The sequence below is a fragment of the Amblyraja radiata genome, chromosome 18 (assembly GCF_010909765.2).
Source record: "Amblyraja radiata isolate CabotCenter1 chromosome 18, sAmbRad1.1.pri, whole genome shotgun sequence".
Classification (NCBI taxonomy): domain Eukaryota; kingdom Metazoa; phylum Chordata; class Chondrichthyes; order Rajiformes; family Rajidae; genus Amblyraja; species Amblyraja radiata.
The window spans coordinates 38,145,769-38,394,676 of record NC_045973.1 but is presented as its reverse complement, the minus strand read 5'-3'; the positions used below and the strand labels follow the sequence as shown (position 1 = coordinate 38,394,676).

At 43.3% G+C, this 248,908-nt stretch overlaps 1 protein-coding gene, 2 long non-coding RNA genes and 1 other non-coding gene across 4 annotated transcripts in view; 2 read left to right on the top strand and 2 right to left on the bottom strand.

The window, feature by feature from the left end:
- The window catches only part of LOC116983546, a 12,214-nt gene extending 3,807 nt beyond the window's left edge, over positions 1 to 8,407 (top strand). The window contains exons 2-3 of the long non-coding RNA XR_004414735.1: positions 4,134 to 4,139; positions 8,258 to 8,407. This is a non-coding gene — a long non-coding RNA (uncharacterized LOC116983546). The remainder of the gene's footprint in view (positions 1 to 4,133; positions 4,140 to 8,257) is intronic.
- A 100,713-nt stretch (positions 8,408 to 109,120) lies between these two features.
- phf2 (PHD finger protein 2) lies at positions 109,121 to 247,983 on the bottom strand. Its single transcript, XM_033037179.1, has 23 exons — positions 247,491 to 247,983; positions 189,603 to 189,688; positions 176,261 to 176,372; positions 166,951 to 167,111; positions 163,066 to 163,207; positions 160,348 to 160,534; positions 159,120 to 159,282; positions 157,742 to 157,829; positions 152,723 to 152,829; positions 152,518 to 152,609; positions 150,672 to 150,761; positions 146,157 to 146,420; positions 140,350 to 140,469; positions 138,229 to 138,347; positions 134,159 to 134,349; positions 133,727 to 133,800; positions 132,750 to 132,919; positions 130,151 to 130,201; positions 126,234 to 126,508; positions 120,629 to 120,724; positions 118,353 to 118,462; positions 112,961 to 113,075; positions 109,121 to 109,645 (listed from the first exon to the last, which is right to left on the bottom strand). The coding sequence occupies exons 1-23, from the start codon at positions 247,586 to 247,588 to the stop codon at positions 109,557 to 109,559; spliced, it is 3,000 nt and encodes a 999-aa protein (XP_032893070.1). The 5' UTR covers positions 247,589 to 247,983; the 3' UTR covers positions 109,121 to 109,556.
- On the bottom strand, positions 167,431 to 167,537 carry LOC116983610. Its single transcript, XR_004414763.1, has one exon. It is a non-coding gene; the product is annotated as a U6 spliceosomal RNA (small nuclear RNA).
- On the top strand, positions 207,852 to 210,934 carry LOC116983418. Its single transcript, XR_004414684.1, has 3 exons — positions 207,852 to 207,886; positions 208,451 to 208,454; positions 210,924 to 210,934. It is a non-coding gene; the product is annotated as an uncharacterized LOC116983418 (long non-coding RNA).
- Positions 247,984 to 248,908: the final 925 nt, after the last annotated feature.

Sequence of the window (248,908 nt, the reverse complement as noted above, 5' to 3'; positions counted from 1 at the left end):
ACCTTGATAATACAATGTTATTCTATTATATTCATCTTTATCATTATTTCTGTGACTTCCTGAGTTAACCAGAACTCAGTTTATTTTGAGTTATGATTGCTGTTGCAATAGCACCATGGTGAGATTTTCATAACATGCTGTGAATATCTGGAATAACATGGAGCATTCTTATAATCTTCCACAGTATGAAGAATGGTCCTGGAGTTCCATGAGATCTGCAAGTTAAATTCAGTGGGGGGGGGGGGGGGGGGGGGGGTTTGTATGGTGCATTGCAATCTCTCATATGAGTTTTTAAAATGTTAGAATATTATGTTAAAGATTACTAAAGTTTAAAAAATAAATGTATTAATTAAATGAGGCAGTCAGGACCCTTGAACAGCTTACAGGATGATGCTGGACACAAAATGTTGGAGTAACCCAGCATCTCTGGAGAGAAGGAATAGATGACACATTGGGTCGAGACCCTTCTTCAGACTGCAGGCTGAGTTTACTCCAGCATTTGTGTCTATGATGTAAACCAGCATCTGCAGTTCCTTCCTACACATTGTAGGGTGATGATCTGACGTGGACACCAACAGCAAGGAAGACATGCATACCGGCAACTCTGTGTCATCAAAAATCACTGGTTCAATCTACCTGATCAATGGTGATCTCAGAATTGGAAATTAAGCTTCTCATTGTCAATTCAACTGAAATGGTATAAGATTGCATTTATAATTTTTTCCAAAAAAGCAGTATGTGTCACTCAGTCAGAGAAGTGCATGCGGCTGCTTTTGTTTCCAGATCTGTAATTAATGAGATCGGGGTAAGCAGAAACTTCTGACAATTAATAGTCACTGGATCCTAAAGATAACATAACGTTAATTAATAAAACATTGTCAAAGCTGAAAATGCACTCAATTTATTTACTCAATATACTTACAAAGCAGCAACCAGCAAACAATTATCTAAATAATTAAATGTAAAATTGTAAGATCGTTTAGTACAGATTTGTAACCTTAAACTTTGTAATACAGAGAAATTCAAAGTGAAATGTAACTCATCAGAACTTCAAATCAAGGTCTATGTTTAAAAAAAGGCAATCATTTAAAATGCAATACTTGAACTCCATGTCACAAGTGTATGTTTAACGATATTCAGATAATTATACGACATGTGAGGGAATTTGGTGTACAAGCACCTACAAAGAGACAACATATCTGAGCTAATCAATCACAGAAATTATTGAATAAAGTAAAGCCATGGGGGTGAAACAAAACGTGGTTTTACTTCTATCTTCATCAATAAAGAAAAATCTTAGATTACCAATTAAAATAATGCAATAAACAGAATTTTGCTATTTTTATGACATTCACTTCAAATCACAGAGAGTCCTAGAGTCGCACAGCATGGAAACCAGCCCTTCGGCCCAACTTGCCCAGGCAGACCAACATGTCCCATCTACATTAGTCTCACCTGCCTGTATTTGCCCCATGTACCTCTATCCTATCCTATCCTATCCTATCCTATTCTAAGGATTATCAGAACGGAACTCCCCTCCATGGACACAATCTACACACAGCGCTGTCAAAAAAGGGCAGAGAGAATCATCAGAGACACACTACATCCAGCTCACTCCCTGCTCAAACACAAAAACTGCACATACAACCTCAGGCACAGACGAGCGGACAGCATCGCCACAAACAGAACACGCTTTTTTAAGAGCTTCTTCCCTGCCACAGTGAGACTCTTGGCCAAAACAAAATGAACTGATGTCCTGACCTACCTCATAGCATATCATATTATATCGTATTATATTGTCTCCTGGGCCTGTGCAATTTACAATGCAATTGACACTTTTATATAGGGTTTGTGCAATTTACAATGTTCTCACTTTCCCCTTTATATAGGGTTTTAGGCACTTTCTTTTTTATTTCTAGAGAAGTATATGTTTTTATAGATTATGTGTCTTTCTATGTGTCTTTTTAATTTGACTTGACTTGACTCTCTGAACAAGCGCACAAGAGTTCCTATGTGTGTAAGCACAAATGGCAAATAAAGTTTTTGACCTTTGACCTTTGATCCATGGGCATGTCCAAATGTTTTTTAAACGTTGTGATAGTACCTGGCTCAACTACCGTCTCCAAAGTAGTTCCATATACCTACCACTCTTTGTGTAAAAACAAAAGTTACACCTGAGGTTCCCTTAAATCTCTCCTTACCTTAAACCTATGTCCATTGGTTCATGATTCCTCTACTCTGGGAAAAAGACTATGCATTTAGCCTATTTATTTCTCTGATGATATACATCTTAAGTCACTCCTCATCCTCCTGCGTTCCAAGGAATAAAGTCCTAGCCTGCTCAACCTCTCCCTTGTGGCCCTCTCCCTATTCAGGCTCTCATCCTATTCAGGCCCTCAAGCCCTGGCAACTTCCTCTTAAATCTTCTCTGCACCTTTTCTACTTAAACTAAATCTTTCCTATAGCAGGGTGACCAAAAATGAACACAGTACTCTAAATGTGGCCTCACCAATGTCTGGTGCAACTGTAACATGAACTTCCAAATTCGACACAATATTCTGACTGATGAAGGCCAATGTGCCCAAAGCCTTTCTGATCACTTTATCTACCCGTGACGGCACTTGCAAGGAACTATGTACCTTTAGTCCAAAATCCTTCTGCTCCACAATACTCCCCAGAGCCCCACCATTCACTGTGTAGGTCCTGCCCTGGTTAGACTTCCCAAAACGCAACACCTCGCACTTCTCTGTATTAAACTTCATCAACCATTCTACAGCCCACCTGCCCAACTGATCAAGATCCTGCTGCATTTTTTGACAACAATCTTCACAATCTACTATACCATCCACTGTAGTGCCATCTGCAAACTTATTAACAATGCTTTGTACATTCTTATTCAAATCATTGATATAGATGACAAGCAGTAATGTGCCCAGCATCAAACCCTGAGGCATACTATTCGTCATAGACTACAAGGTAGACAAAAATGCTGGAGAAACTTAGCAGGTGAGGCAGCATCTATGGAGCGAAGGAATAGGTGACATTTCAGGTCAAGACCCTTCTTCAGACTGATGTGGGGGATGGGGGGGAGTGAAAAGAAAGGAAGATGCGGAGACTGTAGGCTGTGGGAGAGCTGGGAAGGGGAGGGGAACGAGGGAGAAAGCATGGACTACTGAAATTGGAGAAGACAATGTTCATACCGCTGGGGTGTAAACTAACCAAGTGAAATGTGAGGTGCTGCTCCTCCAATTTGCGGTGGTACTCACTCTGGCAATGGAGGAGACCCAGGACAGAAAGGTCGGATTCAGAATGGGAGGGGGAGTTGAAGTGCTGAGCCACTGGGAGATCAGGTAGGTTAATGCGAACTGTGCGGAGGTGTTGGGCGAAGTGATCGCCAAGCCTGCGCTTGGTCTCACTGATGTAGAGCAGTTGACACCTAGAGCAGCGGATGCAATAGATGAGGTTGGACGATGTGCAGGTGCATCTCTGCCTCACCTGGAAAGACTGCTTGGGTCCTTGGATGGAGTCGAGGGGGGAGGTAAAGCGACAAGTGTAGCATTTCCTGCAGTTGCAAGGGAAATTGCTTCTGAGCCACGCTGTATATTGTCAGTGCCGATGGCGGCACCTACAGGTGTAACAAACAACATATCCTGCCTGTGAACGAGCCAGTTCCTCCTCTGTATTATCCAGACCGTACTAGTGCACTTCCGTCTGTGTCTAGCGGCACTCTTCCGCCTCTACCAGCACAACAACCCGTGTCTGCAACGGCTCCTCTTTGCCTGACAACTTTGCCTGTGCCAGTCTCCTGCTTCGTCTCCAGGAATACTGGTTCAGTCTCCTTCACTTGTGCAGCCACCTGCTCTGTCCCTGGGGAGAAAGAACGGAGATGGTCTCTATCGTACACGTGCTGGTTGTGTTTGCAAGCCGGTTGTGAAGTACCTTGACTATGTTTGACTTTCCTCCAGTTTATTATCAATTGCGATGCATGCCTTACTTAGTTAATGTGTTTGTACTGTTGTTGATTCTTTAAGAGGGAGGATGTAGATCAGTGTCACTCATGTTATGAGTCATGCTTTGTAGTTACGCCCACTAGCTTTACAGTAACCCTCCCTGCCTGGTTCCCGCATTATTAGAAAAACGTGCTAGCATGTAGTTACCTGTGCTTTGTCGTTAATAAAGTCTTTGGGCCTTTATCATGGTGTAAGGCTTCAGTTATTTGGACAGCCGCAACACAACAGAAGTGTGGTCCAGATAGCCATGGTAGTCAGTGGGTTTGTAGTAGATGTTGGTCAGTAGTCTATCACCTGCGATGGAGATAGTGAGGTCTAGATATGGTAGGGAGGTCGGAAATGGTCCAGGTGAATTTAAGTGCCGGATGGAAGTTAGTGGTGAAATGGATGAAGTCAGTGAGTTCTGCATTGGTGCAGGAGGTGGCACCAATGCAGCCATCAATGTATCAGAGGTAGAGTGCAGGGATGGGGCCACAGTACGCCTCGAACAAGGATTGTTCGACATAACCTACAAAGAGGCAGGCAGAGCTGGGGCCCATGCGCATGCCCATAGCTACGCCTTGGATTTGGAGGAAATGGGAGGGGTCATAGGAAAGGTTGTTGAGGGTAAGGACCAGCTCCGCTAGGCGAGGAGAGTATTAGTAGACGGGAATTGGTTGGTTCTGCGGTCGAGGAAGAAACGGAGGGTTTTAAGACCCTCCTGGTGGGGGATGATGTGTAGAGTGACTGGACATCCATGGTGAAACAGCTCCACCCTCATCAACCTTTTTGGTCACATCTTCAGAAAACTCAATCGATTCATGAGACACTATCTTTAAGGTAATAAACCTTGCTGACTATCCATCAGAATACTCTCTAGTAACTCTCTGACCACAGATGTTAGACTCACTTGCCACACAACATTTACCATCCTATAGTCTTCTGACACCTCACTAGTATTTAAAGATCTCATAAATCTCAGCCAGGGCTCCTGCAATGTTCTCCCTTGCTGCCCCCCAGTATTCTCGAATATTTCTGATCAGGCACGGGAGGTTAGTCTACCTTCATACTGTACATGTTAGAACTTTCCGCACCTCCTTGACCGTAACATGGACTGTCCTCAGGACACTTCCATTGACTGCCTTAAGTTCAAGATTCAAAATTCTTGAGAGTTTATTGTCATGTGTCCCGGATCGGACAATGAAATTCTTGCTTTGCCTCAGCACAACAGAATATAGAAGGCATAAATACAGAACAGATCAGTGTGTCCATACACCATTGTATAAATATATACACACATCAATAAATAAAACAGATAAAGTGTAAATAAACTGATAATGGGCTATTAATGTTCAGAGTTTTGTTTGAGTTGAGTTCAATAGCCTGATGGCTGTGGGGAAGAAGCTGTTTCTGAACCTGGACGTTGCAGTCTTCAGGCTCCTGTACCTTCTACCTGAAGGTAGCGGTGAGATGAGTGTGTGGCCAGGATGATGTGGGTCCTTGATGAGTTCTCCAGTCCTCATGTCTTTCTCCAGTAAAAACAGAGGAAAGATACTGATTGAGGACCTTGCCCATCTCCTATGCCTCCACGCAGATTTGACCTCTGATTCCTGAGAGGCCCCATTCTCTCTAGTTACCCTTTTTCCCCTTAATGTACATCAAATCGGGATTATCCTTAATATTATCTGCCAGAGCTATCTCCTGTCCCCCCTGATGTGAATGGCATTTGATCCTGTTAAAAAACGTCACTGTGTGTACTGTTGATGATGCCTTTTTCTATTATCTTGACAGGCCAAAAGGATCTCAGTTCCAGCAAATGCCTCTGTCAAACATTGCACTGATACACTTGTCTGCTCATCTGTGTACTGTGTACTCACAAGAAATAAGTACTTCACACACAGAAAAGCTGAAAACATCTTGGACTCCAAGCTAACCTCGCTGTTCCTGCATATTAAGTCTCTCCCATTCTGCCTTAGCCAATTATCAAGATCAAAATAGGTTTAAGATGAAGGGAAAAAGATTTAATAGGAATTTGAGGGGTAACGTTTTCACATCCCAAAATTAATTTGAAAATAGGCCAAAGATTAAAACCATTTTTATACCAAAGCCAGAGTTATACACTTATCAATGCCAAGCACAGCAAGTTGAACACTGGATTTTTAAATAGCTTTTTGCTGGAAAATGTCCCGCAGAAAGCAATTTGTTCTGCTTTTACTCGACCCTTAGTTTAAAATATCTGGCATCAACTTGGCTTAAACCATAATAATTGACAAATTCTAAGCAATGAATAGAAAATTGATAATCAGCCACTTTATTCATTAGTTTACCTTGACAACATTTTGCCTAATATGCATTTTCCAGTCATTTTAAATCTGCATGATATTGTAAAGAGTATGAGAGAGAATCAACTGGCCGCTTGGGTTCTTTTTGGAGTTTTGAGGTTGCTTCTCAAAGCTACACAGTTCCTTCAACCCTTCAAACTGGCATTAGTGATACATGGCTGTTTCCTCCATTTACTATGGTTCTAAATACGATACAATATGGGACGATAGAACTTTGTTTATCCCAGGAGGGAAATTAATCTGCCAATAGTGATAAAAACACAAAATACACGAAGCATGGTGGTGAGGGAGGGCTGGAAGAAGGCTATGCCCTACACATTCACCAGGCAGCAGGAGGGGGACCTTGAGGAATGGTTCCAGCAGAATGCCATCCTGTACGAAAAGGGAAATGAGGGGTACAGGGACAGGGACAAGAATAGCATGCTTGCCATCCACCGCCCCACATGTGTGCTTAAAGTTCCATCTTTTGTCAAAGCCCAGTGCCACTCTCTTCCAGTCATCTGGTGTACTGGGACAGTCCATCACATCATCTCCATTCACCCATTGAGACCTCTTCTTGTGCTTCCTCTTCACCCTTGCTCTTCCCCTTCTGCCTTTCGTAAAAGGCTGTTGAAGCAAAAGGGCTACTGCAAACAGCAATAGTTGTATTTTTACTAACATCTTCCAAACTAGTTGTGTGTGAGGAGGGGGGCTGTAGGGGGATGTGTGGGGGCGGGGTTTAGGGGGTGTGGGGGCTGTTTGGGGGGGTTTGTGGGGGGGGGGTGGGAGGGAGATGTGGGCGAGGGGGTGAGGGTGAGAAGGTTGTGTGTGGGCAGGGGTAGTGTGTGGGCAGGGGGGGGGGCTTGCGATGGCGCAGGAAGGGGCGGACCGTCCCGGGGAGTGACAGGAGAAGAGACTAATCCGCGCGGCGCTGACTGGCAGGGGAGGAGATCGATCTACGCACGCGCGGTTTTTAAGATTTTTAAACCTCGCTAACTTTTACAACATTCAACCAATCGGAACGAAACTTGGTGCACTCGCAGAACAGGAGAACGGTGAGTGAGCTGGCGAAAAATCGTAGCGCTATCGCATACTGTTTTTTCACAAATAGAAACACCATGCAAAGTGGAAGATAACAAGATCAGTTTTAGTTATGTATAAAAATAAAATAAATAAAAATTAAATTAAATTAAATTAAAAAAATAATAAAAATTAAAAAATAATATATAATATATAAAGACAGACAGACAGACAGACAGACAGACAGACAGACAGACAGACAGACAGACAGACAGACCAAAAGAGGGCAAATTGGACTAGCTTAAATGTACTTTCTTGGTCAGTATGGATTAGTTGGGCCATAGGGCTTGTTTCCATGCTGTGTGACTCCATGAATAATTATATTTAATTCAGTTGTTAATCATTGTCTCTGATCAATTATTAAATTACATTGTGGAGGAGGGAGAGGAGGGGGAGGATAAACCTAAAATATATCTAAATATACAGGGTCTTAATTTCTCTTCCAATTGTTCCAATTTTCTGCTGTAACCTTGACAGAACCCAAAGACATTGTTTAATTTATCAACTACAACTTATGGTTGCCATTTCTGCAAAGGGGTTGTCAACATTCTGCTGAAATACGAGCAAGTCAAGAGTTTATGATAGGAGCTCACATTCCTCTCACTATTATCAACCAAACCAGTCAACTTGTATTTTCATAATCAATCCACCAGAATTCTCAGTCTACAGATGTTGAAAGGGGAATTAAGACTACCAAAAATAAATCCTTAATAATCTGCAATAAAAAAGATTAGGTATGAATATTTTTTTTTCTGACTTCAAGTAATCCTTGCTTTCCCTCTCTCTAAGTCCCTCCCCCACCCTAGTTCTCCCACTAGTTTCACTGTCCTCCTGATTAATTTTACTGTTTGTATGCCTCGTTGTCAGCTTCCCCTCAGCTAACAATGAACCATTCTACATTTCCTTGATTACCATCTGCTTTGATCAGTTGTTTTCACACCCTGCCCTTCCATATCTCTAGACTTCCTCTCCCCTGACTCTCACTCACAAGAAGTAGTCTTGACCCGAAATGTCGCCCATTCCTTCTCTCCAACTGCCTCACTCTTACTCCACCATTGTGTGTCTACCTTTGGGGTAAACCAGTATCTACAGTTTCTTCCTACACATTAGACATGAAACTATAATTAATGTATCATGTGATTATTTGTGTAATATTTTATTTGTAACATCTTTAAAATACACAAGAAAATGAAGTAAATTAATGTTGATAATGCGAAATAAGCTGTTTCTTCAAAGCTTCTAAGAGTTTGTTGATTTTAGTTTCAATTTGAGAAATGCTGGATCTATTGTGGGGAATTGTAGTGAAGCTGGGAGGTAATAAAGGGATAATTGATATTTGGCAGCAATAGGGACAGAAAATAAAAAAAAGAATAAATTCACAGATAAATGGTTAAAAATATAAATTAAATGTGGATCAGCTCTGAATTATTTGAAAAAATTGAGAGAGATTGAAATTGCAAATAAATAACAGGAAACTATGAAACAGGAAATGAATGGAAGGAATGTAATGGGTCATAGAGCAGGGAAGTAGGCCCTTTGGTCCAATGTGTCTCTGTTGACCATGAGGCACCTATTAACACTAATAGAGTCATAGTCACACAGCACAGAAATAGTCCCATTGGCCCAGCCCGTACATGCCGACCAAAGGTGTCCCATCTAAACTAGTCCCATTTACCCGTGTTTGGCCCGGATCACTCTAAATCTTTCCCATCCACGTCTCTGTCCAAATGTCTTTTAAATGTAGTTATTATTCCTACCTCAACAGCTTCCTCTGGCAGCTTGTTCCATATACAGTACATTCAGAAAGTATTCAAACCACTTCACTTTTTGCACATTTTGTTACGTTACAGCCTTATTTTAAAATGGATTAAACTCATTTTTTTAATATCATTTATCTACACACAATACCCCAGAATGAAGAAGTGAAATCAGGTGTTTAGAATTTTTTGCAAAGTAATTAAAAAGAAATGACTGAAATATCACATTTACATAAGTATTCAGACCCTTTGCTATGACACTCAAAATTGAGCATCCTGTTTCCATTGATTATCCTTGAGATGTTTCTACAACTTGATTGGAGTCCACCCGTGGTAAATTAAATTGATTGGACATGCTTTGGAAAGGCACACACCTGTCTATATAAGGTCCCACAGATGACAGTGCATGTTAGGGCAAAAACCAAGCCATGAAGATGAAGGAATTGTCCGTAGACCTCCGAAACAGAATTGTGTCGAGACAGAGATCTGGGGAAGGGTATAAAACAATTTCTGCAGCATTGCAGGTCCAGAAGAGCACAGTGGCCTCCGTCATTCTTAAATGGAAGAACTTTGGAACCACCAGGACTCTTCATAGAGCTGCCACCTGGCCAAACTGAGCAATCGGGGAAGAAGGGCCTTGGTCAGGGAGGTGACCAAGAACCCAATGGTCACTTTGACAGAACTCCAGAGTTCCTCTGTGGCGATGGGACAAACCTCCAGAAGGACAACTATATCTGCAGCACTCCACCAATCAGGCCTTTATGGTAGAGTGGCCAGACGGAAGCCACTCCTCATTACAAAGCACATGACAGCCCACTTGGACCATAAGACCATTAGAAACAAGATTCTCTGCTCTGATGAAACCAAGATTGAACTCTTTGGCCTGAATGCCAAGCGTCACGTCTAGAGAAAACCAGGCACCGCTCATCACCTGGCCAATACCATACCTATGGTGGTGGCAGCATCATGCTGTGGGGGTGTTTTTCAGCGGCAGGAACTGGGAGACTAGTCAGGATCGAGGGAAAGATGAACGGAGCAAAGTACAGAGAGATCCTTGATGAAATCCGGCTCCAGAGCATTCAGGACCTTAGACTGGGGCGGAGGTTCACCTTCCAACAGGACAATGCAGGAGTGGTTTCGTGACCAGTCTGTGAATGTTCTTGAGTGGCCCAGCCAGAGCCCAGACTTAAACCCGATCGAACATCTCTGGAGGGACCTGAAAATAGCTGTACATCGACGCTCCCCATCCAACCTGAGCTTGAGAGGATCTGCAGAGAAGAATGGGAGAAATTACCCAAATTCAGGTGTGCCAAGCTTGTAGCGTCATACCGAAGAAGACTTGAGGCTGCAATCACTGCCAAAGGTGCCTCAACAAAGTACTGAGTAAAGGGTCTGAATACTTATGTAAATGTGATATTTCAGTTATATCTTTTCAATTACTTTGCAAAATTTTCTAAACACCTGTTTTCCCATTTTTATTATGGGGTATTGTGTGTAGATTGATGATAAAAATAAATGAATTTAATCCATTTTAGAATAAGGCTGTAACGTAACAAAATGTGGAAAATGTGAAGGGGTCTGAATACTTTCTGAAATCACTGTACCCACCACCAACTGTGTGAAAACAGGTTCAAAATAAATCTTTCCCCTCTCACCTTGAACTTGAGCATTTTGATCAGGATTCCAGCACTCTGGGAAAGAGACCATATACTGTATTCTATTCTGCTCATGATTCGATACACCTATAAACACATTTCTCAGCATCTGCATACAATGGTGTCTGTCTTGTCGCTTCTCATGTGTGGTGGTGGAAAGATTGGTGGAAACAGGGGCATGACGTGAACGCTCTTTCCTTGAACCCTTTGTGATGTTAATGCAACATCTTATACTTATCTGAATCAAACTTGGGCCAGTTGCCCAGCTGATCAAGATCCTAGGTAAACAAAAGTGCTGGAGAAACTCAGCAGGTGCAGCAGCATCTATGTAGCGAAGGAAATAGGCAATGTTTTGGGCCGAAACCCTTCTTCAGACTGATGTAGGGTTGGGGGGGGGGGGGGGGGCGGGGAGAAGAAAGGAGAAAGGAAGAGGAGGAGCCCGAGGGCTGAGGGAGAGCTGAGAAGGGGAGGAGACAGCAAGGGCTACCGGAAATTGGAGAAGTCAATGTTTATGCCACTAGGGTGCAAACTACCCAAACGGAATATGAGGTGCTGCTCCTCCAATTTCCGGTGGTGCTCACTCTGGTGTCATTTTGGATAACCATCTTCACTATCTACGATGCCATCGTATTTTATTTCCATCTACAATGGTTGGCTGATGAAACTGGTGGGCAGAGGAGGGGGGAGATGGGACGGAATGGGAAAGGTGTAAAAGGGAGAAGAAATCTAAGTGGACAGGTGAATGTTTGTGTTACGAAAACACCAAGGGTATGGGACACCTGGAATTGGAAAATGGAATGTGCATATCATTGGATTGTAAGTTATCCAAGCAGAACGTGAGGTGGTATTGTTACAAATTACATTTGGCCTTGCCTTTCCATGAAGAACGCCAAGTATAGGCATGTAAAGGCAGGACAGTTTAGGAGTGGGTGGGTGGGAGAATTGAAATGGCAGGAATCCAGAAGTATGAGATGGCCATTGTGGACAGAGTCCAGATGTTCTGCAAAGACATCATCTGGACTACATGTGTAGGTAAGAACTGCAGATGCTGGTTTAAATCAAAGGTAGACACAAAATGCTGGAGTAATTCAGCGGGACAGGCAGCATCTCTGGAGAGAATGAATGGGTGACGTTTCGGGTCGAGACCTAATCTAGTGTCTGAAGAAGGGTCTTGACCCGAAATGTCCCCTATTCCTTCTCTCCAGAGATGCTGCCTGTCCCGCTGAGTTACCCTAGCATTTTGTGTCTATCTTCATCTGGTCTACATATGGTTTCTCCAGTGTTGAGGAGGTTGTATTGTGGTCACTGAATACAAAGCCCAGGTTGAAAAACGTACTTTAGATTGCCCGGATGGTGGTGAGAGAAGAGGTGAAGGGAAAGGTTTTACATTGCCTATGGTAGTGGGAGAAAGTGCCATTGGATGAGGAGTGTCTGCGTGAAGGGGTGAGCAATGCACAGAGTGCTTTGCTCCATTCCTCCACATTTGTTCTCGCCCACCCTCCCCTCGGCCTGCTCAAACAAGATCTCACCAGAGGTCACTTCTTCCCCTTTCTTCCACATCATGCTTACATAGGTTGCATTCTCTTCATAATTTCCTGCTCTGCTCATCTGTTCCCCACCCACCCTTCCCCGTTTCCCCTTCCCTGACACAGGACCTTAACCTGAAACATCAAAATGTACCTTTTGCCACCACAGAAGTTGCATGAACTGTTTTTCAGTTTTTTGCTCCAAATATGCTGGTGCTCCAGTAACTGTTTACAGGTTCAGGCCTAACTCGATGGTTCGAAGGAGACGTGGTTTTACATTCATAATTACTGCCTCATATTTGTTCCCAGGGTGACCAGAGGTGAGAGATGTCTTTTATTGCCCTCCGATTTTATTAGTGTAATCTCATCCATGTGAATTATCCCCCCAACTCCCCCCCCCCACCCTTGCTTTACACTGAGCTAAGGACACATTTTCTGCCCCACCAGAATTACAAATAATTAATCCAATGAGATTGCATTTGCTTCACCTTTGGGATTTTAGCAAATCTTAAACCAACACAAACTAAATTGAGGCTCTTTCACAATAAAAATGACCCACCAGGAGTGGTTAAATGATCCTTGCTCCCTATTGACTGCACCCAAAGGTGTTTCATCAGATGTCATAGTCATACAGCATGAAAACTGGCCCATAGGCCCAACATGCCCATGTCAACCAAGATCCCCCATCAACACTAGTCCCACCTACTCGTCTTTGGCCGATTTCCTTTGAATCTTTTACTATCCACGTACCTGTCCAAATGTCTTTTAAATATTGTTATAGTAACTGCCTTGGCTACCTCTCGAACAGCTTGTTCCACATACCCACCACCCTCTATATCAAATAGTTGCTCCTCAGGTTCCTATCAAATCATTCCCGTTTCACTTTAAACCTATATCCTCTCGTTCTTGATTCCCCAACTCTGGGTACAAAGACTCTGTGCATCTACCCAATCTATTCCTCTCATTATCTTATACATCTCTGTAAGATCACCCCTCATCTTCCTGCGCTCCAAGTAATAATGTTCTAGCCTGCCCAACCTCTCCCTGTAGTTCAGGCTCTCAAGTCCTGGCAACAGCCTCGTAAATCTTCTCTACAATCTGTCCAGTTTAATAACAGCTTTCCTATTGCAGCGTGATCAAAACTGATCACAATACTCTAAATGTGGCCTCACCAATAACCTGCCCTACTGTAACATCATATCCCATCTTCTATACTCAATAGCTTGACTGATGAAGGCCAATGTGCCAAATGCCTTCTAGACCACCCTATCTACCTGTGACACTGTTATCAAGGGACTATATACCTGCACTCCTAGATCCCTCTGTTCAACTACATTCCTCAGAGCTCTGCCAGTCACTATGAAGGTCTTGCCCTGGTTAGACTTCCCAAATACAACACCCGACACTTATCTGCATTAAACTCCATTAACCATTCCTCAGCCAACTTGCCCAACAGATCAAGATCCTGCTGTAAATGTTGATAACCATCTTCGTTATCTATGATACTACCCACTTTGGTGTCATTTGCAAACTTACTAATCATAGATAGAACCATAGAAAATAGGTGCAGGAGGAGGCCTTTCGACCCTCCGAGCCAGCACCGCCATTCATTGTGATCATGGCTGATCGTCCCCAATCAATAACCCGTGCCTGCCTTCTCCCCGTATCCCTTGATTCCACCAGCCCTTGGAGCTCTATCTAACTCTCTCTTAAATCCATCCAGTGATTTGGCCTCCACTACCCTCTGTGGCAGGGAATTCCACAAATTCACAACTCTCTGGGTGAAAGAGTTTTTTCTCACGTCAGTCTTAAATGGCCTCCCCTTTATTCTAAGACGGTGACCCCTGGTTCTGGACTCGCCCAACATTGGGAACATTTTTCCTGCATCTAGTTTGACCAGTCCTTTTATAATTTTATACGTTTCTATAAGTTCCCCCTCATCCTTCTAAACTTGAGTGAATGCAAGCCAAGTCTTTTCAATCTTTCCTCATATAACAGTCCCGCCATCCCAGGGATCAATCTCATGAACCTACGCTGCACTGGCTCAATCACAAGGATGTCCTTCCAGTGGATTTTAGCCAAAGGGGAAGAATGGTAGGATTCAGTAGTAACCTTGAGTGAATCTGAGGGCAAGCTGAATGAGGATGCCACAACAGTGACTGACTTCATCAGCACGTGTGTAGGGGGATGTGTGCTGATGAAAACAATCCGTGTTCCCCAACCAGAAACCACGGATGAACCGTGAGGTCCATGCCCAGCTGAAGGTCAAATGATTCTGAGCGGTACACGAGAGCTCGCTACGATCCTCGCAAAACCATCGGGAATGCCAAGAGACAATACTGGGACTAACTTGAGTCCCGGTATAATCACTCAGACATCCAATGACTGTGGCAAGGCTTGAGTGTAACTGACTGCAAAGCAAAGTCAGGCAGCCTCACTGGTGATAGTGCAGCCCTCCCTACCTGATTCTATGCTCGCTTTAAACAGAAAGCCAACAGGGCGATGACATCCATTCCGTTAGACTAAGGTGTCTTTTCCCAACGCCACTGTTGCAAACATTAGATCGGCCTTCCTGAGGATGAACCCATGGAAAGCAACTGGCCCAGATGAAGTCTTTGGCCGCGTCCTTAGGAACTATGCAAACCAACTAGCGGGAGTGTTCACAGACATCTTATTATATCTCCCTTCTCCGTTCTGAAGTACTCACCCATTTCACAAAGACCAGTATCATCCAGTAAATCCATCCTACCAAGCAACCTTGATCCACTGCAGTTCATCTACCAATACAACAGGTCCATGGTCGATGCATCTCCCTGGCCCTACACTCATCCCTGGAACACCTGGATAACACCTATGTCAGGCTCCTCATATTCGTTGACTACCGCTCTGCTTTCAATACCATTATCCCATCTAAGCTCATCACCAAACTTGTGGAGATGTCAGCACTCTGCTCTGCAACTGGATCCTCAACTTCCTGACCAACAGCCCACAATCAGTGAGGATAGGGGACAAGTCATCCTCTGGGATAACTCAGCCCCCTTCTATACTCCTTATACACCCACAACTTTGCAGCCAAATACCAATCCAACTCAATGTACAAGTTCTCAGATGACACCATCGTAGTGGGCTGGACATCGCATTATGTTGAGACAGAGTACAGGAAGGAGATTGAGAACCTCATGTCCAGGTGCCAAAACCTCAAACTCTCCCTCAGCATCAGCTAGCAAAGGAGGTTGTGATTAACTTCAGGAAGCAAAGCTGTATACATACCCCAGTAGACATTGATGGCAGATGGCCGAAATAGAGATGGCAGAAAGTTGATAGGAATAAATATCATCAGCAATTTGTTTTGGACAACCACATCAAACAATGACCAAGAGAGCACACCAATGCCTCCACTTCCTTGGAAGTTGTAGGAAGTTTGGTACGTCCCCAACAACTCTCACCAATGTCTACAGATGCGCTCCACAACGCATTATATTGGGATGCATTACAGCATCGTTTGGGAACTGTTCCATTCAACACAGCAAGAAATTGCAGAGAGTTGTGGACATAGCCCAGACCATCACACAAACCTCCTTTCTATTAACTCCATGTACATTTCACTCTGCCTTGGCAAGGCCAGCAGCATAATCATGAACCAGTCTCACCCCAGTCTCTAGAGCTGGCCCATTGCGGCGACCTAATCTGTGAGTTTAGAAAAGTTTGCCCTCGACTCAAACTCGCAGCATGGTCGACACGTGGTCCTAGGAGGTCCTATGAGGTCACTGGAACTCTCCTTCATGCTCGAGGGAAGTTCCCGTTTACTAGCGGCCTCAGTTTGGTCGAGGAAACATTTTCAGCATGTTTAAAAATTTTCCCCGAGTAAAAAATGGATGGCATGGTTCTTTTGAACTCGTAGTGCAGTGGAGTGGGGTCGCCAAGTAGCTACAGGCAGTCGAGGGCAGCTGTAGGCAATCTCCTTCGCTGACCGGGCATTGCAGTTTTCAGGATCAAGGAAAACCGACCGGTAATGTAAAATGCCCGCTAAACTTTATTAAACGTTGTCTGACTTCTTAAAAGTGTCTCCACTCCCCCTCCCCTCCCCCCCCTCCCCCCCCCCCCCCCCCCCCCCTTCTTTGTTTGTGTGGTCTCTGATTCTGCAACCACATTGTCGGGTTAATCCTAGAGTAAATGCTGCTTGTTGTATTACATGGTGTATACGTCATTGTTTAGTTTGGTTTAGTTCAGAAATACAGCGTGGAAACAGGCCCTTTGGCCCACCGAGTCCGCACCAACCAACGATCACCCATACACTAGTTCTATCCTGCACACTGGGTTCAATTTACAGAGGCCAATTAATCTACAAACCTGCACGCCTTTGGAGTGTGGGAGGAAAGTGAAGCATCTGGAGAAAACCCACATGGTCACAGTGAGAACGTACAAACTCCCTACAGACAGCACCAGTAGTCAGGATCGAACCCGGGTCTCTGGCGTTGTAAGGCAGTAACTCTACTGCTGCACCACTGTGCTACATTGCCACTGAATGTAAATGTAATTTTAACTGAAGCAACTTACTATCATTTCCAAGTTACTTGAGGCACTATTGAAGTTTGATTGGGTTCTTCCAGCCATTGTGCAATGTCTGCAATGCTGGGGAAAGTAGACAGCATTGTTCTGGGAATGATTGTCAATGATCACATTTAACATCTATCTTTTCGTTCCACTCCACCCCCATCTTACCCAATTGCCCATAATTCAAACTTCTCAACTTTGCAATTGCCTCATCCTGTTAACTGTCCAGCGCCAACAATCTCCAAAGCCAACCTCCTATATTACACCCATCCACCCAATGGCCATGAACTTCTATTTGACCATTCTTACAAACTCCATCCTGACTTTCTCTATCAGGTGCCGATGGCCAAGTCCATGCTGATGATCCTCTAACCACCGATGCCTCAGACACATTCTCAGTGCTAAATGGCGTTTGACCACCATATATACACCAGTTCAATGTCTTTTTCTTTACCAGTATTTGCAACAGGTTTGTGGGTGGAGATCCACGACCAAAACAGTTGTTGGCAAAGTGTGCAACATGCTTGCAGTGCAATTATTAGTAAGCACCATCATTCCCAGGTCGGAGTGCAGTGGAGCATTCAATGCATTACCTGAAACAAAGACGGAGTCAGAAATCTTGACACCTTCTGAAAAGGAAGTGAATCGTTTATTAGGAAAATTAGAAAAAGAAATAGATTGGGAACAGCAAGTCATAGGTGTTGGTAATGAAAGGAATTGCTGAAACCTGCCTCAGATTCAGGGTCCCTAATGGTTCCTGTGGGTAAATTCAATGACACCAAAAGAAGCCAATGCTAGAGTAATGGGCCTGTCCCCACTTAGGCGATTTTTTCACTGACTGCCGGCGACTGTCATAGTCGTAGCAGGTCGCCGGAAAGCCGACGACTGGACCCCAATACGACAATGCCTATGACAATGTCTACAACAACCTACCACCTAGTTAACGTCAAGCTACGGCAGGCTACCAACAACCGGCGAACCATTAGGACGTCCACCTACGACCAAACTTATGATAACCTACGTCCACCCGCGACAAGCTACGACAAGGTATGACCCTGTCGGCGACAACTGAAGACAATTCAGTCGCCGGTACCTGTTGCCGGTTGACGTGGGTAGTCGCCAATGGAATTCACCGGTTAGCACCAGCGCCAACCTGGGACAAGACAACTGTCGCCGAAAAGTTTTGAACATTTCAAAATCCAGCGGCGACCAGAAAAACACTATGATTCTTTGGCGACTGAGGAGACCACTCACGAACTGTCCCACCCCGGTGACCAAGTGGCGACAGCCTAATCGCCTGTAGTCGCCTAAAAAAACACCTAAGTGGGACAGGGGCATAAGGCTTCAAGAGTTGCATTACAGGTTTGATTATGTGTGTGCACAATCTTCCCAGCAAGAACAAAATGGTTTAAAGTCATTACCTGATAAGAATCAAACTTAACACTTGTACAAAGCTTTAGACCTGGTTGATAAGACCTTGCAGAAAGGGAATTTGGTAAAGATACAAAAGGTGAAAAGCTATTCAGAATTTTGAAAAGAATAACATTGCCTATATTGTTTAATATTAATATTGTCTTACCTATTTACAATTCCAGTTACATCATTAAGAGGCAGTAGAGTTAATTTTAAACTCTGAAATTATCACCACGACTGAAAATATGAATGTTATGTTTAACATAGACAACACTCTGGCTATTACCAATTCTAATTTGCATCCTTCATTTCACGTTTCAGCATGTAAATGAATATTATGATACTTTCTGGCTGACTTGTAATGGTAAATATTGCTTGAAGCCATTAGGATAGAAATGAACAGCAATTAATAATACTTACAAAGGTCAGATGTCAAATATGTGGCTTCAGTGAATGAACGCATTGCATATTGCAAAGTCCTCAGAGGAGCCATTGACATATTTTATTTTTCCCACACACTAACTGTTGGTACAAGATCTAATCTTCAGAAGGAAAGGGCAGCAGGGCAGGGTTACTGTGGATAGGAGGTCCCTGGGGGTCTTAACTGCTGCAACCTGCATGTTGCTTGTAAATAATGTTCAATTTGCATGCCTTGGGGGGAGAAGGAGAATCTAACAGCAAACATGTGGAAACCAATGAAATTATGCAATGCACTCGCCTGTTCTAATGAATGGCAATGTCACATAATGCTTAAGGTACACTTCAGTTGTTATAGTGTGGTGATTATGAATTTGTAAGGATTTCTCTTTTCAATACCGACTTGAGGGATTCTAACCCCTTGCCATTATATAGACAAAGGGCTTCAGGTCAAACTATGTTCAAATGTGTGTTCCCAAGTCATTGTGATTAAATTAGTCTAAAGGTTGACACATGTTAGTAAATTAGTTTAAATGGTTGTGATGGGATGTATTTTCCATTAATGAGTTTCCAGTTAGGACATGCCTTTCCAAAATTGCTTCAACTATTATTCCTCAACCTTATAGTGATTGCCACTTTAAAACTAAATCTAAGGATAAACATTTGTAGTTATAAGTTGTTGTATATGCAAATTATTTCTCCTTAATACACAAAATATTGCAGCGATGCAGACTGTTTTTCCCCCAGAATAAAAAGGTGTTGGCAGTCTACTTAATGCTGTTCTATAAAGCTCTTAAAATAAATCATCGCATTTATTAGCCGAGTTCCAAAATTGTGCTAACAGGTTCTCCTGTGTTCGAATGTGTAATAAAAATGAACCGCAGATGCTGGTTTATACCAAATATAGTCACTAATGCTGGAGTAATTCAGCAGGTATCACCAACAACTTCTCCTTGACCACCCATATTGAAGCAACGACCACCCCTCTACTTTCTTAGAAGTCTTAGGAAGTTCGGCATGTCCCCGACAACTCTCACCAACTTCTACAGATGCTCCACAGAAAGCATTTTATCAGGTTGAATCACAGCTTGGTTTGGGAACAGCTCCATCCAAGACCGCAAGAAATTGCAGCGAATTGTGGACGCAGCCCAGACCATCACACATGCCTTTCCACTGATTGGATAGCAGGCTACAAAATCTATTCACTGTATCTCGCTACACGTGACAATAAACTAAACTGAACTCAGGTCAGGCACCTATTGTGCTCATGCAACTAAGAATTTCATTGTTCTATCTGGGGCATATGACAATAAAACACTCTTGACACTTGACCATTGATATGACATTCTGTTGTACACTATTGTTGTGCAAAACCAGCAAAGAAACAATGTTTTATACTGAACTCTCATGGCTTGCAGACATCGCCCTGGCAGGTACATTCCTACAGTCCCTCTGTTTTTATCTTCAGTTTTCAATCTGATGACAATGCAATCAGCTCCTTTTTGCACAATTTCTTCTGCATTTCTGTTATTTAATTTTGAAGTGAAACCCCCTGGTGGTCTGACAGTGAGGATCTCAGTTTAGCTTAGTCCACATGACAGGAGAGATTTCTCCAACCGGTGTGGGCAAGTTGGGCTGAAGGGCCTGTTTCCACGCTGTATCACTCTATGACTCTTCATATGACGCTCAGTTTGACCCTTCAGTTCCAAGGAAAGCTGTTTCCTCAGTGAGGCAAAGCTCTTGTCATGAATCTGACCAACATGGTTGATAATCTATGCAGGAACAAATTTTAACCATTGTGTTCCTGTGGTCTCACTGGTGCCCTATACAGCTGCAGAAGGACCTCTTTGCTCCTATACTCAACTCCTCTTTTATAAAGGCCAACATGCCATTCGCTTTCTTCACTGCCTGCTGTAACTGCATGGTTACTTTCATTGACTGATTAACAAGAACCCCCAGATCCCATTGTACTTCCCACTTTCCCAACTTGACACCATTTAGATAGTAATCTGCCTTCCTGTTTTTGCTACCAAAGTGGATAACCTCACATTTATCCACATTAAACTTCATCTGCCACGCATCTGCCCACTCCCTCAACCTGTCCAAGTCACCCTGCATTCTCATAGCATCCTCCTCACAGTTCACACTGCCACCCAGCTTTGTGTCATCTGCAAATTTGCTAATGTTACTTTGAATCACTTCATCTCAATCATTGATGTTTATTGTAAATAGCTGCGGTCCCAGGGGCGGCCTTGTGGTACCGCTCTAGTCACTGCTTGCTATTCTGAAAGGGACCCATTAATCCCTACTCTTTGTTTCCTGTCTGCCAACCACTTCTCTATCCATGTCAGCACTCTATCCCCAATACCATGTGCCCTAATTTTGCCCACTAATCTCCTATGTGGGACCTTATCAAATGCTTTCTGAAAGTCCAGGTACACTACATCCACTGGCTCTCTCTTGTCCATTTTCCTAGTTACATCCTCAAAAAATTCCAGAAGATTAGTCAAGCATGATTTCCCCATCGTAAATCCATGCTGACTCGGACCGATCCTGTTACTGCTTTCCAAATGTGCCGCTATTTCACCTTTTATAATTGACTCCAGCATCTTCCCCACATCAGGCTAACGTCTATAATTCCCTATTTTCTTAAAAAATGGGATAACATTAGCTAACCCTCCAATCCACAGGAGCTAATCCTGAATATATAGAACATTGGAAAATTATTACCAATGCATCCATGATTTCTAGAGCCATAGAAACATAGAAACATAGAAATTAGGTGCAGGAGTAGGCCATTCGGCCCTTCGAGCCTGCACCGCCATTCAATATGATCATGACTGATCATCCAACTCAGTATCCCGTACCTGCCTTCTCTCCATACCCTCTGATCCCCTTAGCCACAAGGGCCACATCTAACTCCCTCTTAAATATAGCCAATGAACTGGCCTCGACTACCCTCTGTGGCAGAGAATTCCAGAGATTCACCACTCTCTGTGTGAAAAAAGATCTTCTCATATCGGTTTTAAAGGATTTCCCCCTTATCCTTAAGCTGTGACCCCTTATCCTGGGCTTCCCCAACATCGGGAGCAATCTTCCTGCATCTAGCCTGTCCAACCCCTTAAGAATTTTATAAGTTTCTATAAGATCCCCTCTCAATCTCCTAAATTCTAGAGAGTATAAACCAAGTCTATCCAGTCTTTCTTCATAAGACAGTCCTGACATCCCAGGAATCAGTTTGGTGAACCTTCTCTGCACTCCCTCTAGGGCAATAATGTCCTTCCTCAGATTTGAAGACCAAAACTGTACGCAATACTCCAGGTGTGGTCTCACCAAGACCCTGTACAACTGCAGTAGAACCTCCCTGCTCCTATACTCAAATCCTTTTGCTATGAAAGCTAACATACCATTCGCTTTCTTCACTGCCTGCTGCACCTGCATGCCTACTTTCAATGACTGGTGTACCATGACACCCAGGTCTCGCTGCATCTCCCCTTTTCCTAGTCGGCCACCATTTAGATAATAGTCTTTCCTGTTTTTGCCACCAAAATGGATAACCTCACATTTATCCACATTATACTGCATCTGCCAAACATTTGCCTACTCACCCAGCCTATCCAAGTCACCTTGCAGTCTCCTAGCATCCTCCTCACAGCTAACACTGCCCCCCAGCTTAGTGTCATCTGCAAACTTGGAGATATTGCCTTCAATTCCCTCATCCAGATCATTAATATATATTGTAAATAGCTGGGGTCCCAGCACTGAGCCTTGCGGTACCCCACTAGTCAATGCCTGCCATTGTGAAAAGGACCCGTTTACTCCTACTCTTTGCTTCCTGTTTGCCAGCCAGTTCTCTATCCACATCAATACTGAACCCCCAATGCCGTGTGCTTTAAGTTTGTATACTAATCTCTTATGTGGGACCTTGTCGAAAGCCTTCTGGAAGTCCAGATACACCACATCCACTGGTTCTCCCCTATCCACGCTACTAGTTACATCCTCGAAAAATTCTATAAGATTCGTCAGACATGATTTACCTTTTGTAAATCCATGCTGACTTTGTCCAATGATTTCACCACTTTCCAAATGTGCTGCTATCCCATCTTTAATAACTGACTCTAGTAGTTTCCCCACTACCGATGTTAGGCTAACTGGTCTGTAATTCCCCGTTTTCTCTCTCCCTCCCTTCTTAAAAAGTGGGGTTACGTTTGCTACCCGCCAATCCTCAGGAACTACTCCAGAATCTAAAGAGTTTTGAAAGATTATTATTAATGCATCCACTATTTCTGGAGCTACTTCCTTAAGTACTCTGGGATGCAGCCTATCTGGCCCTGGGGATTTATCGGCCTTTAATCCATTCAATTTACCCAACACCACTTCCCGGCTAACCTGGATTTCACTCAATTCCTCCAACTCCTTTGACCCGCGGTCCCCTGCTATTTCCGGCAGATTATTTATGTCTTCCTTAGTGAAGACGGAACCAAAGTAGTTATTCAATTGGTCCGCCATATCCTTGTTCCCCAAGATCAACTCACCTGTTTCTGACTGCAAGGCACCTACATTTGTTTTAACTAATCTCTTTCTTTTCACATATCTATAAAAACTTTTGCAGTCAGTTTTTATGTTCCCTGCCAATTTTCTTTCATAATCTATTTTTCCTTTCCTAATTAAGCCCTTTGTCCTCCTCTGCTGGTCTCTGAATTTCTCCCAGTCCTCCGGTATGCTGCTTTTTCTGGCTAATTTGTACGCATCATCCTTCGCTTTGATACTATCCCTGATTTCCCTTGTTATTCACGGATGTACTACCTTCCCCGATTTATTCTTTTGCCAAACTGGGATGAACAATTTTTGTAGTTCATCCATGCAGTCTTTAAATGTCTTCCATTGCATATCCACCGTCAACCCTTTTAGAATTAATTGCCAGTCAATCTTGGCCAATTCACGTCTCATACCCTCAAAGTTACCTTTCTTTAAGTTCAGAACCATTGTTTCTGAATTAACAATGTTACTCTCCAGCCTAATGAAGAACTCAACCATATTATGGTCACTCTTGCCCAAGGGGGCACGTACAACAAGACTGCTAACTAACCCTTCCTCATTACTCAATACCCGGTCTAAAATAGCCTGCTCTCTCGTTGGTTCCTCTACATGTTGATTTAGATAACTATCCCGCATACATTCCAAGAAATCCTCTTCCTCAGCACCCCTGCCAATTTGATTCACCCAATCTATATGTAGATTGAAGTCACCCATTATAACTGTTTTGCCTTTGTCGCACGCATTTCTAATTTCCTTTGATACCATCTCCAACTTCACTACTACTGTTAGGTGGCCTGTACACAACACCCACCAGTGTTTTCTGCCCCTTAGTGTTTCGCAGCTCTACCCATACCGATTCCACATCCTCCAAACTAATGTCCTTCCTTTCCATTGCGTTAATCTCCTCTCTAATCAGCAACGCTACCCCACCTCCTTTTCCTTTCTCTCTATCCCTCCTGAATATTGAATATCCCTGGATGTTCAGCTCCCAGCCTTGGTCACCCTGGAGCCATGTCTCCGTGATCCAAACTATATCATAGTCATTAATAGCTATCTGCACATTCAACTCATCCACCTTATTACGAATGCTCCTTGCATTGAGACACAAAGCCTTCAGGCTTGTTTTTACAACACTCTTACCCCTTATACAATTATGTTGAAAAGTGGCCCTTTTTGAGCCACTTCCTTAAGTACCCTGGGATGCAGACCATCAGGCCCTGGGGATTTATCAGCCTTCAGTCTCATCAGTCTACCCAACACCATTTCCTGCCTAATGTGGATTTCGTTCAGTTCCTCCACCACCCCAGATCCTCTGGCCACTGGTATATCAGGAAGATTGTTTGTGGTCTCCTTAGTGAAGTCGGATCCAAAGTACCTATTCAACTCATCTGCCATTTCCTTGTTCCGCATAATAAATCCACCTTTTTTAGTCTTCAAGGGTCCATCTAATCTTAACTATTTTTTCCCTCTTCACATACCTAAAGAAGCTTTTACTATCCTCCTTTATATTATTGGCTAGCTTACCTTCGTACCTCATCTTTTCTCCCCGTATTGTCTTTTTAGTTATCTTCAGTTTCTCTTTAAACATTACCCAATCCTCTGGCTTCCCGCTCATGTTTGCTACGTTGTACTTCTCTTTTATTTTTATACTGTCCCTGACGTCCCTTGTCAGCATGGTCGCCCCTCACTCCCCTTGGAATCATTCTTCCTCTTTGGAAGGAACTGATCCTGCACCTTATGTATTATTCCCAGAAATACCTGCCATTGTTGTTCCACTGTCATCCCTGCTAGGATATCTTTCCAGTCAACTTTGGTCAGCTCCTCCCTCATGGCTCCATAGTCCCCTTTATTCAACTGTAACACTGACACCTCCGATTTACCCTTCTCCCTCTCCAATTGTAGATTAAACCTGACCATATTATGGTCACTACCTCCTAATGGGTCCTTAACCTCAATTTCCTTTATCAAATATGGTTCATTACATAACACTAAATGCAGAATTGCCTTCTCCCTGCTAGGCTCCAGTACAAGCTGTTCTAAGAATCCATCATGGAGGCACTCCACTAACTCCCTTTCTTGGGGTACAGTACCAACCTGATTTTCCCAGTCTTCCTGCAGTCTACCTAAAGTTGTGCGCCCGTGTAGATGGCTGCACTGACGAGAGTTCCGAGTCATCTCAGCAAACTTGTGTGTATTTATTTTTTATCACTTGTTCTTTTTGTACATACTGTTCTTTCACGCATTCAGCATGATCGACAATCACTTTTGGAGTTAAGAAAGTCAGCCAACGGGGACTTTAAGCCGGTTATTGACATCACGGACACCAGCCTCCCCTGGGTGCTATGCTTACCTGCACGGCGGCGGCGGAGGAAGGCAAAGAGAGGGAAGCAGTGCCGGCGTTCTGTGCAGAAGCCGGCGAAGAAACAACAAACCTCCTCTGCCCAACATCCTGCTAGCGAATGTGCAATCCCTGGCCAATAAACTGGACAAGTTGCACGCACGGATCGAACACCATCGGGACATTAAGAACTGCTGTGTTCTGGCGTTCACGGAGACGTGGCTGGAGACCAGTGTACTCGACTGTGCCGTAACTCCGGAGAGTTTTTCCGTCTACCGACAAGACAGAACGAAGGAATCAGGCAAATCGAGAGGAGGGGGAGTATGCTTTATGGTAAACTCTTCGTGGGCCACGGATGTCTGCGTTTTCACTCCGTACGCACTGCTCCCCAGTTCTGGAGCTGCTGACCATTAAAGCTAGACCTTTCTACCTCCCGAGAGAGTTCAGCTCAGTCCTCCTTGTAAGGTATTCTCGTCTGAGGTAAGGCTTAGTTGTGACTAGCACAAACGACACGTCCACACCGGGTTTGTGTTCCAGAGCAAGAGCCCGCTTATTCTGCAATCACTGCCTTTTATCTTGACGGTCACTTGACCTCAGTCACAGGCTCCTCTGGCCATTTCTCACCCCTGGGAGACTGGCTCTTCTGACTAGGTTTCTCCTACTTAAAGACCCTTCTGGGAGACTACTGCTGGATTCTGGAAGACGGGCTCCTCTGTCCAGGTTTCTCCCATCTGGGCGTCTGACTACTGATGGTCCATCCACGGCTATCCAGGGGTTTTACACACTGCTACACGGGGTTCCCCTTTTATTCCATAAAGAACCCAGACATACTTAGTTTGGTTGATCACCTCGATGAGGGAGAAGAGAAGAGATAATGAACTGCATGTCAAGACAAAACATTGATTGCCCCTTAATTAGTATACCCGAATCACCTGTGCAGACAGAACACTAATAACTAATAGAACCCCGTTCTATAGTATTCTTACATTTGTTCTTACATCCATTCCCCCTTTCTCCTGGAAAGAATGTTCCTTTTATCACAATAGTATCAAAGGCAGTCTTTTAACTCACAGTACAGTGGCAGTGTATATCAGTGGAAAAGAACAACAGTGCCGAATGCAGTCTTTTATCAGGTAAGCAAAACCCATTAGGGAGAGGCCCTCTTCTTTTAACATGTCATACAGCATTTTGATATGTTTACAGCACATCTACATAATTCTTACATTTGTGTCTGTGTCTTCGCTTCTTCTGTTGGGACTGCACATCTCTGCAGGTCCCGCTTCTCTGCCCACCGTTGGCTCTCGGGCTCACCTGGTTGCTGCCATGCCGGTCGCTGCTTCTCCCATCGGGACTGCACCTGTCGTCGGGGCTTGGTATGCTCCGTGCCGGTTCCGCTTCTCTGTGGGACCGCTCCCCACCGGTTTTTTTTCTCGGGGCCGGTCCCGCTGCTTTTCGGGACCGTTCCCCTGCGTCGGGGCTGCACCTCTCTCCCCTGCGTCAGGACTGCACCTCTCGTCGGGGCTGCACCTCGCTCCCCTGCGTCAGGACTGCACCTCTCGTCGGGGCTGCACCTCGCTCCCCTGCGTCAGGACTGCACCTCTCGTCGGGGCTGCACCTCGCTCCCCTGCGTCGGGACTGCACTTCTCGTCGGGACTGCACCTCGCTCCACCGCTGGCCACTCCAGACCTCCGATACTGCTGCTGGCTCAGCTGTTGCTGCTTATTTCTGGCCTCGCTGTCTCCACTGGCTGGCTTTTGCTTTCACGACCGGGCTGACACTCCTTCCGGCCGGGCTCACCCTGTTTCATCGGTCTTGTTCGACGCCGGTAGTGGCTCCACTGTCCTGTTTGGACCTTCCTCTACTACTTCTCTTCCATGGAGGCTTGAGGCTTGCTCTCCTCTACTTTTTTCCCTTTTTCCTTTTTTTTTTTTCTTCTGACACCATGTAAGGTTTTCTTGTCTGAGGTAAGGCTTAGTTGTGACTAGCACAAACGACACGTTCACACCAGGTTTGTGTTCCAGAGCAAGAGCCCGTTTATTCTGCAATCACTGCCTTTTATCTTGAAGGTCACTTGACCTCAGTCACGAGGCTCATGCACGAGTTTCTGTTACATATATTACAAAGACATCACACTCCTTACAGCTGTTTACATCCCCGCACACAGGCAGATAAACACTAGCCCTGGACAAACTGTATAGGACAGTAAATGAGCTGGAGAACTCCCACCCTGAGTCTGGGAGACTTCAACAGAGCCAACATGAAGAAGGTTCTCCCAAAATATTACCAATATATCACTTTTCCCACCAGGGGAGAGCAAACCTTAGACCAGGGGTGGGGAACCTTTTCATGTTCGAATGCCGCTTTAAGTTAGCTGTAATCTAATTAGGTCGCATCCAAGAAATAGTTAGTTTAAACGAGAACTTACCAGTTCGAAGTTTGATCTGTATTTTATGAGGAGTTACGATGAGGGATTACGTGAAGAATCCGTCCAGCACGCGTGCGCGACATACTTCAAAGCAGCGGTGTGGAATCACAGGAAACACAATAATTGAAATAAACATAGTAAAGAAAAGGAGAACTAAGATACCAATTGATCTCTATAATTGAGGGTGGGAGCGGAGGGCACATAATCCCTCATCGTAACTTCTCATAAAATACAGATCAAAGTTCGAACTGGTAAGTTCTCGTTTAATCTTACTATTTTACTTCAGAGTCACGTGAGTGACTACGTGAAGATTTTAAAGCTCTGTGATTTCAAACCGTGTAACAGTTCATACTTCACTCGCTGCCAAAGTCATTCAAGGGAGGAAGTATGTTATCGTAATCAACCATGAATCTGTTCGTAAAACAATAATGGTATTCATTAAACAATAACAAAAATAAAAATGCTCCCCCGGGCTTAAATTATATATTTGCAGATTCTAAAACTCTTTCTGCAAACAATACAGGTTCTGCCAGCAGCTTATTGTAGAACGTTTGGAACGTTTTCTCCATAGAGCACCCCGCTGTAGCCAGGATGTGGTCCATTGGCACGTCCATCCTCTTAGCCGCCGATGTGGATGCTGCCCTGGTGGAGTGAGATGTATATACGTCAGTATTTACTCCAGCAGCTCCCAGTACCTGCTTGAGCCATCTTGAGATAGTTTGGCTTGACACCCGACCATGAGGTTTCTTGTGGCTGACCCATAAGGCATTTTCTCTCCCTCGGGGATCTCTTGTTGTGTTGATGTAATTTAGTAGGTGGGTCATGACACATAACTGTGGTTCAGGTGGGTATGCCCGGAAATTCATAACTAGGCCTGATGTTCCTGGCCTGCTCTGCTTTACCAGCTCCTGAATGGTGAATGAGACATGGTCTGGTGTTATAACCATGTTGTCCAGTCGCAGTAAGTGGAGGGACTGGATTCTCTGTGCTGAGACTAGTGCCATCAGCATGACCGTCTTCAGGGTTAGCTGTTCCAGGGTGAGAGACCTGGCTGGTGACCATCCCCTTAGGTATGTCAGGGGATTGGAGTTGAATATACCTCTCATGAGTTTGATCACCAGCGGGTGAGACCCTATGGCCTGTTGTCCTGGTGCCTGTATTATGTAGGCTGACAGAGCACTTCTGGCAGTATTGATGGCGCTGTAGCTCAGTCCTTCATTATGGTGAAGGCCGGCCAGGAACTCCAGTACATTAGTTATGGTTGTAGATGAGTATATAGTTCCAGTATTCGAGCAGTATCTTTCCCACTTCCTGATGCTCGATAGGTATTGTTTCCTTGTGGATACACGGTGGGACGCTGTCATCGTGTTGATGGTCCTGTCAGACAATCCCAGGCCCAGCAGTGGTCTTTTCATAATCTGCAACCCAGTAGTTTAATTTTATCATGGCATGGATGACTTATGCCTGATACCGGGTGAGTCAATAGGTCTGGGCTACTGGGAAAGGTCATTGGGGTTTCGATGACCATGTCGAGGACCACTGGGAACCAGTCGGGTACTATCAAAATACCTGAAACAGAGTCCATCTGTATTTTGCGTAGTACCCGACTGATGAGGCAGAAGTGGGGAAAGGCAGAAAATAAATATTTTTCCCAGTCCAGCGCGAATGCATCTATCGCTGCTGCCTCAGGGTCTGGTTCCCAAGCGACATACATTGGTACCTGGTGATTTAGTCTGGATGCAAAGAGATCGGTATCTGGTGTGCCATATTGCTTTGTAATTTTAGCAAATGCTTTGGGATTTAACATCCATTCGGTGTTATCATTGAATTTGCATGACTTGGTGTCTGCCACTGTATTTAGCTTACCTGGTAGGTAAGTTGCTGATAGCCAAATATGTCTATCGACACACCATTGCCAGATTGTGTTGACCAAATTGTCACATGATATCGATTTTATTCCGCCCATATGGCTAATATAGGCCACCACCGTGGTATTATCAATCTGTAAACGAACATGCAAGTGGTGCATATTCGTAGAATATGCTTTTATACCATAAAACGCACCCAACATTTCCAAATAATTTATGCCCAGTGTCTGTAGTAAAGATGATTCTAGGTTAGTCCATCTACCACCTGTGCTGGATATGGTATTAGTTGCTCCCCAGCCTTGAGCACTGGCATCTGTTTGTATAGTTAACGTTGGGTTATTGATAATGATAGGGCTGGAACTATGCCAAATGTTCTCTATCCACCATTGTAACTCTGATATTGCTTCAATGGGTAATTTCATGGTTCGGTCAAAGTGACCTGCATGTCGTTTTAATGCCTGCACTTTTGCCCTTTGTAGGTTTTGATAGTGCAGAGGTCCAAATTGTGTAGCTGGAAATGCTGCTACTATTTTGCCAATTACTCTTGCCACTTGTCGGATGGTTGGTCGATCGCTAACCATTAAATTGTTACACGTCTGTGCCAATTCTGCTGCTTTATCTTTTGGCAATGTTACAGACATGTGGACTGAGTTAATTGTGAATCCCAGATAGTCCATAGTTGTGGATGGCGTCAACTTAGATTTATCTGGATGTAAGACAAATTCCAGGGTTTCAAACAATTGTTTGGTAGCTAATACAGCTGATTTAACCAATTCCATGGTTTTGCCTACTATTAGAATATCATCAAGATATGCCATGACAATAATAATAATAATAATAATAATAATAATAATAATATCTTTTATTGTCATTGCACATCAGTGCAACGAGATTTAGTATGCAGCTTCCAACCGATGTAAAAGAAAAGTAAAATAAATAAATAAGCTGTGTGACGTGACCATCCGAGGGAGACAGTCCATGGGGGGTGGGGAGCACTCAGCAGGGCCGGTTCAGAGCCACTATAGCTCTGGGAATAAAGCTATTTCTGAGTCTGGAGGTTCGTGCGTAGAAGGCCTTGTAACGTCTGCCGGAGGGAAGTAGTTTGAACAGTCCGTTACAAGGGTGTGAGGAGTCTTTATGAATGCTGACGGCCTTCCTGAGGCATCGTGTGTGGTAGATGCCCTCCAAGGCTGGTAGCTGTGTCCCAATAATCCTCTGCGCTCTGTGGCCGACGCGCTGAAGAGCTCTCCTCTCCGCCTCCGTGCAGCTGAGATACCACACAGAGATGCCATACGTTAATATGCTCTCTGTGGTGCAGCGGTAGAACGTTGTCAGCAGCTGTTGGGGCAGACCAGTCTTTTTTAATGTCCTCAGGAAGAGCAGTCATTGCTGTGCCTTCTTGACCAGCGCAGCGGTGTTGGTGGACCATGTGAGGTCCTCTGAAATGTGAGTGCCCAGAAACTTAAAGTTGGACACTCTCTCCACACTTTCCCCGTAAATGGAGATTGGGGCGTATTCTCCATTATGGGACCTCCTGAAGTCAATAATCAGCTCCTTGGTCTTGGAGGTGTTTAGTGACAAGTTGTTACGTGCGCACCAGTCCGCCAGGTTCTGCACCTCCGCTCTGTTTTTTGTTTCATCACCGTTGGTGATCAGCCCAATCACTGTTGTGTCGTCTGCAAACTTCACGATGGTGTTGGTGTCGAATGCAGGAACACAGTCGTGAGTGAAGAGGGAGTAGAGCATGGGGCTTAGTACACAGCCCGGTGGTGTGTCGGTGCTCAGGGTGATAGTGGAGGACAGGTGCGGGCCCAGTCTCACTGCCTGCGGTCGCTCTGTCAGAAAGTTCAGGATCCAATCGCATATCGGCGAGCTGAGGCCTACCTGGTGGAGTTTGGTGGTGAGCTTGGTGGAGATGACCGTATTGAATGCAGAGGTATAGTCAATGAAGAGCATCCTCACGTACGTGCCCTGTTTATCCAGGTGAGCCAGGACAGTGTGAAGAGCCAGAGAGATGGCATCCTCTGTTGATCTATTTGCCCTGTATGCAAATTGATGAGAGTCCAGTGAGGCAGGGATGCTGGATTTGATGTGGGAGAGGACCAGCCTTTCGAAGCACTTCATTGGGATTGGAGTTAGGGCAACCAGGCGGTAGTCGTTCAGGTTGGTGACTTTAGACTTTTTCGGCACCGGCACTATGGTGGCTGTTTTCAGGCACTTGGGGACCGTTGCCAGAGATAGAGATAGATTGAAGATTCTCGTGAATACCTCCGCCAGCTGTACAGCACAGTCCTTTAGTACCCTTCCCTGGACTCCATCCGGGCCTGCAGCCTTGCGTGGATTGATCCTATGCAGAGCGCCCTGTACCTCCTGAGTGCTCAGTGTTAAGGCCTGTCCCTCCGTCATGGCCGGGGTTATTCCACACCTGGTGGTGTTGCCAGTTTCAAAGCGGGCAAAGAAGGTGTTTAGTTCGTTGGCCAGTGAGATATCACCGTGGGGGCAGGCGGGGCTGCTCTTGTAGTCAGTGATGTCCCTGACACCCTGCCACATGCTTCTGGTGTCCGCGGCATTGAAGTGGTCTTCTACCCTTTGCCTGTGGATGTCTTTGGCCTTTTTTATGCCTTTGTTCAGGTTCGACCTGGCCGCACTGTAGGCAGAAGTGTCCCTGGATTTAAAGGCATTGTTGCGTGCCCTTAGCAGATCCTGAACCTCCTTGTTCATCCAGGGTTTCCGGTTTGGGAACATCTTTATTTGCTTGTCCATTGTGACAGTCTCCACACAGCAGTTGATGTAGGAGAGCACAGTGGATGTGTACTCCTCCAAGTCTACCTCTATACCACTGGTTGCCTGTTGTGCAAACAGGTCCCAGTCGGTGCGATCAAAGCAGTCCTGGAGTTGTAGGGTGGCGTCCTCGGGCCATATTTTGACCGTCCTTATTGCAGGTTTGGTCTTGCGGATGAGGGGTTTGTATGCAGGCAGTAGAAATAGTGAGAGGTGATCGGATTGTCCCAGGGATGGGCAGGGGAGAGCTCTGTAAGCGTCCTTGATGTTGGTGTACACTTTATCCAGCGTGTTTGAGCCCCTGGTAGGGCACTGCTTATGCTGGTGGAATTTGCGGAGTGCGGCTCGTAGGTCGACCTGATTAAAGTCCCCTGCAACAATTAAGGCACCATCGGGGTGAGCATCCTGCTGCTTACTGATGGCCGAGTGCAGCTGTGCTAGTGCTAGGTTAGCATTAGCCTGTGGTGGGATGTATATGGCCATGATGATAACCACAGTAAACTCCCGAGGCAGGTAAAACGGCCTACATTTAAGCAGTAGGTATTCCAGGTCTGGGGAACAGTAGCTCTCTACTGCAGTGTGGTTGGTGCACCGGTCATTGTTGATGTAGATGCAGAGCCCGCCACCTTTGCTCTTACCGGAGTCCTTTGTTCTATCAGTGGTTAGGTCCACAGCCCCATCGGGAACCAGCGCGCTGAGCCAGGTCTCTGTGAAGATCAGCACACAGCAGTCTTTCAGGGATCGCTGGGTGTTGATCCAGAGCCTTACCTCATCCAGCTTGTTGGTGAGTGACCGGACATTCGCGAGAAAGATGCTTGGGAGCGATGGTCTTTGTGGAGCCCTCCGTAGCCTGTCCTGCACCCCCGCTCGCTTTCCACGTTTCTGCTTTCGCTCCCGGCGCTTGCTCTCTGTTTTCTTAATGTTGCCAAGGCTGGTTTTAATATCTTGGTAAATAGTCTTGGGGCTGATGTTAAACCATTAGGCAACGCTTTAAACTGCCCTTGTTGCCCCATCCAGGTAAATTTCAGGTATCTGCGATGATCCTTTTGAATGGGTACTGAATAGTAGGCATCTTTGAAATCGATGCTTGCCATAAAGTATCCTTTGGAAATCAGTTGTTTGGCAGTTACAAATGTTTCCATTTTGAAATGTATATACTTAACAAAGGTATTTAGTGAGGTTAAGTCAATGATGATGCGACATCCGCCATCTTTTTTGTTTTTGGTAAATATATTTGAGACAAATTCCAACGGTTCACGTTTGGATTTCTAAATTATACCTTTTGTGAGTAACCTCACCAGTTCTGCTTGACCCTCTAGCTTTTCTTTGACTGAGAGGGTAAAGACCCTTTGGGGTGCATGCTGAACTGGTGGCATGTTTTCTTGGATGAATTCTATTTTGTATCCACGAATACTGTTAAGTATATAACTATCATTTGTGATAGACCTCCATGCTTCCATGAAGAGGTGTAATCTCCTCCCTGTTAATACAGTTCCCCCACTTTTCGTATGCTGGTAGGAACCAGACCCACCTACCTCCATAGTTATGGGTGTGTGCCTTTCTTCGGTTTCTTCATCCGTCGTTGTGCTGCTGGATGTACTGCTGGTTGGGGGTGGCGCATTTTCCATGGGGTCCGCTCTGGGCCCTGGCCTAAAAAAGGCTTTCGGGGATGGTATGCGGACCCCGAGCTTTCACCAGTCCCATGGGTTTGACTTCGACTGGTGGACGCGGTGGGGTACTGCCGTCTGGGTTGTGTGGGTCTGCTCGTTCCGGGGCCTGCCCTCATAAGGCCGAATGCTTTGGACTCTTCCTCGAGGTCTTTTACTTGTTTTGACAAGTCCTTGCCAAACAGCAGGGTCTGTGGCTCTGAGGCCGGTGTTTTGCACAGTCCTGCAAATTTGGGGTTGAGGGCAGGTCTTATTATCTCCTTGTTGTTTATTTCGTATAGGGTGTTACACAGCAGAGCTAGAGTGTCTTGCTGGTTGGTGGTCATGTCCACCCCATCCACGGAACGAGCATAGGATGTAATGACGTCAGGAGCTTGAGGATACGCTGCAATTTCAGTTCCTGGTTTCGGATACTCTGCCCAACGTATCCCCAGATTTGGCTGTTGGCGGCCGGTACGTTGAGCGAAATGCAGTTCTCCGGAGGCAAATATAGTTCTAGTGCCTTATTGACTACCTGTTCTTGTAGGGGTTTGAAGGACAGGCAGTCAATGCTGGCCGCCAATTTTGGCTGCAACGGCCACCCTGCTCGTGGTGTAGCCACGTAGCAATTCACCACACCCAGCAGCTCTTCCTGGTCCTGTACCCCGGGCATACTCCCGACATCTTCGGCCAGTGACCCCTGTCCAGCCCAGTCCTGGTCGCCAAAGCTGCCCTCGGCTGAGGGGGAAGTGGTGGGCAGTGCATTGTAAGGCACTGGGGGAGTGCCTGAGCTCCCTTGGCGAGACTGCTCCAGCTCCCGAAGCAAGTCTCACTGGAGCATTTGCTCCATGAGCCTTTCCATGCGGCTCAGGCGGCTGCCTCTGCCGCTCTCGGGTGGAGAGTCTTCCTGGTCAGTCATCAGTGATTACCGGCCGGTTAGTTTTCCGATTTGATTTGCCTCCAGTCCGCTGCTGTTGGCCTGGCTGCGCTAGCGGTACTGGGCTCGGCTTGGTATCAATGATTGTGGACCGCAGCGTGTGCGGTCCAGGTGCCGCCTCTTGCCCCCCACTGATGGAACGCTCCTGTTCTGTTGGAGTCGAACGGGGGGCGGTCTTTTTCCCTTGTCGTGCCTTGCTCATTTTCTCCAGTTTTTTCTCAGTCTGGAGAGCACAAAGCAAAACAAAGTTTTCCAATAACGACCTCAGAGTAAGTACTTGCCTGACGGCCCGTCTTTTTAAAGCTTGTAGCGGGAGCGCCTGTACTCCCGTTCGTCGCTGTTGCACCGCGTGAACGCTCATGTCGCGCATGCGTGCTGCACGGGTTCTTCACATTGTCACTCACGTGACTCCGAAGTAAAACTTAAATTATATATGCTTCAAAATGTACATTATTTTGTTAAAATAGCCCTCATGACTTACTAATGTTTTCATTGTGGCCGTCAGTCGGGGAGGATTATTTAGTTGAATCTTCTTTTACTCTTTGGTATTTTAAATACGTTCATTTTAAGATTAAAATAAAAATAATAAAAGACGAACAAAAACATATTAATAAAAATAAAAAGGATTTGTTCTACAAAATTTGGATTCATTCAAAAGGCCGCACTTAATGGCCAGCTCAAATTCCCAATCATTTTAATCTTCTGGATCAGCCTACCATGGGGGACTTTATCAAATCCTTACTAAAATCCATGTAGATACCATCCACCACCCTACCTCGATCAATCACCTTTGTTGCCTCATCAAGAAACTTGATCAAGTTAGAATGACATAACCTGACGTGTACAAAGCCATGTTGACTGTCCATAATTAACACATTCTCATCCAAATGGGAATAAATGCTATCCCGCAGAATCTACTCCATTAGTTTCCCTACCACTGACATGAGGTCACAAGCCCATAATTCTCTGGATTCTCTCTCCTCTTCTTAAATGACGGAACAATATTAGCTACTCGCCAATCTTCTGGGACCTTGCCTGTGGCTAGAGAAGATGCAAAGATCTTCATCAAGGATCCTACTGTCTTCTCTCTTGCCTTCCTCAATAATTTGGGATAAATCCCATCAGATCCTGGGGATTTATCTATCTTGATGTTCTTCCAGTGCTCCAACATCACCTTCTTGATCTCAAGCTGCCCTTGCATATTATTATTGTCCACACTGGTCTCGCACTCCTCCGTGTTATTTTCCTTGATGAAAACAGATGCAAAGTACTCATTTAGTACCTTGCCCACATCTCCAGACTCCAAGCACAAATTCCCCCCGTTATCCTTGCACAGTCAGGCCTTCTCTCTGGTTATCCCTTTGATTTTCATATTGCTATAACAAGCTTTGGTATTTTCTCTAAATGCTAACATCACACAATTATCGTAATTATTCTCCAAGTGATTGTTTGAAAATTCATTCCCTGATAATTAGGATCAATAAAGACATTTCTGGCAAGTGAAATTGCATGAGTATTTAGATACCTTGCCTGCGTTGTGAGGTGAAGGAGGGTGGGAGTGTAGGGAAGCAGATGTACAAGTAGACATAAATCTGCCCCCGTTGTCCACCGCATCATAAAGTGGAATTGCAGAGCTCATCGAGCAAATGCATCCGACAATACACTCCATTGCACCCAGCGCCAGGGCCGTGACTCCACAAGAAGTGGGGTTGTAGCACTTCACAACCTGCCCCAAAGCTCTACATGAGGGAGCACTGACCTAAGCTGGAAAGTACAGAGAAGATATACGAGGATGTTGCCAGGACATGAGGGCCTGTGTTACAGGAAGCAGTTCGGCAGGTTATAAATTTATTCTTTGGAGTACAGGAGGATGAGGGGGATCTTATAAAGGTGTATAAGGCCGTGAGGGGAATAGATAGGGTGAATGCACAGTCTCTTTTATCCAGAGTAGGGGGGTGAAGCACCTGAGGACATAGGTTTCATGTGAGAGGGGGAACCCGAGGGGCAAATTTATCACACAGAGGGTGGTGGATATATGGAACAAGCTGCCAGGGGAAGTAGTTGAGGCAAGTACTATGGCAACTTTAAGAGACATTTGGTCAGGTTCAGACGGATAATGGCCAAACGCGGGCAGTTGAGCTCGTGTAGATGGGGCATCTTGGTTAACATGGAGAAGTTGGAGCAAGGGGACTGTTTCCACACTGTGTGACTCTGACTCTGTGACACTATGACTTATGAATAGCAGCCCTCTTTATTTGAATGGGGTAATCAACTCTTTAGAAAACAGGAATTGCAGGAAGTGATTTACTCATTTAACAATTTTTATAATGTTTTTAACTACATGTTAGTGCTTTAATGATTTCTCTTTCTCCTGAATATTTGAATGCCATGTTTTAATCAATGTGAATAGTTTTTGAATATCTCTGACTGTAAGCGGCCCTCGGGTAGGATTCTGGACATATTAAACTCCCAAGGAGCAGGTTGATTGGTGAGAGGATCGCAGTACGTTATAAAAAAATGAGGAAAGATTAAAACTGATTTTTAAAGTGACTTTTTTGTGGAATATCATGTCTTCAAAAGGAAGTATCTCCTGAGTAATCTGCAGATAAGATCAACCAAGTCAGCTGAAAGATAGACATAAAATGTTGGAGTAAGTCAGCGGGACAGGCAGCATCTCTGGAGAGAAGGAATGGGTGACGTTTCGGGAAAAGTCACCCATTCCTTCTCTCCATAGATGCTGCCTGTCCCGCTGAGTTACTCCAGCATTTTGTGTCTATCTTCGGTTTAAGCCAGCAGCTGCAGTTCCTTCCTACACAGGTGGAAGGATGTTTCATGTATTTTGTGTAATCATATTGTGCTGGCTCGAAGGGCCAAATGGCTCACTGCTCCACCTATTGTCTATTGTCTATGTAGGACTGCAGCGTCTGTACATATAGAACAAACCCAAACAAGTGTCCAGGCTCCCACAAGCATTAGCATATCAGATGCATGGAGGGCTTGGGAAGAAAGATCGGGGAAGATCCAGCAAGGCCTCAGATTTCTCATCCTATTGTTTTTCCAATTGAGATTGTATTACATAGCATGTACTAAAATAGAACTATGATTTATTTGGCATAGATTTGATATCAGAAAGAATTTGGAAATTTAGTTGAGAAGCTATTTGGTCAAAATTAGTTTTGTCAATTGCGTAACCATACCTTCCTTGGGTGTCACAGCTGTGGTGTTGACGTCACAGTGGTGCAGCTGGTAGAGCTGCTGCTTCACGGTGCCAGGGACCGGGGTTTAATCCTGACCTCAGTTGCTGTCTGTGTGGAGTTCGCACGTTCTCCCTGTGACTGCTTGCCTTTCCTCCAGGTGCTCAGGTTTCCTCCCACGTCCCAAAGATGTGCAGGTTTATATGTTAATTGGCCTCTGTAAATTGCCACTAGAGTATAGGGAGTGGATGAGAAAGTGGCAAGCATAAAACAAGTGTGAATGGGCGATCGATGATCAGTGTGGACTCAATGGGCGGAAGTGCCTGTTTCCTGCCAGTATCCTAAACTAAACTACATACAGTAAGTAAAATGTTAGCAACCACCCACACAGAAGGAATGAATCTATACTGCATTAGACAATCAAAATTGGCCATGAATTAGGCACTGCATCTAATTCTTATAATCTGCAAGATACATTTATCCAAATGGTAAGTTTTCTTTTTCCTTGTATGTTCAAATTACCTATGAGCTCCCTTGGTCTCTTTACCCTAATTTAATGTATAATTCGCACTGGGTCCCATTTTTTGTGAATGCTCTATAATGATACGTAATGAATTAAAATAGCAGTCATTTATTGCCTGTTTCTGGAGTACTTCAAATAACACTGGAACATTTTGCTCGCTTTTGCACCTTTAAAAAAACTACAAGAAAATATACATTATTAAACCAATATAATCAGTACCTGAAAAATATTTCTTCATTCTATTTATCTTTTATTATATCTTTACTTTTGGGTTTCTAACTCAAGTTATTATTAAACTATGAATTCTGACCACATGTAACCCAATCAGACCAACAAAACCCTCGAAACAAACCAGCAATGTGCTTTAATGTTGACTAAATTTCCCTGGTGGTTCACAGTTTTACAAGGGGCAATTAAACTGTTTGCTATGAAGGGGTATCTTAAAGGAGACCAACGTGATACCAACGTTGAGGAATTTAGTTCAAATGTTGTGGGTTAACTGTTAAAGGTATGGCAACTAATTAAGGATGAATTTCACACAAAATTAGGGGCCAAGGAAAGAGCGTTCACGTCGCGGCCCTGTTTCAACCAATCTTTCCACCACCACGCACAAGAAGCACAAGAAGCGCAAGACAGACACCATTGTGCAGATGCCGAGAAGTGTGTTCAGCTCTGGCTGAACAACTTCTAATCTTGTGTGTGGACTCGATAAGAAGAAGAACACAAAATTAGAATTGGCGGAATTCAGAATTCTTGAAGAGTTCTGAAGTTGTAAAAAGTTAGAACTAGGAAGGCAAATTCAATGCTAGCTTTTATATCACGAGTACTGGAATACAAAAACAGAGATGTAATGCTGAGGCTCTATAAGGCGCTGGTCAGGCCGCATTTGGAGTATTGCGAAGGCTGTGCTGGCTCTGGAGAGGGTTCAGAGGAGGTTTACAAGAATGATTCCAGGAATGAGTGGATGAGCATATGATGAGCGTTTGACGGCACTGGGCCTGTACTCGCTGGAATTTATAAGGTTGCGGAGGGACCTCATTGAAACTTACAGAATAATGAATGGCATAGATAGAGTAGGTGTGGAAAGGATGTTTCCACTGGTGGGAGAGTCTAAGACCAGAGGTCATAGCCTCAGAATTAAAGGGCGCTCGTTTAGAAAGGAGGTGAGGAGGAACTCCTTTAGTCAGAGGGTATTTAATCTGTGAAACTCATTGCCACAGAGGGCTGCGGAGGCCAAGTCAGTGGATATTTTTAAGGCAGAGATAGACAAATTCTTGATAAGAGCGGGTGTCAAGGGTCATGGGGAGAAGGCCGGAAAATGGGATTAGGAGGCAGAGATCAGCCATGATTTTGATTGGTGGAGTGGACTCGATGGGCCGAATGGCCTAACTCTACTCTTATAACTTGTGACCTTGTGAATAGTTCAATTCAATTCAATTTTACTTTAATGTCATTGCACAAATACTGAGTATGGGTACAACGAAATGCAGTTTTGTGTCAGTCCGTAGTAGTAGTGCATATAGAAATTAAAAAAAAAGAAGATACAGAATAATCAAAAATACAGAATAATTAAAAAATGGGGACGGAGGGACCGGAGAAATCTATCGGCGGGACTCCGAGTTCAGCAATGTGATGGTATAATTGTAGAAGCTGTTCCTCATCCTGCTGGTACGAGACCTGAGGCTCCTGTACCGCCTCCCTGATGGGAGGAGGGCAAACAGTCCATGGTTGGGGTGGGAGGGGTCTTTAATGATCTTCCCAGCCCGTCTCAGACACCGTTTTCGGTGGAGGGCACCGATGCTGTGCTGCGCGGTTTTCACCACCCGTTGTAGTGCCTTCCTGTCCGCAACAGTGCAGCTGCTGTACCATACCGTGAAGCAGGCGGTCAGGATGCTCTCGATGGTACAGCGGTAGAAGTTGGTCAGTATCTGGGGGGACAGGTGGGCTTTCTTGAGCCTCCTCAGGAAGTACAAAGGTAACAACAGGACAGACAGCATCTCTGAATAGAATAAATGGGTGACATTTTGGAAGGGTGCATAACTTCAGTGTAAATCAGCATCTGCAGTTCCTTCCTAAACATAAACCTGGGGAAGTATAGTTTTAACCAAAGATGATTAAAATATAAATGTGAGCCAATGTAGGTCAGCAATCCCGGGGATTATGAGTGATTGGGTCTTATTGTGGGATCTGATGCATGTAAGCAAAGCATTTAACACTTAGAACCTTTGGAGATTGAAAGGCTTGCTAGTAGAACTTCAGAAAACATGAGTGTGAAATGAAAACGCATGAATGAAGGTTGCAAGTCCATATAACTTCAGACGAGTATAAAAGTAGAGGCAAAAACAAATTATCTGTTGTCAGAGCACAGACTAAAAACTAAGCCTGCGATAAAGTAGCTAGATAGTTATGCCCCTGTACCACTTAGGAAACCTGAACGGAAACCTCAGGAGACTTTGCGCCTCACCCAAGATTTCCGTGCGGTTCCCGGAGGTTTTTGTCAGTCTCCCTACCTGCTTCCACAACCTGCAACCTCTGGCAACCACCTGCAACCTCCGGGAGTATATGACCATACTCATCAAGTTCGCTGACGACACCACTGTTGTGGAACGTATCACTGATGGGGATGAGTCAGAGTATAGAAGTGAGATCGAGCGACTGACCAAATGGTGCCAGCACAATAACGTGGCCCTCAACACCAGCAAAACCAAGGAACTGATTGTGGACTTTGGAAGAGGTAGGATGGGGACCCACAGTCCTGTTTATATCAATGGGTTGATGGTGGAAAGGGTCAAGAGCTTCAAATTCCTGGGCGTGCACATCTCTGAAAACTGGCAGGGAACATAAAAGCTGACTGCAAAAGTTTTTATAGATATGTGAAAAGAAAGAGATTAGTTAAAACAAATGTAGGTCCCTTGCAGTCAGAAACGGGTGAGTTGATCATGGGGAACAAGGATATGGCGGACCAATTGAATAACTACTTTGGTTCCGTCTTCACTAAGGAAGACATAAATAATCTGCCGGAAATAGCAGGGGACCGCGGGTCAAAGGAGTTGGAGGAATTGAGTGAAATCCAGGTTAGCCGGGAAGTGGTGTTGGGTAAATTAAATGGATTAAAGGCCGATAAATCCCCAGGGCCAGATAGGCTGCATCCCAGAGTACTTAAGGAAGTAGCTCCAGAAATAGTGGATGCATTAGTAATAATCTTTCAAAACTCTTTAGATTCTGGAGTAGTTCCTGAGGATTGGCGGGTAGCAAACGTAACCCCACTTTTTAAGAAGGGAGGGAGAGAGAAAACGGGGAATTACAGACCAGTTAGTCTAACATCGGTAGTGGGGAAACTGCTAGAGTCAGTTATTAAAGATGGGATAGCAGCACATTTGGAAAGTGGTGAAATCATTGGACAAAGTCAGCATGGATTTACAAAAGGTAAATCATGTCTGACGAATCTTATAGAATTTTTCGAGGATGTAACTAGTAGCGTGGATAGGGGAGAACCAGTGGATGTGGTGTATCTGGACTTCCAGAAGGCTTTCGACAAGGTCCCACATAAGAGATTAGTTTACAAACTTAAAGCACACGGCATTGGGGGTTCAGTATTGATGTGGATAGAGAACTGGCTGGCAAACAGGAAGCAAAGAGTAGGAGTAAACGGGTCCTTTTCACAATGGCAGGCAGTGACTAGTGGGGTACCGCAAGGCTCAGTGCTGGGACCCCAGCTATTTACAATATATATTAATGATCTGGATGAGGGAATTGAAGGCAATATCTCCAAGTTTGCGGATGACACGAAGCTGGGGGGCAGTGTTAGCTGTGAGGAGGATGCTAGGAGACTGCAAGGTGACTTGGATAGGTTGGGTGAGTGGGCAAATGTTTGGCAGATGCAGTATAATGTGGATAAATGTGAGGTTATCCATTTTGGTGGCAAAAACAGGAAAGCAGACTATTATCTAAATGGTGGCCGACTAGGAAAAGGGGAGATGCAGCGAGACCTGGGTGTCATGGTACACCAGTCATTGAAAGTGGGCATGCAGGTGCAGCAGGCAGTGAAGAAAGCGAATGGTATGTTAGCTTTCATAGCAAAAGGATTTGAGTATAGGAGCAGGGAGGTTCTACTGCAGTTGTACAGGGTCTTGGTGAGACCACACCTGGAGTATTGCGTACAGTTTTGGTCTCCAAATCTGAGGAAGGACATTATTGCCATAGAGGGAGTGCAGAGAAGGTTCACCAGACTGATTCCTGGGATGTCAGGACTGTCTTATGAAGAAAGACTGGATAGACTTGATTTATACTCTCTAGAATTTAGGAGATTGAGAGGGGATCTTATAGAAACTTACAAAATTCTTAAGGGGTTGGACAGGCTAGATGCAGGAAGATTGCTCCCGATGATGGGGAAGTCCAGGACAAGGGGTCACAGCTTAAGGATAAGGGGGAAATCCTTTAAAACCGAGATGAGAAGAACTTTTTTCACACAGAGAGTGGTGAATCTCTGGAACTCCCTGCCACAGAGGGTAGTCGAGGCCAGTTCATTGGCTATATTTAAGAGGGAGTTAGATGTGGCCCTTGTGGCTAAGGGGATCAGAGGGTATGGAGAGAAGGCAGGTACGGGATACTGAGTTGGATGATCAGCCATGATCATATTGAATGGCGGTGCAGGCTCGAAGGGCCGAATGGCCTACTCCTGCACCTAATTTCTATGTTTCTATGTTTCTATCTCTCCTGGTCCGAGAACACTGATGCAATCATAAAACACATCAGCACCTCTACTTCCTGAGAAGATTACGAAGAGCCGGTTTGTCAAGGAGGACTCTCACTAACTTCTACAGGTGCACAGTAGAGAGCATGCTGACTGGTTGCATCGTGGCTTGGTTCGGCAACTTGAGCGCCCAGGATCGGAAAAGACTACAAAAAGTAGTAAACACTGCCTGGTCCATCATCGGCTCTGACCTCCCTACCATCGAGGGGATCTATCGCAGTCGCAGCCTCAAAAAGGCTGGCAGCATCATCAAGGACCCACACCATCCTGGCCACACACTCATCTCCCTGCTGCCTTCAGGTAGAAGGTACAGGAGCCTGAAGACTGCAACGTCCAGGTTCAGAAACAGCTACTTCCCCACAGCCATCAGGCTATTGAACTCAACTCAAACAAAACTCTGAACATTAATTGCAAATCTGTTTATTTGCACTTTATCTGTTTTATTTATCCATGTGTGTATATATTTATATCATGGTATATGGACACACTGATCTGTTCGGTATTCATGCCTTCTATATTCTGTTGTGCTGAAATGAATTTTGGTTGTCGGGTGTCTGCAGCCCAATTGTTTGCCTCGCCTTTTTTTAACAAGTTTGTGTTCACAAAATGAATGTTGGGTGTCGGGTAGCTGCAGCCCAATTGTTTGCCTTGGCTTGGCTTTTAAATCGTTGCAACAATTGGATGCCTGCCCAAGCATCCATACGGCCCACAATGTCTATACTAGCCCTCTGGAAACTAGTACCTTCAGCCTGCAACACCCATACTAGCGCAACAGACAGGCCCCCCCACTGGCGAGCAGTATTGAAATTGGTGGAGAGGTGGAATATTGCATTGGTGACCAGCCCTCCCGTGTGGTGCTGGGACCCAACAGGTCCCACTTCGTCTAGTAACTATTAAAACTCTCTTTGTTAGTTTGTTTGTTTGTTTGTTTGGTTGTCGGTCACATCTCCTCCAAAACCCGACGCAGTAACGGAGATATTTTTGCATATTATGGTCGAGATTTACCTCATGAATTCAAAAATCGCCTCATCTGAAAATTTGGTTCATTATCTCCAGAGTTTTGTACTAAAATTAAATTCTAACTGAATCTGAAGCAAGGTGCATGACTTCACAATGTCTTTGCTCCTCGCGGCAAACTACGCAGACTTTTCAATGCACAGCCAGAGCTTCCAGTTACGTGGCCCTCTCTCCCCCTCTCTCCCCTTCCTCTCTCTCCCCCTCCCACTCCCCCCCCCTCCTCTCTCTCCCCCCTCCTCTCTCTCCCCCTCCTCTCTCTCCCCCTCCTCTCTTCCCCCCTCCCACTCTCCCCCCCTCCTCTCTCTCCCCCTCCTCTCTCCCCCCTCCTCTCTCCCCCTCTCTCCCCCTCCTCGTCCTCTCTCTCCCCCTCCTCTCTCTCCCCCTCCTCTCTCTCCTCCTCCTCTCTCTCCCCCCTCCTCTCTCTCCCCGCCTCTCCCTCCCCTGCTCGCTCTCCCCCTTTCTCTCCCCCTCCCTATCCCCTTCCACTCTCTCTCTACCTCCCCCCCTCCTCTCCTTTCCTCTTCCCTCCCCTCTCCCCTCCCCCTCCACCTCCACTCCCCCTCTCACCAAACTCTCCCCTTCCCCTCCTCTCTCTCCCCCTCTCCCCTCCCCCCCTCCCCTCCCTCCCCTCCCTCCCCTCCTCCCCTCTCCCCCCCCCTCCACCCCCCTCCCCCCCTCTGTGTGTGTGTGGGGTGGTTAGTGTGTGTGTGACGCTGCAGCCCCCCCCCCCCCCCCCCCCACACACAAACGCGCGATGAGGGGACAGGACCCAACGGGTCCCCCTTGGTCTAGTAACTATTAAAACAATCTTTGTGAGTTTGTTTGTTTGGTTGACAGTCTACCTCCAAAACCCGACGCGGTAATGGAGAAATTTTTACATATTCCGGTAGAAATTTACCTCATGAATTCAAAAATCTCCTCATCTGAAAATGTGGTTCATTATTTCCCGAGTTTTTTACTAAAATAGTTTTAAAATATAACTGAATCTCAAGCGAGCTGATGACATCACAATGCCTTTGCTCCTCGCGACCAGCTACGCAGACTTTTCAATGCGTAGCCAGTTACGTGGATTTAAGCCCATGAACACGTGATCAAGTCGTTGTCAACCACGCTGTCTTCTTGCTCGCGCTGCCGGGAGCGAGTGATTATTGCGTTCGAGAACCAGCCCTCACCTCTGATGACGCGCCCTCGCTCAACCCCTCAAACTCTCCACCCCTCCCTCTCCCTCCCTCTCCCTCTCTGCCCCCTCACCCTCACGCTCGCTATCGCCCCCCCCTCAGCCCCTCCCTCTCTGTGCCTCTGTGTCCCTCTCTCTCCCTCTCTCTGCCTCTGTGTCCCTCTTTCTGCCTCTGTGTCCCTCTCTCTGCCTCTGTGTCCCTCTGTCCCCCACTCTGTGTCCCGCTCTTCCCACTACCCTCCTCTGCACCCCCTCCCCCTCCTCCCCTCTCACCCCCCCCCCCCCCCCCTCCCCCCCCCCCCCCCCCCCCCATGTGTGTGGGGTGTGGTTAGTGTGTGTGTGACGTCGCACGCCCCACCCCCGCAACTGCGCGTTGAGGGGACGGGGCCCAAAAGGTCCCCCTTGGTCTAGTAATCATTAAAGATAGACACAAAATGCTGGAGTAATTCAGTGGGACAGGCAGCACCTCTGGAGAGGAGTGGGTGACGTTTCTAGACCCGAAACGTCACCCATTCCTTCTATCCTATTCCTTTCTTACTCCTGCATTTTGTGTCTATCATCAGTGTAAACCAGCATCTGCAGTTGCTTCTTACACATTAGAATAATTAAAGTTGATATAAAGATATACAAGTAGAAGTTGGCTATATGTGTTTGTCAGACTGCATCCAATAACATTGTGGTTGATCCTATACCCTAAACCTGCACTCATCAATCTATAAACCACTGATTCCTTTGGTCTAGATGAACCTGTTGAGTTCAGCCTTGAACACTCTCAAAGATTGAGCTCGTTCCGGAGGAGCAGTTTGTATCTTCTCCCTGTGACCACATGGGTTTTCCCCAGGTGCTCTGGTTTCCTCCCATATTTCAATGACATGCAGGTCAGTAGGTTAATTGGCCTCTGTAAAAAAATGTCACTGGTGTGTAGGATGGAACTAGTTTAGTGTTTTAGTTTAGTTTTGTGATATTTGGTGGACTGTGTGGGGTGGGAGGACCCGTTGCTCCTCCCGTGCAGCAGGTGGTGCTGCACAGGACAAAGGGTGATGTTTTGTATATAGTTTTCTCTGTCTGTAGACAGTGAGTGTGCAGCCATTTTGAGTTGTCTTGCTGCCAGCATTGAATATATTAAAGGCTTCTGTTGTACCTTGAAGACTCTCAAGTTTCATGCAGACCTAGACTAAGAACACGAAAAGTTTAGAGATCCACCGAGTTTGCTCTGACCAGCAATCCCCGCACATTAGTACTATCCTACACACACTAAAAACAATTTACATATACACCACGCCAATTAACCTACATACCTGTACATCTTTGGAGTGTGGGAGGAAACCAAAGATCTTGGAGAAACCCCAAGGGGTCATGGGGAGAACGTACACACTCCGTGCAGACAACACCCGTAGTCGGGATCGAACCCGGGTCTCCGGTGCAGCAAGCACTGTAGGGCAGCAACTCTACCGCTGAGCCACCGTGCCGCCACTGCGCCACCGTGGCCGCGCCAACGCGCTACTAGTGTATGGGTAAATGGTTGGTGCGGACTCGGTGGGCCAAAAGGCCTGTTTCCACACTGTATCTCTAAACTAGAGTAAAGTAAATATTGTCACGGTGGTATAATAGCCTATCCAGTTGTTGACCCTCTGTATTTAAACCTCTTCACCATACATGTAAGGGTGAAGTAAATGTCTAGGCTTCCACTACTGGTAATATTCCCAATTCTCCAAAAATAATTTTGACAATAAGCTTTAATATTTCCAGATCCTTCAGTACCATAATAAAAACAGAAAACTGACCTCTTGTGGAAAATTGGGTGAATTGATTATATAATTTCCTCTAAGAAATATTTATTGGCCACAGACAAGGGATTCTTCAAGGAGGGTTTCATGACCCATTGCCAATTTCTATCTTTATTAATTGATTGTTATCAAGATTGCAACAACTGTCTCTATTTCAAGGCATGCTTTTTTTTGATGATAATATAACCTTCTTCTGAGTGAGGACATACTAATCAGTAATAATAAATGAACAACGCTCATTCATCCTCCATTCCTTCTCTCCAGTCATGCGGCCTGTCCCGCTCAGTTACTCCAGCATTTTGTGTCTATCTTCAGCTGGCATCTTGTTATCTACAGTTACCGGATATCTACAGTTCCTTGTTTCTATATTTTGCTGCTCCACTGTGAAATCTCCTCAATCAATGCCTACTTTGAAGAAGTTGTTCTCCTCCCTCCAACAGGGGTTCTGTGAGACCCTTTCTCACCGCTCGCCCACTGTGATTCCCGTTCCTCTTAGAATGGTTCCGACCCACAACATTACCCTATAGATGTTCTCTAGAGATGCTGCTTGACTTGTTGAGTGACTCCGGCACTTTGTGTCATTCTTTGTTACAGATCTCACTCCCTTCGTACGGCATATGGTTTTTCCTTGAAACCAAACATCTAGAGCTATAATTAATTGTAATTAATGGGAGAGAAAACCAAAGGGGTGATGTCAGGATAAACGTGTTCTTGTAGTTGACAAACTTGGTGATTTACAAACTCTACACTAACTGAAGGTTATCAAAAACAAGAAGGCATAGGTCCAAGGAGAGATAGGACTTTTAAATGGGAACGCAAGGTTTTTTTTACACAGAGAATATTTGAGATCTGTAAGGCACTGCCAGGATGCAAACATACAATTACTATGTTTAACAGGCGTTTAGAAAAAACCCTTAAATAAGCAAGACATTTAAGAATATAGGCCTAATATTGGAATATGGGATTAGTGCAAATGGGCCAAAAGGCTAGCAGGCTGTGGAGGCCAAGACAATGGGTATTTTTAAGGTGGAGATTGACTGAGTCTTGAATATTAAGAGTGTCGAAGGTTATGGGGTGAAGGCAGGAGAATGGGATTGAGAGGGAACGTTAGATCAGCCATGATTGAATGGCGGAGTAGACTTAATGGATCGAATAGCAGTAATTCTGCTCCTATAATATGAATTTATGAGCATGGACTTGCTGGGCATAAGGCCTGGTGCTGTGATATTTCACTCCATAACACCAGAAGAACTGCTGGCACAATCAGGGGTGAAATACTTGCAGGACACAGTTAAGAATTTGAAGATTGAGGACAATGTGAGAGTTGTATTTTAAACATTGTGGTACCTTTAGCTTTACAATAAGAGACTCAGAGGGCAAACTGGCTCGTAGGGCAAAATGGCCTCCTCTTTTCTATGAGAACTGTGGCTAGGAAGTTATGCTACACTTTCATAAATTGCTGGTTTGATCCCAGATGGAGAACTTCTGTCCAAATTTGGGAACCGTATTTTACACATGACTTTAAGGTTTGAAAAAAGGCCTTTGAGGAGATCTAATAAAATAGTGCCACAGAAGAGAGTCAAATATGTGGAGAAACCAGATCGATGGATCTCCACAGAGCAGAGACTCCGGAGATACTGTGGCAGCAGTCGAGACTCCGGGATGGTATGTTGGCTCCCTGGTGCCAGGTTCCAGGACATTTCAGAACGGCTGCACAGCATCCTCGAGAGGGAGGGGGAGCAGCCGGAAGGTGTTGTGCATGTTGGCAAAAACGATATAGGTAGAAAGAGGAAGGATGTTCTGCAGCAAGAGTTTAGGGAATTAGGTAAAAGACTAAAAAGCAAGACCATCAGGGTAGTGGTCTCAGGATTGCTTCCAGTACCTCGTGGTAGTGAAGTTAAGTATAGGAAGATAGGGGATATGAATGTGTGGCTGAGGAGTTGGTGCAGGAGGAAGGGATTTGAATTTCTGGATCATTGGGATCTCTTCTGGGGCAGGGGTGACCTGTACAAAAGGGACAGGTTGCACCTTAACTGGAGGGGGACCAACATCTTGGCAGGCAGGTTTGCGAATGGGAGGGTTTAAACTAGATTGGCAGGGGGGTGGGATCTCGTGCAGTGAGAGGCTAGAAGTTGGTATGGAGGGTGATGAGGTAAAGGTGAGTGGACAGAATAGGCAGGTGAAAGGTGAAGAGCGAGGGAGGAGGGTTGGTTTAAACTGCACCCATTTTAATGCAAGGGGCCTGACGGGTAAGGCAGATGAACTTAGTGCATGGATAGGGACGAGCGACTGGGACATTGTAGCCATGACTGAAACCTGGTTAAGGGAGGGGCAGGACTGGCAGCTCAATGTTCCGGGGTACAAGAGAGACAGGGGTGAGGGTAAAAGAGGAGGGAGAGTTGCATTGTTGGTGTAAGAGGGTGTCATGGCTGTGTTCAAAGGCGACATTATGGACGGTCCGTCTAGCGAGGCTATATGGGTGGAGCTGAGGAACAAGAAATCGATGATCACCTAGTTGGGGATGTACTACAGACCCCCAAATAGTAAACGGGAATTAGAATAACAAATATGCCAGGAGATTGCAGACAGATGCAGGCCAAATAAGGTTATTGTAGTTGGCGATTTTAACTTTCCCAATATAGACTGGGAAAATCATAGCGTGAAGGGTTTAAATGGGGTGCAACTCCTCAAACGTGTTCAGGAGAGTTTCCTCAAACAGTATGTGGAGGCTCCCACACATGAGAGGGCAACGCTGGATCTAGTATTGGGAAATTGGGACGGGCAAGTTAATGAAGTGTGTAGAGGAGCCTTTTGAACCACAGTTCAATTAGGTTTAAGATAGTTATGGATCGGGACGGAGAGGGTCCACATGTTAAAATGCTCAACGGGGGTAAGGCCAACTTTGAGGGTATGAGAGAAGGTCTCGCTCAAGTTGACTGGAGCAGGTTATTTGAGGGGAAAGGAACATCAGCCAAGTGGAATGATTTTAAAAGTGTACTGAAGAAATCTCAGGACATGTACGTCCCCGTTAGAGTGAAGGGCAAAGCAGGCAAACGTAAGGAAGCTTGGCCGAGGAGGGAAATTGAGGCATTGGTCAAAAACAAGAAGGATGCATGGGACAGGTATAGGCAGCTGGGATCAAGTGCATCCCTGAAGGGATTTCGGGAACTAAGGAGTAAACTGAAAAAGAAGATCAGTAGGGAAAAAAGGGGCCAGGAGATGGCTCTGGTGGGTAGCATTAAGGACAATCCCAAAATATTTTATAAATACATAAGGGGAGAAATGGTAACTAGAGAGAAAGTGGGACCTCTCGGGAATCAAAGCGTTCACCTCTGTGTGGAGCCACAGAAAATGGGCAAGGTCCTCAATGAGTATTTCTCCTCTGTATTTACCAAGGAGAAAGACAATAGGACGGAAGAACCTGGGGCATTCACTGGAAGTGTCTTGTAAGCAGTCAGTGTTATCATAGAAGAAATACTAAACGTACTATCGTGTATGAAGGTAGACAAATCTCCAGGGCCTGATCAGATATATCCGAGGACATTGCGGGAAACTAGAGTGGGAATTGCGGGAGCCCTGGTTGAAATTTACGAGTCGTCCTGAAATACAGGAGAGGTGCCGGAGGATTGGAGGGTGGCAAATATTGTGCCTCTTTTCAAGAAGGGCTGGAGGGAAAATGTTGGGAACTTTAGGCCAGTGAGCTTAACATCTGTAGTTGGAAAGTTACCAGAGAGAATTCTGAGGGATAGGATATACAGGCATTTGTTAGGGGCAAGGGCTGATTAGGGAGAGTCAGCATGGTTTTCTACGTGGGAGGTCATGTGTCACAAATCTGATTGATTTTTTAAAAAACATGAGCAAAACGGTCGATGAGGGCAGAGCTGTAGATGTTGTGTACATGGACTTCAGTAAGGAATTTGACAAGGTGCCACATGGTAGGCTGCTCTGGAAGGTTAGCTCGCATGGGATCCAAGTAGAAATAGCTGAATGGATAGAAAATTGACTCCAGGGAAGGAAGCAGAGGGTGATGGTGGAAGGTTGCTTCTTGGACTGGAGCCATGTGACTAGTGGTGTGCCTCAGGATTCGGTGCTGGGCCCATTACTCTTTGTCATCCACATCAATGATTTGAATGAGAACACACAGGGCAAGATTAGCAAATTTGCTGATGATACAAAAGTGAGTGGTTTTGCAGATAGTGAAGATGGTTGTGAAAGATTGCAGCAGGATCTGGATCGATTGGCCAGGTGGGCTGAGGAATGATTGATGGAATTTCATACAGAGAGTGAGATGTTACATTTTGGGACGTCTAACAAGGGCCGGACCCACACAGTGAATGGTAGGCCTACTGTGAGTGTTGTAGAGCAGAGGGATCTAGGAGTACAGGTGCATGGTTCCTTGAAGGTTGAGATGCTGGTATAAGGTGGTCAAAAAGGCTTTTGACACATTGACCTTCATCAGTCAGAGTATTGAATGTAGAATTTGGGAGGTCATGTTGCAGTTGTATAAGAAATTGGTGAGACCGCATTTAGAATATTGTGTTCAGTTCTGGGCACCATGTTATAGGAAAGATATTGTCAAGCTTGAAAGGGTTCAGAAAAGATTTATGAGGATGTTGCCAGGACTGGAGGGTGTGAGCTGTAGGGAGAGGTTGAGAAGGCTGGGTCTCTATTTCTTGGAGCTAGGGGGGTGAGGGGTGATCTTATAGAGGTGTACAAAACCATGAGAGGAATAGATCGGTAGATGCACAGTGTGTCTTGCCCAGAGGAGGGAAATCCAGGACCAGAGGACATAGGTTTAAGGTGGGAGCATGGAACAAGTAGCCAGAGGAGGTAGTTGAGGCAGGGACTATCCCAACGTTTAAGAAGCAGTTAGACAGGTACATGGATAGGACAGGTTTGGAGGGATATGGACCAAGCGCAGGCAGGTAGGACTAGTATAGCTGGGACATGTTGGCCAGTGTGGGCAAGATGGGCAGAAGGGCCTGTTTCCACACTGTATCACTCTATGACTCTATGTCTCTAAGTAGAGGGGAAGAAATCAGTATGACGATAGACACAAAAAGCTGGAGTCACTCAGCGGGTCAGACAGCATCTCTGGGGAAAAGGAATAAGTGACATTTCGGGTTGAATCCCTACTTCAGATGAGACTCGGGGAAAGGGAAACAAGAGAAATAGACGGTGATGTAGAGAGATATAGAACAAATGAATGAAAGATATGCAAAAAATTAATGATGATAAAGGAAACTGGCCATTGTTAGTCATGTGCAAGGTAAGAACAAGTATAGATAATGAGACTCAACATGACAACTTGGGTGGAGAGGGAGGGGATGTAAGGGTTACTTGAAGTTAGAGAAATCAATATTCATATCACTGGGTTGTGAGCTGCCCAAGCAAAATATGAAATGCTGTTCCTCCAATTTGCGTTTGGCCTCACTCTGACAATGGAGGAGGCCCAGGACAGAAAGGTCAGTGTGGGAATGGGAAGGGGAATTAAAGTGTAATAAAAGTGGAATAAAAGGCAACCGGGAGATCTCTCCATTCCCTAAAGAATGAAGGGTCGAAGTTAGCGGTGAAGTTAATGAAGTTGGTGAGTTCTGCATGGGTGCAAGAGGTAGCACCGATGCATTCGTCAATGTAATGGAGATAGAGTTCTGGGATAGGACCAGTGTACGCCTGGAAAGTGGCCGATTCGGGAACTCCAAGTGTGTGTTCTGATCCATCCCAACGTCGGAGCGGAGGTGTTCGGCGAAAGTGAGACCGAGCGTAGGTTTGGTGATCGTTTCGCCGAACACCTCTGCACGGTCCGCATTAACCAACCTGACCTCCTGGTGGATCAGCACTTCAACTCCCCCTCCCATTCCGTATCCGACCTCTCTGTCCTGGGCCTCCTCCATGGCCAGAGTGAGTGCCACCGTAAATTGGAGGAACAGCACCTCATATTCCACTTGAGCAGTCTGCACCCTGGTGGTATAAACATTGAATTCTCCCAATTCCGTTAGCCCTTGCTGTCTCCTCCCCTTCCAAGCTCTCCCTCAGCCCTCTGGCTCCTCCTCCTCCTTTTTCATTTCTTCTCCCCGCCACCCCCCCCCATCAGTCTGAAGAAGGGTTTCGGCCCGAAACGTTGCCTGTTTCCTTCGCTCCATAGAAGCTGCTGCATCCACTGAGTTTCTCCAGCACTTTTGTCTACCTTCAATTTTCCAGCATCTGCAGTTCCTTCTTAAACACCTCATAGTAGTCTACAAGCTGACAACATTGATCATCAACTTTCCACATTCAGTTAACCTGCGCCCCTCTACCCCTTTCCCTTTCCACCTCTCCACCCTGGTCCTCTGTCAACCACCCTCCTCTTCATTCTCTAATACCACCCCCCCCCCCCCCCCCCACCCTCTCCCTCCCAGTTTATTTTTCCTCCTCCCCCGCACACTCTTCCCACTGAATCCCCTTCACCCCTCCCATCCTCTCCCTTCCTTCTATTGACCCCATCTGCCACCAACCCTTATTCATCCAAGTAATTTATATAAATAGGGATTCAGAACAGGATTACTCATAGAAGTTACAGGGTTGTGCTGGAAAGTGTTATGCTGGCTGGGGATCTGCGATGTCTGCAGTTCAAGTCAAGTTTATTCGTCACATACACATACGAGATGTGCAGTGAAATGAAAGTGGCTCAGCAACCTGTGCTGGGACCTCTGTCGTTTGTGATATATAAAAATATGTATGAAGGAACTGCAGATGCTGGTTTAAATCAAAGATAGACACAAATTGTTGGAGTAACACAGCGGGACAGGCAGCATCTCTGGAGAGAAGGAATGGGTGATGCTTCAGGTCTGTCTAAAGGGCCACGGTCCGAAACGTCACTTATTCCTTCAATCCAGAGATGCTGCCTGTCCCGCTGATTTACTCCAGCATTTTATATATATAAATGAGTTGGACGTAAATGTAGATGGAATGGTGAGTACATTTGTAGACTTACTAATAACTTTCAGTTTCATTCTTCACCTTCCTTTCCCGTCAGATTCCAGAATCTGCAGCATTTTCTTCTTCACTCACCTATATCCACCCAGCTTTTTGTGTCTATCTTCAGTACTTGCTCGTCCTTGCCTTGCCCGGCCCCTCCTCTTTACACTGGCTACTTTCCCCTCTACATTAGGTGAAATGAGGTACAGAGAACCTAGAGCAAAGAACAGTACAGCACAAGAACAGGCCCTTCGGCCCACAATGTCTATGCTGAACATAATGCCAACACTCTCATTTACCTACCTGCAAATAACCCATACCCCTCCATTCCCTGCATATACATATGCCCATTCAAAAGTATTTTAGTGAAGTCCAAAATCTTTTCAGTTAAGCCCAGGGGAAAAACAGCTCATTGCATCAATGTTACGGCAGTAAAATTTCCATGTATGTTTCTCCAAAGATGAAAGAGAACAGTTTAAAAACCTGCAAAGTATGAATTATGGAGATGTGTCGAAGACCTAAAACTCTCTACACATAGAGAAAATATTAAGTGTAACCACTGAGTGGACTGCATAGAACTCCCAAACAGGATATCAAAATGTAAATTGTTAAAGAAAAAACAGGCATGAGAGTGTCCACACTTTCTGAAAATGTAAATCAACTGTGGCTAATTTTAAATTGTTCAATGGGACCCAGGGTGCGGTACCCAGGCAGCTTTTAAATCACATTTGACACATTGGGTATAAAGTCCATGTGGTGTCAACACCAAACAGTGCGAAATCTTACACTAAGAGGCCCCAATGTCAAGTTACCCATTGTAAACTATGCAATCCAAAAGCAGCTTGCTTGGGAACAACCCTATTCACATTGTGTGTTACTAATTAAACCCCAAACTTGTCACACTGCACTAAGTTTACACAACTGAGAACTCAAAAGGAAATGGATAGATTCCTGTTCACTGGGTAGAAAATAGTGACTAGTCCAATGTTGAAGCAAAAAGTGAGATTAAAATAACCTTTGTCAGTTTTTAGTGTGAACCTGTTTCCTGTTGGGATATAGGGTTTCCATATAAACCATCCATCAACAGCTTTCATCCCATGGTATTTTCAAAATTAAGAAATATTCCACAACATGACAAATGGAAACCATGATGCGAATGAGTAGGAGGAATAACAAACTGTAGTGGAAGATAAAGAACTTTGAGAAATTGGAGATAAAGCCGGAGGAAAACTCTACATAAAGCACCCATTGAAGAATAGTTGGACATTAAATAGATCAGAATAGAGAGCAAACTTGATTTTAGTTTAGGTTAGAGATACAGCAAGGAAATAGGCCATTCGACACACAGAATCCATTCCATCCATCATTCACCCATTCACACTAGTTCTGTTATCCCACTTTCTCATACACTCTCCACATACTATGGGCGATATTACAGAGGCCAATTAACCTGGGAAGGAAATTAACCTTCGGAATCTGGGGGGAAAAACGGAGCATCCAGGTTAATCCACGCAGTCACAGGGAGAACGTTAAAACTCCACGCAGACAGCACCCGAAATCAGGATCGAATCTGGGACTTTAGCGCTGTGAGGTGGCTGCTCTACCCGAGGTCAGGATCGAACCTGGGACTCTGGTGCTGTGAGGTGGCTGCTCTACCCACTGAATCATTGTGCAGCTCAACTTACGTGTTGTTTTAAGAGCTCAAGATTTATCCCTTTTCCAAAGAAAACAAGTGTTCTCAGATAAATACTTAATGTTTGTGCAGCATTATCACTCCAAAAGAAACTCTTCGTTCAGATATAAAACTAGGAATAGAATAGCACCCGTGAAAGATAAATAATGCAGTAAAGGAAAATATCCACCTTAATTGATTCCTGTGCATTAAGACAACAGCATGGCACTGTATAGATGGAATAAGAGCAGAAGATACTGCAGACTACTCAGGAGATCGTAGAAGCTCTGTGCACAGATAAACAGACCAGTGGCCTTTTAACACAACCAGACATTTAGAGTTGTTTAAGCAGGTAGAGATCCTAATGAAAGTGAAGCAGGCCGGGGATTTGGGAAGAATTAAAGTGCAAAGAATTAAACTTTCCCCCATGACCTTAAAACTACGCCGTCTAGTCTTTGACACTTCCACCCGGGGGTAAAACTACGCCGTCTAGTCTTTGACACTTCCACCCGGGGGAAAATGTTCTGACTATCTACGCCTCTCATAATTTAATGATTATAAATAATAAATAAATAATAATAAAGCTCTCGAGGAAACAAACCAGGCTTGTCCACCCTCACCTTATTGCTAATACTCTGTTCTGCGCAGTATTCTGATAAACCTCGTCTGCACCAGTTCCAAAGCCTCCACATCGTTCCTGCAACAAGGTGATCAGAACTGCATGAAATACTCCAACCAAAGTTTTATAATGCTGCAACATCACTTTCCGACTCTTGCACTCAATGCCTCCACCGATGAAGGCAAGCAGACCATATGGCTTCTTCCCACCCTATCTACCTATTTCGCCACTTTCAGGGAGCTCCCGACTTCGATCACAAGATCTCTCTGTATATGAGTGCTATGAAGCACCTCGCCCGTAACTGCATGAACCAAACCATCTACAGTACATTTTTGACTCGCTTACTCATGGAAGAAAGAGGGTTGTGGTGGAAGGATGTTATGGGCCTGTCCCACTTAGGCATTTTTTCAGGTGGCTGCGGCAACTGTCAAGTAGTAGGTCGCTGAACTACCGGCGACTGGAACAGCGACAGTCAGAGTGGAACACACACACACACACACACACACACACACACACACACACACACACACACACACACACACACACACACACACACACACACACACACACACACCCCTTCACCAGCCCGTTATGCAGGTGAGGGACAGGGCAAGCGGGGGGATCGCTGTCTGTGTGAAATTCAGACGGTGCAAAGCCAATGTGATACAGACGCACACCGCGATGAACAGGAAGGTTGGCGCTGTAATTAAGAAGGTGAAAGCACAGTGTACGAGAAGGGTCACTTAAGTATTTTAACAGAGGTGGGGAGAGAGGGGCGAATGGGGGATAAGGGGGGAGAAGGGGGAGACGGGGAGACGGGGTGAGGAAAAGGAGTGGAGATAACTTTTAAGAAGCCAGAGATATACGGCTGTGAAGCTCGGCGGACATTAACATTACCAGTTGGTTATCCTTGGTTAGGAAAACTACTGTTTATGGGTTTTTTTCCCAACGAGCTAATGAAAATCACCGGTAAGCACTGGCGACAACCTACGACAACATATGACCTCCTGGTGATACAATACCACTGCACCTATGTCACGAGAACATGTCTTTCCATCATGGTAGTTGCAACAAAGAAAAACAAAGAAGAAATCGGAATCTGCATCAACCCCAGAGACCTAAACACAGCGATCAAATGCCCACACTACCCGATGCGAACGGTAGAGGAAATTGCTGCTCAGATAGGCAGCACATCCGTGTTCTCCATTTTGGATGCCAAAAGTTTGTTTTGGCAGATCACGCTGGACCCCGACATCCAACCTTACCACTTTCGGCACCCCTTTCGGCCATTACAAATTCCTGGGAATGCCCTTCGGCATCAACTCTGCCAGAGAGGTTTTCCAGCGCACAATGGAACAATTATTTGCGGGGTATCCGTGCGCCAACATTGTCGATGACATTATCGTTTACGGACAAGACATGGCTGAACATGATGCCAATCTGAAGAGAGTACTAGATCGTGCTAAAGACATTCATCTCGAGCTGAAATGTAAGTTTCGAGTCTCGCATGTTCTCACTAGTGATGGTCTCAGACCAGTCCCGTCCAAAACTACTGCCATCATTGAGATGCTGGTTCCTTGACTTTAGGCGTTTACAGAGATTCCTTGGAATGGTCAACTACCTGGGAAAATTCATTCCCAACCTCAGCGATATATCTGCGCCCCTGCGGGAACTGACACATAAAGACACTGAATAGTCCTTGTATTCACAGCACCAGAGAGCTTTCGAGATCCTGAAGTTGCAGCTGGCCAGTGCTCCCACCCTCACTTACTTTGCTCCAGTGTTGCCAGTGACGCTCACATGTGATGCGTCCCAGTACGGACTTGGCGCTGCCTACCTACACACCTCCACCGATAGTGACCACAAGCCTGTTGCATACGCCTCCCGCACCCTGACTGATACTGAACAACGTTACGCCCAAATTGAAAAAGAGCTACTTGCAGTGGTTTTCGCCTGCAAGAAATTTAAGGACTTTATTTTTGGAAAATCTGTGACTGTAGAAACAGACCACCAGCCGTTGGTCACTATCTTGAACAAGCCCATCCACGACACTCCGGCTCGCCTGAAACAGATGATGATGCAGCTACAGTGTTTCAATTTCAAAATAGTCTACAAAAAAGGCAAGGACATGTACATAGCTGACACGCTATCAAGGGCCTCACGCAAATCCAGCGAACAACAGCCCTCTGAACAGGATCAGTTCTCGGTAATGAAGGTATCGTATGTTCCCACTGAATGCCGATGAGACTCTACAATTGCTGTCTGCAGTCATCCGACATAGCTGGCCGGATAAACAACACAGCACCCCACTCGCGATTCGCCCATACTACCTGGTCCGCGACGGACTGGTGCTACGGGACGGGATTATAGTCAAGGGTCACAAAGCAGTCATCCCAGTTGTTCTTCGGCACAAGTATTATGATGCCGTCCACAGGGGCCATCCCAGTGTAGGGGTAACCCTACAACAGGCGCAGAGCATGTTTTACTAGCCTGGTATGACCTGGTATATACGAGAAAAAGTTGAAGTCTGCGCTATCTGCAACAGCCTAGCGCCACACCAACAGAAACAACCCTTGCTCTCGCACCCGGTTCCTCCTCTGTCGTGGTCCATGGTAGCCACTGACATATTCGAATGGCATGGAAAACACTACCTGGTTCTCGTCGACTCTTATTCGGGCTGGTTCGAAATTGACCTATTCCAAACCATCGCATCTGAAACAGTCATCCAGAAGTTGTCATGCCACTTCTCCATGCATGGTTCTCCTGCACGCCTCCTGTCAGACAACAGCAGTTAGTTCACCAGCCAGCACTTCAAAAACTTCGCTCAATGATGGGACTTTCGACATATCACCAACAGCCCTGAGTTTCCACAGTCCAATGGACTCGTCGAATGGGCTGTCCAGAGTGCAAAACAATTACTGGAGCATTCCCAACTCGCCAAATCCGACGTCCCACTGGACCTGCTCAACGGAAGGAACATTGCCCATGATCCCATACTGGGATCTCCAACCCAACGCCTGATGACTCGCCAAACCTGTGCTGCCCAGCCCATGCCCCAGCAACAGCTACAGCCACAGGTCCGCACACCTCCATTTGTCCAGATGTCAAAGTTTGTTTCTTAAAAAGTAGATAGCAACAAAAACTGTTAAAGTTAAACCGTGGCAATCTTTAATTGATTCGTCAGATGGGAGTGACAAAAGATTTACAATGAGCACAAATGTTGCTCAGTGCTTCTCGGGCTCCCACTCACAGAACAAAGTTATGTTAGGACAATTATACATTTTTCTTAACAGTAAAACACTCCTACCAAGTCTGAATATGGCATGACTGAAAGATTCGGTAGCCTTTCACAATATAGGAAAATTGAGTCCATATTAAGCTAATCCAATAACAAGTTATCACTTATCTCTGGAACGTCAGCTATTTTTTTCAATCATGGCTTTTTTATGACCTTGAATGAAGCACATGTTATTACTGCAGGCTGCCATCATAATGTCTTTATTGAAAAGACAACCTGTCCTCCATATCGTGTTCCATATGATTTACAAAGTCATTCAGACTTGGCACCGAGCCATTCTTTTGTTCTACTAGTCCATGCTTTTGTAGAAGAACGACTCCATTTTAGATTTGACTATTAGATTTGACTAATAGCTCTTTCATTCCCTCCTTTTTATCAAATGTGATAACATTCACAGTCCTCGGTAGGTACACAAAATGGTCACAAGTATTCGAGCAATGATTAGCTGAATGATAGAGCCATAATTATCACAGTAACCCAAAGTCCACCAAACCAATGGTATGGCAACCAGTTCTCACTCTCTTCATTGACAACCATCCTGATGAAGCTTGTTTAGGGTCGATGGATCAGGTGCCACCTGTAGTCGGTGTAATCCTTTCAGCTGATATTACGGTTGTGCCATAAAGTTTGCACCTGTCTGAGGGTGTTGCCAGTCTCTTCAAGGTGATCTAGACACTAGCGTATCCATGGGTTTGGACAGCTTCTCCTCCCAGTAGGTTTGGGTGGTCTGCTTCCACATCAACACGTAGAAGCAGCTGCTGGACTGGAAGCTAAAGACAAAGCCACCGTAGATTGTGTTGACGTAGAAGTTGCCACTGAAGTTGATGGCGTTAAACTCCTCAAATCCGTCAGCAAGGCCAGGGTCAGAGTTGGCGGTCTGTAGTAACTCCCTGCCCTTGTTGCGCACTACCCAGTGAGGAACGATCTGCATCGTCCCCTTTGGAACTTCCTCAGGTCAGTCTCACTGATGGCGCTGTTCTCGGAGCACATGTCATAGATATCTGGGATGTTGTTGTCAAAGTCGTCCTTGCAGTTGTCTCCTCTGTTGTCACCATCGTCATCGATCTGGTCAGGGTTGGGAACAAAATGGCAATTGTCCTTCTCGTCAAAAACGCCATCATTACCATTCTCATCAATGTCCTTATTGTCATCACACTGATGACCCACCAGGCCTGAGTCATTGTCTTCCTGGATAGGGTTATGCATAATCTCTTTCAAGAGGTCCAAAATGTTCAGCTTCTCTCTCTCTAGACCCTTGGTCATACGATAGAGCTCAAAATGCTTCAAGATTGATGATCAAATGTTGTTTGTCTTTCCGAAGTTGTGACCAAAGGCTTTGCACTTCCTCCTGATCTGTAAAGATGTTCTTTCTTCTGTATGGATCAGCTTTACATGGCGCTGCTGGTAGCGATCAATCAGAAACACCTTGTTACCTCCTGGGTGGGGGCAAGGTCTTTTGCGCACCTCATCATGCTGCTCTTTTATGTGTTTCTTGTCCGTCAACTCCTCGGTAAACAGCACAGCAACCCTTATACTGACATCGATACACGGTGGGGAAATCTTCCCTTTCCAAGTTTGACTTTGGTTTCCGGCCACGTTTTTGTCCAGATTGTTTCTTCGCATCCTTAATATTGCGCTTCTTAAAAGGTAACTTACTCTTCTTCTTCCAATATGGTTGAAAAGACTCATCATTTAGCTGTTGAATAACTATTAACTGGTTTCCAGCTTAATTAATGTTTCTATACTTAGCTGACGATTCAATTTCAAAAGGTTTGTTTTTATCTGTACTCTGGGTCAAGGGATGAACCATGGACATATGAACATTCACATTGTGAGCCTTCTCGAACCGCTTCTCACATTGGTCACAAGCAAATTCAAGTTCAGCTTCTGCCTTGTGCTTGGCCATATGGTATTTCAAGGATGCTCTTTGCCTGCACTGGAATCCACAAACTTCACACTTCAAAGGTTTTGCTCCAGTATGGAGCATTTGGTGAACTGACAGTTGTTTCCGCTGTTTGAAAGTCTGTCCTCATTCATCACAAATGTAGTTTCTTTTTACAAATCGAGTCGTTCTTTCTCTCAAGTTGTCCATCAGTGAGTGAAACCAGCATTTTTCGTCCTTTTCCATCAATGCCAATTGGCTGTGTGATCCATCCCAACTCCGCTCCTCACTTTGATCCCGGCTGGGATTTATCTCAATCCAGTTCTGTAACTGAGTTGCACTCCAAAATCAAGGCTTTTCAACTCCACAACCTGATTGTTCTCCTTCAGCTGCTGTGTGATGGAAGTGAGATGGTCATTTTCATCTGTTTCAGCTCAGTCTGTAGCTCCAGGATAAGCTGCCACCTTTTTCTGTTTACTTCAAGAACCTGTGATAATGGATCCATCTTGGTCAGTGTTATAAATGTAAGGGCAGTTGTCAGCCTTATTCAGGACATCTTGGTGCAGCGGTTGTTTCCCCAAGTCCAGCTCACCTGGACCAACCTCAGGATAAAAAGTAGGGCCAATAGCCCCATTGTCCTTTCTTGGTTCTCCTCCATTTACAGTATCAGATGTCTCCAACGGGAGTAATCTTCAATCTTCACGGCCGTCAGTGTCGTATTAGCACCTGGTACAGTCCCCTCCAACATAGTCCCAATTTTGTGCGATCCCAGTAGCATGGACTGTGTCCAACTGGCAGTGGCTTCTGCGTTTTCAACCCCTGTGAATGCAAGACTGACAAAGTTCTGCTGAATTTCTGTGCGTATGTAATTAATTAATTGCTGTAGACCTGTAGGTCGTAACTAACTTCCACACTCGTTAAAAAACGTTAAGAGAAAACAAAGAATAAACAATTAATTTTCATAGATTGCAAGCTCATTCAATGACATCCTATTTCATCTGACATGGACCATTTCATCAAAAGGGATGAATATATAAATATAGCCTGGGACTGGATGTCAAGTATCCCAATAGACTTTGGGAGAAATTAAAAATACATAGCAAAATCCTGAACACAGGAACATGAAGCTGCCAGTAGCTTGGTAGCATAGCCTTGAAAAGAACACTGAGCACTCTATTTGGATAAGAGACAGAACTTGGAGGAGTGTCAACTCGAAAGAACATGAGAATCTTGTCTAATCTGATAAGAGCCAGAACTTGGATGAGTGACAACTTCCTTGAATATTTTTTTAGAGAGCTTTTCGGTTTTAACAAATACTAACCTTCGTACATTGAAAGAAAACGAGTACAAAAAAAACAGGCAAAATACACATCAGGTACACACGTTTAATCCTAGAGGAGTTAGCCAAAGTGGCGCAGCCCCCCTCATTTCCAAAAAATCGTGCAAAACATTAGAGACGTCTCTCTTTATAACTTTATATTCCCCTCCCTTATCTGACAAAAACCGTCTGTTTAAAAGAATCTTTGTTTCTGTGGGAACCAATTTGTAGAATTTGTGAACTAGGACTGGGAGGTTTAAGGCTTGCAGTGCCTTTAAATTGCAAAAGTCGTCTTCTGTTGGAGTGAGAATTAAAAATGAATAAAGGGTGTAATTTAATGTAATGGTGGGTGGGCTAATGTTCAAAATAGGAGTGGTCTGAGCTGTGATTGGGCAGTAATCCAGATTGTGATTGGCCACCTCCCCCTTCTTCTATAGACAGGGTCAAAGATCTCTGCTCTAAGATCTTTGGACAAGGTCGCCATTGCCAGACATAGGGTCTATACAGGGTCTCGAGAGGACCTCGAGAAGACTTACTGGTACCAGGTTTGTTCTCCGAACTCTTATCAGCGCTTTCTTTCTCTGCCTTAGCCCTTATTGCCTATTCCTCTGCCCACTGGCAGTCCATCTGAAGTACTTTCCATTCTTTTAATAGTTCTGTCTTTATTCCACAATTCAATTCCTCTTTTACAAGCATAATTCATCCAACCACTTTTTTCTTTTTTTTTCTCTCTCTCTCTCCCTCTCTCCCTCTCTCCCTCTCTCCCTCCCTCCCTCCCTCCCTCCCTCCCTCTCTCCCTCTCTCCCTCCCTCCCTCCCTCCCTCCCTCCCTCCCTCCCCTTATCCAATCTCCAAATCACTTCTTAGCACGCAACTTAGTACACAAATTGCAACAAACTTTTTCAGCCTGTTAAGCCCAATCCATTCTTAGTAACAAACCTTTGCAGTCAGTAAAGCCCAATCTGGCTACTCTCTCTGGTAGCAAATTCACAAATCTTTTCAAAACACTGTCTCTTCAAGTCACATTGTCTTCTCAATACACTTCTTTTCAAGACGCCTTGTCTTTCCAATATACATTAGTGACAAAAACTTTGTAGTCTGCTGTGCCCAATCTTTTAATTGTGACAAAACCTCTTTAGTTTGCCGTGGGCAATCCTTTACTCATTTCCAATACACAAGCCAATCCTTACCTTCGCTATCTGCTTCTAAGGATCTTGTCTGGAACCAGGCCAACCTCAGACTGAGGGACCTTAGTTTTTTACCGGGATCTTCTTCGGGAGGCCGGACTCAAAGGGTTCGATTGGAGCTCAGTTTTCTCCCCTTCAGATCCCGGTCAACTGCACCCTCTTACTCAGTCATCTGTTACTGGTCCCATGATACCGGACCACGAAGTACAACAGAAAGGTGCAATCACTCTGGTGCTTAGATTACAGGCCCTCTATAGCCAGCGGGAGATAGATAAAGAGAGATATAGGCGTTTTACACAAATATGTAAATGCAACAGGGTTACATTTACTGCTGTAAATTACTGATGTAAATGCAACAGGGTTACTCAGTCATCTGTTGCTGGTCTTTTATATACCAGCTTATTAGAATCGATAACCAGCATGATTCTGTAAGGTGGATAACGGTGATCCGGTGACCTTAGATGACCAGAAATTCTAAACATTTTCAAAAAGAAAGCATATTTAAGGTGTATGAAGATGAAAAATGTTCCCCATGTTGGGGGATTCTAGAACCAGGGGTCACAGTTTAAGAATAAGGGGTAGGCCATTTAGAACTAAGATGAGGAAAAATGTTTTCACCCAGAGAGTTGTGAATCTATGGAATTCTCTGCCACAGAGGGCAGTGGAGGCCAATTCACTGGATGTATTCAAGAGTTAGACATAGCTCCTAGGCCTAACGGAATCAAGGGATATGGGGAAAAAGCAGGAACCGGGTACTAATTTTGGATGATCAGCCATGATCATATTGAATGGCAGGTGCTGGATCAAAGGACCGAATGGCCTACTCCTGCACCTATTTTCTATGGTTCTATGAAATGCCAATCAATATTGGGGAAGTTAAAATCACCCACTACAACAACCGTGTTGCCTTTACATCTTTGTGTAAAACGCCTATATCTCTCTTTATCTATCTCCCGCCGGCTATAGAGGGCCTGTAATCTAAGCACCAGAGTGATTGCACCTTTCTGTTGTACTTTATGGTCCGGTATCTGTTATACCATTGTTATGACTCTGGAATGACCACAAGTACACGTATTGAGGGGTTTGAAGCTGAGCATAAATCAAGGCTCTGTTTATTCACGGCCACCTGGAACCAGCATGCCCCGCCCATATTACGTCACTCCCACATATACATGTTGCTACGCGGGGAAAGAAAGTAGTCCTTGTGATATAACAAAGTAGTCCTTGCAATATCACAACACTTTCTTATTTTTGAGCTCTACCAATAGTGCCTCGGAGGCTGAACTCTCTCTGAGCATCACAGTGGCATTCTCCATAATTATTAATGCAACTCCTCCACCACTTACTTCCCTCCCTATCTCCACCTCTTTTACCCCCCTCCTCATTTGTGCACTGCCCTCTGCCACAAATGTTCCCCAAAATACACAGCTAATATGTTCCTTCGTTTAGAACTGGTTACAGCAGCCAACCAGGTATGTAAACTCTCTGTAACTGTACGCCATTTATGTTCACCTTCATCTCCATGATATATTAATTGTTTTAATTTGTCAATGTCATGAATCTAGTCAATTATTTAAATGCGCCATGTAAAACCCCATGGCCCACAATAGGTTGCTTTTAAATTGATACAAATATTGATTTCATAGTCTAGACAGAGTGGAGAGACTTTCACAAAATAGTCAGAATGCATGTAGGGATAGGCATATCAATACATTGTGTCTCATCATTGTTAAAACGCACTGTTTCCACTGGTAACTCATGTTTTATGGGATTGTATATTATGGTCATGCTGAATCTTATGAAATTCAGATCAAATCAGATGATTTTTTGTATAGAGGAATAGACTGGGTATAAGCACAGAGTCTCTTGCTTCGAGTAGGTGAATCAAGGAACAGTTGGCATAGGCTTAAGGTGAAGGGAAAAAGATTTAATAAGAATCTGGTGGGGTAACCTTTTCACAGAAAGGTTGGTGGGTGTATGGAACAAGCTGCCATAGAAGGTAGTTGAGGCAGGGTCTATCCCAATATTTATGAAACAGTTAGACAGGTTCATGGATAGAACAGGTTTGGAGGGGTATGGACCAAACGTAGGCAGGGACTAGTGTAGCTGGGACATGTTGGCCGGTGTGGTCATTGGGCCGAAGGGCCTGTTTCCACACTGTATCACTCTAGGATTCTATAACTCTGATTACAGTGGAGGCTTCATCTAGTCATCCAAATATGAAGAAAATAATGATCCAAATCTTCCCAGGAAAATAGTTTATGTGCAAAAGTAGATTTTTCTATTTTCCAGGAAGATTTTGATTATTTTTAACCTATCACTGAGTAAGCTTGGTGCATAGAAAGACCAGTTATTTATTGCAAAGTTCCTGAACTTGCTGCATGAGTTTGTGTCTCCATACCATGTGTCTTGCAGAAACACACCCTGAATCTCTATTATTGTTACAGTTTTGAATCATTATCTTATTTTTCTATCTATTTTTAAAACTATTTTGACTTTAATTCATGCGCTTTCTTGTCTTTTGTTTCTTTCTAATGCCTTAAACTTCATAGTAAGTGAGGTTTTTGGGTAGTTTATTGGAGACACAAGGATCTGCAGATCTTGGAATCTTGAGCAGTAGGTATGCAGGTGCAGCAGGCAGTGAAGAAAGCGAATGGTATGTTAGCATTCATTGCAAAAGGATTTGAGTATAAGAGCAGGGAGGATCTACTGCAGTTGCACAGGGCCTTGTTGAGACCACACCTGGAGTCTTGTGTACAGTTTTGGTCTCCTAATCTGAGGAAAGACATTCTTGCCATAGAAGGAGTACTTAGAAGGTTCACCAGACTGATTCCTGGGTTGGCAGGACTTTCATATGAAGAAAGACTGGATAGACTCGGCTTGTACTCGCTAGAATTTAGAAGATTGAGGGGGGATCTTATTGAAACTTACAAAATTCTTAAGTGGTTGGACAGGCTAGATGCAGGAAGATTGTTCCCGATGTTGGGGAAGTCCAGAACAAGGGGTCACAGTTTAAGGATAAGGGGAAAGTCTTTTAGGACCGAGAAAAACATTTTTCACACAGAGAGTGGTGAATCTCTGGAATTCTCTGCCACAGAAGGTAGTTGAGGCCAGTTCATTGGCTATATTTAAGAAGGAGTTAGATGTGGCCCTTGTGGTTAAAGGGATCAGGGGGTATGGAGAGAAGGCAGGTACAGGATACTGAGTTGGATGATCAGCCATGATCATATTGAATAGCGGGCTCGAAGGGCAGAATGGCCTACTCCTGCACCTATTGTCTATGTTTCTATGTTTCTAAAACATAAAGTGCTGGAGGAACTTAGCGAGTTAGACAGCATCGCTGGAGGGAATGTTTAATTTAGAGATACAGTGCGGAAACAGACCCTTCGACCCAACGAGCGTGCACCATCCAGCAACCCCCATAACATTAACACTACCCTACACACACGAGGGACAATTATACATTTATACCAAGCCGATTAACCTACAAACCTGTACATCTTTGGAGCGTGGGAGGAAACCAAATATCTCGGAGAAAATCCATGCAGGTCACAGAGAGAATGTACAAACTCCGTACAGAAAAGCACCCGTAGTCAGGATCGAACGCAGGTCTCTGGCGCTGTAAGGCAGTAGCTCTACCACGCCACCTGGCCACCCATACAAATGGACAGACAATATTTGGGATTGGGACCCTTCTTCAGATTCTGTGGGAGGCAAGTAAATGAAACGACTTGCTGCGTTCCTCCGGCACTTTGTTTTCAGTGGTCCCTTCATTTAACTCGGTCACAGATCCTGTGTTTCCCTAGAATCCAATTGCAGCACAATATGTTTATTAAGGTATGGGAAACACACAAACAGTTTTGCTGGAGAATACTGTAGGAGCCTCTACAATAGAAAGGTTTGGGCCAGAGTGTGAATCAAATGGTTTGCCAGTGTAATAAACCATCTTTATTCATAGATTATTCATTTGTTCTCCCATTATAAAATCGGCTATAAAATAACTATCATTCCAAAACATTAATCAACAAAGATAGTATCCTTGATGATTTAAGGTCTTGCACCCATGACAGTGACTAATGTAGGGCCAATTTACATTCTGCATTAACTGTCTCGTAGGGATTTCTCGATATTATTTTTTATGTTTGTGCATGTTCTTTGACACTGAGCGAAAACTATTTTAGAAAGTTTCATTCTGGGCCATTCATACGAGAAAACGAAACATCCATTTCTTTAATCTGCTCGCTTGACTGTAGCTGCCTGTATTTTGTAGCTTGTTCGTTATGAAACATTCTGACCTCAAATGGTATCATGTTGCATAGTTCTGGTCTGATTAAGTGGTTTACTATTTCTTTAAAAGGTTCAGTAACTTAGACTAAAAACAAATATCTTGAATCCATCACACACGAAAGCTGAGACTCTTCGAAATTACTACGTAGTGTAACACTTAGTAGGTCAGCCCAGGAACCGTTAATAATGTTTATATGTAAATAAAATAGCACCACCTTCCACATTTGCAATATGTGAAAGGTTTTTATTCACTAATGATGGAAAGGTTCCTGACCTTTTACAAATGTGCAGGATTAGTCTCATTTCCTATGGCAAAAAAAGGCAAACAATTCCAACTTGCTCCGTTTTACTCTGCAGATGGTGATTTGGATGTGAAAACAGGACTGACAAATAAATTAATCAAAATGGCATCACCAGAGACATAGTTTGCACATCGACCTTTGGGTAAGTAAATTAGAGCTATGTTTGACTGTGAAAAGGAATGTTTCCCACTTACAACAAGTTCAGCTCCACACATCTTGAAAACATTTAGAGCTGCGATCAGTATAACCTGCCATTTTTGGACCTTAAGTAGTCCACCGTTGTATCCTCAGTAACAAATTTATTATGAGATTAAATAATGAACCAATATCAAGGCTTCAAAATGTAGTTTCACTATCTGTGAATCTGCTTTGCTGAAAGATTTGTGATGTGTCCGGCTGAGTTCCACGTGTATCTGTTGTACACAAGCCATACTCTCATTAAAAATAATCTTTCCAGAGATTGAACGTGGGGTCTTGAAAGGTGAAAGCTGCATTGAATCAAGGACACCTGCCAGGCATCGAGACAAAATGATAGTCGAGCAAGTAACAAACCAATGCTCTGTTACAGCTTTTAATACTGCAACATCCCAAAACAGTCGCAAAAGGAAAAACACATTCCTCTTGCATCCAGATTAGTTAAACAAGATCATATGAAGATATATATTTTTAAATGGGATGAATATCCCTCTTGCATTCTCCTGGTCTATCTTTTGATGACTATCAATCTCAGATTCTGGTCCGGATGTGTAACAATAAGAGTTTTGTGAAATGTAAATGACATTGCAACTCCAGATCACGACTTCAACTGGCCTGTTTGTGGAAGCCTTGCTTTTATTTTATTTGAATTAGAGTCATACAGCATGTAGCAGGCCCTTCGCCCACTCATCCATGCTGGCCAAGATGTTCCATCTCATCTTCCCCTATTTGCTAGTGTTTGGGCTATATCCTTCTGAACCTTTCCTACCCATGTGCCTGTCCAAATGTCTTTGAAATATTGTTATTGTATCTGTCTCATACTTCCTCTAGCAACTCATTCCATATACCTACCACCCAGTGTAGAAGAAATTTCCCCTCAGCAAGTGAAAATGTGGACACTATAGACATGCGAGTCGAATATCTGTGGTCAGAGACTTACTAGAGAATATTCAGAGGGATACAAAGTGCTGGAGAAACTCAGCGGGTGCGGCAGCATCTATGGAGCGAAGGAAATAGGCAACGTTTCGGCCCGAAATCCTTCTTCAGACCTGATCTAGGACAGGTCTAGGACAGAAAGGTCAGTGGGAATAGGAAGGGGAATTAAAGTTTTGGCTCGAAACGTTGCCTCTTTCCTTCGCTCCATAGATGCTGCCGCACCCGCTGAGTTTCTCCAGCACTTTTGTCTACATTCAGAGGGATACGATATACAGTGGCTTGCAAAAGTTTTCATACCCCTTAAATGTTTCCACATTTTGTCACGTTACAACCACAAACGTAAATGTATTTTATTGGGATTTTATGTGATAGACCAACACAAAGTGGTGCATAATTGTGAAGTGGAAGGAAAATGATACATGGTTTTCAAATTTTTTTACAAATAAAAAACTGAAAAGTGTGGCGTGCAAAAGTATTCAGTCAATACTTGAGTCAATACTTTGTAGAACCACCTTTCTCTGCAATTACAGCTGCAAGTCTTTTGGGGTATGTCTCTACCAGCTTTGCACATCTAGAGACTGAAATTTTTGCCCATTCTTCTTTGCAAAATAGCTCAAGCTCAGTCAGATTGGATGGAGAGCATCTGTGAACAGCAATTTTCAAGTCTTGCCAGAGATTCTCAATTGGATTTAGGTCTGGACTGGGCCATTCTAACACATGAATATGCTTTGATCTAAACCATTCCATTGTAGCTCTGGCTGTATGTTTAGGGTTAGTTGTCCTGCTGGAAGGTGAACCTCCGCCCCAGTCTCAAGTCTTTTGCAGACTCTAACAGGTTTTCTTCCAAGATTGCCCTGTATTTGGCTCCATCCATCTTCCCATCAACTCTGACCAGCTTCCCTGTCCCTGCTGAAGAAAAGCATCCCCACAGCATGATGCTGCCACCACGATGTTTCACAGTGGGGATGGTGTGTTCAGGGTGATGTGCAGTGTTAGTTTTCCGCAACACATAGCGTTTTGCATTTAGGCCAAAAACTTCAATTTTGGTCTCATCTGCCCAGAGCACCTTCCTCCACATGTTTGCTGTGTCCCCCACATGGCTTGTGGCAAACTGCAAACGGGACTTCTTATGGCTTTTTTTCAACAATGGCTTTCTTCTTGCCACTCTTCCATAAAGGCCCGATTTGTGGAGTGCACGACTAATAGTTGTCCTGTGGACAGATTCTCCCACCTGAGCTGTAGATCTCTGCAGCTCCTCCAGAGTTACCATGGGCCTCTTGGCTGCTTCTCTGATCAATGCTCTCCTTGCCCGGCCTGTCAGTTTAGGTGGACGGCCATTTCTTGGTAGGTTTGCAGTTGTGCCATACTCTTTCCATTTTCGGATGATGGATTGAACAGTGCTGCGTGAGATGTCCAAAGCTTGGGATATTTTTTTATAACCTAACCCTGCTTTAAATTTATCCACAACTTTATCCCTGACCTGTCAGGTGTGTTCCTTGGGCTTCATGATGCTGTTTGTTCACTAATGTTCTCTAACAAACCTCTGAGGCCTTCACAGAACAGCTGTATTTATACTGAGATTAGATTACACACAAGTGGACTCTATTTACTAATTAGGTGACTTCTGAAGGCAATTGGTTGCACTGGATTTTATTTAGGGGTATCAGAGTAAAGGGGGCTGAATACTTTTGCACGCCACACTTTTCAGTTTTTTATTTGTAAAAAAATTTGAAAACCATGTATCATTTTCCTTCCACTTCACAATTATGCGCCACTTTGTGTTGGTCTATCACATAAAATCCCAATAAAATACATTTACGTTTGTGGTTGTAATGTGACAAAATGTGGAAAAGTTCAAGGGGTATGAATACTTTTGCAAGCCACTGTATATGCATTTAGATAGACAAGGGCTGATTAGGGATAGTCAGCATGGTTTGTACATGGGAGATCATGTCTCACTAACCTGATTAAGACTTTTAAAGCTGCAACCAAAAAGGTTGATGAAGGCAGAGCTGGAGACATTGTATATATGGATATCAGCAAGACATTTGACAAGGTTCCACATGGTAAGCTGCTCTAGATCGAATGGGATACGAAGAGAACTAGCTGACTGGATCGAAAATTGGCTTCATGGAAAAAAGCAGAGGGTGATGGTGGAAGTGTGTAGGAAGGAACTATAGATGCTGGTTTAAACTGAAGATAGACAAGCTGGAGTAACTCAGCACGACAGACAGCATCTCTGGAGAGAAGGAATGGGTGACATTTCTGGTCAAGACCCTTCTACAGACTGATGGTCACAGGAAAGGGAAACAAGAGATATGGACGATAATCTAGAGAGATATAGAACAAATGAGTGAATGATATGCAAAAAAGTAACAATGATCAAGGAAACAAGCCATTGTTAGCTGTTTGCTAGGTGAGAATGAAAAGCTGGTGTGGGGGAGGGTTGGAGAGAGAGGAGATGCAGGGGTTATTTGTAGTGAGAAAAATCAATATTCATATCCCATGGTTGTACGCTGCCCAAGCAAAACATGAGGTGCTGTTCCTCCAATTTGCGTTTAGCCTCACTCTGACAAGGAGGAGGTCTCGGACAGAAAGGTCAGTGTGGGAATAGGAAGGGGAATTAAAGTGTTTAGCAACCGGGAGATCTGGTAGGTCCAGGCAGACTAAGCAAAGGTGTTCAGCAATACAATCGCTCAGTCTGCGTTTGGTCTCGCCGATGTATAAGAGTCCACATCTGGAACAACCAGATACAGTAGATGAGGTTGGAGAAGGTGCAAGTCAGGGTCCCTGGACAGTCGAGGGAGGAGGTATAGGGACAGATGTTGCATCTCCTGAGTTAACCAGGGAGTTGCAGAGGAAATGGTCTTTGCAGAAGGCAGAAAGGAGTGGAGATGGGAAGATGTTGCCAGTGGTGGGATCTCGTTGGAGGTAGCCAAAAAGCAGGAGAATTATGTGTTGTATGCAATGGCTGATGGGGTGGAAGGTAAGGACTAGGGGGACTCTGTCTCTGTTGCGAGGGCGGAGCTGCGGGGTACCGAGGAGGCACGTGTGAGTGCCTCATCTATGATGGAGGAGGGGAACCCCCATTCCCTAAAGAATGAAGACATCTCGTATGTCCTGGTATGGAACACCTCATCTTGGGCACAGATGCATTGTAGATGGAGGAATTGGGAGTAGGGGATAGTCTTTGCACAAAGCAGGGTGGGAAAAAGTATAGTTGAGATAGTTGTGGGAGTCAGTCGATAGTCCATCTCCTGTGACGGATTCGGTGAGATCAAGACTGAAGCAGTCTGAGGAAGGGTCTCAACCCGAAACATCACCCATTCCTTCTCTCCAGAGATGCTGCCTGTCCCGCTGAGTTGCTCCAGCATTTTGTGTCTATCTTCGATGTAAACCAGCATCTGCAGTTCCTTCCTACACTGACAATGGTGATATGTTTGTTCATCCCTAATTGTTCCTGTACTGAGGAGGCATTTAGGAATTACCCAGATTGCTGGCTCTGCCAAGCAAGGCAAGGACAGTAATTTCTTTCCATGAAAGGTATTGGTGAACCTAGATGAGTTTTCAGGGCAATCCAATAGTATTGAGTTTACTTATAAGGCTAGATGACTTTTCCTTTCCAGATGTATTTAATCACAGAGTCATAGAGTGTTACAGCATGGAAACAGACCCTTCGGCCCAACTTGCCCACACCGGCCAACATGTCCCAGCTACACTAGTCCCACCTGCCTGCGTTTGGTCCACATCCCTCCAAACCTTTCCTATCCATATATCTGTCTAACGGTTTCTTAAATGTTGGGATAGTCCCTGCCTCAACTACTTCCTCTGGCAGGAAGTTAAACCACTTGAATTTAAATTTTCCAGCTGCCAATATACGATTCAGATGCATGTCAATAGGTCAAGATGCTAGGTCTCTGCGTTGTGTGTCTAATAACAAATGATGATACCACTGAGCCATGTGATCATCTCACAACAGTGGCAGTTCAATAAACACACCCAAACAGAATTGAATCTGTGCGTGTACCAAATAAATTGTCAGGAAACCTCTGAATAAATCAGGGGCGGCACGGCCTGTCCCACTTGCCCGATTTTACCGGTGACTTGCCGGTGCCCGTCATAGTCATCATAATTTTCGGCGACCAGATAAAGGTACGCCTCTTTGGTCCACTAGTCACGGCCATTCAGGCGTTGCCGCGGGATATTCAACATTGTGAACATTTTCGGCGACCTGCTGCGACTATGACGGGTGCTGGCAAAAATCACATAAGTGGGACAGGCCCATTACAGCACCAGAGACCCTTGTTCCATCCTGATTACGGGTGCTGTCTGTACAGAGGTTGTACGTTCTCCCCGTGACCTGCGTGGGTTTTCTCCGGGTGCTCCGGTTTCCTCCCACACTCCATAGTTGGAATGATGGGAAGGTTGGCTGATTTCTGCGAAATAGTAAATTATCCACAGTGTGTGTGGCATCTTGTTAGTGTACGGAGATGGCTGGTTGCCATGGACGCAGTGGGCCGAAGGGCCTGTTTCCGCGCTGTACCACTAAACTAAACTAAATCAACTGTTCACTAAAAAAAGGTAAAAACTCATTAAGGATTTATTTTATTCACTTTGTATATTGTATAACTTATACGTCTTATCTAGGCCCAGCACTGCAAAAAGATGCTTTTAAATAATGAGGATCAACAAAAAAGACTGATTTCATTTTATTTTCAACAAATTCTGTTTTCCAAGAGTAGACCACATGGAATAACTTCATCTCATGAGGAAAGGCATGAGCTACCCTTGTATGGCACAGTTCATCACTCAGCTGCTGACCAAAGAAAATCAGTCCAATATACAGCAAAATGTAATCTAATTCGAGAAGAATTTAGCTTCTCTTTAGATAACTGCAGAAACAGCTTACGTTTTCTGTGTTAATAGTATATTTCATAAGAAAACATAGTTAGATTCAACAGCTCTGCAAAACCCAAATATAATTCTTCAAAAAGTACCAATCAAGTTTAATCCTTTGAGCAGACAGATTGGATGGCCAAATTCAGAATAGGGCAGTTCCCCACAAATTGTTAGGAAAAGAAAAAGACCCAAAGCAATTGGTGTTGAAATTACCAAGTGACAGATGACAAAATAATTGCAGCAAGGAAGTGCATTCTGGAAAACTGACCAAGCCCGTTTACACAGGTTTGCTAACTTCCATCGGTGCGTTTTACACAAAGCTCCGTTCATCTAACTGCTCCATCACGGAGATCTCACAGGTCCTTTAGTTAAACACTACAGCCGGGACAACTTCAGAGCTTGATTCAAACACGGGACCCTGGCCAAACAGAGATGAGTGATGTCAACAAACTGCTCCTTCATGAAAGTCCTGAATGTTGCTGAAGCTGTTATTTGAGAAGCCTTTTCAGATTCAAAGCATAATAATATGTTAATCCTTCTGATTTTATTCTGTTTTATAGATTGTATCGTAAAAAAGTGGTTTCCATGCTCTAAGTACTATAAAGTACAAAGAATAACATTAACTCATTCATTACTAAAATATGTAATCTGGCAGGATCGCAGTTACAATGCTGTACCCAGAATGCTGCCAGATGGCACTGTTATTGCAGCTGTGTGGAGTGGATGTTGGCTTCATTTGGAGGAGCACATAATGGCAATGTATGATTCAGAATGTTATCATGTTTTCAACCTAAATATAATTTACTGTCACATCATTGTGTTTATCATACCTACACATTATATACATTTTGCTGACTTCATGCTACCATTCACATCGATTACGTGCACTAGTACATAAACATTCAAAGAATTGGAAGTGAACAAAGTCTAGAAAATAAAAGTTACCCCGAGCAGTTATTTCACCCGGACAGTGTTTCCAAGATACAGAAAAGCCAGTGCAGTGGCTTAATGCTGACATGAACGGCTTGCAAAGACTATGTATTGATACCCTTCACCAGTTTATTTCAATGACTGCCCCCAAAACATGGCAGCTCATTCTTTCATTATAATTAGATAAAGGAACATCTTTCATTTCTAACAGCAGTAGAAACTCCGGTACCTAGAACAGGCAACTTACTCATGACATAAAGAAAGCAAAGTATGTTGTGTTCCCACTTATCAATTGAGTTTAATAATTATAACAGAGGCAAAGAGATGTTCAACACAATTTGGCCCATCTGCATCGATTCCCCCTGCCTGCACTCAGTCCGTATGCATCTAATAGAGACTAGTCCGGAGAAGATTCAAGATTCAAGATTCAAGAGAGTTTATTGTCATATATCCCAGATAGGACAATGAAATTCTTGCTTTGCTTCAGCACAACAGAATATAGAAGGCATGAATACAGAACATGCCTGTATTCAGAACAGAACATGCCTGTAATCGAGGGTTTCGGCCCGAAACGTCGCCTATTTCCTTCGCTCCATAGATGCTGCTGCACCCGCTGAGTTTCCCCAGCAATTTTGTGTACCTATGAATACAGAACAGATCAGTGTGCGCATATACCATTGTATAAATATATACGCACATGAATAAATAAAACAGATAAAGTGCAAATAAACATATAATGGGCTATTAATGTTCAGAGTTTTGTTTGAGTTGAGTTCAATAGCCTGATGGCTGTGGGGAAGAAGCTGTTTCTGAACCTGGACCAAGAAGGGTCTCGGCCCGAAATGTCACCCATTCCTTCTCTCCAGTGATGCTGCCCGTCCCACTGAGTTACTCCAGCTTTTTTTTGTGTTTATCTTCCATAAACTTCTATGTCTTTTGTATTTAAGTGACCATCTAAACGTCTCTTAAATGTGGTGATTGTATCTGATTCCACCACTTCCTCTGGCAGCAAGTTCTAGATATCAACTCGCAGTGTAAAAAAATGCCTTCTCCTCAACCTACCTTAAAACACTTACCCTCTTGCTTTTGATACCACTACCATGACAAAAAATATTCTAACTATCTATCCTGCCTGTATGTTCTATAATTGTAACTATATCAAATCAACTCTCAGCCTTTGCTGCAAGGAGTACAAATCCAGCTTTAAAAAATCACCCCATAACTAAAGTACTCCAATCCAACTCACATTCTGATGAATCTCGTCTACACTCTCGCAGTGGAACCCTGGCCTTCCTACAGTCTGGTGACTGGAGCAGCAAACAATACTCCAGGTTAGCCAGTCTTAGAAAGTTGCAAGACAACATTCCAACTTTTACTTCCCAGCACATGAAGATTGAATATTTCACATGTCTCCCCACCACCAGATCCACCTTCTATCACAGCAATGTGATGGATGTTTATGTAAAATATGTTGTGTCTTGGGTCTATTTGTTGTAATGTATGGCTGCAGAAACGGCATTTCGTCGAAACAGGGCGGACCACGTGAAGGTTGCAATCTCCCACCCCAATATTTCACATGTCTCCCCACTACCAGATCCACCTGTGTTGTACTTTGCTGGGAACAATGGACTTCCACCCCAAAATCCATCTGTTCAACATTTCTTACCGCATTACTCTTTACTCTATCGGTTCTATTCTAATTTGACTTCCCAAAGTGGACTTGTCAAGATTAAATCCAACTGACAGCATTCCAGCCAATTTTCCACCTGATCTACCCTGTATGTCCTGTTGTCAACTTAGACCACCTTCCTTGCTATCCACATCGCCACTAACTCTCATGAGAGTTGTAAAGTTATGAATTATACCTCTTATATTTTTATCCAAATTGCAAGTATATGTTACAAACAATGTGTAGGAAGGAATTGCAGATGCTGATTTAAACTGAAAGTCTGAAGAAGCGTCTGGAGCCGAAACGTCACCCGTTCCTTCTCTCCAGAGATGCTGCCTGTCCCGCTAAGTTGCTACAGATTTTTTGTGTCTATGTTACAAACAACAAGGGTTCCAACACCAAGGGTGGTAACCACAGGGTGGCGCCAGCAATGGCTGCCTCGCCAACAGTCTGTCTGTCCCTTACTTCTTTGTTGTTTGATAGTATGTGTTAAATGTATGTTTTAGTGTTCTTTAGCTTATTTTATGTAGGGGGGTGGGGTGTTCGGGAAACTTTTGAAAATCTCTTACCTCGACAAAGATGCGATTTCTTTCCATATCATATCTCCATCCACACTGCGGCCCAACATCGAGAAGTTGGTGGCCTTTGCTGCGGACTTTAACATCATGGAGCTCGCGGACCCTGGTCAGAGACCGCCTTCGGGAGCTCCAAACGGCAGCAGCTTCGGCCACCCTGACGCGGGAGCTTAAATTGGCCCGACGCAGGGACTTCGATCGCCCCGACGCGGGGCTTCGATCACCGGCTGCAGGAGCTTCGATTGTCCCGGCTGCAGATGGTTCGACTGCCCTGACGTGGGAGAATAAAAAGGGAGAAGATTGTACTTTATTGCGTTCCATCACAAATGGAATGTGGGAATCCGCTGTGGTGGATGTTTATGTTAACTTTTATGTAGTTGTGCGTCTTGTTGCTTTTTTTAGAATGGCTGTATGGTAAATCGAATTTCACTGTACCTTAATTGGTACACGTGATGATAAACTGACTTTGAAACTGACTTTGGTACACCAGTAGATATACATTTCCAATCAGAAAAGCATTGCTCAACCACTACCCTTCATCACCAAGCCAATTATGGATCCAGCTCGCCAGTATGCGCCTTATCCTCCTTGACCAGCCATCCATATGGACCTGATCAACATATTTGCCAAAGTCCACCCTGCCATCATCAATGTTCTTAGTTACCTCCTCAAAAAATTCAATCAAATTAGTATTAAAATTCTACAAGTGTGGAACATTTTAAAGATGATATTCCTCTTAAAAAATGTGCGTTCTTCAGCATTTTGAGGGCTAGTTAAAGGAACTGAAACAAACTGATCTTGTCATGTATGGTGTGTGAGTGTAACATAATTGTTTTGTACATTTCTCAGGATGTTAATCGGTGCAGCTGGCCAATTGCCACAGCATTTCTGAAGCATCTGCTGACATCTTTTCATCGCAGCTCATGTTGAATAGTGAATGAGGTGCAGCAACAATTAAAAACTGTTATGTTTTAAATACAGCATTTGTCCACGACAGTCATCATTCCTTGCAATTGTGAATGAACATTTAAAATGGCCACACAGAATCAAAATAATTTAAAATCTATTAAATGCTTTTATAAATCAAACATGGTGGCCAAAAGATATGACGTTATTGTACCACTTAATGAGCACACAGCAGCAAAGATTCCACAAAATCTTCATTGCATTTAGTGTTGTGTATTGTATTATCAAAAACAAACATCAAGTCTTCAAATAACAATGTGTCATTGAAGGATGCTTAAGGCTAGATATTCAACGTTTACCAAAGTGCAGGCTAGTTTGCTAAAGAAAAAGTTTGATTTACATTTTAAGGGTATTTATAATTCCATCTTTTATTTAATGCAGTGGTTCTGTACGGAGTTATTTCCTGAAGTATGAAGTTATTTTGTATGGAGCTAATGCTATTCAGGGTGAATATAATCAAGTGGTGCCTGATGTTCAAGTGATGAAGAAATGGTTATATATTTGATACTTGGCCTTTGTGAAACCCAGCCACTGTTCATGTGCCAATTTTCATTTTCACCTTGAATTCACTTGGAAATATTGAAGATAGATTTATGGTTTTATGTATATGTAGTCATGCATTAACATAGATTAAATGTCAAGAAAGTAAGTAGGAAAGACTGCAGGTGAAATATGAGTTCACAAACCTGTCACCTGAAAACAGTGGACAGGAAAATCAAATGTCGTGGGGAAACTGATCTGCTTCAACCACTGATTTTGTGCTTTCATCACCACTCTGTCCTTTCCAAATACCCAAGATGCTGAAATTCACATAGACTTGTCACAAGTTAATAAGTTATAGGAGTGGAATTAGGCCATTCAGTCCATCGAGTCCACTCCGCCATTCAATCATGGCTGATCTCTGCCACCTAATCCCATTTTCCCTCCATATCCCTTGACACCCGTTCTAATCAAGAATTTGCCTATCTCTGCCTTAAAAATATCCACTGACTTGGCCTCCACAGTCCTCTGTGGCAATGAGTTCCACAGATTAACTCTAAACTCTGACTAAAGAAGTTCCTCCCCACCTCCGTTCTAAAAGCGTGCCCTATGACCTCTGGTCCTAGACTCTCCCACCAGTGGAAACATCCTTTCCACATCCACTCTGTCTGTGCCTTCCAGTATTCTGTAAATTTCAACGTCATTATACAAAACAATATTTGATTTAATGTTTTTAAAATTCACTCTAATCTGTCATCACACCTTTAAGCTATCTTTATATATGATTACATGTGTTATGTTGTCTATTGTAAATTCCGTTTATATTCTATCAGCTGTTTGGCATTCATTTTGTCTACGAGTAAGTGGCAACATTTTCACACAGAGGGTGATGGATATATGGAATGAGCAGCCACACAAGCTGCTAATCATGACAGGGGTGGCCCAGTAATGCAGCGGTAGAGTTGCTGCCTTACAGCGCCAGAGACATGGGTTCAATCCTGACCACTAGTGCTATCAGTACGGAGTTTGTACGTTCTCCCTGTGGCCACATGGGTTTTAGATTTTGTTTGTTAGTTTTAGAGATACAGCATGGAAACAGGCCTTTCTGCACACCAAGTCCACACCGATCCCCGCACATTAACACTATCTACACACACTAGGGACAATTTACAATTATAGCAAGTCAATTAATCTAAAAACCTGTATGTCTGTGGAGTGTGGGAGGAAACCGAAGATCTCTGAGAAAACCCACGCAAGTGACGGGGAGAACGTACAAACTCCGTACAGACAGCACCCGTAGTCAGGGTGTCTGGCACTATAGGGCAGCAACTCTGCCACTGTGCCACCGTGCCGCCCAGTATTTACCAGGTGGCCTGGTTTTCTCCCACACGTTGTAGGTTAATTGGCTTCTGTAAATTGACCCTAGTGTGTTGGATAGAACGAGTGTACACATGATTGCTGGTCGCCGTGGACTCAGTGGGCCAAAGGAATCTGTTTCCACATTGTATCGCTAAACTAAAAACTAAAACTAGTTGAGGTAGGTACAATAACAATATTTTAAAGACATTTGAACAAGTGCATGGATTAGAAAGGTTTAAAGGGATATGGACCAAACATGGGCAAATGGTATTAGCTTAGATGGGGCATCATGGTTTTCATTGACAAGTTGGGCCAAAGGGTCAGTTTCCCTGTTGTATGCAATGCTACAATATGGTTGAAGATTGCACTTTTAAAGAGACCATGGAATTGGTGCAACTCACCAGCAGCGTATAACAGCTGAGGTTTAACACCAAGAAAAGGCAATGGAACCATCGAGCATTGTCCTGCTGTATGCCTTATAATGGTACATTTCTGTCTCCTACCCTGCCAATTCACCACTGCCCTTGTTGCTTCTCAGCCTGGTCTGCAGCCAATCATGATAACAATTATGGTCCAAAGCCGTCAAGCTCCACATCTGCTTCTGATTATCTTCCTCCACTTGTAAGTGAATGATCTCACACCAGCCATGATGCAGCCACTTGAGTGCCACTGCATAGGGTCATACAGCATGAAAACCGGCCCTTTGGCTCAAATCGCCCATGCCAACTAACATGCCCTATCTATTCCTCTCTTGATCTTATACACCTCTATAAGATCTCCCCTCAACCTCCTGCGCTCCAAGGAATAAAGTACTAGCTGCACAAGCTCAGGCCCTCGAGTCCTGGCAACATCCTCGTAAATCTTCTCTGCACCCTTTCCAGCTGAACATCTTTCCTACCTATGTCCTTTGGTTCTTAATTGCCATACTCGGGTTAAAAGACTGTGCAGCTACCCTACCCATTCCCCGTATGATGTTATCCATCTCTATAAGATGGGTGTGTACTCGCTGAAGTTTAGAAGGAGGAGGTGGGACCTCATTGAAACCTATCAGATAATGATAGATAGAATAGTGTTGTAGATCAGAACGATCTACACATGCACGTACATTGTTCCATGATAGTGGCGTCATAGGTAGATAGGCATAGGTAGAATGGATATGGGAAGGATGTTTCCAGTAATGGGAGAGTCTAGGACCAGAGGCCTCAGAATAAAAGGATGTACCTTCAGGGTACCTTTAGCCAGAGGGTGGTGAATCTGTGGAATTCATTGCCTCAGACGGCTGTGGAGGCCAAAACATTGGCTATTTCCAATTAGAGATTGTTGATTAGCAAGGGTGTCACAGTTACAGGGAGAAGGCAGGAGAATGGGATTGAGAGGGAGAAGTAGATCAGCCATGATGAAGTGGTGGAGTAGGCTAGATGTGCTGAATGGTATAATTCAGTCCCTATGTCCTATGGTCTAGCTGCACCATTGTCCAAAGTTATTACAGCAGATCTTAAGAAACCCATCATCAGCCAAGAGCCATCAAAACCACTATTTTATTTTCTATCAAAGAATTGATCTACATTATTCAAAGGTTTGCAAACCCAGTTGAACATAATCCTCTTGGTGAGAGAGTTGCCATGCAGCTGGACATCATAATGTATGTCTCCTCAGTGGTGTCCTGCAGTGTGATGATACCTGAAATCCTTGCAAAGCAAAGTACTCGATCCACCCGCTGGTCTGTGGCAGGAGAGGGTGGAATGGATTTCTGTTTCAGTTTCTGTTTAGTTTATTGTCACGTGTACAGAAGTACAGTGAAAAGCTTTTGTTGCGTGCTCTCCAGTCAGCGGAAACACATACATGATTACAATCGAGCCATTTACAGTGTATAGGTACATGATAAGGGAATAACGATTACTGCAAGGTAAAGTCAGCAAAGCACGATCAAGTATAGTCCAAGCGTCACCAATGAGGTAGATAGTCTGGTTGTGGTAGTATGATTCCGTTGCCTGATAACAGCTGGAAAGAAACTGTTCCTGAATCTAGTGGTGTGCGTTTTCACACTTCTATACCTTTTGTCCGATGGGAGAGGGGAGAAGAGGGAGTGGCCAGGGTGCAACTCGTCCTTGTGTGATGGTCTGGGCTGCGTCCAGAATTCGCTGCAATTTCTTGTGGTCTTGGATGGAGCTGTTCCCAAACCAAGCTGTGATGCATCCTGATAAAATACTTTCTATGGTGCTTCTGTAGCAATACCCTGTAGTTCTCCCGGTGAAACAGATAGAACTCCCTCACGCAATAGTGTTCAAAGTGTAGGATGTTGCAAACATCTCTAATTTCATGTTTGCACGTAAAATAGTCCTTGTTCCAAACATAGACTGGCAACTCGTTCCCAGCTACATCAATGACTACATTGGCGCTGCCTCCTGCACTCGTGCAGAGCTCGTTGATTTCATTAACTTTAATGTCTGTAACGGCTTCCTTTACATCGGCGTGACCAAGCAGAGACTAGGCGACTGTTTCACCCGACACTTGTGTCCAGGGCCTGCTGCATCTCTCAATTGCTAACCATTTTAACGCCCCTTCCCAGTACCTGGTGTCTCCAATTTCAGGTTTGTTTGTATAATTATCGTGGCAACTGCTGACAATGAAGTCATGATCCTGCCCAGAGACTAGAATGGACGTTGCAGTGTGTGACTAATTGTATTGTGAGCAAATGGTGATTTTTATTATTGGAGTTATCATCCCAGCCCCAGGATATTTAGATTTTAGTTTAGTTTAGTTTAGTTTAAAGATACAGCACAGAGACAGGCCCTTTGGCCCACCGAGTCCACGCTGCCCAGCGATCCATGCACCTAAATACTATCTTACACACACTAGCGACAATTTACAATTTTTACCAAGCCAATTAACCTGTACGTCTTTGGAGTGGGGGAGGAAACCGGAGCTCCCGGAGAAAACCCACGCAGGTCACGGGGAGAATGTACAAATTCGGTACAGACAGCACCCTTAGTCAGGACCGAACCCGAGACTCTGGCGCTGTAAGGCAGCAACTCTACCGCTGCGCCACCATGCACCATTGTTACAGGAATTCCACGGGCCAAGCATCCTTAGATGCTTCTTTATTGACTCTCTTTCCATCATAAAGTCAAGTATTAATATATTCACAGATGATCATATTACATTCTATTCAATGTACAACTCAGTAAATGAAGTAGTAGCAAGATCTGGTGAATGTTCACACCTGGAGTAATATGTGGCAAGTAACATTCACAGCGTGTGTGTCATGCTATGACCTTCTCCAACAAAAGGTCTACCAACTTATCCTTGCCTTCCAATTTCATTGCTATCCTCAAGTTCCTCTTCATTACACTCAGCAGGCAGCATTAACCGGAAACTCTATTGGATGAAGCAAATAATGAATGCATCTTTGGATACTGGCTCCAATTATGGCCTTTCCCTATCCCTCAAAACCTTATCACAACCAACAACAAATGAATGAGGGTAGTTCCAACATTCAAGAAGTTCAACACCATCCAGAACAAAATAGTCCCCAGGACAATTGCCTCATACACCAATGTCGACATTCATTCCTCCGACTACATGTTCACAGTGGCCGCAGGTTTTACCATCCATCAGATGGATATCTGTTGCTGTCCTGGGCTATTCTGGTATCGCCTCTCAAATCTGCTTCCAAGGAAGATAAATACAACAAATACAGGGAAACACCACTGATTGCTGTTTCCTTTCCAAGTCACTCAACATTCTGGAAATATATTGCCCACATCCCAAATCCCAGATCCCTATTCCAAATCTCATCATGTGACTGGATGAGAATCAACAGTGCATGAAGGAACTGCAGATGCTGGTTTATACCGGAGATAGACACAACATGCTGGACAATGCCGAGTTAATCCAGCGTTGTGTGCATAAATCACCAGTGTCAGGCCTTCACTTGAAAGACCACTGCTACTCAACAAGGTGGCTTATCATTGCCTACCAAGGAATGGTGAATAAATGCTGACTTGCCAATGATGACCACACAGCATCAAACAATGCAAAGACATGTCATTTACATCTAAGGGGCGAGGCTCAGAGAGCTCAGGGGAGTCATTATTCCCTCTCCTGTGAAAATGCAACAGGATTGAGTGAAGCCTTTAAATTAGCAATGCTTCCTTCAGCATCTGTCTTGATGTCCTTGCCTTATGACCCTACAATGTAAAATTTACAACAGAAATCACCCACCAACTGTGAATGATAATTCCCTAATTACCTCTGATAATGATCCCTTCAGGCATGGAAGGTTAAGGGAGAGAGTTGACTCCAGAACTGTCGATCTATCAGTATCAAACCTGGCTGTTCTGCAAAGTTTCAGTTTGATTTGTGATTTATTGTGTTGTCTGTGTGAATTCTTGTTGCTACTTTTAAAGCATGGTTAACCAAGTGAGGCTTAGTGAAGTTTACAAGAGTGATCCCAGGAATACGTAGGTTAACCAATGATGAGCGTTTGTCGGCACTCGGCCTGTACTCGCTGGAGTTTAGAAGAATGAGAGGGGACCTCATTGAAACATAGAAAATAGTGAAAGGCTTGGATGTGGAGAGGATGTTTCCACTAGTGGGAGAGTCTAGGACTAGAGGTTATAACCTCAGCATTAAAGGACATTCTTTTAGGAAGGAGATGAGGAGAAATTTCTTTAGTCCGAGGGTGGTGAATCTGTGGAATTCTTTGCCACAGAAGGCTGTAGAGGCCAAGTCAGTGGATATGTTTAAGGCAGAGATAGACAGATCTTTGATTTGTACAGGTGTCAGAGGTTTTGGAGAGAAGGCAAGAGAATGGGCTTAAGAGGGAGAGCTAGATCAGCCATGATTGAATGGCGGAGTAGACTTGATGGGCCGAATGGCCTAATTCTACTATTCCTTATGACCTTAGAAATTAAACATTAACTGGAGTATTGAGCAGTTTATATTATCTGACAGTGATCTAGCTATGCTAAACAATTCAAACTTTAAGACACCTTTAAAAATATCTTGGTGTGCATTGAGCTACGTACATTTTGATTAGCACCTTTACCATCAATGCGATAAAGTGTTCTCAAGTTTCCTCATACCATCTCTCTTAAATCCTTTCATAATCTTTAAGGCTTCTAGCAGGCAATTCCTTAATGTGCTTTTTTTTCCCGTGAAAACAGTCACAGTCTATTGAATCGTTCCTGATTGTGGTTTCTTCTGGTTTCAGCGAATATTTTCATAATTCTATGTTGCAGTTTCTTCAAATCCTTTAATATGTCGTTTACAATATGGAGGCCAAAACTATTCAGAAAGCTCCAATATGGCCAAACCAAAATTAAATACAAATTCTATGTAACGTCTTGCCTTTAAATTATATTCCTCGAGAAACGAGACCCAGTGCTTCGTTATTCTGTAACTTTGTCAACCTACATCTCTACCTTTAATGACATGAATATCTACAAAATCCCCTTCGTCATCATTCAGATGGTTGAATTTCGAATGCTTAAAATCTATTTATTCTTCCTTCCAAGATATGCCACTATGCAAAAGTCCATTTGCCTATTTTGTGCTCATTCTCCATGTATCCATACATTTCCTTTTTTATATTGGCTACATACTCGCACCCCTCGCTCAAATTTGCTGTCCAATCATGTTTTTTTTTGATTGATGTCATATTTCTTGAGGATAAAGCACTAAATGTATGTTTTTGTTGCATTTGGAGCCCCATAAATGTATTGCATGCTTTAAGGAGCTACCTTCATTCTGTCAAAAGATTCCTTTGAAACAAAATACTTTAGCAAAGCAATACCATATTTGAGCAACGTTTTTCCAAAGCCTGCCCGTAAATATCATCTAACACTCCAACAGTAATGGCTCTTGCAAGATTTCCAACTTAAATACCTGATTATCAGCTTTGCCTTCAGTCCTTAAGCAAGGGAATGGGAAGGATCTACTTAACGTTCCACATTATAATCTTTGCTGAAGAAAGCCAAATAATTCAATGCTCCTTGAAGCATATTATTGAAGGATTTTGGCACAAATCCTGTACACTTTAAAATCATTAGGTATTTTTGATGAAATATTAATTTGTATGCCACACATTTTCTGTGCGTACAAAGCTTTAAAAATATATAATGAATGTTATACATAACTTTATTCTCAATTTTTAGCCTGCATAAAGAAATAGTCATAGGATTTCTGTGAATGGAAAACCCATCCTAAATTCGACTGCATACTTTTTTTGTCAAGAAAATCTTTAATTTTTTAAAGGTGAGAAATGATTTTAATAAGTAATTAATTTTAGATCAATTTTTGGCATGCTTTTACATCTAAACACAATGATGATGAATCACAAGGTCATAAGTGATAGGAGTAGAATTAGGCCATTCGGCCCATCAAGTCTACTCCGCCATTCAATCATAGCTGATCTATCTCTCCCTTCTAACCACATTCTCCTGCCTTCACCCCATAACCTCTGACACCAGTATTAATCCAGAATCTATCTATCTCTGCCTTAAAAATATCCACTGATTTGACCACCATAGCCTTCTGTGGCAAAGATTTCCACAGATTCACCACCCTCTGACTAAAGATGATGATATTGTATTGTCACTTGTACCGAGCTAGGTGCAGTGAAATTCTTTGGTTTATGCATACAAAATGTACAAAAGAGTCGCCTCAAAGCCGCCGACAAGGTTACATAAAGTACTCATTCCTTCTTCGTGTCCCCCAAGCGGGTGCCCCTTGGTTCTCAATGCCCCCACACTGGGTCCCCCATGGTTCTCAGAGGCCCCCCCTAGGCCGGGTACCCCTTTGTTCTAATGCAGTCAATTCACATAATCTTTCTCACGTGCAACGTACTTAAGACACCTAATTGCTTGATCCTGTCTCCATTTAGCTGTGGGGCTTCTGAGCCCCAGCACACCATCACCCAATGTTAGGCCTAAAACTTACTTTCAGGAGCAGTATACAAGACCAATTCTGATTTTATAATGAAGTGTCTCACTGCAGAACACTAATATGGCAGCAACCTGTCAGCACATTGTGAATTAGAGAGTCACATGACATGACTTTACATTTTTAACCCCTGACCCTTACCCAGCAGTTGACCAGAGCAAATTGTCAAAGTGCTGTATAGACTAAAATAAACACCTCCATCATTGGCTCAAAAGATATTTTTTGAGAGCTGCTTTGCTTTCAGAAAATGGTGATAATATAATGAAATGAACTAAAGTTGTGCTGAACAAAAAATATGAATTAACCTCTTTTGAATATTATTTTTGCTTTGTTATTTTTAATGGGCGACAGCAATTAAAACCGATCTTGCAGGGAAATGCATATTAAACTGCAATGAAAATGTTTAAATTGACTATGGCTTCACAGATCATACAAGTAAGTAAAAGGTATGCTGAGTCATCAATGCTACTTAATAAACCACAGAAATGTTGCCTTCAGCCCAACTGGCCTGTGCCAAATCCAGATGCACAATAAGGGGAATAGATGCATTAGACGCACAGAGTCTTTTACCCAGATTAGGGGAATCAACAACCAGAGGACATAGGTTTAAGGTTTAAGTGGGATAAGATTTAATAGGAATCAGAGTGGCAACTTTATCACACAGGGTTCGGGTCGAGCTGCCAGAGGCGGTAGCTGAGGCAGATACTATAACAACATTTAAAAGACATTTAGACAGGTGCAGCCTCACCGACATCTTGTACATTTGTAACATCACTTCCCAACTTCCAGTCAGTTCATTGATTGATGAGGGCCAGCGTGCCAAAAGCCTTCTTCATTACCCTATCTACCTGCGACATTTTTAGGGAACTATACTCCATTTATCCCTTTGTATCCCAATATTCCTGCCCCCACCCCCCTGTTCATGGTAATGGTCCTGCCCTGGTTAGACTTCCCAAAATGCAACACCTCGCACTTACATTAACCTTCGAGCCAGCACCGCCATTCAATGTGATCATGGGTGATCATCCACAATCAGTACCCCGTTCCTGCCTTCTCCCCATATCCCCTGACTCCGCTATCTTTAAGAGCCCTATCAAGCTCTCTCTTGACAGTATCCAGAGAACCATCCTCCACCGCCCTCTGAGCAGAGAATTCCACAGACTCACAACACTCTGTGAGAAAAGGTGTTACCTCATCTTCGTTCTAAATAGCTTACTCCTTATCCTTAAACTGTGGCCCCTGTTTCTGGACTCCCCCAACATCAGGAACATGTTTCGTGCCTCCAGGGTGTCTCCAAACCCTTAATAATCTTAAATGTTTCAATAAGATACCCTCTCATCCTTCTAAACTCCAGAGTATACAAGCCCAGCTGCTCCATTCTCTCAGCATATGACGGTCCTGCCATCCTGGGAATTAACCTTGTGAACCTACGCTGCACTCCCTCAATAGCAAGAATGTAATTCCTCAAATTTGGAGACCAAAACTGTACACAATACTCCGGGTATGGTCTCACTAGGGCCCTGTACAACTGCAGAAGGACCTCTTTGCTCCTATACTCAACTCCTCTTGTTATGAAGGCCAACATGCCATTCGCTTTCTTCACTGCCTGCTGAACCTGCATGCTTACTTTCATTGTCTGTTGAACAAGGATCCCCAGATCCCGTCGTACTTCCCCTTTTCCCAACTTGACTCCAGTTAGATAATATTCTGCCTTCCTGTTTTGGCTACCAAAGTGGATAACCTCACATTTATCCACATTAAACTGCATCTGCCATGCTTCTGCCCACTCACCCAACCTGTCCAAGTCACCCTGTATTCTCATAGTATCCTCCTCACAGTTCACACAGCCACCCAGCTTTGTGTCATCTGCAAATTTGCTAATGTTACTTTGAATCCAACCATTTAAATCATTGATGTATATTGAAAATAGCTGCGGTCCTAGGACCGAGCCTTATGGTACCCCACTAGTCACTGCCTGCCATTCTAACTTGTATAGAATTTTGGGAGGTCATGTTGTAGTTGTATAAGACATTGGTAAGACCGCATTAGAGTATTGCGTTCAGTTCTGGGCATCATGTTATTGGAAAGATGTTGTCAAGCTGGAAATGGTACAGAGAAGATTTATGAGGATGTTGCCAGGACTAGAGGGTCTGAGCTATAGGGAGAGGTTGAGAAGGCTGAGACTCTATTCCCTGGAGCACAGGAGGATGAGAGGTGATTTATATATGTGTATGAAATCATGATAGGAATAGATCAGGTAAATACGCAGAGTCTCTTTCCCAGCTTATGTTAATCGAGGACCAGAGGACATTGGTTCGAAGTGAGGGGGAAAGATTTAATAGGAATCTGAGGGGTGACCTTTTTCACACAAAGGGTGGTGGGTGTATGGAATAAGGTAGTTGAGGCTGGGACTACCCCAACATTTAAGAACCAGTTAGACAGGTACATGGATAGTAGACACAAATGTTGGAGAAACTCAGCGGGTGAGGCACCATCTATGGAGTGAAGGAAATAGGCAAAGTTTCGGGCCAAAACCCTTCTTCAGACCCTATCATGGATAGGACAGGTTTGGAGAAATATGGACTAAATGCTGGCTGGTGGGACTAGTGTAGCTGGGATAATTTGGCCGGTATGGGCATGCTGGGCCGAGGAACCTGTTTCCACGGTGTATCACTCTATGACATGATCTCCCATACTGTCTATCACCCCCTGCCATTTCAAATGCATGTATATCTTACCACTCGGAATCCTCTCCAGAAACTTTCCAACCATGAATGTTCGGCTTACTAGTTGATATTTCCCTTTTTTTTGTTGCAGTGCTTCTTAAATGGAGGCTCCATATTATCCACCTTCCATTTTTCTGGCGCATTTGTTTTTTAAAACAAATTAAAAAAAACACAAATACATTTCTAATGTTTATTCAATGTCCCGGATTCATGGTTACTTTATCGTACAAATGTCAGATGGTTATAGAAACACATTTTGTGACTGAATGACAAAGTGCCGTTGTTTTAACTGATTTCCTTAATATATGTGTTACTACAAAATGACTCGAGATGGACATAATTTAGAATTGTTATGTATGAGATTATGCCTACACGTCGTTCAAAAATGTTCTGATGGACAAACTTCTCAGAGTCATTTCAGCTTCCAGAATTGATCATTATTCATTTGTTGCTTTGGCCTGACAGTTTTACACTGTATAATCCTCACAGAAATTACCTTCCCAATAAAGACATCCTTTATTTACAGAGTACTGAATTTATTAAGTGTTCCTGGTTGCTGTTCTCGGCAAATATAGATCACATGCACATTTATTTTCCCAGTCCTATAAATTTTAATGAGCCATATTTTCAACAAGTACACTACAGGAAATGTATATACAACCTCATCATTGTGGCATTAGTTGTGCTAAGTTGTTCATGATGGCTAAATTCATAGCTCCATTACACATTTTATAAACACTGGCTCCAGCTGAAAGAACAGCAGTATACAACAGACCTAAGAATTGCAAGTGGCATGGCAACCTAAATGACTGGTTCTGGGTTGTAATCTATGGACAATACTCTTTGGAGCAGTGATCAGTTAATAGTCACAATTATATACTATGCTCCAAACACATGAAGCTAACCATCTACTAGTAAGCTCATCAATCTATGAATAACGAGATCCAGCTTTATAAAGGAGTGGAGTATCTCTTACAGTAAGGAGAGGGCATGTTAACTTTTAGAAACAAAACCCCAAAAGTAACAACAGCACATCCCCTCCTAAATAGTGGTGGGGGCTATTCTTGCTGACTGATGCAAAAAGTCATAAATGAAGGAATCTCATAAACTGGCAGCATATTTGATTTGGAAATGTAAATATTGAACTAGAGATCAGACGTAATCTATTTTTTTAAATATAGAGACCGGATATGGTAACTAGGCATTGGTAAAATGAATACTAATGAACAATATTGATTAATAGCATGTTCATAAGTTCATTAGCGATAGGAGCAGAAATAGGCCATTCGGCCCATCGTCTACTACGCCATTCAATCATGGCTGATCTATCTCTCCCTCCTATCCCCATTCTCCTGCCTTCTCTCCATAACCCCTGACACCCGTACTAATCAAGAAGCATCTCATAATCTAACTAATAATGAAACAAATAGCATCTCATAGTTTGCAATGTAAGGAGGTTCAGAATAACACCTAAGAGATTTCCATTGTCACTACGTTTCCGTTAGAGTGACAAGTGCAACACAGGATGGTTTAAAAGCAGGTTTGAATGGATGGTTAAGGGTGGCACAGTGGTGGAGTTGCTGCCTTACAGCACCAGAGACCCAGGTTCGATCCTGGCTACTGGTGCTGTCTGTTTGGAGTTTGCACGTTCTCCCTGTTACTGCGTGGGTTTTTTTCCGGGTGCTCCGGTTTCCTCCCACATTCCAAGGACGCATTGGGGTGTAGGTTAATTGGTTTCTTTAAATTGTACCTAATTTGTGTAGGATAGAGCTAATGTACGGGGCGAGCACCGTTAGCACAGACCCGGTGGGCCGAAGGGCCTCTTTCCATTCTGTATCTCTAAACTTAACAGAACATTTGACAATTTCTAGCAAATAAACACACAATTGGTGGAACTTTTCCATGAAAACGAGTGCATATGAAATTACGTTTCTAACTGGATGTTTTTGCAATTGATATATGATAGAAAACGTGCACACGGTTAAAAGTGAAGAGAAAGAGCCATCTGTAAAATCACAATGAATTACCAGTTCAAAAAGAGCAAATAATATAAATAACAATGGTCTAATTGAGAAGGAGTTAGAACAAGAGGAACTCTAGCAGTATGATGTGTTTGTGTGGTTGCCGAGTTCCATTGAAGTCTGTCACGTTGGTGCCATCTAGTGGAGCTAAGCATTATTATTCAGGAATCACCAATAATTAAAAGTCAGCACCAACACTAAAATAATTAAAATAATTTATTTCATATCAAGTATATTCTAAAAATCAACTGTTTAAAAAAAAGGATTATCTGTAAACACACAATGAGACTTGGACTTTGAAGGTGAAATATGCATAAGATACCATAAAAATCAATCAGAAACATTCAATAATGCATTCAAATGACAACATATTCACTGTGTTCATTCAAATGCATTTGACCACATTTCAGAACATTGTTCAAGATTCTTCTCTTTTGACCTGGCCACAGCCCGCAAAGAGTTTATCTTTTGAAATGCAGTCCAACTTTCCATTCCACTTTGATCCGAAAATTAGTCGCCACAAGTGACACACATTAAGTGTGGTCTGATCACATTCCTGCAGATGGTTTGCTTGCCGGTGGCAGGAATTGGAGAGGAATGCGGGGCAGGACTGGCAGCCTGGTAGAGTGCAAAGGCTTAAAGCTTGCACACTTGAATCGTAGCTTTTGTTGAGGGGATGTATAGGCCTTTCAGCCCGGGTTGCTGAAGTGGCAAAGGACTACACTATTTCTACAACTCCATGTTATCTTTGAAGTCTTTGTTCTTAATCAATTTATCTACTTTCCTACTCCCGCATCTACAATCGAATGGATCACTCTTCAGACAAATGGATGAAGCTTAATGGAAAGGATAATTTTGTTAATTATATTGGGATCTTTGTCATTAGACAGAAGTGAAGGAGGGCAGATTGCGAGCAGTGTTATTGGGCAAGTCCACAGATGACAGGTGGGTCGGAAAGAACTGCAGATGCTGGTTTAAACCAAAGATAGACACAAAATGGTGGAGTAACTCAGCAGGACAGGCAGTATCACTGGAGAGAAGAAATGGGTGACTTTTTGGGTCTGATGAGGGTCCTGACCCGAAACGTCACCCATTCCTTCTCTCCAGCATTTTGTGTCTATCTTCGATGACAGGTGGGTGTTGCTTAATGGCCAGCTGATCAAAGTGCAGGTTCAGCATGTTCCAGTAAGGAGGAGGGATAAGACAGGCAAGGTAAGGGGACCGTGGATGAATAAGGAAGAGTATGTCAGTTTTTTAAAGAAGGTGGCATCTGAGGAATGTAAAGTCAGTGGGAAAGAACGCAACTGGGCGATTAGAAGAGCCAAAGGAGGCTATGAAGTGCCATTGGTATGTCGGATTAAGGAAAATCCAAAGGCTTTTATATAAGTACGTTAGAAACAAAGGGAAAAGCTAGGACAGCTAAAAGATAAATGAGGGAATCTGTGTTTGGACTTGCAGGATGTAGGTGAGGTAGACAAATACTTTGGATCCATATTCACCATGGAGAAGGGCTTGGAGGAGAGCGTGGTCAGTGTGGAGAATACAAACATGCCAGGGCAGTTTGAGATCGAGGAGGTGGTGGTGCTGACGCTTTTGAAGAACATGAAGAACAATCCCCAGGGCCTGATGGGATCAATCTCAGGTTATTGAGGGAGGCAAAAGAGGAGGTTGCAGGGATCGACAAAGATCTTTCTTTCTTCTCTAGCACCAGGCTAGTTCCTGGAAGACTGGAGAGTGGCCAATGTTGTTCCTTGGTTCAAAAAAGGAAGATGAGAGAACCCAGGGAACTATAGGCCGGTGAACCTCACGTCTGTAGTGGGAAAACCTTTGCAGTGAATTCTTTGAGATTGGATTTACTTGGGGAATTAGGGATAGTCAGCAAGGCTTTATACGCAGCAGGACATGCCTCACTAACTTGAATGAGTTTTTTGAGGAGGTGAGGAAGGAGATTGATGAAGGTAGGACGGTGGATGTTGTACACATGGGTTTTAGGAAGAGTTTTAAAACATGGTTGACTGAACCAGAAGATAATGATGTACAGGATTCATGATGACTTGGTCGTATGGATTCAGAACGGGCTTATTCATAGAAGACAGAGGGATGTGGTGGGAGGTGAACAATCTGGCTGGAATCTGTGATGGGAACTGGGCTGCTTGTGATATATATAAATGACTTGGATGTGAATGTAGTTGGGTTGGTGGGTATATTTGCTGACGACACCAAAATTGGAGCAATTGGACACCTTCCGGAGGGCAGCTGGGGCACACACCTTCTGCAGGACTGCTGAGAATCGGAGGCCGCAGCCCCGCGGGTCGGAGGAGGAGCCCGCAGTCAACCACCCCTGGGTGAGCGGAGCCCAGAGCTGAGGCCTGTGTCGGTGCCACGGAGGTGCTCGGAGAGGTCCCAGCGGCCATAGTAGAGAGGTCGGCGCAGACCGACGGACGAGGATGGACAATGTGGAAGTGAGGACGTCGCTGCCGGGGGGAAGGAGGACCCAGCGTGGGGGGAACGCCGTGTGGGAAGGGGACAATAATGGGGACCGGGCATGGGGGGGGGGAGGGGGACTGCCGTGAGGGAGGGGAGGGGGAGGAACAAAGGGGGACCTCGTGTGGATACTTCGTAACTATGCAGGCGCCATTTATGTGGCGACTATTTGCATACCTTGAGTACACAAGCAAAGAATTTAATTGTGACTTGACACATGTGACAATAAAGTATTCAATCAATTAATTGCAGATAGGCAGAAGGCTGTCAGAAGATATAGCAGGCTATAGCTACTGAAATGGCGGAGAACTGGCAGATGGAGTTTAACCCGAGCAAGTGTGAGGTGTTGCACTTTGGGAGGTTGAATGTAAGGAAAGAATATACAGTTAATGGCAAGACCCTTAACAGCATTGATGTGCAGTGGGATCTTGGAGCCCAAGTTCATAGCTGACTGAAGGTGGCAATACAAATAGATAGGGTGGTGAAGAAGGCATATGATGTGCTTGCCTTCATTGCTAGAGGCATCGAGTATACGAGTCAGGAAGATGCAGCTCTATTGGACTTTGCTTACCCCGCATTTGGAACTCTACGTGCTGTTCTTGACACCCTATACAGGGAAGATGTGGAGGCATTGGAGACGGTGCAGAGGAAGTTTACCAGAATGCTGCCTGGATTAGAGGGTTTCAGCTACAGGGAGAGGTTGGACAGACTTGGATTATTTTTTCTGGAACATCAGAGGTTGAGAGGTGACTTGATAGAAGTATATAAAATTATGAGAGATAAATAATGTAAGCAGTCAGGCCTGTTTTCCCCAGGGTGGAAATCTCTAACGATAGAGAGCACATTTATAAAGTGAGAGTTTGTGGGGAAAGTTTGAAGGAGATGGTGATGCAAGTTTTCTTTCTACAGAGAGTGGTTGGGGCAGCGACAATCGTGCCGTTTTAGAGGCTTTTAGACCGGTACATTAAAGTGCATGGACTAGAGGGACATGGATCATGTACAGGCCGATGAGATCAGTTCAACTTAGCATCATGTTCACCACAAACATTATGGACCAAAGGGTCCATTCCTGTACTGTACTGTCCTATGTTCCCTCATCTTAAAAGTATGTTAATTTCCTGAAGACTTTTAGAAAAAGTATTAATTTTGTCATATATGTATAGGGGCAGCACAGTGGCATAGCCTTACAGCGCCAGAGACCCAGGTTCGATCCTGACTGCGGGTGCTGTCTGTACGCAGTTTGGAGGAGGTGCACGTGAACCTCTGCCGCACCTGGAAAGACTGCTTGGGTCCTTGGATGGAGTCGAGGGGGGAGGTAAAGTGACAAGTGTAGCATTTTCTGTGGTTGCAAGGGAAAATACCAGGGAAGGGGGTGGTTTGGGTGGGAAGGGACCAATTGACCACGGAGTTACGGAGGGAGCGGTCTCTGCGGAAAGCCGAAAGGGGAGGAGATGGGAAGATGTGGCAAGTGGTGGAATCCCATTGGAGGTGGCGAGGAATGTCAGAGGATTATCTGTTGTATGTAACGGCTGGGATGGTGGAAGGTGAGGACAAGGGGGACTCTGCTCTTGTTACGAGTGGGGGGGGGGGGGGTGGGGGTGGGGAGTGAGAGCAGAATTACGGGGTATAGAAGAGACCCTGGTGAGAGCCTCATCTATAGTCGAAGGGTGGAACCCCCGTTCCCTAAAGAATTAGGACATCTGAGTTGGATGATCAGCCATGATCATTTTGAATGGCAGTGCAGGCTCGAAGGGCCGAATGGCCTACCGACTCCTGCACCTATTTTCTATGTTTCTATCTCCAATGTCCTGGTTTGGAACACCTCATCCTGGGTGCAGATGCGGCATAGATGGAGGAATTGGAAGTAGGGGATAGAGTCCTTACAGGAAGCAGGGTGGGAAGAAGTGTAGTCCAGATAGCCATGAGAGTCAGTGGGTTTGTAGTAGATGTCGGTCAGTAGTCTGTTACCTCATTTGATCACAGTTTACATCACATGGAACCACATTGGTTCATAGTGCCATGTGATTAATCAGGAACTATAAATATATTTTTGTCAGTTGATTAGTGGACAAAAATTACATGAAGGTTAAAATACATGTGGCCCAATATTCTTAAAATGTGTAGGAAGGAACTGCAGATGCTGGTTTAAACAGTAGACACAAAAAGCTGGAGTAACTCAGCGGGACAGGCAGCTTCTCTGGGAGAATGAATGGAAACAGTAGATGAGGTTGGGGGAGATGCAAGTGAACCTCTGCTTAACCTGAAAGGACTGTCGGGGTCCATGGGCAGAGTCAAGGGAGTAGGTATAGTGACAGGTGTTGCATCTTCTTTGGTTGCAAGGGAAGATACCTGGGGTGGGGGTGGTTTGGGTGGGACTGGATGAGTTCCCGTTGCATCCGTTGTTCAAGATGTGGAATCTTATCCATAGGCGAGAGACCAAACGTAGACTGGGCGATCGTTTCGCGGAACACCTTTGCTCAGCCCACCTGAACCTACCTGATCTCCCGGTTGCCGGACACTTTAATTCTCCTTCCCATTCCAACACAAACCTTTCTGACCAAGGTCTCCTCCATAGTCAGAGTGAGGTTCAACGCAAATTAGTCATAGAGTAATACAGTGTGGAAACAGGCCCTTCGGTCCCACTCGTCCACACCAGCCAATAATGTCCCAGCTACACTAGTCCCACTTGCGTGCGCTTGGTCCATATCCCTTCAAACCTGTCCTATCCATATACCTGTCTACAGTAACTGTTGCTTAAACAATGTGATAGTCCCAGACTCTGGTAGTTTGTTTCATACACCCACCACCCTCTGTGTAAAAAAGTTACCCCTCGGATTCCTATTAAATCTTTTCCCCTTCACCTTGAGCCTATGTCCTCTAGTCCTTGGTTCCCCTACTCTGGGTAAAAGACTGTGCATCTACCCGATCTATTCCTCTCATGATTGTGTACACCTCTATAAGATCACCCCTCATCCTCCTGCGCTCCATGGAATAGAGACCCAGCCTACTCAACCTCTCCCTGTAGATCACACCCACTAGTCCTGGCAACATGCTCGTAAATCTTTTCTGAACCCTTTCAAGTTGTTTCTGAACCCTTTCCTATAACATGGTGCCCAGAATTGAACACAATATTCTAAATGCGGTCTCACCAACGTCTTATACAACTGAAACATGACCTCCCAACTTCTAAACTCAATACTCTAACTGATGAAGGCCAAAGTGCCAAAAGCCTTTTTGATCACATCTGTCTGCAACTCGGCCTTCAAGGAACCATGCACTTGTAATTGGTGGAACAACATCTCATATTTTGCTTGGGCAGCTTACAGCCCAGTGGTTTGAATATTGATTTCTCTCACTTCAGGTAGCCTCGGCACCCTCCCCCACCCAAGTCGCATTAGCTTATCATTCACATCTGACACCACATTGTATCTGAATGGTGTCAGGTTAGGAAAAGGGGAGGTGCAACGAGACCCGGGGGTGCTTGTACATCAGTCATTGAAAGTAAGCATGCAGGCAGCAGTGAAGAAAGCAAATGGTATGTTGGCTTTCATAGCAAGAGGATTTGAATATAGGAGCAAGGAGGTCCTACTGTAGTTGTACAGGGCCCTGGTGAGACCACACCTGGATTATTGTGTGCAGTTTTGGTCTCCTAAATTGAGGAAGGACATTCGTGCTATTGAGGGAGTGCAACGTAGGTTCACCAGGTTAATTCCTGGGATGGCGACATTGACATATGATGACATACCAGGTAGACATGAAATGCTGGAGTAACTCAGTGGCACGGGCTGCATCTCTGGAGAGAAGGAATGGGTGATGTTTCGGGTCGAGACCCTACTTCAGAATCTCCATCCGATACGAAACCAGTTCCTTCTCTCCAGAGATGCTACCTGTCCTGCTGAGTTACTCCAGCATTTTGTGTCTACCTTCGATTTAAACCAGCATCTGCAGTTCTTTCCTACACATTTGGTTTATAATACCATCTATTTTAGTATCATCTGCAAATTTACTAATCCTGCCTTGTACATGCCTAAATCATTGATATAATCCACAGACAGCAATAGGTCCAGCACCAACCCCTGAGGCACACCACTGGTCACATGCCTCCTGACTGATAAATAACCTTCCACTAACATGTAGCATATGATGAGCGTTTGACGGTACTGAGCCTGTACTCACTGGACTTTAGAAGGTTAAGGGGGGACCTCATTGAAACTTACAGAATAATGAAAGGCATAGATAGAGTGGATGTGGAAAGGATGTTTCCACTGGTGGGAGAGTCCAGGACCAGAGGTCATTGCCTCAGAATTAAAGGGTGCTCTTTTAGAAAGGAGGTGAGGAGGAACTTCTTTGGTCAGAGAGTAGTTAATCTGTGGAATTCATTGCCACCGAGGGCTGTGGAGGCCAAGTCAGTGGATACATTTAAGGTAGAGATAGACAAATTCTTGATCAGAATAGGTGTCGAGGTTTAAGGGGAGAAGACAGGAAAATGGGATTAGGTGGCAGAGATCAGCCATGATGGAATAGACTCGATGGGCCAAATGATCTAATTCTACTCCTATGACTTGTGAACCACCTCTACTTCCTGTCGTAAAATCATTTCTGTGTCCAGTCAGCAAGCTCTCCCTGGATCCAATGCGATCTAACCTAGACTAGCCTACCATGCGGGACCAGATCGAAGGCATGGCTGGTCCATATAGGCAATGTCCATGACCTTAACCTCGTCAATCTGCTTGGTTACTTCTACAAAACCCTCAATCAAATTCATGGGACATGGTTAGGAAGGAACTGCGGATGCTGTTTTACACTGTACAAAATGCTGGAGTAACTCAGAGGGACAGGCAGCATCTCTGGAGAAAAGGAAAAGGGTGACGTTTTGTGTCAAGTCCCTTCTTCAGACTCAGAGGAGAGGGAAACTAGAGATATGAAAGGGTACAAAGAGCATGTAAGGTGTGAAAAGGACAGATCAAAGCAGACGATGACCAAGGAAATGTACAATGGTTCATTGTTGGCTGAGGGGAATATGAAAAATGAGGCATACAATCAGTAAAATTAATCAAGTTCAAGCTCAAGTTCACATTCATTGCCACATGCACCAATTGAGGAACAGTGGAACTAGTCGGAGAACTCGAGTGGGGGAAAGACGGAGAGAAAGAAAGCAAGGATTACTTGAAGTTAGAGAAGTCAATATTCAAAGATAGACACAAAATGCTGGAGTAACTCAGTGGGACAGGCAGCATCTCTGGAGAGAAGGAACGGGTAACGTTTCAGTTCGAGCCCCTTCTTCAGACTCTCTCTGAAGTTAATATTCATACTGCTGTGTTGTAAGCTGCCCAAGTGAAATATGTGGTGCTGTTCCTCTAATTTGCATTAGACCTCACTCTGACAGTGGAGGAGGCTCAGGACTGGAAGTTCAGTATGGGAATGGGAGGAAGAGTTAAAGTGTTTAGCAACCGAGAGATTAGGTAGGTTTAGGCGGGCTGAGCGGAGGTGTTCAGTGAAATGATTGCTGAGTTTGCGCTTGATCTCGCTGATATACAGGAGTCCACACCTGGAACAGCGGATACAGTAGATGAGATTGGAGGAGATGCAAGTGAACCTCTGTCTCACCTGAAAGGACTGTTGGGGTCCATGGACGGAGTCGAGGGAGGAGGTATAGGGACAGGTGTTGCATCTCCTGCAGTTGCAGGTGAAGGTACCTGGGGAAAGGTGTGGTTTAGATGGGAATGGATGCGTTTTAGTTTAGTTTATTGTTACGTGTACCGAGGTACAGTGAAAAGCTTTTGTTGCGAGCTAACCAGTCAGCAGAAAAACAATACATGATTACAATCGAGCCATTTAAAGTGTATAGATGCATGATAAGGGAATAACATTAACCAGGAGGGAACGGTCTCTGTGCAAGGCAGAAAGGGGTGGAGGTAGGAAGATGTGGCTTGTGGTGGGAACCCGTTGGAAGAGGTGTAAATGTCCGAGGATTACATGGTGTATGCGACGGCTGATACAGTGAAAGGTGAGGACAAGGGGGACTGTCCCTGTTGCAACTGGGGGGAAGGGGGAGCACGAGCGGAGCTGCGGGATATTGAGGAGACCCATGTGAGGGCCTCATCTAAGATGGAAGAGGGGAACCACCGTTCCCTAAAGAATGAGGACATCTCAAATTTCCCGGTATGGAACACCTCATCTTGGGTGCAGATGAATTGGGAGTAGGGAAGTCTTTGCAAGAAGCAGGGTGGGAAGAAGTGTAGTCTGGATAGCTGTGGAAGTCAGTGGGTTGATAATAGATGTCAGTCGGTTGTCTATCTCCTGTGATGGAGATCATAAGATCAATAAAAGGGAGGGAGGTGTCGGAGATGGTCCAAGTGAATTTGAGTGCAGGGTGGAAATTTTTGGTAAAGTTAATGAAGTCCGTGAGTTCTGCAAGGGTGCAGGAGGTAGCACCGATGCAGTCGTCAATGTAATGGAGATAGAGTTCGGGGATAGGGCCAGTGTATGCCTGGAACAGTGATTGTTTAACATACTCTACAAAGAGCAGGCATTGCTGGGGGCCATGCCAGTGCCCATAGTTACTCCTTGGATTTGGAGGGAATGGCCGGATTTGAAGGAGAAGGTCCAGCTCCATTAGGCAGAGGAGGTTATTGGTGGAGGGAAATTGGCTGGTTCTTGTCTCTCAAGTGAAAAAACATGTTGAGCATCCCTAATCTTCCCCTGGGTATCCAAGTGCAAATACATCTTATCCTTCAGAATACTCTCCAGTAACCTACCTACAATAGATATTAGGCTCACTGGTCTATAGCTCTCTGGCTTTGCTTTGCAGCCCTTCTTAAATAGAGGCACAAAATTAGCTGCTCTCCAGTCATCTGGCACCGCAAGCATTGTTGGTCTGCCCAGGCTCATACAATTTGTACTCTAGCTTCACACAGTGCCCTCAGAGAGAGCTGCTCAGGCATGGATCACATTGAATGGTGGTGCTGGCTCGAAGGGCCAAATGGCCTACTCCTGCGCCTATTGTTTATTGACTTATCTACTTTCACACACCTTCGGACATTCAGCACCTCTTCAATGGTAATATGGACTGTCCTCAAGATATCTCTATTATCTGTACAAGTTCCCTGGTTTTGATGTCCTACTCCCTGGTATAAAGAGGATAAATACTCATTGAGCATCTTACCATCTTCACATATAGATGACCACTTTGGTTTCTGAGGGGCCCTATTCTCTCTAGTTATTCTTTTCCTTTAAATCACTTACAAAATATTAATGAAAGATCTTTTAAATAGTCTTCACTTACATTTTCAGTGAAGAATAGTAATGCTGATCTAATGAATGGGACCATGCGAGGTGCACCAGCCAGCCATTCCTTGCTTTAACTTGGAACAACTGGATCTGTTTTGGCTTCCAGTGAGACTGTAGCAGTGCCTAACATGCTGACTATCACTCTGCAGCTTACAGCTGGGCAGCACCTATTCGCTGCTTGTTCGCATGGTTCATCCCAATTTGGCAACCAAAACTTGGTCTGCATTAGATCATCTGAATAATATCAAAACTCTAACAGGGAAGGTTACAAACGTACAGATACGCAAAGTAAAATCACAAAGAGTTTAACTAAAGTTCACAAAAATAATTAAAAAAAACACTATATCGAGGCAAAATACTACAGGGAGGTAGTGTTCACTGCCAGTGGAAATATAGCGGTAGGAAGTGGCCGTTTGTAATATATCGCCAAACATTTTCCTTTCCACCAATTTCCAACGGTAATCAATGGCTGGCAATTTTTATGGGAAGTGTTTAAAGTTAATCTACTTAGTATAATTTCATACAATACTATTGTAGTCTTCTGACTAGTTCCAGACAGCTTCAGCTGTAGCTCATACAGTGTTAAACAGAACTGTAATAATTGGTTATTTAAAACATTGCCTGGAAGTGAAAAGGCAAGGGGCTTGTGAAACAGAAGAGTATGTAGATTTTATTTTTAACAGTTTTAAAACACATTCTATACAGGTTATTTATAGACAATGTACACATCAATAATAATAGCTAAAATAAAATGTAAGAAGTGTTTCTGTTGTAATTTATAGTGCAGTGGAACTTACAAAATTGAACACAAAACATGAATGATGGTGCAAAGTATAGGCTAGCTATCACTGATTTGTCCTTAATCAACCAATACATATTTCCTACCGCATTACACAGTCATAGAAAGCATACTTCCACAATTTCAGAAGAAAGTTTTCTTTCCTGCATACTCCCTATTTCCAGTTAATTGCACATTATGCCAAGTCAAAACAGGTCAAAGATGACTAAAAGATAAAAATAACCTGTGATAAAATATTAGCAAAAATTAAATCAGCAGACAAAATGTCACCTGTCACAGGTTTTCTTAGTCAATAAGTGCGTGGGCTATATAGATGATAGCAAGCTATTGTCAATTGTAAGACATTGATCTGTCTTTATTGACATTTAAAGAGCCTATCAAAGCTGTAGTTTTGCATTTTAGATTGAATTACTAAAGTGTACTTCATTACATATACATTTTTGTTAAACAATATTTCTTCATTCTGGCTTACATGAGTTGAATTAAAATAATCATTGTATATCTATATATAACTTAGTTTAATTAATCTACGTCCCCGACAATGTAGTTTGCATGAACATATTTCCCTTAATCATTGGTTAATGCCAGAACACTAAGAATTTTTAAAGTTCTCATCACCCTGCCCACAAATTAAACTGGCATTCTTTATTACAGTATGAACTTTCTATTTTCACAAAACAATTATTCTGTGGTACACTTGCAATAAAGAATGTTGTTCAGAAAGTAAGATGACTTTCATTATTGGCATCACACTGAATACTCCTTTTTGTTGTAGACTCATTTCCACAATGTGTTAATTAAAAACTTCCCAAACTTGGCATTGGATTAATGCACCCAATTGACGGAACCATATTTCACACATTATAGGCTGAATTTACTGTGCTAGTCCAATCTGTTTAGATAATAACACTTTAACAATTTATTTTCTTGTACATGTGGTCATGTAATTGGCTTTTTTCCCCCCAGGAGATCAGGAATATCTTGAATAAAGTACAAAAAAAACCTCCAGAACTGAAATAAAAACAGAAAGTGCCTTAAATACTCAAAAAGACTGCCAGCATCTGTAGAGAGAAAATAAGATTAGCATTTCAGTCCAATGACTCTTCATCAACATTGGAGAAAATTAGTTTTGTAGCGGGTTTTAAGCAAATATAGAGCTAGGTGAGGAGATGAGGAAGGATACAAAGTTAGGACTGTGATAGAATGCAAGGTAGGAGATATTATTAAAAAAGTATGATAGACCAAAGCAAAATAGGTTTATTAAGGATGTATGCAGAACCAAGACCAGAGAGGACACAGGGTGGAGAATTAAAGTGAAAGGCAACGAGGATCTCAATTGTGAACAAATGAATTGAATGGAGCCAGTTTACAAAATGTTGCTTAACATGCCTTTGTCCTTTCCAGCATAACAGATTGGATTGTGCACAGTAGGAACTGTATTCTCAGTAGAAGGAAATTGCTGCTTAACCTGGAAAGGTTAGATTTCTGGAATATGGGATGGAAAGCAGTAAAAGACAAGTACTGCACCTTTGTTTGCTTGGGAAGGTGACTGGTGCCAAGAATTTTGGAAAAGTAGTCCTGTGTATCACTATTGGTGGCGAGGATGTATTTTGGTGGGGGCATCAAACTGGAGACAGTGGAAATGGTAGTGGATGACCCATTGAATGTGGGTCCTGATGGTTGGGAATGTGAAGACAAGGCAATTTTTAATATCCTTCGGAGAGGAAGGGGATTGAGAGCAGAAGTGCATGAACTGACATCAACAAGGTCGAAGATCATGTCATTGAGGATGGAGATGGTTCCTCCTATGCAAAGAAAGGGAAATATGACAGGTGAATCTTTACAGGAAGTGAGATGACAGAAAGAATACCCTAGTTAGGGGAATGGCTGGGTTTATAATAGATATTGCTCAGCAATCTATCCCTGAAAATTGATGAAAAGAAGTTGAGGATGGGAAATGAAGATCAGTGATGGACCAAGTGGAGGTGGGGTACGGTATGAAAATGGATGAAAATAACATACATTTTCCAGTTTGAGACTGGAATGGGATAAGACAATTTCAACAGATCAGCCAATGTTACAAAGGTATTAGTTGCGGTTTTAATAAATCAATTTTATTGAATCACAATTTCCTTCTGCCTAGAGCTACGAGAACTACTTTGTAACATAAATATGTAATTTTCTTGAGAAACTATAAAGGACCTTTCAATTAAATTTCAACTTGTTGAGAGACACTGAAAAAGTAAATTTGTCTTGACTGCTATCATTGAAATACACATTTCCGCTTTAAAACTGTTAAAAATGCTGAGATGATTAATATATATTTCCATACCTTTTACTAAAAGCTTCAGAATTCCGTTTTTAAATTGAAAGATGTATTTATCAAAAACGCAAAGTATCCAAGAAAATCCATATACAAGATATTGTGAGGCTCAAAAGATGCACTGATAGCTGGAACCTGTGTTATTTTATTCCTGAGGTCCACTGTATTTTAACTGCAGCCTTTCTTGCCCAGTGTTTCATTCACTGATATAAATTTATTTGAGAGCATATTTTATACAACATAGACATCAATGTAGCTGAGGATTTAGCAATGCAGCATGAAAGATGTCATAACGTTAAAATGACTTGTTAAAATTAAAGTATTTAACACATCCGTGACTAATATGAACTAAACATTTTAAATGTTTAGTGAATCCTATACAGAAACTCTTGTTGAAAAATAAAGTTTGTAATTAATAGAAAATGTCAATGTAGCTATAAGTCATCTCGACTAAGCTAAAAAGGAATGAGTTTCATAAAGAACTACGCAATTAAGTACCTTAATTATAAACATACGTAGGAGAAATGGACAGATTCGATTGCAGGATTATTATACTATGTGAAAGGCCCAAAGTTGTGCAACTAATGATTTAGAGAAAAAAATGACCCTCTAAAACCAGATTTTATGTAACAAATTCAAGAAAACGAAGACATCACAAGTAGTTGAAAAATTTAAAAAAAAGTGTAAGAAATGTACAAATATAAAAAGCTACAAATATTAATAAATTACAGATAAGTCACTTAGACTTGGACACCAACACTACACCATTTAAGACCAAAAATACTTCATATTGCATTTGAATGCAAAATTTGAAATTATAAGCTCAAAGAGAACAAAAGTTTAACCTTATTTACAAAGCTTCTCTTTTACTGATGTGTTGTGACTACTTACAAGATAACATTTTTGCAAGGTCACACAATGTTTTTGTTTTTCAGGCAATGCCTTTTATAAAAAATAATCTCCATCATTATTAGAACAACTCAAAAGAAATATAATTTTATCGTAAAAGATGACAATATTAAAAAAAGTAGCGTGACCAATGGGTAGATAGAGTTATAACTCAAGGTACTTTGCAATAAAAATTAGCATTTTGACCATATTTACAGGATTTGTATATTATGTAAAAGGTATTTCAAATGTTTCTTTAAATTTGAAATGTGGAATTGCCTGAGAAACAAACTTATAGAAACAGTATCCATTTGCTCAGGATAATGAGCAAAATCTAGAAGATGCAGGATCATTTCAATCCAAAGAGGAAGAAAGATTCTAAGGGGAGTAGGAGGCAACCGTGGCTGACAAGGGAAGTTAGGGATGGAATAAAACTAAAAGAAAAGGTGTATAACATAGCAAAGAGTAGCGGGAAGCCAGAGGATTGGGAAACTTTCAAAGGACAACAGAATATAACAAAAAGGGCAATACGGGTGAAAAGATGAAGTACGAAGGTAAGCTGGCCAAGAATATAAAGAAGGATAGTAAAAGCTTCTTTAGGTATGTTAAGAGAAAAAGATTAGTAAAGACAACTGTGCGTCCCTTGAAAGCAGAAACAGGTGAAATTATCATGGGGAACAAGGAAATGGCAGAAGAGTTGAACAGGTACTTTGGTTCTGTCTTCACTAAGGTAAACACAAACAATCTCCCAGATGTACTAGAGGACAGAGGAACTGGAGAGACAGAGGAAATGAAATAAATTTCATTAGGTGAGAAATAGTATTGGGTTGACTGATGGGACTGAAGGCTGATAAATCCTCAGGGCCTGATGGTCTGCATCCCAGGATACTCAATGAGGTGGCTCTAGAAATTGTGGATGCATTGGTGATAATTTTCTAATGTTCTTTAGATTCAGGATCATTTCCTGTGGATTGGAGGGTAGCTAATGTTATCCCACTTTTCAAGAAAGGAGCGGGAGAGAAAACAGGGAATTATAGACCAGTTAGCCTGACATCGGTGGTGGGGAAGATGCTGGAGTCAATTATTAAAGAGGTAATAACGGCACGTTTGGATAGCAGTAAAAGGATTGGTCCAAGTCAGCATGGATTTATGAAAGGGAAATCCTGCTTGCCTAATCTTCTGGACATTTTTGAGGATGTGACAAGTAAAATGGATGAAGGAGAGCCAGTAGGTGTAGTGTATCTGGACTTTCAGAAAGCCTTTGATAAGGTCCCACACAGGAGATTAGTGGGCAAAATTAGAGCACATGGTATTGGGGGTTGGGTATTGGCATGGATAGAGAATTGGTTGGCAGACAAGAACCATAGAATAGGAATAAACGAGTCCCTGTCAGAACGGCAGGTAGTGACGAGTGGAGTGCCGCAAGGATCGGTGCTGGGGCCGCAACTATTTACAATATATATTGATTATTTAGATGATGGGATTAAAAGTAACACTAGCAAATTTGCAGATGACACAAAGCTGGGTGGCAGTGTGAACTGTGAAGAGGATGCTAGGAGATTGCAGGGTAATTTGGACAGGTTGAGTGAGTGGGCAGATGCGCGGCAGATGCAGTATAATGTAGATAATATCTACTTTGGCGGCAAGAACAAGGAGGCAGATTATTATCTCAATGATGTCAGATTAGGAAAAAGGGAAGTGCAACGAGATCTGGGTGTCCTTGTACACCAGTCACTGAAAGTAAACATGCAGGTACAACAGGCAGTGAAGAAAGCTAATGGCATGTTGACCTTCATAACAAGAGGATTTGAGTATAGGAGTAAAGAGGTCCTTCCATAGTTGAACACGGCCATGGTGAGACCACATCTGGTGTATTGTGTGCAGTTTTGGTCTCCTAAATTGAGGAAGGACATCCTTGTGATTGAGGCAGTGCAGCGTAGGTTCACTGGGTTAATCCCTGGGATAGAGGTACTGTTATATGAGGAAAGATTGGGAAGACTGGGCTTGTATTCACTGGAATTTAGAAGGATGAGTGGGAATCTTATAGAAACATATAAAATTATAAAAGGACTGGACAAGCTAGATGCAGGAAAAATATTCCCAATGTTGGGGGAGTTCAGAACCAGGGGCCACAGTCTATGAATAAAGGGGAGGCCATTGAAAAGTGAGATGAGAAAAAAACGTTTTCACCCAGAGAGTTGTGAATTTGTGGAATTCTCTGCCACAGAGGGCAGTGGAGGCCAATTCACTGGATGAATTTAAAAGAGAGTTCGATAGAGCTCTTGGGACTAGTGGAATCAAGGGATATGGAGAGAAGGTAGGCATGGGTTACTGATTGTGGACGATCAGCCATGATCACAATGAATGGCGGTGCTGGCTCGAAGGGCCAAATGGCCTCCTCCTGCACCTATTTTCTATGTTTCTATGATAAACGTAGTAGTTCTTTACTGAACTCTGTAATACTCTTCCCTATAAATACAAAGACGGAGAAAGTTGATTTTGATAGCCTTTTAAAAAATGAACATCTTTCAATATCCATTTAATGCAAAACGATGCTTCAGTAGGAGATTTGATGTTTCAGTGGAAGATTCAGCTGAATGAAGAGGATCACTGTAGCTTCTTTGATGGATGTTAAAAGCCTATCCAATTGTAACACAGACCATGCAGAGCTATCCTACCAAAGAACCACACAAACACATAATGCCCACTGAGAAAGGTCTCCAAAGCATGTTAAATGGATACTGTCTCTATCCCGGAATGATCCAAAATGTATTCACTTTATGTCACACATGTAACAAACAGCATTAGTGTCAGGCCAATACATTTAACTGAAAATATTTTTCATTTCTATCTTTACAGAAGAAGTTTTCCATTCCTATGTATTTTTAGTATCTTCCCAAGTCTCTGTTTAGCTGTTGCCATACCCTTCTTTAACCGCTTTCCTGAAAAATAATACATAATATTCATTATTCTGAAATATGAACATATTAACCTGAAGATTTATTTCCCATTTACCACTACCAATCTATCAAAAAATTATAGAGCTAAAATTATAGGAAGCATCTATTTATATTGATGCAGTCAATGCAACACATGTAAATTAGTTTATAAGACAGAAACACACTGCAGGAGGAACTCAGCAGGTCAGGCAGCATTAGAGTGGAGAAATGGACAGGTAATGGTTTGTCTCAGGTTTCTTCTTTAAGAATGTGTTGAAGAAGGATCTCGGCCCAAAACATCATTTGTCCACTTTCCACCACAGATGCTGCCTGACCCACTGAGTTCCTGCAATTTTTCTGCAGTCTATTTGGGCACCAAGAAGTTTGTAAAATTTCAGATATCACAGAATTGTTGGAAATAGACATCAGGTTAGGAATGATTCATAGATAGAAGTTAGAGTCAATGTGTGTAAACAGAGCATATATCAGGAGGCCGCTGTGCATCCATAATGGCATCATGCAAATAAATTGTACAAGGTTCAACTTGGCGTGTAAGGCCCATGAGCACTGTGAAAGTAGCACTCTGAAGCAGGCCTAAATTAAGGGGCTTTCATAGAACATAGAAAATAGAACAGTACTGCACAGGAACCGACTCTTCGAACTACTATGTCTGTGCCGAACATAATGCCAAGAAAAACGTATCTACCTGCACACAATCCATACCCCTCCATCCAAACATATCCATGTGTCTATTCAACATTACTGTCTCCATCACTACCATCGACAACATATTCCAGGCACTCTCCATCCCCTGTGTAAAAAAAACTTGTCCTGCACATCTTTCTTTAACTTTGCCTCTCTCACCTTAAAGCTTTACCAGAATGATGCCTGGAGTAGGGGTATCAGTTACAGGGAGAGAGAGGTTAGACAGATGTAGATTGTTTTCCCTGGAAGGCTGGAGATTGTGGGGAGACTTGGTAGAAGTATATACATTTATGAGAGGCATAAATAAGGGAGTCAGTCAGAATCTTTTTTTCCAGGATGGAAAAATCAAATACTAGAGGGCAAAGATTTAAGATGAGAGGGCAAGGTTTAAAGGAGATGTAAGTGGGAAGTTTTTTTTACACAGAGGGTGGTGAGTGCGTGGAACACTTTGGCGGAGGTGGTGGTTGAAGCAGATACGTTAGTGGAATTTAAACAACTTTTGTAAAGGCATATGGATATACAGGAAATGGAGGACTACAGTTTATGTGCGGGTGAACACCGTATGCTTTCTTTATCACTCTATCTATTTGTGTTGCCACTTTCAGGGAGTAATGGACTTGGACTACAAGATCCCGCTATACGTGAATGTTGTTTAGGGTCTTGCTATTAATTCATTATTTTCTCCTTACATTCGACATCCAAAATGCAACACCTCACATCTGCTTGGATTAAACTTCATCTGGCATCTTTCAGCCCATGTCTGTAGCTGCTCTATATCTCGCCGAATACTTTGATAGCCTTTCTCACAGTCAGTGACTGAGGTAATGTTGCTGTCATCTGCAAATGTACTAACCATCCCAAGTCACTGTTAATCCATGCATTTTAATCTACCTGCTCAGCCAACCATGGGGGACTTTATCAACTGCTCTACTAAAATTCATGTAGACGACAGCCACCATACTCATCAATCATATTCGTCACTTCCTCAAAAAAATATCAAGTTAGAATCGGCGATTCATCCACCTTAATGCTCTTTAAGAGCCCAAACAGCTCCTCCTTCTTAATCTCAAACTGCCCTTACATATTAGTATTCTTCACACTGGGCTTTCACATTGATTTCACATTAGCTGAGCTCACCTGAGCCATTGAAGTCGACTCCATACATCTGTAAATGCATATTATTATTTTGCCCCTGCTCCATTACCAGCTCCATTAGTCATCTCCCCAATTGGCAAAGGCCTCTTGAAGTAACACTATTCACTAACTATTCTTGGCCATCCTACTCAATCACCTTCCCTGCAACCAACTTCATCCTCCCGCAACCATGTTTCCAATCCCAGGCAAGTTCTCCCCACCCTGGGACCTGATTTCCTTTATTGGACTCAATTCCAATATGTTCTGTAATACCACTCCATCTTATTGCCAACCCTCATCCTCTCTACATACACACCATCCACCATGTTCTCTGCCCTAATTTTCTCTCAACTTCACATGATCCTCACCTTCACCACCACCATCTGCAGCTGAATTGACCCGCTCGTTCGGAGGCATTCTACACAGCTCTGCTACATTCATGAGCAACAACAAGATCAGCCTTTGGCTATAAGAGCAGCTCGTGGGTGAAGTTGACACAAATATAGAGCCAACAGCACATTCTTCCTAAAAGATAGTTGATTCTGTGTAATTGAATTTGCAAGAATAAGACTCCAGATTTTGACTAGGTCTGGGTATTAAGAAATGTCAGGATGGGCTGGAAGGGCTGAACAGACAACAATGGTTCAAGGGGAAGGTCCCCCATGTCTTCTTTCTAATGTTTCTCTGCAGACGCAGTGTAAATTAGCATGGTTCTATTGATGGTCAGGGGTAGGAGAGTTCCCTCAAACATAAACCTGTGTCTCCAATGTCCATCTGCAACAAAGGTACCGTGAGCATGAAGTTCACTCCTGCATCATAGTGCTCTCCCTGCAATAACTTCATCTGTTACTCTCTGTTCATCGAAGCTTAAAGGGCCTGTCCCACTTAGGCGACTTTTTAGGCAAGTGCAGGAGACTCTGCGCTCGCCTCATGATCGCCACATGGTCATCACATGTTCGCTGGTGGTCTCTGGTGAGTCTCCTTCATGGTCGCGAGGAGTATATGTGTGTGTGTGCATGTGAGTGTGTGTGTATGTGTATGTGTATGTATATGTATATATACACATTAATCTTTTTTTTCTCAAAGGGCGGCACGATGTCGCAGTGATAGAGTTGCTGCCTTACAGCGAATGAGGTGCCAGAGACCCGGGTTCGATCCTGACTACGGGTGCTGTGTGTACAGTTTGCACGTTCTCCCCGTGACCTGCGTAGGCTTTCTCCGAGATCTTCATTTTCCTCCTATACTCCAAAGACGTACAGGTATGTAGGTTAATTGGCTTGGTAAATGTAAAAATCTTCCCTAATGGGTATAGGATAGTGTTAATGTGTGGGGATCGCTGGTCGACGCGGACCCGGTGGGCTGAAAGGGCCTGTTTCCGCTGTTCTATCTGGAACATATGACAATAAAACACTCTTGCCTCTTGTGTCACAATGTACACAGGGTCCTTCTATTACACTAAATAATGCGAAATTAAACTACCTGCATGGCTATCAGTCTTCATTTCTGTAGAAGCACTTTCCTGAGGAATTTTGATTGAGTCATCAGGTAACACTTTCCTTTTGGTATACTTTCTCTTTGGAACTTTCTGTTGTTCCTACAAAGCAAAGATAATAAGAGTTAGTAACATGTAATGTGTGTGTTGTGGACATCTGTATTTTTTATTAATGTTCCTGATAATTACGGATGTATTAAATTATAATTGATGTAACTTGCCATCTGACCTTGGCCCGATGCTAATAGTGTGGCTTTGGGATCTGCTACACGAAGGCCCCCAATCTGCAATCCTTCTGCACACAGTGTGCAGGTCACAGTGATGGAACCCAAAGCCCGTCACCCACAGCTTGCAGCAACAAAAGCATCTTTACTATATTTACAGGTGTCTGGCATTCAGAAACACTTTAAAAAAAAGTAAATGATTGAAAGAGATTTAAAAATATATAAATATTAAAAAATTAATTTAGCTAAAATACAAATTGATAAAAAGACAAAGTGAAATAAATAAAGAAAGAAAATTGACCTTAACTTAGTGCTCAAAGAAGGTTATTGAGTCATAGAGTGATACAGTGTGGAAACAGGCTTTTTGGCCCAATTGGCCAAAACGGCCAACATGTCCCAGCTACACTAGTCCCACCTGGTCGTGTTTGGTCCATTACCCTCCAAACCTGTCCTATACATGTACCTGTCGAACTGTTTCTTAAACGTTGGGATAGTCCCAGCCTCAACTACCTCCTCTGGCAGCTTGTTCCATATCCACACAATACCCTTTGTGTGAAAAAGTTACCCCTCAGATTCCTATCTTTTCCCCTTCACCTACCTATGTCCTCTGATCCTTGATTCACCTACTCCTGTAAAGAGACTCTGTGCGTTTACTCGATCTATTCCTCTCATGATTTTATACAGCTCTCTAAGATCCTCCTGTGCTCCAAGGAATAGATCCCAGCCTACTCAACTTCTCCCTATAGCTCAGACCCTCGAGTCCTGGCAACATCCAACATCACCTTCTCTGTACCCTTTCCAGCTTGACAACATAATCCCATTTACGGTAAATAATCCAATTTAAATGCTTCGATTCAATGCATGTAAACATAACTGCATGCATGGTTTGCATAAAGCCAAGGTTCTACTTGTAAATGCATCCAGGATCTCAGTTCAGTTTAACTTGGAACTACCTCCAAACCAATGAGGTGGGAGGTTCAATGCCCGAGCATCCGAACTCTAGCTTGTCTCTAATTTGTGTGTCGCAGTTTGCATGGACAGAAATCAAAGATACGTCACATGCTGGAGGGTGGATGGAATTGTGGCTCTGACGGAACTGCTAACAATTACTGATCAAATTAAAACGGTGTGGTTCCAGTTGCTTTCAGGGGATGATGGAAGATTAGTACACAAATAATGGGAAGACAGCTCCAAGGGGTTCCCCTTCCTCAACATTGGCAGTGCCCAGCGTATGTGTGCATAGAACAGGGGAAATGTTTGTAGCTATTATCAATCAGAAGCACCCAATCAATGATCGATCTCAGCCTCCACCACCATGGAAGCCAGTTCATTCCATGTAATAGCAAGGAATGACCACTAGTTACAGGAAAGACTATAGGATTGTAGCTATGTTTCTTGCCAAGCTATTTCAGTATAGATGTAAGTACTAACTCCTATAAAAGGGAGTCTAACCATCTCTGTGTAAAATCTCACTGCTATTACTATAGTCAGGTGCACCATAGGTCCAGGTGTTGGGGATTGTGGGGGAAGGTACTGTTGACCTAAATCAGACCTGTCATAACCATACTGTGGCTACAACAGGAAGTCAGTGTGAGGCATGTCACTCATCTCCTAACTCCCCAAATGTTTTATCCATCTGCAAGTCTGAAATGGTGATAAATAGGTGTCTTTCGGCAGGATAAGAGCTGTAGGATCTACATTCAAGGAACAGGATAATCCAGGACAGAGAAGATAATTGGCATCCCATCTACCACTCACACACTGCAGTGCATAATATCTACACGTTGAGCAGCTGCAACTTACTCTTTGACAGCATCTCCCTAATCTATAGCGACTATCGCCAGGAGTTATCAGGGCAGTGAGTGCATGTCAATACCATCTTCTGCAAGATCTCTTACAATCACCCACCATTATTAGGTCTTGGATAAACATTGCCACCCCATCAGAAGTTGATGGAGAAAATGTCTGGAATCAGAGCCTGGCTATTAGAGGGTGGGGACAGTTGCTCGGTGGGGAATAACCAAAGTGAAGTCAGGTCAGTAGGTCAGGTTACTGGCATAGAACAGAAACCTGCTCAGGGGACATAAGACACAAACTTGTCAGGCATTTTGAAAACCTGGTAAGTGGCCCTTGTGTGACTGAAAATTCTGGAAATGAAATGCAGACATCACACAAAAAAAGGAATGAGATCCTGCAAAATGATTCTAGGGAGTTCGGCAAAAGGTGAAAGAGCAGGATCTTTGTAGTGGAGTGATCTCATCACTGGATTACTCCCAGTGCCATGTGCTAATGAGGGGAGGGAGAGGAGGATAGGACAGATGAATTTGTGTCTGGGAAATTGGTGCAGGGGGCAGGGATTCAGATTTTTGGACCGACCATTGGGATCTCTTCTGTGGCAGAGGTGACCTGTGCAAGAGGGGTGAGTTGCATCTGAACTGGAGGGGGCTCAATATCTTGGCAGGCAGGTCTGTTGGAGCTACACAGGTGGGTTTAACCTCTGGCAGCGGGGTGGGATACAATGTAGAACTGGGGGAGGCGAGAGCCTGGAAGTCGGCACAGAAGGTGATGATAGCAAGTTCAGTGGAGTGGAAAGGTAGGAGCATGACAGGGAGTGCTACTGGACTGTTGGATTGAATGTGAGAGGCCTGGTGGGCAAAGCAGATGAACTCAGTGTGAACAAGTTGTGCGACTGGGATGTTGTAGCCATTACGGAAACCTGGCTAAGAGAGCGGCAGGACTGGCAGCTTAATATTCCAGGATATAGGTGCTACTGGAGAGAAAGCGGCGGGGGGGGGGGGGGGGGGGAAGAGGCAGGGGTGTTGCATTATTGATTAAGGAGAATGTCAAAGATGACATTACTGATGGTTTGTCCAGTGAGTCTATATGAGTGAAGCTTGAGAAATTAAAAGAGCTTGATGACTTTGTTGGGAGTGTGGTACAGGCCCCCAAATACGCAACGCAAATTAGAAGAGCAAATATGCCAGCAGATTTCAGGCAGCTGCAAAACTAATAAGGTTGTCATAGTGGGGGATTTTAACTTTCCCCAGATAGACTCGGACTGTCACAGTGCCAAAGGCTTAGATGGAGTGGAATTTGTCAAATATGTTCAGGAATGTTTCCTTGGGCAATATGTAGAGGGCCCTGCATGGGAGAGAGTAAAGCTTGATCTAGTCTTAGGTAATTGGGTAGTGCAAGTGACTGGTGTGTCAATGGGCAAGCCTTTTGGGACCAGCGACCATTCGCTTTAAGATAGTTATGGATAAAGACATGGATTAAAAATGTTGCCAGTATTAGACAGGAACTTGCTCAATCTGACTGGAGCAGATTGTTTGCAATACAAAATCAGAAAAATAAGGAGGCATGGGACAGGAATAGGCAGCTGGGATCAAGAGTATTCCTGGAAGTGTTTCAGGAACTGAGGAGCATACTTATGAAAGAAAAAGGAGGAAGGAGATAGGTCTGGTAAATAATATTGAGGGAAGTCCAAAGTGCTTTCATAAGTACATTAAGAGAAAGAGGGAGACCAAAGAGCAATTCTTGCCTCTAAAAAACCAAAGCGGTCATCTCTGTGTGGAGCTGTAGGACATGGGCAAGGTCCTCAATGAGTATTTATCATCTGTTTTTATCATCAGACAGACATGAAGACGAGGGAACTTGGGACAGTTAATGGAAGTGTCTTAAAGACAGTCAGTATTACGGTCGAGGAGGTGCTGAACCTTACGGCGTATAGATAAATCTCCCAGGTCTGATCAGATATATCCAAGGATACCGTGGGAAGCTAGAGAAGAAATGAGGTGTCGGAAGATTGGTGGGTGGCTATCTAGGTTGTGCCTCTATTTAAAAAGTACTGCAAGGATAACCATGGGACCTATAGACCAGTGAGCCTAACATCTGTAGTTGGAAAGCTACTACAGAGTATTCTGAGGAATGTTTTATAGTGGAGTGGCAGAAGCTGATTGGGGATAGTAAGCATGGTTTTGATTAAGTGAGATCATGTTTAATAATTTCATTTTTTGGGTGAAGTAACCAAAAAGGTTGACATGGCCAAAGCCACAGACATTGTCACAGGCTTATTGTCTATATGGACGAGGAAGGCATTTGATGAGCCTTGGCATGTAAGGCTACTCTGGAACACTAGATTGAATCGGATCCTGGAAAAGCTAGCCGATTGAATAGAGAAATGGTTTCATGGAAGGAAACAGAGGCTGATGGTGGAAGATTGTTTTCTGGATTGTAGGTCTGTGACTAATGGTGTACATCAGGGTTAAGTGCTGGGCCCATTGCTGTTTAAATCAACGATTTGCTTGAGAATGTACAAGGCATGATTAGTAAGTTTGCAGATGACACTAAAGTGAAAGTGTTGTAGAGAATGAAGATGGTTATCAAAAATTATAGCAGGATCTTGATCAGTTGAGCAAGTGGGCTGAGGAATGGTTAAAAGAATGTCATTAAGCTGGAAAGAGTGCAGACATTGAAGAGAATGTTGCCAGGAATTGAGGGCCTGAGCTATCGGGATAGGTTGCGCAGCATAGAACTTTATTCCTTGGAAGGCATTAGGATGAGGGGCGATCTTATAGAGGTGTATAAGATCGTGAGGGGAATAGACAGGATAGAGGCATTGTTTTTTTTACCCAAAGTAGGGGAATCAAGAATGAGAGAACATAGGTTTAGGGTGAGAGAAGAAAAAATGTAATAGGAACAAGAGACAACTATTTCCACACAGAAGGTGGTGGGTGTATGGAAGCAGCTGCCAGAGGAGGTCGTTGAGGCAGGTACTATAACAACAGTTAAGGCATTTGGACAAGTACATGGTATGAAAGGTTTCAGATTATGTGGGCCAAATGTGGGCAGGTGGGACTAATGTAGATGGTGAATCTTGGTCGGTGTGGGCAAGTTGGGCTGTAGGGCCTGGTTCCATGGTCTATGACCCTATGCAGAATTTATTTAGGCAAGTTATAATATACATATTCCATAAGTATGCATATGTATAATGTATATGTATAATACAAATGTGTGCACATCTTTTTGCTTAAACATCTGAATAAACTAGTTCTTACAAGTTAACTTTAAGTGAACACCTGCAATAATATTACACGTTAAATGTCATGTGAAGATTGTGTTCTCCACAAAGTGGTGGGATCTGTCAGCAGCTCACCTGTTGTGATAGTTTTGCAGCAGCTGCTGCTAATCCAGTTTCTATTGAGGCCACTCTTGCACCTTCTCGTGTCGGTCTGTCATGCCGAGGAACAGATGGTGTAACTCTGGCTAAAGAGATGCATAAAAATATTTGTTTGTATTGCTTCATGCTGTATAATAAGGACACACCTTTAAGCTATTTATAATTTTGCATCCAGTTGTTTAACTTTGATATTGAGAGTAACAATTCTCTGGGAGAATATATTTTAAATAGCTGTTTTATTTAGACGTAGTCATACAGCGTGGAAACAGGCACTTCGGTCAACTTGCCCTCACCAACCAACATGTCCCATCTACACTCGTCTCACTGACCTGCGTTTGGCCCATATCCCTATCCTATCCATGTACCTGTCTAAATATTTCTTAAACATTGCATTAATACCTGCCTCAAATACCTCATCCAGCAGCTCTTTTCATACACACACCACACTGTATGGAAAAAGTTACCCCTCAGGCTCCTATTAAATCTTTCCCCCTCACCTTAACCACATGTCTTCTGGTTATTGATTTCTCTACTCTGGGCAAGAGATTCAATGCTTCTAACCAATCTATTCCTCATGATTTAGTATACCTCAATAAGATCACCCTTCATCCTCCTGCGCTTCAAGGAATAGAATCCTAGCCCGCTCAACCTCACCATATAGCACAGTCCCTTGAGTCCTGGCAACATCCTCGTAATTCTTCTCTGTATCCTTTCCAGCTTGACAACATCTCTCCTATAACACGGTGCCCAGAACTGAACATAATAATCTAAATGCAGCCTCACCAATGTCGTATACAATTGCAACATGACCTCTCAACTACTCTGACTGATGAAGGCCAATGTTTTTGGCAACCCTATCTACCTGCAACTCCACCTTCAACAAACAATCCACCTGCAATCCTAGATCCCTCTGCTCTACAACACTCCCCAGAGCCCAGCCATTCACTGTGTAGGTCCTGCCCATGTTAGTCTTCCCACAATGCAACATCTCACATTTCTCTGCATGAAATTGCATCAACCATTACTCAGCCCACCTGGCCAACTGATCAAGATCCTGCTGCAATTTTTCACAACCATCTTCACGATCTGCAAAACCACCCACTTTTATGGCAACTGCAAACTTACTAATCATGCCATGTACATCCTCATCCAAATAATTGATATTTGTTGGATAGAAATGTCATCGGATTAATTATAACGGTATATTGCTCTGAGGTTTTCTCACTCTTATTACAATTAATTGGATTGTTCTCAATTAATGATGTGAAAGGAATCAAACCATGAAGTGTTATAGTCGTACAGCATGGAAACAGGCCCTTTGGCCCAAGTCCATGCCGACAAAGATACAAGATACAAGATACATTTATTTGTCACATGTGCCAGTTGGCACAGTGAAATGTGATCACCATACAGCCATACAATAAAAATAAAGAACACAACACACGATAGAGTTCAACATAAAAACATCCCCACAGCAGAATCAAAGTTTCCCACTGTGAGGGCCGGCACCAAAGTCAGTCATCTTCCTCTAATGTTCCCCAATGTTCACCAATGGTCGGGGCCTCCCCGACCCATCTGCACTCGTCCCCCCAACTCACATTTGACCCATATCCCTTTAAATCTCTCCTATCCACATACCTATCCAAATGTCCTTTAAATGTTGTTTAACTTGACTCAACTATGTCTTGCGTAAATTGCCCCAAAGTAGGCTAGTAAAGGGCCTGTCCCACTTACGCAATTTTTTCAGTGACTTGCCGGCACCCGTCATAGTCGCAGCAGGTCTCCGAAAATGTTCCAGATGGTGAAAATCCAGCAGCAACCAGAAAAAGGTATGACTCTTTGGGCGACTACTCACGACCATACAGGCGACATGTCACGGGGTGACGTCTGTACCTTTTTCTGGTCGCCGCTGAATTTTCAACATGTTGAATATTTTCGGAGACCTGCTGCGACTATGACGGATGCCAACCAGTCGCCTAAAAAAATCGCGTAAGTGGGACAGGCCCTTAAGGGCGATTGTTGGTCAATGCAGACACAGTGGGCCAAAGGACATGTTTCCATGCAGTAACTCTAATCTAAACTAAACTAAACTATTGTATGTACTAATTAAATGTACAATGAAAATCGTGTATCAGTCCATACTGTTCATATCAGAAAATATTTTTTCCTAAATAACATTCCTGGTGTAAAGTGATGCAAACTAACACCAAAATGAACCAAATATTCAATACTATTTTTTGTTGCAAAGGTACCTGTTGGATTCCAAGGTGTGTCATCTGCACTTCTTCTCTTTTTGGATCTGGATTTGAAAACTGGATCGTCATCATCAGATTCAAGTGATGGGTAAACTGGACACATAAGAGGAATCTATAGATATTCATTGATTATATTATGCAAATAAATCATTTCACTTTTATGGATACTGACATCCTGACATTCAGAAGTCAAGGATAGACACAAAATGCTGGTGTAACTCAGCGGGACAGGCAGCATCTCTGGAGAGAAGGAATGGGTGATGTTTCTGGTTGAGACCCTTCTTCTCGACCCGAAACACACCCATTCCTTCTCTCCAGAGATGCTGCCTGTCCCACTGAGTTACTCCAGCATTTTGTGTCTATCTTCGGTTTTAAACCAGCATCTGCAGTTCTTTCCTACAACATTCAGAAGCCAAAATTTGATTCCAGAAGAATATTTCCACATTTTCCAAATATCTTTATATCTTGTTAATAAAATGTCACTGTAAAATGTAACAATTGTAGATACAAACATCATAAATTCATATTATTAGATCTCCTCTCAAATTTGTCCTCTTCCACAAAAAGCAACACTACTTTTCCACTCTTTGTCCTTTATCAGCGTGAAATAATTTTAGAATCATGGAATCATATCTGCATCCTCTCCAATTCCATTCACTTTTCCAAATCCTTTCACTTGAGTTGCCCAAAAATGGGGATACTGCACCAAAACAATGTTTATGTTCAAGTGTTGCTTGCATTTGTACTCTTTGCCTCCATGTTTAAATCCCTGTATGTTTTTAATCACTTTCTCAATGTGCTCTGCCACGTGTAATAAATCACATAGCGTCAGGGAGACATTCAGCATTGAACCAGACCCTTCGACACAACTTGCCCATACTGACCTAGAAGCCCCATCTACACTAGTGCCATCAGCCCATGTTTATCCCATATCCTTCTAAACCTATCGTATCCATGTACCTGTCCAAATGTATTTTAAATGTTGTTATAGTGCTTTCCTCAACTACCTCCTGTGGCAGCTTGATCCACCACACCTGTGTGAAAAAGTCACCCCTTAAGTTCCTATTAAATCTTTCCCCTCTCACCTTAAACCAATGTTCTCTGGTTCTTGATTCCCCAACTTTAGGAAACGGATTGTGTGCGTTTACCCTATCTATTCTCCTCATGATTTTATACACCTCAATAAGATCACCCGTCATCCTCCTGCGCTCACAGAAGTGAACTCCTAGCCTGCCCAGCCTCTTCCTGGAGCTCAGACTTCTGGCAACATCCTCATAAATCTTCTCTGTACTTCCAGCTTAACAAATCTTTCCAAGAGCAGGGTGACCAAAACTAAACACAATACTCCAACCACACTTACATCTTGTACAACTGTAATAAAACATCTCAACTTCTATATTCAATACCCTGACTGATGAAGGCCAATGAGCAGAAAGCCATCATGGCCCATGTGCGGACGGGACGTCAAAGCATGAGAAGCCGAAGTGAAGAAGTGGAAGCCAAGATACCAAACGGAAACAACGCCTAAAAGCCAAATAACCGAAAGGACACGACGCCAGGATTTGTCCGAGACCTTGTACGCGATTGGTCCAGACTCCCGCGTCCATCACATCACTGACCGGGGGAGATTTTTAATTTTCCTTCGCCGCTTTTGGACTTTCCTGAATATAAAATAAAACCCCGTTCTCTCGCTCTCTCTCTCTTGGCATTCCCGGAATCATTTGGCGTTTTGCAAAGACAACTGCATCTGCAGTTCCTTCCTATTGAAGAAGAACCCTGGCCCAAAACAACTCCTAATCCATTCCCTCCACAGATGCTGCCTAGCTCGCTGAGTTCCTCCAGCACTCTGTGTTTTTTATTTAACTCAGAAATTGAAGGTAGACACAAAAAGCTGGATTAACTCAACGGGACAGGCAGCATCTCTGGAGAGAAGGAATGGGTGACGTTTCAGGTAGAGACCCTTCTTCAGACAATCACACGTACTCTCCCCGATGAGAGTTCAGTTCAGTCTGAAGAAGGGTCTCGACCCGAAACGTCACCCATTCCTTCTCTCCAGATTCGCTGCCTGTCCCGCTGAGTTTCAGGAAAGTCCAAAAGCGGCAAAGGAAAATTAAAAATACCCCCACCCTCCCTGCTCCCCCGGCCAGTGATGTGATGGACAAGGGGGTCTGGACCAATCGCTGACAAGGTCTTGGATGAATCCCGTCCCTGGAGATGTCATGTCCGTTCAGCGGCTTTTCGACGTCAAGTCCGTTCTGCGTATTGTCCTATCGGCGTGCAGTCCGTTCGGTTCGTATCCTTTCGGTGTCGTGCCCTTTCGGTTATTTGGCTTTTAGGTGTCATGTCGGTTCAGTTATTTGGCTATTTGGCGTTGTTTCTGTTCGGTATCTTGGCTTCCACTTCTTCACTTCGGCTTCTCGTACTTCGACGTCACGTCCGGGTGCCATCATGACCCACCTATCTACCTGTCACGTCACTATCTTTCCCCTCTCACCTTAAACCAGCCCTGCCATTCACTGTGAAGGTCCTGCCCTGGTTTGACTTTCCAAAGTGTACCACTTGTTACATATCTGCATTAAACTCCATTAACCATTTCTCAATCTACCTGCCCTACTGATCAAGATCCTGCTGTAATTTTTGATAAGGATTTTTGCTATCTATGACACCACCCACTTTACTGTTGTCTGCAAACTTACTAATCATACCATGTACTATCTCATCCCAATCAATGATAGATCCCAATCCCAGAGGCACTTCTCCAGTCGCAGGCCTCCAGTTGGAAAAACAACCTTCCATCATCATTCTTTGCTACTTTCCATGAAGCCAATTCTTTATCCACTCTGCTGGCATTCCCTCAATCCCATGTGATCTAACCTTATAGTGCATTCTATCATGCGGAATCATCAAATGCTTTGGGGCCAAGGAAAGAGCGTTCACGTCGCGGCCCTGTTTCAACCAATCTTTCCACCACCACGCACAAGAAGCACAAGAAGCGCAAGACAGGCACCATTGTGCAGATGCCAAGAAGTGTGTTCAGCTCTGGCTGAACAACTTCTAATCTTGTGTGTGGACTCAATAAGAAGAAGAATCAAATGCTTTGCTGAAGTCCAAATGCCCTGATCAACCTTATTGATTACTTTTTCAAAATCACAATCAGATTTGTGAGACATGATCTCTCATGTACGAAATTGTGCTGACTGTCCCTAATCAGCCGTTGTACATCCAAATGTTACAGTGAACGATAGTTCCCAGGCTTTTTCTTGCAGCACTTCTTAAATAGAGATTCAATGTTAGCCATCCTCCAGTCTTCCGACACCTCAGATTCATATATCTCTGCCGGTGCACCTGTAATTACTTCTATAGCTTCCAACAACGCCCTCAGATAAATCTGATCAGGCCCGGTTGATCTGCCTACCTCCATACATCTTATTACATTCAGCAGCTCCTCGACCGTGATACTGACTGTCCGCAAGACGTTTCCATTAACTACCCCAAGATCCTCAGTCTTCATTTCTTTCTCCTTGGTAAAAATGGAGGAGAAATACTCATTGAAGGCCTTGCCCATCTCCTGTGGCTCCACACAGAGATGACTGCTTTAGTTTCTGAGGAGCCCTATTCTCTCTCTAGTCACTGTCCTTCCCTCGATGTACATAAATGTATTTGGATTTCCATTAATGTTATCATCCAGAGCTAACTGCTGCTCCCTGAGTTTTGCCCTGAGTTCCTTCTTGCGTCTGCTCCTCAGTTTCTGCAACACCTCCAGAGATACGCTTGATCCCAGCTGACGATATCCTGTCCCCCACTACCCTTTTCCACCAGAGTCTCAATTTCTCTACACCTATAGCTTTCTACATTTTCTTTGGCATGAGAACAAGATCAACTGCAGTTGTGTTTTCGCATCTGTATTTAAAATAAACTCACAGAATAATATTTGCAAGGTTTTGCATTGTACCTGCAGAATGGTGAGCATATTACCAAGTTTATTAATACATTTTTAATTACCACTTTCAGCTTGCCTGATTTAATATTCAACAATACTAATCATACTTTTCTCTAGCCAGGGGATAAAGAAACCGGGAATTAGAATCCTGCTTATTGCATTAAATAAAACTTATTCTAATTCAACAAAATATTCACCGTGTTAAATACTAGACCATTTAGCTTAAGTAATTTAACTAATTATGCCCAGTAGTAAAATGAATTGAATCACATTATTACTTTGCCTACTTAAATAAGTCCTAAGTATGGGATGATTTAGGAAAACATTGTTAATGTGATTAACGTTTGCAGTCTATAATACTATAATGTAAATTATGTTAATTTTTAATTCCGTTTTGTAGTGAATTGTAAGTTATTTGCTTTTCATTAGAATGAAGAGAATAATTTAAAGTTTATTAATACATACTAATCAAACAGTGATTATCTACAATTCAAAATATATACTATATATAATTTTAGACAGACACATTATTCTTTTAACCTACATCCCGTTTAAATTAATGATCAGTACCACTATCATTTTGCAGGTTACTTCCTCATAAAACCATGCAGGTTAACCCATCTGCTGTTTGGAAATCATGATATTGTGAGCCAGGCTAATCAGTGCAACTAATCAACAGCATAGTTTAGTGCTGCTTTTTTTATGTCATGAGCAAAGTTATCATGCTGCTGAATTACAGTCATTCATCATTGGTTAATCACAAACAACAGTCTTTCCAGCTCATCCCATAAATTTAAAAAAATGTTATTTTCGTTGTGTTCTTCATTGTATCTTTGTAATTCTTTGTACTGTTTGATGTGTTATATGGACCTGTGTCTGAAATAAAGCTTTAATAATAATTGCTGATACCCATCTTAAAGTACACACATTCTGTAATAATTTTCCAGCATCTGCAGTTCCTTCTTAAACATTCTGTAATAAGTTCACACACCTTCCCCAAATCAACGAATCCAGTTGTCATTCATGGTCATGAATGAATCAGACTGGGATAACACAGAAAGGAATGTCTGAACAACGGGCCCATTTTTAGTCTACTGCACAAGTTACTTTTAGCATTTTCTGTAGATATGGTGTACTATGGAGGTGTTATTTTATAATATAAACTTGAGCAATAGGGAATGGAAAAAATGAACCAAGTTGAAATGTTTTCGAATATAAGAAAATTAACAAATATTGAAGACTGAGGAGAAGCCTGAAATTTGTTTTGTGAGGCTTTGGTGCTGATTTTTCATATAACTCAAGGCTATAAAATAATCCAGTTTAATACCAAATGCACCAGGTCTTATAACACTACACACCTTATAAAGCTGGTGAAATGAATGATCAGTAATTAAAAGGAAAACAACAATTGCCAAATATTTTGAGAATTAACTTCAAAGTTCTACTAATGAGATTTAATTAGTCAGAACATCTTAAAAACACAGAAATAAATATGCCTACATATAATATGATTTTTTATATTTGACTTCAAAATTACTTAATCTTAATTAAGGGTGCAAAACTACTTTGATTACTGTTGATGTCTGTTCAGTGCTACTTCATAACATTATTTAGTTGTTGACCATGCAGGTTCAGTCATTGTTATTCATCAAATGTTCTTACCATAATCGGAATCTTTGAAACATGCTCCTAGGCTGTCGTGGTCTTCATAATCATTAATGTCAATTATGCTCTGCGGATTGTTTTTGATTAACCGTTTTCCTTTGTGCTTTTTAATCTTGTTACTAGTTTTCTTGGATCCTTGCTTTATTGAAGAGCTATTTTTAACTTGGTTACCAGTCCATGAAGTCTGCAAGCAAGACTCTGAGGATGGAAGATTTGCCATGGATAACATGCCCTGGATGGCTTCCTGTGTGCTGGGTGAGGCTGGAGGTTGACTGAAAGACAGGCAAAACATCTCATTCTTTTAAACCAAAAATAAACTAACAAGACATAGCTAATAAAGTCAGAGTCGTACAGTACGGAAACATGCCTATTGGTTCAACCCGACAATGCTGTTCAAGTTGCCCCATCTAAGCTAGTCCCATCTGCCTGTGTTTGGCCCGTATCCTTCTAAATCTTTCCTATCTATTATATACCTGGTCAAGTGTCTTTTAAATGCTGTTATAGAAACGCCCTTAACTACTTCTTCTGGCAGCTTTCTCCATGTACCCATCCAAATATCACTCCACTGGCTTCTTGTTAATTTGTTCTCTTCTCACCTTAAACCAATGTCCTGTGGTTCTTGATTGCCCTGCCCTCTGTAAAAGGTGATGTGTATTCACCCTATCTACTACCATCATAATTTATGCACCACTATTAGATCACCCCTCGGTCTCTTGCACTCCAAAGAATAAAGGCCTACCTAGCCTGCCCAATATTTCCCTGTGGCTCAGGCCTTTGAGACCTGGCAACATCCTCGCAAGGATTCTCTGCTCTCTCTCCTTTTTAATGACTTCTGTCCTAAAGCAGGGAGACCAAAGCTGAACACAGTACTGCAACATCTAGTAGAACCTGTCAAATACTATACCAGGTACCCTGATTGGTAAAGGCCAATGTACCAAAAGTCTTCTTTACCATCCTATCTACCTGTTACACTGTTTTCTGTGAACTATATAACTATACTCTCTACAATACTCTCACATGTGAAGGTCCTGCTGCGATTTGAGCTCCTAAAATGCAACACCTTGCACATATTGGCATTAAAATCCATTAGCCAAAGGCAAATGTGGATATTTGTTTTCACTATTGCAGCCTAATTTAAACAAAATGGAACATAACAACTGATACTAGTTACTGAAATTAAAAATATAATAGTATTAGAACTGGCTTAAATTCTTCAGGGTAATGCATAAAAGCTTATAAGGAAGACAATTGGAATTACCAGTATTTCCCATCTTAAAAGGTTGAAGAGGACAAAGCTGTAGACAGTATCAATAGGGACTTCACCAAGGCCTTAATAAGGTTCTGCATCGTAGATTGAACTGGAAGGTTAGACCACATGGGATACAGGGAGAGGTAGCCAACTGGATTGAGATTTGATTTCATGGAAGGATGTTTTTCAGACTGGTAGCCTGTGACTAGTGGTGTGCCTCAACAATGGGCTTACCAAGCACCATTTGTGGCTGGCCCTGATTGATCCTGGTCGTTTCTCACCTTCAGCTCATCACCCACTCCCTACTTTCCGTCTGAAGAAGAGCCCCAACGCGAAACGTCACCCATCCTTTTTCGCCAGAGATTCTGCCTGACCCTCTGAGTTACTCTAGCACTTTGTGCCTATCTTTGAGTTTTTTGAAGATGTAACCAAAAAGGTTGGCTGAGGGCAGAGCTGTAGATGTTGTGTAGGTGGATTTCAGGAAGGCACTTGATAAGGTTCCCCATAGTAAGCTGCTCTGGAAGATTAGATTGCACGGGATTGAAGGAGAGCTAGCCAACTGGATAGATAATTGGCTTTGTGGAAGTGAGCAGAGGGTGATGGTGGAAGGTTGTTTTTCTGACTGGAGGCCTGTGACTAGTGGTGAGCCACAGGATTCAGTACTGGGCACATCATTGTGAAGTCTGAAGAAGGGTTTCGGCCCAAAACGTCACCTATTTCCTTCGCTCCATAGATGCTGCTGCACCCGCTGAGTTTCTCCAGCATTTTTGTGTACCTGGGCACATCATTGTTTATCATTCATATCAATGATTTGGATGAGAACGTACAAGGCATGATTAGTAAGTTTGCAGATGATACTAAAGTGGGTTGTATTGTAGATATCAAAGATGGTTGTCAAAAATTGCAGCAGGATCTTGATCGGTTGGCCAGGTGGGCTGAGGAATGGTTTATGAAGTTTAATACAGAGAAGTGCAAGGATTTGCATTTGGGGATGTCTAACATGGGCAGGAACTACACAGTTAATGGCAGCACTCTGGGACGTGTTGTAGAGTAGAGGGATCTAGGAATGTAGGTACATGGTACCTTAGAGGTGGCATCACGATTAGATAAGGTGCAAGAAGGCTTTTGGCACATTGGCCTTTATCAGTCGGAGTACTGAGTTACAGCTGTACAAGACAAAGGTGAGGCCACATTTACAGTATTGTGTTCCGTTTTGGTCAGCCTGTGAAAGGAAAGATGTCAAGCTGGAAAGGGTGCAGAAAAGATTTACGAGGATGTTTGTTGCCAAATTTTGATGTTGACAAAGTTTGATGTCAAAGGCCTGAGTTATAGAGAGAGGATGGGCAGGACATTATTCCTTGGATCGCAGGAGGATGAAGCGTGATCTGATAGAGGTGTATAAGATCATGATATCCGTCTGCTGGTCAAGGGCGCTTACCACATAGTGATAGCGAGTCTCGTCAGCTGTAACGCCGCAGATGTAAAATTGGAATTCGTCCTGTCGAAACCAAACCCCGGCTGCGGGGTCCAAAATGGAGGTAGCTTTAGGGAGACCGTGTTGAGTTCGGCCACGTCGGCCCTGTAGGCGGCAGCGGCAGAATGCATTTTATTTTTCCAAATTTCGCTTCCAGGATTACACTCCTGGGCGTCGGGGGTCACCAATGTAGCGGGGACTCGCAGGAGTCCAGCCAAAAACTAGTCGGACACGAGTTGCGTGCACTAGACGTGTTTATTCTCTCCAATACAGCTCCCTACCCCTTCAAGGACACGGGCGTTGCCTGGCCTTAAATACCAACTCAGGTACCGACCCCGTGACTAGCGCCTCCCGCACCAAGACGCTGCCCTCTAGAGCCGATGGTTCGTTGTGCCCTTGGGTTGCCACCAGGTGGCGCCACACTGGGACATATTGGCTGGTGTGGGCATGTTGGGCTGGAGCCTGTTTCCACGCTGTATCACTCATGACTATGACTAATCCTATGCATATAGTATATAACATAGAAGCCAAAATTCGAAACGAAAAGCCAGAGTAACTCAGCGGGTGGAGAAGGGTCTTAAACCGAAACATCATCTATTCCTTTTCTCTGGGGATGCTGTCTGGCATGCTGGGTTACTCCAGCTTTTTGTGTCAATCTTCACTTAAAACCAGGATCTATATTTCTTTCCTAAACATAGAAGCCAATGTGTATTGGAATTCTGCTTCTGAAACTTGTCTCAATTGCTGTCAATCTCATGAATTTTAGTTCATGCAATGAGGAAACATTACTAGATCCATGACTTACCATAACTTTTCTTTTTGAAACAGAATAAAGCTAAGAAATATGAAAACAATAAGTATTTGAATGGCCAAGTTGTTTTGTCATCAACCAGAAATGTTGATATTTCTCTGCATCAATACTGCCTGCCTGCTGAGGACTTGCAACATATTCCTCTTAGATTTTCAGCATCCATCAAACTGTATGTTCTGTAAGGTCAGCTTGGATGAATTGGGCTGAAAGGCCAGTTTCTGTGCTGTATCACTCTATGACTATCAATCAGTTTTTGTGCGCACATATCTAATAGTGTCCATCTTTGTGACAATGTGTGCTTTGATCATATTTTTCTATCTGAATTGCTCCTTGTTCAGCTGCAACAAGTAAGTTTAACCTTGTTAGGATATTAATAGTACCTGAATTCGGTGATGTCATAGTTGGTGGCTTTGGCTACTTTAACGATTTTGCTGGAAAAAAAAACATTTGAGAGGATTTTGTCAGATTAAGTGTTTAAATTAACTGACACAATTTTACTTCTATAAAACAGCCAAATAAAAGTGAACAAATCTTAATTGTAACGAATCAAATGTATTAAATGATAGGGGTACAGGAAACAATAGACAATAAGTGCAGGAGTAGGCCATTCGGCCCTTTGAGCCAACACCGCCATTCAATGTGATCATGGCTGATCAACCCCAATCAGTACCTCGTTCCTGCCTTCTGTCCTTATCGCTTAACTCCGCAATCCCTAAGAGCTCTATCTAGCTCTCCCTTGAAAGCATCCAGAGATCCAGCCTCCACTGCCCTCTGAGGCAGAGAAGTTAAACAGCAGTAGTTAAAACTGGCATGTAACAAAGGTAATGCCGCTGTGGTGATGGGGGATTTTAATATGCAGGGAGATTGGGAAAATCAGGTTGGTTCAGGACCCCAAGAAAGAGAATTTGTAGAGTGCCTCCGAGATGGATTCTTAGAGCAGCTTGTAATGGAGCTGACCAGAGAAAAGGCAATTCTGGGTTTAGTGGTGTCCAATGAACCAGATATGATAAGAGAACTCGAGGTAAAGGAACCGCTTGGAGGTTGTGATAATAATATGATTAGTTTTAATCTGCAATTTGAGAAGGAGAAGGTTAAATCTGAAATATCAGTGATGCAGTTGAACAAAGGAGACTATGAAGGCATGAGAGAGGAGCTGGCCAAGGTAGACTGGAAAGGGATCCTAGCAGGAATGACGGTGGAACAGCAATGGCAGGAATTTCTGGGCATAATCCGGAAGACGCAGGACCATTTCATTCCAAAAACGAAGAAAGATTCTAAGGGGAGTAGGAGGCAACCGTGGCTGACAAGAGAAGTTAGGGATAGAATAAAACTAAAAGAAAAGATGTATAACACAGCAAAGAGTAGCCGGTAGCCAGAGGATTGAGGAACTTTCATAGGACAACAGAAGGAAACAAAACGGGCAATACGGGCTGAAAAGATGAAGTATGAGGGGAAGCTGGCCAGGAATATAAAGAAGGACAGTAAAAGTTTATTTAGATATGTTAAGGGAAAAAGAGTCGCAAAGTCAAATCTGGGACCCTTGAAGGCAGACACGAGTGAAATTATTATGGGTAACAAGGAAATGGCAGAAGAGTTGAACAGGTACTTCGGATCTGTCTTCACTAAGGAAGACACAAACAATCTCCCAGATGTACTGGTGGACAGAGGATCAAAGGGGGTAGAGGAACTGAAAGAAATTTTCATTAGGTGAGAAATAGTATTGGGTAGGCTAATGGGACTGAAGGATGATAAATCCCCTGGACCTAATGGTCTGCATCCCAGGGTCCACAGGGAGGTGGCTCTAGAAATAGTGGACGCATTGGTGATTATTTTCCAATGTTCGATCGATTCAGGATCAGTTCCTGTGGATTGGAGGATAGCTAATGTTATCCCACTTTTCAAGAAAGGAGCGAGAGAAAACGTGGAATTACAGACCAGTTAGCCTGATTTTGGTGGTGGGAAAGATGCTGGAGTCAATTATTAAAGAGGTAATAATGGGGCATTTGGATAGCAGTAAAAGGATTAGTCCAAGTCAACATGGATTTTTGAAAGGGAAATCATGCTTGACTAATCTTCTGGAATTTTTTGAGGATGTATCAAGTAAAATGGATGAAGGGGTGCCAGTGGATGTAGTGTATCTAGACTTTCAGAAAGCCTTTGATAAGGTCCCGCACGGGAGACTGATGACTAAAATTAGAGCACATGGTATTGGGGGTAGGGTGTTGACATGGATATAAAATTGGTTGGCACACAGGAAGCAAAGAGTAGGAGAGAACGGATCCTTTTCAGAATGGCAGGCTGTGGCGAGTGGAGTGCCGCAAGGCTCGGTGTTGGGGCCGCAACTGTTTACCATATATATTAATGATTTGGAAGAGGAAATGTGAGGAAAGATTGAAACGACTAGGCTTGTATTCACTGAAGTTTAGAAGGTTGAGGGGGAATCTTATAGAAACATACAAAATTATAAAAGGACTGGACAAGCTAGGTGCAGGAAAAATGTTCCCAATGTTGGGTGAGTCCAGAACTAGGGGCCACAGTCTTAGAATAAAGGGGAAGCCATTTAAGACTGAGGTGAGAAAAAACTTTTTCTCCCAGAGAGTTGTGAATTTGTGGAATTCCCTGGCACAGAGGGCAGTGGAGGCCAAGTCACTCAATGGATTTAAGAGAGAGTTAGATAGAGCTCTAGGGGCTAGTGGAATCAAGGGATATGGGGAGAAGGCAGGCACGGGTTATTGATTGGGGACGATCAGCCATGATCACAATGAATGGCGGTGCTGGCTCGAAGGGCCAAATGGCATCCTCCTGCACCTATTTTCTATGTTTCTAGAATTCCACACACTCAAGAACTCTCTGTGTAAAACCTATAACAAAGAAAATAGTAGCTTATTTAAATTTAAAATAGCCATTAAAATTTACAGCTGAAATGCAACATCAACCCACAACATATTCTTCTTTGGATATTGAAGTAATGATAGTTACCTATTTCCACTATATTCGATACCTCCAACCTGTTTGCTGGCCTGTAGCAGATCCAATATCCCAGCAGAACTACCTGTTTCAGCTGTTTTGGCAGTACTAAGATCTGGCTTTGCCTCCGTATCAATATGTAGAGAATCTTCATCAGTTGAGTTGCCATCCTGCTGGTGAACCTACAAATGAAAATACTAGAATAAAAGGAAACTGTCATTGAAGATGGTGGTGGTGTTTGAGCACCACCTTTTCTTGGGCAATAAAAGATGGCAATAAATGTTGGCCATGTTCCCACTGGCACACAAATCCAGAAAATGATTTCATTTTAACAGAAAAAAATGCCAAGCAAGGATCTAAATCATGAAAAGAAAAGTTAATTTCTTTCATCCTACACAATTGTTGATTTACATTTTGAATGCCGTGAGTTTTGATTTCAGTTTTACAATTCTGACTACGGGTGCTGTCTGTACGGAGTTTGTACGTTCTCCCCGTGATCGTGTGGGTTTTCTTCGAGATCTTCGCTTTCCTCCCACACTCCAAAGATGAACAGGTTTGTAGATTAATTGGTTTGGTATAAGTATAAATTGTCTGTAGACAAAATTGCTGGAGAAACTCAGCGGGTACGGCAGCATCTATGTAGCGAAGGAAATAGGCAACATTTCGGGCCGAAACGTTGCCTATTTCCTTCGCTCCATAAATGCTGCCGTACCCGCTGAGTTTCTCCAGTAATTTTGTCTACCTTCGATTTTCCAGCATCTGCAGTTCCTTCTTGAACAATATAAATTGTCCCTCATGTGTGGGGTAGTGTTAATGTGCGGGGATCGCAGGTTGATGGGGGTCTCGGTGGACTGTTTACGTGCTGTATAACTAAATTAAACTAAAGGAACGATTTGTAGGTAATATTATTGCCAGTGAAGCTTTAGTTGACAATGGATGTACATGCAACGCTACTTCCACAGTAATTAGTGAAGTATGTGTCAACGTACCTGGTTAGAACAGTGCTGAACCAAAGGTTCTTTCATTTCAGCAACTCCAACACTCTCTTTGGTCTTTGTTAAAACTACAAAACAAATGTATTGTCAGTCTTCTGCGGCAAAAAACTCCACATAAATCATCAATTCCATTCATCTCCATAATCTTGAAACAATCTAGATATTGCACATCCACACCACTCCATCTGCCCCTCACAGTTCCAATCCGATTTTCTTTCCATTACACAGATTGCCCTCGTGTATTTTTGCCATGTAAACCATTTCCATACCTGACACAGGACAAGCACTGTAGTATTTATCAATGCCTCTGATCCTGGAATACTCTGATACCAATGTTTCGATGAATAGCCTACTGCACACAAACTGCAAATGCCATGATTTACTTTTCAGTATATGTGAATATAAAAGCCTAAACAAGCTTCTTACATGTTAAACTTCTTTTAGGAGCAGTCTTCTTTCTTCTTATCGGAAACTCGTCAATCTGCAATTCCCCGTCATCTGACACATACTCATATTCATCTCTCACTGCTTTGGGCTTGTCTTCCTTAATATTTTGTAAACAGCCAAACACATTATCAGATTTCACAGATTTAGGCTGTGTTTTCACTCCTTTACAACTGTTGAAACAAAATGTTTTGACATCAAAGGAAAAATGTCCCACATTATCAACCACGCAACGCATATTGGTTATATATCACACAGTCAATTGTGTCATGAATAGAGTCTATGTTACATTATAAATAAACATTGTGGCGACTATATTGAACAAGCACAATGATTGTGATATATTCCTAACCCTTATCTATAGTTTTCAAAAATGCTGGAGAAACTCAGCGGGTGCAGCAGCATCTATGGGGCGAAGGAAATAGGCAACGTTGCCTATTTTCTTCGCTCCATAGATGCTGCTGCACCCGCTGAGTTTCTCCAGCATTTTTGTGTACCTTCGATTTTCCAGCATCTGCAGTTCTTTCTTAAACATCTATAGTTTTCAATATTGGTAACTATAAGCTTGTGCTGCATGGTCATATACAACTGCTGTGTGCTCTGCTATTAATCAGTTGTACAAGGGAGAAAACGAGTTGTGATGTACTGACAAGGTATGTGCTGTTTTACTACGCCTCTTGTAGGCAAGAATAAGCAGGATTACTTCCCTGGCTCTGATGACCCATCACTGCCCTCCTGCAACTGTAAGTATATCTTTCTTTAGGTAGGGAGACCAGAGACAATATTCCATATGTAGACTCAGCAGGACCTGAGACAACTGGGATAGATGATTCCACTTTTATACTCAAACACTCTCATATTAAAGGCCAACACAATTGTTTGTAAGATAGACACACAAAGCTGGAGTAACTCAGTGGGTCAGACAGCATCTCTGGAGAAAAGGAAAAGGAGAAGAAGCATTTCGACCTGAAATGTCACCCATTCCTTTTTTCCAGGGATGTTGTCTGACCCGCTGAGTTACTCCAGATTTTTGTGTCTATCTTCGGTTTAAACCAGCAGTGGCAGTTCCTTCCAACACAATTGTTTGTAATACTTGCAAATTAATTTTCCATCCCCCTGTAAATGAACAATTTCGAGCTCTGAGCATGTATAAAAATTCTGCATTCATTTTTCATATTACATTTCATCTATCAGTTTTTGCCCGTTTTTTAATCCTTCTAAAAGCTCTCTGCATCATTCTCCTTCCATTTGGCTTTGTATCATCAACAAAATTGATAACACAGTAACTCCTCGTTACAATGGACCATAGAGGGGGAGGTGGCTTCCGTTATTGCTGATTGCTCGCTTTAACCGAGTAATGTATTATCATTGTATGTGGTTGAAACAAAGAACTGCAAATGGTGGTTAATACATAATAGGACACAAAGTGCTGGAGTAACTCAGCAGGTCAGGCAGCATCTCTGGAAAACATGGGTAGCTGACATCAGATATCATAAATCACTACTAAAGCTGAGTTTGCAGGCTCCTTTAACCAAAAAAATAGTTTATTACACTAACAAACATACATTTTTACCAGCTGATAGAATCATACAGCATGGAAACAGGCCCTTTGGACCAACTTGCCCATGCCAACCAAGATGCCCCATCTACACTTGCCCGCATTTGGCCTATATCCCTCTGAACCTTTCCTAACTATGATTTCCCTACTCTGGGTAAAAGACTCTGTGCATCTACCCTGTCTATTCACTCATGATCTTATACTCCTCTATAATATCACCCTTCATCCTCCTGCACTCCAAGGAATAAAATCCGACCCTGCTCAACTTCTTCCGATAGATCAGAACATTCTCATAAATATTCTCTGCACTCTTTCCAGCAATAGGGAGCCCAAGAGCAGGAACAGGGAGATAGGGGATCTGAATGTGTGGCTGAGGAGTTGGTGCAGGGGGCAGGGATTTAGATTTCTAGATCACAGGGATCTCTTCTGGGGCAGGGGTGACCTGTATAAAAGGGACAGGTTGCACCTTAATTGGAGGGGACTGACATTCTGGCAGGCAGGTTTGCTAGTGCTACACGGCTGGGTTTAAGCTAAACAGTGGGAAAGGTCACGGTTAAACTAACAGGGCAGGCGGTGAGAACCAATGCAACAAGACAGAGGGTCATAAAAGGACAGAAGCAAAAGGTAGAAGGGAGATATGAAAAACAAACCTGAAAACTTTGAGCCTTAATGCGAGGAGCATTCATAATAAGGTGGATGAATTGAATGTGCAGTTAGTAGTTAAGGAATATGATATAGTTGGAATTACAGAGTCATGGCTCCAGGGTGACCAAGGCTGGGAGCTAATCATGCATGGGTGTTCAATATTCAGGAAGGATAGACAGACACGAAGAGGTGGGATGGCATTGCTGGTTAAAGAGGAGATTAATGCAATAGCTAGGAGAGACATTAGCTTGGATGCTGTAGAATCAGTGTGGGTAGAACTGCGAAATAGCCAAAGGCAGAAAACGCTTGTTGGAGTTGTATATAGACCACTAAACAGTAAGGAGGTTGGAGATAACATCAAGCAGGAAATTGTGGATGCGTGTAGCAAAGGTACAGTAGTTATTATGGGTGACTTTAATCTACATATAAATTAGGCCAACCAAATTAGTAGCAGCGCTGAGGAGGAGGGTTTCCTGGAATGTAGACGGGATGGTTTTTTAAACCAATATGTAGAAGAACCGACTAGAGGGCAGGCCATTCTAGACTAGGTATTGTGCAATGAGGAAGGATTAGTTAGCGATCTTGTGCAAAGCCCCTTGGGCAACAGTGACCATAATATGGTGGAATTCTGCATTAGGATGGAGAGTGACACGGTTAATTCAGAGCCTAGGGTCCTGAACCCAAACATAGGAGACTTTGAAGATATGAGACGGGAATTGTCACAAGTCTGTACTCAGGTGGTCAGCCACAAACCCTATTTGCCTCTGGCCATGATAAAGAGGTAAGAGGATCTAGGATTAAATACTCACCTTCACTTATTTTGGGCATGTTAGTTTGGCACTTTGTATAATTTGTGTAATCTAATATTGGTGGTGATGGGCTCAGACCACCTCGTCTGGGTAGAGGTAAAGGGCCAGCTTGTGTTGGGGAGATGAGAACTGACGCCCAGTATTGGGGTGAGGCTGCTGACTGATATTGGGATCTGGCAGGCCAGTGTGGTATCCCAGCGGAGACTGAAAACAAGATTGGAATGAAGATGTGGTGCGTGGAGAATTGAGAGAAGCAGGGATAAAGAAGTGGATAGCAGAGTAATGGCAGTGAAGACTGGGGTCAGTGTGGTTTGGACATCGCTGTGTGAAAGCTGCTGCTTTGACGTCTGTGATGGGTACACAGGTCTCTGAGATTGCACCAGAAACTGCCCTGGAAACTGCCCTCCACTAGATCTGGTCTCATTTTGCTCTCAATGTGACAAAGGGCATGACATCTTCATTTTCATCTCCAATGTAGAAGTGGTGTAGAGGTTACCAAAGCCACTCACACAGGAAGTGCCCAGTCACATTTCTGGACTCATTCTCCTATCTCCAACTCAATACATCAAAAAATTAAGCTGCCATCTTCGGCACATTAAATTGCCAGGTTTGCATTTTACCCCATGGGTTCGTAAATACATTTAACTGTCCATTGAGTTAATTTTTAATTGTATAACACAAAAAAATGTTTTCAGTCTTAAGTGATCCAAATTCTTAGGATACATTTTGGATTCATGCAAAGGGTTAAAAACGTGCCTTGCTTATTGATGTGGCAGCTGTGACAAAGTACAGAACATCTGTTTGGAGTCTAAGGAACAATCTTGACCCAAAGCTTCGCCATCCCCTCCACAGATGCTGCCTGACCCGCTGAGTTACTCCAGCATTGTTACTTTGGTCAACCTCTAAATAAGGTTCTGTTCTTATGCCACCTCTGTTTGTTTTGCTAGTTGTGCAGTTGCGTCGTTCAGTAAATATTTAAAGTCCACAAATAAGTCAAATACAAATGAGGAGGCTTTTAATCTATTACTTTAACCACAAACCTGAGCAACTTTTTATTGGTGAAGACCAACTTGAGCTTGCTCTTGTCTTTGCTTCCCGTCAGGAATGATTTTTCTGATTTTGTGTCTTCCATTTTTAGCAGAGAATCTGGTTTACTGTTCTGGGAAGTAAAGAAAGTGCAGCTGGAAGTTTTTCATTTCTAAACAGATACCATTTCACCTCTTTATAAATTCATTTTAAGTTATATTATTTAATGTAGCTTTCTTATTGCTACTATATGATTTTCTAAACCATCGTGAAAACTACAGGACAAATATAAATGAACATGTAAATGAACATCTCATTTGCAAGTGCCCAGCAGAGTGAAGAAGCAGCACATAGGATTTAAAAAGCAGCATTAGTGTTCCATAGAGACTGCTCCTCGTGCTCTAGTGAAGGAAGGTAGGCAGGCACTAGTGGGAGCAGCTGTTTCAGGAGAGAGTGTTTAGTTTGGTTTAGAGATACAGCATGGAAATTGGCCCTTCGACCCACTGGATCCGCACCAACCAGCGATCCCCGCACACCAATACTATCCTACACACACTAGCGATAATTACATTTATAACAAGCCTACACACCTACACACCTGTACATCGATGGAGGGCTCTTTTTCCTACCAATGTCATTTGTGCCAATGTGCACATCGACTTCTGGCTGCTTGTCCTCTGCCTTGAGAATGTTCTGCAGCCATTCAGCAGATTGTCCTGCAGCTTGGAGTCTCTTTTACTGTCACAGAATGTCCTGCTTGCCCCGCTAACTAACAGGTCTCCTTTCACTATGAATCTGGCTGTCTTTACCCTTCCCTGCAGTACCTTAGAGACAGACCCTTGCCACAGCCTGACAATCATTGCTCGCCCCTCCTCAATCATCCGCCCTCAACAATATCCAAATGGAAATACCTGTAGTTGAAGGGAATATCCACAGGGGACTGTAACACTCTCTGAATACTCCCTTTCTTGGTGGTCACCCATCTACTTTCTGCCCGTACCCTAGATGCTACCATGACCATCTCAAGGTCACTCCTTTCTTTGACCTCCCCAGTCTTCCAGATGGTTCGGAGATCATCCAGCTGCTGCTCCAGTTCCCTAACGCAGCCGTAAGGATCTGCAGCTGGACGTACCTGGCACAGGTGTGGTCCTCAGGGACACTGGAAGTTTTCCAGACTAGAGGAGCATGCTACTGCTCTAACTGCCCCTCTTTACCACATTTGATCGAGGAAGATTTAAAAAAGAAAGAAAAAACACACATATCGTATCCTGCATCCCAGCATAACCATCTTCATGGAAGCTTCGCAAGACAAAGCCTCACACGTATCCCCCCTCGTGGCCACCACATGGTTGCTCCCACCACATGGCAGCTCCCACCACATGACTGCTCCCACCCCCTGCGCATTTTGAGAACGGGGGGGTGGAGATTGCAGTGGGCGGGCGGGCGTGGGAGTCCAGCTGCAGGAGGTGTGGCGCGAGCGTACATTGCGCTGGGCGCGGGGCTTTAGTCCACAGTGGTGGCGGGGGGCGGGGCCTTGAGGCAGGTGGGCCTCGATTGGTGGGCATGTGGGCATTGTGACGTCAGCAGCTCAAGCGGCAATTTTATTTTTTTTAAAGTGAGTTTTGTGATCAATTTTATTCAAAATCTGGGGAAATAATTGACCAAGGAGTGGATTTCTGAACTCATAAGATAAATCCCTACCGAAATTGTAAAAATCTCTGCGTTTTTGCGCCTGGTTTTCAAGGAGATACATTTCAAAGCAAAATGCCGTACACCCACACATACACACAGAGTTTTAAAAGTATATAGATGCCATTAACTGTATTCTCTCCCCTTATATTCAACCTCCCAACGTAGAACACCGCGCACTTGCACGGATTAAACTCCATCTGCCATTTCTCCGCCCATTTCTGCAGCTGATCCATATTCTGCTGTATCTTCTGTCTGCAACTTCTCCAATTTTGGTGCCATCAGGAAACTTACTCACCAACACATCTACATTTAGTCCATTTATATATATATTATATATATATATATATATATACACACACACACACATATATATATATATATATGCATAATTACATAAATCTTAAAACGTCATATAAATTTGGGGCTCTGCAGAACCAACCTACCTTGTATTTCCATTTCACTTCAGCTTTGCTTTTGTTCTGCTCTTGTATTCCAAACTTAATTACATCATTTTGATTATTTGCACTTTCTTGGTCAGCCACACTTAACACATTTTTTGAAGCCTAAGAAATAAGAAATACATGTTTCGCTTGCCATAGAATGTTACAAAGGAGGGAGGAATTCAAGCATTAACACAATTATACAATAAGCTGCCTTGTACTTAGTAGTTCTATGTAAATCGAAACTTCTGGGGATAGCAATTTTCCCTTGCATTTGTGTCAAGCAAATATAAAATGACAAAAATACAAATTAGCAGCAGAAGTACGCCACCCAACTTCTCAAACTTGTTCCAGCACTTAATGAGAATCTGGCTGATCCAACTGTTACCACAATTCCCCATTTTTATCCACCAATGATAATCTTTCTAATCCTTGGTTATGGCATCTATCTAATCTTTAATTCCCCTTCCCATTCTCACACTGACCTTCCTGTCCTGGGCCTCCTCCCTTGTCAGAGTGCGGACAAATGCAAATTGGAGGAACAGTCCGTCATATTTAGCTTGGGCAGCTTACACCCCAGCGGTATTAACATTGAATTCTCTAACTTGAAGTAACCCTTCTATCCCCTGTCTCTACATCCCTCCCCCACCCAAGTCATTGTACTAGGTTCAATATCGTCTTGTGTCTTTCTCTCCTCGTTCTCTCCGAGGCCACAGCTAACAATGGTCTGTTTCCTTTATCATAAGTTACTTTTTTGCATATCTTTCATTCATTTGTTCTATATCTCTCTACATCAGTCAATATTTCTCATTCCCCCTCCCCCTGACTCTCAGTCTGAAGAAGGCTCTCGACCCAAAATGCCACCTATTCCTTTTCTCCAGAGATGCTGTCTGACCCGCCGAGTTACCCCAGCGTTTTGTGTCTTTCTTCGGTTTAAACCAGCATATGCAGTTCCTTCCTACACATTTCTTCGTCAGTTCCCTCTGCGTCTCAGAGCTCTGCAATCTTATTTATAGTCAGCGAGACATGGAGACTTGAATTTGGTGGCCTTGCACCCTGCTTGAAGTGGTGAGAAACTGCACTTGAATTTGGTGGCTTTGCACCCTGCTTGAAATGGAATTTCAAGGAATAGCCGTGAGTCAACTGCCAGCCTACCAGCCGTGAGTGAGTGAGCTGCCAGCACAACAGGCTTGAGTGACTGAGCCGCCAGCTCAAGAATCCAATCGGCCCACAATGTCCATACTAGCCCTCTGGAAACCAGTCCCTTCAGCCCACAACACCCATACTAGCGCTCCAGAAAGTCCCCCCCCCCACCCCCCACCCACTGACCACCAATATTGGAATTGGTGGAGAGGTGGAAAATTGCGTTGGGGGACCAGCCCTCCCGTGTGATGCTGGGACCCAACGGGTCCCACTTAGTCTAGTATGACTCTATGACTCTAATACATGTGCTCTAATTTTGCACACTGATCTTGTGTGGGGCCTTGTCAAAGACTTTTTGAAAGTCCAGATACATCACATCCACTGGCTCTCCCTTATCCATTCTACTTGTTACATCCTCGAAAAAATTTCAAAAGATTAGTTAAGCATGATTTCTATAATGACTTTGACAGATCCCATCACTACTTTTCAAATGCGTTGCTATAACATCTTTAATAATTGACTTGAGCATCTTCCCCACTACCGATGTAAGGCTAACTGATCTATAATTCCCCGTTTTCTCTCTCCCTCCTTTCTTAAAAATTTGGCTACCCTCCAGTCCACAGGAACTGATCCAGAGTCGAGAGAACACTATTTCTCTTGTAATCCAGGCTTCCTTCCTCCCACTTGCCATGCACTTCACACTAATACGTACATATTGCCATCACACTTACAGTCATAGAGTGGAAACAGGCCCCTCGTCCCAACTTGTCTGCGCCGACCAACATGCCCCATCTACACTAGTCCCACCTGCCTGAGTTTGGCCTATATCCCTCAAAACCTGTCCTAACAATGTACGTCCAAATATTTTGTCCAAAACCTGTCCAAACAAGGAAACATAGAAAATAAGTGCAGAAGGTCATTCGGCCCTTCGAGCCTGCACCGCCATTCAATATGATCATGGCTGATCATCCAACTCAGTATCCTGTGCCTGCCTTCTCTCCAAACCCCTTGATCCCCTTAGCCACAAGGGCCAGGGGATTCAGGGACAGTTTCTGACCAGCTGTTGTCAGGCAACTGAACCGTTCTCTCACCAACTAGGGAGCAGTCCTGGCCTCCCATCGATCTCTTGGAGACCTTCGAACTACTTTAATCAGACTTTATAGGACTTTATCTTGCACTAAACGTTATTCCTTTCATCCGGTATCTGTACATGGCTTGACTGTAATCATGTATAATCTTTACACTGAGTGGATAGCACGCAACAAAAAGCTTTTCGCTGTACCTCGGCACACGTAACAATAATAAACTAAACTAAACTATGACAGTATCTGTCTCAAAACCGTCCTCTGGCGGCGTGTTCCATATACATACAACCCTTTGTATAAAAATGTTGCCCCTTAAGGTCGTAATTTGCGCGTCATTTATGCAACATCATTTACACGTCACGTCACACGACGCACGCGTCGTGACGAGCACAGGATGCGCGCATGGCATGCATTACGCGCGCATGGTGCATGGTGAGGCATGGTGGCGTAGGCAGTGATGCACGGTCGCATGTGCCGCCCCAGGATTTGGAGATTCACAAAATCTTTGCGCGCCACCTGCGTGACGTGCAAATGACGCCCAAGTGGGACAGGCCCTTTAGGTTCCAATTAAATCTTTCCCCATTCACCATAAACCTATATTCTCTGGTTCTGGCAACACAAGTAGGCCAAGGCCTCCACAGTCTCTTCTCTTGCTTCCCTCAATAAATGCTTGCCTTTATTGCCAGGGGCATTGTGTATAAGAGTTAAATCTTAGAATAAAGGGGTAGGCCATTTAAGACTGAGGTGAGAAAAAACGGTTTCACCCAGAGAGTTGTGAATTTGTGCAATTCCCTGCCACAGAGGGCAGTGGGGGCCAACTCACTGGATGGATTTAAGAGAGTTAGATCGAGCTCTAGGGGCTAGTGGAATCAAGGGATATGGGGAGAAGGCAGGCACGGGTTATTGATTGGGGACGATCAGCCATGATCACAATGAATGGCGGTGCTAGCTCGAAGGGCCGAATGGCCTCCTCCTGCACCTATTTTCTATGTTTCTATGTTTCTAAGAGTCAGGAATGTCATAATGCAGCTCTATAGGACTTTGGTTTGGGCACATTTGGAATATTGCAGCTCTGGTAACCCCATTGCAGGAAAGATGTGGAAGTTAGGAGAGGTTTACCAGAATGTTGTCTGGATTAGAGGTTTACAACGATAGGGAGAGGTTGGATAGACTTGGATTTTTATCTCTGGTGCGTCTGAGGTTGAGGGGGGGGACTTGATAGTATATAAAAATTATGAAAGGCACAGAAAAGGTAGACAGTCAGAACCTTTTTCCCAAGGTGGAAATGTCCAACATTAAAGGGCTTGGCTACAAGGTGAGAGGGGGAAAGATTGGTGGAGATGTGCAGGGCATGTTTTTTTACACAGAGTAGTGGAGGTTTGGAGGAGAGAATGGGGCCCGTCAAGAATCAAAGCAAGACGCTGGAGAGATTGCATTTAGAATATTGTGTTCCGTTCAGGACACCGTATTATAGGAAAGATATTGTCAAGCTGAAAGGGTTCAGAAAATATTTACAAGGATGTTGCCTGGACTAGAGCGTCTCAGCTATAGGGAGAGGTTGAGTAGGCTGGGTCTCTATTCCATGGAGCGAAGGAGGTTGAGGAGTGATCTTATAGAGGTGTACAAAATTATGAGAGGAATAGAGTCTCTTGCCCAGAGTAGGGGAATCGACGACCAGAGGACATAGGTTCAAGGTGAAAGGGAAAAGAGTTAATAGGAATGACCAACTACCAAAATTGTTCCCCTTGACTATAAAATGTTCCCTTTAACTGTGATCTTTGAAGCCTTCCGATAAAAACGACACCTCACCACCCTATTCTATACCAGGCAATCCATGGCAAAACCCTCTCCAACCCTTCAACCCATCAACTAGCCCTAATCCACCATTCCTATCCATAGCCATCCGCCACCCATCCTTGGATAACCTCTTGTGATATCCTGGATCCAGCACTTAGCCAAACTTTAATCAGTCCATAGCACCAAACAGCGTGCTCAGGTAAAGGATTGCATAAATAGATATTGTTATACAAAAGAGGCCCATCATCATTTACTGAAGGAATGGGTGAGATCATTCATTTATTTCAAACTGAAAATATTCCCCAAACAACGGAAATATACACTAACCGCTTCAATTATACCTGTGGATTGCAGCTCTTTAAAGAACATCCAGACAACAGGGAAGACAAACACAAGATAGTATGGATGTGGTAAACTGACCAGAAAATTCCAAAAGCACTCAACATATTCACACCATTTTCACCCTTTCTGTGTGAACTTCCCAAGTGTGTCACAGAATGACACAGCAAAACAAATTCCTTTACTACTCCCCCTTTACTCTATAGGATATGCTCTAAACGATACAGATGACAAAAGTTGGAGTAACTCAGCGGGACAGGCAACATCTCTGGAGAGAAGGAATGGGTGACGTTTCGGGTCGAGACTCTTCTTCAGACTGGTTAAGGATAAGGGGAAACGAGAGATATAGACGGTGATGTGGAGAAATAAAGAACAATGAATGAAAGATATGCAAAAAAGTAACAATGATAAAGGAAACAGCCCATTGTTAGCTGTTTGTCGGGTGAAAATGAGAAGTTTGTGCGCCTTAGGTGAGGAAGGGATGGAGAGAGAGGGAATGCCGGGGCTACCTGAAGTGAGAGAAATCAATATTCATACCACTGGGCTGTAAGCTGCCCAAGCAAAATATGAGATGCTGTGCCTCTAATTTGCATTTAGCCTCACTCTGACAATGGAGGAGACCGAGGCCAGAAAGGTCAGTGTAGGAATAGGAATGAGAAATAAAGTGTCCAGCAACCGGGAGATCAGGTTGGTTCACGCGGGCTGAGCGAGGGTGTTCCATGAAAATATTCGCCCAACTGCATTTGGTCCCGCCGATATATAAGAGTCCACATCTTGAACAATGGATACAGTAGGTGAGGTTGGAGGAGGTGCAAGTGAACTCTGCCTATCCTGAAAGGACTGTCGAGGTCCCTGGACAGAGTCGAGGGAGGAGGTATAGCGACAGGTGTTGCATCTTTTGCGGTTGCAGGGGTAGGTACCTGGGGAAGGGGTGGTGTGGGTGGGAAGGGATGATTTAACCAGGGAGTTGCGGAGGGAACGGTCTCTGCGGAAGGTGGAAAGTGGTGGAGATGGGAAGACGTGGCTAGTGGTAGGATCGCGTTGGAGGTGGCGGAAATTTGGGAGGATACAAAATGTTTTTGTGCATATCTTTCATTCATTGTTCTTCATCTCTCCACATCACCGTCTATATCTCTCATTTCCCTTATCCCTAACCAGTCTGAAGAAGGGTCTTGACCCGAAACGTCACCCATTCCTTCTCACCAGAGATGCTGCCTGTCCCGCTGAGTTACTCCAGCTTTTTGTGTCTATCTTCAGTTTAAACCAGCATCTGCAGTTACTTCTTACACAAAATATTCTCTAACTTTGATCTATGCTACATACATATGCAGCCTTTTTTTATTGACAAAAGAGCTAAGGAAATTTGGATAACCTAGTTTGTTTTATTTGTAATATCACATTAAATGACAGAAAGATGTATAAACATAATCGAGTTAAAAAACCCACCTTTCCCCCTTTCTTTGGCACTTCAGTTTTAATCAAAGCCTCCTTTGTGTGTGCCTCAAGAATGTCAAGGTTCGGAACTACACCGCTACCTTCGGTCTCTTTCTTTCCTTTTTTCTTTCCTCCTTCTTTGGCCCTTGAAGATTTTTTTCTTTCTGGTTTTTCCACTGGTGTTGTACCTGTGGGTACTGGCAGTTTGACCGGTACAGGGGGGCTTTTGCCTGCACTGGCATCACTTATTTCACATTCATTTGTTTTAAGTGCATTCTGTGAAGAGATGAAAATTAGAAAATATAACAACCGTGTGATTCATTGGCACATACAATCTGAAAAATAGTTACATGGCTTCAAAACAAATTTTTTTTGGTTAGTTTAGTTTAGAGATACAGCACGGAAACAGGCCCTTTGCACTGACCAGCGATCCCCACACATCTATATAATTAAAAGTCTCATCTTGACCACTTCCTGTCTGCGCTATATATTGATTTTTGAAAAAACGCTACCATATATCGCTATGATTTTTGGCCATCATATTCACAGTCCTCCTCTGCTGAGCCAGCCCCGAAGATTTTACCCATCGATGAAAATAAAAAAAGTTATGAGTGTTTAAGAAACCTTGAGATCCTCTCGCCCGTCAATCACCATTCCGGGGGGGGGTGGAGTGCAGGACTATAAAACCCCAGATGCATGGACTCAGTCACTCTGCAAGATCGCGAGGGAGAGGCCACGACTCTCATTCTAAGCTGTGAATCAACTGAACTGTGAGTCAGCAAAGTACTTGCAATAAATGATTTGTTAGCCCTTAATGACAATGCCATGAGTTGTTTGGCCTGCTGCCCTGCCTGTGCTTGAAGTCCCTGTTTTGTGACTTCTGCTTAGTGGATAGGTGAGTGCAGAGGTTGTGCTGATTGCGTAATTACCGGTAAGTGCAGAGGTCACGCTGGTTGCGGATGTGCCGCTGACTGCGGAAGCCCCAAAGTGGAGATGCAGCGCTCAGCCGTGTGATTATTCAAGAAAGTTTACTGCCATATATATGGTGTGTATCAGTGAGTGTGTGTATGTGTGTTGTGAGTGTATGTGTGTGTGTGTGTGTGTGAGCGTGTGTGTGTTTGTGAGTGTATGTGTGTGTGCGCGTGTGTGTGTGTGTTTGTGAGTGAGTGTGTGAGTGAGTGAGTGTGTGAGTGTGTGAGTGAGCGAGTGAGTGAGTGAGCGAGCGAGTGAGTGAGTGTGAATGTGTGTGTGAGTGGTCTCAGTGACTGAGCTGCCTGCCCAAGAATCTATTCGGCCCACAATGTCCATACTAGCCCTCTGGAAACCAGTCTCTTCGGCCCACAACACCATGCTAGCGCTCCAGAAAGCCCCCCCACTGGCCAGCAATATTGGAATTGGTGGACAGGTGGAATATTACGTTGGGGGACCAGGGTTCCCGTGTGAAGCTGGGACCCAAAGAGTCCCACTTAATCTAGTTAACACTATCCTACACACGCTATGGAAAATTTATACTAAGCCAATTAACCTGCAAACCTGTACGTCTTTGGAGTGTGGGAGGGAACCGAAGATCTCGGCAAAAACCCACGCAGGTCACAGGGAGAACCTACAAACTCCGTATAGACAGCCCCCTTAGTCAGGATTGAACCCGAGTGTCTGGCGCTGTGAGGCAGTAACTCTACCGCTGTGCCACCATATCGCCTCAATTATGTTTCATTATTGAAAGTCTGGCTAGAAACAGGGGGGTTAATCCCTTCTTTTTCGTTATGAATTTCAATCATCAATTTAATAGTTTGATTAAGTATTACAATACAATACAATACAATACCGTTTATTGTCATTTGAACCTCAAATTAAGTTCAAACGAAATTTGGTTTCTGTAGTCATACAACAAGAAAAGAACCAAGACACACACCAACACAATTTACACAAATATCCATCACAGTGAATCTCCTCCTCACTGTGATGGAAAGCAGTCTTGTCTCTCCCCTGCTCTCCATGCTTCTCCCAATGTTAAAGCGATGGTAGCGGTGGGTGATGGTAAGTCCCGCGGCCGTTAAAGCCGCGCCGGGCGATGTAAGGCCCCACTCCAGGTCATTTTCAACCCCGCAATTCGGGCGGGAGAAGTTGCCGTTGTGGGAGCCCCGAAAAGCGATCTCCCACCAGGCACCCGCAAGCTCCCGATGTTACGAAGCTCCGGAGTCGGGTCACAGCTGCGCGCCACCACAGCTCTCCACGCTCCGAAGCCGGCCAGCCCCACGATGGTAAGTCCGCAGGCTCCGCGACTGGAGCCCCCAGGTCGTTCCGGTTGGAGGCCGCTCCACAGTGCTAGGTCCCAACGACAACGGAGACCCGATAGGGAAAAGGTTGGGTCCCCCGTACAGGGAAGAAATTTAAAACGTTTCCCCCCCCCCGTCCCCCACACATACACAGTTAAAAACAATTAAAAAGCCACTACAAACTATACACTCAACGGGACAAAAATATTTTAAAAAGACAGACGGACTGCAGAGGCCGCTGCAACGTCGGTCGCGCCGCCTTCAATAATATTGTGGTTGTTGCAAGTTATATTGGATTATACCTTTCCAACAGGCATTATAACATTCTAGACAATACAATTAATGACAAAGCGGGAGGACTTAACTTTGCGTTAAGCATTCCATTCAGAGGCTTCACTCATTAACAATATGAAATACATTCAGTAAAAACTATTTATTTCTGTCAACTACTAATTACTAATGTAGAAAGAAATTCTTAAGGGGTTGGACAGGCTAGATGCAGGAAGATTATTCCCGATGTTGGGGAAGTCCAGAACTAGGGGTCACAGTTTAAGGATAAGAGGGAAGTCTTTTAGGACCGAGATGAGAGTGGTGAATCTGTGGAATTCTCTGCCACAGAAGGTAGTTGAGGCCAGTTCATTGGCTATATTTAAGAGGGAGTTAGATGTGGCCCTTGTGGCTAAAGGGATCAGTGGGTATGGAGAGAAGGCAGGTACAGGATACTGAGTTGGATGATCAGCCATGATCATATTGAATGGCGGTGCAGGCTCGAAGGGCCGAATGGCCTACTCCTGCACCTATTTTCTATGTTTTCTATGTCTATGTTTTCTAAATACTAGTGTTTGTACTACTATAGAATACCAGTAGAATAATTATTTTAACTGCAACAAGAATTTAAATGTTTTTTAAATATCTTAATCAGACTGGTTATATATTGTGTGTATAAATTTTTTTCAAATAAAGCTGCAGTACTTCATAGAAAACAGAGTATTGACTTTATTGTTGGAATGGCATTTATGACAATACCAAGCACAAATTTAGTCTGAATATGCAGCAATATTTCATAATAAAACATTTACAGAGGGTCCACCTACTTTTATTTTTCAATTGAAATATCCCTGTACAGTGTAAAGTAAGTGTCTAGCAGTACAAGACATCTAGGTGTTCCACTGATGCTGCAGAAAACATCCTCAGGAACAGATGAATCTGAATCTTCCAGATAATAATGTATAAAGAGAATAACATCACTCACGTTCTACCACACTAGATATTTATTCAAGTTTTCATTTTTTATCCAATTAAAAAAGATATGAACCTTGTTAACTATTTTTTGCCGTAATCGACATCTTACAAAACGTTACTTATTTATGATAAAATATTACATTTCAATGAAATACTGCAGCCTTTGCCCCTATTAATGTATTACGGACATAACTAAAATTAATTTGACTTTGCAAAATCCATATAATGGGGAAAATGAGATTTTACAAAGTGCCGTTCATTTTGATTAAAATGTCTCCCAATAACATACCAACTTGGTGTCCTTGACCTCCTCCACTGCCAGTGTGAGGCCACACGTGAAATGGAAGAACACCACTTCATATTACACTTCTGTGGCTTACAATCCAATAGCATGAACTGAGTTCTCCTGCTTCAGGTAACCCATGCCCCTTCCATTCTGATCTACCCAGGTTCTCTCACCCACACCTTCCATCCCCTCCCCCTCAGAACCCCAATTCCCATATATTTAACCATCCCTCCCTCTATATTTCTGTCTGGATCAGCCTCCTTTCTTATCAGATTCCCCTATCTGCAGCAATTTGATTTCTCCTGTAGCCTTTACGCCTACTATTTCCACCCCTCTCTTCCCCTCCTGATTCATTTGCCCATCTAACCTTCCTTACCTCGATCAACTTATCACTTGCCACCTCTTGCCCTATCCTTCCCCTCGCCCCTTTCTACCAGCCATCGCCCCTCTACTCCAGTCCTGAAGAAGGATCCTGGGCTGAAACTATATCAGTCCACTTCCCTTCCCCGACCCGCTGTTCCTCCAGCAGTTTGTTTTTTCCTCAAGACTCCAGCATCTGCCGCCTCTTCAAATAACATATTCACTTTTAAGTGAGAACATTCTCAAAATAAATTTATTGACTAATAATAGTCTTGTAAATACGCCATTAAAATTTAAAAAATCATCAGGATACTATTAGATTGTAAAAAAAGGTTGAATATTTTAATAAATATTAAAACTCACCTCTGCTAATCGTATTTCTTTGGCAAATTCTTTGATAAGCTGTACTGTTTTAATGGTTTCTGGAATTTCATCCTCATGGTCAGCTATAACCTAGATATGAAAGCATGATGTAATGGTTGGTAAATGGTGAATATTAACTGCAGTTAATGAAGAGGCTTTCAGCAGGGAACTTCAATTATCAAAATGCCATGGAACAATAATGTTTACAAGTTGTGAAACCTTTGTGTCCAAATGTCCAAGAAACTGCAGGCTGATTACTGGCTTCTATGGTTTGAGCCAGAGTGTAACCTCCAAAGTTACCTTTCTAAGACCCTTAACAGCATTCATGTCCAGAGGGATATTGGAGTCCATAGCTCACTGAAGGTGGCAGTACAAGTAGATAGGGTGGTAAAGGAAGCATATGGTAAGCTTGCCTTCATTGCTAGGGGCATTGAGTATAAGAGTCAGGAAGTCATGATGCAGCAGTGTAAGTCTTTGGCTAGGCTGCATTTGGAGTATTGCATGCAGTTCTGGTTCTCCCCATTATAGGAAAGGTGTGGAGGCTTTGGTGGGTGTGCAAAGGAGATTTACCAGAATGCTAGATAAGAGGGTTTCAGCTACAGGGAGAGGTAGAATAAATTTGGATTGGTTTCTTCGGAATGTCTGAGGTTGAGGGAAGACTTAATAGAAGTGTATACAATTTCAAGAGGCATAGATAGGGTAGACAGTCAGAACCTTTTTTCTTGGGTGGAGCTATCCAACACTGTAGCTATAAAGTGAGAGGGGAAAGTATAATGATGTGCAGGGCAAGTTTTTTTACACAGAGAGTAGTGGGGCCCTGAAACACACTGCCTGATGTAGGGGCAGATACGATAGCGGTGTTTAAGAGATAGGCACATGGGAGATAGATGGCACATGGAAGTATAAGGAATAGATGCATATAGATCATGTTGAAGAGATCAATTGCACTTGGCATCATGTTCGGCACAGACATTGTAGGTTGGTTGGCCTGCCCCTGTGCTGTACTGTTCCTTCAGTAACCTTCAAAAGTGAATTGACTATGTACCAGACATGGAAACATTTACTGGATTCTAAAAGAAGAGTGAGACTAATTTCAAATGAAAGGATGTAAACAGGGCAGCACAGTGGCATAGCTGGTAGCGCAGCTGCCTCACAGTTTCAGTGCCCGAGTTCAATCCTGACCTTGGGTGCAGTCTGCATGGAGTTTGCACATTCTCTCTGTGACCATGTGGGTTTCTTCTGGGTGCTCCGTTTTCCTCCCACATACCAAAGACATATGGGTTTGTAGGTTAATTGGTCTCTGTAAATTGCCCCTAGTGTGTAAGGAGCGGATGAGAAAGTGGGATTACGTAAAATTAGTGTAAACGGTGAGAATGGCTGGCATGGTCTTGGTGGGCCAAAGGGCCAGTTTCCATGTTGTATCTCCAAATTAAACTAAAAACAGGAGGCACAGATTTGGCGTAAAGAAGGCATGCCACCATGGGGAGCCTATACACCTGGTGCATTGAACTTTAGCAGCAGCTTCAGCCAAGAGCAGTTGGGGATGATACCAAGGGATGGTCAACATGGCTACAAGAAGTGTTGCACATCGAGGAGGGCATCTCTGAACTTTCTCGTCTCACATTACAAAAGTCACAAAATTTTTCACCACTGTTTAATGAAGCCTCCACATGACTTGCTCACCTCAGGATAGCCTGACCCTGAGGGGTCCCACAGAGAGGTATGTCAGCTCTTCAAGAAGCAAAACATCTACTTTACACAAACACTTCATACTTGGAAGTTTGTCTGACCACGAAGCTGCAGATGGATGACACGGCAAAGTATCAACAACAGCCACATTCCATACCTGTTTCTTCGTCCATGAGCGGAATGCTCCATTCAGAGCTTTTGCTCCTTGCACCAGGTATGACGGAGGCTGCTTCCCAGATTTGTGCAAACCTATTGCAATGAAGAAACCAATAATGCCAGGTAAGAATAGATGAATGCTTTTGGAGAATGAGAGAACAGATATGTCACAAGGCTGGGAAATGCAGTTTCCATTTACACATTACCTTTGAGTGTCTCAAGCAGATATTTGCCAACATACCAACATATGACTTCAAAGTTTGAAAACTTAATCAAGCTGCCGATTTTCAGTCTTTTTTCCACTTCATAGGCTCTGCAATACATCAAATCAGTTTAACATGATATTGAATTATACAATCAATATTTCTGCAAACATTAGAAATTGTGCCATTTAATCAAATGAAAACATGTAAAAATTCATATAATGTTGCAGTCCACCTGTTCCACAATTGACGGCTAATTATTGAAGGATTATCGTGTTTGATTTCAAACACAATTTGTTTCTATATGTCAATAAATTTCCTGGGGCAGGCTAGTGGTCAACTGATAAAAACAAGTCGCTCCGTAAAAAAATGTGAACTGTATTCCAAGAGATACCTTGAAAATTTACTCCGCATTGCTCCTTATTCCAAAGTCAACCGCTATTTTCAGCAGCTGGAACCTGCTTATTTTGAGACTTTAAATTAATGTTAAATGTTGCTATTATATTTAGATTTTACAAGCAATGTGTCACATGGGAGTGGTTTCATGACCTTTGTGAATTGAGGTGACATTGTTAAATGATAGGGCTGGGATAAATATACACACATCACATACAGTATATGTTTACATCGATTTTATATTACTTACAGAAAAGAAGTACCAAAACATGCCAATTTAGGATATAAAAAAGAGGAAGGAAATTTGTATTACTTTGCATATGCATTTGAGGATTTTACTGGGGTTATAACATTATGTAGAAGTAATAGCTATTAGTTCAACACAAGAACTGATCTTCAGAAGATCTGTTCTAACATACTTTGAAAGCAATAGAGTCAGATAGCTACACAGCATGGAAACAAGTCCTTCCACCCAACTTGTCCACGCTGACCAAGATGCCCCATCTGGAGATTGAGCTGGAGATGGAGCTGGAGCTGGATATGGAGCTGGAGATGGAGCTAGAATGGAGATTGAGATGAGCTGGGGATGGAGATGGAGCTGGAACTGGAGACGGAGCTAGAGCTGGAGCTGGAGATGGAGTTAGAGCTGAAGATTGAGCTGGAGATGGAGCTGGAAATGGAGATGGAGCTAGAGCTGGAGCTAGAGCTGGAGATGGAGCTAGAGCTGGAGCTAGAGTTGGAGCTTGAACTGGACTAGAGTTGGAGATGAAGCTGGAGCTGGAGATGGAGCTGCAGATGGAGCTGGAGAAGGAGCTGGAGCTGGAGCTGGAGCTAGAGATGTAGGTGGAGATGGAGTTGGAGCTAGAGCTGGAGATGGACCTAGTCCACATCCCTCTAAATCTTTCCTGTACCTGTCCAAGTGTCTTTTAAGATCTTTTGGGGTGTATAAAATAATGAGAGGAACAGATCAGAGCTGGAGATGGAGCTAGAGCTAGAGCTGGAGCTGGAGATGGAGTTGGAGATAATAATAAATAATAATAAATACTTTATTGATCCCCTCAGGGAAATTCAGATGTCCAGAAGCCCCCAACCAACAAACCCACAGATTCAAAACGAACGCAGACAGAAAATACATAGAATACAATGTGGACACTACCTGAGAGAAATAAATACTTAAAAAGACCAATAATTAACAAATAAAAATTAAAAATTGCAAAATGAATCCCCCTACAGCCTAGCGGTCCGAATTATAAAATCTAATGGCTGCAGGGGTGAAGGATCTCCTGAACCGCTCCGTTCTACAGGGCAGGGAGAGGAGCCGGTTGTTGTTCCGAGTGCTCTTTTGACTCTCCAGAATTACATGGAGGGGATGCCCGGGGTTTTTCAGGATGACCTGCACCTTGTGCCTCATACGCCTCTCAAGCACATCCATCCCAGAGTCTACTCTCCCCTCCAGCACTGAGCTAGCTCGTTTAACCAGTTGGAGGTGGAACTGGAGCTGGAGCTAGAGCTGGAGATGGACCTAGTCCACATCCCTCTAAATCTTTCCTGTACCTGTCCAAGTGTCTTTTAAGATCTTTTGATGTGTATAAAATCATGAGGGAATAGATCAGGTTGATGCACAGAGTCTCTTGCCCAGTAGGTGAATCAAAGACCAGAGGGCATTGGTTCAATGTGAAGGGGAAAAGATTTAATAGGAATCTGAGTGGTAAATTTTTCACACAAAGGGTGGAGGGTGAACGGAACAAGCTGCCAGATGAGGTAATAATAATAATAATAATAAATTTTATTTTTGGGCGCCTTTCAGAAATCTCAAGGACACCTTACAGAGATTAACAAGAATAATAAAACATATAATCAGAATAAAATAAATAATAAAGACATCACAGAAACACAAATTAAAAACAGAATTCAGTCCAAAAACAAAAAATCAAAAACACAGTGTGAAGCGAGAGCAGCGGCAGCTAAAGCGCGCCAGCATCCACTCTCCCTTCCGACAGCCATCTGTAGTTGAGGCAGGGACTATCCCAACATTGAAGAAACAGTTAGACAGGTACATGGATAGGACAGGTTTGGAGGGATATGGACCAAGCGCAGGCAGGTGGGACAAGTTGGGCCGAATGGCCTGCCTCCACACTGTATCACTCTATGACTCTATGACTGTTATAATACTTGTTATAATACTTGTATCAACTCTGTCCACTGGCAGCTCATTCCATATACCCACCACCCTCTGAGTGAAAAGGTTCACATGAAATCTTGCCCCTCTCACCTTAAACATATGTCTCTTGGTTTTGATTCCCCTACCTTGGGAAAAAGACACTGAGCAGGGACCCTATCTATTTATCTCATGATTTTATGCACCTCAATAAGGTCACCCTTGAGCTTCCTGCATGCCAAGAAATCAGTTGAAAATTACCAGGAGAACTTGGCAAACATAAGGCTGTCTACTAAGACAATTTAAAATGTTAAATCACACCAAAAATCTTCAGATGACATTAGTTTACACCTTTGTGATAGTGATGAAGGAGGCTTCCAAATCATTAGTATTTTATCACTTGGCACATAACGCATGGCCAGAGGCACATTTGTCTATTAATAAATGGGGTATTAGTAAACTCAAGGGTGTCGGCGCTCACAACAGTAATTATGGGTTCAGCATTCCCTGTCCTCAGAAGCTTTTAAACCAATCCTTGTTGACACTCAAGTTGTTAATGCTGAAATAATTCAAATATCAAATGGATAATTATAACCATTGAAACTGCAGTTAATTATTTATTGGTGTCCTTGTGTGCCATTGAAACTGTAGTTAATTGTTTGTTGGTGTCTTTGTGCTTAAAACAAACGTACTTTGTGTTTGTGGGATTCTACAAAGAGGATCTCCAAGAGAATATCTCCAAGATCTCAATGCTGCAGTGGTGGAGTTGCTGCCTTACAGCACAAGACACCAGGGTACGGTCCTGACAACGGGTGCTGTCTGTTCGGAGTTTGTACGTTCTCCCCGTGACCTGCGTGGGTTTTCTCCGGGATCTCCGGTTTCCTCCCACACTCTAAAGACGTTCAGGTTTGTAGGTTAATTGGCTTGGTAAATGTAAATTGTCCCTAGTGTGTGTGGGATAGCATTAGTGTGCTGGGATCGCGGGTCGGCGCAGACTCGGGGAGCCGAAGGGCCTGTTCCTTCACTTTATCTCTAAACTAAACTAAACTAATGGAGATACATGAAACTGCAGAGGCTGGAATCTTGAGCAAAACACTGGAGTAACTCAGCAGACCAGGCAGCATATGTAGAGGAAATGGACAGGAGATGTTTCGGGTTGGGACTCTTCTTCAGAATGATTGTAGTAGGCGGGTGAAAGCCTGGCGAGTGATAGGTGGATACAGGTGAGGGAATTTTGTCTGGTAGGTGGGTGGACAAGGTAAAAGAAGAAAAGGAGACAAATGTGTGTCAGGTAAGGAGAGAGGAGGACTGAAATGTAAAGGGAGGGATATAGGTGGAAGTTGACAGTGAGGGGGGGGGGGGTGCTGGAAAGATAGCCAGGAGAGTGGGAGAAATGCATGCTGGAGTGGTAGGAACACAGGCAAGAGAGAGGAAAATGCTGGAGTAATTCAACGGGACAGGTAGCATCTCTGGGGAGAAGGAACGGGTGACATTTCGGGTTGAGACCTCTCTTCAGACTTTATATTTACTCAAGCGGAAGGTAAGGTGCTGTTCCTCTATTTTATGCGTGGCTTCATTCTGGCAGTGGAGGAGGTCCAGGACAGAAAATTTGATGTGGGAATGGGAGTTAAAATAGTGAGCAACTTTGAGATGCAGCAGACCTAGGTGGACCGAGCACGTATTCAGCGAAACAGTTGCCTTACCTACGCTTAGTTTCCCTGATATAAAGGAGGCCATATTGGGAGCACCGAATGCCGCAGCTGATGTTAAAGAGATGCATATGAACGCCTATCTCACCTGGAAGGGCTGCTGGGGATAGACACGAGGAAGATGTGTGTGAACAAGTGTTGCATCTCCGGCGCTTGCAAGAGACAGTACATGGGAAGGGGGTAGCTGGAGTGGGAAGGGATGAGTGAACTAAGGAATTGCGGAGGGAGTGGTCAATGTGGAAAGTTGAAAGGGTTGGGTATGGGAAGATGTGATTGGTAGTAGGATCATGTTGAGGTTGGCGGACATGTTAGAAAATTATATATGGGATGCGGAGGCTGACAATAGACAATAGACAATAGGTGCAGGAGTAGGCCAATTCGGCCCTTCGAGCCAGCACCGTCATTCAATGTGATCATGGCTAATCATCCCCAATCAGTACCCCTTTCCTGCCTTCTCCCCATATCCCCTGACTCTGCTATTTTTAAGAGCCCTATCTAGCTCTCTCTTGAAAGCATCCTTTATATATACTGAACTTATTTCTGTTGTTTATCATGGTTTTTACATAGTTCCATGTTTACATTTTTGTTGTGCTGCTGCAATAAGAATTTTATAGTTCCGTTTTGGGACATTTGACAATAAAACACTCTTGACGATTCTTGATCAATTATTCAACCACAGACATCAAGATTTCATCTCCAGGACATAAATGCTAGCTTGAACAATGTTTTTCGGAACAGTTATATTGAAGAATATCATACCTCAATTGCATTTCAATGTTTAGACTGTGTAAAAAGTGTCCTCCAAAAGCCAAGCAGTCCACAGGAGTTAATGTTGCGTAAATCCAGCCTATTAATAAAATAACGCAAATCTGTTACATAATTGGTAGCATTGATTTGTAGGTTCTGTGGTGCTCGGGGTATAAAGGCAACTGGAATTTTGTACAATTCAGTCAATGAAAACATGACCAGCAGCATGTAATGCAAGATATTTGGACAGGTACATGGACAGGAAAGATTTTGTGGGATATGTGCCAAACGTGGGGAAATGGAAGTAGCTTAGATGTGGCATCTTGGGTGGCATAGACGAGCTGGGGCAAGGACATGTTTCCATGCAGTATGACTTATGAGTCTATGTGCAAGAGCATCAGCTAACGGCAAGGTTCAAATCCTAACACTAAGTTCTATTGAATTATTTTAGCATTTAACATCAAAATCAAATTTCTCCCTTATAATAGTTTAATAAGTTCAACCCCATGCTTACAGCTAATGTTTATTTAAGCCCCTGTCCCACTTTCCCGAGTTACTCGTGAATTCTCCCGAGTTTTCCCCTTGATTCGAACTCGGAGATGCCAGCCATAGGTACTCGGGGCTATTTGTTTTACTCGTGGACATTTTTCAACATGCTGAAAAAAACATCCCGACTTACCTGATGCCCCGAGTACCTACGGCTGGCATTACGAGCCGCTATTAAATATCTACGGCCTCCTACGGACTCGCTACGGATATTCCCCGAGTTTGAATCAAGGGGAAGATTCGGGAGAATTTGTGAGTAACTCAGGAAAGTGGGCCGGGGCTTTACAATGTTCAAATAAAGTAATGAACTCCTGTTATTTTCCTGCAGTTCTCTCATTCCGGTTTAATACACTGCATTTAACGTTTGCAATTCACACTTGTATTCAAGTACAGCCAGCAATACATAATGCTAAATTTTTAATCACCAAAATATTTTATAAATATTTTACTGTAGCTGTAACCACAACATAATATTTTAATTGCAATGTTAAGATTCCAATGCACCAATATTATAGTTCTAATTCACTTAATTAATCCAACTGATGTCAAGGTCAATATACTTCCCAAATATTATTATGTTGTCACTTTTCATATAATAGCACTGTATCATACGTCAATTAAGTAGTAATATTCTTTCAAAGGTTACACGTCTTTGAAAGGTATAAACATGTTAATGCATTTACAAAGAAATAAATGATATATAAGCATAAGTAATGAATAACATTAGCACTCTTACATAAGAGTAATTGTGCTTAATATGACACACAATCTTTCTGATTCTCCTCATGCACCCATTTTTAAAATGCCCCTTTTCAAATGAATTATGTGTGGTGCAACATGGTACCTGAGGGGATGAATAAGCTGTGCCCTTGTTTCACGTTACATTTGTAGCATTTGTCTACTTGATCAGCAAAAAACATTTCACTCTGATTTGAGGATGAACTCCACCTTTCATATAAAGCAAGGTTTGCCGTAGTTGACTTAATCAAATAAAAGATTTTCTCTCCCTGGAGAGGAAAAGATATGTAATGTTAATTTTCACATAGTTTCAAATAAAATAACATTTATGAAAAGAGGGAAAATGTGGAAATATTTAACAAGCAAAGACCTGAGATAATAGAACATTTAATAAATTAAATACATAAAAAACACAGGCCTGTTGCCCCAATTTTTTTCCAAACTATGCCTATCGTGAATACCTAATCAGACAGCTACCGCGATATGTTGTATCTAACATGTTTAGATTGGAGTAGGAGATATGTTTCTGGTCTTCAGATTTTTGTTTTAAATGTATCATTTATGATAGATTAATTTGTTTCCAAAAGAAAAATGTGAATGCGTTTCTCTGGGACATCAGAGGTTGAGGAGACACTTGATAGGAGTATATAAAATTATGGAAGGCATTGGTCAGGTAGACAGTCAGAAACCTTTTCTCCGGATGGAAATGTCCAACACCAGAGACCACAGCTGTAAAGTGCGAGGGGAAAGTTTAATGGAGATGTATGGGGCTAGAGTTTGTACACAGAGTAGTGGGGGCTTGGAACGCATTGTCTCAGGTAGTGGTGGAGGCAGATGAGATAATAGCATTGAAGAAGCTTTTAAATAGCACATGGAAGTGCAGGGAATAGAGGGATATGGATCACGTACAGGCAGATGAGATCAGTTTAGTGGCATCATATTTGCACAAACATTGTGGGCTGATGGGCCTGTTCCTGTGCTAATTATATGTTCTATGTTCTAAAAATAGTTCCTACTTGAGCTTTCTTTTAATCAATTATAGGAAATTATGGAAGAAATGTTCGGGCAGACATATCTCAAGAAAAATGTCCTATCTAATGCTTCCTCAGTCTGATTATCAGTAGAGCTTTTAAGGACCAAAGTGCCCATTCAGTGCTTCTGTGAGTTCATGAATTATTCCATCAGTGATTCACAAGGACAGTTTCTTATCCTGTTCCATCAATGTAATGTATCTTCTGCATGGGTTTGTGACAAATCCTTTCTGTTGTACAACATGCAAGCTACAATATAAATGTTAGTTGTTGTTTATGTTAAACAATTCAAGAGCAACTTACGCGTAGGAGATGATACCAGACGGAAGATCCTCCTGAGTCTATGTGGAAGTCTGTGTAGCTATCCTTTACACCTATTTGGCAATACTTGGTAACTTTTGGCTTCTCAAAAAGTGAATCATCTTGCCATACATTATCAACCCAGGATAATTTCTTGACAACGTCAGGAGCTTCAACCAAACTAGACATTCTGCACACAAAAAAACATTTCGAGTCTCAATAAAAAAATCTTGATAAATGTTTCATTAAGAAAACTGTTTACTTTGTCATGTAATCCCCCTAAGTGGAAAATCCTTTAGTAAAATGTTTTATGACTTTGAGTAAGATGGCACTGTACATTAGATACTCTTTAAAATATATATATGAATAAGAAATCTGGTTCAAAAGCATAACGTGTCGGAAGGAACTGCAGATGCTGGTTTATACCGAAGATAGACACAAAGTGCTGGAGTAAGTCAGTATCTCTGGAGAAAAAGAATGACGTTTCGGGTCGGGACCCTTCTGCAGACTGTACTGAGTTTGTACCTTCTCACGGGTAGGAACCGGGGTCAAGAAAAGGCCAGAACAAAGCAGGGCCAGCAACAGATGACCAAGGGTAGGGCCCATAATGGCTCATTGTTGGCTGGGGAACAGGTGATAATGAAGCGATACAAGGATGCAAATAGTGGAACAAGTGGGATGACTAGTGTGGGGGAGGGGGGATGGGGTGGAGTGGAAATGCAGGGGTTACTTGAAATTAGAGAAATTAACGTTCATACCACAGGGTTGTAAGTTGCCCACGCGAAATATGAGGTGCTGTTCCTCCAATTTGTATGCGGCCTCTCTCTGACATTGGAGAAGGCACAGGAGAGAAATGTCAGTATGGGAATGGAAGGGGGAGTTAAAGTGTTTGGCACTTGGCATCTGCTGCAGTTGCAGGGGACCTGGGGAGGGGGTAGTTTGGGTGGGAAGGGATGAGTGAGCTAGGGAGTTGTGGGGGGAACGGTCTCTGCGGAAAGCAGAAAAGGGGGGACTTGGGAAAATGTGGCTAGTGGTGGGATACCGTTGGAGGAGGATTATGTATTGTATGTGATGGCTGATGGGGTGAAAGGTGAAGAATAGGGAGACTGTTCCTGTTGTGACTAGGGGGAAGGGGAGTAAGGGCAGAGCAATGGGGTACCGAAGAGCCACATGTAAGAGCCTCTTCTAAGAGAGATGGGGAACCCCCATTCCCTAAAGAATTACATCTTGGATGTCTTGGAATGAAACACTTCTTCCTGGGCACAGATGCAGCAAAGACAGAGGACTTGGGAGTAGGATAGAGTATTTGCAGGAAGCAGGGTGGGAAGAAGTGTAGTCCAGATAGTTGTGGGAGTCAGTAGGTTTATAATAGATGTCAGTCGATAGTCTGTCTCCTGTGATGGAGACGGTGAGATCAAGTAAGGGGAGGGAGGTGTCAGTGACGGTCCAAGTGAATTTGAGTGCAGGATGGAAGTTAATAGAGAAGTTGATAAAGTCCATTTGTTCTGCATGGGTGCAGGAGGTAGCACCGATGCAGTGGTCAATGTTACAGACAAAGAGTTCGAGGATAGGGCCAGTGTACGCCTGGAACAGGGATTGTTCGATGTACCCTACAAAGAGGCAGGCATAGCTGGGCCCATGCGAGTGCCCATGACCATCCCTTTGATTTGAAGGAAGTGGGAAGAGTCAAAGGAGAAGTTGTTAAGAGTGAGGACCAGCTCCGCTAAGCAGAGTAGAGTGTTAGTAAAGGTAAATTAGATGGGTTATCTCCCCCTCTCTCTCTCTCCCACCTTAGTCATCCTACTAGTTCCACAGTTCACATCCTTGTATCCCTTCATTATTACCTCTCCCCCAGCCAACAATGGGACATTGTGGGCTGCACCCTTCCTTGGTCATCTGGACCAGCTTTGTTCTGGCCTTTTCTTGCCTCCAGTTCCCTCCCCTCTACTTTCAATCTGAGGGAGGGTCCTGACCTGAAAAGTCACCCAACCTTTTTCTCCAGAGATGCTGCCTGACCTGCTGAGTACTCCAGCACTTTGTGTCTATCAAAAGCTAAACTATTGGCTTAACTGAATACTATTCTTGTCATGTTTTAGCTTCTTTTCCAGAAAAACAAGTTCTGTTAACCTTCTCCTCATAGCAATTATAAAATAAATTATAACAACAGCATCATATTCCTTTTTGGCTCCAAAAGGTCTTTTAGAGGTCAGAGTTCAATGGGCCATGTGTTTAACACTACAGATCAGGGATAGGTTTCTAGACAATAATGTTTACTTTAGTTTAGAGATACAGTGCAGAAACAGGCCCATCGGCCCACCGAGTCTGCACTGACCAGCGATCCCCGCACACTAACACTATCCTACACACACTAGGAACAATCTTTACATTTACACCAAGCCAATTAACCTATAAACCTGTAGGTCTTTCAAGTGTGGGAGGAAACCGAAGACCTCGGAGAAAACCCACGTAGGTCATGGGGAGAACGTACAAACTCAGTATAGACAGCACCCGTAGTCAGGATTGAACCCGGGTCTCTGGCACTGCAAGGCAGTAGCTTTACCGCTGTGCCACCGTGCCGCCCTGCCTATGGTGCCACCGTTTCTATTGTAAATTTTATATCCTTGTCCCTTCATCATTTTCTTGCCTGTTTTCGTTAAAGATTCAAAATATTAGATCCAACACAGAGAAATTAAAAATAAATATTAAATTTAAAAAACATACTTGGTATCTGAAAATTCAAAATTAATCACATTAAGAACTCTCTTCCGGTTTGCACTATAGTAATAGTCGACAAATTCCTTTATGGTCAATTTGCAGGTCTTCTGTTTGGTGACATCTACGACATCAATAACTCTGTCTGGGCCTAAAAGTAAAGTCAGAATAAAGTGAAGGATTAAAAACTATAATTTAGGACAAAGTCATTAAAATTTCAACAGAGATTAAAAGTCACCAAAGATTAAAAGTATAAACTGAAATTTCACAAAACATTATCATAACAGAAATGTAGTTTAGTTTAGTTTAGAGATACAGCGTGAAAACAGGCCCTTCGGCCCACCGAGTCCGCACCGACCACTGACGACAATTTATACATTTATACAAAGCCAATTAACCTACAAACTTGTACGTCTTTTTTGGAGTGTGGGAGGAAACCAAAGATCTCGGAGGAAACCCACGCGGTCACGGGGAGAACGTACAAACTCCATACAGACAGCACCCGTAGTCGGGATCGAACTATCTGCGCTCTACCGCTGTGCCACTGTGCCACCCGGTACGGTGAAATCATTTGAAACTTAGCTATAAAGCACACAAAAAGATCCATACCATCATATATCCTTTGCGAATAAGAGAATTAAAAACACCAAGCAAACTAGTTATTGTGTTATGATTTTAACAGTAGCCCAAAAAACAGATGTAAATTTAGGAATAAAAATACATTATCTTTAATCCATAAGGAAGATAGGCATTGTGAGCGAAAGATTAATTGATCTCTTTATACATTATACGATAACATAGGATGGCAGAGCCTGAAGCTGGTCAGTGTATCACAACAACAGCCCAGGCACGTTGCATTCTTTCACTACAAAGTAGGTCACCAGGTTATCCTATGCCCACTGTTTCAAGTACTTAATTCATGTGAGTTTAGTTTAATTTAGTTTAGGGATACAGTGTGGATCAGGCCCTTCAGCCCAGGGGAACCAGTGATTGCCGTACACTCGCACTATCCTACGCATCAGGGACAATTTACAATATTTACTGAAGCCAATTACATACAAACCTGTACGTCTTTGGAGTGTGCAAGGCAGCAACTCTACCACTGTGCTGCCGCTGTTATTAACCAAGGGGCTTGGGCTGACTAGCCATGATCATATTGCCTCAAGGGTTTGACCAGCCATGATAGGCTTAAGGGATCATTCATGGTCCATTCATACTCCTCTTTTCCCGTGTAGCATACAAATATGGTGTTCCAGATATTCTGTTCCCTAGTAGTTTAATTTTCCAAACCATTTTTTTCTGGAGTGGAACACAATTGCAACAATTTCCAGCTTGAAATACAACACAGTGGAAATTCCACCAGGCACTTCAGGCCGTAAATCAATCATCCCTGCACCAATTAGGCTATTTGGAGTAGTAACTGGAAAAATGAGATTACACTGCCCACTTGTGGAACAATGCTTTTACAGAATTAGCACTCGCAGAACTGCTTGACCTGCGGTAACACTATGTAAGAGGAGTAGGTCTTAGCACAATAGTTGGTCTCACTGCTTTAATTTTTTTTGTACTTACTTATTCTCTTCAAGCCTCCATCCTGGATCGTATTATTGGACCATCCCCTCCATCTGCATCCAGAGTCCAATCTTGCACCCCCCCCCCCCCCCCCCCCCCCCCCCCCCCCCACCAAGGCATGTCTCCAGACATTGACCCTCTTCTTTCCCAGTCCCCCACCCACCCAATAACCAGCCACTGATCTCCAGCCACCTTCCCACACCTAAAGCACCAAACCTTTATCCACCTGGCAACTCTGGCTCCAGTTCCAATCCTAGACGTCTTGCCTACAAATTCAATTGTACTGTGCTGATTTTCTCCGTGTGGTGATTGCCAATTAACCTACAAAGCTACGGGAGGTAGCACGTTTAAGGGTCATGTTGATGCTTTGGCACCGACCATGCAAGAGCTGGCTGCTCTTGAAAAGGAGGCGCAGTCGTCTTTCTTACAGTTTGGTTTTCTTCCCAACCAATTGTTCAAGCGCTTTTGATTGCAACATGCGCCTTAATTTAGTTCAACAAAGAAACTGACAAGTTACTAAAGAAGGAACTACAAAACTACACGTCTTTAGAATGTGGGAGGAAACCAAAGCACCCGGAGAAAACCTACATAGACATGCAGGAGAAAATACAACCTCTGTACAGACAGCACCCATGGTCAGGATCAAACCCGGGTCTCTGTCCCTGAAAGGCAGCAAACCTCCCGCTGTGCCACTGTGACGCCTTGTTTTAAATTGTTATCCCTCTGACCATATAGATTTGGCCACTGTAAGTTATTCCTATATCGGTGGGTGGCAGGACGATCGGGACAGTGCGGGGGAAATTGTAGTTTTAATTTTTTCGAGAGGAACTTCGGCCCACAGATTTCCTTCCGCAGATAATTCCTGACCAGCTGAGTTCCTCCAGCAGTTTTGTGCTCATTTTAATTTACATGCAAAATTGCAGGTAATCTTGGTCCACACTTTCTTGGGAATGTTCATTTTATGCCACTCAGCAGGTTAACAAACAAAATCATAAGATCATAAGTGATAAGAGTAGAATTCGGCCATTTGGCCCATCAAGTCTACTCTACCATTCAATCATGGCTGATCTCTCTCTCCCTCCTAACCCCATTATCCTGCCTATTCCCCATAATCTCTGACACCGATACTAATTAAAAAAATATCCACTGACCGCCTCCACAGCCTTCTGCGGTAAACTATTCAGTACGTTTCAATGAGGTCCCCCCTCATCCATCTAACCTCCAGCGAGTACAGGTCCAGTCCCAACAAATACTCATCATATGCTAGCCCACTCATTCTTGAGATCATTCTTGTAAACCTCCTCTGGACTCTCTCCAGTCAGTACATCCTTCCTCAGATATGGTGCCTGAAATTGCTCATAATACTCCAAATGTAGCCTGAACAGCACCTTATAGAGACTCACCATTACATCCCTGTTTTCGTATTCTAGCCCTCTTAAAATAAATGCTAACTGTGTTTGCCTTCCTTGCTACTGATTCGACTTGCAAAGTAACATTTTTGGGAATCCTGCACCAGCACTCCCAAGTCCCTTTGCACATCATGCAAAATCATGCACCATTGACATGAAGCTCTGCAGGTAAAGCACAAATTCAATCAAAGCCTTAGATCGCCCACCCCCACCCTAACCCCAACAACCTGATCTACCAAAAACCAATAATCTGCATGGCCTACCCATCCCGTCCCGATGATATTACCCGGCCCATTGTTCACATTCCCGTCCACACTTGAAGGTAAGCCTCTTCAAACCCACAAAGCCACTAGCCAATCTGATACAATACATTGGCCCACATCCTGGACTGCAATGCCATCCACTCTCTAAACACTGAGACTAACATTTCAGCTAAAGCTTTGTCAATTGTTGAGCGAAGATAATAACCCACAGGAATTTGCTTTTGTGGCCTCAGGCTGGTAGTCTATGTTTGTGCTTGATTCTTCCTAGCTATTATTTGTATTATGCCGATTAGAAATGCATAATAAACTAGGTATTACAAACTGAGATACATGTTTAAAATTAAACTACAATGCAATAGACAAAACTCATCTCACATTTTATTTACATTTAGGCATTGCAGAGGTGTTGTGCATTATTTCCATAAACCGGTTTTCGTTGATGAGTGACTCCTACAAATGTATGTGTGCATTGTGATTGCAAATAAAATATGTAGCTCATCAAATTTATATCTTTTATTAATACTGATAGCTTTCAATTTAAAGAATTTTTAAAAGAAATTAAATGAAATTGATTGGCATCCTGGAATTAATTAATGGAATTGTTCTCACGTCTTTCTATATATGTATAGGTTAACTCGTTCTTTACTTACCAACATAATTTTCAAGGTCACTAACAGAAAATGTAAGTGGTGGTAAACTTAAGCCCAAACCATCCTTCTTTGCAACCAAGATGGGCCCTGTAAATCCATTTTCTTCCAGATATCCAAAAGACAGCTGCGTTCCTGTGAGCCGCTGAATAACTTCTTCTGCACTGTATAAAACAACATTAGTGCACATTTACTTCACTGCAATAATTTCAACAACAATAACATTTAATAATGTTATCATCATTAGATGATTTTGTTATATACTCATAGTTTATGCATGTTTGGTATTTTAAAATATTTTTAATGAAGTTCATTATAATTGACATCTGGACATGCAGGCAATGGAGGGATATGGATTATGTTCGGGTAGATAAGAGATGATGTTGGCATCATGTTCAGCGCAAACTTTGTGAACCAAAGTGTGTTCATGCTGTACTATGTTATATATATATATATATATATATATTTTTTTTTTTTAAATTTAAAAACATGGAACGCTTCACGAATTTGCGTGTCATCCTTGCGCAGGTGCCATGCTAATCTTCTCTGTATCGTTCCAATTTTAGTATATGTGCTGCCGAAGCGAGCACGTACTATGTTATATTTTACGCTCTATGTATTTTCACACTGAATTTCGGTGGTTGAGCTGGATTTTTAAAAAATATTTAAAATCACTCATTATTTGCCATTATTCTTTGTCATTTTGAATTAAATCTTCAATGCACATATTTGTAGAACTATGATCAATTACTCAATCATAGCATTGAATACAACCTTTAAATAATGCCATGTTCTCACCAAAATTGATGGCACACTGGCCAAAAATTGGGATTGTGATCAATTATGGTATCAGTGGGATTGAGAACAAGAGGCAGGGATGAATGCATGACCAAATAATCATAGACTGTAAACTTTGACTATATAGTTTTATGTTACTTCAATCAAGTTTTCACTCTGCATTGTTACACAGTGGGATGCAAAGTTAAGGAGGCGAAGAGGAATTGTTCAATAATGGTTTACACCAAAATGTCAAATAATTCCTTTTGTTAAAAAGCCCAGCTGTGGGGCCAAACAAAGAAGAATTAATTGTGACAAACAAATAACTGCTGAGGATAAATATCGGAAACAAAAACAGGAATTGCTGGAAACACTCAGCAGGTCAGACAGCATCTGTGGAAAGAGAAACAGTAAACTGCTATAGGTGTGGGACCCCTCACCTGAAGCCTGGGAATTTATTATGTAATGCACCATTGCATGACTAAATAAAAAATATATAAGTATATTAATCATCTGCGTAGTCCTCAAATTGAGCTATTATTTCCCAGGAGCATGAACTGAAACGAAAAAGACCACGTACAATGTCCAACTATTAACTTAGCTTCATGAGAAAAAAATATATATTTTGACACCACATCAGAAAAATCCAGAGGACACAGTCAATATTCTTTGGTCAAGATGGTAGTTACAATGTGGTACATTACCTGGAACACTAATACACAGGGGACTTGTATTAATTTACCTGGCAATATCTATGCAATGTTTGGAGTAATTATATTTAAATGTAAAATATCACTGAATTCCGAGAATGAGTTGGATGCAACTATCTTTTAAAGGGAGAAGTACTGTCAGAAGGCATGCTCCAATTTGGGCAGTCTCCCATTGCCCGTGTCAAACAAGATATGGCTTTGGGCAGTCTCATTTCTAATTCTGAAATTAGCAATGAATGTAATTGGTGAAGAGGTGGAGAAGGCTCTGGATTCTGAAGTCCAAGAACCTTCTCAGAGCAGAAATGAAGCACCGATGGAAGAAGGGCTTTGCAAGGAGGTCATTCTCAAGTACAATGTCCAAACTCGTTATCACAACCTCAAATCCCTGCCTAGAAATTTAATTGGCCCCGATGCGGCTCAATAATCATTTTTTACTTACTAATGAAAAATCAAAGCTCACTAAAATAAATGTGAAATTTGACCATCCTTGCTTTAAGAAATTAATATTAGTTCCTTAAGAAATATTAAACACCAATTTATGAAATTAAAAGGACAGCTATGACATAGTTTACACACTGGCTTGTGGAAAGAGATCCTGAGCTACTAAAGAGCTCTCCAGATGGCTGCTATATGCTGCACTACACAAGTGAGAACTATTCAAATGTGTGGTGGTGGAGGGCGGGGGGGATGGATGGAATTGATGGCGGAGGGCAAGAATTCTCGGAAAACAGAGGAAGAAGGAAAAGGGAGAGGCCTGACTCCACGCCGACAAATTAAAGCTGATCATATTCTGTGCCACAGTTAGCTCCATTTCACCGTTTGCAATGGCAGCATGTCGACCACAGGTAGAGGCAGGCAGCTGTGAACTGACAATATCAAGACAGAGATGACAACATTTATTCTCGGAAAGTGGACGGGACTTTGTTTTGTGCACTTTGTCCTAACACCTGATCAGGTGCCACAAAAAGACTGCGAAGAGCGGTTTCCTGGTGTTGAACATTAAAGCCCAGCCTGTATGAAGAAGCAGACAGTTGCTGCATTGCTGATTTACAGACTCAGGGGGATGAGACTCAGTGCTGTCTATACCGCAGCCAGACGGAGACTCCCCGAGACACATGAAGCAAACCCTGGTTGATTCCAGACCACTGCAGGTGAAGGCAGCACCAGGACCACAGACTACGGCATTGTGAATGGGAGATAGTGGCACTGATATTTCAAACTCAGCTCAAGGCTGCTTGCAATAAGATTTTTAATATATTAAAATGGCTGGGGAACATATATAAAATAAAAGCATAAATCCAAAAGGAATCCTTTAAATCATTGATCCACGATTTTCATAGTAATTTGCACCTATATATATCAACACGTGATCTTTTAAACCAGTAATTGTTGCAAAGTAATTAATGTAAATATGACGGGGAATGATGTGTATAAAGTGGGCTCAAGTGTTTTTTGCTAGTTCAGAATGTAAGCTCCCTTCTATCACAAACTGTACCACCACACATTACCCACTTTAGAGATGCAGCATGCAAACAGGCCCTTCGGCCCACTGAATCCGTGCCAACCAATGATCACCCGTACACTAGTTCTATCCTACACACTAGCAGCAATGTAGAGAAGCCAAATAACATACAAGCCTGCTTGTCTTTGGCATGTGGTCACATGGTCACAGGGAGAACGTAGTAACCTCATACAGACAGCACCCATAGTCAGATTGAACCCAGGTCTCTGGCGCTGTAAGGCAGCAACTCTGCCGCTGCGTTACGGTGCCATCCTTGCTTCATGTCACGAATTCAAAACAGTGAACAACAATCTGCATCGATCACTGTTCATTCCCATCTGTCACTCACATACTCTGAACTAAAGGGGGGATCTTATAGAAACATATAAGATTATAAAAGGACTGGACAAGCTAGATGCAGGAAAATTTTTCCCACTGTTGGGTGAGTCCAGAATCAGGGGTCAGAGTCTCAGAATAAAAGCGAGGCCATTTCAGACTGAGGTGAGAAAAAACTTTTTCACCCAGAGAGTTGTGAATTTGTGGAATTGCCTCCCACAGAGAGCAGTGGAGGCAAAATCACTGGATGGATTTAAGAGAGAGTTAGATAGAGCTATAGGGGCTAGTGGAATCAAGGGATATGGGGAGAAGGCAGGCACGGGTTATTGATTGGGGACGATCAGCCATGATCACAATGAATAGTGGTGCTGGCTTGAATGGCCTCCTCCTGCACCTATTTTCTATGTTTCTAATCAACTCCAGAATGCATATCACACAAGTGGAAGCAAACATACTCACCAGCCCACTATGTTCTATGTTCGCACTTGCAGTTTGCATTTCAACAGATTATGGGAATAGACAAGTAGAATGCAAATTGATGATTAGAAAGAAGATACAGGAATCATGTTCATAAATTCATAAGTTATAGGAGCATATTTAGGCCATTTGGCCCATCAACTCTACTTCACCATTCAATCATGGATGATCTATCTTTCTCTCTCAAACCCATTCTCCTGCCTTCTCCCCATAACCATTGCACCCATACTAATCAAGAATCTGTCGATCTCTGCCTTCAAAATATCCATTGACGGCCTACACAGACTTCTGCGGCAATGAATTCCACAGATTCACCACCCTCTGACTAAAGAAATTCCTCCAAGTCCTTTCAAAGGTTACGCCCTTTAATGCTAAGGCTATGCGTCTGGTCCTAGACTCTCCCACTAATGGAAACATCCTTTCCACATTCAATCTATCCAGCCTTTACACTATTTCAATGAGGTCCCCCCACGTCCTTTTAAACTCCAGTGAGTAGAGGCCCAGTGCTGTCCAACACTCATCATATGTTAACCCAATCATTCATGGGATCATTGGGAAATCAGGGGAAAATGCGTTTGCATTCTTTACTACCGATTAACTCTGGGAATTCTGCACAAGCACTCCCAAGTCCCATTACACCTCCGATTTCTGAATTCTCTCCCCATTTAGAATATAGTCTGTGCCTTTATTCCTACCACCAAAATGTATGACTGCACACTTTGCTACTCTATTGCATCTGGCACTTCTCTATCCACTATCCCAACCTGCTCACGTCCTTCTGCAGAGTCCCTGCTTTCTGTACACTACCTGCCCCCACACTCATTTTCATTTCAATTGCAAGGTTTGGGTGGTTGGGGATTGCATCAAACAGGAAATTAGGAATGAACTACAAAAATTGTTCATCACTGTCTGGCGACAAAATAAAATGGGGAAGGCAGGTCAACCGTGGCTAACGAGGGAAATTAAGGAGAGTGTTAAATCCAAGGAAGAGGCACATAAATTGGCCAGAGGAAGCAGCAAACCTGGGAGCAAGGACTGGGAGAAATTTATAAATTTAGAATTCAACAAAGGGGGTTAATTAAGAGGGGGGAAATAGAGCATGAAAGAAAGCTTGTGGGGAATATAAAAACTGTGTAAAAGCTTCTTTGGATATGTGAAGAGGAAAATACTAGTGCAGACAAATGTCCCTTACAGTCAGAAACAGGTGAATTTATAATGGGAAACAAGAAAATGGCAGAATAGATAAACAGGTATTTTGGTTCTGTCTTCACTAAGGAAGACACAAACAATCTCCCGGAAATACAAGGGGACCGAGCATCTAGTGGGAGGTAGGAACTACAAGGGGACTGAGTCAGGAAATAGTGTTTGGTAAACTGTTGGGACTGAAGGCAGATAAATCCCCAGGGCCTAATGGTCTGTAACCCAGAGTACTTAAGGAGGTGACCCTAGAAATCGTGGATGCATTGGTGATCGTTTTCCAATGTTCTGCGGACTCAGTTCCCGTACTCCACTTTTTAAGATAGGAGGGAGAGAGAAAACGGCAAATTATAGACCAGTTAGCCTTACATCGGAAGTGGGGAAGATGCTGGAGTCGATTATTAAAGATGTAATAGCAGCGTATTTGGAAAGCAGTGACAGGATCGGTCAAAGTCAGCATAGATTTATGAAGGGGAATCATGCTTCACTAATCTTCTGGACTTTTTTGAGGATGTAACAAGTAGAATGGATGAGGGAGAGCCAGTGGATGTGGTGTATCTGGACTTTTAAAAAGCCTTTGACAAGGTCCCACACAAGAGGTTAGTTTGCAAAATTAGAGCACATGATATTGGGGGTAAGGCATTGACATGGATAGAGAACTGGTTGGCAGACAGGAGGCAAAGAGTAGGAATTAACATGTCCTTTTCAGAATGGCAGGCAGTGATTAGTGGGGTGCTGCAAGGCTCGGTGCTGGGACCCCAGTTATTTACAATACATATTAACGATTTAGGCGTGGGAATTAAATGGAACATCTCCAAGTTTGCAGATGTCACAAAGCTGAGTGGCAGTGTGAGCTGCGATGAGGATGCTCTGAGGCTGCAGGGTGACTTGGATAGGTGTGTGATTGGGCAGATGCATGGCAAATACAGTATAATGTGGATAAACGGAAGGATATCCACTTTGTGGCAAGAACAGGAAGGCAGATTATTATCTGAATGGTGTCAGATTAGGAGAAGGGAAGGTGCAATGGGACCTGGGGTCCATGTACATCAGTCACTGAAAGTAAGAATGCAGGTACAGCAGGCAGTGAAGAAAGCTAATGGCATGTTAGCCTTTATTGCAAAAGGATTTGAATTTAGGAACAAGGAGGTCCTACTGCAGTTGTACAGGGCCCTGGTGGGGCCACACCTGGAGTATTATGTGCAGTTTTGGTCTCCTAATTGGAGGAAGGACATTCTTGATGTTGAGGGAGTGCAGCGTAGGTTCATCAGTTTAATTCCAGGGATTGGCATATGATGAAAGAATGGGTCAACTGGGCTTGTATTCACTGGAATTTAGAAGGATGAGAGGGTATCTTATAGAAATGTATTCTTAATGTATTCTTAAGGGATTGGACAGGCTAGGTGCAGGAAACATGTTCCCCATGTTGGGGGAGTCCAGAACCAGGGGTCACAGTTTAAGAATAAAGGCAGTGGAGGCCAATTTTAGCTCTTTGGGCAAATGGAATCAAGGGATATGGGGAAAAGCAGGAACAGGGTACTGATTTTGGATGATCTGCCATGATCATAATGAGTGCTGGCTTGAAGGGCCGAATGGCCCACTCCTGCACCTATTTTCTATGTTTCTACATTTCTACGTTTCAAAGTTGGCCACAAAGCCTTCAATTCCCTAATCTAAATCATTGATATACATCATGAAGAGTAGCAGCCCCAGCACCGAAACCTGCTGAACACCGCTGGTCACTGGCAGCCAACCACAAAAAGCCCCCTTTATTGTCACTCTTTGGCTTTAGCCATTGAGCCAACCTGCTATCCATGCTGGGATCTGCCCTTTGATAATCTGAGCTCTCATCTTACTCAACTCATCTCCCATATCTTCAATCCCCATTATCACTTCTCCAGCATAATTTTCCAGCAGCCCAACATCCACTCTTGCCTCTTTCATACTCTTTATATATCTAAAGAAACGTTTGCTATCCTCTTTAATATTATTGGCTAGCATACTTTCATATTTCATCTTTTCTCCCCGTGTTGTCTTCTAGTTACCTTCTGTTGTTTTGAAAAGCTTCCCAGACTAGCATCCCATTAATCTTTGCAATGTTATATGCCTTCTCTTTTAGTTTTGTGCTGTCTTTGACTTCCCTTGTCAGCCACGATTGCTTCATTCTGCCCCTAGAATGTTGTGGTTGTAGAGTCACAGAGTGATACAGTGTGGAAACAGGCCTTTCAGCCCAACTTGCCCACACCAGCCAACATGTCCCAGATACACGAGTCCCACGTTTGAACCCTAACCCTCCAAACCTGTCCTCTCTATGTACCTGTCTAACTGTTTCTTAAACGTTGGGATAGTCCCTGTCTCAACTACCTCTTCTGGCAGCTTGTTCTATACACCCACCACCCTTTGTGTGGGAACGTTACCGCTCAGATTCCTATTAAATCCCCTTCACCTTAAACCTATGTCTCCTGGTCCTCGATTCACCTACTCTGGGGAAGAGACTGTGCATCTACCTGATCTATTACTCACATAATTTTATATACCTCTATAAGATTGTGATGTATGTGATATAATTAGCATATGTTATGTCTTGTGCGAGGGGACACATGCGCTGGGGGAGACTCAAGATGGCGTCCTGGAATAAAGAAGCTTGTTAGTTTACTCCCGTATCTGAGTGTTATTTTAAGTCAGTTCCAAGCACCCAAATACACAACAAAGATCACCCCTCAAAGGAGGAAGAACTTCTTCTTCTTGTGCATGGCGTGCACAGCCTAAAGCTGTAGGACAACTTATTCTATTTGATCTTATTTGATTGTGCATGCCAGGTTGATTACATTCGTCGAAACAGGGCGGACCACGTGAAGGTTGTAATCTCCCACCCCAGGAGGAAGATGACTGAATGTTATTGCCTTCCATCACAGTGAGGAATGTTGATTCCATTGTGGTGGATGCTTATGTTAAATTATCTTCAGTTTAAACCAGCATCTGCAGTCCCTTCCTATATGCAAGCTGTGTCAGGTGAGTGTGCAGTTTGCACCACTAGGCGTGAGGTGACATGATAAAGATGAATGTTGGCAGGAATCCTGATTGAAATATTAATGAATGAGTGATAAAGGTTAATGAATTGAGGAAAGGCTGACGTTAGGTGGAATACCATTTGAAAATACACTTAGTGACACTGATTTGTGGTGTGACGTCACTGAACCTCTTGTGGTGGGTCCAACCATGTCGATAATATCACAATACTGGCAAAGATCTTAACAGCAATGTTCCCAGTCTTTTCAGCATTATCTTAAGGGTTCCTGGCATCATACACAAACAGAACGCCTCTCTTGATTTCACCTTACTCCACCGTGGCTTCCATTACAGCTTTCAAATTCCTTGGAACATGTTACCTCCCACACGGCATGATTCTTCACAGTTCCCAGGAACATTTTACTTTCCATATATATCAAACCCAGCAGCAAAGCACTTCCCCACTGAGCACATGTATCTTTTAGCAGTGCTCTCTAATTTTAATAACAGCTTAAGAAAGTTACAATATTGAACCTTGTTGCTGATGCTTGCAGCCAATCTGTTGCGTGCTACTGTTAATTGACATAAAAAGCTGGAGTAACTCAGCGGGTCAGACAACATCTCTGGAGAAACGGAAGAGGTGATGTTTCTGGTCAAGACCCATTTTCAGGTCGGAAGAAGGGACTCGACCCAAATTACCACCTATTCCTTTTCTCCAGAGACACTGTCTCAGCCGCTGAGTTACTCCAGCTTTTTGTGTCTGTCTTCAGTTTAAACCACCATCTGCAGTTCTTTCCTACACATTTTGTTAGCTATTGTTAGCTGGACGTATAAGTCATTATAATAAGACAGTGACTGGAAATGGAGTATTGCCTACGCTACATCAACAATTGATGGTTAATCATACATCAGGATCTTCAGGGTCATGTTCAGGGCTATCCCATCTGCAATCCATTCTGGACTCCATTCTGATGCGTTTAATGTTTAAAAGTTTCAATTATATGAAAAATAAATCTTAATGCAAATTTAATTCTCAAACAAAACTTCATTCTTTTCAACTGGACTATATGCTTTATTTAAATTAACAATTTAAATTCATGCACTTACAATAATGATGTGAAATTGGTCATTGTAGATTGATACAATCCATAACAATAAATGAATAGGTGAATAAATGTTACTGATGTTGAATTTTTTACATCTGGAATGTCAATGACACAAATATCCCATTTTAAACGATGAATATATGATTGTATAGCAAAAGAAGGCTGTCAACAAAGTGTGTACTCTCTGCAAAGCTGCGTACCTGGGGAATGTCCGACTTCGGAGCTCCTTTATGAACATCTGGCTTCCATTCTGCACTGGACGTATAATATCCACAGCATGTATAGGCTCATTCTTCTGCCTCTTCTTTTTCACTGGAAAATATGAAAGACAAAAAACACTGCACTTGACACAGATGAGCTTATTATTCATTCCACCATTCTAGTAGTCTTTACATTAGAATGCAATGTGAAAAGAAAGAACCCTCTAGTCTATAGGGAGCTATCGACCAGATTGGTGGGAAAATGACTGGAGAGAGTTCAGAGGTACAAGGGGCATGGGGTCCAGGCTAACTAGAGCAAGCTAACTGGGGACAGAATTAGCTGCATGGAAGGAAACAGGTTGGTGGAAATGTGTTTTTTGGATGCCTGTGACTAGTGGTGTGCTTCAGGGATCAGTTATTATTGAAGATGGACACAAAATGATGGAGTAACGTAGCGGGACAGGCAGCATCTCTTGATAGAAAGAATGGGTGACCTTTCAGGTTGAGACCCTTTTTCAGTTATTATTGTTACCATTGCAGTTAACCTCAAATCAGGGCAGAGATGGCAACCTTCACGTGGTCCACCCTGTTTTGACTAATGCAACCAACCTGACATGCACAAACAAGATCAAATAGAACAAGTTGACCTACAACTTTAGGTCTTGCATGCCATACGCAAGAAGAAGGCAGGATCTTCACAGTAAATGGTAGGACACTGAAAGCGATGTACAGCAGAGGCCTCGAAGAGTACAAGTACATAGTTTCCTGAAAGTCATGTCACAGGTAGACATGGAGTCATACAGTCACACAGCCCAGAAACAGGCCATTGGGAGCAGCTCGTCCATGCTGACTAAGCATGTAAGCTAGTCCCATTTGTCTGTGTTTGGCTCTTATCCCTCTAAACCTTTCCTATCCATGTGCCGGCTCAAGAGTCTTAAATGCTGTTATAGTACCTGCCTCAACTACCTCCCTTAGTGTAGTTTAGTTTAGAGATGCCGTGTGGAAACAGACCCTTCGGCCCACCAACTTTGCTCTGGGCAGCAACATTAACACTATCTACACACACCAGGGACAACTTTAAATTAAGTCAATTAACCTGCAAACCCGTACGTCTTTGGATTGTGGAAGGAAACCGGTGATCCTGGAAAAAATCCACGCAGGTCACGGGGAGAATAGACAGCACCCGTCGTCAGGATCGAACCGGGGTCTCTGGCGCTGCAAGGCAACAATTCTACCGCTGCGCCACCGTGCCATCCTCTGGCACCTCATTTCCATATCTCAACATCCTTTGAATGAAAACGTTTCCCCTCAGGTTCCTGTTAAATCTTGCCTTCTCACCTTCGATAGGAACTTGCTGTCGGTGATTGGAGCAGGTTGTTTGTGGGAGAGGGAATGTGCGGAAGGTGGGCGGCTTTTAAAAGCACGGTGACAAGACAAGGTGACAGCAAAGCTGTTCAGGTTAGGGTGAAGGGAAAGGCAAGTGGGAGTAAGGAAGCTTGGATGATGAGAGAGATTGACGCTTTGGTTAGGAAAAAGCAGATGGCATAGGACAGGTAGTGGCACATGGGATGAAGTGTATCCCTGGAGGAGTTGCAGCAACTGAAGAGCATACTTAAGAGGGAAATGAGGAGGGCAAAACTTGGGCAGGAGAAACCTCTGGCAGATAATACTACGGAATCCGCAGAGATGTTACAAATTCTGTGGCGTCAGGGATGATGCCGGGTTCAGAATGACCACACCAACACTCGCTGTGGGGTGGATTCATGTGATATGTTATATTTACAATGACAATAAAGTCCAGGACCACATGGGGCGCTGTCCCTCGTTGACAGGGTACATGTGCAACGACACTGGTCATCTCGGGCTTGTCCCAGCAGCTCAGTTCAGGTCTTGAAGAAGGAGGTGTGGTCCCTGCAGTTCATCCTTGGTGATGGTAAAGGTTTCTTCCTGGTGGTTCAGCTTTGGGCTTGAAGTGGAGGACAAAGACCAATGACAAAGTGGAGCGCCTCCCGTCCAACTGTATTCCCATATCACATGTTCGAGGAAGGCTGGGACACACCGGAGACCACCAGCACCACCTCATGGTGAAGACTGGACTGCTGTGACAAGCCTAAGATGCCAGAACCTCTTCCTGCCCACACTACACAAACTCATGACTTTCCATCTCCAAGATGACTATTACGAAGCTGAGGTTAAGACTAATTAGTGATCATCAACTGAAGTCTGTCTTTTCCATTAGATGTAACTACCATGCCCATGCCATAAATAGATCAATTGGTATGTCAATAGAATTATAGAACAGTACAGCACAAAAACAGGCCCTTTTCCTCCACAATGTCTGTGCTGATCATAATGGCCATCACTTATCTAAGCCCATCACTCATCTACCTGCACATTACCCTTATCCCTCCATTCAGTGCGTATCTTTATGCATATCCAAAACTTCAGGCACTCACCACCCTGTGTAACTTGCTCTGAACATCCCATTAAACTTTGACCCTCTCACCTGATGTCAGGGCTGCCAACTCTCACCCAATGTTGGCAGCCCTGTGATGTTAATATGTTCATAAATCATAGGAGCAGAATTAGGCCATTTGGCACATCAAGCCTACTCCATCATTCAATCATAGCTGATATATCCTTCCCTCTCAAAACCACTATACTGTCCTCTCCCCATAACCCTTGACACCCTTAAGGGCCTGTCCCACGACCATGCGACCTGCATGCGGCGAGTGCGACCAAACCGGAAGTGGGGGCCGCAAGGAGGTCGAGTGAGTGACATGAAGTTCGAGCGAAGTCCGCGGGAAGTTCGAGCATGACGTACGGCGTCAAGACGCTGCGCACGCCTGTCGAGGCGGTGCGCACGGCGTCGAGGCGGCTGCGGGCCGGCTGGCCGTTGCCGCGCGGAAATTTTGAACACGGTCAGTTTTTCGGAGCCTCGCGCGATGTTGGGACCAGCTCCGCACAACTCCATACGGCTCCGGCGATCGAAGTGGGACCGGCCCCGCGAGGCCATACGGCTCAAGCGACCACGTTAGGTCGCGCTTGCCGCATGGAGTTGCATGCTCATGGGACAGGCCCTTTACATATTACAAGAATATGTCAATCCACCTTAAGAATACGAAATAAATTTCCACTGGACCCTGTCCAACGCCAACACTTCCTTCCTCAGATATGGGGCCCAAAACTGCTCACAATGCTCCAAATGCAGTCTCACCTTATAAAGCGTTATAAAGCCTCAGCATTACAGCCCTGTTTTTATATTCTAGCCCTCTCGATATAACAGCTAACATTGCAGATGACTTCCTTACTACGATTCAACGTAAATTAACCTTTTGGAAATCCTGCACCAGGTCTCCCAAATGCCGTTGCACCTCTGATTTCTGAACACCTTAAAGCCATGCCCTCTAGAACTTTCCATCCGGGGAAAAAGATTCTGTGTGTCTATCCTGTCCATGCCACTGACAATTTTATATACTTCAATGGGGTCTCCCCGCAACCTCCAGCATTCCAGAAAATACAATCCAAGTCTGTCCAGCCTCTCCCTGTATCTGATGCTCCTTAACACGGGAATCATTCTGGTAAACTTCTTCTACACCATCTCCAAAGCCTCCACATCCTTTCTGTAATGGGACAATCAGAACTGCACACCATAATAAAATGTGACCTGAGCAAAATCTTACAAGAGCTGCATCATGACTTCCTGACGCTTGGACTCAATGTTCCAACCTTTGAATATAAGCATACCATATTTACCACTCTGTCAAGGCTCTCTTCATCTGCTTTCACCACAATACCTTGCATTGAAATAACCACAGTTCAGCCCATCAACATCACCATATTCCTTCACCTCTCCCTGTCCTTCCTGTGAGAATTACTAGTTCTGACCTCCACCTTCCCCACCACTTTCTAATTGCTAAACTACTCCTCTGGTTAGCACCCCACTGCCTCTACAGTTATAAACACTCCCGTAGCACTTGCAAACCTCCCTGCAAGGATAGTGCACCCCAAATCATAAACATCCCTTATATTTTCACAATAGTTCATCTTGCATTACATTGTGTTTCTCTCACATGTCTTCTTGGCGAATGTCTGATACTCTTTTTCATTTTGTGATAGCACTAACTATATTGTTCACCTCCTCAGGCTCTTACTTTGATTACTTCTATCAATCTCCAATTGATGATTCTTTTGCAGCTGTGAAACAGATTCTTCCTATGTCTGCACTTTTTGTAATAACTGTGACATTGAGGATACCTAGTGAATCTGATTCTGATTCCGTTCTGGAAATTTGAAAAAAGCAATTGAGCCAAATTTCAATGCCTCATCCTTTACATGTGCAAATTAACTTTTGTTTAGCCTAATGACAAATACAGACCATTCAATGTTTCACATAACTCATGGCTATCAGACTCCTGAATTAATTACGTTATTTTCATCGAGATGCTGCCACATACTTTGAACATAACTCATTCAGTTAGTCCATTATTGCAGTTTAGTATTTAATAATTTGTGCACTAGTTTAGTTTAGGGATACAGAGCAGAAACAGGCCCTTCGGCCCACCGAGTCTGCACCATCCAGCGATCCCCGCACATTAACACTAACTACGTACTAGGGACAATTTACAATTATACCAAGCTAATTAACCTACAAACCTGTACTTCTTTGGAGTATGGGACAAAACTGGAGCACCCGGAGTGCATTAATCATTTGTACTTCTTGTACTATTCGTGTATACTATCTGAATCTGATATTGTACATGGGTTTCAGATTCCCATGAGCTGAAAAAAAGGCAGAATTATGACTCAGTAGCAAGTACGCTGACCAGTTTGTTAATTATCAGATCTTGTGATTACTTATATACTTTGCTAACCCCAACAAAACAAATGTACTCTAACATTTAATTGCTTATAGCACAGTTAGAAATTGGTAGTTACAACATTGTGGCAGAAAGAGGTTCAGAGCTGGGAGTGGAATATCCAGGGTTACACATCCTACTGAAAAGACAGTCAAGTGGGCAGAGAGGGTGGGGTAGCTCTGCTGGCAAGGAATGAACTTCAGTCCTTGGCAAGGGATGAAACAGGATCAGATGTAGAGTTCGTGGGTAGAGCTGAGAAACTGCAAAGATAATCGTGAGAGGAGTTATATAAAGGCCTCCAAACAGTAGTCAGGATGTAGTATGCAAATTACATCAGGAGATACAATGGGATGTAAGAAAGGCAATGTTACAGTGGTCATGGGAGATTTCAATATTCAGGAAAAATTAGGTTGTTACTGGATCCCAAGAGAGGGAATTTGTAGAATGCCTGTGAGATGGTTCTTAGAGCAGCTTGTTGTGGAGACTACAAGGGAAAAGATAATTCAGGATTTAGTATTTTGCAACAAACTAGATTTGATTTGGGAGCTTAAGGTAAAAGAAACACTAGGAGGTATCCACCGCAATATAAAAAAATTCAACCGCCAGTTTTGAGGGAGAAGATGAAATCAGATGTGTCGGTATTACTGTTGAGTAAAGGTGACTACAGAGGCATGAGGGAGGAGCTGGCTAAAGTTGATTGGAAAGGGACCCGAGCAGGAATGACGTTGGAACAGCAATGGCAGGAATTTCTGGGAACAATTCTGAAGATGCAGGATCTTTTCATTCCAATGAGGAAGAAAGATTCTAACGGGAGAATGAGGCGACTGTGGCTGACAAGGAAAGTCAAAGACAGCATAAAACTAAAAGAGAAGGCATACAGTATAACATGCAAAGATTAGTGGGAAGCTGGAGGATTTGGAAGCTTTTAAAAAATAACAGAAGATAACTAAAAGAGCAATACAGGGAGAAAAGATGGAATATGAAGGTAAGCTGCCCAATAATATAAAAGAGGATAGCAAAATGTTTTTCAGATATATAAATAGTAACAGGGAGATAAATGTGGACATCGAACTGCTGGAAAATGACACTGGAGAAGTGAGCGTGGGGAATAAAGAAATGGCAGATTAAATTACCGTATCTCAGGCAATGAAGACACACCTACGTCGAAGACGCACCCCCATTTTGAGTTGCTAAATTTTGAAAAAAGGCTGGCGGGACAGGATCAAGGGTTTGGTTTAGTTAGTAGAAAGGAGGATGTGAAACTCCTTCAAGAAGGACAAGGGAGCCTCCATCTTCGCCTGTCCCACAATGCGCTGTGTGGTTCAGGTCTGAGGGACAGGGACTTCCTGGCTCAGGGAGATCACATAACAGGGGAGAGAGAGAGAGAGAGAGAGGGGGGGAGAGAGAGAGAGAGAGAGAGAGGGAGAGAGAGGGAGAGAGAGAGAGGGGGAGAGAGAGAGAGAGAGGGGGGGAGAGAGAGAGAGAGGGGGGAGAGAGAGAGAGAGAGAGAGGGGGCGCGAGGGGGAGAGAGAGAGGGGAGAGAGAGAGGGGAGAGAGAGGGGGGAGAGAGAGAGGAGAGAGACGGGAGAGAGAGAGGGGAGAGAGAGAGAGGGGTGAGAGTGAGAGGGGGTAGTGAGAGAGAGATGGGATAGAGGGAGAGGGGGGAGAGAGGCATGATTCCCGACCCCCTCCTTCTCAACGCTCCTGCCCTCCCCACAACTTTACCCCTGGTGGCCCAGTCAAGTTTACTACTTTGTGTAGATCAGGCCGTGCTGACCTGGGCCAGATTCCCCACACGCTGTGAAAGGAACTCTCTCCCCCACAGCGGCACTGACCTTTTACGGTCGCTTCCCACTTTACAGCCGCTTCCCATTAGCTGCCAGCAATGAGGGATAGCTGTAAATACCTTAGTCTCACACTGGTTGAGGCACAAGCATCTTTATTGTCTAGTTCATCATCACATATGCAGTCCATCACACATTCAGTCTACTGCAGCTACTGCCAGGCAAGCAGGCGAGTTCTTACACTATAAATCATATAATTAGGCGGAGTTATAATTACTAAGCATTCTGATTGGCTAACATGCAATAGCCAATCTACAATAGCCTTGACTATCCCTCCGAGGGAAACCACTTTTAAAACATGGAGGGGACACAATGAGGCCTGACATCTAGGACAGGGGTCAGCAACCTACGGTCCATTCTAGGCATTCAACCAAACCATTCAGGTGCTGAATAATGCCGACACCACATATTGTCACCTTGCCATGGTGGAGAAGCTTGTGTGGTCCTGTGATCCTGAGAGCGATGCCGTCTGGAGCTGTGCTCCTGGCAGGGCCATACATGGCGCTAAAGTCGAGGGGGAGGACTCTGACAAAGAGCAATCCAACCAAGACCTCAACAGTGGAACAGGCGGAGGATGATGGCTGACCTTAGTGGAGCGTCACAACGGCTGGGAAGGTGGATGAAGGCTGCAGCAGAAAAGGGTCTCCGGTCGTCTTGGACTCCATGCCACTGGATCTGTCAAGGACAAGGTGGTTGTCTGTGCACCAGTCTGCCCACGTTAAACAAAGTCACGCACAGGCGCCCTCCATATAGGGAATAGCACCCTGGAGACACCCATGGTCAGCCATGAATGAAGGGGGCCTAAGGACATATTCAGTATCAGAAAGCAAATACCCCTCTCTGCATTGTTCAAAGAAGAAGTCATTTATGTTCTGAAACAAATTACCACAAATATTATCTAAATGATGATGCCAATATCTTTCCAAGAGGAGTCAAGTAATGGAGCAAATGAAAAACTGTAACATGAGAGAATCTGGTCCCACCTGTAAATGAAACCAGACTTTACATGTTTCATACTTGGTTCCCCCATCAAACAGAAACGTGGCAAATATGAGCCAAGAAATATGTCAGGAGGTTTTTTTGTAATATTATTCATAAGTACACGCTCTTCAATAAATTTATGTTTTTAAAAGTGTTCAGGGCATGCTTGTGACAAGAGTTCAGGGCATGCATGTTTCTGTCATACAGAGAAGGGCAAGCCAGGTCGATGTAAGGATCCTTGGATGACGAGAGAAATTGAAGCTCTGGTCAAGAATAAGAAGGAGGCATGTGACTCGGACCGGTCCTGTTACTGCTATCCAAATGCGCCGCAGACTCCAGCATCTTCCCCACCACCGTCAGGCTAAATGGTCTATAATTCCCTGCTTTCTCTCTCCCTCCTTTCTTGAAAAGTGGGATAACATTAGCTACCCTCCAATACACAGCAACTGATCCAGAATCTATAGAACATTCGAAAATGATCACCAATGCACCCACGATTTCTAGAGCCACCTCCTTGAGTACCCTGGGATACAGACCATCAGGCCCTGGGGATTTATCAGCCTTCAGTCCCATCAGTTTACCCAACACCATTTTCTGACATGTGAATTTCCTTCAGTTCCTCCGTCACCCTAGGTCCTCTGTCCCCTAGTACATCTGGAAGATTGTTTGTGACTTCGTTAATGAAGACAGAACCAAAGTACCTGTTCAACCCATCTGCCATTTATTTGTTCCCCATAATAAATTCACCTGTTTCTGTCTTCAAGGGGCCCACATTTATCGTAACTATTTTTTCCTCTAAAGGGAGAGGTTGAGCAGGCTAGGACTTTATTCCCTAGAGCGCAGCAGGATGAGAGGAGATTTTATAGAGGTCGGTAAGATCATTTTCGGAATAGATAGGGTAAATGCACAGGTTTTTAACCAAAGTAGGGGAATCGAGAACCAAAGAACATAGGTCTAATATTTTTTTACACAAAGGTTGGTAGGTATATGGAATGAAATGCCAGAGGAGGTAGCTGAGGCAGGTACTATCACAACAATAAAACACATTTGGACAAGATAGTGTGTGGATTGGATAGGTTTAGAGGAATATGAGCCAAATGCAGGCAGATAGGACTAGTGTAGAGGGGCATGTTGGTCGGTGTGGGCAAGTTGGGCTGAAGGGCCTGTTTCCACGCTGTATCACTCTATTACATTAATTTACAAAGTTGTCTCGTTATTTTGATTCATATAGTAATATGCATGGCAAGTTAAATTAGCCCGTAATTAACTCTGCTACATTCTTTATCTGGTACATGCAGCAGTTATGGGCAATAATTTGTCATCTTGATTTTCCAGGCAGCAGAGAATCCACCAGCACAAGCAGAATTGAACAGTTATCTGGTTAACTCTCTCCAAATCTACAGCTACACAATATTAACAGAAGCACCGTACAGCAATTTACATGCAAAAATATGATGAACCAGCGACTTCCATTGAAACGAGATGCAAGGAACTGCAGTTGCTGGTTTACTAAAAAAATATACACACTACTGAAGTAGCTCAGCACAATACTGACTATCTACGCTTCCTATAATTTAGTATATATCTGTCACGTCTCCCCACAACCTCTTGCGATCCAGGTCTGCCCAACTCGCTAATGTAGCCAATAGCCTCTAATCCATGCATTGTTCAGGTAAGCCTCCTCTGCACACTCTCCAAACCTTCCACATCCATGCCATACTCCAAATGCAGGAGAAGGAAACTTCAGAAGCATCTAGTCCTCTTGAACATGCATCATCATGTTATTCATGCTTGCCAAACAAATGGCTCACGAGTGAGCTGAGGTGGGTTTCAGATGTACAAGCTGAATGCAGTTGCAGATGATGGGTGATGAAGTCAGGCAGAGCCATAGTGGTAGGAGACTCATTAGTTAGGGGCACAGACAGGAGATTCAGTGGCAGTAAATGAGACTCCAGGATGTGTGTTGCCTCCATGGTGCCAGGGTCCAGGGTGGCTCGGATCAGCTGCATGACTTTCTCAAAGCGGAGTCTCAAAGCAAAGTCATTATGCAAATGACATGGGTCGGACAAGGGATGAGATCCTACAAAATGTATGTAGGGAGATATGCAAAAGATTAAACTGCAGGATCTCCAGGATAGTGATGTCAGATTACTCTTGGTGCCACGTGCTGGTGAGGGAAGGACATGAATGCGTGGATGAGGATGGTGCAGGGGACAGGAATTCTGAATTTTGAATCATTGGGATCTCTTCTGGATCAGAGGTGATCTGTACAAGAGAGGCAGGAGACACCTGAACTGAAGGGGATCTGACAACCTGGCAAACAGGTTTGCTTGTGCTACACAGGTGGGTTTAAACAAGAAGCAACAAATAACTGCCAATGCTGGTTAATGCACTAAAGGACACAAAGTGCTGGAGTAACTCAGCAGGACAGCCGCATCCCCATAGAACATGGATAGGTGATGTTTCAGGTCAAGACACTTATTCAGACTGATTGCATTGAGGGGGAGCAAGGAAAGCTGGTAAGGGGAGGAGGGAATAGGAGGGGAGAAATAGGTAGGATGGACACAAAATGCTGGAGTAACTCAGCGGGACAGGCACCGTCTCAAGAGAGAGGGAATAAGTGACGTTTTGGATCGAGGCCCTTCTTCACTGAAAGTCTGGGAAAGGGAAACGAGAGATATAGATGATAATGTAGAGAGATATAGAACAAATGAATGAAAGATATGCAAAAAATTAACAATGATAAAGGAAACAGGTCATTGTTAGCTGTAGCGAGGTGAGAACAAAAAGTTGGTGCGACTTGGCTTGGGGAGGGATAGAGAGAGAGGGAATGCCGGGGTTACTTGAAGTTAGAGAAAACAATATTCATACCACTGGGCTGTAAGCTGCCCAAGCGAAATATGAACTGTTCCTCCAATTTGCATTTAGCCTCACTCTGACCATGGAGGAGACCTAGGCCAGAAAGGTCAGTATGGGAATTTAAGTGTTTAGCAACTGGGAGATTAGGTAGGTCCAGGCGGACTGAGCGGTGATCGCCCAGTCTACGTTTGGTCTCGCCGATGTATAAGAATCCATTTCTTGAACAATGGATACAGTAGATGAGGTTGGAGGAGGTGCAAGTGAACCTCTGCCTAACATTAAAGGACTGTCAGGTTCCCTAGACTGTCGAGGGAGGAGGTACAAGGACAGATGTTGTGGTTGCAGAAGGTACCTGATAAGGGGGTGGTTTTGGTGGGAAGGGATGAGTTAACCAGGGAGTTGCGGAGATGGGAAGATGTAACTAGTGGTGGGTTCCCGTTGGATGTGGTGAAAATGTCAGGGGATTATGTTTTGTGTGGGAAGCGAGGCCCGGAGCTTCAGGTGAGTCAGAGCGAGGGCCTGCTGGTGCCGGTGCAGTCCATGTAGGACACAGGGTAGGATGGGGAGTGTAAGAGAGAGGGGGGGGTGTGGTGGAGAAAGGGTGCGGGTAGTTTGAGGTTACCTAAAACTGGTAGAATTCAACTTTCATTCCGCAGGGGTGTAAGTTGCCAAAGTGGAATATGATGTGCTGTTCCTCCAGTTTGCATGTGGCCTCACTCTGCCAATGTTGGAGGCCCAGCTCAGAAAGGTCAGTGTGGGAATGGGAAGGAGAGTTGAAGTGTTTAGCAACTGGGAGATCCAATAAGCCCTGGCAGACCCAGTGCAGGTGTGCAGCGAGACAGTCGCATCATTGGCAGGCGGGTTGAGTCCAACGCAGGACTGAGGCAGGTGAAAGGCTGGAAGTTAGTGTAGAAGGTAATGAAAGAACGTTCAGTGGACAGGATAGACAAGAACAAGGCATGGAGCCAGGAAGGACTGTTGCATTGAATTGCAATTACTTTAATGCAAGAAGCCTGACGGTCAAGGTGGATGAACTCGGGGTGTGGATAAGTACGTACGTTTGGTATGTTGTAGCCTTCAGACTTTACTTTATATATCGCCTTCCTCAGTCAGGGTAGTGAATATAGAAGTTAGGACGTTATGTTATAATTGTACAACACATTTGGAATATCGTGTTAAGTTTTGGTCACCCTACTATAGGAAGAATGTTGTTAAGCTGGAAAGAGTGCAGAGAAGATTTACGAGGATGATGCTAGTACTTGCAGGTCTGAACTATAGGTAGAGGTTGGGCAATCTAGAACTTTAATCCTTGGAGCGCATGAGGGTGAGGGGTGATCCTATAGAGGGCAATTCTTAATCTACTCTTGTGTAATTGGGAAGGACAATAAGATCATGAGGGGAATAGATAGGGGGTAGATGGATAGCGTCTTTTATCCTGAGTAGGAGAATCAGAACCAGAGGGCATGGCTTTTAGGTGAGAGGAGGAAGATTTAATAGGAACCCGAGGGATATTTTTTTCATATACAAAGTGATGGATATATGGATCGAGATTATTAAGGCAGGTACTATAACAAGATTTAAAAGACATTTGGACAGATACATGGATAGAAACGGTTTAGAGGGATATGGCAAGAATGAGGCAAGTGTGACTAGGGTGGAGATGGCAACTTTGTCAGCATGGGCAAGTTGGGTTGAAGGGCTTGTTGCCGTGATCCGACTCCACAGCTGACATTTTTAACTTTTATTTGCAAGGAAGAAGCCAGAACTATTCTTTTAGCCTGAATAACCAATAACCCTTTGTCTAATTCTGTACCATGTTTATTCTAGGTTATGATACCAACATCGAATTTTTTCAGAAAAAAATTGCCCTTCGCAAAGCCATAAGATTGCATTTCCACAAATATTATTCAAAAATAATGCTTTCGAATAATGTTTCTGGAGATAAGCCACAATTGAATGTAACTAAAAAACATTCAACATAAACTTTCAATTAATAATATATTAAATTAAAATATTTATAAGAATGGACTGCACAAATTTTATATTATCCCAGACTCTGAATTAAGGGATTAGGAGAGACATTTAGATGCTTTTTAGTTTAGAAAATGTTAGAGATGATCATGAATCATCTTTGGTTGTAGTCATAACTGTTACAGATATAGCTGTTTTATTTACACTTGTGAATCTGAGTCTTAAAGCTTCAGATATGAGAGTCTCTGAAGGACAAGATCTCCCGAGACCTTTATTCCTATTCTCAAGCCAAACACCAAATACCAGTTGGGACTAATGTAGCTGGGACATGTTGGCCGGTGTGTGCAAGTTGAGCCGAAGGGCCTGTTTCCATGCTGTATCACTCTATAGCTATTTCCATTGTCCTTCTGCAGTATGACACGGGGAGGACAATATTCTGATCACTGGTACCAAACACATGCAGGAATATCAGCCACCTTTTGTCCATTTACTTCTATTAGCTATAGTGGAAACAAATAAGTAAGAGTTGGATGCCTTGTAGCTCTTCTTGTAAACATATAGCATTATGAACTGCGGAAACCCCTTTATAGAAAAATCAGTACCTTGAAATAATATTAGAACTTTACCCGGATAAAAATAATCAACTTATTTGCAAGGTTAACATTTCTTCACACATGTAACATGTATGGAACTGGAAAAATATTCCCATGTCTGTAGACACAACAAATAACAAGTATGATATTAAACGTTTTAATAGCTATTAGAATGAGCACTATCAATAAGATATACTTTAAACTTGTAGCAGAATCCAAACGCAGAACAACTTACTCGTTGACTGGCCATGAATTTTCTCACAGTTCGGGCAGTGATAGATATCGATGTCTGGAGCCTCATCCTCTTCCACGCTAACACAGCTGTAAACATTCAAACATAAACCAATGTTAAATACAGAAAATTACATTTCACATTGAAACAATTATTTGCCTTCTTCAATCACTTGAGTTCTTAATTCCCCAACCATGCAAGAAAAACTGTGCATTCACTCTATCTATGCCCCTCGTGATTTTATACAACCTCTATAAGATCACTCCTCATATTCTCCAAGGAATACAGTCCGAGACTGCCCAACCTCTCTTCATACCTCAGTTCCTGGAGTCCTGACAACATCCTTGTAAATCATTTCTGCAATCGTTCTACATGCCGTTTCTGTTGAAGGCCGCAGTGCTAAAGGTCTTTTTAACTATGCTGTCTAGCTGAAGATAGACACAAAATGCTGGAGTAACTCAGCGGGACAGACGGTTCGGCAACTTGAACGTCCAGGAGCGGAAAATAATGCAGAAAGTTGTGACCACTCCCCAGTCCATCATCGGCTCTGACCTCCCCAACATCAAAGACATCTATCGCAGTCGCTGCCTCAAAAAGGCTGCCAACATCATCAAAGACCCACACCATCCTGGTCACACACTCATCTCTCCGTTGCCATCGGGAAGAAGGTACAGGAGCTTCAAATCTGGAGCATCCAGGTTCATGAACAGCATCTTCCCCACAGCCATCAGGCTATTAAACACAACATCAAACAAACTCTGAAAAATAACAGTCTATTGCACTTTATCTGTTTATTTACTTAATTGTGTGTATATATATGGTCTATGGTATTTAGACACACTGAACCTTTATCTCCTGTTCTGTATTATGTTTACATCTTCTGTTGTGCTGCAGCAAGCACGAATTTCATTGTCCTATCTGGGACACATGACAATAAAACTCTCTTGACTTGACTCTTGATCTCTGGATAGAAGGAACGGTGACATTTCGGGTTGAGACCCTTCTTCAGACTGAACTCTGGCACGCTCTTTTCCTGGAAACATATTTTGCCTTTATGGACCAGTGAATAATAAACATAAATGCGTGTTAACCACAGTGCTGAGACTCAGGAGGTGAATGCAGCCCATAAACCTACTTTGGGTGTAAGTCAATAGTAATAAAGACCATTCCCATCTGCTTCCGATTTAATTCCTGCAGGGACCCACAGCTGGACTGAACAACATCTCATCGACTATTCATCATGACATGCAAACTGGCAGCTGTAAGTGTAAATATTAAACCAAAAGGTTCACTTAGAAAATATTCTTCATGTTTAGTTATTGTTGTCATGTGTACCAAGGTATAGTGAAAAGCTTCAGTTTGCGTATTATCCATTGAAAAAAGACTAGACAAAGATTTTACTTCGGAGTCACGTGAGTGACTACGTGAAGACCCCGCCAGCACGCATGCGCGACATAGCGTCTCACGCAGTGCAACAGCGACGGGCGGGGGAAGAGCTCTCCCGCGGCAAAGTTTAAAACGGGACCTGCAGGTAAGTTAATCTTATTCTGAGGTCGTTTATTTCGAACCCTTGCTGTGTTCTGTATTTCAGCAAACATGACAAGGGAAGGAAAATAACGAAGGTCGCGTCCCGCACGACTGTGGTGGACCAGGAAGGTTCCGGCAGTGGGGGGCGACCGACGGCACCGGGACCGTATTCCCTGCGGTCCACAGTCACCGACTCAAACCCTGCTCAGCCGAGCCTAACGCCGCAAGTTGCGCAGCTCGAACCAGCGCAGCGGGTTGGAGACAAGGCGAAGCAGAAGTCGGTCCGGCCGATAGACTCGGACGAGTCCGGCCAGGAGGACGCGCTGCCCGAGAGCAGCAAAGGTGACCGTCTATCCCGCATGGAGCGGTTGATGGAGCGGATGCTCCAGCGAGACTTGCTCCGGGAGATGGAGCAAGCTCGCCATGGGAGTGCTCGCACACCCACAACAGCACTGTATTCGGCGCTGTCCATCGCATCTCCCTTGACAGAGGGGAGCGTTGGGGGCCAGGGCTGGGCTGGCCTGGAAGAGGGGTTCGTGGCTGAAGATACCAGCAGTGTGCTGGGGGTGCAGGACCAGGAAGAGCTGCTGGGAGTGGTCAACAAGTTTGCGGTACCACTGCAAGCGGGACAACCATTGCAGGCCAAACTGGCGGCCAGCATAGACTACCTGTCCTTCCACCCTCTGCAGGAACAGGTGGTCAATGAAACAATGGACAAATACATACCTCCAGAGAACTGCATCTCGCTAAATGTACCCGCCGTCAACAGCCAAATCTGGGGGTACATTGGGCTGGGCATAAGGACCCAGGAGGTGAAGCTTCAGATAATATTAAAACTTCTGACTTCAGCCATAACTTCCTACGCTCATTCCGTTGATGGGGTCGAAATGACGGATAACCAGCAGGACACACTGGCCCTACTGTGTAATACACAGTATGAAATAAACTGCCTGCGAAAGAATGCCATCAAACCTGCCCTCAACCCCAAATTCGCAGGGTTGTGCAAAACTGCAACGGCACAACCACAGATACTGCTGTTTGGAAAAGACTTGTCCAAGCAAGTAAAAGAACTGGACGAAGAGTCTAAAGCCGTTGGGCTTATGAGGGCAGCTGCAGGAACGAGCAAAACCACACACCCCAGACAGCAGCACCCCTATGCATCCACCAGCAGGCATCAACACCAGGGTGCTGGTGAAAGCATGAGGGCCGCACATCAACCACGAAGGTCTTTTTTAGGCCAAGGCCCAGAGCGGCCCTCATGGAAGATGCGCCAACCCCACACTCCGGCGCCTCGACCAGTGAAGAAACAGAGGCCGAAGAAATGAACATACCACCGGTAACCATGGAGGTAGGTGGGTCTGGTTCCTTCCAGAACATAAAAGGTGAAGGTCCTGTACTAACAGGGGGAAGGTTACACTTGATTTGGGAAGCATGGAGGACTATTACATCTGATAAATATATACTACAAAGTATTCAGGGATACAAAATTGATTTCATCCAAAAAAGTATGCCACCAGTTCAACATGTACCTGACAGAGAGTTTGTACTCTCACAACGGGAAAAGTTGGAAGGACATGCAGAACTGGTGAGGTTACAGGCTAAAGGAGTTATAGAGAGGACGGTGCATGACTCTCTGGAATTTGTATCAAACATTTTTACAAAAACCAAGAAAGATGGTTGATGTTGCATCATCATTGACTTAACTAGACTGAATACTTTTGTTAAATATATACATTTAAAATGGAAACATTTGTTACTGCCAAACAATTAGTTTCCGAAGGATACTTCATGGCATGCATCGATTTAAAAGATGCATACTATTCAGTACCCATTCATAAGGATCATCGTCGATACCTAAAATTTAACTGGATGGGGCAACTATGGCAGTATAAAGCGTTGCCTAATGGTTTAACATCAGCCCCAAGACTATTTACCAAGATGTTGAAACCAGCCTTGGCAATACTAAGGAAACAAAAACATATTGTTATGGCATATCTTGATGATATTTTGATTGTGGGGGAAACCCTGGAATTAGCTAAATCAGCGGTTTTAGCTACCAAACATCTGTTTGAAATACTGGGGTTTATCACCCATCAAGATAAATCCAAGTTGACACCATCCGCAACTATGGACTATCTGGGATTCACAATTAACTCTGTCCACATGTCTGTAACATTGCCATAGGACAAAGCAGCAGATTTGGTGGAAGCCTGCAACAAATTGATTGTTACTAATCAACCATCTATTCGACAGGTGGCAAGAGTGATTGGAAAATTAGTAGCATCATTTCCAGCTACTCAGTTTGGACCTTTGCATTACCAAAATTTATAAAGGGCAAAGGTGCAAGCGCTAAAACAACATGCAGGTCATTTTGATTGACCTATGCAATTACCAGCCAAAGCAATTTCAGAGTTACAATGGTGGAAGGAAAATATTTGGCATAGTTCCAGCCCCATCGTTATCAGTAACTCATCATTCACATTACAAACGGATGCCAGTGCTCAGGGCTGGGGAGCAACTAACACTATATCTAGCACTGGTGGTAGATGGAACATACAAGAATCATCACTACTACAGACACTGGGTATAAATTACTTAGAAATGTTGGGTGGGTTTTATGGGCTAAAAGCTTACTGTTCAGCTATGCACCATTTGCATGTCCACCTACAAATTGACAATACCATGGTGGTGGCTTATATTAATCATATGGGTGGAATAAAATCGATATTGTGTGACAATCTGGTCAACACAATCTTGCAATGGTGCGTCGACAGACATATTTGGCTATCAGCAACTTACCTACCAGGTAAGCTCAATACAGTGGCAGACACCAGGTCACGAAAATTTAATGACAACACCGAATGGATGTTGAACCACAAAGTATTTGCTGATATTACAATGCGGTATGGTATCGATCTCTTTGCATCCAGACTGAATCACCAGTTACCAATATGTCGCTTGGGAACCAGACCCTGAGGCAGCAGCGATGGACGCTTTTTCGCTGAATTGGGGGAAATTGTTTTTCTATGCCTTTCCCCCCCTTCTGCCTCATCAGTCGGGTCCTACGCAAAATACAAATGGACTCAGCTTCAGGTATTTTGATAGTACCCGATTGGCCTACACAGCCATGGTTCCCTGTGGTCCTCGACATGGTCTCTGAACCGCTCATGACCATTTCCAAAAGACCAGATCTTTTGGTCCATCCTGTTACGGGCGAAAGTCATCCGTGCCATGACAGGATAAATCTGTTGGCTTGCAGAATTTGAAAAGACCTTTGTTGGATCTGGGATTATCGGACAGGACCATGAACATGATCACGGCGGCCTACCGAGAATCGACTAAGAAGCAGTACCTCTCCAGCATTCGGAAGTGGGAATCGTACTGCTCAAGGACTGGGGTAGCATACAAATCAGCTACAGTTACCAACGTCCTGGAGTTCCTATCCAGCCTTCACTTTGATGAAAGACTGAGTTACAGCACTATTAACAGTGCTAGGAGTGCTCTGTCAGCATATTTATGGCAGGCACCGGGACAGCAGTCCATGGGATCCCACCCTCTAGTTGCCAAACCAATGAGGGGTATCTACAACACCAATCCCCCCAGACCAAGGTACACCCAGATCTGGGACGTCAGTGTTGTACTGACATTGCTAAGGGGTTGGTCACCAGCAATGTCCCTGTCCCTGGAACAGCTCACACTAAAAACAGTCATGCTGATGGCTTTGGTCTCAGCTCAAAGGGTCCAGTCCCTATACCAATTAGGATTGGACAATATGAAAACATCAACTGACAAGATAACCTTCCGGATCTTGGAGTTGGTCAAACTAAGTAGACCAGGAACTTCGGGACTGAGTTTGGAATTCCGGGCATTCCCACCTGACCCCCGTTTGTGTGTCATGACACACCTACTGCTTTATCTTAAGACAACAAAAGCCTTAAGAGGAAGCGAAATGGCACTATGGGTCAGCTTCAAACAGCCTCATGGACGGGTGTCAGTACAGACCATCTCAAGATGGCTGAGACAGGTTCTGGGGGCTGCTGGGGTGGATACTGACATTTTAAAATCTCACTCCACCAGGGCAGCAGCAACATCGGCGGCCAGAAACATGGAGGTACCAATGGACCATATCCTGGCGACAGCAGGATGGTCTACGGAAAAGACTTTCCAAATATTTTATAATAAGCCGATCGCCAAACCTGCATTGTTTGCAGAAAGAATTTTAAGTTCTGCAATATAATTTAGCCCGAGGGAGCGTTATTTTCTTTGTTAAAAAATAAATCGTTATTGTTTTAAAAATATTGATTCATGTTTAATTACGATAACATACATCCTCCCTTGGATGACTTCGGCAGTGAGTGACGCATGGATTTGTTCCACGACATGAAATCACAGATCTTTAAAATCTTCACGTAGTCACTCACGTGACTCCGAAGTAAAATAGTAAGATTAAACGAGAACTTACCAGTTTGACGTTTGATCTTTATTTTATGAGGAGATACGTCGAGGGATTAAGTGCCCTCCACGCCCACCCTCTTATAAAGGTCAACTGGTATCCTAGTTCATCTTATCTTACTATGTTTATTTCATTACTATTACTGTGATTCCACACCGCTGCTTTGAAGAATGTCGCGCATGCGTGCTGGCGGGGTCTTCACGTAATCCCTCGACGTAACTCATAAAATAAAGATCAAACTTCAAACTGGTAATTTTTCATTTAATCTTACTATTATACAATCAAGCTCTCCACAGAACACAGATAAAGGATAACGGGTACAAGATTTTGTGCAAAAATACAGTCCGATAATGTCCGATTAAAGATAGTTCAAAGGTTTCCAATGAGGTGGCTGGAAGGTTAGGACCGCACTCTGGCTGATGAGTGGACCATGGGAAAACACAGTTGCTAAATCTGGAGGTGTGCGTTTTCAATCTTCTGTACCTCTTGCCTGATGGGATAGGGGAGAAAAGAATGACCAGCGTGAGACTGTTCCTTGACTATGGTGGTGGCCGTGCCGAGGAAGCGTGAAGTGTCGATGGATTCAGTGGATGGGAGGTTGGTTTGTGTGATGGTCAGGGCTACATCCACAACTGTTTGCAATTTCTTGCATTCTTCGATGGAATTGTGCCGCCCGCTGGAACGAATTCTGCGGGATAAGACATATAAGCATTTGGATAGTCCGCAGCTGATTAGGGATAGTCAGCATGATTTTTTACATGGGAGATCATGTCTTAGAAATCTGAGGATTTTTTGCAGAATTAACTAAAAGATTGACAAGGCCAAAGCTGTAGACATTGCCTATATGGACTTCAACAGGACATTTCATAAGATTCTGCATGGTAGGTGGCTATGGAAGGTTAGATCGCCTAGGATACTGGGAGAGCTCGCCACTGGATAGAGAATTGGCTTTATAGAAGGAAGCAGAGAGCAGAGGGTAATAGTACCTCAGGGGTCGGTGCTGGGCCCATGCAGCTTCTAGTTTAAATCAACAACATGGATGAGGGAAGGTAGGAATAAGAGGATAAGAAAATTGCAAAAGGGTTGGTGCACATGGGATGCACTCCAGTTCTTGGACCACTGGGATCTCTTCTGAGGCAGGTTGACCTCTACAAGAGGGTGAGGTTGCATCTGACCTGCAGGGGAACCGATATCTGGTGGGAGATTTGCTAGAGCTACTCAGGACAGTTTAAACTAGTCTGTCGGAGATGAGACGCAAGGTAGTGGTGTAGCAGCCCGACAAAGTTGCAGCACACACAAAAGCAACATGAACAGTAGGCAAAGTGTTCAAAAGGGAACTGCAGATGCTGGAATATCGAAGGTACACAAAATTGCTGGAGGAACTCAGCGGGTGCAGCAGCATCTATGGAGCGAAGGAAATAGGCGACGTTTCGGGCCGAAACCCTTCTTCAGAAGAAGGGTTTCGGCCCGAAACGTCGCCTATTTCCTTCGCTCCATAGATGCTGCTGCACCCGCTGAGTTCCTCCAGCAATTTTGTGTACCATGAACAGTAGGCAGGGCAGGCAATGGTGGCAGTAGGCCCAACAGGTTAAAATGTATTTAATTTAGATGATAGGTAAGGCAGATAAATTCAGGTAATGGATAGGCACAAGGGGTTGTAAAATTGTTGCCATTGTGGTTGAGGGATGGGCGTGACTGGTAGCTCAATGTTTCAGGTCCAGATGCTACAGGCATGATAGAGGTGGAAGAGCAGACTATGACTTGCTATATTATACAATGTAGAACGAGCTGGCCCTTTGGCCCACAATGTCTATGCTGATCACAGGAGATGAGCAAGGGCTTAAGTAAATACTTCTTGTCTGCATATACTGTGAAGAAGGTCATGGAAGCTAGTAAGTTTAGGAAAGTAAACAGTGATGTCTGAAATATTTTAACATTATGAAAGAGGAGGTGCTAGCATATAAAGACAGTTAAATATCTGGTGCCTGACCAGATGTATCCTGAGTAGACAAAAGTGCTGTAGAAACTCAGCGGGGTTTCAACTCCTTCGCTCCATAGATGCTGCCTCACTCGCTGAGTTTCTCCAGCACTTTTGTCTACCTTCGATTTTCCAGCATCTGCAGTTCCTTCTTAAACAGATGTATCCTGACGTTGATGAAATCAAGAGAGGGCATTACTGAGGCCATGGAAGAGATCTGCGTAATGGGCCTGTCCCACATTGACGATTTTTCAGGCGACTGCCGGCGACTGTCAAGTAAATCCTTTAAAAGAGGGGGTAGAGGGGAGGAGAGGGGGGAGAAGGGGGGAGAAGGAGTGGAGACAACTTTTAAGAAGCCAGAGATACACAGTTGTGAAGCTCATTGGCCATTAACATCACCGGCCAGTTCTGAAAACTACTGCTTACGTTTTTTTTCCGCAGTGAGCCAATGAAATTCACCGGTCAGCACCGGCTACAACCTAAGAGAACCTCTGACAACCTTCGACCTCCTGGCAACCCACTAGGACCTCCTGGCAACCGACCCACGGCACGAGAATTCTCACTCCTCTCCATGATGGCTTCATTCTGGTCGGCGTTAATTTTTCAACTTGTTGAAAAATTCACAGCGACCATAATGAGGCCGCGACTAGTTCCCAGAATGCGGGAACTCCTCACGAACATGAAGGTGACTTCCCAACATGTGGCGACCATGTGGCGACCACAGAGTCTCCTGCAGTCGCCTAAGTGGGACAGGCCCATTAGTCATGAATGAAGTACCAGAAGACTAGATGGTATCTAATACTGTGTCATCATTCAAGGGCTGCAAGGACAAGCCACAGAACCATAATCCAGTGGGTGTAACACCATTGATAGTACTGCAGGGGAATTCTGAGAGCAGAGATCTATCTGCGTTTAGAAAGACAAGGGCGAATTACGAATCTTTAGGAAGGAACAGCAGATGCTGGTTTAAACTAAAGATAGACACAAAAAGCTGAAGTAACTCAGCAGGACAGGCAGCATCTGTGGAGAGAAGGAATGGATGACGATTCGGGTCGAGACCCTTCTTCAGACTGGCGAATTAGAAATAGTCAGCATGGCTTTGTGCATAAGAAATCATGTCTTACAACCTTGATCGAGTATTTTTGAAGTAGTTTAGTTTAGTTTAGTTTAGAGATACAGCGCGGAAACAGGCCCTTCGGCCCACTGGGTCCACGCCGACCAGCGATCCCCGCACATTAACACCATCCTACACCCACTAGGGCCAATTTTTACATTTACCAAGCCAATTAACCTACAAACCTGTACGTCTTTGAAGTGTGAGAGGAAACAGAAGATCTTGGAGAAAACCCACACAGATCACAAGGAGAACGTACAAACTCTGCACAGAGAGAACCCGTAGTCAGGTTCGAACCCGGGTCTCCGGCGCTGCATTCGCTGTAAGGCAGCAACTCTACCACTGCGCCACCATGACCGCCCAAGTAGTGTCCAAGAATTCTGACAAAGACGTGGTGGTAGCCTTTGTCTTCATGGACTTTAACGAGGCCTTTCACAAGGTCCCGCATGGTAGGAAGATAGACTCGCATGCGATCCAGGATCGACTAGACAAATGGACACAAAATTGGCTTGGTGATAGGAGGCAGAGAGCGATAGTGGAGGGTTGTTATTCAAATTGTAGACAATGACCAGAGGTGCGCCGCAGAGACTGGTGCTGAGTGCCTTGTTTATCGTAATTTATATTAATGATATGAATCAGAATATGTGACTTGATAATAAGTTTGTAAATGATGCTACAATTGGTGATACAGTGGACAAAGAAGAAGGTTGTAAAACATTACAACAGGATCTAGATCAACTGGAAAAGTGAGTAAAAGAATGGAAGATGGAATTTAACTCAGGCGTGTGTGAAAAGATGCTTTTTACATAGTTAATAGAATAGAATAGAATGCATTTATTGTCATTCAAACCTAGGTTTGAACGAAATATAATTTCTACAGTTTTTTACATTACAAAACAATCCAAGACCCACACTTAACACAGTTTACATAAACATCCATCACAGTGAGTCTCCAACATCTCCTCACTGTGATGGAAGGCAAAGTCTTTATCTCTTCCCTTTGTTCCTTCTCCCGTGGTCCAGCAGTCCAACTGCAGTGTCGAGGCGAACTGGGGCTTCGATGTTAAAGCCCCCGGCGGGCGATGGTAAGTCCTGAGGCCGTTTAAGCCACGCCGGGCGATGTTAGGCCCCGGCTCCATGTCCTTAAACCCGCGATTCCAGCGGGAGAAGTCGCCGTTGCGGAGCTCGGAAAAGCGGTCTCCCACCAGGGACTTGGAGCTCTCGATGATCCCGTCCACCGGGTCTGCGGCCGGTGCCTCCGAACTCCAAAGTCGGGTCGCAGCCGCATGCCACCACAGCTCTTCCTGCTCTGAAGTTGGCCAGCTCCGCGATGTCAGTTCCGCAGGCTCTGCAACTGGAGCCCCCAGGTTAGTCCCAGCCGGAGGTCGCCACCGGCTCCACGATGTTAGGCCCAACGACATCCGAGACCCGACAGGGAATAGTCGGGTCCCCGCACAGGGAAGAGATTTAAACGGTTTCCCCCACAGACCCCCCACCACCCCCCACATATACACAGCTAAAAACAATTATAAAAACTAACTCAAGAAATACATTTAACAAGACAAAAATAAAAAAAGACAGACGACTGTAGTCGAGCCGCTGCCGTTAGGCGCCGCCACTTCCACCAGGCCATGCCAGGGCATGCAGAGAGTGAATGGCAGGGCCCTTTGAGTGTTGTTACACAGTTGCTCCATGAAGATATTTCCCTAGATCATTATCAAAACGTATATCTATGAGGGGCCATATGAAGTTTAGTTATGAATCACATATTCATGACTAAATGTGGCAGAGTTTTTATGTCACATTTTTGGTGTCCAAAATGGCGGTAAATTGATGAAAATTTGTCGGTCATGAAATTTTTTTTAACTTTTGGTATTAAAGTTATCTAATTTATATCTGTTATTCATAAGGTTTCACATGATGGGTAGATTTTTGTTAAGAACAGTGTATTGGTGTAAAAAACTGAATAATAATCTTGTTCATCAAAAACTCTCCAGTATTGTAAAAAGGCACATATATTAAAACATAAATAATTCCATCCTGGAATTATCCTGTAAAACAAAATCCGATCATTGCACATTGGAGTATTCTCCACACTGAGATTGTGGCATTCAGGTCCTGCAGTCAGATTTGTTGGGGAAGACCGTTTTTTGAAGAATAAAAGTGCTCTATGGCCAAAACTAGAGGAATAACAATGTCTGTAGTTTGGTGCCTTCATATCCCAAAATAGATCATTTTGAATGAATGAATGAATGAAAGAAAGAATGAATAAATTTATTGGCCAAGTATTCACATACAAGGAATTTGCCTTGGTGCTCCGCCCGCAAGTGACAACATAACAGACAATGACAGTTAGGAATGACACATAAAACATTAAACATTAATAATAAAACATTATTGGTTAAACATGTGCATTAAATAAAATACCAGAGCTAAAGGAGGCGACATCTTTTTGGTTATTGAGTAGAGCTACTACTCGTAGAAAAAAACTGTTTTTATGTCTGAAATGTTGTCATTATAAATCTTAGTTTGGATAATGGAAATAATAACCAAAGAAGTGCCAAGCCACCTCTTCCCCAGCTGCTCATACTCCTACACATTGTTCATTTCTGAGTTAAGAATGGTGCTCAGGAACAGAACCCTGCTGCAGCCTGGGACTGGCTCTGTCTATATTATTAGAGGCCTATTAATCAGGAAATTAGAAGTGTATTGAACATGGGAATTTGGTAATCATGGGAATCATTGATCTTTAAATAGACTGGACACACCCTGTTTACGATAATAATCTGGAGTTCATCGAATGCCCTTCTTTGTTTCCAGATTAGTATTGCACAGGAAGCTATTACAAAACTAACGGTATTATGGCCTCTAACGCAAAGGAATCAGAGTAAAATGGCTTTGTGCAATTATATAACCTATAAAGCAGATCATGTGAAATGTGAATATTAGTTTGATCGTCTTTCTGAGGGAGGCTGTATTTGCCCGGGAGACAGTGTAACAAAGACACACTCGATGAAGGATCAGCCATCTGAAGGATTCAAGGAATCAGTTTCTTCCCAGATGTTATCAGGCAACTGAACCATCCTACAGCAACCAGTGAACAGTCTTGAACTCATCGGGAACCCTCAGACTACCCTTGATTGGACTTTACTGGCTTTATCTTGCACTAAACGTCATTCCCTTTATCATCCTTCAGTCCCATTAGTTTAACCAATACTATTTCTCGCCTAATAAAAATTTATTTCAGTTCCTCTACCCCCTTAGATCCTCTGACCTCCAGTATATCTGGGAGATTGGATCCACGCCCATGCAAAGTCGGGAGGTGAATACCTCTTAGTCGAATGCCTGAGAATCTGCCGCGCCCTTGCAAAGTCGGGAAGCAGAGACTTATGGAAACTTCATCATCATCACTGTTGGACTACTGAATCATGGACTGTTTGCATTTCACCCTGCTTATAAAGATCATGTAATGGAATCTATTATGGAAGAAGTTTGTTATCATGGAATGATAAAAGGAGGGAATGTATATATGCATGGGGTTTGGGTATTAGGGAAATGGCGTGGGTGTCTGTGAGAATGGGCTAATGACATCACTTTGCAAGCTGCTGGACCTGGCTCCACTATGTCTGGAACTGTACTTCAGGAAGCTTCTGCACCTGTGACCCACTGCCACGAAGTCTGGGCTTTTGCAGGAGCTCCAGAACACTGACGCTTAATGCATGCTTGTGATTGGTCTAGAAGGGTGGACTGCACCTGCAAGTTTCTTATTGCCCTAAAAATGTTTCTACTTTGTTTCTGTGTCTCCCCACTGTCACCCATGATTGGTTGCTTTCAATGGTATGTTTCTCTATGTACTAAGATGTTTCTACTTGCATGAAGATCTTTGCAGGTACTGTTATATGATTGGGTGAAGGAGTTGTCACTCCATGTATCCTATCTCCGGTATCTGTGATTGGGTTTGTAGGGGTTGCCCTCCGCCTGTATTTTCGTGCCTAGTTATGGGGGTATAAAAGAGTGTTCTTTCAGTTGGGGTGTCGGTTTTCTTTCTGTTCTGTCTACGCTAGACTGTCATGGCCTTGAGTGAGTGGAGCAGAGGTTGACCAACCGGTGATGAATAAAAGTGTTTGGACTCCAGTGCTTGACTCAGTGTTTTACTGACCCAGACTCGGGGTAGAAGAACCAGAATTAACAAGTTACTCCAGGTTTTTGTGTCTATCTTCGGTTTAAACCAGTATTTGCAGTTCCTTCCTGCACTTTTCTCCAGGTGTTCCAGTTTCCTCCTGCACCCCATAGGCTTTGTAGATTAATTGTAAAATTGTCGACAATTGTCTACAGTGTGCAGCTGGTCAATGCACTCGGTGGGCTGAAGGGCCTGTTTCCATGCTGTTGGACAAAAGTGTAGTCTTTTCATTTCTGGTCCTTGCTTACCCATCTGCCGATCAAAAAAAAACCCTCACCTATATCCATCTATGTTACCAGGCTCTGTCTTGTCCCTCCTCTCTTCCAGGTTTCTTACCCATCCCCACTTCACCACAATCACGCAGAAGAGGGGTTCTGACCCAATGCATCACCTAGCCATTTTCCCTAGAGATGCCACCTGACCTGCCGTTACTCCAACACTTTGTGACTTTTATAGTACAGCAGTATCTGCAGCTCCTACAAAGTGACTTTTGGAGTTCCTTTCCCAAAGATAGAATTCCATTGACTTGGCCTCCACTGCCCTCTTAAATTGGCAAAAACTAAGATAAATACAGTTTTTTATCAAATTGATAATGCAGGCAACACTCAGCAAGTCAGACAGCGCAGGTGGAAAGAAAAACAGAGTCCACGACCTTTTTGTTACAACAGTCCTTAACTGTTATCTCTGTTCCTCTTTCAGTCTGACTTGCTGAGTATTTATAGCATTCTCTGTTTTATTTAAATGATGCTTGCACTGCCCATCACACAGGATTAAAATAAAAAATATATAATGGAAATCTTTAGCAAAGCTCAGATAGAGAATACAGAAGCATAATTCTGAGTTATCTTGTTCAAACGTGACCAATAATATATTCATTAGTTTTGACCTATTCACTCGGAATACTTATTGAATTAACACTCACATCTGTTAGCATGTATGCCTACTTACAGTTAAGCTGCTTTACTATTTTTATCTGTCATTTTCCCACTAGAGACAATGATATATCTTTAAAAGAAGTGGATTACCCCTCCGGAGACATATCTGTTCAGCACAGGAACAGACCCTTCAGCCCATCTTGTACATGCCGACCAAGTGGCATATTGTGCAAGCCCCATTTAAACCCTTTCTATTCATATATCTATCTGAATGTCTTTTAAATCACAATTGTACCTCCTTCTGTCGCTTTCCCTGGCAGCTCATTCCAGATATGGACTACCCTCTGACTGAAAAAAATCTACCCCTGAGATCCCTCTTAAATCTCTCCCCTCTCACCAAAACCCTATGCCCTCTAATTTTGAAATCCTTGACCCTGGGAAAAAATACTGTGAGCATTCATTTTTATTGTCCCTCATGATTTTTCTTTCCCTCAATATGTCACCTTTCAGCCTACTGTGCACCAAAGAAAAAAGTCTCAGCCTATCCACCCTCTCCATATTACTCGTCCGCAACCTTGCTGAATCTCTTCTGCACTCTTTCCAACTTATGACATCCTTGCTGTAGCTCGGCAACTAGAACTGAGCACAGTACTTCAAGTGTTGGAAGGAACTGCAGATGCTGGTTTAAACCGAAGAGAGACACAAAAAGCTGGAGTAACACAGCAGGACATCCCTGGAGAGAAGGAAGGGGTTTTGGGTTGAGATCCTTCTTCAGTCTGACCCAAAACATCACCTATTCCTTTTTTCCAGAGATGCTGCCTGACCCACTGAGTGACTCCAGCTCTTTGTGTCTATCTACAGTACTTCAAATGTGGTTTCACCAATGACTTGCACAGCTGCATCATGGTAATGACAATTTCTCACAGAGAGTGATGAGTCTGTGGAATTCTCTGCCTCAGAGGGTGGTGGAGGCGGGTTCTCTAGATGCTTTCAAGAGAGCTAGATAGGGCTCTTAAAAATAGCGGTCAGGGGATATGGGGAGAAGGCAGGAATGGGGTACTGATTAGGGATGATCAGCCATGATCACTTTGAATGGTGGTGCTGGCTCGAAGGGCCGAATGGCCTACTCCTGCACCTATTGTCTATTGTCTATAATGAAACCTTTGTACTCAATATATTTTGCATTGAAAACAAGCAACAATTAGACATAGGAGCAGCATTTGGTCATTCAGCCTATCGAGTCTACTCTGCCATTCATTCATGTCTGTTCTATCTTTCCCTTTAAACCCCATTCTCCTGCCTTCTCCCCATAACCTTTGGCACCCGTCGTAATCAAGAACCTGTCAATCACAACTTTAAAAATACCCAATGACTTGGCCTCCACAGCCGTCTGTAGCAAAGAATTCCACAGATGCACCACCCTCTGGCTAAATACATTTCTTGTTGTCTCCTTTCTAAATATAAGTCCTTTTATTCTTAGGCTGTGCCCTCTGGTCCTAGACACTCCCACTGGTGGAAATATCCTTTCCACATCCACTCTATCCAAGCTTCTCACTATTCGGTAAGTTTCAATGAGGTCCCCCCCCCCCCCCCCCCCCCCCCCCCCTCACCCTTCTATACTCTGGTGAGTAAGGGCCCAGAGCAATCAAATACTGATCATACATTAACCCAATCATCCGCGGGATCATTCTCTTAAATCTCCCTTGGACCCTCTCCAAAGCCAGCACATCCCTTCTCAGACATGGGGCCTAAAACTGCTCACAATACTCGAAATTGTCTGATTGCCTTATAAAGCCTCAGCATTACATCCCTGATTTTATATCGAAGTATCGTGATGAGACTACGTGAAGAACCCGCCAGCCCGCATGCGCGTCAATACGTTGACGCATGGCACGAGTTACGGATGCATGCGGAAATGCTCCGTCAGGTAAGGTGAATTTCCCCTTGCAGGAACGGTGCAGCGGGCTTGGAGATGCTGACAGGCGCGACCTGTACAGCAACCAGCGTTACAGCTCCGGAAGGGAGCAGGTGTCCCGGCCTTGGAGTAACTGGCAGGCGCGACCTGCACAGTGATCCACCAAGGCCCTGATATGGAGCACCTTGCCGCACCGGGATCCGAGACGCTGGCAGGCGGGACCTTCAGAGCAACCTCCGTTTAATGGGGGGCCGAAGAAGACGCTGGCATGTAAGGTCTGCTTTTAAACCTTTATGGAAGCTCCGAATTGGAGCAGCTTGGGGTACCGGGCTCGGAGACACTGTCAGCATTGGCTGTACAGTAACCCTCCGCTAGCTCTGATAAAGAGCAGGTTGGAGACCCGAGCTCAGGGACACTGGCAGGGTGGCCTGCACAGCAACCTGGGATAGCTCCAAAAAGGAGCAGCTGGTGGACCCCGGGCTCAGAGAAGCTGGCAGGGTGGCCTGCACAGCAACCTCTGAAAGCTCCAAAATGGAGCAGCTTGTCAACCCCGGTTCAGGGAAGACCAACTCGGAACTGGCTATTGGCCAGGGAAGCACTGCCTCAACATCAAAGATTGAGGTTATCTGGCTGCTCACAAGAGTGAGGATAACTGAGTGAGTCCACTGCACTGATACAGGCAGTTAAATTTAGATATTTGAGGATATCTCCTGCACAGAGGCAGGGAGTTTGAGGATTCCCTCAACACGTGCAAAATACTTTCAGTTCACGGCTAAGATAGAGCTGCCAGCTCTCTGGAACTTAATTTGCCATCCTCTCGGAGATAGGCAAAGCGTCAAAGGCCGAACATGACTTGCAGGTTCGTATTGTAAAAAATAAATAAATGAATAAATAAGAAGCAAAAGCTCCGAAAGGGAGCAGTTTGGCGTCCTGACTTTGGGGAAGGCGAGGGCCAAAACGGCAAAATATGTTCAAAAGGACAATTCTGGGCAGGAAGATACTGCCTCATCATCCATTAAGGATATCATCTGTCTGCTCTCAAGATGGGAAAACCTGATTAAGAGGTTGATCGAAGGGAATGTGCTCCGCACACTGGCGAGCGATACAGGTAGTTCCAGTCAGATGTCTGCGGCAGCATTACCTGGTTCAGGGTTGCATTATGATATCTGTCCTTGAGACTCTTGAAAGGCGCCCATAAATAAAATGTATTATTATTATTATTATCTACCGCTCGAAGGAGGGGTGTTTTGAGGAGTATTACATGGTAGACTCTGACTGTGGGGAAGTCAACAGCGAACTCGAATTCCCTCAATAAGTGGATGATATGCTTCAACTCAAGTCTAAAAAGGAGCTGCCGGCATTTGTAAGTAATTTGCCATCCCCTCGGGGATAGGAGAACCGTTAGAGGAAGTACTGGCAAGTAGCATTGGTTACTTGACTTCTCATCAGCTGAATGAGAAGAACATGCAGGACACTGCTGGAAAGTATGCTAGTCCTGATAACTGCCAGACACTGGAGGTCCCAAAGGTTAATGCCACCATTTGGGGCAATCTGAATGGCAAAACATAGTCAAAAGACTTAAAACTCCAGTGAGTTTGGAGATTTCTCACAAGAGGGATTTGGCCTTTGCAAGGTCGGTAGAGGGAACTCGGCTGTCTGATTTGCAGTAGACTCCTTAGCACTTTAGTGTAATGCACAGTTTGAGGTCAATTGTGTTGCAAAGGATTTGTGCAAGGCAAGTAATATGCAGTCTGCAAGTATCTCTTTGGAGAAGATTTGGTCAAGCAAGTAAAATTCAAGGCTGTGGTGGGTGTGGTAAGACACCCTTTGTGGGTAAGACTCCCGGCTAACGGGGTGCATATCATCACTGCCAAGCTAGCGGCACATACCGCTACACTGAAGCTGGTTGGACCATCAGGCTTACACAATTAATACCAAGACAGAGACCTTTTTTATGAGCAGGTTCACAGCGCCCACCATGGAGGCAGCGCGCTCCACATACTCAGTATCATTCCCCAGCAGGGCACAATGCCAGAGTCAAAGGGACAGAGCATAATCTAGGGTCAGTTGACTCTATTGATCAACTGCCTACGGCCATTTTGGTGGTGTCAGTCTTAGGGTTTGCTGGATCATGGTAGGTGGTGGTGATAATCACCTCTTGCCTATTATTTTATTGGCAGCCTTGGTGGTTTTTTAGCAAGCTCTTTCTTAGAAACTGCCTTGATCACACCTACAGCCACCGTCTGTTTCATCATGGACAGCAAAACGACCAAGAGGTGGGGGCCGGTGAGATATGTAAATATGTCAGTCGCATGAGATGTGCTGACGATATTCAAGTCAGAGGTAGATTGAGACTGTTCATAAACAGGTGGGGACAGATAACCTCTGATCCTTTTATCTTACTAATCACAAATGGCTATAAGATTGAGTTTCTAGCTGATAAATTTCCTCCGCGGCAAGGAAAGCCAAGACTCCCGTATATACGCTCATAAGAGGAAACTATGGCTATCCAAGTTTAAATAGAGAAACTACACAAATGGGTGTGATTGAGCAGTCTGCCCATAAACAAGATGGGTATATTTCTAATATTTTCTCAGGGTTGAAGAATAGTGGAGGATACTGAATCTTTCTAGGGTTTAGCTAGTCTGAACACATGCTTGGAATATACACATTTTTAGATGGATATTTTTCATTCAGCAAAATAGCTGATTACAGAGGATTGCTTTATGGCCTCAATCAATCTCGAAGATGAATACTATTCAGTACCAATACACGAGAACCACACAATATCTGTAGGTTATCTGGCAAGGCCAGTTGTGGCAATTTTAGGCTCTACCTTAGGGGTTGAGTTCAGTCCTAGGCTATTTACAAAGACTCTAAAGCCAATGTTGTCCTACTCAGATCTAAAGGGCATATTATCGGGGTGACATGCTCATTGTAGGGAAGAGATCAAGTGTCACAGAGTTAGTTGCTTCGGCAACAAAGGCACTCCTAGAATATCGAGGGTTTGTTATTCATCCAGGAAAGTCCATACTGGAGCCGACAAAATGTATTTCATACCTAGGTTTTGTCATAAGCTCTGCAGATATGTCTGTGACCCCACCCACAGATAAGAAATTGAATATTGTAGAGGCAGGCACAGGGCATAAATATCGGAAGATGCCTCCAAAGATAATTCAAGACGAGGCCAAATTGGCTTATTCAACAACATGAATTATAGTAGCGCCAAATTGGCCTATTCAACCATTGTAAATAGGTCTGCTGAAAGAAGGATTTTTTTGTTTTTTCCCTTGTCTTTAGACAAATTAAGTGAATGCAGTTCTTGTTTTTCATATTTTGACCTTGGATGAATAATATGAAGTAGCTCCTGTGTTCCACTGCTAACATGTACTTTTTTAACCATAACATTAATTTTGTTTTGGCTATTGAGAGGCAAATATGCTTTATTTTTCCATTGGGTGCTGTCGTTAGGAGAGATGGGGGTAGGGAAGGGATTAGGTAGCGTACTGACTGTCTACTGGTCAGTTTCAGGCTTTGCATAGGGTGGGGGGGGGGGGGGGGAGGGGTATTTTGCTTTTAGCTTAGCTTTTTTCATCTGTGCAGAATCTGAACTACAAAATGTCTGAAATATCGTTATTCTGGCTCCGCCCTGGATTTTTCTTCTTCCGCTATCATGAACTATTATGCTTTAAGAAATTAACCCTTGATTTTTTTATTTTAACCCTTGAGCCACATGATTTTTACAAACAATATGGATAAAGTTATTAACTTCTTTTAATGGAATGTGAATGGTTTGAACCATCCCATTAAGAGGACTTTTTTTTTTAAAGTTCTTCGTAGACTAAATGCTCAAATTATCTTTGTTCAGGAAACTCATGTAAGGCAAGACGACAATCAACGATTTTTCAAGTTTGGGAGATGACAGCAGTTTCATTCAAATTCACAGGCTAAGGTGAAAGGAGTCTCTATTTTGATTGACTCCTCATTCCGTTTATTCATTATGAAACAATTTCTGATCCATATAGTAGATTTTTGGTGATTACTGGTGTTCTTCATAACCAAAAAGTTGCTATGGTCAATGTTTATGCACCAAATATTGATCACCCTGAGTTTTTTAAACAGTTAATTGCATCCTGTCCTAATTTAAATGAACACTTTTTAATAATGGGTGGAGATTTTAACTGTTGTTTGAACCCCTCGATGGACAGATCTGCATCTGATCATGTGCTTCCAAATAAATCAGCTAGTTTTATCAATTCTTTTTTACTTGACTCAGGAATGTTAGAAGTCTGGAGATTCTTACACCCAAATGACAAAGAATTTTCTTTTTTCTCTCATGTATATCATAGTTACTCTAGGATTGACTGCTTTATAATAGATTCTCGGCTAGTTTCATCGGTCACTGTATGTGAGTATGATGCAATTGCTATTTCTGATCATGCACCATTGAAACTATCAATCAAACTACCCGATTCCAAGTTTAGTGCTAAACAATGGCGATTTAATGCTACTTTGCTTCAAGATCTAAATGTTGTTAATTTTATTAAAGATCAGATTGCTTTTTTCTTCAGAATCAGAATCAGAATACCATTTATTGTCATTTGAACCTAAGTTCAAACGAAATTAAGTCTCTGCAGTCATACAAACATGAAAAAACAAAGGCACACAATTAACACAAATTACATAGACATCCATCACAGTGAATCTCCTCACTGTGATGGAAGGCAAAGTCTTGTCTCTTCCCTGTTGTTTATTCTTCCCCCGATGTTAAAGCCCCCGGCGGGTGATGGTAAGTCCGTTAAGGCCACACCGGGTAATGTAAGGCCCTGCTCCGGGTCTTGATGTTGGAGCCCCCTGGCGGGTGATGGTAAGTCACGCGGCCATTAAAGCCATGCCGGGCGATGTCAGGCACCGCTCCGGGTCGTTTTAACTGGGCGGGAGAAGTTGCCATTGCGGAAGCTCCGAACAGCGGTCACCCACCAGGGACCCGCGAGCTCCCGATGTCACCGTCCACCGGGCCTGCGGCTGGAGCTTGCGAAGCTCCGAAGCTGGGTCGCAGCCGCACGCCCACACAGCTCTCCATGCTCCGAAGTCGGCCAGCCCCACGATGGTAAGTCCACAGGCTCCGCGACTGGAGCCCCCAGGTTGTTCCGGTTGGAGGCCGCTCCACGGTGCTCGGCCCCAACGACAACGGAGACCCGACAGGGAACGGATGGGGTCCCCGTACAGGGAAGAGATTGAAAAGTTTTTAAAGTTTCCCCCCCCCCCCCACATATACACAGATAAAATAATATATAAACTATATATTCGTGGACAAATTATTTGATACTCCGCGGGATTAAAAAAACAAACTCAAAATGAAATACGTATATTGGCTGATGAGATTAAAGAAATTGATAAAAAATATTAAAAAGCGCCTAGTTTAGAGCTCTATAAGAATAGAGTTGAACTTCAATTGAGACATGATTTGTTATTAGTATCACCGATTGAGAATCAGCTACTTAAAACCAAAAGTCAATTTTATATACATGGCGAAAAATCTGGTAAATTACTCGCGAATCAGTTGTAAGCGGTGTCGGCCAAACGTCAGATTACTAAAGTGAGTAAACGGGATGGTACACTAACTGCAGACCATGATGAAATTAATAAATCCTTTCAGGAATTTTATACCTCCCTATACCAATCAGAATTTCTTACTGATTCAAATATAATGCATGAGTTTTTAAAGAAACTGCACTTGCCAAATTTATAATATAATGAGTCTCTGTTGTTAGATGAACCCATCACGGAGGAAGAAATACAGAAAGCAATCCTCTTGATGAATTCTGGTAAAGCTCCTGGTTTAGATGGGTTTACAGTGGAATTTTTAAAGTATTTCTCAAGTTTACTGTCACCCTGGCTATGCAAGGTTTTTAAAGAAGCTTTTTAATGAATATATTACCACAATCCTTTTAGGAAGCATCTATTTCTTTAATTCTTAAAAAAGATAACGACCCTACTGAAGTGACATCATATAGACCTATATCATTGTTAAATGTAGGTTCCAAAATTCTTTCCAAAATATTAGCTATGAGATTGGAAAATATTTTACCGCAAATTATTTCTGAAGATCAGACAGGTTTTATTAAAAATCGTTACTCATACTTTAACGTTAGGAAATTAATTAATATATACAGCGTAAAATAAAACTCCAGAATGTGTCATTTCACTTGATGCTGAAAAGGCGTTTGATAGAGTAGTATGGGAATACTTATTCAATACACTTGAAAAATTAAAGATTGGTCCAAAATGTATTTCTTGGATCAAGCTGATATATCATATACCTCAGGCGTCTGTACTTGCCAATAATCAGTGATCCTCTTTTTTCAGGCTCTTTCGAGGTACTAGACAGGGCTGTCCTTTAAATCCTTTACTGTTTGATATTGCTTTGAAACCTTTGGCCACCACTATTAGGGAATACCCCAATATTTTTGGTATTGTCCGTGGGAATAAGACACATAAGCTATCTCTTTATGCAGATGATCTGTTATTATTCATTTCTAATCCTGAGAAATCTATTCCGGCAACAGTAGCACTACTTAATAACCATATAACCATATAACAATTAAAGCACGGAAACAGGCCATCTCGGCCCTACAAGTCCGTGCCGAACAATTATTTTCCCCTAGTACCTGCACTCCGACCATAACCCTCCATTCCTTTCCCATCCATATACCTATCCAATTTATTTTTAAATGATAAAATCGAACCTGCCTCCACCACTTCCACTGGAAGCTCATTCCACACAGCTACCACTCTCTGAGTAAAGAAGTACCCCCTCATGTTACCCCTAAACTTCTGTCCCTTAATTCTGAAGTCATGTCCCCTTGTTTGAATCTTCCCTACTCTCAATGGGAAAAGCTTGTCCACGTCAACTCTGTCTATCCCTCTCATCATTTTAAAGACCTCTATCAAGTCCCCCCTTAATCTTCTGCACTCCAGAGAATAAAGACCTAACTTATTCAACCTTTCTCTGTAACCTAGTTGCTGAAACCCAGGCAACATTCTAGTAAATCTCCTCTGTACTCTCTCTATTTTGTTGACATCCTTCCTATAATTGGGCGACCAAAATTGTACACCATACTCCAGAATTGGTCTCACCAATGCCTTGCACAATTTTATCAATTTGTACAATTAATCAATTTGGTCGTTTTTCTGATTATAAACTAAATCTTAGTAAGAGTGAGCATTAACCAATCTAGTTTCGTATTATGGACAGTTTCCATTTGGATTGACAACCGAATGTTTTACTTATGTAGGTATTAAGATTACCAAGAAACACAAGGATTTATTTAAAGCTAATTTTACGCCTCTAATTGACCATATCAAACACCAGTTTACTAAATGGTCACCAATGTCCTTATCTTTAATCGGCCGAATCAATGCTATTAAAATGTTTACCTTACCTAAATGTTTGTATTTATTTCAGATGATACCAAATGTTATTGCTAAATCTTTCTTTGATATTATTGACTCCAAAATTTCTTCATATACATGGCAGAATAAAAATTCCAGACTAAGTAAATAATACTTACAGAAATCAAAAAAAGATGATGGTTTGGCATTGCCGAACCTTAGATTCTACTATTGGCCAGTTAATGTTCGTTATTTAATGTTTTGGACAAAAGATTTAGAAGATACTCAATGCCCAGGATGGATAAATTTTGAACATGATTCTATGCAAGGGCTATCATTGGCTTCTATTCTAGGGGCCTCGTTACCTTTTACAATATGAGGTTGAATAAAAATATGACTAATCCAATAATAAGACACATATTCCGAATATGGTGTCAATTTCGTACGTTTGTTGGATTGAATGATTTTATCTTATCGAGTCCTATCATATCTAATTTTTTCTTCCAACCTTCTAGTACTGATCAAGCCTTTCTGTTATGGAAGAGGAAGGGATAAGTAGCTTTTTGGGATTTGTTTTTGGATGGTTGTTTTATGTCTTTTGAACAACTCTCCAATAAATATAATTTACCTAACTCACACTTTTTATAGATATTTACAAATTAGACATTTTTTTGAAGGCTACCCTTTTTTCCGTTACATCAAACCAAATTCTTGGAAAAAATTTACATTTGAACCCTATCAGAAAGGTTTAATAACGACTATTTATGAGGTGATTTTGAATTTACAAATAGATACATTTGATAAAATTAATAATGACTGGGAAAGAGAACTCCTAATTTCTCTATCTGTAGAGAAATGGGAGAGTATTCTTCAATTAGTTAATACTTACTCAATGTGTGCAAGACACGCTTTGATACAATTCAAGGTGGTTCACAGAGTTCATATGTCAAAAGATAAGTTAGCTCATTTTTATGGGTCATACTAGACCAAGTGCAGTGCTCCCCCAACGCAGCCATTCCCTACCCGTAGCCCCCACGGGAGACGTGGTCCTCCAACTCAAGCCGTTCAAGACTCAGCAGTGCGGCTGTTTTTAAATGGCACCTTTGAGGCGAGATGCGGGCGCCAGCAGCCGTTATGGTCGCTGGCCAGCAGGAGGTGACAAAATGAGTGAGTGGGGGGTAGGAGAAGGATTTTATTAAAAATATGTACATAAACACGACAAAATTTAATCAGGAGTGCATACTTGGAATGAAAAGTGAAATCTCTACCGAAATGGGAAAAATCTGGGCGTTTGTGGGTCTGCTGTAGGCGTAGCAACGAATCAAAGGCTGGCACCCACAGGCTGGCAACCACAAGTCAGGCAGAAACACAGCCAGCCAGCAGCCACAGAGTTTTAATATTATATAGATAAATCCTACCTGTGACAGATGTAACTCTGAAGTGGCCTCACTGACTCATATGTTTTGGTCCTGCCCACTTTTGGAAAATATTGGAAAGAAATCTTTGATACTATTTCTGTAGTTTTAGGTATTGATTTACAACCTCATCTCATTACTGCAATTTTTGGGCTACCAATGTTAGATTCTATTCATTTGTCCCATTCCGCCCATCGGCTGATTGCTTTTACCACATTAATTGCCAGAAGATCTATTTTGATTAAATGGAAAGACTCTAACCCTCCGACCACACTCCATTGGTACTCTGAAACGATATCATGTTTAAATTTAGAAAAAATCAGGAGTGACATTGTTGAACCCTTGGTTAAATTTGATAGGACTTGGAGAAGATTTATTCAACATTTTCACACAACATAAATTGTCCCCTCTCCAACCGGGTTATAATAATTATTTTACCTTTATACGGTGGAACGGACTTGACGACAAACAGGGACTTAAATTGATGAAATTCTTTGTAGCCCAGATTCTGTTTTGCTTTTTTTTTCTAGTTTAGGGGGATTTGTTTTTTCCTTTTTTCTCTTTTTTTTCTTTTTTTTCTTTTTATCTTTTTGTTTTTTTTCTACATTTCTAAGTTTTCTTTTAAACATTTAACTATATTTACATAGAGACCGGGAGGTCTATATTCAATGTGTATATTGACACTGGACTCATATTTAGGTTATACCTGTTATTAATGTAATCCTGATCCCTATGTATCATTGTTATGTTTATCATTATTCTTTTTTTTGTTGTTTTGTTTATGTTTTTGAAAAAAAAACTATAAAAAGATTTTAAAAGAAAGAAAGAAGCTCCTATATTTGCTCACAGACACGAGCAGTGGTTAGTTCAACCTAACACTCGTGTATTTATCACTGCATGGTTGTATGGAAAATGTTTGTGAAGAGACACATGTGAGCTACTTTTAAACAGAAGTAGCGGAGGTTTGGGGAAAAAAAATAATACTATGGAAAAAGTTTTGTGAGGATGCACTACTGAACTACTTTAAGGCAGAAGTAGCTGATGTTTGGAATTTCTTTCAGTTTTGTTTTTTGAGAAGCGTCTAAGTTATAGCGCTATTAACACTGCTCACAGCGCTTTATCACTGTACCTTGTGCATGGGCTGGGACAACAGACTATTGGCACTCATCCATTGGTGTCAAAGTTCGTGTAAGGTGTCTTTAATATGAACCCTCCAAGGCCAACATATAATGAAGTGAGGAATGTGAAAGTAGTTTTACGTTTGCTTCGCAACCTGGCACCAGCTGCATCGCTGACGTTGGAATAGCTCACTCATAAAATAGTGATGCTTATGGCACTTATTTCAGCGCAAAGAGCTCAGTCTTTGCACAAACTCTGTCCGGATAGCTCTGCTGTAACTGACAAGGAAGTGGTATTTATGTGGATGATCTGATAAAGCAGAGCAGGCCAGGCGCGGTGGGGTACAAGTTAGATCTGGTAGCACACCCACCGGATCGGAGATTGTGTGTTGTTATTTATGTAAAGAAGTACATGGAAGTTACTAAAAACCTTCAAGATGAGGGAAAAGCTTTCTTCATAAGTTATAAAAAGCCACATAAGAGGTCGGTGCAGACTATTTCTAGATGGATAAAGTGTACGCTGTTGAAAGCGGGAGTGAATACGGATATTTTCAAGTCTCACTCTACCAGGGCTGCAGCTACATCGACAGCTATAGAATGGAGGCTCCTCCTGATCACAATCTTGCACAGCAGGATGGTCAGATGAACGCACATTTCGGAAGTTTTATAATAAACAATTAACAGATCTGGACAATTTGGAGATAGAATTCTGGGTTGTGTTAATTAAGACATCTGTCTAACCCCGATGTAATGGGACTTTGGTTCTGTTAAGGGAAATATACATGTATGTAAAATTAGCATCATGTTTGAATGGCCTATGTTTTTTCTTTCAACCATTTATGAATGAATGAAAGAATGAATAGTTTATTTTGGTCATACATTAAAAGGAACACAACTTTACAACCTGTGTGAATATAAACCAACACTGTATCCAATTCACACAACGTTCACATAATCAATGACCGAAAAGGAATAGGCTGAAGCCACAAAGCTTATTTCTGCCTATCCTATATGGTTTATTTATGGTTTATTCTGTGTAGTGTGTTCACATACAGATTGGTTTACTGCATGAAACCACAGAGCTTCGTAGTCTCATCACGAGACTTCGATATAAAATAGAACAATTAAACGAGAACTTACCGTTTGAAGTTTGATTTTTATTTTATGAGAAGTTGGAGTGAGAGAATACGTACCCTCCACTCCCAACCCTGAATCTGATAAAGATAATTCGGTAAGTCAAGCGTTATTAATCTTGCTATAGTTTAATTTGGTGCAAGTGGTCTGTGGATTCATGCAGTTGCTTTGAAGATTGACGCGCATGCGGGCTGGCGGGTTCTTCATGTAGTCTCCTACTCATGAAATAAAGATCAAACTTCAAACGGTAAGTTCTCGTTTAATCTTTCTATTTTTCTTTATACCCTGTTTATTCCCACTCTTTGCCTTCTGCTATTCAGCCAATCCATGCTAGTATCTTACCTCTAATACCCTGGGCTAAATACCCTGGGTCTTGTTTCACAGCCTTACAAGTGGCACCTTATCCAAGGCGTTCTTGAAATCGAAGTAAACAACATCCACCGACTGCTTCGTCTGCCCTACTTACTTCCTCAAAGAATACCAACAGATTTATCAGGCAAGATCTCCCCTTCGCAATACCATGCTCACTTTGGCCTATTTTATTGTGTGCTTCCAAGTACTCAGAAACCTCGTCTTTTATAATGGACTCTAAAATCTTACCAACCACTCTAGTCAGGTTCACCGGTCTATAGTTGCCCCTCTTTTACCTCACTCCCTTCTTCAACAGTGGAGTAACATTTGCAATTTTCCAGTCCTGAGTCCTGAGTCTGAATCATTCATGACTCTAGTGATTCTTGAAAGATCACAACTAATGCCTCCACAATCTCTAATGCCACCTCTTTCAGAACTCTGGGGTGCAGTCCATCTGGGCCAGGTAACTTATCCACCTTTAGACCTTTCAGCTTCCAAAGCATCTTGACCTTAGTAATAATAACTCAACTAACATCTGCCCCCTGATGAATTTGCGGTACATTGCTGTGTATTCTGCTGTGAATAAACGTGTTCATTTCATCCACCATTTGTTTATTCCCCACTACTACTCCAGCATCATTTTGCAGAGGTTCAATGTCCACTCTTGCCTCTCTTATTATATATCTGAAGACACTTTTGGTATCCTCTTTTATATTACTGGCTGCCTTCAAATTTCATCTATTCTCCCCATGAGGACTTTTAGTTCACCACATGACCACCTGACCCGACACATTTAAGGAGCAGTGCATCTGTACTCTTCTCACATCTCTCTTCTGAAACACACAAGGCTCCACGGTTTACTGCACAGATCCTGCCCTGGTTTGACACACCAAGGTATAACACCTCACGCTTGTCAGATTTAAGCTCTATTTGCCATTCCTTGGCCCACTATCCCAAATGATCTTGATCTTTTTGTAAAAGTAGATAACCTTTCTCACTGTCTACAATTCTGCTTATTTTGGTGACGCCTGCAAATTTATAAACAATGTTAATTACATTGTTATCCGCGTCATTTATATATATAATAAACCACTGGGGACATGGACCACACCCTGTGGCACACTGGTTACAGGTGGCCAGCCATAAAAACAACTCTCCACAAATACCCTATGACTCCTTCCAATTTTGAATTCAATAGAATCCAATCCAATCCATGATGAATACTACCCAGTCACATTTCATTGTGCCATCAAGAAGATTGTGCAGCTGCGGTTAAGAATTTAATTGTTTGTTTTGGTACATTTGGCAATTAAATACTCTGATTCTTGACTTGCTTGCCTTGGATTCCATGCAATCTAACCTACCATACAAGCACTCCATGTGGGACCTTGTCAAAGACCTTGCTATCGTCCATACAGACAACATCTACTGCCCTGCCCTCATCAATCCTCTTGGTGACCTCTTCAGAAAACGCAGATGTGAGAGACACGATTTCCCATGCATAAAGACATGCTGACTATCCCTTGTTGAAGAAAGAACTGCAGATGCTGGAAAAATCAAAGATAGACAAAAATGCTGGAGAAACTCAGTGGGTGAGGCAGCATCTATGGAGCGAAGGAATAGGTGACGTTTCGGGTCGAGACCCTTCTTCAGACCCTTCCCTAATCAGTCCTATAAAATCTTTTCCCTTTCACCTTCAACCTATGCCCTCTGGTTCTCAATTTCCCCTCTCTGGGCAAGAGACTCTGTGCATCCACCTGATCTATTCCTCTCATGATTTTACACCCCTCTTTAAGATCATCCCTCATCTTTATGTGCTCAGGGAATAAAATTGCAGCCCACTCAACCTCTCCCTATAGTTCAGTCACTCGAGTCCTGGCAACGTCCTTGTAAATCTTCTCTGTACCCTTTCCAATTTAACAACATCTTTCCTATAACATGGTGCCCAGAACTGAACACAACACTCTAAATGCAGCCTCACCAATGTCTAATACAACGGCAATCTGACCTCCCGATTTCTATACTCAATACCCTGACTGAAGGCCAATGTGCCAAAAGCCTTCTTGACCACCCCATCTACCTGTGACGCCATCTTCAAGGAACCATGTACTTGCACTCCTAGATCCCTCTTCTCCAGAACACTCCCCAGAGGCCTAACTTTCACTTAATTCCTTGAAGTCTGCTCTGAATTTGTGCCTCCCACACCTACACCACACAGTGAAATCTGGACTTGGATCAATTCATGCAAACATCAAAACGCTGAGTTCCTCCAGCACCTCGTATTTTTGCTCAAGATTCCAACATCTGCAGTTTCTTGTGTCAACCTCAATTCCTTGATCTTTCAAATATTTATCCAACTCCAAATTAAATATATTCAATGTGCTGCTCACTATCTTTGGAGGCAGAAAAATTCAGAGTTTAACTTCTCTTAAAGAATAAATTCCACCCTCGGGATGGGCCGCTCCGACGGGAGCGCCATTCCACCTCGGGCTGGGCCGCTCCGACGGGAGCGCCACAGCCCCTCCAGGAGAGCCTCAGCCCCTCGCCAGGCCGCCCTCACGGGAGCGTCACAGCCCCTCACGGGAGCGCCGTTCCAGCCCCGAGCTGGGCCGCCCTCATGGGAGTGAGCCCAGGGTGAGTCCTGACTGGCTGCCTCCGGAGTCTCGAGGTCGCCAGCTCCGCCATTAGGCCTCAGCGCAGACGGAGGCAGAGAAGGGGGATACGACAAAAAAGTCGCATTCCCCCGAAGGGAGAGACAGCAAGCCCCGTTTCAACCCCCCACCCCCCCACATAAACACAACCTAAAAACCAAAAACTTAATTCAATTCAATTCAATTCAATTTATTGTCATTTGGACCCCTTGAGGTCCAAACGAAATGCCGTTTCTGCAGCCATACATTACAAACAAATAGACCCAAGACACAACATAATTTACATAAACATCCATCACATTGCTGTGATGGAAGGCCAAAAAACTTTTCTCTCCACTGCACTCTCCCCCCCCCGATGTCAGAGTCAAAGTCAAAGCCCCCGGCGGGCGATGGCGAATTGTCCCGTGGCCATTAAGCCACGTCGGGTGATGCAAGGTCGCACACCGGGTCTTGGTGTTAGAGCCCCCGGCGCGCGCTCGCAGAGACCCGCGGCCATTCCAAGCCGCGCGGGGCGATGCTGTAAGGCCCCGCTCAGGTGCTCTTCAACCCCGCAACTCGGGCGGGAGAAGTCGCCGTTGCGGAAGCCCCGAAAAGCGGTCTCCCTCCAGGGACCCGCGGGCTCCCGGTGTTACCGTCCGCCAAACCCGCAGTTGCAGCCACCGAATCTCCGGGGGTCGGGTCGCAGCAGCGTCCACCACAGCTCCACCCGCTCTGGACTCGGCCAGCTCCGCGACGGTGAGGTGAGTAGTCGGCACCAGAGTCCCCGGTCTTCATGTTGGAGGCCGCTCCTCGTTGCAGCCCCAACGACAACGGAGACCCGACAAAGAAAAGGTCGGGTCTCCCGTGCAGGGAGAGATTTAAAAGTTACCCCCTCCCCCCCACACCACCCCCACCCCTCCCACACACATACCCCAACAAAAAATAACAAAAACTACATAAAAACATAGACATAAAATAATAAAAACGCAGACAGACTGCAGAGGCCGCTGCTGACGAGAGCCGTGCCGCCTACCGGAAGTTAACTAGACAAAACGAAAAAAAACAACACAAAAAAGTAAAGACAAACGCAGTCGTCTTTCTTACAGTTTGGCTTTCTTCCCAACCAATTGTTCAAGCGCTTTTGATTGCAACATGCGCCTTAATTTAGTTCAACAAAGAAACTGGCAAGTTACTAATCACTCCCACTGGAAATAAACACCTGAACATCTACCCTGTAGAGCCCTCGGGAACTTTTCTGTTTGAACGAGGTCTCCCCTCATTTTCCTAAACTCCACAGAAAACCAATCCAAACTATCTAGATCCCATTGATACAACAAATCAGCGATGGGGCCTCGTGGCGGAGGCGGTGAAACCTTGCTAGTCGACCCAGGGTCAGCGGTCGATGAGAGCACGGGGAACCACCATGAGGGGGAAGAACAATGGAGGACCCAGCGTTTTGGGACCACCGGGAGGAGAGGAAAGGAAGAGGGGGGGCTGGAGAACAAAGGATGAGCCGGCGGGCGTACTTTGTAACTTTCTAAGCGCCATTTATGTGAAGACTATTTATGTGAAGACTATTTGCATTCCCTGGGTGCGCAAGCAAATAATGTCACTGTGACTCGTCACATGTGACTATAAAGTATTCCATTCCTCACTCGCATCCCCAATATTATTCAGCTGAATCTCATCTCAACTTTCTCCAATGCTATTATATCTCTCTCAAATTTAGTGAGGTTAGAAAAATTCCGACCAATGAGTCCATAATCTCTAAAATTATTTCCATTAAAACACCTGAAGTGCAGACCATTGGGTCCAGTGATTAGTCGACCTTTAACCACACGAGTCTCTAATATTCTATTCCTTGTGGTTGGAATATTTTACAACGTTCCTTCATGTTATGTGAGATTTTGTTGTCTGTTATCTTAGAGATGTTTGCAACGTCCTACATAGTGAAGAATGAAATAAAAATGTGATTTAGCATTCTTGCTATTTGTTTGTTCCTATTATTCATTCAGCAACCTGGTTTTCCAGAAATCTCACACTTCTGTCAGCTGCCCTCTTGCTATTTATCTATCAATAGAAACTCTTACTGTTTGTTTTGGTATTACAGACAAATTTCTCTCAAATCAATGTTCACACTTATTGCCAGCTTGGATATGGTGGGCTGAAGGGGCTATTTCAATATTGTATAACTGAGATTGTTAGTCTTTCATTGCTAGATACTATAAAGAAGGCTGAGAGGGTAGCCAGTGGTCGGACCAGCATGCACAAATTCAGTTTAATCTTCATTTTAAGATCATAGATTATTATTTTCTGCACAATTAATTCCTTTCACATCTGCCTTTGTTAACTAATCATGCTGTAATGAGACCATCACCAGATTTGGTACTGAAGCACCTGTTTATAATGGTAATCTAAACTTGCATATGCATTCTTTATAAAGATGACAAAATAATTCATAATATCAATATAAAAATCCACAGGGTGTTAAAATTAGTTTTATTTTTTCGTAGCAAACTAGTTGATTGCTCAAAGAGTTTCCAATTGAGTACAGCCTTTATGTGAAGTGTGATTGGTGAGCAGAAGGTAAGTAGACTAGAGAAGGAAGAATTAATTTCAATTTCATTTTAAAATAATATATTTTGATCTTTTAAAATAATAAACTTTGATTTTGTATTTAAGATGTTCTGTGTTAAGAGAATGATCATGTAGCATTAGGTTCCTGGAGGAGCAGGCAGCATTGTCCCAGAGACACGGGTTCAAATCCCATCGCAGCACATGGAGCATTTACATTCAAGTAATTAAATGAGTCTTAAATGAAAGCACATCTCAGTAGCTCATCGCTGAAGCTGCTGGTGCTGTAAAAAGTCAATTGGCTCATCAACAACCTTTAAGAAAGCATATTTCCCTTCCTTACATACATGTGACTCCAGACAAATCCACTTGCACCTCCTCCAGCCTCATCTACTGTATCCGCTGTTCCAGGTGTGGACTCCTGTATATCGGCGAGACCAATCGTTTCGCTGAACACCTCCGCTCAGTCCACCTAAACCTACATGATCTCCTGTTTGGTAAACACTTTAACGCCCCCTCCCATTCCCACACTGACCTTTCTGTCCTGGGCGTCCTCCAATGTCAGGGTGAGGCCCAAATTGGAGGAACAACACCTCATAGAAACATAGAAATATAGATAGAGAAGGAGGCCATTTGGCCCTTCGAGTCTGCACCGTCATTCATTGTGATCATGGCTGATCACCCACAATCAGTAACCCGTGCCTGCCTCCTCCCCATATCCCTTGATTCCGCTAGCCCCTACAGCTCTATCTAACTCTCTTTGAAATTCATCCAGTGAATTGGCCTCTATTCTGTGGCAGAGAATTCCACAAATTCACCTCCCTGGGTGAAAAGCCTTTTTCTCATCTCTAATAGATAAATTCTTGATTAGAACGGGCGTCAAGGGTTACGGGGTGAAGGCAGGAAAATGGGATTAGGTGGCAGAGATCAGCCATGATTGAATGGTGGAGTAGGCTCGATGAGCCGAATTGCCTAATTCTACTCCTATAACTTGTGAACCTCTGACACAGAAGAGATCCTAATGGTGCAGAAATCCTTGTTCCTTGCACCAACTCCTCAACTATGCATTAATTTGTCGTATCCTCCTGTTCCTGCCCTCACTAGCATGTTACAACAGGAGCAATCTGAGATTATTACCCTTGAGATCTTACAGTTTAACCTTTTGCTTAGTTCCTTGTATTCACTTTGCTGGAGCTCATCCCTTTTCCTTCTGATGTCATTTGTGCCAACATGCACAATGACATCTGGTTCTTCCCTTCCCCTTGGGTCATCCTGGACATCACGCTATCTTTGAGTCTCATTTGCTGCCACAGAATCTGCTGTCCGTCCACTTGATAAAAAGAGTCTCCTATCGTCATGGCTCTGCCTGGCCAGTGGAGTTCCACAAGGGTCTGTACTGGGGCCGCTTATCTTCACGTTGTACATTAATGGTTTGGATAAGGGGATTGAAGGCTTTGTGGTCAAGTTTGCAGATGATGCTAAGATATGTGGAGGGGCAGGCAGTGTAGAGGAAACAAGGACTCTGCAGAAGGATTTGGACGGGTTAGGAGAGTTGGCAGAGAAGTGGCGGATGAAATTCTGTATAGCAAAGTTCGGAATCATACATTTTGGTAGTAAGAATAAAGGTGTGGATTATTTTCTAAGTGGAGAGAGAATCCAGAATTCGGAAGTGCATAGGGACTTGGGAGTGCTGGTGCAGAACTCCCAAAAAGTTAATTTTCAAATCGAATCGGAAGGAAGGCAAATTCAAAGCTAACATTTGTATTCAAGAGGACTTGAATACAAAAACAGGGATGTAATGCTGAGGCTCTATAAGGCGCTGGTCAGGTCACATTTGGAGTACTATGAGCAAATTTGGGCTCCATATCTGAGGAAGGATGTGCTGGCTCTGGAGAGTGTCCAGAGGAGGTTTACAAGAATGATTCCAGGACTGAGTGGGTTAGCATATGTTGAGCGTTTGATAGCACTGGGCCTCTACTCGCTGGAGTTTAGAAGGTTGAAACTTACAGAATGATGAAAGACATAGATGTGGAAAGGATGTTTTCACTGGTGGGAGAGAGTCTAGGACCAGAGTTCATAGCCTCAGAATTAAAGGGCGCTCTTTTAGAAAAGAGGTGATGAGGAACTTCTTTAGTCAGAGGGTAAGATAATCTATGGAACTCATTGCCACAGAGGTCTGTGGAGGCCAAGTCAGTAAGGCAGAAAGAGGCAAATTCTTGATTAGAACGGGTTCAAGGGTTATGGGGAGAAGGCAGGAGAATGGGTTTAGATCAGCAATGGCGTAGACTCAATGGGCCGAATGGCCTAATTCTACTCCGACAACTTGTGAACTTCATTCACTGTGCATCAGAGCCAGGCCGGGAGCATCGTTTAAGTGCTGCGCTTGCTGCTTTTTGAACAGTATCCAAAGGGGAATACCGGTTTGCTTTCAGGTGTAGGACTTATAATGGAAACATGCAGCGTACAAAGTTGCAACATGAAACTGATAAAATGTAACTACAGGAAGTCAAGTAATTCAGACAGAAAAGCACATTTACTTCAGGAGAATTCTCAGATCCTACAGGGTACATTTTTAAACTATAAAAAGCATCAATGAAATAATAATTGTTTCACAGCATTTCAACATTTCTCATTAGTATACTGACTTCCTTGTTATGCTAGAAAAAAACATCGGGATTGGGATTTCCGTGCCTGCATTATATGAAGTATAAAGCTACATTTATTTGTACAATTCAAAGTTTCAGGCAATATTTGTTTCCTCTCTATATTGTTTCAGTGCAAACATTATCAACTTGGTATTTATTTTTAGACTAACAGTGTGTGCAAGGTTATACACTTGGGGGTTGCAAAATGATAAACCAATTTTCTAAAAAAAATTGATAATTTTGCATCTTCTCCATCTTGTAGTCTAAACATTATTCTATTTTATCAAAGAACATAATATAGTACAGCACATGAACATGTCCTTCTACTCACCGTGCCGAATATAATGCCAAGTCCATCTCGACCTGAACATAATATATCCCTTCATTCCTTGCATATCCATATGATTTTGCAAAAGTCCCTTAAATACCACTTTCATATCTGCCTCAACCACCAACCTTGCAGTGCGTTCCAGGCCCTCAACACCTTCTGTGTAAAAAAAGGTGTCCCACACATCTCCTTTAAACTTTGCCCCTCTCATCATGCCCTTGAATATTTGATTATTCCATCATGAGAAAAAGGTTTAGACTGGCTGAAGAAGGGTCCCTACCCGAAACATCACCAATCCTTGTTGTACAGAGATGCTAGCTAACCCATTGTGTTACTCCAGCATTTTGTCCGTTTTTTCTGACTGTCGACCCTATATATGCCTCTCAGAATTTTATATACTTCTATCAGGTCTCCCCAGAACCTCTAACATTCCAGTCAAATGCCTACTAAATCCATGTAGGCAACATCCACCACCTTACCCTCATCCATCACCATTGCTACCTCCTCTAAGAACACAAGACACGATCTACCACATACAAATCCATTCTTGCTATCCATAATTTATCCATTCTCTTCCAAATGGGAGTGAATTCCATCCCAAAGAATCATCTCCAAAAGCTTCCCCACCACTGACGTGAGGCTCACCGGCCTATTATCCATTTGATTCTCTCTACTTCCCTCAAATAAAGGAACAGCATTAGCTACTCTCCAGTCCTCTGGGACCTCAGCCGTGGTTAGAAAAGATGCAAAGATCTCCGTCAAGCCTCCCACAATCTCCTCTCTTGCTTCTATCTATAACTTGGGATAAATTCCATCAGGTCCTGGAGGATTATTCACCTTAATGATCTCCAAGACCCCAATACCACCTCCTTCTTAATCTCAAACTGCCCTTGCATATTAGTGTTCTCCACACTGATCTCACTGTCTTCCATGTCCTTCTCCTTGGTGTAAACAGATGCAAAGTTCTCATTTAGTGCCTCACCTACATCCCCAAGCACCAAGCACAAATTCCCATATTCCTTGAGTGGTCCTCTCTTCTCTGTGGTGACCCTCTTGTTTTTAATATGGGTATAAAAAGGTTTTGCATTTTCTTTAATCCAACTCACCAAAGCCATCAGGTAGCCCCCTTTGGTCATTCTATTCGCCCCCTTGAATCATTTTGTTTTCCTCAAAGGCTCTGTCTTATTCCATCCTCTTAAAACAAGCTCTTTTTTTTGTTTTTGATGTAATTTACAACCTCATTGGTCATCTAAGATTACTTTGTTAGCCTTATCCTTCCTCCTTACTTGACCATGCCAGTCATGAACTTCAATCAGCTGGTTCTTTAAACGACTCCCACAAGTCACATATGGACCTATCCAATAACAATTACTCCCAGTGTGCTCTGTCGAGCTCCTCTCTAATAACACTTGTTTGCTTTACTCCAATTTAGTGCTTTCCCGCAAGGTCCAGCCTTCTCCCTATCCAAACCATTTAAAAACATATAGAGTTCAAAAGGGAACTGCAGATGCTGGAATATCGAAGGTACACAAAATTGCTGGGGAAACTCAGCGGGTGCAGCAGCATCTATGGAGCGAAGGAAATAGGCGACGTTTCGGGCCGAAACCCTTCTTCAGGCTGCATACACAAAATTGCTGGGGAAACTCAGCGGGTGCAGCAGCATCTATGGAGCGAAGGAAATAGGCGACGTTTCGGGCCAAAACCCTTCTTCAGACTGGATACTGAAGAAGGGTTTCGGCCCGAAACGTCGCCTATTTCCTTCGCTCCATAGATGCTGCTGCACCCGCTGAGTTTCCCCAGCAATTTTGTGTACCTTAAAAACATATAGAGTTGTGATCCACTATCCCAAAATGCTCTTCCGCTTAAACAAGAGTCATCTGACCAGGCTTATTTTCCAACACAAGGTCCAATAGGTTCCCTTCTCTGGTTGGACAATGAATACACTGTACTGTTTCAAGAAACCGTCTCACAAATTCTGCCGCTGTTAAAGTCACCCACTAAGACAACCTTGTTGCTTTAAACCCGTCTCACGGTGCGAGTCCACCCACGAGTGATCCCAAGTTTAAAACAAATCAAACTCGCGGTAATCACGTAGAATTAATGTAGCGGGAACGTCGGAACTCGTGGACGTAACTTAGCGACTCGTAACGCTAACGGCAGGTACTCGGGAAACTTGTTAACTCGTGAAAATGTTTCAACATGATGAAAGATTTCCACAAGTCAAATTTACTCTTGAAGTAAAAATGTTAAACTTTTAAACTCGTTGTAAGAACGTAGTAGCCCGTGAGTTTACCGTAGTGACTTGTGAGTCTACCATGGGCGAAATTGTTCCTGCCGTCCAAAGTATTTAATTGGTTGGAATGGGTCCTGAGGTCAAGCAAGATGCTTTTACATAAATATCTCTTTTTTTGTTTGTGACATTAAAAGATGGAGACATGGAGATATTTTCGACCCGAAACGTCACCCATTCCTTCTCTCCAGATATACAGCCTGACCCGCCGAGTTACTCCAGCATTTTGTGTCTATGTTTGGAGATATATGAACTGTTTCAGGGGTTTTGACAAACGTGTCGATCTAGTTAGTGAAAACAATGTTTAGCAAGAGATAAACACAAAATGCTTCAGTAACTCAAACTGAACTCAAATGCTTCAGTAAGTCAAACTGAAGAAGAGTCTCGGCCTGAAACGTCACCCATTCCTTCTCTCCAGAGATGTTGCCTGTCCCACTGAGTTACTCCAGCATTTTGTGTCTATCTTCGGTTTAAACCAGCATCTGCAGTTCCTTCCTACACATAATGTTCAGCAGGATGTGGTCGGAGGGTGTTGATGGAGGGAGATGCAGTGCACGATGAGATCAAACCTGCCAACCTGCTCTAGCTGAACGTCACCATCGAGAATCCCCCCTTTACAAGTGAAAATAACCCTGCACAAAATGTGTTAAACCCCCCGCATAAGATCAAAAAACAATGCTGGGCAAAGTTATCAGAAACACATTAAAGAAATCGCTCAGCACTGGCATAAATGTAAAACCTAGATCCAAACGACAGCAGAAAAACTAACAAGATTGCCAGAAGATATTCCCATTCAATCTCGCTTCTTTTAATCATTTATTTTTTATTAAACATCGATGAAAGTCTTCGCTTCAGAGGCAGGGGTCTGTCTGTTCCTAAAATCAACGATAAATGAAGATTGGTTTGCATCAAGTATTTTTTTAATCAAATATCTGGCGTTAGATATCTGACGGCTTGATTCTGGTGATTGCATTAAGGTGACTCGGACATCTTGCAGGCGGAGGAGGAGTGACCAGGGCAGCGCTGACAATGCTATCCCCGTAGAAAGAAAGAACTGCGGATGCTGGTTTGTACCAACGTTAGAAGGGTCCCGACCCGAAACGTCATCCATCCCTTATCTCCAAAGATGCTGCCTGACCCACTGAGTTACTCCAGCACTTCGTGTCTAACTCTAGCACCGTCGTATATGAACCGACGGATGGGCTGACTACCTCAATGAGGATAATGGAGGCACAAGGAAGGAACTGCAGTTGCTGGAATCTTGAGCAAAACACAAGGCGCTGGAAGATCTGAAGAAGTGTCCCGACCCGAGTCGTCTTCTGTCGATTCCCTCCACAGATGCTGCCTAATCCGCTGGGTTCCTCTAGCACTTTGAGTTTCCTCCAGAACTTGGAGTATTGCTGGATCAATCGCCTCAGGCCAAACTTAACAAAGATGGAATATATATAGACAATATATATATATAAACCGAAGGGTCTCGACCCGAAACGTCACCCATTCCTTCCCTCCAGAGATGCTGCCTGTCCCGCTGTTACTCCAGCTTTTTGTGTCTCTCCTCTCTCTTTCTGTGTGTGTGTGTGTGTGTGTGTGTGTGTGTGTGTGTGTGTGTGTGTGTGTGTGTGTGTGTGTGTGTGTGTGTGTGTGTGTGTGTGTGTGTGTGTATTTATGTATATATATATATTTATAAATATAACATTCCATATATGTATATAAGATTTTTAAAAAGTGTGTGTTTACGTGCATGAGGTTATATATATATATTGATGAGGTTACAAATTGGGATGATGAGGTTAGGGCTGAGAATGCGAGCTGTGGAGCTATTAACCCTGGAAAGGGGGGAGACTTCTCTCTGAGTTGGACCCAGGGAACTGAAGCAGGCTCACGTAGACTTAATATTTTCTTGAGGTTATTAATGACAGATAAATGGATGGGAAGGGTTTAGAGAGCTATGGGCCACATGCAGGCAAATAGGACTACCCAGCTTAGCTACGAACCACCCAGACCTCTCAGATCGTCTGGGACAGGTCTGCTCTGTGTCCCCAGAGTCAGAACTAAACATGGAGAGGCAGCATTTAGTTTTTATGCACCACATATCTGGAACAAACTCCCAGAAAACTGCAGGTCTGCTGCAACTCTCAGCTCTTTTAAATCTAGACTGAAGACTTTTCTGTTTGCCGCTGCCTTTCAGTAAACAATACAATTTATTTATTACCTATACTGCACTGTAACTTCTATTCCTGGTTTTACTCTATTTTAAATATTTTATTTGATTGCTTTTAATTTTGTAATTATTTTATCTGAATAATCTAATAATCGTTTTACATCTAAATGTCATTTATATGTGTTTCTTTCCAATGCTTTTAATGTTTTATGTAAAGCACTTTGAATTACCTTGTTGTTGAAAGGTGCTATACAAATAAACTTGCCTTGCCTTGCCTTGCCTTGCCTTGCCCCAAGACACCAACTTGGACGGCACGGCCAAGCTGGGCCGAAGGACCTGTTTCTGTGTTGTACAGCACCATGACTAAGGCCTATCCAGTGGGATTGACATGTTTTGTATTTTTCCTTTCTAAAGATGCAGTGTATTTTGGTGACTATTGCACACTGCAGACCAGAAGCACCTTCAATACCCAGATATACCAGATCCACACAAAATCTTTTCTTGCGGCAACTGTTTATAATGCTCTCTGCATTATGAAGTCCTCGACAGTGAACCCCATGGGCAATCACTACCAAAGTGTCTGCCCACACAGTCAGTACACCTCTCCTACACTTGTCTCCCGTACTAAGTCACCCCAACCCCCCCTCCCCCCACTCACCTCCCCTCCCCCCCTCCACCTTTCCCTCCCAACTCCAGTCCCGTCCCGACCCTCTGGGAAACTGAAGGGAGCGACAATCAACTGCCACGGATACAAATAATGTCATACACAAGAAAGGGCAGATGTTGGTTGACAAAAAGTGAACACACAGTGCTGGAGTAACACAAAGACGCAGCAGAGATGCTGCCTGTCCCGCTGAGTTAAAGAGTGCCCACGGTAGACTCACGAGTCACTACGGTAAGCTCACTGGCAATTATGTTCTTACAACGAGTTTAAAAGTTTAAAATTTTTACTTCAAGAGTAAATTTGACTCGTGGAAATCTTTCATCATGTTGAAAAATTTTCATGAGTTAACAAGTTTCCCGAGGCCCTGCCGTTAGCGTTACGAGTCGCTAAGTTACATCCACGAGTTCCGACGTTCCCGCTATGTTCATTCTACGTGATTACCACGAGTTTGGTTTGTTTTAAACTCAGGATCACTCGTGGGTGGACTCGCACCGTGAGACAGGGCCATTAGTGTCTTTCGATAAGCTGTCTACAAATCTGTTTCTCCATCTCCCACTTGCATTGTGGAACCTCTAATGCATTCCCATTTCGGGAGTGCTTGGACCTTTCTTATTTATAAGCTCGATCCATGTCACTTCACTGATAATAACATTTTCATTTAATTCATTGGTTTTGCTCGAGGATGTACCAAAACTAATTAACATTCTAATAACTAAAGTATTCGGTTTTATACGAAGAAATAACCACAAACTTCAAAAATGCTTCTGCTTTAAAATCGAGACATGCCTGAATTCATAGGTGTGGAATGTGTTTAACATTTTAATGGTGCTGAATATATCAAGACTGTTTTACTATTAGCTTTTAACAATTCATGGCAGCCAAAAGTGTTTTGTTCAAATTGCAGCTGGTGTTACATGTAGAAATGATGAGGTTACAAACACCTGCCCTCACTACACACATAAATTACGTGCTTCACGAGATATAACCTGCTTCATCATATGTTGCTCCATCAGTTTCTCACGATGTCCCAACATATTTTCCATGTAATTAATCACCCTGCTATCAGTGTTATGTAAGCAAACATGACAGGCAAACACGGCAGGAAATAATAAACAGTAAAGACAAATCAATGGTCCTTTTATTATCTGTTAAAGGACGACTGTCGACTAAGAAAATTCCCACTTTAAAAGGATAAAGGACTTCTGATCCGAATGAAAAGAAGTACAATGCATTTAAAGATAACAAACAAAACCATTTCAACGATAATTTTTTGGGGGAACCAAATTAGTGCGCATCCAAGTACATGAAAAGAGTAAGCAACAACTATTACTAAAAATAACCAGGATAAGAATTGTGGCCTGATATATTTGATGCTTATCCTTCTTCTAGACAATCCCTGGGGTCGAAAAAACCCTGCAGATACCAGAATTCTGAAATAACAGTGGAAACAGAGCATACTAGAAACAGGATTCCAGACTAAACCTCTTCTTAGCTAATACTTTCCAATCATGCCAACATCCAATTGAAGAGCTTTTATACAGCCACAACATAACTTCCTAACATTGACACTCAAGGTCTCAACCAATGAAGTCAAACATGATATATGTCCTATCAACCTATCAGCACAGTGGCGCAGCGGTAGAGTTGCTGCCTTACAGCGCTTACAGCGCAGAGACACGGGTTCGATCCCGACTATGGGTGCTGTCTGTATGGAGTTTGTACGTTCTCCCCGTGACCATGTGGGTTTTTTCCGAGATCTTCGGTTTTCTCTCACATTCCAAAAAAGTACAGGTTTGTAGGTTAATTGGCTTGGCGTAAATGTAAAATTGTCCCTAGTGTGTGTTGGGTACAGTTAATGTGTGGGGATCGCTGGTCGGCATGGACACGGTGAGCCGAAGGGCCTGTTTCCGTGCTGTATCTCAAAAATAAATTAAACTATGTTACTAATTACAGAGAATCATGAAGGGTCTCGACCCGAAACATCACCCATTCCTTCCCTCCAGAGATGCTGCCTGTCCCGCTGAGTTACTCCAGCATTTTGTGTCTATCTTTGGTTTAAACTAGCATCTGCAGTTCCTTCATACACACTATCCATAGGTTTTAAGACAGTTATGAAGAAGGATAAGTGTGGACCTTAGGGAAAGGTACTAAATTGCAGTAAGATAGATTACTACACTATTAGAGGGGCGAGGGAGAGTAAATTGAAACTGATGTTATTGAGTAAGTCCATATCTGAAAGGTGGGAGTCGTTTAATGGCCAGCTGATCAGAGATCAGGGCTGACATGTTCCAGTAAGGAGAAGTGATAAGGGTGGCAAGACAAGAGAAAGATATTAGAAAAATCAACGTTCCTACTGCTGGATTGTAAGGTGCTCTAAAATTTTTCCTATCCATGTACCTGTCCGTACCTTTTCAATGCTGTGATAGTATGTGCCTCAACTACCTCCTTTGGCAGCTTGTTTCAATTATCCACTACCATCTGTGTGAAAAGGTTGCCCCTCAGATTCATATTAAAACTTGCCACTCTCACCTTAAACATCTGTCCTCTTGCTTTTGGAATCCCCTACCCTGGGTAAATGTGCATTCACCCTATCTATTCCCCTCATCATTTTAAACCTCTCTACAATTATAGCTCATCCTCATGCACTTCAAGGAATAAAGTCTGAGCCTGTACACGCTCTTGCTGTAGCTCAGGCCCTCAAATCCTGGCAACATCCTCGTAAATTGTCCCTGTGCTTTTTCCAACTTAATGACATCCTTCCTAAAGCTGGGTGAATAAAAGTGAACACAGTCCAAGTGTGGCCTCTATAACTGTAACATAAATTCCCAACTTCTACACTCAATTTCTTGACTGATTAAGGCCAATGTACCAAGCCTTCTTGACCACCCTATCAACCTGTGACGCCACTGTCAGGTAAATATGTACCTGTATTCATAGATCCCTCTGCTCTACAACACTCCCCAGGGCCCTACTGCTCACTGGATTAAACTACATTAGCCATTCCTCAGCCCACTTGCCCAGCTGATCGAGAGGCAGCTGTAAGTTTTGCTAAAACATCTTAACTATCTACCACTTTAGTTTAGTTCTTAGTTTAGTTTGGAGATACAGCACAGAGCAGGCCCTTCAGCACACCGAGTCCACTCCAAATAGCGATTCCCGCACACTAGCACTATCCTACACACTAGAGATAATTAACAATCTTTACCAAAGCCAATCAACCTACAAACCTGTACATCTTTGGAGTGTGGGAGGAAACTGGAGCACCCGGGAAAAACCCACGCAGGTCACGGGGAGAACGTACATACTCCGCACAAACAGCACTCAGTGTCAGGATGGTACCCAGGTCTCTGGTTCTGTGAGGCAGCAACTCTGCCGCTGCGCCACCATGCACCCCAGACACTTTAGTGTCATATGCAAACTCACTAATCAGTGGGATATTGATCAGTTACATGTATGGGCGGAGAAATGGCAGATGGAGTTTAGTTTGGGCAAGTATAGGGTGTTGCATTTCGGGAAATGTAACAGGAAAGTATACAGTTTATGTCAGGATTCGTAACAGCATTAATGTACAGAAGGATCTTGGGATCCATGTCCATTGCTCCCTGAAAGCAGCAACACAAGTAGATTGGGTGGAAAGAGGGTCTATGGTGTGCCTACCTTCAACAGTTGGTGCAATGAGTACAAGAGTCAGGATATTACATTGCAGCTTTATAAATCTTTGGTTTTGCCGCTTTCGTAGTATACCATGCTGTTCTGGTCACCCCATTACTGAAAGGATGGGTTTGCACGGGAGGTTTAACAGGATGCTGCCTAGATTAGAGCATATTAGCCATTCCCATGATTGTAAATTCTTGACTGTAGTAGCCATTTAGCTTAACTCAGTTTGTTATAACTATAATCAGTTACCTTTAAATTTTATCTGCCTGTAATGATGTGGGTGGGATTTATCACGTAGTCGGAGGTGTGTTTGCGGCTTGGATTGTCACACAGACGCGCTAGTAGTTTTTAGTTTAGTTGGAGGAAGCATGGGAGAGAAGGCACAGCTTTCGACCATGCACGAGTTCCACCACGCACGAGTTTGACTACGAGTAAGATCAAAATGTACTTAAACAAGAAGAGGTTTGGATGAATATCTTACTGTTTTCACTATGACAATAAAGAAACTATTAATTAAGAAATATTAACAACAGATAATCTTCCGACATTTTCGCCAACTCCAACGTGATCCCACCACTGGCCACATCTTCCCATCTCCTCCCCTTTCGGCTTTCGGCAGAGACCGCTCCCTCCGTAACTCCCTGGTCAATTTGTCCCTTCCCACCAAACCACACCCTCCCCTGGTACTTTCCCTTGCAACCGCAGGAAATGCTACACTTGCCGTTTCACCTCCCCCCTTGACTCCATCCATGGACCTAAGCAGTCCTTCCAGGTGCGGCAGAGGTTCACCTGCACCTCCTCCAATCTCATCTATTGCATCCACTGCTCTAGGTGTTAGCTGCTCTACATCGGTGAGACCAGGTGTAGGCTTAGAGATCGTTTCGCCCAACACCTCCGCTCAGTTCGCAATAACCAACATGATCTCCCGGTGGCTTAGCACTTCAACTCCCCCTCCCATTCCAAATCCGACCTTTCTGTCCGGGGCCTCCTCCATGGCCAGAGTGAGTCCCACCTCAAATTGGAGGAGCAGCACCTCATATTTCGCTTGGGTAGTTTACACCCCACCAGTATGAACATTGACCTCCAATTTCAGGTAGTCCTTGCTTTCTCCCTCTTTCCCTTCCCCTTCCCAGCTCTCCCACAGCCTACTGTCTCGACCTCTTCCTTTCTTCTTTTTTTCAGCATCTGCAGTTCCTTCTTAAACATTAATTAAGAGACTGTGTTTTGAAGATTTATCTTTGGACGGCTTTGAATGTCTCGTGGAGAGCTCGCATGCGAATTAAAATTATCTCCTCATAGTGGCTAGAGGAAAGATTCCTTGAACGATATAATAATCTGCCATTACATCTAGTTGAAAGCTACTTTACAGCCGGATCCTTTTCAGAATGGCAGGCAGCGTCGAGTGGAGTGCCGCAAGGCTCGGTGTTGGGGCCGCAACTGTTTACCATATATATTAATGATTTGGAAGAGGGAATTAGGAGCAGCCCTAGCAAGTTTGCAGATGACACAAAGCTGGGTGGAACATCACTTAACTGTCAACTACTGCAAGGTCCAGACCTTACCAACTCACTCATTGGAGTTCTCGTTAAATTCAGACAAGAACCAATTGCTTTGATGGTTGATATTAGAGGATGTTTCATCATGTCAAAGTATCAGAAAAACACATTGACTACTTGCGATTCTTATGGTGGCCTGAAGGGGATGCACAACAAGATCTCGTTGAATACTGGATGAAAGTACATCTCTTTGGAGCAGTGTCATCACGAAATTGTGCAAACTTTGCATTAAAGAAGACCGCAGAGGACAATAAAGCTCACTTTCCAGAAGTGATAACCACTGTGAAGAATAATTTCTACGTGGATGATTGCTTAAAACCCATGTCTACGGAGCAGGAAGCAATTCAAATGGTAAAACATCTGGCTTCCCTCTGCAATAAGGGAGGATTCACGCTTTCCAAGTGGATCAGCAACAGCCGTGTTGTATTGGAAAGCATTCTACCAGATGATAGAGCCAATGAGACCAGGGAGTTGGATTTAGACAACGATAACTTGCCAATGGAAAGAGCATTGGGAGTGCACTACGTTGAAACAGATGTGTTCAAGTTCAGAATCTCGATTCAAGAGCGACCATGTACTAGAAGGGGTATCCTATCCATGATTGGTTCCGTTTATGGCCCTCTGGGATTTCTTGCACCATATACACTGCCAGCCAAGTTGATTTTACAGGATCTGTGTAAGGAAAAACTTGGATGGGATGAGAGTATAACACAAACTTCCTCTCACCGATGGACAGAATGATTAGCAGATCTCAACAAGATCTTGGATGCTTTGATCAGATCAGAAGTGCACAGTTGCATCGTTTCTCAGATCCCAGTGAAAGTGGCTACGGTACTGTTTCATATCAGACTGGAAAATGATAACCAAGAAGTACATGTTGCATTCTTAATGGGAAAGGCCAGAGTGGCACCATTGAAACAAATGACAATTCCCAGGATAGAACTTACTGCCGCAGTCTTAGCTGTTAAAGTTGGCATATTGCTGCAAAAAGAACTACAGCTTCAACTGGAAGAATCTATCTTCTGGACTGATGGTACTACGGTGCTTAAATACTTCAACAATGAGAACAAACGTTTCTTGACATTTGTAGCAAACAGAATCTCTTTTGTATTGGGAGCTACTAATGTTTCACAATGGAAATATGTTAACACAAAGGAAAATCCTGCGGATGAAGCTTCTAGAGGACTAACAGCAGACCGCTTCTTAAGCAATAAGAGATAGATCAATGGACCAGAGTTTCTCTGTAAACCAGACAGAGAATGGCCAAAGCTTAAGCTGAGATTTGAAATCTCTGCTAATGATCCAGAAATTAAACAAAACCTTTAATTGCACTGCTGGAAGTAGCTACCTGAGCAGCTAATCCTGGAGATGTAGCAGGAAAATGTAATGAAGATATGCAGGTGCAACGTGGCCCAGAGAGTCAAGGCAAACATGCATTTCACAAACATTACGTTCTATAAATGCACGCTGCACTATCACCAAGATAACATCCTCCACTTACAGTCCATTGATAACTTATTATATCCATCACAGGTGCTGCTCATACCTCAGATTTAAAAAAACATCCTATGCTTTCTTTGCATGTGTGATGAAAGTCTCCAATTCTCATGGATCTCTCTGTGACCATATCACTTGAACTGCCGATTTTGTAACTTCCTCAACACAGTAAAATCCTGCGAGAATTTACAGGAAACATATTAGGCCCTTGACCCCAAATTGGCCCAAAAGCACAGGATTATCAATCGATTTCAGCAGCATATGAACATTAGAAAACGAGTAAGCCATTGGACAGAAGATAAAATTCTTCATTGGTTAGTATTAAGTATTAACAGTTAACTGAAGTGTTGCCAACCAAATTGGCATGCAACAGTTTTAAGGAGTATTAACAGGCAACAGCCCTTTAACAATCTACAGAGAACATGCTTCATCTTTAACAATATGCTAGTGTGTGCTGAAGAGAGACTAAAATGGTTTTGCAGGTTCTAACCTCAGAAATCGTTAGTTCGTTAGCAACTAAAGTGCCCAGAAAACACCATCCCTCAGAAACCCAAAGACATGTTGGTTAAATTAGTTAATTAATTTGTAAATCATGTCAGAAAGTGAATCTAAGGAATGCAAAGTGAGATTGAGAGAGATAGAAGAGGCAAAAAACGTAAAATCTTTGACACAATAATATTATTAAGAAATGAAACTGTACATTGGTAAAAGTAAATTTTCACTGCCAATAATGTAATCAGACTGCAATTACAACTAACCACCACAAGAATAACTCACATTGAATCAGATAAGCCTTAACTTTGGTCCATAGAACTGGCAGTAAGTACGATAATTCCACACCCTTCCTTCTGCTAAATAGCATGTCCTTAGTAAGATACTCGTACAGCAGGTTTAACGGAGCAGGGCATCTCCATGTCTAGCATCACAAGCACAGACATCAGGGGTTGATATTTGCTTTACATTTCAATAATAGTGAATTCCAAAGATATCTGTGCTTCACACTCCCAGCACCCACACGGACAAAATCCAGGCCAATATTTTTCAGGTCAGTATGGATCAATTTTACAAGAACTCACTTCTGATTGAATGTTCACAACAAAAAAATCAATGTAAACACAATGTAAGTAATACTGCATCCACGTATTTACATTTGCCACCATAACCACAATTGCAATGCACAATAATTAGTTTAGTTTAGTTGTCTTTCCGCTAACCAGTCAGCGGAAAGACAATACATGATTACAATCAAGCTATTCACAGTGTACATGATAAAGGGATTCATGTGAATAATGTTTAGTACAAAGATATCCCGTAAAGTTCTTCAAAAGTAGTACGAGGGTCTTAAATGAGGTAGATAGTAGTTAAAGACTGCTCTCTAATTGAAGACTGCTCTCCAATGGTTGGGAGTGAAAATGCCCGATGGGAGATGGGAGAAGGGAGAGCAGGGTGTGATCTTGATTATGATCATCCTTGATTATGCTGCTGGCCTTCCCGAGGCTGCGTGAGGTATAAATGAAGTCAATGGAAGAGGGGTTGGTTTGTGTGATGGTCTGGGCTGCATCCACAATTCTCTGCAATTTCTATGGAGCATCTGCAGAAGTTGGTGAGAGTGTAGGGGACATGCCAAACTTCCTAAACCTTCTAAGGAAGTAGAGGCGTTGGTGTGCTTTCTCTCAATGTTCATTGCTTCAATATGGGTGATCTAGGAGAAGTTGTTTGTGATATTCAACCCTTGGAATTTGAAGTTTTCAACCATCTCTACTTCGGTGCCGTCAATGCAAACTGGGATATGTGTTCCATTTGCCTTCCTGACATTGAGAGAAAGGTTGTTGTCTCAACATCAGGACACAAGGTTCTCGAACTCCTTCCTGTACTCCATCTCATCATTATTTGATATCCGGCCCACAATGGTGGCGTCGACTACGAATTTGTAAATTGAATTAGATTAGTACATGGCTGCAGAGCCGTGGGTGAACAAGAAGTAAAGAAGGGGGCTGAGAACGCATCCTTGCAGAGCCCCAGCATTGAGGATTATCGTGGTGGATGATTTGTCCCCTATCCTCACTGATTGAGGTCTGTTGGTCAGGAAGTAAAGAAAGTAGGCAGTAATGGCGGAAGGAAAAAGTGTTAATATTTCTGACTGAAGGCCTTTGTCAGAACAGGAATGACCAAAAAAAAGTTTGTAGTTGCAGAGAAAATGAGGTAGAAATGGCTGAGACAAAGGAAGTATCTCTGACACGTTGGTCATCAGCTTTGAAAAAAGCCACTGGTTGCTAGACTAAGAGGAGCAATTAGAGAAAAAACAATGGAAAAGTCATGTGAAACTGAGAACGTGTGTTGGGTGAGAATGATTGGTGAGTTTGCACTAAAGTGGGTAGTATTGTGGATGGCAAAGATGATTATCAAAGGTTACAGCGGGATCGTGATCAGTTGAACAAGTGGGCTGATAATGGTTAATGGAGTTTAATGCAGAAAAAAGTTGTATTTTGGGATGTCTAACCAGGGTCGACCTACATAGTGAATGGCAGGGCTCTGAGGAGTGTTGTAGCGCAGAGGGATCTTGAAATGCAGGTACATAGTTCCTTGAAAGTGGCGTCACAGGTAGATAAGGTGGTCAAAAAGGCTTTCCGCACATTGGCCTTGATCAGCCACAATAACCATTGGTACAAGCACACCGGTTGCATCGTGGCTTGGTTCGGCAACTTGAGCGCCCTGGAGAGGAAACGACCAGGTTCAGGAATAGCTACTTCCCCACAGCCATCAGGTTATTAAACTTGGCTCGGACAAAACTCTGAACATTAATAACCCATTATCTGTTATTTGCACTTTATCAGTTTATTTATTCATGTTTGTATTTACGTATATAATGGTATATGGACACACTGATCTGTTCTGTAGTCATGCTTACTATGTTCTGTTGTGATGAAGCAAAGCAGGAATTTCATTGTCCTATCAGGGACACATGACAATAAACTCTCTTGAATCTTGAATTTTGAACCTTCCTGTTCATCATGGTGTGTGTCTGTATCACATTGGCTTTGCACCGTGTGAATTTCACTCAGACAGTGCTCCACCCGCTTGCCCTGTCCCCCGCCTGCATAACTGGCTGGTGAAGGAAGCGATGTGTGTATGTATTCCACTCTGACAGTCACCGTTCCAGTCGCCGTTTTTTCAGCGACCTGCTACGACTTGAATAATCGCCTAAGTGAGACAGGCCCATTAGAAAGTTCAGCATATCACCTACAACTCTCACCAACTTCTCCAGATGAACGATAGAAAGCATTTTATCAGGATGCATCACAGCTTGGTTTGGGAACAGCACCATCCAAGACATTGCAGCGAATTGTGGATGCAGCCCAGACCAACACACAAAGCAACCTCCCTTCTATTGACTCCATTTATACCTCAATCTGTCTCGGCAAGGGCAGCTGCATAATCTAGAATGAGTCGCACCCTGGCCACACCCTCTTTCCCCCTCTCCCATCAGGCAAAAGGTATAAAAGTGTGAAAACGCACACTTCCATATTCAGGGCAAGTTCCTTCACAGCTGTTATCAGGCAACTGAATCATCCTACCACAACCAGAGAGCAGTGCTGAACTACTATCTACCTCTTCGGGGCCCTCGGACTATCCTTGATTAAACTTTGCTGGCTTTACCTTGCACTAAATGTTATTCCCTTATCATGTATCTATACACTGTAAATGGGTCGATTGTAATCATGTATTGTTTTTCTGCTGACTGGATAGCACACAACAAAAGCTTTTCACTGTACCTCGGTACACGTGACAATAAACTAAACTAAACTGGTACTTTGTTCCAAGGTATTGGTGACAGTATGCAATTCCTCAAGTGCAAGTTTAGCAGATGGATTCGAGAAAAAGTCAGATACAGCTCTTGGGGCTAACAGAATCAAGGGATATGGGGAGAAAGCAATAACGGGCTACTGATTTTGGATGATCAGCCACAATCATATTGAATGGTGGTGCTGGCTCAAAGGGCGGAGTGACCTACTCCTGCACCTATCTTCCATGTTTCTATCAGCATAGGGTGGGATATAGACTGCTGTCAGGTTAGCCAAAATGAATTCCTGCGGCAGATAGCAGGGAGGACACTTCATTGTAAGATATTCCAGATCACGGGAGCAGGATAACATTATACCGATAAATGGGCAGGGGAGGGGGACGGAGTAGATGAGAAGCATGGGAGGATAACTGAAATTAGAGAATTCAATGTTCATGCAGTTGATCATAAGATCATAAGCGATAGGAGCAGAATTAGGTCATTTGGCCCATCAAGTCTACTCCGCCATTCAATCATGGCTGATCTATCTCAACCTCCTTACCCCTTTCTCCTGCCTTCTCCCCATAACCCTTGACACCCTTGAGTTGAGTTGTGGCCTGACCAAGCGTGTGAAGTAGCAGTGTGCCCACAGCAATAAGAACCAATTTTCTTCTTATCGAGTCCACGCACAAGATTAGAAGTTGTTCAGCTGGAGCTGAACACACTTCTCGGCATCTGCATACAATGGTGTTTGTGTTGCGCTTCTTGTGCTTCTTGTGCGTGGTGGTGGAAAGATTGCTGGAAACAGGGCCGCGATGTGACCGCTCTTTCCTTGACCCCAGTAACCAATAACATATGGTGGAACTGAAAAAGCAAATGGCTCAATTGCATGATATTGCACAGGCTGGAAAAGTTGCAAAAAAATGTTCATATCTCTCTAGTTAAAAATAAAAGAGCAGGAAGGTAAAATAAAACAGAATGCTGGAGTAACTCAGCAGGTCAGGCAACAAATCTGGAGAACATGGATAGGTGACGTTTCAGATCAAGACACTTCTTCATACTCTGAAGATCTCTGAAATCGAGATAGAGTTGCTTATAAAACTGGTTTGAGTCTGAAGAAGGGTCCTAAACCGATATGACACCTATCTATGTTGTCCAGAGATGTTGCCTAACCCAATGTGTTATTCCAGCATTTTGCGTATTTTTTTCATAAACCAGCATCTGCAGTTCCTTGTTTCTAAGGAGCATGAAGGTGCATTCCCAAAAGACGGCCAGTTAGATTAGATTGCAGATTTGGTAACTAAGTAAAAACATTAGCAACAACAGTTTTGAAGAGAGGCCAGACTAACAGACAAATTACCTCTGAATGTTACCTGTGGAAATATGAAAGTCTCCAAATTCCTGAGGGACTGTCATATCTGTCATTCTGAGCGAGCCCTCTCATTGAACTCCTAAAACAGTACAGTAGCATATGTCCTGTGCATTCTGAGATTAACCATGGTAATGGTTCATTAAATAGTCACTTCTGTACAAAAAAACAAAAAGTCTGGATGAATATCTCGAGTCAGGCAGCATCTGTGGAGGGAATGGACAGATGATGTTTCATGCTGGAACCCTTCCTCGTGATTTTTGTGTTCATTTCCATGGCCGGGAATTGTTTGGAGGAAGATAAAGATTTTGGATAATTTATCATTTTGAATTAATTTAGTTAATTTAAATGCATTCAATTAATTTGACATATTGATATTTTAATTATTTTTAATTATTTAAAAGTTAGCATTTGAAATTATTAATTTTTAACACTATTTAAATGTTTTCAATTTAGTTTTAGAGATACAGCACGGAAACAGGCCCTTCGGCCCACCGGGTCCGTGCCAGCCAGCGATCCACGCATATTAACGCTATCCTACACACATACTAGGGACAATTTACACATACACCAAGATAATTAACCCACATACCTGTACGTCTTTGGAGGAAACCGAAGATCTCAGAGAAAACCCACGCAGTGATGGGGAGAACGTACAAACTCCGTACAAACAGCACCCGTAGTCGGGATCAAACACGGGTCTCCAGTGTTGCAAGCGCTGTAAGGCAGCAACTCTACTGCTGTGCCACTGTGCCGCCCTGTTCACACCTTTACTATATTTTGACAATACAGGCTGTCCGCATGCCTTGGCTGGCTATCAAAGGCTTTCTGGAAGGTTGCCTTATTTTTTCAGTAGTAAATCCTTCCACTGCACAAGGTCTCACTAAGAGTTGGCATGGGTTTCATGGGTACCAGTGGAATAAAACATTCCATAAGCTGTATGTTGTGTAACGTGGATCCAGCAATGGTTATAAGATGCATGAGATACTAAAAATTAATTCCCATAGAAAGCCAGTTACCTTTTTAAAATTATAAAGGTTTTTTATAGATTAAAGAAAAGTTCCTTCTTATTGGAAAATTGGTTATAATTTATCAGTATTTTAAAAGAATTGCCAAATAGACAATAGACAATAGGTGCAGGAGTAGGCCATTCAGCCCTTCGAGCCAACATTCAATGTGATCATGGCTGATCATCCCCAATCAGTACCCAGTTCCTGCCTTCTCCCCAGATCCCCTGACTCTGTTATTTTTAAGAGCCCTATCTAGCTCTCTCTTGAAAGCTTCCAGAGAACCTGCCTCCACCGCCCTCTGAGGAAGAGAATTCCACAAACTTACCACTCTCTGTGAGAAAAAGTGTTTCCTCTTCTCCGTTCTAAATGGCTTACTCCTTATTCTTAAACTGTGGCCCCTGGTTCTGGACTCCCCCAACATCCGGAACATGTTTCCTGCCTCTAGCTTGCCCAAGCCCGTAACAAACTTATATGTTTCAATGAGATCCCCTCGCATCCCTCTAAACTCCAGAGTGTACAAGCACAGCTGCTCCATTCTCTCAGCATATGATAATCCCGCCATCCCGGGAATTAACCTTGTCAACCTACGCTGCACTCCCTCAATAGCAAGAATGTCCTTCCTCAAATTAGGGGACCAAAACTGCACACAATACTCCAGGTGTGGTCTCAATAGGGCTCTGAACAACTGCAGAAGGACCTCTTTGCTCCAATATTCGATTCCTCTTGTTATAAAGGCCAACATGCCATTCGCTTTCTTCACTGTCTGCTGTACCTGCATGCTTACTTTCATTGACTGATGTACAAAGACCCCCAGATCCCGTTGTACTTCCCCTTTTCCCAACTTGACGCCATTTAGATAGTAATCTGCCTTCCTGTTTTTGCTACCAAAGTGGATAACCTCACATTTATCTGCATTAAACTTCATCTGCCATGCATCTGCCCACTCCCCCAACCAGTCCAAGTCACGTTGCATTCTTATAGCATCTTCCTCAAAGTTCACACTGCCACCCAGCTTTGTGTCATCTGCAAATTTACTAATGTTACTTTGAAATTGAGGAGTTAAAGTAAATTACTGTAATGCTTTAGTTCACAGCAATTTACGTGCCGATATTTCATGTACATATCATTAAAGGCTAATGAACTAATTTGGTAGTTTCTGCAATAATTCAATGGCTATTTAACTGCACACACTTTTAACTTTATTTAAAATAAGATCGGGAGAATGCATTGCACACGTTGACAGGTCTAGCATCCTCCAAATTCAATTTTATGTGCAAAAACATTTCCTTGTGATACCACAGGAGGAAAAATATGTAAAAGGTACAAACTAATGGAAATGCCAATAGTCACCATAATTTTGTTTAATCCGTCAGTGGAAGTTGTTTTGGGCCTAATAGGCAGCAATTGCATGTCAGTTTAAAAATATTACTGTTTCTGCTGCGATTCAGTTTCAATAATCACTATATACAAAATATATACTGAGCCAGATACGATTCTTAACTATATTTTAAAAAATACTAAAAAGATTCTTCAGGCATTAATTTTGCCAATAAGTGATTCGTTGTTAACATTTTATTTTCAACTTTACTAAAAAGAAAAGCACAAATTTCCCAATTCTATTGACAGTGAGCATAATTTCCCAGCGAAAATTGTGAATCTTTTGAATTAGTAAGAATAATAATTGTGGATTGTGCTGAATGAATCAATGCAACCAAACAAAATCTGCAAACAATATTTCAAGTATACTTATGGCATCCTATACCTGTCTGAAAGAAGATACCAGTGGATTAAGGCAACTTCACTGAAACTCTCAAAGACAGCTACTGTATTAGTAAAGTTAAAATTATGATAAACTTCAATTACACTTTTCGAAGGAACTATAGACTATTCCGTTTAATGTCTGTTAAGGGCCTGTCCCACTGTACGAGGTAATTCAAGAGCTCTTCCGAGTTAAAAAAAAAATCAAACTCGTGGTAAGCACGTAGAATATACGTCAGAGCGGGTACGTCGGGGCTCGGGACATTTCTTAGCGGCTCGTAACGCTAACGGCAGGTACTCGGGAAATGCAGTAAGCTTGTGAAGACTCGTGAAGATTTTTCAAAATTTTGCAAAATGTCCACGAGAGCCCCAAGTACCTACAAGCGGCTATTAACGTAATTCTCCGAGTTCGAATCAGGGGAAACTCAGGAGAACTCTTGAATTAGCTTGTACAGTGGGATAGGCCCATTACATGCTTTTGAAACATCACCTATCCATGTTCTCCAAAGATGCTGCCTGTGCCAGCATTTATTCCAGCATTTTGTGTATATCTTTGATATCAACCAGCATCTGCCGTTCTTTTTTATTACATAAGCAGTACTTCAGCATAAACTATGGCAATTACTCATAGTTCTATTCATTTGATAGACAATAGACAATAGACAGTAGGTGCAGGAGTTGGCCATTCGGCCCTTCGAGCCAGCATCGCCATTCAATGTGATCATGGCTGATCATCCCCAATCAGTACCCCATTCCTGCCTTCTCCCCATATCCTCTGACTCTATCTTTCAGAGCCCTATCTAGCTCTCTCTTGAAAGTATCCAGAAAACTGGCCTCCACCGCCCACTGAGGCAGAGAATTCCACAGACTCACAAAAAGTGTTTCCTCGTTTCTGTTCTAAATGGCTTACCCCTTATTCTTAAACTGTGGCCCCTGGTTCTGGACTCCCCCAACATCCTAACTATGAAAATATACCCAGAACAATAAATTTAAACAGCGGGTGATTGTAGATTTTGTCTGTGAAATAAACTTTACTTATAAGCATCAATGATCATATTTTGACTATCACAAGCATGGTCCAATTTAGTAACATTGTTCCTAAAATACAGTTATTTAAGTAAAAATATGGAAACACGTCAGCTATTATGAGGTAAAATTCCAGATATGACTTCAATCGTTCACTTCATGTTGCAGACTAGTCTAAACTAAAAATATAATTGTCAGCATTATGAACAGCTATATCTTTCCCCTCTCAGGGCCACATCTATTGCCCTGGAATGAAGAATGTTACTGATTTTTGTTTTAAATCCCATTTCACCTACCTGGTCCCGTTTCCTTGTAAAAAATGAAATGTCAAGATAAAGAACGCACATGGCTAAGTCTGTCAGTTCACCAGAGAACAGTGATGATGCATTGGAGAATATCATTTAAGTGTCACTCTCTGGAAGTGTCAGATGTTTAGGAAGTCAAGTTTTCTTCAAACGGTACAAATACTTGAAACATCAAGAACTAGGCCTACGATTTCTTATTTGAGGCGGGCGTGATGATTTGGCCAATATTATATTTTAAAATGGACCAAAACATTCCCATGGCAAGTTTCACACAACATGACGAGCGCCAAATAACACCCGGAGAAACTTTCCTTGCTGGTGATCAACGTATCTAAAGGTATTCAATCAGGTTCTTTTCAAACTCTCTCTGTCCAACCCCAAATGATTGAAACAAAATAAAAACTTCGCCGACTCAAAATAAAACTTACAGGAGCTAGTTAAATGAATATTAAGCAGTTACCAGCACCAAGACTCTTTGTGCTTTTAAAAACTCAAGGAAAACAAGGAATTAGAAGACGTCAATATAGGCTTGCTGGCATTTTTCATAAGTTACACGTGGAAATACTATAAATAAATGCCGAGTAAAAATGTCAATATTGACACCAGGCCCACTTATTCTATCAATTTAAACAAAAGCGGGAATCGTTCCCTCGGGGCAGTTGGTGCAGATAATTCGGGTAAAGCTGCTGGAAAATAGTGCAGTACTTCGATGGGAAAAAATGGGGGGAAGTGTCCTTTACTTTTAAAACAGATGATAAATATGTCGGCACTGGGGATGGGTGGCGTGGGCCCGTTCCTGGGCAGATTTCAAGGATCACTGGTCACAAACAAAACAGGGGAAACACCTCGTCGGCGGCTTGAGGAGGAACCCCGGGGCAGACGCTGCGAGAAGGCCACTAATTCCACAATGACAGCAGGCGGCTTCTGTCACCCAAACCAACCCCAGCCGCCTGCACTGCCGCTTGCTCCCCTCACGCCGCGCTTCTTGTCCGCTAACCCCCCCACAAATAACCCCCCAAAACCCCAGCCCTCCTCTCCCTTCTCCACCGACATCGCCAGCCCTCGCCCCGGAGATGTGCTCCTCTCTCCTCCCGCCAAACTGCCTCTCCCAGCCCAGCCGCCGCACTCGACACACGGCGGGGACAAGCATAGGAGAAGCGAGAAGGTGAAAAATCTGCCTTTTACCTGCCGTGGAACCAGTCCTTGCACGCATCGCATTCGATCATAAAGCGGGTTACGTCGTAGGGCAGGCGGCAGATGCAGTAGACTGGTACAGCCGCCATGTTAGCTGGCTCCAGCTGGACAAGCGCCTTCTTCCTGCTCAACAAATTCCCCCGCAGCTTTCCTCTTCCTCTGTGTGTGTGTGTGTGTGTGTGTGTGTGTGTGTCTGCGATGCCGGCTGAGCGCTCACAATGACGAGCGGGCTTTCTCTCGTATCTCTCCAGTCCCAGCACACTCTCGCACAGCCGCGCTGCTCAAGTTGGTCACATCGTGTCTACGCTGCGGCTGCGGCTGCGGGCACAATGCGCTGGGCGGCCGCCGCCGCCTGACAGTTGTCTACTGTACCGAGCAGACTGTACCCTTTCATTGCTAAATTACGTCAGGCAGCCAGTGGCTGGCGGAGCTTTCATAGCCTGCCCGGGCTACAATGTAACAGCGGCCTGTTCAGCAACTCCCCGAGCAACGCCGTCCATACCAAACTTCAAAGACGGGCTAGGAAGGGGACACAAGTACACCTTTCGCCCCACTTGTCGCAGGCGCTGGTGTTTGCACTGTTCCTGTACATATACAACCTCGTCCATTGCACGGGCCTCTTTGCAAATCTTTTTTTTAATGGGTTTATAGAAGCAAATGTAAACGTTTAAAAAATAGTGCAAGACAAATAAATAGATGTTATATTCAGAAAACGTTGCAAGAACAGGTTACCCTGCTATAGATTCCTCTGTTTAGTAGAATTACTTTATAAAGTGCGTTCCAGAATGAATACATTTGAAAAATAGATCTCCCAGAAAGTATTTATGATATATGATACAGTTACATGATTTAGATACATACTAAAGACTCATGAGATAACGTGAGCATTAAAGGTATTCTTGATGCTTGTACTTCACAGATAACCCAGGCTAACCTTCTGCCTCTAACCCCAATTGTAAAGTATTCAGAGGAGATAAATGGATTATTGGAGAATATATATTGAAAAGAATAAATAGTTGATGACAAGTTTAAAGTGTGTTTACAATGAGAGAATTATTACAGTTTCACAGAAGTAAAATCATGTTTACCTCGCACAGTTCTGCCCTGTGTGAGTCTTCCCATGAGTGAGATCTGTGTTGGTCAGATTCATATGTGTGTGCAGACCTTTCTCTTAGAAATATGAGTGTTTACAGCTCACCCCCTCCATGAGCACCTTCAGCAACAGACTGGTTCCACCAAGATGCAGCAAAGAATGCCACAGGGAATCATTTTACCCTGTGGCTATCAAACTGTACAACTCCTCCCCCTTCAGTTGTGGGGTAGACTGACTCTCCACCACCCCCCTTCTCCCCCAAATCTTTGCACTGCCTCAATCCTGGACTTTACACTCGTCACTTTAATTTAATGTT

Bases quoted from the DNA above. Each gene is read 5' to 3' on its own strand.
- phf2 (XM_033037179.1), bottom strand. From the start codon at position 247,588: ATGGCGGCTGTACCAGTCTACTGCATCTGCCGCCTGCCCTACGACGTA. The intron at 157,830-159,119 runs GTACCATGTTGC...TTTTATTAATAG, and splicing joins CAGCTTATTCATCCCCTCAG to GCTGGATTTACGCAACATTA. The intron at 138,348-140,349 runs GTAGGTTGGTTC...TTTACTTCCCAG, and splicing joins AAGTGAAATGGAAATACAAG to AACAGTAAACCAGATTCTCT.